This window comes from Ambystoma mexicanum, chromosome 12 (genome assembly GCF_040938575.1).
Source record: "Ambystoma mexicanum isolate Mex_15411 chromosome 12, UKY_AmexF1_1, whole genome shotgun sequence".
Taxonomy (NCBI): domain Eukaryota; kingdom Metazoa; phylum Chordata; class Amphibia; order Caudata; family Ambystomatidae; genus Ambystoma; species Ambystoma mexicanum.
The window spans coordinates 522,334,476-522,600,240 of NC_090936.1; the positions used below are offsets into that span (position 1 = coordinate 522,334,476).

At 46.7% G+C, this 265,765-nt stretch overlaps 1 protein-coding gene across 1 annotated transcript; it reads right to left on the reverse strand.

Annotated features, from left to right (window-relative positions):
* Positions 1-3,585: 3,585 nt before the first annotated feature.
* On the reverse strand, positions 3,586-131,937 carry LOC138513739 (cystine/glutamate transporter-like). Its single transcript, XM_069628823.1, has 12 exons — positions 131,590-131,937; positions 111,945-112,071; positions 100,206-100,321; positions 83,562-83,687; positions 68,056-68,155; positions 61,902-61,946; positions 49,942-50,065; positions 15,861-15,964; positions 12,542-12,638; positions 7,562-7,711; positions 6,906-7,083; positions 3,586-3,689 (listed from the first exon to the last, which is right to left on the reverse strand). The coding sequence occupies exons 1-12, from the start codon at positions 131,795-131,797 to the stop codon at positions 3,625-3,627; spliced, it is 1,440 nt and encodes a 479-aa protein (XP_069484924.1). The 5' UTR covers positions 131,798-131,937; the 3' UTR covers positions 3,586-3,624.
* Between the last annotated feature and the right edge of the window lie 133,828 nt (positions 131,938-265,765).

Here is a 265,765-nt window from a genome sequence, read left to right on the forward strand (position 1 = left end):
CTCAGTGTTGGAATGTAGTATGCTATGTTGTAACAGCAGTGGATTGAACTGTGGAAAATACGTGCTTTACCAATGAGGTAAAGCACGCACTGGTACGCGCTGCTGTGGCGCTACTGTGGAGCAGAGTGTTATTATGGTGCTGTGTGATGTGAGTGACACGTATCACCATGGGAGGCAATGCGATGGCAATTGTTCTTGTATCATAGAACTTGTGCTGCTTTTCTAACAGGGTGGTCGAGCGTTCCCTGGGGGCCTATCGGTGCTCCATACAGCCGCCTGGCAGAGAATCTTTCTGACACAATCATAGTAGAAACTGCGACTCCATTTTGGTGGACGTTGTTTTTCTGATATTTTTGGTAAAGGGTGCATTTGTGGCGCAGTATTGTGGTATGCACTTCCCTGTCAAGGTGGTACAGTGTGCCTTTGTGGGGTGTGATTGGCACCGTGATAGAGTGGTGTGGTATAGTACCATTGCTTCATACAGACACACATCCTTTATTACAGCTCGCCTTGGAAGCAAGACGACATGGTGCAACACAGGTTCGATCCCCGGTCCGCGCTTAGAAATCTCTGGGTATTAAGCGCATTATAAATAACCAATTACAATTAACATTAGGATGTATACGAATTTACCTTTTCACAATTGACCTCGGGAGAATTTACCTAATTTAAAAGGTCAGTTAGGACATACATGTGGGGGGAACCCCCCCACCGCAACCCCCTACCCAATACAAAAACCGCTGCAACCCCCACCCAATCCCCTTATATTATTTATAATCCAAAACCAACCCAATACATATATAAAATAACTAAAATAATAGAAAGGTCAATTGTGCAGAAGGTCAAGTAGGACCACTATAATCAGGTCAATTAGGACAAAAGGTCAATTGTAAAAGGTCAGTTTGGGTAATACCTAACATTACAGTGCAATATTTTGTACGTATGAAATGGTGGCAAGAAGTTGCAGTATGCTGTGGTGCAACTGGGTTCACCTTGGCTATTGTGTTGATATAATCAGATGAGATGGCGGGTACTGTGGTGCACCTTGTAAACACTAGGCTATGGACCCCTGAAGGTGCTCCTGTCATGGTGCTGTTGCAGCATATGATAGACACACGAGCCTGAAATGTGATACTGGCATGATGTTGCAGGACTGTATGGTGTCACATGGTTCTGTGGTCATAAAATGGGCTAGGATGCCAATGTGTGTGCCGTGTTGTATGGTATGATGTTGCAGTGTGATCTGATATGTACTGGTGATGTGTGCTTTAAGCGTTATGCTCGTGCAGTGCACACCGATGCACATGTATGCAATGTTGCAAGGGCCACATGATGATGCAGTATGATATGCTACCCAATTTGCGCAGTCAGCATGGGTGTCGTGATAGCGAAATGTCCTATGGTGTACATTAGTGCGCTGCACCATAGGTTGCAAGGGTTCAGAGCACTATTCTGATGTCTTGATGACATGTGCAATTATATAAAAAAAAAGGGCTCCTGGTGGATACAACCCTATTCTGCCCAGGAAGGCTTCAGTTTCTAGAACAAAAATGAATGGGTTGGAAAAACAATCTTACTAGGAAAACTTCCAATTTGTGTTTGCTCATGTGTGTGTTCTTTCACATTTTGTTCAAAATGTATAATATAGAAAATGTGTAACGTAGAAACTTCAAACCATATCCAAATATAAAACTTTTCGAAATTTTCCCATGTGATTTTTTACACATGTACGTGCTGTAAGCTTTGAGATGAAAGAGAAGGGAGGTTTTCCTAGTAAGATTGTTTTTCCAACCCATTCATTATTGTTCTAGAAATTGATGACATGTGCTACATTGCTATTACTACGGGTGACCGCGCGCACAGCCAGCTTAGTTTTCGTATGCTCCAAACTTCAGACAAAATATTATGAGTTCAGCCTATGTTCGTGGGGCACTTCGGGTGCAACGGGGTCAAACCCTAGGGCTACAGGATAATATAATCACAGCCCATCGGATAAATGGGTAACCCCGCATGCATTGCTAATTATATTTAAACAGTCTAAATCATATGTTACGTGTAAATCCACTCTAAAAATAAATACAGTATAAACTGAATAGATGTCCTGTAATTAACTCAAGTTTTAATGTTACCAGAAACTAACATTGCAGAGCAGCCCACCTGTCAAGCCATTGGGCCTCATTCCGAGTATGGCGGTAAGGGGTAGCGGCCACCGGTAACGAATCCCTTACCGCCATACTCCGAGTTCCCTCTGCGCCCTCGCTCTTAACGCCTGCTTTGAGCAGGTGTTAAAGTCGAGGGCGCAAAGGGGCCTCCAAGCCAATAACGGTGACCGTAATGAACGGTCACCGTTATTTGCATCTTCCCCATTCCCATTGAGCCCTATGGGGGCTCATTTGGGAATGGGGAAGAGCCTTGGTGAATGGGGAATTACCGCCCCGCCAACCTTGGAATGGGGCGGTAATTCCGCTATCCACCAAGGCGCTGCCGGTCCGGGTACGCCGTCAACCAAGGCGTTAATAGCGCCATTGGTTAGCGCCGTACTCGGAATGAGGCCCATTGGGCCTCAATACGACCCAGGTGGTAAGGGGTTTACGGCAGCGTAAACAGCGCCGACCCTTACCGCCTGAGTACGAGGTCCCTTAGCGCCATGGAGCTTTTAACACCTGCTTTTAGCTGGTGTTAAAATCCATGGCGCTAAGGGACCATGGAGTTAATTACGCCACCGTAATTTACGGTGGCGTAATTAACGCCTTCCCCACTCCCATTATGCCCTATGGGGCCAAAATGGGAATGGGGAAGGGTAAATGGGGATTGGGGACTTACTGCCCCGCCGACCTCGGAATGGGGCGGTAAGTCCGCCTACCACCATGGCGTAAACGTAGTTTACGCCATGGTGGTAAAGTCACGGCCCAGGCGGTAACTTACCGCCTAGGTCGTAATGAGGCCCATTGTCTTTTACATCTCTCTCACCATACCTTGTGAGGTGAGCTGCCAATTTAGGTGAATTTTTGTATTTATAAAATAAACGATTTGGTACACCCGTTTGTTGTGATGAAATACTGGTGAGATATAAAAGGCAATGGCTAGACAGGTGGGCTGTTGTGCAATATTAGTTTCTGGAAAACATTAACACTTGAGTACATCATACTGTATTTATTTTGAGGGTGGATTTACGTGTGGGTTAAGTGGAATATATGATTTAGGTCGTTTAAATATTAGCAACAAGGCAGCTGTCCTGATAGGAGTGCATCCGGGTTACCCATTAATCGGAGGGGTCATGATTTTATGTATGCGCTACATTGCGCTTTTGCGCAGTGTGCTATGGTTGCATGCTAGCGCAGTTTCCTTAAGTGCCACATTAGTAAAGTATGTGTTGGCGCAGTGTGGTATAAATTAATGTGGGTTCTAATGCACTAGCATTGTTCGAATGCAGTGTTATCACAGCGTTGCACATACAACAGGTTAATGTCATGCCATGGCGCAAAAGTGATGCGGTGCTCGATAGTGTCACACTTTCACTGCGCTGCAGAGTGTGGGGGACTCCAGGAGTGCAACGATGCAACAGCAGAGACGAGTGCGCTGGGGTGGTTTGCTTTTACAGCCGAGCTTGTAGTTTATTCACAATCAGTAGGTCTTTATTTCCTGTGGGATCACCTCCATCAAAACCTGGAGCTTCGCCGTGAGGAAATCTAAAAGCAGAGAGGGAACAATTGATATTTTCTTACATGGAAACAATTCTACCGAGAAAACAGGCAATGAACTCAACGCACACCCACTGTCATGCATCTAAAAGCGTATGAGCACAATTTCTATTCCAGCACAATCGAGGGGTACAGTGATATTCAGCATGCAAGCAGTGACACATGCAACTTTCTATTGAAACTTAACCCCTTAAGTGACAAAGCCGAGTATGCTGCTCCTTTTTTACATAGACTTGCATAATAACCTGGCACTTTAAAGGCATCAGTGAGAGCCACCACTCTGATGCTAACCACTTCACTTTCTCATTATATCATTACATCTAATTGTGCCCTACTCATTATACAAAGGCACAGACTTTCCCTAATCTTAGCATATATTTTATTCTAATAAACGCGTGATCTGAATGTAGCCAGAACTGTGAATGATCAGCTTGTTGTACCCTTCCCTTCCCTTGACTTCCACTCCGCCACCCATCCCTCGTGAGGAACCACAAAGCGACCCTCCGCTGCGCTGGTACAATGCAAATCAATAATAACTACATTCCTAGCTGTAAAACTATCCTAAAAATGATACAAGCTCCCACTCTTCACCTAATGTTGCAGTATGATAATCCCGATTCCATCGTTCAGCCTTTCTCGAGTTCTAATAGGATCCTAACCATAATGCCACCACCCTAATGGTTGTACCTGCAATGCTATCCTAGTCAACTCTCACCACCGACAGTGCACACTAGAACTTTGCTCTTTGGCCCATCAGCTGCCACCTTCACAGCCCTCTCCCGACACATTAAGATTTAAACCTACCCCCATAACCTCACAGAATTCATCCGCATTTGTCTTAGAGGTAGGTACGAGTTTTTGTGGGGGAATGACTTCACGGAATGGTTTTTAGCCATCCAAGGATGAAAAGGCCATCACAAGGAGAGTGGCAGAATGCAAAGGATTGTGGTGATCAAAGAGTGCAGTGAGTAACAAAGCTTTCCAATGGGGATGTGTACATTTCACCAAACACTGAAAGTACTGCCGTAGCATCTGATGCGCCCCCTCAGTTGGTCTATTAGTCTGTGGGTGGTAGCTGGAAGGAAGTTCCGGTTCAAACCATCAAGCCGTGCAAACCAAACTTGCAATTTACAGAGATATTTGGATAATCTTACATGGCAACCAATACCGGTCAAACATTTCCACCAGAAAGATTCAGGACAACTCCACTGCCAACCCATCACTGTTGTAAAATGAACCATCTTTGAAAAAGTGTCACACAGTGACCACATTGGCAGTACCACCCTTGGACAAGGGCAATTTCACAATTAAATTAGTAAAAATGGTAGACCATGAAAAGAGTTACTCTGAAAACAACCAGGCAGGTACCAGCTCACATCCGGCATCCGCCTAGGCCACCAAAGCAAATGTTGCACTCAGTGTGAATATGTTCTAACTCCTCAGCAGCCGGCAGACAGCTAACCATGACACAAACATTCAAAACATTCTTTGGAGTTCCACACCTGTTACAAAAAGAGCATGCCCGCAAAAAACCAGCAACCAACCCTTCCAATTCAGATTGGAAGAGGACGGCATTAAAGCTAAACCCTCGACCTATGATCTAATTTAGGTGTGCCGCCTTAGCAGGCCATTATCCTTTAGATTGCTAATTGACAGCAACATGGGTGGGAAAAAATGCCCTTTGCTGGAGTACCTACACAGTTCTGTGATCTGTGCAACTTCCGATAGAAAATGGCCTACTTGAAATAAATGCCTACTCTTTTCATTGGCAGCGACCCCCTTTCAATACCCAAGTCATACCTTTTGCAAACAGTAAGTGCGTGAGAAAGGTAAAAAGAGTGGATGCATTAAATGATCGCCCTCCTTGACTCGTTTCAAAATGGTTGCTGGATCTCTGTCCAAATCAGCTCGTCTTCAAATCAAAAGCTTTAGTAGCATCAGGTTGTTTAAAAACAGGCTGCATGTACAAGCGTGCTTCAGAAAACTCAGGCCTCTCCCGTTGGACACTCCCTTAAAAGCCACGTGACTGATTATGCTTTTAAGCAGCCAAGAAATCTGAGAACCAAAGTGCAAATCATTTGAAATAAATTGCAGATAGAAATTGCCAAATTCCAAAACACTTTCTACCTCCTTCGCAGTAGCAGGTACAATTCTGTTAGTTGGTCTCCAGTTTTCTCCCTTAAATTCCATGAGCGCTGGGAGACCCTGACTGTCCAAGGGCCTCATCACGAGTCTGGCGGTAACCGTTAAATGCGGCGGTAGCGCTATTACCGCTGCATTTAAGGGTCCGCCAGATCATGACCTTGGTAGATTTCCCCCCAGCTCTTTGCTGGGGACGAAATCTGCAGCAAATTTGCTGATTTTCGACACGTTTACTGCCGGCGGGAAACCCGCTGGCGGTAATAGCGCAAATTTTCCCCATTGGGCCCAATCGGGAATGAGGAATTCCCGAATGAGCCCAATGGGGAATGGGCAATACCCGTTCTGCCAAACCCATGATCCGGCGCTAATAGCACCGGGGGGTTTGGCGGTAGGGCTATTAGCGCCGGCGCTAATAGCGCCGGCGTTACCACCCAACTCGTGATGAGGTATTTTCTAATTGAGTTACGGGTATTATCGCTAAAGTTTATTTGCATTTAATGAGAAGAAAAAATGAATTTCGCTTCTCTGTAATTTAATAGAGAACATTTAGCATTTTCGAACCAATCTTGTAGAAGAATTAGGAATTGAGTTACCAAGGACTCTTCACTGCGAGCAGTTAATAAAGTAAGGAGACTACACCAATTGCCGAGGGTTCCATGTGTTAATATCCCCGCAAAAATATCGCAATACAAAACATGGCCATTTTTTGCGATGATATTGAGCCATGGACCCTGCGGGGCACACCCCAGCAACCCTGTATTATTTTTAAATGTGCGGGGGACACCCCCACAAACACCACTCCCGCAAATTATCCCCACTAAAAATATCACCTATGGCAAGACAAACGACCATATGTACGCCGATATTTTTGGTGGGGATAATATGTAGGGATACCTTGGCGAGAGTTAATAGGGGGAGTTGCAAAGATGAACCCAATACTATGATTTAGTGGCCACCCAATTGCCTTTTGAGATCTTGTCTTTGGACCCCCTCTATTAGATGTAAAATCATTTATTCAGATGGGAAGGACCGACATAGTGAAATGGGTATCTTCTCACTTACTGAATAGCGCCGTGCACCTCCCCGGGACACAGGGCTTGTAGATCGTCAGGTAGTAAACGGGTAGGCCACTAAGCGTAATGGCGCAGCCAATGCCTGTGTTGACAGGGTCCGCGTACAGCGACATTCCTACTATGAAGAGGCACATCACGGTGAAGACCAGTGGGATGATCATAGGAACCTGCAGAATGGGGGGAAAGAGACGCAGGATGATAAAAAACATGTAAGTGTTTTTTGCAAAACCAGAGCTACTCAGGTTTGAAAAGTATTTTTCCAAAGAGTTTTTCATGCACGGGTGATTTGATATAGGGATGTCTAATGTAATTTCGTGGCTGATCGCATCACTGATATTTTCTTTGGTAGTAAATAAAGATAAATAGGCATTAGTTCTGGATAGAGATCCTCATTTCTTTGTAAGTTTCAATCAATCTTTGGCAATTGCCTGTTGAAAAGTTGCCAGTGAGGTAATAAAGGGATGCCCTGGTCCTTACAGTACATACTTAAATGACTCAAGATACAAATCAGAACTATTATTCTACAAAAATTAACATGGAAATAAGGAAAGACATTTCACAAAGTGGCACAGCGGCCCGGTGACTGTGGAAACCGCAGAGCAAAAATGGGTGCACCAGTCACTTCATTCATTATGCATCCTTTACCTTAAATGGCCTGGGGAGCTCCGGGTGCCGGAAACGATGGATCACCAGTCCAAGGGTCGCCAGACCCATGAAGAGCCAGCGGGAAAAACTATAGAAGTTCAACAGCCCGTAGAGATCGCCAATGGATATCATCAGAAATATCAGAGGCATCTGGGAAGCAGAAGGTGGACAATATTACACCAGCTATAGGTCAGTGAGGACCCTTTTAGACTGCACCTGATATGCCATCAGTTATGTGAGGGATCGGAGAATTCATGCAGGTTATCATCGTGCATATTTTCCCTTCCCTCTGTTTTGGTTGGGCTAGGTATTGAATCACTCAATCCATCCCTTTCGGTAAAGTCAATCGTCAAAGTTTTCTGTTTCAGCCATGGCAGATATGAGGCTTCTAACTTCAGGCCGCCTTACAACTTTGGTGGTATTATCATTGGTAACGCTGCCAAACTGAATCGCTGTTACCGCATGCAATAAAGATCATTTTCTGCCTACATCAGGGTTACTGTTATTCCGCATGAAGGAGTCCCATAAGCCACCATAGGGGATATGCATAATTACTGTATGTGATAAGTCCACCTGGACAGTCAGGGACACATTTGAAGGAGGTTTGGGTTCCAAAGCCAATAATTAGGCAGAGGAATAGCACATGTGTTTACAAATATCTACCGTTTTACCACTACCACCCAACTCATATTGAGACCATTAGCCACTTTTAATCACGGTAGAACTGAATACTACAAGTGATGCCACTTCTTTTTGCAGGTACTAAAACACTTTGTTCAGTTACCCTGGCAGTCATAGACCATTGCTTCTCCCAAGAGTATAATTACGAGTGTGGGGGTATTTTCTCAGCAAATACTGCCAAACTCAAATAATATTACAGCTTATGTATGGTAAGCATGCAGTAAATGGAAGGGCCTAACAGCATAGTTAGTAAACAATGTCAGGTATTGTTACTTTTGCCTGACATTCAATCTCTGAACAAATGAACAGTCCTTCAAGAAATTGATCACATGTCAGAGTGTGCATATGACTCATGCAAACATTTTTAATATTTCATTTCATAATTAGAATTTTTAAGAGAAAGGACTTTTTGGAAACATATCACAAATACTGGTCATGAGTACATTATTGTTTGACTCTGCTAAAACAAACATAAACAGACAAAGATACCTGTTGCAATATGCAATATATCAAGCGAAACATGAATTTAACATACAGCCCAGTTTGAAAAGGTTAAGGTCGCCTGACATGTATATCACATGCTGTGCTAACTGCACAATTCTATAGCAGCTGTAAAACCACCTCAAGTGCAAAGAGTGCAATGTACACATTCCCCACATCAAATTTACAAAACAATGTGCAAAGACAAAAATTCAGATTTTTCAGAGAACCCAGTGAATCACTTTCAAAGATATGATTCCTTGATGGGGGACATCTTTCCTATTTTTTCCACATATGTCTCCTTAACAGAAACGATTTCTAAAACACCCTGAACCTTCGCATTGGAATAGATACAGGTCCTATTCACGGTCGTAGTGATTGTGAGTACCATCTGGTCACGGCTACATTTTGTTGATATTTGGCTGAAACATGTTGGATATTCCACATCGTCTAGGAACAAAACTGGTTCATTCCTAACAATGAGGGCGGCCGGAATTATATTAGCCTTCAGGTACTCGCGTAATAAATGGCCATGAAGCTCTGTGCGGAAGCACTTTTTGTGTGTTTAAGTAGCTTGTCTACTGATGCCGTAGATCCTCCCAATGTTAGTGCCTGTAGGGTTGAATAATGATGGACCACTAATTACTTCATCAAGCTGTTCCTCAGTGAAACTAATGGTATTTGCCGTCATGGTGTTAAAAGACAAGTAAATACCACTGAACTGTAATTTGTTATAAGCTCATGAAAAACCCAGAAAGACCTCCACCTGTGTCTTGTCTCGGAACACTCATTGAGGTCTCAAAATGTAAGAAAAACTAAAAACTGGCACAAGCCACCTACAAACTTCAATACTCCCTAATACAGTGGTGTTGCTGTAATATAACTGTTAATTTTGCATTGTGTTGTTCATTTATAAAGGCTGCAAGCGCAGGATTGGCTTTCGAAACTGTATTGCCGCCTTGCCTTGTTTCCAAGACAAACGTGTTGTCCCTGAGCTATCCTTCCTCCCCTGGAAGGGATACCCATACTGTTAGGACTTGGGGATACAATATAAGTAATTAAAGGGGGGTAGACCTAACAGCATAGCTAGTAAACAATGTTAGGTATTGTTACTTTTGTCCGACAGCCAACATCTGTATGCATGAATTACAGTCCATTGGTATTTACTTGTCTTTTAACATCATGATGGAAATACCATTAGTCGTCATTATTCAACCCTACAGGCACTAACCTTGGTGGATCGATGGCAGCTTCTGGAGACGAACTACTTAAACACAAGAACAGTGCTTCCGCACAGAGCTTCGTGGCCATTTATTACCCGAGTATCTGAAGGCTAATATAATTCCGGCTGCCCTCGTTGTTGGGAAGGAACCAGTTTTGTTCCTAGACGATGTGGAATATAAAACATGTTTCAGCCAAATATCAAAACAATGTAGCCGTGACCAGATGGTACTCACAATCACTACGACCGTGAATAGGCGCCTGCATCTATCCCCATAGAAGGTTCAGGGTGTTCTAGAAATCGTTCCTTAACAAGATATATGTGGAAAACATGGGGGAGATGTCCCCCGTCAATGAATCATACCTTTGACAGTGATTCAATGGCTTCTCTGAAAAATCTGCCTTTCTGGCTTTGCACATTGTTTTGTACATTGCACTATCTGCACTTCAGGTGGTTTTACAGCTGCTACAATATAACACTGTGCCGTTTGCACAGCATCTGATATAAATGTCAAGAGATTATAACCCTTTCAAACTGGGCTGTGTGTTAAATTCATGTTTCGCCTGACATATTGCAGCAGGTATCTGGGTCTGTTTATGTTTGTTTTAGGAGAGTCAAATAATGATGTTCTCTTGATCAAAAAGTATTTGATATGTTTCCAAAACGTCTTTTCTCTTACGAATTGTAATTATGAGATGAAATATTGGGGGAAAAAGCCAGAGTTTAAGAGCCTTCCTAAATACCAAGTGGTCTTCCATTAGACCTATGATCACCCTGGTTTCCTTAATTATGTAACAGTTCACATCCTTTATTGAAGAAATTAAGCTTTTGTCCACATGTTTTACTGTACATTTCTGGTTAATTTATGTCAATTACTGATTTTGCAATTGAGCTAATCCAGCAGGTCCCCCAGAAAGAGGAGGTTTACACGTATTTATATGCTGATGAGCAGTGCCGTTGACCATCCATAATAACGAAGAAATATTCACCCGATAGTAAAACTGAAGAGGTAAAAATAGAAAATGTATTTTTAAAATATTAATGTAAATGTTAAAAATAATAATTCATCAATAACAGATTAATCATTTTAAGCAGCAATACCTCAATTATTTTATGAGTGGCGAAGAGCTTTTTTTAAAATAATTGATTGTAATGAAAAGGTGACATGTATGATATAAATGGGGCGATTGGGGGGATACCCCTTTACCGTCGAGTTACCTATGTACTCCCCCATAGTAACACTGCATGGACTGTCCATTCACAAACACAACAATCCCCCTTCTGAAAAGTATTTCTGTAAAATGTTACTTTCAATGTTACATTAGAAAAATATTTTTTTTAAATTAATTTTGCTTATTAAATTAAATTAACTTTACATTCGAAGTCATTTACAATGCTTATGGACTCATTTTGGATTTATTCAGAAATAGCACTGAGGGGACGGCATACGTTTTTACTTGGTGCTATTTTGATTAATGTTGGTATTGGGTGTAAATCTAACAAGGAAATGAAATGAGACCTGCGTTTCTGTATCAGTTTGCACTCAATTCAAAAGTAAATCGTAAATGCCTTACACCATGTGCATGCATGGAAGAAGGTATTTACATGGATTCCTATGGAATCCACCTGCTTTTTACATGTGCTAAAAAATAAGTGCCGATTCCATTGAATCCGCATTAAGATTTGCATTCAGGCAGAGATGCTCTACTGTTTGTGAGGCGGCAGGGCGGGATCGTAAATTGCGATCTGTTTCCCATTTCACCTCACATATACACACCATATTCACAGTGTGAGCAAAAACCAGGTTTAAAACATTTGACACATGTTTTTACTCACTGTGCAGTTAAAATATAGGAACGAAAATTACCCACTTCGTGTTTAATTCAAATTACTTTGAACAAATGACCAACTTTTAAAACAAAAAAAAGTAAAAAATTGTCTCTACTGGCATGTCAGTTATTTATTTTTCATTTTTACTAGTTATTTTCAGACAATATTTTTACCGGTTGATTTTTTACTTTGCACCCCCTTTGATGGTTTAGGCCATTGTTTAGTGTAATCACTCATATCTCCATTCTGACCTGTAGAACTCTCCTGGGGAGGTCACTTGCATGGAACTTGAGCTGAAATGCTCATCCCACTGGTGTATTTGCATTCCACTTCTGTTCCCAACTCTGAACCACCAAAGGGCCTGTTATTCAGATGTCCTGCCTCTGTTCAATTGGGCAGACGGCAGGCCCGTTGTGAGCACTCCAAGAACTGTGCGCCTCGACCAAGCGGAAAAGCTGTATCCTACGTAAGCAGGCTCCACATGTCTCTTGCCTGGGACCCTGGGTGGCATGATGGTTGAATTTACATTGCTGCACATGGAGCTATGGAGTTGTCCTTCCAATTGCAAGGGATTGCGAATGTGCATTACCTCATACCAATCATTAATATAGTACAATTACTTTACGCTGCAGGTGAGGAGGATGCTGGAGGTTGGTCAAATAATGAAATTGCATGTGATTTGATAGGGCATGCAGGGCAGTGGTTAGGAAGGTTTTGGAGCTGCAGAGAGAAGAATAGGTTTCAGACGCTATCGAAGTATTGCTCACCATTAATATCAGGGCTGGAAGAGGAGTGTGCCTTCGAATGTGGATCATGGAGAAAAGTTGGGGCCACTGCCCCTCTCTTGAAGCTGCAAACAGCATCCTGTTGGATATGAAAGACTTTGTTGAGACCCCAGGTAGATGCTACTGCTTGCCATTCAACCTCTTTACTGGCTACAATTACTTAGTTGAGAGCCCAGGGCAACCCTATTTTCCTTTCAGTCGCTCTGCTCTGCTTAACGAGACCTATTGGAGAACCCAGGTAGACCCTACTGGGTAGACCCTATCAGACCTGACCAACACTGGAACAGACAAAAGTGTGCCCATTGAGACAGCCATGGCCCACGCTATTCTAACATTGCCAATGAGAAGATGGTCAGGCTACAATTCACGCATCTGAAACCTGTGGCTCTCAAAATGTTTTGAACAACAACTCTCATGAGGACTAGCCTGCACAGTCATTGGTGAGGGATCATAGGTGTTGAAGTACAAAGCATCTGGATATCCACAGACGGCAGACCCCCTGGTCTATACACAAGCACAACATTGTGATTCCAATTGTATGGTCATCCAATCAACCTCTTGGAAGGTGTGGGGTATCAGCTGCAGATATGGAACACTGAAAGGGATAGGAGAATATGCCACTAATGGCTTTGAGGATGAATAACCATGCATTAACTATTGCAGTTGTTTATTAGTTTGCTTTAGAAAGATGGGTCGAATATTCGTTTCTTTACAAACGTTCTCATTCACAGAGCTGGATCAGGTTTGACTATGTTTGTCAACAGTGTTCTGTGTCTGGAATAAACACACTCCAGTGCCCATGCAGAGACTTTTGGTTGGTTGCAGAAGGACTGAGGAGTGAACATTACTGAACCTGTTGTTTTTAGATTGTGACGATTGAATATGTGTTGCTGGGTTTGAGAAGATGGAGGATCAAACCTTAGCTGTCTTGGGAAATTAAATGTTGAATCCATCTTTATTGCATAGATATGGAGGGTCTTAAATCCTGCTGGTTTGTTTTTGGGGGAGAAATCATCAGACATGGCTGACTGGGTTATGAAGCTGAGATCCACCTCTGTTTTGATGGAACATTTTTACATGGCCAAGAGGAACAGGATAGCTTTGCTTTGGAACTAGAGATCATGTTTTTGCGTTGTGTCTGTTCAGTATGTAGCATTCTCAATGTTAAGTTTGGAGAAGTTAAGCAATTATTCCTTGTGATTTAGGACAGTATTTACAATTCAACATTATTCCTCTGATTGGTGCTGAGAAGGAACCATTTATAATGGATCTGCTGGAGTGAATAAGGGGTCAAACCCTGTTGTTTACCTTTGGGGCCATGGCTGGTTGGCCTTTTCCCTTGCATTTGGTGGAGGTGGTTGATTGAATATCACTTACCTGATGTAACATCATGGATAACCGGGCAATACTCCTAGGAAACGTCTGAAATGTCTGCCATGGTATAGAATGGGAATAGGGTTCAGAGAACGACGAATGAGCTATGGGATGTACAGCATAAAGGAAACATTGGTGCTATGTGTGTGCATGGCATGGAGGGATTCTGCTGATGGTATAGTGGAAGGGAAGGAGTGAAAAGATGTTGATGGTTGAATTGTGAGAAGAAATGAGTGCTCATTTATTACTGGATTGGTGCTTGGTACACATATTTTTCGTTGAGCTGCAACAGAGATATTTTTGGTAGTTATGTGGAGTAGACAAGATCAGCCATTGCAAGAAGGGTTGTGTCATAGACGTTGTCATAAATCAATTTCGGTTGGGCCTTTGAAGGGGAGGAGGCAGTGGGCAATGGTGCTTGGGTTGCTGGAGGCATTGGGCAATGGTGCTTGGGTTGCTGGAGGCTTTGGGCAATGGGGCTTGGGTTGCTTGAAGCATGGGGCAATGGTGCTTGGGTTTTCTGGAGGCAAGGGGCAATGGTGATTGGGTTGCTGGAGGCATTGAGCATTGGTGCTTGGGTTGCTTGAAGCATAGGGCAATGGTGCCTGGGTTGCTGCAGGCATTGGTGGATTGGGTACCGCTGACTGAGAATATCATACTGCTGCCTGAGGATCACTACTACCTGCAGCACTACAGTAAGGACAAAGATGGGTACTTCTGAGAGGACCTGGGTCTTGTGGTATATTATAAGGTATTACTGGAAGATGATCAGCTACACCTGGCAGATTATCTGGTTCTGTTGGCTGAGGATTGGGGACTGTGAGTCTGGGATCGGGTACGTCTTGCAGAGAATAGGGTGCTGCTTTTAGAGGATCAGGTCAAGATGGCAGAGTAGCAGGTAATGCTTGCAGGGTATCGGGTGCTGCTGCTGGTAGAAGTGGGCATACTCCTGAAAGGAAGTTGGGTGTGGCTAGCCATCATATGAGGGATGAAGGCAGCAGCGTTTCTGGGTCATTTTCAGGGCAGTTGAAATGTTAATCTTGTTAGAGGTCAATCGCTGAACCTTACTACTCACCCACACTCCTAGGTAATCCTGCAAGAGGGCCAGCTCTGCACCTCCCCCTACTCTTCAGAACCCCTTGTCCGGACAGCAACATAGGCAGCAATTCCATGCCTTTGTTCTTTTTTATGTTTTAAAACTTGTTACAAGCTAGAAACGGTGTATATGACAGAATGTTATTATTTTTTCTGTGTTTTTACTGTTTGGTCAAGTTTTCCTCAAGGATGTGGATCTCACTGTTATCATTAACGCTTTGGCCTTTCCCCACCCCACCCTGAAGCTAATTTATATCTTTCTCTAAGGACACTGGGCCTCATTACGAGTCCGGCGGTAACCAGGCGATTTTACCGCTTCGGTTACCGCCGGACTCGTATTACCATTCCGCCTCTGTGACTCCCGGAAATACCAGGGCATTACGACCCTAGTGTCCCGGGAATTCTGGAGGTGTAATTCGGTAAATCCCCATTCCCATTGAGTCCCATAGGACTCAATGGGAATGGGGAAGTGGAAACACCGGCACCATCTCGTGATGGTGCTGGTGTTTCCATGTCCGCCTGCCGGCAGGCGGTGTTAAACCCGCCAGGTGAGACCTGGTGGGAACATCACCTCCCGTCTGCAGGACTCGGGATTGGGCGGTCCGGATTTAACAGCGGCGGCGGGTTTACCGCCACTGTTAATTCCGGACCGCCCGACCTGTAATGAGGCCCACTATCTGCTAGCTGTAAGCACGCTCTCACACACAGTCCACAAGCCACACATGTATGTCTGTCACAGGTACAGCTCTTGGCTCTTGCATGACCTAGTGACTGGCTCATATTTGAATAACCACCGGATTGATGTTCTCTTCTTGACACCCTTACTCTTAACCTTGCAGATGCAAAGATTCCTCCATTTAAGGCTCCGAAACACGACAATGCCACCAGGATGGGTATCGCTGATGAAAATCCTTGGAGGGCACGATCAGCAAAACTCTGAAATAAAAAAGAATGTATTACTTTTCCTGCCGTCCTATTTTACTTCTTCCTGATGTGTAATCCAGGATAGGCGTCCCCAATAGCATGAACCCAGGGGAGAAACAAAGTAATTAGCACAAGAGAGAGGGGGGGTTCATGTGAATCAAACATAGAACGAATCAACGGGATAAATTGCTCACTGTGCAGAAGCCGAATGAGGGGATAGACTAGGTCAAGGAGAGTAAAAAATCAATCAATCTTTAATAGACACATATTCAATTACATTATACATGGTGCTGAAATCACGATAAAAACAGCATAAAAACACACAATCAATACTGAACATTTCCAGTTAAAGTGCATATTAGTCCAATAAACATCCTAAAGTGTAGAGTGGACACACTGTGCATAAGATGATTCGAAAACATATTGCATCAGAGGACAGCTTAAATCTCAAATTAATGCCCAATCTATATTTGAAATCAAAATTATATAACCAAAATAAGGCAAAAAAAATAGAAAGGAAAATAGAAAATAGAAAAAGGTAAAAAGGAATAAACAAAAAGTTATTATATATATGTATGTAGAGGGCACCATCCCATGCGGGTCAAGACAGTCAATGTTACCCGCGAGGTAAATAGATTGTCCCCAATCAAAAAGTCAATTTTATTGTAAACAGACAAGTAAGAATGCATCAATATACACTAACATGGATGCAATACTTGTCTCCAATCTGACCATAATAGTCAACGACCAGTACCCGGTACAGCTGCCAACAGTCTCATGGGCTGTACTGGTATCTAACACAGGTAGTTTCGACGACTAGTTAACAGTGTCTAAGCCATCTGTCTCTTAATCTAGCAAGAGAGAGAAGGCTTGACCGTCGTCTTCCTCAGGACAGGGCAGATTAGGTAATCAATTGTGCAAAATACATGTAATTTCTCCACATGTAGTTCTTCAAAAGGCACTAATTCACAGACAATAAAAAGTGTCTTAGTATTATTCCATGTGCCCCTTCTTCTTCATGAGGTTCTTCCTTAATTCGCGAGCATGGTCAATATGTTCCATCTTAATGCTATTCAAAGCTTCAAGTCGAAGACGGACACTCCTTTTGAGTATATCCCAGGGAAAACAGTCAAAGAAGGAAAAGAATCTCTTGATGATGTAACTTCAGAGTCTTATAAGGGTGCAGTATGAATCCAAACTGGGTGGGGAAGAATCCCAACGCCTAGTGTCCTAATGTGGACCGTGTTCTGCGTTTAAACGCTGGGCATTTTCATTGCCGACTGAAAAGCTGCAACCGCAGCACTGCCGGCTTTGTGAAATGCTGCCGTGTACGTCCGTTCCTGGTGGCTCCAGGGGTGAATCGGAAGCTACACCACAGAGCATACAGCTTGACATTCCAACTGCCCTATGCTCCACTGACATACAGTGTGACTGCTTACAACATACAGATTCTTCACAAGAACTCACCCACTCTCAGGCAGGGATCTTCTGCTTGGTAGAAGTTCTCACCAGCAGGACTCAAGCACTTTTTAGTAGGGCACCAAAACTCTCCATGAAGGACCTGAAGCTTGATTCACTTGTTTCTGATCTGGAAGTACACATTTTCCTACTGGGATCTCCGGTCATCTACAACAACTGCCCTAATGTCACGCATGTCTCAACATTCCACCAATAGTGTCCCAGCTCTTCAATTGCACTGACCCACTTTCCAATAAGCGCAACTAGCTTCCCAGCAGGACTGATCATTACTGGCGGGCTTACCGTCTCTCACACTAGGCACAATTGCTCGGCTTTGAAGCTGTGAAACTTGGCCTAGATAAATGTCAGCACTCTCTGGCTCCTCAGCAGAGCTCATCAGCTTTCTGGCTGGACTCGCCAACTCTCCATTCGGACATCGATGTCCTCAAGGACGGAGTGCCAGACTAACATGCTCTCTAGCAATGGAGGTTTAGGATTTTCAGCCCAGGATGAATACGATATCCTTTAAGGGAAAAAGGTTTACATTTCGAGACTACACAATGTTCACCCGTGATTGCGTTCCTTTTCTAGCAATTGATTTCCATACTCTCCGCCATAGCAAATGCACTTTGCCTGGTCCCAGAGTGAACTCTACCATGATAGAGTACAGGAATTTTACAGCAATCATATATTCTCTAGTATATCATTGTCCAACACAAGACACACATAATCTCCAACACATGCCCCATGCACATATCAGCACAGGACGGATCCACTTTTAAGAACAGAGCCCATACACCTTTCACCAAAGCCATCATCCAACTTCCAGAACTAATGAAGACACCTTCCAGCAATGATCTCCTAAATCATTCAGCGCAACAGGGCTTGCACAACCCAAAAACCGACCTAACACACTTCTGAGAACAGAACTAATTTAGCCTATACTAGGTACAATGTTCATGTTTATGAAAAATCTTCCTGACCTGTGTCAAACCCAGAACCTTTTGCTTTGACTAGGTAACTATTTTATATTGTCCCTGGGTGAAGGGGAATCTTTTTCCCCTCTCACCTAGTCTTTTAATCTGTGTATGGGTGACATTTCTATGTCTCTCCATAGTCTATGGTTAAAGTTCTAGTTTCATACAACTTTTGGGCTTAGGCTGGGTTGCCTCTTTGGGCTCCTCTGTTCATTTCTCTTTCATTTACTTGGGTGAACTACAGTTCCCAAGTAGCAAAGAAGGATTTTCACCCCCTTTACATTTTATATAGTGAGGCAGCACACCCCACCTTATGTGGAGTGCTGGGGGGGGAGACGATGTATCCCCTTTCTTACTTACCTGGTAACATTTTGTTACAATTGTGAGTTTACATGAATGGCTGGTGGCAGTGGTTTTACCTTCATGACATTTTATCATTTTTATTCGCAGGCTGTTAATTCAGCCTCGGTAATGCACAGAAGAGCCACCATTTTTCGAAAATGATGGGGTCCTTCTTCTTTTGGCATTTCCTGTTAGCTTGTAGTTTTTGAGGTCTTCCCCTGCCATTCTAGGTAGGAAGGACCTCAGTGGGAGTTTTGTCTTCAGCGGGATTCCTTTGTATTCCCTGCAAAAGCTCCAGAGTGTCTGAGAAGGCAGGAAGCGAGGGAAGAGTTCAAAACTCTGCAGCCCTTTGTCTTTCACCTTGCCTGAAAGGAGCCCAGTCTCAACGGGGGGCTGGCTGTCCTGATTGGACAGCCGGACCAGCCCTTTCTGCGACAGAAAACCTGCTGTGTAACTAGAGCCTGCTGTAACCCTTCCTTCCAATCTACCTGGGTATCCGGAACAGGACGATTCTGACCCAGCACCTGATGATTTCTACTAGACTCAAACAAGAAGACCTGCATTTTGAGCCATCCCACGTCATGCTGCAATACCCCAATACCCTGGGTCCTCAAGCCATTGTGCGGTGCATGCTCTTTCCAATCCCAAATCGAGCTGAAACTTTGGTGGCTTCCTCCTGGCTCTCCAGAGACATGACTTAAGTCCTTGAAGTCCCCTCATCAGAGCGCTGGGACAGATTAGAGATGTGACTCCGACAGGCCAAATTCAGTCTTCTCCTGGCTCCTGAAAAGGGCACCAAAACCACAGAGCCACAAAGAAACTCTTGACTGGACACTTCCCTGTTGATCAATGCTGCAGAATCCCTTCCAGTGTCCTGTCTTTAGTCTTCATGACAAGGAATTAGTCAACCAGGTTTGTGGCTGCAGATCCTGAAGTCTCCCCTGCTGCAAACTCTTCTTCTGTGCTGAGGCACTGTGTTGGCTGGGGTATTTACTCACATTAAGCCTGTGTGATTTCTGTAAAGCTTTGGGGTGTTTCTTGTGATTGGGAGTCCTCTCATCCATTTCACCCAGACCCGCTGCTGGAATATTCATAGGGTGTCTTCACAGAAGTCTCTGGACCCTAACTAAAGCTAAAGTGAAATACTTACTTGTTTGAAGAGACTTCCTCTGGAACTCTGGCTTTTCCTGCAACTGAACCTATCTCACACTGCCTACAGCTGGCACCTAGACCACTAGGGCCCCTCTTCTGCCTCTGAGTGAACTCATGCCATAGACTAGGGAAGGACTGGATACAAAATGGATTCTGCCTTGAAAAGTATAACAAGTGTTTAAAAGTTAGAAAGAGTTGGTTGGTAACTGCGCCTCTAAGAGTGAGCAGTTACACAAGTTCTTACTTACCTTGAATGTGTTCTGACATTCTGAAAAGTATATGTAAGGTTATTTTACTCACCTGTGAATTGGTTATGCCTCTTTCCCAAAAATAATGCTGTTGTTTTCACTTAAATATTTCTTTCAGAATATTAGTTTATAAGTTTACCAACTGGCACTTGCTTCCCCTGACCTGCTATTTATCCTGTTTAGAATAAGTCTGCCTTAGGTTTTACTTACCTTGAATAGCTGTGAGCAATTCTTAATAAGTGTATTGTAGGTTTTACTTACCTTGGTCTGCCTTGTACCATCCTAAACTTAGTTAGAGAGTTATTGCTTATGTAGAGGAGCAGGTGGATACATTATCCCTAACTCCCGCCCCCTCACCGCCATAATACTGGAACAGTAGGAGAAAACCCTATATGGGACTCCATGTGATATGCCTATACCGCATCGAGTCTACGAGAGGCTATATGCACTCGGACAACGGTATCAAATGTATCCTCACATTGAAGGAGTGGAAGGATATTGTGTGGAGGGATGTCAGCACGCAGCACTGTAGTGCTCAGTGAATTCTGACGTGGGCAGAGTGATGTCATAAAGAAGCTATATGAGGGCAGACTGAAACAATATGAAATACTGGAGAGTGACGATGTAACAGAAGTGATAAGAGAAAAATGTACGAAACAAAGTAATCATATATACAAAGAAGAGGGAAGTAACTTGTTGACCAATAAGTGTAATTACGCAGCAGCGCAAGGTAGATGAGACACATAGGAGCTTGCTATAGAGGAAAATATAACGTGGCAAGGACGTCCATGATAGGAAAATGGACGCCGGCTCGTGCAAAGATACAATTCAGCTACCTTAGAAGCAGACCAGGGTGGCAGAGTCAGGAGGCATTGGAGAATTAGCTTTGTGTGCAAAATGAAGAGGAGCCTATGTTGGCCTGGGATAAAGGATGCTATTTCAAGGAATAGCTGCAAAGCACAAAGGGAGGCAAACCGATAAGCCATGGACGTGAGACATATTTCTCTTACATTAAAGAAGAAGAAAACATTTGCAAGAGCCAAAGTATTGGATGATTAACAATGAATAAGGCAGCTACAAGATAGTGTGATCAAGTCTGCAGAGGCCAAGAGGAGCAATGACACCCAGCGTAATTAATTCAAATAGCAATAAATAGGAGGTCCACATGGACAAATTTGCGGTCTACTCACACGTGATCCAGAAGTGAAAAACACAGGCTATTTGTTTAGCTCTGGATGAAGATAGTGACATGATTACACTCCCTTGAATGTCCCAGAACAGAGAGCAGGCTACAAGGTCAACCACAAACGGAAAACTTTGGCTCATGGCCAGTCTGATAAGAGATGATGGACTAATTGGGAAAGTGGGGAGTAATCTGACGTGACTCAAGCACCTGGATTTTGTTTTGATTACGTGCTGCTAACCGAGCCGAAAGCAACTGTGATAGTAAATTACATATTTAGATTTTACCTGCCTAGAAGAGCTGTCTGACATTCTTAAAAAGTGTGCTGTAAGTGTAGCTGACCTTTGTCTGGCTGGTGCAATCCTAAATTAGTGTGGAAAGTTATTGCTTACCTTAGTCTGTGTTACACTGATCTGAAAATTAACTGTAATTGTATGTTGCACCAGATGATCTTACTCACCTGGTATACTGAGTGTTATCCTGAATGTAGTTATAGGTTTATACTGTTTCTTGAATCTGTGTTTCACTATTCAGAAAAGTATCCTGATAACAGGGTTGGTTTAATAAGTGATTCCTTAACTAAGTCTCACTGCATGACTGACAGGGTCTACTACCCTTGATTTACTGTACGGTAACCTGAAAGTAACTTATGGTTTTACTCCCCATTGATAGGTGGGGCCTATACTCGATGTGTATGATAAGGTCTGACTTCCCTAGAATTACTGTTAGTTTTCTGAACAGGGTTTATGCTTTGGTCTGTGTACTTTAAAACATTTTGTGTTGTGTTTTTATAATCTGTTTATGACTCTATGACAAAGTAATTACCCCAAAGACTTAACCTGGCCTAATTGTATTTATAATAAACCTTTATTTTGTCTACTACTTCTGGTTGTGTTTCTGTTGAACCCTTGGAATACTACAAGTTCTTTGTACCGTCCCACAACCCTATCTCCCTCCTAAAATAAGCCTGGCTGCTCTGTCTATGCTACCATATACTCAGGTGGTACAGCTTTATACTAAGAATGGAGTTGTGTACGTCTCAGTTGTATGGTTTTACTAAGTCCTTGGACTTCAGAAAAACGGTCCTAACAGCCTACATGGCAATTTCTAGTATCATCAATTAGAACTGCAATAGATAAAGCCATTTATACAGTCAGCACTGCAGGGACTGACTCCATTAAGCTCAATATGCACGGCAGGGCCTCATCCCATTATGCTCAATTACCACTACAAGCACTGGTTCCATTATACACAATTAGCGCCATGCTCTGTTAGAAACGCTGCAAGGTTTGATTCCAATTTGCCCATTTAGCACTACAAGAATAGATTCCAGTTGCGCAGTTGACACTGCAAGACCTGATTCTGTTGTTAAGATGGATTTCTGGACTCTGACCTGGAGGGGCAGAGGTTCAGAAGGCCAGCCTAGTTTCTTGGGGGTAATCTCTGGATCAGCCAGACCAATCAGGGTAGCTATGGCAGGCGGTCAAGACTAAGGGCCTCATTACGAGTATGGAGGTAGCCATGGTGCTATTAGCGCCATGGCTACCCTCATACCATATACCGGGTCCGGGTTCCCTGAATGGGGACTTACCGGGTCATTCCAACCTTGGAGAACCGTTGTTAACGGGCCCGTTGTTAGCTCCCAGGTCCTTTAGCGCTAAGGGACCTCGTAATGCAGCGGTAAGGGGTTAACAGCACTGGCATCCTTACTGGCGTCGTTAACCCCTTATCGCTGACCTCGTAATGAGGCCCTAAGTCTCAGGAGGGGTGAGGGTGCCTGAAGGACCTCAATGACTACCCTTATCGCTGACCTCGTAATGAGGCCCTAAGTCTCAGGAGGGGTGAGGGTGCCTGAAGGACCTCAATGACTACACAGAGCAAGGACACTTACAAATTACTCCAGACAGGTGTTATATTAAAAATATAGAAACATTTATTACAAGGCCTTTGTAACATAGACCATAGCAAAAGAATCACAGTAACACTAGGTAAACCAACACAACCCTATCAATACAATGTATATACAAGAGCATTGGGGTCTAAAGGGTTAAATGCACGAAATATGTTGACAACCTAGAGGGGAAGGAAACAGGCAGTGCAGATAGTCTTTAGGGCCAGTTCGACATTGACAATACACCAAACTAAGAGGCAATCCAAGCCCTAAGAAGAGAGGAGCCTTGTGCTCAATAGTACATGCAATGCCAATGCACGCGGTTGTACCAATGGGCAGAATAGGGTCTCTTTGGGGGGCTCTAGCCGCTTGGGAAGGTGGATGAGGCGATGCAGAACAAGTTCCCACTATTCAAGAAGGACCTCCACTTGAAGGCAGAGGCAGTTCAAGAGTTCGGGATAGAGTCGCTATTTCGCAATGGCCGTGGAATGGAGAGGGACCCCCAGGGGCCACTTGTGCATATAAATGGGCCTTTGGACTAGGGGCCACCGGTTGGGGTATGGAGTACTCACCAGTCCCCGACGCAAGCGGACCCAAACTTCGCCAGTTCAGTCCACTTCGCTTGCAGGTTCGAATGCGGCAAAAAGGACGTCTCGGCACCTTTCAGATCCTGAGATACAGAGATGATTCCCAAATGGGACAGTGGCGATTTCTCCACTCCGGGTGGATGTATCAACCCGGTTTCACTGCAGCAAGCTTCAGGGGCAAGAGGGTCACAAATACAGCAGACTTGTAAAGAACGTTGCCGCTGCAGGGCAACACGGTAACCGTGTTTACTCCGGTCCAGGAGCACTCGTCTCACTTCAGACGTGGGAATGCCAAGTGTACAAAATTCGGTGTGAGGGTGCAGGGGACACAGAGCTAGCAGTATACCAAGTTTCGAGGACCTCCTCGAAATGGCGGTGGTGACAGAGCAAAGCAACTGGGTAAGCTGGTCAGTCCACTGGTTGGCCCAGGGACACTTCCGAGAAAGCTTACTTGCAGGGTTTGATGAATGTGCTGAGAATGGGTGGAAGCGTCTTTGCAGACCTCCTAGGACGACCAGATGCAGAGGGGTCCCACAGGACGACAGCGGGCTCAGGGTGCCAAACCTTCCAGCGGGTCACCAGCGGTTCCTCGACTCAGCTTTGTGTTGCAGGATACTTGGATCCTATCCTTTGTTCAGTGGTGTTTTCAGCCTCCTCTTATCCAAAGTTCCCTTCGCACCAAATCAGAGAGGACCCAATGGGAGATCTGCTCACAAACACACACTCCATACGTGGACCAATCACGGACCACGGTGGTCCCCGTCATTCATGGCACTCTAGGCTCTCTGGCACCCAGGATGTGTATTGGAACCAGACGTTCCAGCCCACATCCTGGAAGCACACACACAAGGCATGCAGAAGCCCGCGAAAGCATTGGGATTCGCGGGAAAGTGCATGACCAAATAAGGACTAACCCGAGTCGACTCGACCTGGGAAGGTGAAGGGGCAAGATGGCCAAAAGACAGGACAAATAACCTTGTGGCATGGCTATTTTGGAGCCACGCCACCTATTCGTGCCAAACGCGGTTAACGCAATTAACATGGCAGGGAAGGGTTCAAAAGAATGCAAAAAGATAGCTGCCACCGGTCCTGCCCATGACACTTCTGCACAGTTCAAAAAAAGACCAGCAAGAGTATCTAGGGTCTTTGGCAATGACTATAGACCCAAGGGTGCTGTATGGTAAAATACATTGCACACTTGTTACATGTTGCACAAGAGGTGCAACATGAGGAAAGGACTAAGGGAAACAAAGTCTCCCAGTACTGACTGTCTTAAGGGCATGTCAGTTTCCCCATAAAAAGTGAGCGAAAGCCCCGAGGAGTGCAGCTGAAGGCTCTGCTTCTCTGGCAAAGTCAGTCAATGGTGTCTAAACAGCAGCAAAAGTTTGGGGGTTGACACATGGAGGCAAAATTACATACAATTATGAAATCTTTCCTAACATCTATAATAGCAACACACCACTAATAACTGATGCCTGTATGTTCAGGCTCCACTGCAAGCCCAAATGACCAGTTGGAGTAATTATCGTTTAGGTCACCTCCTCCAAACCAAGCAGTGGTACTCCATGGTGAAGAAAGCACCAAAACGGCTTACGTCTTGTCTGCCACCACTCTTGTGGAGCCTGCTGTGTAGTAAGGACGCTTCTCTGCACTCCCCAACTCTGCCTGGCTCTCTGGCCTCTCGCCCTATGACAGCAGTTTCAGGGATTCTGAGGGAGCAGCATGGGTACAGGGACACGGGTACTGAACTTGTAGTGAAACCAGGGAGTTTGGTAGGCAGGGGAGCAAATCGGAGCTCAGGCAAGCAGCTAGGTGGCGAGCAAGGAGGTCATACCCCCTCTCCCACTACTTTGAGCAGGAGAGGGGCAGGGCATTCATGCTCTCCCCTACCTTTCACATGTTCCATCCTGGGTGTGTCCTTGCACCACATGCTCTTTCGGATGTCATGCATTATGCTAGGGACTTGAGTAGCATAAACCTGTCAGTGGAGAGGAAGTTGTGCAGTAACTGGTCGGGCCATACCTAGTCATTGAATAGTCAAGTATTTTAAGAAGCAGGGGGGCAGGGGGTACAAGTCTGCTCTGTGTGGCTATACTGTTTTATTGTCTGGGAACGTTGAAGGAGAATGCCTCTTTTTGTTCTACTTTTTACACTTCTTCAATTCTAATTGTGTGTTGTCTTGGCTTCAATTTGATACATTGGTGTCTGGAGGTGGGCCGCTCTCCTGTCAAGTAGGATTGGGCACTGGTTGTCATGGTCTTGTGAGGGGTGCAGGCTGTCTTGAATGTGTGCCTCCATTTCTTATGTCAATTGACCAGGCAGTCTCTGACACATTTCAGGGAGACCATAGTAGGGTCAGGGAGACCTGCAAGGAGGGTTTGCTGTTAACCAGATGGCAGGGCCCTGAGGCCCGAACATGGGCTCAGAAGTCAGTTGTGGGGATGAAGGGTTTGACCATGTGGAGCGGTGCAAGCTTGTACCAAGCTGTCTGTGTTTTCTAGGCAATCTATGCTATGAAGGAGAGATTGAAGCAAAAGGGTTTTGCGTGGAGGATAATACCTCTTGCAAATCTGTCAAGATTATTTCTGCCAACCAGAACTGTACTTAGGCTTGCTTGAAGGGGGTTCCCAAAGAGAATGAAGCATGCCTTTGTGAACCTCGATATTTGGTAAGTGCTTGACTCCCAGGTGTGAATGAAGGAGTCTTTTTGTTGGTATAAACGGACAAAACAGCTGATTCTGAGGTTGAGTGATGTTTCTTTAGCATATTAATGGATCTTGATGTCGAGGCTGGCTGGGAGCTCCCCCAGCCGGCCATGTAGAGGCTAAAGATGACTGGGAAGAGGATGGGTCCTTGTTGGACTCTGCAGGTAACTTGGCAGCTGTGTGATCAGTTGACACCCATTTGGCCTATCAGTCTGTTGATCGGTGAACCATTGGAAGGCTGTGTCATGAAACTCTATGCAGTAGGCAAGAAAGTTGACGAGGCCCTTGCGGTTCACTGTTTCATATGCAATGGAGTTTATTTTTTATTTTATTTTATGAATGTATGTAGCGCCGAAACCCATAGGTATCACAGCGCTGATACAGAGTATGAAGGTAAAAAGATGTAGACAGAACAAGTCAAAGCAAAGATACAAGTTTGTCATATTTTTAAATAGCCACGTTTTCAGGAGTTTTCTTGAGGCGAGGTGTGAAGCTTCATTCCTGATGTGGGAGGGAGAGCGTTCCACAGGGTAGGCGCAGTGACACAGAATTTGGCGCCCCAGCTTGCTTAAGATTAAATCTGGGCTTTTGCAGAGCGAGGCTAGAGGAGGAACGGAGAGGGCGTTCCTCGGTTTTAGCTGAAATGCGAGGGATAAGGTACGAGGGGAAGTTCTTGTGCAAACAGCAGTGTGTGATAGCCAGTGTTTTTAATTCAATTCACTCTTTGATAGGTAGCCAGTGAGCCTCTTCTCGTGGCAGAAGCGTGGTCAGTATATTTTACCTCCAGTGCCATCCTTAGGGCCTTGTTTTGCAGAAGTTGTAGCTTGTTGAGGTTCTTGCAGGAAGTGCCAGAGAAAAGCACATTACAGTTGTCCAGTTTACTGCATATAATAGCTTGTGAGAGAGTCGGGCAGTTAGATGGACTTTTCTGCTCAGGGCAACTAGTTTAGCCGTGCAGGCTGTGTTGGAGCCAGCGCATTCATGTAGCAGGATATATTGAGTTCAGGGTTGATATAGACGCTCATCAATGAGGAAAGAGGAGTACGAGGGCTCCAGGGAGCTTAAACGTCGAGGGCAGCCCACAATGAGCAGTTCCTTTTTCTCATCATTGAGGCATAAGTTGTGGAAGGCCAACCAGTTCTGAATGATGCTGCAAGGTTGAGTAATAGTTTCAACGTCCTGGGCGGAGTTGTCGAGTGGTCGAGCAGGACCAGCAACCAGGATTCCCCTTTGTCTGTGATGTGGAGAGCGAAGTCCAAGACCTGGATGGTGGATGCTTTACTGATGCAGATATCAAAACATGGATCAGTTATCCTAATGGAGTTTGTTTTGGGTGATCCTCTCGCACAGCTGTATGACTATGGTTATTTAAATGAATTTCCCTACGAAAGGAAGGTCAGAGATGAGGTAGCAATTTGCGAGAGTTCCTGGGTCAAAGGAGGGTTTCTTCAGCAGGGGTAAAATGTATCCATTCTACCATAAGGAGGCATTGATTACATGCAGGCTTAGTGTAAGGGTGTTTCCTGAAATGTTTTTTATGCTCGACAGTAAGAATGTCCACTTCGTAGGAGGTGGCTGTGTGCTTAGAGGAATGAGCAGTTGTAGGTCAGGGCAGCAGGATGATCAAATGTTTAAACACTATGAAGATGTTCTGCTGTTTATGGTTGCTTCTGCTGTGCTTGTGGTGTAATGGTTTGCTTCACTGTGGTGAGCAGTTTTCACTGAGTTGTGCAAATGGTTTTAAAGGTGATGGGGTCTTCACATTACTGGGGTTTCCAGCACAACGTCTCGTGTCTGCAGATGCCTCATTTGCTGCCAGTTAACTACTCTGTGAATCAAGACGTGCATGGCTTGGGTCTGATCAGCTGCAATTTTGTGAGAGAGTTGGTGTGTCTAGAGGATAGTTGCCTTGTGTCGAGGGATCAGATGAGATCGACCGGGAGATTAGGTTTCTCCTATGTGTCTGTTGGGAGGTCTTTATGAAGTGGTCGGCGGATTGGGTAGGCTGTGATGATTGATTTGCGTATGATACAGCTAGATGTTATGCTAAAGGTTCTTATACCGCGCACTGTTGCCACCTGCATTGTTTCTTGGCGCTCTCAGTGGGTATTGCAGAATTATCAGTCTAGGTGTATTGGAGGTAGGAATTCAACAGAGAGTGCTATAGGCCTCATTATAAGTTGGCCGGTGTGGTAATAACGTGCCCGTATTCATGTATATCGGCATGTTACTGCACCGGCTAACTTCAAGTTTGCGATGGGGCACTTGATTTACCTCCAGCTTACAGTTGGAGGTAAGTCGGTTGCCTTAACAGCACAAATTGCCGTATTACTGATGATGGAAATACCAGCAAATCCCCTGGGAATGGGGATTTACAACCGTGGCCGGCACTCATAATCCGGCAGTAATACTGCCAGGCCAAGTGCCGGTAACGGTAATACAGTTTGCCGGTATCCTTTGCAGATTTACCACCAGAATACCATCAAATTTATGAGGCCCGATGAATACAAAGTCTTGTCTGATGTCTTGGATGTAGGTAGGTGCATGAATGATGTCCAGTTGTTTGAGTGCCTGTAGCTGGATATACAGAGCCCAGTCGATTACCTGGGAACCTTTATATATACACGCACACCGATAGATTGGTGACACTGCCACCAACCATCAATTAGTCAAAACTAAGTGAAAGGAAAATAGTTGCTTTGTACGGCTCTTGTGATGAAGGTGACTGGTCAAAATGGATTAAATGTTGGTGCATGAAAATTGTCTCTATGTGTTCCATTCAGCAGCAAATGCACCAAACTAGAAAATACTCCCTTTGTTTTGTGTTGAGAATATTGCTCATCTGTGCACTATATCTTCCCCAGCACAAGTTTCTCTCACTCTCCAGACCAAGACATACATGCTGTTCTCCATCACAGAACTCGCAAACTGATCAGTGCATGGTGTGCACACACTTCAGCACTATGTTCACAACTATTCACACACTCTCCATGGAAGGAGCCACATTTTCAGCTAATAGTTAATGTCTCTCGAACACAGGATCCATCTACCCTCAGAATAAGGTTAACAAAGTTTACAGTACACGGCTATGCTATTGTTATTTATACTGTGCAACGCTGCCATTTTCATGGCCTCCAGGTGCTCTGGCGGATCTGAAAAGGAAGGAGGGCTGGGAGCGCTTAGTTAGTGGGATAGAGAGGGAAAGCGCTAGCGCTTTGGTGTGCTGTTGGTAGCTTCAGTTCGGAAAAAACGCTGACTGCGGGCTGGATTTGTCTTTAGTTGGTACGGGTTAGGTGGTGTTTGTTGTACGAGTGTGTTTGGGATGTTTTGTGTGCAATTGGTTTCGTTTTCTGCAGTGTGTTGTGTTTAGGTGGGTGCTGCTGCGTGTGTGCATTTTGTGGTGGTTTTAGGTTTCTGCTGCAATTCACATTAGAGAACTCACATAATCTCTGGAGTAGGGTTCCTAAATGTACACACCATTGAGAGATGCAGTCCCAGCTGGAGTGCCAGCCTTTTGGAAATTTCATAAAGTAACCAGGCATGCCTTGAGATGTGAGTTCACTTCGTTGCTGTGAATCTATCATAAACAAAGTAGCTCAGAAACCATATCAGATTGGAGATATCGCAGTCAACGTTGATATTTGGAACTTTCAGTGGTTTGAGCGAAATTGCAAGCATCGTGCCTTTCCAACTGGAGAAAACATCTATTGTAGCAGGACTCTATTTCAAAGTGGAGAAGATACCGTTTTTGAGTGAGATCATGGGAGAATAAGGCACTCGTATGATGACGAATGCAGACTATCTTGGATTTGCACTCATCCTAATGAAGGTCATTTCAAGTATCTACTGTAACCTAAAGTAACGCAGCGTGTCAGAACGATATATATTTCAGAACCAAGTTTGGGATTGTTGAGACCGTTTATTTACACCTGTGCACTCATTTATTTGATTGACTTGTTCATGTTAATTCTTGATTCACTCTAATAATTACGAGTTGCACAGATATTTAGTTTACCTCATAGTTCATTTGTGTTTTTTCTTTTGAATTATCTTCATTCAGCTGACATATTGAGTTGACTTCATTCAAAACATTAGTATAGATTTTACTTAATTCAAATACTGTAACAGAATTGTTTTTCTCTTTCCCCAAAGTGCTATAATATTCACTTAAAATAGAATAGTTGTCCAAGTTACATTTACTTGTGCGTAATTGTTTTTCTCTTTCCCCAAACAAAATAATTGTCCAAGTTGCATTCACTTGTACGTGATTATTTTACTCTTTCCCCAAAGTACTGTGATATTCAATTTAAACAGAATAATTGTCCAAGTTTCATTTACTTGTGTGATTATTTGTCTCTTTCCCCTTCAAACAGAATAATTGTCCAAGTTACATTCACTTGCGTGTGATTATTTTTCTCTTTCCTCGACACGTGTTTCCCCGTCTTTGTTATGACGGTTCTTCAGGGGGTGTGGTTAACACTCTTGTAATTATGCGTCTGTTCCAAATTTGGGTACCAATCGGATTTTATTTTTGTTTGTAATGGGGTTTTGTCACTTCTTGAACTAAAAAGAAAAGGGGAAAACCAATTCGGGTCATTGTACTATTAATGAAAAATGGTTGCTATTATGAAGAGGGTATACTCACTAGACATTTATGGTCTGTACTTGTCTCAGTTGTTAGCAAAAATAGTTTTTCAATAGCTTATTTTTAGGAAATTTTAATATTGCTGCTCATGTTTTATTCCATATCCGTTTCACGCTTAAGAGCTATCTCATCCTAAAAATAGACGTTTTAGAAACACTTTAGTGTCACTTTATAATTGCAGCATGACCTAGGTTTTCAGGTAATGCAAAATTTGGCATTACAGATATGTGGCGTTATTTTTTTTTATAAAAACAAATCTACTTATTCATTTGAAACGATAATTCGAGCATTGTCTTACCTTGTGTTCTATATTTTCGTTCCCTGATGGTAGGATGCGGTCCGATTGCCGTGGATTGTTGGAGCAATCATGTGTATTTATATCACGTAATGCCGTTTTTATGCATAATGACATCATACGTCATGTTCACTATCCGCCGTTTTTGATTGGGAACCTCGTTGTAGATTTAATTATGCTCCAATGCTGTTTGGTTAAAAATTGATATTCTAATGTACTAACCTGATTGGTTACTTGGTTTTAAATTGTATTTTTATTTTGATCTTAGCATCTATTTGGATTTTTAGAGGTGAAATTGATAATGGAGTGGAGGCTTCTAGATTAGATGTGTGCCATACTTATATGGGTATTGTGAAAGGATTAACATTTTTGTTTATATACCACTCATTAGTATTACTTGGTGTTGATGTATACACAATTCACGCAAAGGCATGGGGTTGCAAGTATATACAAATGTTTTTAAAAAATATAAAAGAAATGTGTATATATATGTAAGACCTATGAAAACCTATACACTTATGTATGAGACTAATCAGAGGAAATGGTAAATTGTCATGATTCCTGCCCCTCATGTCCCCAGCCCTCCAAGATGTCAGGCTGGAGCCAGGCCACGATCACCTACATGGCCCTCAAGGGCCTCTCCATCCCTCCAAAGACCCACCTGGAGTCAGACTTGGTGCTTGTGGCACCAGACTCACTCACTCCCGTAGGATAACATTGGGGATTGGACTTGTAGTGCATTGATGGGCACAAGATGGATGCCCCCACATATTTCGGTTCCCAGAACTGCATGTGCAGTCTAGTCTTTTGGGTGTGGTTCAGTCCAGAGACACCTGGGATACCCAAAGACTATTTAAGCCACGCCCAGGCTGAGAAACATACTTTGTGTTTTCTGCACCTGCAGTGTGACACTCACCGTGTTCGGACTGGTCTCCAGTAGGCCTGCATCTTTCTTCTGCGCTCAGCTCCTACAAGAACAAGAACACCGTTAGGAACAGCCTTACCTTGCAGCGCTTCTGACCATCATTCACCGCTCCTTCTGTTCTGCGGCATCTTCGGTGGTGTCATTCCCATCCCGGCACGCCGCTTCCTAAGGAAAAGGGAAAAGAACAGAAAAAGGCATTAGTAAGCATTCTGCAAATCTTCGCTTATTTTTAAATACTATACAAGCTTCAAACGCTTACCTGAATCCCAGCCGCTCTGGGGGAACTCTGTCTCTGGAACTTCTCATCCATCTGCAAGAGGGAAAAGACACTCCAGGTTAGCGTGGAAACATCTAGAGGCGCCGCATACCGCGCTTACTCACTGCATTTGTTCTTCATAACCGGCATCCACGCTGAAAACGTCGTGGCACCTAAAAGACACAGAAAAAGAACTCGTTCAATACAAATACGAAAGGGGTGCATCGCGCTCTCACTCACCTTCAGCGCTACTCATCTCAGCAGCACGCCGACATCCCCGGACGCCGGGCCATCATCTAAGGAAGGAAAGGAACGAAGTTAGAGAACTGTTCAAAAAACTCATTATAATTACCTGTCGGACTCTTGCCAGTGAAGTATCTAGGCAGCAACGAGCCCGCATCAATCAACGCGCCCCTGCGCTGAAAGCAGGATGGAGAGCACACTATCCAAGAAAACAAGGCACAGTCTCCAGTCGAATAGCCTCCAGGGAAGGGTCCGAGGTCGTAAGAGGTCAGAACAGGCTGAGTGACGTCCCCGTGGATACCAGGTGAGCGTTACATAAATTTCCTGGTACATCTCCTGGTCAATGTTCAAACCTGAGTGGCTGGTGTCCATAGAGCATATCCAGTATGCCTCACGTTTTCTTAATGTGATTTACATCAGACATGCAACCGTAGCAATTCAAAAATTCCAACAAAGAGGATATGCAGCCAATCATTTGGACAAGAAATATCACAAAACCTCAAGACGATCAAGAGCGGACCTTTTACAAAATAAGGACAAATCGGAGGATCCACAAAAATCAAACAAAGTGATATTCATCACAACATACAGCACCAATAACCGAACCAGCAAATCAATCTTAAACAAAAATCGCAATATTCTACAAGCATATACAGACATGCTGGACATTTTGGAAAATAAACCCAGCATTACCTTTCGTAAAAGCAAAAACCTCAAACACATTTTAAGTCCATCTTTCTTCTTCCACAAGAAATCTAAACAACAAGACAAACTATCTATGTAGCTTCAACCACCAACCAAAAGAAATCATAAATATGGACAGTGCCACATGTATCATTACACAATTAATGCAAAACAAAGCGTCACCAAACCAAATGGAACACAAGTACCAATCATAGACTTTATTAACTGCAATACGAAATATGTAGTATATGCAATCGAATGTGTCTGTCACAAACTATACATAGGCAGCACCACAAGAAAACTAAAAATCAGAATTGGAGAACACATCAGAACATTCAACAATCAAGACCCAAGATCACCAATATGCAATGCTTTTTCAAGCATCACACTCCAAGCAAGAAATCACAGACATCAAATGGTATGGAATTGAAAAATGGACACCCCCACCTAGAGGCAGAAATATGGAAATCACATTAACAAATTGTGAGACATACTGGATATGCTCTATGGACACCTGCCACTCAGGTTTGAACATTGACCAGGAGATGTACCATTTCCTCTGATTAGTGTATATGTTTTCATAAGTCTTACATATATATACAAATTTCTTTTATATTTTTCAAAACCATTTGTATATACTTGCAACCCCATGCCTTTGCGTGAATTGTGTATACATCAACACCAAGTAATACTAATGAGTGTTATATAAGCAATTATGTAAATCCTTTCACAATACCCGTATAAGTATTGCACACATCTAATCTAGAAGCCTCCGCTCCATTATCAATTTCACCTCTAAAAATCCAAATAGATGCTAAGGACAAAATAAAAATACAATTTAAAACCAAGTATCTAATCGGGTTAGTTCATAAGAATATCAATTTTTAACCAAACAACCAGGGAGCATAATTAAATCTACATTGAGGTTCCCAAACAAAAATGGCGGGCAGTGAGCGTGACGTATGACGTCATTACGCGTAGACACATCATTACGCGATATAAATACACACGATTGCTCCAACAATCCACTGCAATCGGATCGCATCCTACCATCAGGGAACGAAAATATATTATCATTATCAAATGAATTAGTAGACTTGTTTTTATTAAAAAAAAATAATAGCACGTACCTGTAATGCCAAATTTTGCATTAAATGAAAACCTAGGTCACGCTGCAATTATAAAGTGACACTAAAGTGTTTCTAAAATTTCTATTTGTAAGATGAGATAGCTATTAAGTGTGAAACAGATATGAAATAAAACATGAGACGCAATATTCAAATTTTCTAAAAATAAGATATTGAAAAACGATTTTTGCTAACAACTGAGACATATGGGTCTAGTGAGTATACCCTCTTCATAATAGCCATTTTTTTTTAAAAATTAAGAGTACAATGACCCAAATTGGTTTTCCCCTTTTTTTTTAGGTCAAGAAGTGACAAAAACCCATTACAAACAAAAATAAAATCCAAATGGTACCCACATTTGGAACAGACACATATAATTACAAGAGTGTTAACCACACCCCCTGAAGAACCGTCATACCAAAGATGGGAAAACATGTGTCGGGAACGAGAAAAATAATCACGAACAAGTGAATGTAACTTGGACAATTATTCTGTTTAAAGTGAATATCACAGTGTGAAGATACTGGTGGGGGGTGTCTGTACTTCCGCTCTCTATATGGTAGAGGAGAGGCACAGAGGACCCCAGCCAATATTCTCTATTATTGGTAACTAGTCGAACAATCAAGGCCTAGCTTCTCAGGAGGTGATGCAGGCTGGTTCTTAAGTACAGTGTAGTCCCCGAACCCCCACAAAGGAATGTCCACACACTGTATTACTGAAAACACAGTCTTTATATAATTAATATTCAAAGGTATGTACACGTACACAATAACGCACTTTGTACTCGGAAATCAACAATGATAAATATATACAATTCTAAAGTGGTACCACCAATGTTATAAATCTCATTAAAGTGCATCAACTGTACGGTTAAAATGTCACCCAGATCAATAACGAGGAAACTAGCAATAGAGATAGGCAGGAACGTAAGATGGTTGAAATAATAGGCAGAATATTGGCCCCTACCGATCGACACGGTTCTGTGTGGAGATCCCCCTACCTGGGCAACCTTTAAAATAAAGATATATAGCACAAGCCCAGTCCATGTATTGTTCAATAGCCTTATTTCCTCCTATTAGGGTTTTACCCCCCCAATGTACCTGGTGGAGTAGAATTCTTCGAAGACACGTCGAAGGATCCTTCTTGAGTGACTCCCTTTAAAGCAAGAGCCACGGATCGTCGAGAGGCGTTGAAGATGGTGAACTTGTCGTCAACAGCGGCGATGAGACGTTCAAGGGTGCCGAGACCCCAATGTCGATCCAGGCGGTGCTCGTCAGCGACGTCCTGCGAGGATGAGGTGTGCAGGGCACCTAGGCGATAGATTGTTCAGGACCACAAAGAGGCTCAGAAGAGCTGTGGCCCAACGAGGGCGTTGAGTCATCAAAGTCTTTGGGGCCTTTAGGTGGCGGGAAACCCACCGGCGGATTCTCCTCGGCGCGTTGGTCGTCCTCAACTTTCTCCGGCGGGACAAAGCGGTCAAAGTTGCGGACAAGGGAGTCCTTAGATTCAAATGTTCTTAGGCAAAGGAGCGGGCGGCTCTGGTCGTCTGCGGCACGGCGTCAAGTGGTCCCCACGGCTGGGCAGCACAACTTCGACGGGCCTCCAGCGGTTACACAAACCTGCGAACCCTGGTCGGCAGCAATAGACTTCGATAGCGGCCAAGTCCGGGTGCTTTGCTTCGTTCTCCTCAGCGGTCCCGTCTCGGGTCGGCAGCCTTTCGAGGGTCTGACTTCCAGGGAGCTTCGGCGAAGGTTAGCGGTGCTCGATGGTCCCTCGGAGCACGGGAAGAGGGCGCCTTGCCAGGTCCTCTCTCGGATCAGTCCTTGACAAGTTCGGCAGCTTTCCGATCAGGTCGAAGCAAATGCAACAGCAAGTCTTCGTCTTCCAGCTGGGCATCGAGGATCAGCAGTTCCAGTTACTCTTCAAGTGTAGACACAGCTTCTGAACAATTTCCAGTGTTGAGAGGTCCCCAGATATACTATCTTGTCTCTCATCCACACTGCTGGGTCACTCTCAGCAGCCAATCATACAGAAGGGCATTCATGCAGTCAGTCATCCAATCTGGCACACAGTGCATTCAGGCCATCCTCCTCCCTCTCAGACACTCACAACATGGAATGTGGATTGGGACAAGTACTCAGCCATTCAACACTACACACTGCATTTAGGCCAGTTTCGGGCAGGGCTGTCTCAGTCTTTGTCTCTCATACCAGGAACCAGACAGCCACAACAAGAAGTGCATATTGGTCACACACTCCATTCAGCCAGGTCCCACCCACAGGAGGTACTCACAACATACAATCACTGGGAAGGCTCCAGTCAGTCTGGACTGGACTTCACAACAACACCATATATGGAACTTCCACCCAACAGCCAGTCAGGGGGAAGGGACAGAGTCAGGGCTTCCCAGGACTTTGGGAAAACAAGGTAATAGGTAATAGAAAGCAAGAGGCCACAGGGGCCATCTTGTTTTCCATCAGGAATCAACTGATTCCAATGGCAGGGCCTGGGGATCCCCAAAATGGAGGATACTCAGTGCACCTGTCAAAATCAACATGGAGCTGCCACCAGCCCAAACCCTGCTCTGTGGGCCACCCACAGGTGCCCAAAAACATACACTAGGGGCACAGGGTTGTACCCCCACCCGTGGGTGCCATAAGGGTATCCCACGGGTCTGTTCACCAAACCAAAAGAGAGAGAGCTGCACCGCTAGGAGTCCCACATGAACTCCTGTGCAGAAAATATGACAGAACACACGATAAAAAGGCAGTAAAGGACAAGGATACGGAGGCTCTGTCCCTCCGATGCATTTCCAGCATCACAGTCGCCCCCCCAGACTGAGGTGGAGGGTGCCTAATCTCCCACGGGATAGACACCCTCATCCAGACGGTCAACATACCTTCTGGAAAGGCCATCTGCATTATCGTGACTCTTCCCTGGTCTGTGCTCTATGGTGAAGTCTAGCCCTTGCAGACTAATGGACCACCTGAGCAGTTCCGGATTTTCACCCTTCATCTGCATAAGCCACTTCAGGGGCTTATGAGCTGTTTGGACCTTGAAGGTAGACCATGTAAGGTAGGGCCTAAAACGTCTAAGGCTCCAAACTATACTGAAACACTCCTTCTCACAGTAGCCCACCTAAGTTCTCTACCCTTAAATAGTCTACTGATGAAGATGATAGGATGTTCCCTCCTTTTGTCATCTAACTGGGACAAGACAGCTCCAATAACGGTGTTGCAGGCATCCGTCTGGACGATAAAGGGTCGGCTGTAGTCAGGCGCACAAAACACAGGTGCCCTACACAGACTTTCTTTCAAGCCATCAAAGGCCCTCTGAGAGTCTTCAGTCCAATTAACCTTCCTAGGTTGTTTGGGTGAAGTCAGAGCTGTCAGTGGTGCAGCTATGGTTCCATAGTCCGCCATGAAATTGCGATAATACCCAGTGAGGCCCAAAAAGGCTCTCATCTGGGTTTGAGTAGTGGGAGTCTCCCAGTCCTGTACATCCTGTACCTTACTGGGGAGAGGTTGGATTTGATCCCCTCCTACCTCATGACCAAGATATGTGACTTTCCCCTGAGCTATCCGGCACTTGGTGGCCTTGATAGTGAGGTTAGCCCTTTTCAAGGCCTGCAACACCTTACCCAGATGTGTCAAATGCTCTTCCCAAGTGGAACTGTAGACAGCAATGTTGTCTAAATAAGCCACACAAAAGGCTTCCAGCCCACTGAGAGCATGATTGACCAACCTCTGGAAGGTGGCAGGGGCATTCTTCAACCCAAAAGGCATGACCCTAAACTGGTAGAGTCCCTCTGGTGTTGAGAACGCCGTCTTTTCCTTGGCATGGTCTGTCAGAGCTATTTGCCAATAGCCTGAGGTAAGGTCAAAGGCGCTCACAAATTTGGCAGCACCTATGGTGTCCACAAGCTCATCAGCCCGGGGCAATGGGTGCGCGTCAGTTTTGGTGACGGCATTGACTCCTCGGTAGTCCACACAGAACCTCCAATCCTTGGTACCTGCCTGGGAACTTGCCTTGGGGACAAGGACCACGGGACTGGACCAGGGACTGGTTGAGGGTTCAATAACCCCCAGATCCAACATCTTGGCGACCTCAGCCTGGATGTGGTTCTTAACAGTGTCTGACATACGGTAGCTCCTGCTTTTGACAGGCACGCTGTCACCAGTGTCAATCTCGTGCTTACACCACGGTGTAAGGCCTGACGTCAGCGAAAACAGAGAGGCATACTGCTGGAGCAAAGTCCTGCAGGCACTCCCTCCACTGAGCCATTCTGAGGGTTGCTATACAGCAAATCAGGAAGGGGCTCACTCTCATCGTCTTCTTGCTCTGAAGCTAGCAAGAGACATGAGACCTCTGCTCGCCTGTGGAAAGGCTTGAGCGAATTAACATGGAATACCTGAGGGGCTACCCCTGGGATTCCCATGTCAACCAGATAATTGACCTCACCCATCTTGGAGATTATCCTGAAGGGTCCAGTCCATTTATCTGCCAATGCCCGAGGCTTGGTAGGCTCCATCATGAGGACCTCCTGTCCCGGAGTCCATTCCACTTGCGATGCTTTAAGGTCATGCCAGTATTTGTTCAATTCCTGGCTGGCCTTGAGATTCGCTGTTGCCTGACCCATCATCTGTGTCATCCTCCGTCTGAGTCCTAACACATAGTCCCCCACTTGCTTGGCGGGACCTGGAAGGGTGGCTTCCAAACCTTCTCTGATCAAGGCAAGGGGCCCCCTCACGGGTTGTCCAAAGAGTAACTCAAAGGGGCTGAAACCAACACCCACTTGAGGTACCTCTCTGTAAGCAAACAGCAGGTATGGCAGGAGGAGATCCCATTTCCTCCTTAGGGGCTCTTCCAAAGCACCTATCATGCCCTTGAGAGTTTTATTAAATCTCTCAACCAGACCATTGGTCTGGGGATGGTAAGAGGTGGAGAACTTATAGGTTACTCCGCTCTTCATGTAACTAGACATGAAGTTGGATCCTATTTCAGAGACAACCTCCTTGGGGAATCCAACACGGGTGAAAATGCCCAGGAGAGCCCTGGCAACCACCTTGGCAGTTACAGTTGGAAGGGGTATAGCCTCCGGGTACCTGGTGGCATGATCTACCAAAACCAGGATGAACCGATAGCCACCTGAAGTGGGAGGGTCCAGGGGACCGACAATGTCGATGCCCACCCTCTCAAATGGGGTGCCAACAACTGGCAATGGCTGCAGTGGGGCAATGACACTGCCTCCAGTCTTGCCAGACAACTGACAAGTTGGGCAGGTCCTGCAGTGGGATTCCACTTCTACTCCCATCCGGGGCCAGTAGAAATGGACAGAGAGCCTCTGCTTAGTCTTCTTGGTACCAAGATGAACAGCCAAGGGCACCTCAAGCGCCAACTGCAGTAGGAAGGGCCTGTAAACCTGGGGTACCACCAACCTCTTGAGGGCACCAGGGTCAGGCTTAGTGGGCTCACTAACAAGGAGCTCACCCTCCCAATACATCCAGAATGTCCTAGGCACTTCTCCTTGGGCCTGGGACAGGGCCTGTTTCCTCAGACCCTCGAGAGAGTGGCACTCTCTCTGTCCTTTACAGAAGTCTGCCCGGGAGGGTCCTCCTTCAGCTAAGAAGCATTGAACATCAGGATGGTCCTCCGGGTTGAGAACCTCTCCCACAGGAGAGTCTTCTGGCTCTTCTCCCACAGGAGTTGAGACAGGGTTTACCACCGGACCCAGCCCGTCAGGAGCATGGATCCCAACGGGTGCTGTAGGAACAGCAGGAAGAGAAGGAGGTCCCTCCACAGAGGTGGCCTTCTTGTTCTTCCTTCGTCTTGCCTTAGGCCGCGCCTTTTGCTCGGGTACCTGACTCACAGCCAGACCCAGGGTCACCTGTGACCTAGTGACTGCAGCAGCAGTCATGGGAAGACCATCCAAAATCAATCCCAACTCGACTAGATCATTACCTAACAGAATGTTAGCAGGGACATTGTCCTGAACCTGGACAGGAAGCTTTGCTGTCTTGTCTCCAATTACGAGTGTGACTAGGGCTGCAGGCGATAATTTGGGAGGCCAACCAGCTAACCTGGTGGTTCTCAGAGGAGCACCTACATAGTCCTCTGGCTTGAGCAGGGTCCTGTCCACCACTGTCATGCTTGCCCCAGTGTCTCTCAAACCAGTAGAAGGCTGGCCATTCAGGAGGACACTTCTCAAAAATGTACGGGTGTTCTGTGGGATAGTCACCAGTACTTCCGCGTACTGGTCCCAGGCCCCAAGGGACACTAAGGAAATCTCTACAGGAGCACCAAATGTGATCCCTGTAGAGGAGGGGAGGATAGTGGCCTCCACCTCAGACATGGGGTAAGGGTAGGTCAGGCTGACATCCTGTACTCCAAGTGCCTTACCTTTACACTTGGAGTCATCCCTCTTGTGATCCAGAGCCCCACAATCCCAACAAGTGCCGGGAGTGCGGGGTACGGTACTGGAACCACTGGCAGCCTGCTTTGCAGCAGGTGGACCACTACTCTTATTCCCACCCACAGATGACTTATCCCCACTAGATTTATGGGTCTTCGGAGAGGAGGGTTTAGGTTTACCCGACTGTGACTGCTTTTGGGACTCCTCAGCTTTCTGAGAGGCCCCCTTTTCTTTGTCCTTGTCCTTCCCACTGGAGTCCTTAGGGGACACCCGGTGGGAGACCCACTTGTCAGCCAGCCTAGCCAGTTTAAAGGGATCCAAAATGTTCTGCTCAGCAACATAATGACACAGCTCCGGTGAATAGGCTTCAGAAAAATGCTCAAAAAACAAAAGGTGGGACAATTCCACAAAAGTTTTCACCTTGTAACCATCAATCCACCCCATCATGTTCATGTGCGCAGCACTCACCCAGTCAACCCAAGACACATTCTCTCTTTTCTTAAAATCCCTGAACCTTTTAAGGTATTGGGTAGGTGGCTTGCCAAACTTGGCAATCAAAGCAGATTTCATACGCTCATACTGACCCCTGTCTTCCACACTCAGCTTCAGAATACAGTCATACCCAGTCTGAGGCACTCTGCCTAACAAACACTTAGCCCAATCTCTTTTGTCGACATCATGATTGGCACAAGCCATTTCAAACGCTTCAATCCATTGGAGGATATCAGAACCCTCCACAAACACACCAACCAAATCTTTCATAAACTTGGTGGCTGGGGACCTGCCACTCTCAACTGGTTTAGCTGAAGTCTCCACTCTAGCTTTCTCTAGCTGGATTCGTTGGTGCTCAGTGTCCCTATCTTTGAGGATCACTTGCTGTGCCAACTCCTCTTTCTTCAACTCAGCTTCGGTTGCCAGCTTTTTGTATTGAAAGGCTAACTGTTCCCGTTGTAGCTCCAATTTTAAAAGTTCAATCTTCAGGGCTTCCCCCTGAAGAGCAGTGCTGGGGTTCGGAACAGAGGCAGCAGGAATGGTGGCATTCCCAGAAACAGATTCAGTAGCACCCCCAGGGGGAGAGTCCTCATTGGTTGCATTCCCCCCTCATCAAGAGTTTCACCATCGGTCTGGTAGTCCACCAGGGCAACTATCAGCTCAGCCCTAGACCTATCCACAAAGTCTAACTCCCTGGCTTCACAAGCACTCTGGAGAGCCTCTAAGCTCATCCTAGTCAATTTACCATTTGCAATAGACTCCATTGGTTGTAATGCAGTTATTTTGTACACAACCAAACCTTAATTTAATAAAGTGAAGATATTTTGTAAGTGGCACGGTTATACACTGATTCTTAAAACCATAAGCATCCCACCGCTGTCACCAGTGTGAAGATACTGGTGGGGGTGTCTGTACTTCCGCTCTCTATATGGTAGAGGAGAGGCACAGAGGACCCCAGCCAAGATTGTCTATTATTGGTAACGTAGTCGAACAATCAAGGCATAGCTTCTCAGGAGGTGATGCAGGCTGGTTCTTAAGTACAGTGTAGTCCCCGAACCCCCACAAAGGAATGTCCACACACTGTATTACTGAAAACACAGTCTTTATATAATTAATATTCAAAGGTATGTACAGGATCACAATAACGCACTTTGTACTCGGAAATCAACAATGATAAATATATACAATTCTAAAGTGGTACCACCAATGTTATCAAATCTCATTAAAGTGCATCACCTGTACCGTTAAAATGTCACACCGATCAATAACAAGGAAACCAGCAATAGAGATAGTCAGGAACGTAAAATGGTTGAAACAATAGGCAGAATACCGGCCCCTACCGATCGACACGGTTCTGTGTGGAGATCCCCCCACCTGGGCAACTTGTAAAATAAAGATATATAGCACAAGCCCAGTCCATATATTGTTCAATAGCCTTATTTCCTCCTAGTAAGGTTTTACCCCCCCAATGCACCTGGTGGAGTAGAGTTCTTCGAAGACGCGTCGAAGGATCCTTCTTGAGTGACTCCCCTTAAAGCAGGAAGCACGGATCGTCGAGAGGCGTCGAAGATGGTGAACTTGTCGTCAACGGCGACGATGAGAAGTTCAAGGGTGCCGTGACCCCGATGTCAATCCAGGCGGTGCTCGTCAGCGACGTCCTGCGAGGATGAGGTGTGCGGGGCACCTCGGCGAAAGACTGTTCAGGACCGCAAAGAGTTTCAGAAGAGCAATGAGGGCGTCGAGTCATCGAAGTATTTGGGGTCTTTAGGTGGCGGGAAACCCACCGCCGGATTCTCCTCAGCGCGTTAGTCGTCCTCGACTTTCTCCGGCGGGACAAAGCGGTCAAAGTTGCGGACAAGGGAGTCCTTAGTTTCAAATGTTCTTAGGCAAAAGAGCGGGCGTCTCCGGTCGTCGGCGGCACGGCATCAAGTGGTCCCCACGGCTAGGCAACACAACTTCGACGGGCCTCCAGCGGTTACACAAACCTGCAAACCCTAGTCGACGGCAATAGACTTTGACACAGGCAAAGTCCGGGTGCTTTGCTTCGTTCTCCTCAGCGGTCTCGTCTCGGGTCGGCAACCTTTCGAGGGTCTGACTTCCAGGGAGCTTCGGCAAAGGTTAGCGGTGCTCGATGGTCCCACGGAGCACGGGAAGAGGGCGCCTTACCAGGTCCTCTCTCGGATCAGTCCTTGACGAGTTCGGCAGCTTTCCGATCAGGTCGAAGCAAATGCAACAGCAAGTCTTCGTCTTCCAGCTGGGCGTCGAGGATCAGCAGTTCCAGTTACTCTTCAAGTGTAGACACAGCTTCTGAACAATTTTCAGTGGTGAGAGGTCCCCAGATATACTATCTTGTCTCTCATCCACACTGCTGGGTCACTCTCAGCAGCCAATCATACAAAAGGGCATTCATGCAGTCAGTCAGCCAATCTGGCACACAGTGCATTCAGGCCATCCTCCTCCCTCTCAGACACTCACAACAAGGAATGTGGGTTGGGACAAGTACTCAGCCATTCAACACTACACACTGCATTCAGGCCAGTTTCGCGCAGGGCTGTCTCAGTCTTTGTCTCTCATACCAGGAACTAGACAGCCACAACAAGAAGTGCATATTGGTCACACACTCCATTCACCCAGGTCCTACCCACCGGAGGTACCCACAACATACATTCACTGGGAAGGCTCCTGTCAGTCTGGACTGGACTTCACAACAACACCATATATGGAACTTCCACCCAACAGCCAGACAGAGGAAAGGGACAGAGTCAGGGCTTCCCATGACTTTGGGAAAACAAGGTAATAGTTAATAGAAAGCAAGAGGCCACAGGGGCCATCTTGTTTTCCATCAGGAATCAACTGATTCCAATGGCAGGGCCTGGGAATCCCCAAAATGGAGGATACTCAGCGCACCCGTCAAAATCAGCATGGAGCTGCTACCAGCCCATACCCTGCTCTGTGGGCCACCCACAGGTGCCCCAAAACATACACTAGGGGCACAGGGTTGAGAGAGCTGCACCGCCAGGAGTCCCACATGAACTCCTGCACGGAAAATATGACAGAACACACGATAAAAAGGCAGTAAAAGACAAGGATACGGAGGCCCTGTCCCTCCGATGTATTTCCAGCATCACACACAGTACTTTGGGGAAAAAAATCAAACAATCACGTACAAGTGAATTCAACTTGGACAATTATTTTGTTTGGGGAAGAGAAAAACAATTATGCACAAGTAAATGAAACTTGGACAACTATTCTGTTTTAAGTGAATATTATAGCACTTTGGGGAAAGAGAAAAACAATTCTGTTACAGAATTTGAATGAAGCAATATCTATACTAATGTTTTGAATGAAGTCAATTCAATATGTCAGCTGAATGAAGATAATTCAAAAGAAAAAATACAAATAAACTATGAGAGTGAATCAAGAATTCACAGGAACAAGTCAATCAAATAAAGGAGTTCACAAGCGCAAATAAACGGTCTCAACAATCCCAAACCCAATTCTGATAGAATTCTGGCCAGCCTCAGAACTTAGAGACTGTACTCTGCAGCACGCAGCAAACAAAATATATCGAACTGGGTGTAGTGGCACAAGCAGCCAAAAGACTAAAGATGATACAAAAGTGTGAACAATATTTTCTGTGTCTGTTGTGCAATACAACTGTATGATGTACAGTCACTAATTTACTAACCTCACTCAAGTTCATGTGATATATGCGTACTTCTTCGCTTGGGAAGTTCTTCTCATATAGTAAATGATATATAAGTGTATTTATAGAGATTTTTTAAAAACATTTATAATCATTGAGGATGGAGCTTGTTTTGCTACCTTTAAGGAGGTCATTTCTAAAATGAGTACCCAGTGAGGGACAATGAGATTGTAACATACAATCTCATTTGCCTTCGCCGGGGCATTACCCGACAGGGAATCCCTCTCCCCACAATGGTCCTTCCTTTCTGTCCCCGGCGGTGGGTTGTGGCAGCCACTCAGCCCATGAGGAGGCTCGGAATGTGGTAATCCCTGCTCCGAGCCACCAAGCAGCTGGAGGCTGCAGTCTTTCCCAACCGGTGATTGAGGTCAGTGTTGTTCCCACCCCCCGCCCCCAATCCAAAGAATCTCCACCCCACCCTCCAAACCCCACTTACCTTCTTTTTTGTCCATTTCGGAAGCAGAAGTGCTGGGAACACTTTGGTCCCCAGCGCCTCTGCTCCCGATCCACGACCGGCTGTCATGGAAAGGAAGATGGAACTACACCTAGTCCCTTCTCTCCTTTACATGGGGCCATTTTATTTGTTTACATTTTTCCCTATTTTTTGAATGGCTGCCAAGGATGGCGGCCATTTTGTTTGTTTACCTTTTTTACATTCATTTCCAATGGCCGCCATGGAAAAGGAAAATGGACTTCATTTTCCCTTCCCCGGTGGCCAGTTTTTGACATCTTATTCTTCTGTTCCGAAACTGAGCTTTTCGGAACATAAAACAAAAAGGCTCTTAGTACCCCAGTCTTACGGACCATGGTACTAATAGCAATAGGCCCCTATTACCTGAAGTAGTAATTACCCCCTTGCTCGGGGCCTACTGCTTAATTAAAGGATGTGGGATTCTCTCCTATGGTATTTATTGAAATACTGTGTGTAGATAGATATGTAAAAGAGAGTTTTTGAGTACTACACGTCATGTGTTTCTTCTTTGTGTAGGTTCAGGCACTACCAAAAAGAAAAAGTAACAGAAGGGGCTTTTCATCCCATTGTGCTGCTTGTTTAATGGTTTGAAGGGATGTGCACTGGTTGCCCTCATTTTAGGATGTGTTCACATACTTTACTGATCACATACTTAAGAGGCCTGGGCTTCCATCACTATCTTTAACAGGACTTCCATACTCCCAACAATAGGGTTCCCCTGCTCCTCCACTTAAAGATCCACATACCTCCAATGAAAGGTTCATATACTTTACAGAGAGAACTCTGGTCACATCTCGTGTTTATAGCCCTCACATACACCTCTCCAAACTATGGGAGCAAATACTCCTCAGCACATGACGTCCATTCTCTTTAGAGTAAATGCTAGAACAGGGATCCTCTTCTTCAGAAGAGGACAAACATGCTCTCTAGAACAAGACTTGGGTGTGCTTTACAACAGGACTCACTCACAGTTTACAAATGCTCTTGGACATGATATACAAACCTCCACTGGCAGTAGCAGGACTCACCGGGTACGCTCCATCACATTACAGGCATTGGATTGTAACTTTGGTAAAGGTTCCAAGATTAAAAGAAACCTTAACATGTTTAAATGTATTTGTATAGCAAGAAAAGCTTTAGAAAATACAACTTTGTACATAGGTAGGGCTGGCTGGGCAACCCCAAGGTTTGGTGCCTTACAATAGTAAATTAACTGAAACGAGAGATACATTGACCAGGTGTAGGAGTCAGCAAGTTGAGACCACACTGACAAAGAATTATTACATATGAACATTTACAAGATTAACATTTGGAGTATTTACATATACTTCAATATTATCCATTTGCAATATCTACATCTATCTACAAGTTATAAAGCTGTATGGGGTACCAGATAGCTTGAGTACTCCTTCAAGGGAAAGGAGATGTTTCTTCAGGGCAGAATCGAAGGCAGAAATAGTAGGGATGGACTTGATGTCATGCGGTAGGACGGTTCTGTGACAATGAGCAAGTAGGATGAAGGAGGAATAGAGAGAGGTAGCAAATGGCAGATGAGGGACAGAGTGGTTGAGGCAGGGTTGAGTTCTCATGGTGCGATGGAGTGAATAGTGAGACATGCAGTTAGCCAAGTAGGGAGGAGCTAGCCTAGGAATGGCTTTGTAGAGCAAAGCAGTTAACAGGGATCAACTGCTCCAAGACAGTTGCTTCACATGCAGACATATCGCAGAGGTGGGTGGGGCTTGAGGGAGGTAATGGATTGCACAGCTAGCAAAGTTAAGTCTGTTGACAAGGGGGGTAAAGAAGGAGAGAGAGTGAGCCCCAAGAGGAGACTGGAGCGGTAGCCCAGCCTATTGAGGATAAGGATGGAGATGACAGTCATACTGGAGAGAAATGTGGTTTTGCTGTGGATTTTATGTATACTCAAGAGGTTGAAACCAACACCTGTAGAGGCAATGACCTATTATAGTTTCAGATAGATGCTCAAGGTAAACGCTCGGCTGTGAGCCATGAGGCGTGGGGTAAAAGTGTCAGTTGAGCTGACAGAACATAGGAAATGAAGGGTGAGGTGTACGAAGCCGGGTTACTAGGTCACCTCAGCTTGGGAGGAGTCAAGCATTAGGAAGTGTAGCGCATCCAGTGGCAGTTGGTGGGCAGGCAGTTTGTCAGGAAGATGGCTCCGGGCTGAAGGAATGAATAAGAGGATGTTTGTGTCATAAGCAAAGGAGACAATATGCTATGAGGTGAATAGGAGGGGATCAAGAACCGACCCTTGAGGGACCCCAATTGGTAGAGGGGTGGCAGCAGATTCTCACAATTCCAGGAGGCAAAAAAGGAGCAACCAGCTAAGTAAGAAGTCATTCAGCCAAGGGAAGTCCCTCTGAAGATGAAGTAAGGAAAAACCGCCAGGAAATAAAAGTGGCCAGTGGTTTTGAAGGCAGCAGTTAAACAAGGAGCATGCAGGTTGAGTGTATGTGGGACCAAACCGGCAGTATTGAATTTGGAGACTAGATCAGCGCTGCTTGCATAGAGTGATGGCTGCAGAACTCTAACTGGAGGGGGGTTGATAAGTTCAAAAACCAAACACACTAGGATGTTAAAATATTGCAGAAATAATGGAAACCAGTTAGTTATCAAGGTTGTTGGGGTCTGGCGTAGGTTTTGTATGAGTAGTATCAATTTGGCTATCTTATAGCAGGCTGCGAAGATCGTAATGGACAGGGAGAATTTGAAGAGAGGGAGTGGTAGTTTCATGATTTGGTAGTGTGAAGGGGTCTGCAGGAGCGCATGCAGAGTTGGCAGACCAAGGATGACTGACAAATCATCTGCAATGGTAGGTTAAAATTGGGGGGAGGAGAGGCGGAGGGAAGAGGGAGTGAGTGAAGGGTGGCATTGATGTCGCAGATTTTTTTTAAGTAAAAGTAGTAGATAAACCCAGCAGAGGGAGTGGCTGGACTGGATATTGGTCGTGAAAGTGGGCACACATGGACTTTAGTGGGTTGAAGGGGTGTGAGTGGAGATAAGAGGGTTGTGAATTAGGATGACTTGGCAAAGTCTAAGGCAGATGAGAATGTAGAAGGTTTTCTTGCAGGAAGCAAGGAAATAAGGGGAGTAGTTTCTCCACAGTTATGAGGGCGAGAGGGGTTGAAAGAGTGGTTGGGATAATGGTGCTCACACGGAGCAGCAAGTGCTAGGTTGACATCTTGAAAGGTATTTTCACTGGAGTCAGCAAAGGGTGGAGAGAGCGACTGGAGGGATAACTTGACTTGATTAAGATGGCAAACTATAGAGTCAGAAAAAATAAAAGGTGATGGCTGGAAGGTTTAGATTTAATCTTAACCTCTGGCGCTGCTCTGGGCAACCCTGCCAACCATCGTTCCTTAGCCTGGCAAGCAGTTATAGAAAGGGGAAAGGTCATATACAAGTCAGGCTCGATACCACCTCAAAGGGGCAGTCGAGCCCAAAACTATAGAGTCAGGACAGAATGTACACTTGTAAACAAGGGGATGAGGACCACAGTGGAGATGGGACAGATACAGTGGCATTTAGGAGAGAGTTGCCAGAGAGCGGAAGATCAATGAAGGGAGGTGAAGACTCAAGAGAGGAGGAGGGAAAGGTGAGATACAGTGAATTTCCATGAAAGTAAGTTGACTGTTTGTTTGTGTAGGGTGACCAGAGAGTGGTCAAAAAGTGGGGAGTCAAGTTATAAATGGTTGGTCTTAATTATCTTAGGGAAATTCGATGTTCGCATTGAATATGGCAGGAACATCAGAGTCTAAGTTTTGGAAAAAAGAGATTAAGAGAGCCAGGTGTATGAAAGATGAGTTATGGCGAGAGGAGTTGGGGCAAGGAGTTAGATATCAATGTGTTCTAAAGAGGAGTGGATGAGGTTGGTGGGTGGAGGGGCAGAATGGTCCTCTTTACTGCCCAAGAGACCCGCCCTATCCACTTTCTTGGATATGTGAGAGTAGTGGAAGAAGCTTGGATCATCAGTCTAAAGGATTTCTAGTGGGCTTTATCTAGGAGGTGCGGGAGGGTTGATCCAGCTTTCGGTGATGGTCATTACTGCAAGACGAGTGAGGTGGAGAGTGCAACTGGCCACTAGGAAAGAAAGTGTTATTACAGAGGGAAATGGCATTCCAGATCCAGAAAGTGAGTTCAAAATATTCCTCTGCATTGTGGTTAAACTTACCATGGCTACAGCTTCTGATTCCAGCACCTCCTCGGCTGTCAGGATGGTGTAATAGGAGACATTGGTGAGAATGTATGCAATAGTGACAGTAATGAGAGATACTATCACTGTTATTGGGATGTTGCTGAAACAAAAATGGAGAATACTTTTGGAACTTGCACCAGGGATATCAAACTCCAGAATATTTCTTTCACCTCTATTGGTACTGGAGCTATCACGCTGCTGGCATTAGTGATACCTTCAACACCACATAAGATAGTAACACGCAGATGAATCCCTATAACTCCATCATCAGCAGTCACAAAGAAAATCACCAGATATATTGTGAAGCGCTGTTCGGTTACCAGACATTTTGTCGAAAAAAAATGGTCGACAGGACATTTGGTCCAAATCATTTGGTCGAAACACAAATGGTCGAATTTTTTTTTTATTTTTATTTTCACTTTTTTTTTTCGACCACATTTTTTCGACCAAATTCCGTCAACCAAATGTCTTTCGACGAAATGACTTTCGATGAAATGTCCGGACACCGCGCTGTTCAAAGGTCAGATTGATGGTTAGAGAATCTTCATTGATGGTTTCTTTGCATAGTGATGATACAGTAGTTAGTAAATTAAACCAGATGCTGGTGGGGAAGGATCTGGAAACAGTGAATGTGGATAGCAAAAGACAACCATTAAGCACATCTTCAGTAATAGCAATATTACAGATCTCGGCAGTCATAGCCATCCAGTGGTTGCGGTGGTGGGCGAGGGTGACGGCATTAAGAGACTGAGGATCCCTCTTGAGAGAAACGGCTTTGCTTGAGGCCAGCATCCGTGGCATCGTCCTTAATTCCTTGGGCCAGTGTGTTCCAGCCGTTAGGAGCCAGGGTGGTGAACGGCTGAAAACGGGAGGCAGCACCGACGGGTGGGGAAAGATATGGGTAGCAGAGCTTTGGAAGGAGAGGGTGAGTAAAAAGAGACTGATTATTAGCTGTATCCAGGCTGTGGTATTATTGGTGGAGAGGGAACGCATGGATACATTTTAGGACAGGAGGAAGGAACGCATGGACAGCCACCCCTCATGAAGTCAGTGCACAGAGGTGGGCGAGGAACGCGGGTAGCAAATTTCAATATCTTGCTGAGAGGAGCAAAGGATTAGAGGGAAAGTCCCAAAAAGGCTGGAGTAGTAGTCCAGCATGCTGAAGATAAGGGTGGCAACGAGTGCTTGGTAGAGTGAAATGGGATATCGGGGGAGACTTTACAGATGTTGACGAGGGTAAGTCTGGCAGCTGTAGTAGTGGCGGTGATGAAGTTTTGAAGTTCAGGGTTTCTGTCAAAGAAAACCTTCGATGGTGGGCCGTGGGGATGGGGTAAGGGAGAAAGGATGTAAGAAAGGGGGGACGCATGCACAGTGCTGGAAAACAGGAGAAAGATCACTTCAGATTGAGAGGAGTTCAGCATCAGGCCATGCAGTGCCATCGAATGCAAATGGAGAATAGGCAGTTACTGAGGTGGCCTTTGGGATGAGGAAGGGGAAGAAGGGGGGGAAGGAGAAGAATATTTGAGTATCATGAGCAAAGAAATGATATGAGAACCCAAAGCAGAAAATGGGTCCGCCAAGAGAAGACATATGGAGTGCAATGCTGGCAGGGTCGAAGTCTCCTGCAGGGAGATATGTAGGCGGTTTCAAGATTCAGGAACATGTCAAAGGATTGACCAGTGGGTAGAAGGACACGCAGTACATGACGTTGCCCTGAAAGATGATGTGAACGAGTCTGAAGACTGGAGGGATGATGAAGGAAAGTGAGTGTGGATGGTAGATGGCAGTGGTGAGCCATACTGGGGAGTGCTGCCGTACCCCCACGCATATTAACATGCACACTATTCACACCTCTAACACCACCGGAGATATTAACATAGAGCAGGAAGCATTTTCAAGGTCAAATTCTGGAGCTGCCACAAGGAATGGTAGATGTTCAATAAAATAAAGCATTACACAATCGACATCCATGACGCACAAATCGACCAATCTCTCCTCTGGCAGCTTAACAGCGGATAAGAAACAAATCTTGGAAAGGGATTTTCTTAAGTGCCATCACAAACATGCATGTATTTAAATTGAACTTTTCAAATATACAAGAAATGTGAAAGTAAACAAAATATAAACCGCATGTGATTGTCCACAGTTAATGATTCCCATCATAGATACCACGGTAAGCACGTCACAACTATTAATGTACATTGAGGAGAAGATTAGTCCTGTACCGGATGTGATACTCTATCAATGAAATACCCTGCACACTACAAGTATTAAACCCAGACTAAAGAACAGGTCCCATTTCATCGTGCCAATGTCTAAAGACAACTAGATTGACCTCTTCTTTAAAAGGGTCTCAAAAGATCTACCGGAGTACAAAGAAAAATTGTCTCACAAAAAGCATTTTTTCAATTGAATCTTATGAAAGTAGGAAAGTTGGCCTTTGATAATACACAGCTGGACAAAGGTATCACTCTAGAGGATGCAAAAAAGGAGGGAAGGTGGTTATTATTAACCATGCAGTCTGCATTACCAAAGCGAATAATCACGTAGCTACTTAAGGATGTTACGTTCAATTTCACACACATGCCACAGCAGAAAACCAACAGATCTTACTAAAATTACTAAACATGTTGTTCAATGATCGTCTAATATCATTTTCAGAAAAAGGATCTGTTTTGCAGTAGAATTACCCAAAGCACCTGTTTTACCAAAACTACAGATAGCGAATGATGCTTACCTGCCATTCGGACCTGGAATAAGTAGAATTGGATCTTTAAATAAGCACCTATCAGAATACATAGATGTTCATCGAAGCAGGTTTGTGTGTAAAATGAACAAATGAATGTGTGTCGGGCGCGTGGCCAGGTGGCAAACGTAGCAGTCCCTTTCTAAAAGGGCTCAGACGGGTGCCCCCAGGATGAGGCTGGGAGACCGAATTGAGAGGCATCTCCGAAGGCTCGCTTGGGTGCCCTAGTGTGCTGGTAGCACGGGGGAACATGTATTTATCCCCGGTTCAGTGGCTGGACTGCCTTGGCAGGCTGTACCCGGGTGGGTGGTTTCGAGGGCTACATGGGCAGTGCTGTTGGCTGGTGGGGCCTTCACTTTCCCTGCAATATAACAACATTCCAATCGGCTTTATCTGCCTGCATCAATCTATTGCTTCTGTCTGTGGCCTGGTCTGTTCATAGGAGTTGATTCCGCATTTCCAGGTGACTTACTCCCCTCTCCACATCTTGGTGCAGAAGTTGGGCTTTGTGTTCCTGTCACCCGAGGGCTCCTTGATCAATCTTTAACCCTGGTACCAGGAATGCTGTGATAAGTACACGATGGCAGAGCAACTCAGGAGTGGCAAGGCCTCATAAATGCTATCTCTCTTAGCAGCACACCAGATAAGACGAGGAAGCAAGAGGTCAGGGCAGAGGTTCCAATCCACCTGGTTCCCAACAAAGGCCCACTCTTGAATGTGCTGGCTGAAGAAATAAATAGATTCTAGTGTGGTGAAGGAGAGTGGTTGACTTTCGAAGTTCCACTTGTGAACAGTCCTTTGATCAAGTGGAGTTATCCATCAGAGTCGTGTCTCTTGTACAAATACTCAGAGGCCCACGAAGATCCACCCCACACGGGAAAAATGGCCACAACAAACCGCAGCTGATGCTCAGCCTCCATGATATGTCTCTGTTGGAATGCTAAACATTGAAACCAAACGAATTGTGTGTAAAGACAGCATCACATTGAATGGGGGCAGTCATTGGAGTGCACAATTCGTTTGGTTTCAATGTTTAATCATCTAGGGTGCCCAGGGTTCTCACAGTGCTTCTTTAAGATTATTATTTGTCAAATTATTAGGCGCACAGATTATAACTAAACACAACGGCAGACACATGCTGAGTGCACTTGTCTCGTGCTGAGTGCACTGAATCTCATTCAGTGTTTGATAGTTTTCTTCGTCTAAATCTTCATTTCATGTGTTTTACTGAAACATGGCTCTCATCTTCCAATACCTCGATTCCTGCCTTTTTCCCTACTCCTGCCACTGCTTTCGTGCACACTCCCTGTCCTGCAGCACATGGGGGTGGTACTGGCATTCTATATTCCTAATCTTTTGTTACCTCTCCTTCACCTTCTCTCCCTACTTTCTGTATTTTCAATATTCCTTAACGACCTTTGTAAAACCGTATTCTCGTACTTTTCTACTTGTTTGTTGCCCTTCAGGTTCGGCTGTTACTTTCTGTGAGGATATTGACGCCTTACTCTCTGCTGTCCTGTCTTCTTCTACTCCATTCATACTCTTAGGTGACTTTAATCTCCACCTTTCTTCCATTCATGCTTCACTTCTATTTTTTGCTACCCTTGATTCCTACCACCTTTCTGCTCTTCCCACTCCCCCCTCCCATGTTTCCAGCTCTATTCTGGCTCTTATATTCGTTTCTTCATTACTGAGCCCTCCTGTATCTGCCTTGCCTATCTATTCCTTTGATCACCATCTTCTATCTTTCTCTATTTTTCCTCCTTCTAGTCTATCTTATTTAGCTGGTTCTGAGGTAACCACCTACTTCTGTCGCATTCTTCGTGCTTTCAATACTCCTTTATATGTTTCATCCTGCATTTCTGCTCTTCCGTCTCATTCTGCATTCTCTGCTCTCTGTGCTGACGATGCAGCAACTTATCTCTCCTCTTCTCTTGATATCCTCTATACAGTCTCTTCCTTCTCTCCCAAACCACCTCTACCTTGGCTCTCTTCCCATCTTTGCTCAATGCGGCAAGTTCTTTCTCATCTGCAGTATCGTTGGCGCAAGTCCCTCTCAGAGTCTGATTCCCTCTCCTTCTGCTCCTATCATTCTCTCTACAATGAGGATATTCTTGCAGCTAAACGTGCCTATTACTCAGACCTTCTGCATGCACAGTCTGCTCACTCCAGGCATCTCTTTCAATCTCTTTCTTGTCACTTACACCTCCTATCCCTGATCATTCCCACCATTCTACTCTCACTGCTCCTGATCTTGCTGCTTATTTTTCTACTAAAGTTGCTTCACTTCATGCAGCTATTATTCCATCATCCTTTTCCTCTGCTTTTTCTTCCCTCACCACCATAATCTCTTTCTTTCCCCCATTACTAATTTGGAGACATCTTCTCTTCTGACGCACTCCATCCCACTGGTTCACCTTCTGATCCTATTCTCTCTTCTCTAATACCCAAATTCTATCTGTGTCTTGTCTTCTATCTTACCACTCTTCGTAATACCTCTCTTCTCACATCGATCTATCTTCCTTGCTTTAAGCATGCTTCTATGCTCCCTATCCCCAAACCATCTCTTGACCCCTCTCTTCCTTCTAATTTCCATACATTCCCTCTTTTTCCCTACCTTTCTAAACTGCTTGAGCGATTAGTCTATACTCAGGTTCCTACCTTCGTTAATGATAATTTCATCCTTCCTTCTCCCCAGTCTGGCTTCCGTCCTTGCCACTCAACTGAAACTGCTCTTCTCTCCATTTGTGATTCCTTGCTCTCTGCCCATTACACTAAACATTCTTCTCTTCTTTTACTTTTAGACTTGTCTGCTGCATTTGACACTGTTGATCACACTTTACTCCTAGCTTCTCTGTCTTCTTTTGTGTTTGCTGACTCGGCTCTTGCTTGGTTCCGTTCTCATCTTTCTAACCACACTAACTCTGTCTCATGGGCTGGTTCCTCCTCCGAAACTTTTCCTCTTCTACATGGCCTCGCCCAAGGCTCTGTTCTTGGCCCCTTTCTCTTGTCTCTTTATAGTTCTCCTATTGCTGCAATTATTTCATCCTTTGGGATTTCTCATCATTTTTATGCAGATGACACACAACTTTTTCTCTCCTTCTCTTCATTTACTCCGGCTATTCAAGATAAATAAACCTCCTGTTTGCTTGCACTCAACACTTGGATGCCAGGCCACTTCCTTGTCCTGAACACATAAAAAACTGAAGTTCTGTTCTTCCATGATACCACTATGCCACCCACTTCCCCTCCCTCCTGTGTCTTCTTCTTTATCTCTTTCCAGCACTGCTTGTAATCTTGGTCTTTACCTTGACATGGACCTAACCTTTTCCCTTCACATTTCTACTATCTCTCGTTCTTGTTGCTTCCATTTCTTTAATATTTGCATAGCTTGTTCTTGTCTGACCTTTGGTGCTACCAACATCCTGATCTCTTCTCTTATTTTATCTCACCCTTTTTACTGTTCTACTATTCTCTTTGGTCTTCCTCTCTCTTGTTTGGCCCCACTTAAGTCCATCTTCAATTCTTTTATTTGTCTTCTCTACCAGATATCCCCCCCGCAATTCCATTCCTCAATCTCTGTCTTCGCTTGGCTGACTTTCCTTTTCCCCTCGACTCAAATGTAATTTTCTTTGCATTGCGTTCAAATCCCTCTATGGTCTTGCTCCCAGTTATTTGTCATCTTTGGTCGCTTTCTATGCCCTCACTCACTCCCTTCGCTCTCAATCTAAATTTCTATTATCTGTTCCTTGCCCTCCATGTTCCCTATTCTGATTCAGTTAATTTTCTCTTCCTGCCCCGTACCACTGGAACTGTCTCCCTTTACCCCTCCATTCTATAGCTTCTTACTCTTCATTCCGTACTTCTCTAAGGAACTCTCTTATCCAGTCTGAATTCTCTCCTTTGAAAATGTGTGTAATTGAATCAATCTTCATTTTTATTGTACTGTAACTTTTTTTCAGTGTTTTGCAGTAAAGCACCCAATAAATGCCAAATAAATACGAATAAAATACAAAATACACTGCATTTTCTCACCTTCCATGAATCCCACAACTAACCGCAACATGTTTTCCTCCATTTCCATCGTCACTCCGAATGTACAGGGACTAAATTCCCCATTGAAGCAGAGATGGATACTCTCCCACTTACAATGCTTAGCTGGTGGTGGTCATGTTTTTGTACTTGAGATGCCTCTGTTGCAAATTCATGAGCACCACCTTAGACATCTCTTCTTTCCTATTCAGTTCTTTGCAAAATATTTTTTAAAAAATGTGGGTTGGCGTTCTCATTGACAGGGAAATATTCGTCAGGAAATGAGCTTTACTGAGGGATCCAGATGGTCAATTTCTTATGAACAAGGGCCTCAGGTGATGTCACTTAGTGATGCTGGCCCCCGTCTGCACCCCCAAAGATGTTCAGAACATATTCTTTAATGAGCTTAACCCTATCTTATCTGACTTTGGCAAAGTTTTAATAATCATAAGGGGCAACTTTAATTACTTGCCTAATTCCAATGTAGATAAGACTATCCTGCCTACCCAGTCAGATTTCCGAAACGCTAATGCCTTGTCGAAGCTGTTTCAGGAGGTAAGCAGAGCGCCATTTGGACCGTGAAGCCCAGTATAACTTCATTGAGCAGGTGCACCTGCCTTCTTTAACTAGCCTAGACCAAGATCTTCTGGAACAAACTATTACTGAGGGGTAGGTGGAGGCCGTATTAACTCTGCTTCCAATCAATAAAGCCAGTGGCCCCAACGTCTTTCTCACCCTATTTAGTAAATTTTTTAAGAACCAGTTGATTTCCCCTTGACTAATTTATTCAATTCCTTTTTAGGCTCCAACTCGGTGACTGAGATAGGGGCAAAGTCACCAACAGTTATGCTCCTCAAACTTGGGAAATCAGGGTTAGATTGTGACCTCTTTCGTCCAATTGCTTTTTTAAACACTGATGGAAAAATCTACATGAAAGTATTAGCGTCATGAATGATGAAAGTCCTCCCTACCATCATATATACGGATCAGTCCAGTTTTATAATAGATAAAAAAAAACATGATAATATTCAAAGGGCAAGTGACCTAATAGACATGGGTTCTCGTAATAATGTGAAATGTTCCTTGTTGGCATGAGACGTCAACAAGACATTTGACAGACTGGATTGAGGATTTGTTGAAGAGACGCTCCTCATCTTCAACGTTGGGCCTAATTTCAGATCTTGGCTACTGGCAACAATGTCGGAGCAGTTCACGAAAATTAGGATAAATGGTCACCCAATACACCTCACTAGTGTGACACACCATGGGTTCTCTTCATCCATCTTCATACCTGTCCTCCCGATGGATCCTCTAGATAGGAGCATCAGATCAATCAGGGATGTTCAAGGAATCACTTGGAGGAGAAATCTCCCAAACATAGCTATTTATGCTGACGATGCTCTCCTATTCCTTAAGCATGCCGATAGCTTTCTGCCTTCTGCTTTAGTGGAGCTTACTGAGTTAGGAAGGGTAGCTGACTATATAATAAATTACTCTAAATCTCATGGTCTAAATGTACCAGAACCAAGGGTGACAATACTCTCTTTTCAAAAGTAATACCCCTTAAAATGATCAAATTCTTCTCTCGATTGCTGAGGTATCACACTGTCTCCCTGCCTCAAATTCCTATTCAAACTCAACGTAAGCCTGCTCTTCAAATAACTCTCTCTTGATTTCAGTATATGGTTACCCTTGGGGTATCTTGGATAGGTAGGATCTACACTATTAAGATAAATATGATTCCTAGGCTCGTCTACCTCTTTAGAAGCCTGCCAATAAAGATCCCTAAATATTCTTTACAAAACTTATAAAAGAAAATATTCAAATTCATTTGGCGGTAAAATCCCTAAGAACTCCTACAAAGCCCTAAATCTCTCAGAGGCAACGGGTGTCTTGGGGATGCTTAACATCTGGAGATATCTGGTGGCCTCCCAAAAAGTTCACATTCACAAATGATCTTTAGCATCTACACTATCGGGTTGGCCACATCTTGAACAAACAGCTACATTCCTTCCGCTATCCTCATCTCTTTTGTCAGTGGGGTGACAATCAGAAGTGATAGGTAGCCCACCCCTGGAGGCATCACTAGTCACCTTACACTACTGGGACAATGCACATAGGCTTTGGTGTATAAAGCCTGGCCTTGACCCACTCTCAACAGGCCTCTGAAATCCAGAATTCACTCTCAGCCCAAACCATTGGGGTGAATGGGGACCTTCCAAGATTGAGATGCCATGGGGCTTCCTCTTTCATTTGAAGACTTTAAACTTAAGCTTTCTCTACCAGAGGTAGAAAGACTGCACTATCTTCAAATTTGCCATTGGACTACTAATCCCATGGTACCTCTTCTATTTACTTTGGTGGTGGATATCTTCTTTTTTTTCCTTACTGGAGATTGGGCTCTCACAATATGTGTGGAGCTTGTCTCCAGCAACAACAAAAATATGATGTGCACCTTGGACGGGACCCTGGTATGAAAATAGCTTTCACCCCCTTGTTAGGGTTGCATACATGGCTGTTATTGGCCCTGAAACCTTGCAGGGGACCTCATTTAGCTCGGGCCTGCCTAAGCTCAGATTGGCGTGCCATTACCGGCCATGCACACCCCCTGACGTGGGAGTGAGGGCTACATTGTACCTGCCTACCTGCTTGCGCCTCGGGTCCTTAGCAGGCTTTGTAATTCCTAACTGTGCTTCACACGAAGCATACCTCCTCCTGAGTCTAACCCTGACTGCTCAGACAGGGTCTATAAAGGTGAAATAGAGCACAGTCTGGGTGGAAGATCAATGGAATTCTTTTTTTAATACTAAGCAATCGGCAAGCTATACTCATGGCATCAAATGATTTCACAAATGCTACAATTCCCTGTCTACAGCAACACTTTTACATTGAATAGGATTGGGGGAATATTATCACCAAAAAAAAAGGCGTTACATTGGATGCTACATTTGCCACCTCACTGGCCACTTAATTGCCACTTTATTTATGAATTAGTATGAAATAGAGACTATTCACACCCCGGGAAGAGTACTCAGCCAATCGGGTGGCTGCAAACGTGGGTGAGAACTACCAGTGTACAACCTGCGTTTTCATCCACCCGACAAACTTCCCTGGATTTTTCTGTCCCCCCCTCCCCCCTTTCCCTCCTCCAGTCCCAATGCCCCTACCCCCTCCCCGACCCTCAGGCAAGTCATTTTAGCAAAGTAATCCTAAACACCACTATATGGTTCACAATGCATAGTCTAGAATTTTACAAATGGGGGACATGTTTGATGTGGTAAGCTGCATGTTTGATCTGGTAAGCTGCCATAAATAAAACATTAAAGCTCATAAAGGTCATCTATGCTAGCAGTACAACCAGCTAAGACCCTGCATACATAGTCTCCACAGATATCAAGTTGTTTGTTTTAACACTGGTCCTACCAGACTCCATGTGACTAGCAGTTACTCATATGGGCAATACTAACATGAAATACCAAGCGTATTGTTAATTGTCATGTTACAGCATTGGGTGTGGAAAAAGTAAATACGTCATTTTCACGAGTACCCGGTACAGTGCGTGGGTATCCTTGTAGGTGGTTCATGTCAAGAGCACGTGATGTATCTGTCTGCAGAGGGCTGGCTCGTGTGCCCATGGTCTGAGGATGTGTTGGTCAGGACTGTGGTGTCTATAGAAGTTGGGTGGTAAAGTGAAGCGTTTGAATGTCTTTTAGGAGGGTGTTCAATTGCCACTCGAGAGTGGCTTAGTTGGTACGCGCATTGTATTTTGGAACATACCATCTGGGCGTGCTAGTTGAGGAGCAGTCAGTGGAGACCCAAATGAGCATTTGGAGCATATATCCAGTCTGGCCGTGCAAGTGTCATTTTATTGGTGACCTCGGGTAGGGCAGTTGTGAGGAGGAGTCCTGAGGTACTGGTATCCCTGGCAACAGACGGTATGTAGCGCCGGTCCTGTATCACAGTGCAGGGAGCTGGGGAATAGATACGGGAGTAGGTAGCAGTGGGTACCGAGACAAGAGTGCAGTGAAATCATAAAAAACTTAAAGCTGGGTCTTGGATGTCAGCGCTGAACCCTTGGTTACTTCCAAATGAAAAGTATTCAAAAAAGAGAAATCAGCTGTCAGTAAGATGTTATAAGTCCATAAAGTTTTTAATTGTCATTTTGGCAATGTTGCTCAGCCAGACGACACGTGTTTCGACCTCTTCTAGGTCGTCCTCAAGGCAATTCTGTCTGTAATCCAGAATCCGATATGGTAGAAGCTTGTAGAAAATTAGTGGGCCTTTTTTGGCAAAAGAAATGGTCCGTGGTTTGAGGCTGAATCCAATCTGATTCTAAATGCCTATGTCAGGACGCCGGCCCTCACTGGGCTCATTTACACATTACTCAGGGATTTACCTCAGAAATAGCGTTGATCACTAATTCTGCATGGCCAACTCCACTGGGAGAAATACATGAGACCTGACATAGGCATTTAGAATCAATCAATGAAAATAACCTTTTTTTAGCACCCCGGGTTACTGCTTTGGGAACCCAGGGTGCTCATGGCGTTAACACCTCGTTCCAAGGGCTGGAACGGGGGGTAATGGCCCAGAGCCCTTGTTACCCCCGCTGCAGTCCTTGGAACGGGGTGCTAATGCCACAATAGCCAATGTTTTACTGCACAGCCACATTCTGAGTTTCTTTACTGAAGCTCATTTTACTGCCAGCTTTTGTTTGGAGATTATTACTTCCACATAAAAGCATAACCGAATGTGGTAATTACCTCATGCAGTAATTACTGCGTAGAGTAAATACCGGACCATGAGGTCCTGCGGGTCTCTAAAGTGGGGAATGACAGAAAGGTATGCATGACGTCTCATCATGCAGCCCTTTCTATGTACCCAGTATTTACTGCATGCAATAATGATAAATGGGCATGGTGGTATTACCAGAGGCAATAACGCCCAGCTCATAATCACATCCCCAATCTCAAACGACATTTAGGTCTACCAGTGAAGGACTCTGCTTTCCTAGGCCATAGAGCTTAGAGGAACTTGTGACAATTTTGCACTATGAAATTGTATGTAATTGTTCTTTACATTTAATTTAATTGTTAGAAATATTCAGGGGTCATCTTTTTCATAATTGAACTCACTGTTCATGGTTAATTGAACTCACCGTTCAGGGTTTATAATCTCTTCTGTTACAAAGTTGACATAAAACCTGAAAATATAAATGGCAAAGATGTTAAAATTCAGATCTGAAATGGCTGTGTTTGGAGCACATGTAACAATTGACAGAGCGTTATCATAATAAGCTATCAGATAAACATTGTTTGAGATATTTGGCCATAGCCGGCGAAGAGGGATATCAGTATCAGCCTGCTTTGTGGTTTGGTGCGTACGAGATGTGGACAGATTAAGAGCTTCTGGAAGTAACTGAAAAAATTGTAGTAATGGAATTACCACACGTTTTCTACGTCCTGATCATAGATGTATTTGCAACAAGGCCGACTAGGCTCAGGCCTACGGGTGCAGATTGCCAGAGGAGCATCAGTTTATTTTCAAATTACTTGTTATTTCTTGAGCGTAAAGCCAATTTTGTTTCTCTGAGTCTGGCTGATCCACAACACTGAGTAATTGTGAACTGTTCCTGATCATGATGGTCAACCCATTATGGAGGCAGTGCATACAGGTATTGCTTTCAAAACAATGGATGAATTAATTCCAGCGGAATTACCTCTGGAGAAAATGTCCTCCTCTCATGCGCAGTGTATGACACTTTGAGGTCAAGATGTATTAAACCTCACCTATTAAAGGAAGGTCTTTCAGAGAATGGGAGCGCAGCTATGTCCCTTCTCCTGGGGAACTTTGACTGTGATATCACTAAGTCAGTAGCAGGCTTGATTTACGGGTCGTGGCATGGTGTCAGAGATTAGTTTGGTGTCCAATTAACAGAGGTACTTAGGCTATCCCAGTGGCTACCACTGAGGGTGTTTTAGTACAGTATTAATAACCGACTGTCCCCTGTGTTACAGCTACACATTTCATATGAGTATTCCCACCTGAGCTGTGTGCAGGTAGTGTAAGGGTGTAGAAGGGGGAGACCGACACAAAGGTGGCATGCTTTTAGGCAAAGACTTTTATTTATACTAAAAGAAAGAAGGAAACCTAACTATCCCTGCATTAACCAAAACTAAGGAACTGTCAGAATGTCCGTAACTAAAAAGTCCACCGTCCTGTGTCCAAATCCTACTTCTGTCCCTTACACTTATAAATGAACTAAGCTGGATCAGTCTCTTCTGAGTCCAGAAGAATGACTCCCTTCTTTTGAACAAACACAGTTCATAAGTATTGGGAATGTCTCCCTTCCCCTGGCCTTTCTCACGTTCATATTTACAGTTCCACAAAGTAGGGGGAATGGCTTCAGTCCCCTGGCCTTTCTCAGGGTTGTATTTACAGTTCCACAAAGTAGGGGGAATGCTTTTTTTTAAATCCCCTGGCCCTTTCTCACGTTCATATTTACAGTTCCACAAAGTAGGGGGAATGGCTTCAGTCCCCTGGCCTTTCTCAGGGTTGTATTTACAGTTCCACAAAGTAGGGGGAATGCTTTTTTTTAATCCCCTGGCCTTTCTCAGATATTATTTACCCAGTTTCACAAAATAAGAGGAATGACGCCCTTCCCCTGGCCTTTCTCACGCCTCAGATGAGCATCTCCAGTGACTCACTTGACCTCAACCTTACCAGATACTGCGATGAGGAAGAAGCCTTGTTTGAGGACCTTGTCCGCATGCATGTTGGGTCCTTGACCCCTGGGCATGCTTGACTAATTCTTCACAGTATTTCTGGTACACTCCCCTGCCAAGAATACTGTCTCTCCTCCAGAGGGTTTTGGACCCTGTTACGTTTTCTTATACTTGGGTCCCAGATCCCTTCACATTGATTTCTCTTTCTTGGGTCCTCAACCCCTTTACTCTGACTTACCTGGTCTGAGACCCCTGTCTCTGTGTTTCTCTTTCTCCGGTCCAAGACCACTTTGTATTGATTTCTCAGGTCCCAGACCCCTGTATCTGTTTCTTTGTCTCTGGTCCCTGACGCCTTTACATTGGCTTCTCAGGTCCCAGACCCCTGTATCTCTGTTTCTCTTTCTTGGGTCCAAGGTCCCTTCACATTGTCTTCTTGGGTCCCAGACCCCTTCACACTGGTTTATTGAGTTCCCTTGAGGCCCCTGGGCTGCCCCCATACCATCTGTATGGGCTCTCAGTCTCTCACCTCAGTCTCGGGTCTCCTGGCATCTTCCAACAGTTCTTCTGTATTGTTTCCTGTTCATGCGGTGCCGTGCGTGGCTCCCCAGCACTTTGTGCGAGCCCGGCTGCGCGTTCCTGCTGGCCCATCGTCCTCTGTGCTCTTCCACGTCAGGAGCCTGAGTCTCTTCCGGCCTTCGGTGCTCGTCCAAGCAGGTAGGGACACTGTCTCTCCTTCTGCCACGTACCAGGCAGTAGCTGAAGGTTCAGCTCTTCTGTCTGCATGGATGTTGCCTTGCTCGCGGTGCCCCCGGGGAGGGACTGACAATATTGTTAGTCCTTCTTCCCTTTTCGAGTTCCACGGAACACAAAAGCTAGACTGCTCAATGAGATGGTCTTGTGAGTTATTTCTAGTGTAGAACTTCTTCCTCGTCTCAGTATATTGAGGGAATAGTTCAGTGGCGTCAGGCCTAATATTCCTCGTCCACTACTAGTGGTACTATTACTATAGCATAAATACATGGGTGAACTTGTATGATCAGAGGAAGGAAAAGATGGTGAGGCAAGAAAGGTGTAATATACCACGTTTTCCCATGATAACGCTCCCTGTGTCCCAGAGGGGGAATCCCCCCCCAATCCTCCATGGGATCCACCCCCAGGGGGACTATTGGGTAGCAGCCTCACCTCCCTGCCCTCATGAAAAGGGTCTCCCTCCTCAGGGAGAAGGGACAACATCATAGGATTCGTCACATACTCTTCCCCTAAATGCCGCTGGTTTTTCCACGTGGGATACAACCAAGGCTTTCTTCATCTCGGGTGGCCTCTATCTGATCTTAGTTTCCCTTATCCCAGCTCCAAAGAGGAGTATTTTTTGAACATTCTTTCTCTTCCCAGGTGTCAAAGGGTGAATATTTTGGGGTTACTTGATTAACTTCCATTACTATTTTCCTGAATTTGGGAAAATCGGTTCCTTTTATTATTTCTTCAGGTAAGTGACCCTGGTATTAGCGCTGAGTCCATTGTGACTTCTCTCCCGCTGATGTTTATAACTGCTAGAGACCTATGATACACAATCTGGTCCCAGTGCACAAAGATGATTTTAATGGTGCCTCCTTCTTCTAGAGTGTTAGTATGGATTAAGTCTGCTTGAATGGCTGTCTGCTTACTACCAGAATCAAATAAAGCTAAAGCGGGGATGCTATTTAGTAGCTGGTTCATGGGTCTTAAATGGTGAAGTCAGACACAGATAATTACTGACATTCTCAATGTCGGGGTCTTCCTGTACTACCTCAGATTCCCATTCTTCCCCTATGATATGATATGATATGGCATTTATAACGCACCTATACACAAGTGTTTCAAGGTGCAACGAGGCAAGGGAGGGGGAACAGAGGGAAGACAAAGACAGCGATCTTAGTAGGCCAGGTGACATTGAGAACGCGCAAGTGCAGACGAGGGGAGGGGGCAAGGGGGATCCAGCTTATCTCCATCGGTTCATCTTTCCGTTTAGTGGGACATTGCCCGGCCAAATGCCCTTTTTCTCCATAGGAGAAGCAGGTTATCACTGGGGTCTCAGGGGATCTCCCTTATTTGGGTTTTATACTCCTTCGATCTTTTGCTACTGTATGGTATCACTCTCTTCTCTCGGAATGAAAGGCAGCACTTCCTCGCTTGGCCTGCTCTTATTAGCGTTCATGGTCACCTTGCTATGGACTCAATGTCCAACATGCAATATCGCTCCTACGGATACAACATTGGGGCTTAGCTTCTCACTATGCCGCACTTCCTCACCAGACCTGCTATCCATTTGCTTTGAGTCACTTTGGCATGTACTTAATAACCAACATACAGAGGTACACCTCTGGTTGAGGCGTGTATGTTTGTGTACTTTCCCCTATGACTGTAAACAGCTCCATTGCTTCCGAAGCTAGGTTCACGCTCAATAGATATCCTAATAGTAATAATAAAAAAATCATAATGTTGGTTTAGCAGTGGAACTCTGATTACGAAGAGTTTCCTCTTTGGGCCACTCTACTTTTCTGGCCTGGTTGTCATGTGTATGGACTCATTATCCCAGCATTCAGTGGGTACTCCTGTGGAAGCACTTGACTTCTCACCAGGCGTCACACTTGGAACCTCCCAATGCCGCGCTTCCTATCTTTCTGCCCCAACACACAGCGGTCCACCTGTAGATGTGGCCTGAGTACTTGACTTCTCAATGTCTCTTGCTATCCCACAGCGTGACTCCAGGCAAGTAGTGAGGCTGTCCCTCTGCCAATTCCTTCCGCTGCAGCAGGGTCAGACCTCCAGCTCGTTCATGCAGTTTCTGAGGACCAAGGCTTTGGGGTCCGATTTCACCTGCCAACCAACTTTGCAGCATTATTCAGGTCCCTCACAGGACCAATGGCGTCCATTGTTTTTTTGGTGCCTCGTGTGGCTCTCCAGCACCAGCAGTTGCTGTGTACCTTCTCCACATGTGTTAGTCGCCAACTGCTTCCTCGTTCTCCTTTGTTCCAAGGTCCTTTCGTTTATGTTCCATTTGCTACTTTGGTATTGATTTGATCGGACATACAACAGTTCAATAGACATTTCATTATATGTTCTGACACAATAGGGGAGATTTCGCTTCCGTTTTGCTGAGGTACCTCTTCCTAGCAGAAACAGCAATTTCCCTTACAGTCAGACTCTGCCCCTACACCGTCTTATCCCTGGTGCACTTGGGGCTCATCTGATTGTGTTATCTGTTCCAGGCCATCTTCAATCTCTGACCCGAGGTCGGTCTGATGTGCCACTGTCCCTGCTTCGGACCCCAAAGTCAGCACACAGAGTCATGCTGAAAAGCCAGTGGTGCTCTTACAACCACCGAGCCCCACTCCATCGCATTGGTTCCAGCAGATCATATGGCCAGCAGCTGCTACCACTTAGCTAGAAGGGAACAACGTCCTTTCATCCCCTGCCATTTCAACGTGAACATTCTAACGAAAAACGCTCATCGGATTCTTTAGGGGCGGTGGGAAAGGGTAGATAAGGGGTTGGGGTGGTAGGGAATAACTAAAAATAGGTGGGAGAGAGGGTTTTGGGGGGTAACCCCCCCAAAAAAAAACAAGTTAAAAAAAAATGATGAACGTTTTCGTTAGAATGTTCACGTTAAAATGGCAGGGGATGAAATGGCAGGCGATGAAAGAACATGGAACCGCTAGAAGATCGTTCAAGCATTGAGTTCCTCAGTCCAGCACTTTTTCTTGGCAGTGTGATTTACCAAATAAAGACTCCTGGGCAAAATGAATCCATGCCCTATAGGTATAGCAAGAAAGTAGCACCCACAATCATGTAACCGCTACCTGCACTGACCATGGTGGTGTCTCGCGATGGCGCGTCCACCCGGCTTCTCAAAGTGGTTTCACAATATGGACTTGCGGCATTAAAGGCCTCGTTGCTTATCTTACTTATTTCTAGGCTGCTGGTTGGTGTGCACCACTTGCGCCAGCACCAAGATTGTGCCGTGAGGCTACCATGCTAGTCTCCGATCCTAAAAGCGGCCACCTTCAAGCCTGTTCGGTCCCACCTCTAGGTTGTGATTTTCTTTATTTGTATTGGATACAAAAAGATGAAAAGCACAACCCTTGACAGGTAGTCACAGTTTAAAATTGTATTTGTGTTTTGAAAAGGATAGATTTCCATTGGTAAATGATGGTTTGGGAACCCACAGACAGGCCACGATTGTCAAGTTTAAGAATATTAATGAACAACCGATTTTGGAAAGCAAACCTTTCTACTAACAATAATTGCTTCAGTGGAAGTACTTTGGAGAGTAGATGTTTGAATGTATAGGAACCTATGTGATCTTGGTGGGGAATAATTTCGAAAGTACCTTGTGAAATGGAAGTGGTGGTAAATGTGTTTGCCTCAAGGTGGTATTGTGAATAGGATGTGAGAAGGTGGGAATTATTGCATGCTTGCTTTGAATGATTGCATTGTAGAGGCACATGCAGCGCGTGATCAGAATGTCTTCTGGAGCGGGCTGCATGCGGCAACGCCACCCAGTAAATGACAACAAACAACACTTTCAAATAGCATGAACCCACTCACCAGCCACCGTAAGCAAACATTCCTGAGTAAAATGCCAGGGGGAGTTTGTCCAGTGCCAGAGAGCTGCTGTCAAAGGGATTTTGGAAATTTTCAGTATGTCCTAAAAATGAAAAGTCCTTTCAGTAACATGCAATGAGTGGATACCACGGCTACCAGATCCTACATCACTCAATCAGTGGCATCAACAAAATGTTAGATGTTGAGGGTGGGGATGCAATCAGAATCTATTTTGCTATTTCTATTTTCCGTTAGGAAAGTTGCAAACAGATAACAGGTAAGCAGCATAAAGGGTTGTGGGCAGGGAAGTACATAATATAGCAAATGTTAAGCCTTGTTCTCCTCTGATTTAATCAACAGAGATGTATAACTGCGGGCCTCATTGGGAGCTTACAACCGTAAGCTTGCCAGTAACATTGTATCTGGACCGGCAAACTCTGAGTTGTGCTTGCGGGTGCCTTTCATTCCGCCAGGTCTGACCTGGCGGAATGAAAGGCACCCGCAAGCACAGCAAGCCTGTAGCACAGGCACCGTTATGAACAGTGCCGGTGCTACAGGCATCCCCATTGAGCCCTATAGGGCTCAATGGGAATGGGGATCACCCGATTCCAGCATCCGCGAAAGGGCAATTACTGGATCCGGCGGGGCCGGAATACCCTGGTAATTGCCCATTCGTGGGTACCGGACTTTCTCGCAAGTTTGGAGGTAGCCTTGCCGGGTTTACCGACAAGGCTACCTCCAACCTTTTAATGAGGCCCATATGTTTTGGGGAAGTCTTAGTTTCTGCATGTATGACTTGAAGCAGTGACTTCCTTAGGAGCAACTTCCACTTACCTGCGGTGTCCCACAGGGATCCTGCCTCTCCCACATGCTGTTTAACATCTATACTAGGACATTGCTTGATCTGCTGGACAGCATGGGGGTTTGCTATACCAACTATGCAGATGGCACCCAGGTACTCATTGAGCTGACTGGTGACCATGCCCTTGATACTATTACCATCAATAACATCTATGATGCCATTCAATATTGGATGGCTTCAAATTTTCTTGCTTTGAATGCCAATAAAACAGAATCTTTCATTTTCGTGAACAAATAAACGCTACCTGCAAATTACGCTTTGCAGGCAGCATTTACTAATGGACTCCTGTGGAATCTGCCTGCTCTTTAGCAGGTGCTAATGCGAGGCAGATTCCGTAAGAATCGTTTCGTTATACACCTGCATGAAAATGACATGCATGTGTAAAATGAAACATAGTGACAAAAACGAATGATGAATGCGGGCGGAGATCTTATCTCCGCTGCGTGCCTCTACGCCGTCTTGACATTGCTCAGTAATGGAACGGTGAGGTAAATCAAGGCGGAAAAGCATAACACCTTACTTTTACACCCTGACTTACCGCTCTGTCCAGTGAGGGTGAATGTGTTCTAATGTGCCCTTGCACGATCCGAATGTCACAAGGCCTAGCAGGACCATTTTGGTTTTTCTTCATTCCTGTCCCCCGCACCCATTCTTGTCTTGTTGCAACTTGAAACACCTTGTGTAGAGGCGCGTTATAAATACCCAATAAATAAAATAAATAAAATGTGAATCAGATAATATCTCATAAATGAAGTGGAACTAGTTTCAACATTTCCAGACGTGTATTACATTCTTAGAAATGTTATTGCCATGGTTTATTAACTCACAAGAGAAAACTGTGTCTCGAGGTGCACACTCAATTGCTTAGTTTCAAAGAGTAGTTCTAAAATGATTGCTAATTGAGATTAGGGGTTGTTTAGGTCTGATCTTGGTCACAACTATGGTACAAAAACAGGGGTCCCTCGCACATGCAGTGCAAACTGTGTTTACATTGAAAGATTTTGATTTTTGGAATGCTCTGTCAATTTCTTTATTCTGTAATAACTGAATTGCCACAATTCTTATTCAATTCTTGTATATACCTTTCTTCATTTGTAAATAATATTACATAATTTAAATTTGTGGAATGTGATTGATAATATGTGGGGCTCCATCTGTTTCTGTGTGAGAATCCAGCAGCAAGAGGCTGGCCACCGGCCCGCTCTGCCATATTCCCCAAAGTTACAGCATGCTGTGGCGACAGTCACAGGAACCCCGGTGGATCCTGGGTTTCCATTCCGGTCACCTCTTCATGCAGTGAATTTGTGTGGCTCTAAACATTCTGTGCATGCACGCACACTGAAGATCAGCAAATGTGGCAGCCATGATAAACACGGCATCAGACTTGGGTCTCTAGTCTTGGTGGGACCAAGCCTGATTTGTACATGGTCTTTCCCCTTCTGTAATGGCTTGGCAGGAGAAGAACAATGGAGGGCTGCCCAGAGCAATGACAGAGGTTAAGATTAATTCTAAACCTTCCAACTATCACCCCTTTTGTTTTGCTGTAGTCACCCCGAGTGGGACGGCTATGCCGAGAACGTGGGTTCCGTGCCTGCTGGTCCTAGAGACTCAAACTACTCCTCGCTGATGAGGCCCAACAAGATCGAAACATGTTTGGGGATGTTTGACGTCTCGTGCAGAAGGGATGTGAGCAAGAAGTTCATGCTGGACTGCCCCTTTTGGGGTGGGACCAAGCCTGATTTGCACATGGTCTTTCCTCTTTTGTAATGGTTTGGCAGGCGAAGAACGATAGTCTGGAGGGTTGCCCAGAGCAATGCCAGAGGTTAAGATTAATTCTAAACCTTCCAGCCATCACCTCTTTTGTTTTTCTATGTCTATGGACTGCGCCTGTTTTATTTCTTGTTTTTTTTACTGTGTAGCGAAAGAAGGTACAGTCTAAATCCTATTCTCCTGGATTAGGGGAACCCCTAGAAACTACTTTTGCCACACTTTTTTACCCTAATGAGAGTAAAGGTGCATTTCTTCTATTGCTGTCATTTTGATAAATGTACAGGTGCATTTCTATAAAGTCATGCTCTGCTCCATTATTTTTCATTTTGTCTGTAGTTCAAGGTCTCAGAAAATGTTCCAGCATAACCTCAGTGATTAGAGTGCAAAGCATGTCAGTGGACGAGTGTCTTAACATAATCATGACCCTAATATTAAGTAATGTCACATGCTCCAGCACTTCAACGCTTGTCATTCTCCTCTAAAAATTGAGGGTTTCCTTGGTAACTGGTGATTAGAGTTCAGAATATTCACCACACACAGTTCCAGTGCCGAATAGCCATCCCCCAACTAATCCACCTGGACTATGTTATTGAAAACACCTGGAACCGTTTAGTTCATTCCATGCACTTTTGACCTTTCAGAGGGGTCATTTCTTCAGGAAATCCAATCAGGCCATCCTTGCCCTTGGGAGCCCGCTGGCTATTGATACAGATGCTGAATCAGACGGGCTTTCTGGCCAAGGACGGAGAGCGCAATATAATAATGGCAATGGCAACCTCTGGACCTATTTGGGTACAAACAAACTGGTGTGTAAGCAAGGGCAAAACATATTGCCGTTCAGAAATTAGAATCCGGGTGACAAATATGGGGGGGAAAGAAGAGGCGGCCGGGGCAAGGGGTCAGGAATTGCAGCGAATGGGACATTTTAAAGGCAAATATATTCCATTATCAAAATAACGCTGTGGGTGAAACACTCAAATGCTGCCATAATTGGTACAGCCGCAATAAAATAATCTTTCTGTCAGGATAACACAAGAGAAGAGTCAGACAGAAAAACTTTAATGAACGAACACCAACTTGTGCACCCCTCCGTTCATTGTGCAGGCACAATATCTTAACAGTTGGCAATGAAATGTGAAAGAATAATTCAGGATTACAGGCAGCACAGGAATCCATTCCCTCTAAGCGTGCCTTATGATAGATACCAGGCTGGAATGGTTTACAGGGCAATAGGCCCACGGTCGAACCAAAAATGCAAAATGCTGGTGTGGGCCAGTTTTTGCGGTCAACGTGGGCCGCTTTTTGGCCCATATGGGCCAGTTTGATGAGTTAATTCAGTATGTGGCTAGTAGTTTTGATCAGTGTTACTGAAAATATATTCTTTCAAATGCACAATTTGCATCATATATTTTTTTTTTAAACTCCTGCTTGGGTACTATTCAAACAGTGTCAAAAAGGAATGAATTGCCATTTTCAACTGTGGGACACTTTTCCATTGGTGCCCGAGAGAATTGTATGGCCCAGTCTGACCCTGGGGCCCTTATCCCAGTCCCCATGACGACCACATCCAGGCTACAGTCTTGTCATAGTTCATTACGTTGCATCAAACAACAAACGGGAACATAACATAACCAAGCAGTACCCATAATGCCTATGTACCTAACATTAAATGACATAACCGAAAAGGAAAGCTACACTTCCGGTATTGCAATGGCTTATACCACAGACACGAGTTGTGGGGTGCTGCACTATTGATGACATAAACATTTTACAATGTCTGCTGTGATCGCCTCTTCATTGGCGACAAGAACGGGATACAGGCACCATTGTGAGGCTTAAATATGAGGGTCGCCCGGGATTAAAAGAACCCTGCTTCTGGTAGGTAAAAGAAGGCTTCATTGACCCGCACATAGAACAGGCCCGTCTCCAGGAATTTTCATCTAGGTGGGCCAGGATTGTGACCAGGGGGGGTCCACATTCCATTGGGTGTGGGTCTAGGAGTACCCTATTCAAAGTGCTGGCGTTGATCCAGATTTCACAGATCTGCAAAAATACATTTGCACCCCTCGATAAAAAATAGTACATAGCAAAAGAGAAGCAAGGAAAATAGTGTTGCAGCATCAATCTACCTGTCTTCCCTTGCCATCTGCTCTCCCCTTTCTGTTATATCTGATCCTCCTTGACCTTTCACCGTCCAGACACGTTCCTTCAGCTGCCCTAATCACTGTTCCCATTTACCTACCCGTTCACCTGTTCACACCAGCACCCAGCATGCATTTCCTGGCATGGCTTGGGAGAATTGAGGGTGATGCCTCCTCCTCTTCATCTGAGAGGGCTGAGCAGATGGTGTCTGGCTAACAATACCTTCGCGAGCACTTTGGCTACTCCCAGCAGGCCCCAGAGGGTATGCTTGTGCTCCCTCCATCCTGTTGTGAAAGATAGACCTCCCACAATACTGAAGTAAGGAATAGGAGATTGTGTTTCCTACAAAATTAAATTTTTTTGTACTTCTTTTTATTTCAAGAACAGAACATACCATGCCCAATCAATACAGGTAGTCTTGTTGATTTTAACACTATTTAGAGCACAACAACATATCCTCCAATAACATACACATGTTAAAATCCTCCCTTCACCTACCCATTCCACAAACGCCCCCTCCTTTCCATCTGAACCCCTACAGTGGTCCCATTCTGAATGTCTTCCATCAATGGTTCACGTCCAAAATTAAATTTTAAACACAAAATGTTATTTTTTGTTGCATTTTTGCATCACATTTTAATTGAGTTGAGAGTGCAAGGCTGTGCTATGGTTGTAAGGGCTGCATCATCAGGAGGCAGACGGTGCTGGTTGAGGGGTTTGCAGCCTCCTGGTATCGCTCCTGGTGGGGTATGGCATGAAGGAGTGGGTCTTGCTCCCCTGCCATGCCCCTGTACATTGGGCATTGTCTGGTAAATACTGTTTACATACTGGTTATAAAATGCAATTGTGTGTGTGTGTGTGTGTGTGTGTCTCATCTATTAAATCATAAGTGAGGTTTTCGGGAAAAGCTTATAATGCGAACTGAATCCCTTCTAAGGGCACCTAATGTTAACAGGTAAGGCATAGTGAAATTAAAATATATGCTCAGGATTGCACACTTTGGTTAAGTGGTAAAGCCATAATTTCAGCGTAGCCTGAAATATTGATATTTGACCACACATATGCGGAGCTCAAGTTGGTACAAATATGTGTTGAAGTTTGGCTTTCAATAACTAAAATGATACTACATTTTATACAGATTACTTTAAAAATGCACAAGTCACATGATAAACCAACTTGACAATGTATTCATCATTGTAGAAACATGTTGATGAAAAGATTAAGGTGGGGGCATTTTGTTTTGAATCCTAAACTGCATAGAGCAGAATATCCTGTTTGCACATTTTTTGCAAAAGGGTCCATTCATTCATTTTAATTGTTTCCACCAAGTACTGGAAAAGTAAAGAATAAAATGGGTGAAAATCACCTTTGTTCTTTACTTTACCACTACGTGTCTAGAAAAGAGTAAATCACTTCTACAATTAACAATTGTGAGAGTCATCCGCAATGGATTCCTTTTGACTCTGTCCGCTTTTACCAGGTGTAAATGTCAGGCAGATCTCATAGGAATCCATTGGTTTTCAGCCAACTTAAAAATACATGCTGGTTGAATGCCAATCGGATTTGGCAGGGAGACCTTGTTAAGTCTGATCTGCTCTCCAACTTCGCTTGTCAAATCATACAAAATCCTGCAGCTCATACAAAGTGGAGCTAAATGCATCTGGTGCCACTTCTTCCACTCTGCTTGACCTGGAAAATAATCCCCTATGACTGTAGCTTTATTTTCCCCATCCTGAATTGAAACCTACAAGCTCCAGCATAGCAATCAATGAGAACTTACAAAAAATTTCTTACAGACCCAAAGTGAAATGAAATGCATGTCAAGGTTATTGTTTCACACAGCTTGTTCTGTATCCCCTCAATTACTAATCACCCATCAATCACATTTAAACAGCTTCTTAAAACCCTATATATTTTTTTTAAAGTGTCACATCAATGGTCACTGCCTTTTACCTTTTCTCATCTCTAATTTATTTATTTATTTAATTTAATTCTAAAGCGCTAGGACAGTGGCCTGGAGGGCGCTGACATGACATACAATAAAAAACATAAAGCTCAGCGATGCCTAAGGAGAAACCGGAGAGAAACTAGTGGAGGTCATGGATCCATTAACTCGAAAGGCAAGGTTTTCAGGACACGTTTGAACCTGGGAAAACTGGCACACAGCCTCAAATCAGGCAGGAGAGTATTCCACAAGTGAGGAATTGCGGCTGGGAAGCATCCATTTGGCCTTTGGGGTGAAAATCAACCCTGTGTTATTGGATCTTAGATTACGCTTGTTAGATAGCCACTTCAACTGTCCTGCCATACAAAAAGGGCTTATTCCATACATGAAAGCCCTTTGAAATCCAAAGGGTACGAAACTTGATTCTCTTTGTAATGGGGAGCCAATGTAATGCTCTGCTTGCTGTTGAGACATGATCTGTTTTGTGCATCCCCATAACGACCCTAACTGCGTTGTTCTGGACAGCTTGCAGACGATTGAGCTCTCCTTTGCCTACCCCAAGTAGACTGGTGCCACAGAAGACCGGGCGGCTCCCAATGATCGCCCTGGCTAGGGTGGCACAACTGGAGGCCAGAAGGAATGGTCTGAGTTGTGCCAAAAGTGTAATGTAGTATGTTGAGTTAGACACTAGGCCGCTGATATGGGACCTCATTGAGAGCTCTTGGTCAATAGTGACTCCCAAGGTTTTTATTGTTTTTTCAAAGTGGGGAGGAGACAGTCTGCAATTTGAAAGAATGAATAGGACTGATCAAGCTGGCGCCACTTGGGGCTAGTGCTCTGGATATTCATCTCAGTTTTTGAGTTATTCAGGGCTAGGCCATTAAACAGCATCCAGAGCTGGATTTGGTTGTATGTGGCATTAATGACTTCAGTGTCTTTGGACTGGTCACCTGATAAAGTGAAACGACACTGAGTATCAATAGCATATTTGGCATAGCACTGACTGTTGTACATAATCTGCCTCTGAGACATGTTAAAAAGATACAACCTCAATGGTAGGGCCTGTTCAGCACTTCTGTTTGCATATGAGGGGTGAGGGTAGAGCAGGGGGGGGGGGCATTGGCATGTGTCCCTTTCCCTTGTCTAAATGTTAAATCCACCTCTGATTGCACGCTTTAAAAAATATTGAAATACAGATTTTTAGTTATAAAAGATGTACACCTTTTATACTTTGCCTGCAACATTATAGAAAACGCTCTTCTTTTTTGTTATTTTACGGGGGTGCATTTTCATTTGTGGCACTGCCTGAACACCCAGCACCCAGGATTTACATCATACTTTGCAAACTCTGTAAAGTTACTCAAACAGATTGAGGTTATGAAGTCAGTACTTATCAGCGTGAATCAATAAACGTTCTGGCAGAGTAGACCAGGCTTCCAAACAATGATACATTCTATTTAGGTCAGAACCCCACTGGTAAGTATGCATGAGAAGATCTGAAACTGGTCAATACTTGCCAATTTAGCGTAATCATTTTCAGGTAGGGCCTTGTTGGACCAGCTCAGTGCAGCTTGATTCCCAAGGCGTAGCCAGCAAGACAACGACATCTGGGCATATACACATTCACTTAGGGAGACAAACGGAAGCCAACATACATTGGCAAAGCCAACGGCTTGGGCTTTTGATAAGGCATGGATAGGCATTTGCCAGACACTGCCATAAGGGCACCACATAAGGGTATCACCTGGTCATAAGATGGGAACAGCTGGAAAATCGTGCCAGTAACTGGGCATATGATGGCATTGCCTGGCAAATGTCTGCTAATACCTATACGCAAGCCAAAACAGATGGGCTGCGATTGCTTGTTTAAGACAGGAATTCAGTGCAAGTCACAGAGGCATTGACAAATATATTGCTTATAAAATCAACTGGCTGAAGACACACATTAAGAGAATTTTATTACACCAGGAGCTTATTTACAGAGGAAATTAAGTAATTAAACATTCAAAAGAATGCTTAGATATAACACTGGCAGGCCCTATACAGCAACACGTTTGGTGCTACTTTGTTATAGAGCTTGCTCAAAGAGTTCTAGAAAGGTTAGGTTTTGCTGGTGAGGTATTAACACAGCCATGGCTAGTCATTAGGTGGGTAAATTACCAGAAACACCCATAGGATGTGTGTTTCTCCTCACATTTTATCGCCATCCTATCTGTGTTCCACTGCAGGCGTTCTGGTTGTACCTAATAGGAAGAAAGTCTATGAATCAATCTGAACCACCGTCATTGCTCTGGCCAGCCTACCATACCATTGTTTGCATATCAGCCATGGCCCTGTCACTAATATCAGAAGCCCGTCCCAAACCTCTAGATCACAGGGCCTAAAAATCCATGTGGTTTCTTGTGTTCCAGTGAAGATGGAAAACGGCCTAGCAATTGAGACTGAACTGCACCTTTTGGTGGCAGCACCAAAAGTCATTTGCTAATGGCTCGTCCCCTTCTATAATGGTACAGACATACTGCAAAATGATGTCATGGAATGTTGCGCAGAGCAACGATAGTGGTAATGTTTAATTCAAAGCCTTGCATCTATCACTTTCTGATTTACTACACTCTCCCCTCCAGAATTATATTTTTGTTGCTACCAACTTAAACTCAAGTAGTTAATGCAGCAGAATATATACTTTGAATGTAATTTGTAAGGACCCCCAGTCAGTTGACGCACCTTGCGCAGAAATCTGTGTTCAAGCAACGTACCTGTCATTTATATTGTTTGATATAGTTAACCATGTTATTAAGCATGATGTGAAAAACCATTATATTCCCACAAAACATAAGTATACTTTAAAATAGAGGGAAATAGTTGTAGGCAGCCTGCTTGAATGCGTGTGCTACCTCACTTAGAGGTGTGCATGGCCCTCCATCTCTCTGGTTATTTGTACTTTCATGGCTGTGGGGCATAAATCATTGTCTAGGGCAATAAAACAAATCCTGCAGTTCAGCCTCTCAGAATGATGGCTGAGTATGGAAAGGGGTGTATGTGCACCATATGATCTGGGGAATATTTACAGTATGGGTAAATTGCTGAATAAACGATTGAAGCTAATTCCCGTGGTGGCAACTAGACAGGTGATAGGGTCATGGTTTCGAGAAAATGGGCAGGGCTATGGCTTCAGCCCGGATGCTTCTATTTGGTATAATGAAGCTCTGCAAATAAATAATAAATGTCTAAACTGGATTAGTTGGATTAATAAGGGAATTCTGAAGCTAGGGGATGTGATGGATGGGAACCAATTGTTGGGATTTGAAGATCTACAGTGTAGATATGGTTTGAATCGGAGATAATTGAATAGATACTTGGCTCTAGCTTCCATGATTAATTTAACAATAGGTATGGCTGGGGGTTCTGTTGGGGGAAAACCAGAATTTAGCAAATTATTGGAAGGTCAGGAATATTGTGTACGGACTTTTATACAATGTATGCCTATTGGTGAAAATATTCAATCAGCATGGACTGGACTGAAGGAATGTTGGTCACATGATATTGGGAGGGTTATTACTGATGAGGACTGGAGTGACATACTGAGGGTGAATTTACATTTGGGAGCAGACATGGGTTTGCGTTTGATTCGACAGAAGATCATTGGAAGGCTATATTGGACACCGGTTAAGATGTTTAAATTGGGTCTTCAATCTTGTGATTTATGCTGGTGCTGTGACATTGGTAGAGGCACCCTGTTACATTTACTGTGGGAATGTCCGAGAGTGCAATTGTATTGGCGGGATGTCATTGACAGGATTGATCTGATTTATGGAATAAACTTACAAAGGTCTGCAGCTAACATAGTTCTATTGTCACATAAAAATAGATGTGTGCGTTCTAGAAAATGTACTTATTGGATTGATAGGGCAGTGATGGTAGCAATTAAATTAATTCTCAGAATTTGGAAAAAGAGGAAAAAGCCTAATGTCGAGGAGTGGTTAACGGAGTTGCATATTCTATCACAGTATGATAAGGTTTCATTGGAAAATAAAGATAAAGGTGAGGAATACATAAAGTTATGGGGCCCATTTTTGGCTCTTTATGATTAATGTGGCAGTGGAGCTGATCTGGTGATCTGGTGGATATGTCATCTGAGGAGGAAAGGGGGATAAGGCGGAGGTGATGGTGTTTTTTTTTTTTTTTATTTTATTTTCTCTTCGCCCCACTTGTGTTGTCTCTTGTGTTGTTCTGTGTATATTTGTCAGTTTGCTGTTATGTTTCGCAGGATAAAGCTATTATGACAGATTGAAGATGTATGATGCTTAAATTGTTCTGTAAATTAAGTAGTGACGCTTTACTGTGAGACATTGTTTACTTTATTGGTAGTTGTTGTTGTTCATTGCAAACTTAATAAAGTGTTTTAAAAAAAAAAAGAATGATGTCTCTGAGGTTGGTGATGAATGTTTAGCGTGCCGTCCACCCCCCCCCCCCACTCCCTTGGTTTACCCACTCCCTTGGTTTTTAGTGGTGTATAACACCACTGACATGACCTCCTTTCTAGGGGAGGGCAAGGGGCTTGCTCTGGGGGGCCTGGCACCCCTGGCCCCCCTGCTGGAGCCGGGCCTGACATAGAAATGCCTATTACTGGAAGATGAGGATAGCTGGTAGATCTGCTTTATGTTGTGCTGTTGGTAATTCAATTCGCTGTGTGTGGAAGGAGACATTCTATTCCATATGGTAATGGTGTTAACTCGCTAGCACGCAACCCTGGTTTGTGCCACGTTGGGAGTACACACTGCACCAGCGGGACTATTTTAAGGGCCGCCTGTACACAATGTTTGAAATCCATGTGAGCCATATCTCGAGGCACACATTGGTTGTGACGCATCTGTAATTATGTTGGGTTGCGCTGGACAAGGTTGAGTGTGGGCTCCATGCAGGAAAGCTAGTTGAGGCTATGTGTGTGTGTGTGTGTGTGTGTACCCATTGACTTGCTTAGCGATTGCATAGGAGTTATTGTGAGAGGATGCCAATAAACTTGCATGGGGTCTGTTTCCCGGAAACTGAGGACCAAATACAGCACTTCTGTTAACATGTGAGACAATTATCAGGTGTATCGCCTAAAGACGGGGTAAAGGCAAGAGAACCCAGACACAGTGCAACATTACATTTACAGAGTCATTATCAGTCCCCAAGATGCCACGCCAACAATGATAACAAGATGCCTGATCTTCTAGCACTTAGCAACGTGTGTTTCTAAATGCACACTATACAGTTACACATAGATGGTGCGCGATACGCGGCAGAACTTCAGCAAACACACTCTGAGGGCACCAGAAGGCAAGCACACATTTGGGTTTCTAGTACCAACATTACACTCCTAGGAAAAAGCGATTCAGTAAAACCTTACAATACCATGCATGTATTTCATATTAGGAGTGGAATGTAAGCCTTTAAAATACAAGGACACATGTTAACATTCCAGTCTTTGGACCACCAGCTTTAGGGACCCAGAAGTAACCTGGGAAAAAAGTCACAGTCCAGGTAAGTACCTGTAAAAGTTACTTTCAGCAGAGTTTCAGGTACGTTTATAAAGTTCGGTACTCATGCGGGACAATGTTAGTATGCACTTGAGTGGTCTTGGTGAGAAGCAAGGTAAAGTTCCACTTCTACTGACCAGGTATAGAAATGGCTGCAACCCACCCAGAGGGGACACCAGAGAAGAACACATGGAGGAGAGCCAGGCCCAGGTTGAAGACCCCACAACCCAGGAGGAGATGCAGGCAAGCAGGACTTAGTACCTAATCTAAGCAAATGTGGAAATGTGGTTGAAGCACCTCTGCCGAAATGTTCGATCACAGACCACAGGGACCTCTGAGGGTAAGGATCAAGAATAAACCAGCAACCTGGGGCCCAGAGGTAAGTATTCACCATTGTTATTGTTGAGAATAGGGTTTGAGTAAGGTGAAACATCCCGGTAAGTGCAGCTCTTCTCTTGCATAGCGATTTAAGGGACCTTGTCTGCCACCTAGGGACTTGGACCCCCCCAACATCGACAACCCTGACAGCCAAAAAGAACATCATGTGCCATTTCTAGGAGTGGGGCCCATCAGCTAGAAGTGAAAGGGACAAGGGAGGTGGCTCCAGGAGGATTGAAGAAACCGACAAAGTAGGTTCCAGCAGCTCCAGGGGAAAAAGGAAGGCAGCTCACGAACAGAAGATGATCCCATGAAGAAGTCTATTGTGGGGGTGACCCATGACAGTAGAGACACGCAAATGAGGTGGGGTATTTGGGCCCCAATACCCTTCCACAGTGCACAGGCTTCAAACACCAAGGCAGGAGACCCAGGCAGTAACAAGGAGACGCAGCATTAAAACGTCCCAGAAGATGGTCCGAGCATGAGACGCTTGGCCCAGCCAATGAGGAGGATCAGGGGGAGGATGGGGAAGGCCCAAAAGGGCGTCCAGCAGTCGAAAATCCTAATTGGGGCTTAGCCCAGCACAACGGATTCAGCCACTATAGCCATGACTGGCCCTAAACTTGCGGCAACAGCTGCAAACCAGCAAAGCATACCTGCTGCATCCCTGACAGGATTTAGTGTAGGAATAGGGTCTTCCCCGGGTATCCAGTACACCCAGGCACTGGCATTAGACAGCCCACCAATCACGCAATGGGTCTCCAAAAAAGGTGTTCTCAGCCAGCCAATAAGATTGGCCTTATGCATTGCCAAACAACCAGGAACACCTCAAAGAGGATGTGCAACATCCAGCCGAGGGCCGGTTCAAACCACTATGGACTGTGCAGGCCGGGCTTAAAGTGAGGCCATGTGTTCACAACAGACATGTTAGGCCTGTGTTGTGGTTTCCCTAGAAACCGGAATGCCTAAGAAAGAAAATGGCCAAATGCAGGACTTTAAAAAATGCATTACTACCACAATGGATACCAAAAAGGTACATTGAGATAATAATGCAGTGAATCTGCGTGTGCCCCTGCTGAAGACAAAACTAAATTACAGTTGCCACAATCCTACTCCCCAAAACCAATCTATTGTGCTATAATCATCCTTCACAAAAAGGAGCCATATAGCCCAGTGCATATGGGCTATCAAGGACCATATACTGTAAATGTGTTGCAGTGGCAGGGGGACATCAGATGAAGTCCCACTGACCTCAAAAATAGGTCAAACTTCAAACCAAGAAGAGTGAAAAAGCATAAGATTTAGAGGTCCCTAAAAGAGACAGTAGTACCTCCAAAGATGAAATTGTGTCCGACCAATGGGCATGAAAAGGTACAAAAGTGCATGAGTTTGTTGGGCGGGTAGGGATTTGCACCTATCTACCATGATTCCTCGCCATACAATATGCAGGCTAGGGCTGATGAGAGCTGCAAACCAAAGCATATGAAGAGACACATGTTGCAGACTCCTAGTGTAAGCAATTTACCGTTATAATGTCAGAGTGCGAGATCAAGTCGATCGTAGGATACTGCTAAGTACTTCGATAGATACATTGATCATGCTTGAGAATGGCGGTATCCTGCACAACATACGAATGCGAGGTGTTTGAGAATAATCCTCAGTGGACTTGTAAGGATACTGCTATGAAGCAGTTATGAGGAATTGCATTTTAGTTGTTGCAAGTGATAAGGTACAGGAGGGTGCACATCAGGGGAGTTGCTAGGTCTGGAAAAGACCCGGGGCTAAGCTGATGTCGGAACTGTTGGGACTGGGGGCTAGCTAGTCTTTTGGCTGTAGCTCCTGAGATTCTATCCGGGGCTACAACCAAAAGATCAGGGGCTATAGCCCCCTTAGCCCCCCCCTAGCAACGCACCTGGTGCACATCCATCATTACAGCCAATCGAAGTGCCCAAGACTCCCTGGATGCAAATGCCTTGATATGTATGGAACCCGCTAATTGCTTCTTAGCGAGACAGGGTTGAATGAAGACTATTAAAGGCAAGTTGGTGCAATTTCTCTGCGAAGATGCAGGGTTCATAGGAGGATTCCTTTGGCTAGGTCTAGCGGTCCTAGTTTGGTGAAAGCCAGCAACGATTAGTGAAACAGACGGCACAGTTGGCCTTGGTGCGTGGGTTATCCTGGTAGAATTTAATTTATTGAGCGTGATAAGAGACACATCCCAAGAAGGCACACTCAGCACTGGGATTGTCTTCATTTGTGAAATTAAGGGAGATGGAACCCTGGTTAGACCAGAAAGGATTAAGGGTGCAAGTAAGTTTGGACACATTGCAGAAATAGAGTATGAACATGCATTAAGCAAATGTCATGAATAACTGTTTTAACCAAGTATCATTGTTTCGTAGTGAAAAAAGTATTTTTTTAGCATAACCCCTCATTGGTCTCTTTTAAAAATATATGCATAACCTTACAAATGTTTTTGATTATTATTTAGATTATGCAGGTTTTTACAAAACCTATTTCTGAGAATTTAGTCTCAGAAATTTCAGATTTAATTTTTTTTTCTAGTTTGGTAAAAACATAAAAATAGACCACATTCTACATACAATTTCTTGAACAATGAGATGGTGTAATTGCCAAATTTCGTATAATCAAACTTTGTATCGAAAAATCACCTTGCACTGTTTCTTCTCTTGCATAACTCACCGGGACCTGTGGTAATATTAATAATAGTCTTGGTTTTTCTGCCACACAATTTTTGCTCTATGGTAAATCTTTCACTCAGTGGGTCTATTCTCACCTCCTCAGTTTCACCCTTCTCTTCACAAAGCCCCGCTCCCCACTCCCCCTCCTCCCCTTGCTGAGGACACATCCCCGACACCCTTTTTCTTACCAGAAAAGAGAGTCACCATCCCAGGAACGATAATCAAAGTGATGGTCACTAGTTTGAGAGCAGCAAGCGCCGTCTGCATGTTGGCCGCCCACCTTACACTGCAGCAGTTCAGAGCAATGATCAGAGCTGTGGGGAAGGAGGAGAACAGAGAGGAAGTTCACTGATGCTGCATTCATGATTGCCTCACACTGGCAGCTTACTTATGGTAGCAAGGTACCCCTAATACCCAAGGGTCACAGGTAGTGATTGAATTGAGGAGCCCTGGGACTTGCCTGGTCCTACTGGGCTCTGACGCGCATCTATTCTACTGCCTAATCAGTGTGTACCCTCCCAGCTTAAGTCAGTGGTCTTTTTTGCAGGTGTTGTGCTACCAAGAGAAGAAGGGCTGGACACCGACCAGGGGGTATCGGGTAATAATGGCCCCATACATAATGTCCTCATACGTAATGTCGCCGGGAAAAGCCATTGGCGACATTAGATATGGTTCAATGCATGTTCAATGTAATAATGTATCCGCAAAAAACGGCGACATTTTTGCAGGGACATTATTAGATGGAACCGACCAGGGCACACCAGACACCCTTGCTCCTTTTATACTGAGTTGTGTTTCTAGGGTGTTTTGAGAAGTTACCAAACTGGCAGCACTGTGTCCCGCTCCTGACCTGGCCTGAATCTAGAGTGCTCCATCCAGACTGGTCTGCGGGCGCTGCCATCAGAAGCAGCTAGAGGTAGACCAGGAAGTGCCTGAGAGCGTAACCGGATTTAACAATGCTTCTGCTAAACTTTATGAACTGAACAGGTTTGCAGACTGCATAGGGTGGGCTATATGCTGCTTGCATGAATAGCCATCCTTGGTTGTTCAAGAAAGCTGATTGGGCCTGCTTATGAAAACCCTTCTGGCGTGGGGGGTCATCAGTCTCAAATTCAAAACATGCTTTACATTTTTTAAGAGGGGATACTAGTACTCTGTGCTACACTTTAGTTATGCACCATGATGTTTTTAAACGCTTGGGTGCCTCAATAGTTAGGGAAACTAAAAATTAAGCTGTGGAACACAGAATGAAAACCTGAAGGAATTTGACCATGTAAACTTGTCAGAAAACCAACAGACATTTGTGGTGGAGTCGGCAAAGATGTCTTTTTGATCACAAGATGTTGTATGTCAATAATCGGAAAAGGGCTTTCATGATTTTAAAATGGGAATTTATTTATTTATTTATTACATTTGTTAAATACAAAATGTTAAATAAATACCCGCAAAAAACAAATGAATGAAACCAAGGATGAGTGGAAACACAGTGTGTATCATCGAGGCGACGAGCCAGTGGCCTGGTAGGCAGTGTCCACTAGTAGCTGGGTGTGGCTTGCTCGATATACACAAAGACCAGCAATCGCAAACTGCAAAACACAAACGTTGTGGAAGGGGAGATTGTAAACACACAACTTGCAAAATAAGCACCTGTTAGGACGGTTTTTCTAACTCACCACTGGTGTGAGGTTCATGGTGTGCAGGGCTATCCCCCTCAAAGTAGACTAATCCCACCCCCACCATATTAATATGTATCAAATCAGAGCCAACTATATAAGGTAAGAGCCACTGTGAGGATGAAGCATATGCCAGTGTGACACTGGGCGGGGGTGAAGCACACGCTGAACAGCCAGACGCCGGGTGTGCCGGTGTGAGACAGGTCTGGAGTAAAGCACTCGCTGAAGGGACACCAGTGGTGTAGCCAGGAAAAGGGAATGTGTGACGTCACAAGCACTCCTGCAGAGAAGCTTTTGTGCTCACCAACTACCACACCCCACTGCACCTCCCCTCCCATCAGAATGTAGGCACTAAACCATTAAGTCACCAATGACCAATCATTAGCGGTTTTGTGCACTCAGTTCTGATGGGAGGGCTGCAGGATGAAGTTAACTGGTTTTCATTGTTGTGTGGCAGCATTACGGCTGTATGTGTGTGCCTTGTGGGCGGATGCCGGGCAGCACTGCAGACAGTGCAGAGAGTAGCCCAGGCAGAGGTGGATCAATGGGGGGCCCAGGATTCCAGAGGGGTGGCCTGCCGCCCCCCTGGCCCTATCCTAGCGACGCCACTGAGGGACACCCGACACAGTGTATGCCGGTGTGATTCCAGACCAGATGCATGTCAGCATTCTTCCCTGAGCGTCTCTACAGGTCCGGTGACGAGAAACCAGGAACCGCCAGAACCAGATTAGAAAACGCACCAACAGACACCAGCAGACAGTGCCGGCCCCAGGTCTGCCAGCGCCCTGTGCAAGACTTGTGCTCCCTCCAGCCCCTTCCCCCCGCACAGCACAAATGCAGAACAGCAGGGGGCTCCGTTCTGTTGTTTGGTTGATACAGGAACAAGTATCATCCGAACAGAACTGAGCCCTCTGCTGTTCTTCTAAAGTGTGTTTAAGGGTGCCTTGCTTTCAGCTGAGTGTCATGTAAACAGTGCCTAATCACCCTGTGATATGCACTGTTTACATGACAGTGAGGTGAAGGCAATGTGCCCTTTCTTGGCTGCTCCGTGGGGATGCCCATGTGCGGCCGCACCCTCTGTGCGTACCTTGGGCCGGTGCTGCCGGCAGGACAACCACTGGAACCCCTGCAGCCATCCATGGTCCAGTCAGACACAGCAAAACAATAGATCATGGCATAGACAATGGAAGCCGCACACCGGCCACTGGTATTTATACGTACCTGATGCATCAGACCCAAGGAGGATTAAAGTTGTTAGCTCACTCCTGCATACATTCGGAGGATGCCACAGACATTGGGGGATGAACAGCAGCCATAGCAGGGGGCGAAGCTTGTTCTGTGAATGGGGTGAAGGACCATGTGAGCAAGGAGGCTCCTGATTGGAGGAAGACGAAGGGAAATAGTATAAAAGGCTACAGGATGTTTGAGACATGGTTGCCAGAACAAGGCCCTATGGATATCGTCTGGAGCTCCACTCTTCACAAGGATAGCTGCCCTTCACAGAGAACTCGACATCGAGATGTTGAACGAACATCTAGCGAAGCTGAGTAAGAACTTCTGCCAAGGAATGGACCAGAACCCGAACACTCTGATCAGAAGACTCACTGCCACCACTGCAAACCCTTTCGACCGCTACCCGCAGCCCATAACAGCAAAGACCCAGGCAAACAAGCCCTACTGTGATAAGTCCACACAGACCATGAATAATCCAAACCCACGACTACATACTCAACCCGAGAAGATGGAGTAATGAGGCTCAAGCCTCGGTATCCAATAATCACTGCTGATGGATAAAATCTATCAGCAAGAAGAAGAAAGACATTGCTTCATGCGTTGCCTTGCAGGACGACTGGCAGCGGGAGAAGAGAAATGAAGACTGGTGGGCCTATTCGTATTACAAAGAGAGAAGAAGCAGCCCCTTATCCAACCAGAGGGAACAGAGGAGTCTGAAAATACACAGGCAGGTGAAGTAACCTTGCTGTTTGGAGAAAAACCTCTGTAAACCCACCGAATAAGGACATACATACTGAGCTGTGTCCTTCTGTCCATCTCACAGCCACATATATACATATGCACAAAACAACGTTGACTCCAGAAGCATTCTTGAAACAAAACAAAGTAGCAGTACTGGTAAGCGCTCAATAGAGTTTAAAGTAAGGGAAACAATCCCTTGAACTTTGCACCACCTTTAAATATATGCTCACAAGCGGCAAAAACATGGATAATGTCTTTTCTAAAAAACAGGATATCTCGAGTCCATTGGGGAGACAAATTCTCAATGGAAAGGAAGATCCTCTGCGGGGTACCCCAGGGAGCCACATGTCCCCACTGCTGTTCAACCTCTACATTAGATACTTATGCTACATCCTAGACCATGCTGATATATTCTTTACCAACTATACGGACGATACGCAGCTGGTACTGGAACTCAGCGGGGACCATAAAACTGACAATGACCATCTAATCAGAATATATAACATCATAGAACAATGGATGGATTCCAATTGGATGTGTTTGAACGGCAGCAAAACCTAGCTGATGGTTTTCGGACCCACCCAAGCCAGAAACTCACTGTCCCATGACTACGCAAACTTTAAGATCAAAGACGTCACCATCAAAGTACTTGAGAAAGTAAAAACCCTGGGCATGATGATGGAAGCATCCCTAGGAGCAGAAGCCCAGACTCAATACATAAAAAAACATGCAATTATTACTTGAGACTCCTCAGAGCCATTAGACCGTACCTTTCCACAGTGGCCAGAGCAACCATCCTCTTTCGTCTAGATTACGGGAACGCACTTATGCTAGCAGCCAACAAAAAAAAGCATACAGGCGTTCCAGATTATCCAAAATAACGCAGTTAGGATAATCAAAGGCAAATCCAAATCAGACCACATCAGTAAATCCAGGAAGGAATTACACTGGCTCAAAGTGGAGAGTAGAACCCACTTCAAGGCGCTTACAATAGCTCACAGATGCCTCCACGGGAAGGCACCAGGCTACCTAAAATCGAAAGTACGTCCTTATGTCCCAGGCCACGCCTTAAGATCCTTGGATCAAAACAGGATCGCATTGATGCCACACAAACGTAGGTCTGGAGTGGGCAAATCCTTCCCTGTCATTAAAGCAGGTATCTGGAACAATCTGCCAGCCCACATAAGGAAAGAACCCAACTACTTACACTTTCGTAAATTAGTGAAAACGTATCTCTTTAATTGACCTTGCTATCCTTGACCCACTAAACCTTTGATTTCATTAGGAACTGTCTCGTCCCATTTTGTTTGTCTTCGTGTCCATGTCTCTGCGCCCCGAAACTCGCGAGTTACCGGTGCATTACAAATAAATAAATAAAAATAAAAAAATATGTAACACACTATTAAAATATAAAACAGTGACTTAAAAAGTCCAGCCCATAACCTGAACAAGTGTTCACCACAATTGCAAGATAAGACCTGCACTTCACCCCAGCCCCTTCCCTCGCACTTCTTGTTCTGCACTTGCACAATCCGAATGTCACAAAGCCTAGTAAGAACATTTATGTATCTTTCTCCCTTGCCCCCCCCCATTTTCTGTCTCGTGGCGCCTTGAAACACCACTTGTTGTATAAGCACCTTACAAATTTCCAATCAATACATATATAAATAAATAAAAATAAATAAGTACATTGTCACAGTTACCTGAGGGACTTTAATAATAATATTATGTTAATCCCGTAGAGTTTAACGGAATAAAGTCAAAAGTAAAGATGCAGTTAAAGTTCAGGTACATTTTCACTTACATGCTCCTATAGAAAGAAAAGGGAAGCCAACTATTTGGGGGGTCAGCGTGAATCCTCAAAAGATTCCTGCAACTAAGTTCCACCACCAAAGACTAGGCACAGGGTGGCTACAGGTAAGGACAGTCAACACTTTGGAGATTTATGTGGTCCCAAGTGGCAAGCAAAAGGGGTAACAAGCAGACCCTACGTGCCCTGAGCGTAAGACTAGTAAGTCTAGAAGTTGTGGGGGATATTACCAAAGGCACAAGCTTGTGGTTTAGAAAGCTAAGGTGCGGGTGGAGAGGTGAGTTCCAGGGATGTGACTGTGCCTGTCTGATGGTGTTAAGAGGGAATTTCTAAATTCTGACCTGGTGGGCAGAGGTTTAGGAGGCCACCTCCGGATTAGTGAAATAGGTGAACCTTCTGGACAAGCCAGACCAATCTAGGTAGCTTGGCAGGCTTTCAAGACTAAGGGCCTCATTCCGAGATTGGTGGTGGCTGCCTCCAATACCGGGTCTGGTACCGGTCTTGTTCAATGGGGACTTACTGGTGTATTCCGACCCTGGAGGGACCGGTAAATCCCCCTTGAACAAACTATTCCCCATTCCCATTTGAGCCCCCATAGGGCTCAATGGGAATGGGGAGGGCACTAATAACGGGCTCACGACTAGCAAGCCCGTTATTAGCGCCCTGGTCACTTAGCGGGACCCGTAAGGGACGTGTGGTCAGACCACACGTTCCTTACGGTTCCCGCTAAGGGACCTCGGAATTGGGCGGTAGGGGATTACCAGCACCGGTCTCCTTACCGCCCAACTCATAATGACCCCCTAAGTCTGAGGATTGGTGAGAGTGATCGGAAGCCCATAATGAGCACACACAGTAACAAACCACAAAATACTCTTAGATAAGTGTATATAAAAAATATCTATACATTTATTGTCGGCCGGACCAAATAGACACAAGTAACATTAGCAGTGAGTAAAACAATGATCACACAAATCCTTAACCAATACAATATATATACATTACATTTCCTAGTGCAATTGAGTTATAAGCCACAAACAAAACCTGTGAAGAAAGGGGTGACGTTTAGTACACAAATGGCAATAGGTTATTCTTCAGAGTTTGTTTACTAACTTTCGTGTCCAACCCTAAGAAGAGGGAATCCTTGTGCTCAACAGGACAGTTGTGCGTAAAAACTGCGCAGATGAAAAAAAGAGCGGGTCGTCTTTGCAGGGATGTAGCAAGTCAGGAAGGGGCTTGATGCAATGAAGAATAAGTTCCCACTATTCCAGTAGGCCCTGCCCTTGGCCGCAAAGCAGTATTCAAGTGGTGGGAATAGCTAGGGAGTGCAGGCTTACCCAGCCAAGTTCGAATACCTTTAAGGGATACTCATGCCTAAAAATGATCGGCTGTGCCAGAGGGGCACCAGTAAGTTATGCAAATACTCACCGACCCTTAGCACAATTCTGACCAAATTACGCCAGGTTAGTCGAGGTCACTAGTAGGTTCGAATCCTGCTGTTTCACAGTGCTCCGGCTCTCTGCAGCTGTAGTGGAGAACAATCGTCCATGACGGGACAGTTGCCTTTTCTCAGCTTCCGAAGGAGGTATGAAGAAATGTCTAATGCAGCTCGCTTCAGGGCACAGGAGGGCAGAACAGCAGGTGAACAAAAACAACTGTTACCACTAGGTAGGGACGCAGGAATCGGGGATGTGGGCCATGTTACACACTCTCCTAATTCGGGACCCAGAGGAGCTAGGCCTGCAAAATTTGGTGGTAGAATGCACGAGACCACAAGCAAGTGATGTCCCAAGTCTGGGGTCTGCACTCAAGACGGCAGCGGTTCTGCAGGGATACCCTGAGGTAGAGCTGCACAGTTCACTGGATGGCCCAGGAACACTTCCAAAAGGGCTCGTTCGGTGGGTAAGCAGGTGACGCTGTGAGTAGTTGTTACCACCACTCCAAAGGTGTGCAGCGCCTTGGCAGGCGTTCTTGATCGAAGAAGAAAGCAGGTGTCTGATGGGGCAGTATAGGACAAAGGGTGCCAAGCCCTTCCAAAGTGTCTCCCTTGGGATTACAAGTCTTTTTCTTCATGTAGGAGACTTGGCTCTTTCTGTAGTTTGGTGAGAACACAGGTGATCGACCCGGAATGGCTGTAGACCCCCTTGTCTTATCCAAGATTAGCTATGCAGCAAAATCAAGGACTTCCAAAAGAAGATCTGCTCTCTTGCAAGCATCCCAGACGTGGACCAATCACGGGCCACAGTGATCTCAGTCATTCAGGCACTACAGACATCCTGGCACCAGCAGTGTTGATTGGAACTAGACAGTTCCAGCCCTCTTCCTGGGCACACATACGTGACAGGCAGAAGTCTGAGAAAGAGATCGGTTTTCACGGGAGGCTGCATGCTCAAATAAGGGAAACCCGGGTTACTCGACCTGGGGGAAGGCAAGGGACAAAATGGCCATTGCACAGAACAAACTACTTTTTTGGACCTGGCCACAGTCTTGAGTGAAAACGCTTTTTACCGCAGTAAACAAAAAAAAACAAAAAAACACATTATAAAAACGAACTGCTGCCACCAGCTGGTCCCAGGCACACTTGTACAATCACCAAAAAATCCTTCGAGGGTGTCTAGGGCCATAAAACAAAAAGAGACCCCAGTGCACTGTATTGGAAGGTACATTGTGCACTGTTAAAAAGTTACCAATAATTGGCAACATAGTCAAAGACTAAGGGAAACATAGTTTACCCAGTAGTGACAGTCTGAAAAACGTGTCAGTTTCCCCATAACAAGTGAGCAAAAGCCCAGGGTAGTTAAGCTGAAGGCTGGTCGCCAATGGAAAAAGTCAGGTTAGGAAAGCTAAACAAAAGCAAAAAGTTTGGGGCGTCCATAATTGGAGGGAAAATTGCACAGGATGAAATCTTTCCTAACAGACTGAAGTTCCGCTCTCAGTTTGAGGAGTCGAGATTATGGAAGGTACCTGTATCTGGACTTTGAGATTTCAACATAGAAATAACTCCTCTCCTTTCCATTTCCATTTCCAGCCCTTATTCATCATTGTGGACTCCAAGCAATGTCTGGATGACCCAGCTAAACAAAAGAGGTGATGGCTGGAAGGTGTAGAGTTAATCTTAACTCCTGGAATATCCCTGGGTATCCACCAACACCATTTTTCTTTAGTCTGCCAATCCATTACAAAAAAGAGGAAAGACCACGTGCAAATCTGGCTTGATCACACCCCAGTGGAAATCACACACCTTTGTTGAGCCAGCTCAGCCTTGGGCTATGAGCAGCAGGAGAGCCATGAAGAAAATGTTCCTCTGTCATGTTGCACAGCACAGTGAGCAACAGATACAGACTTTTAGTGTCCACTGTCAAATGAGGTGCCTTCTAAGGATGTGCAGACCTTTTGGACTGGAACAGGTGTGTGGGTCCTATGAGAGACAGGGGTGCCCAAAACACGAACAGGAACAGAGTACGAGTAATGCTCATTGGGGTTCAATGGTGTGCTGCAGTTGTGGTAGGCTTCTCCTTTTTGACAGAGGAAAAGTCTCACCTTATCAGAGTTGTCTTGGTCAACATTGATGGTCCTCTCAGGGGTTCGGATAGGAGTTCCACTAATCAACTATCAATTGGTTCTTAAACCACCTCTGATATACACAAAGGTGGGCTAGTAGCAACCTCAGCCTACCTACCAGGAGACATGCACCATTCAAACTCTTGTTTATCCAATTCTGGATAACTGTAATACAAAGTGTCTCACAGGCACTACATACCTGATCTCCTGGGCGATTGTTGAGTTGAGGCAGCCAGTCTGTTCTCTCGTGTCAGAGTAGTCGAATAGTAATGCAGTGTACCAACCCGACACCTTCCTGTTAAGAACAAGCAGTTGCTGGACCAACTCCCAACAGCATGGGACAGCACCTGCTTTACGTGGCATCAGAACAGTGCAAGCACTGGCAGGAAGGCCAAGCTGAATGTCCAGTAGATGTAGCAAGGAAACAGAGTGCAGGAATCCAACTGATGTTCAGGCAGGAAGGGGGTCCAAATATAATATATATAAATATAATTGGACAATAAATGAATCAAGGGAGAAGGGCATACAGGCAAAGGAAGAACAGGCTGAAGGGCCCCATAAACCAGAACAACAGAGATCAGTGGATGGACCAGAAATAAGGAAAAATAAAGTGGAACAGCAAGGCCAGAACAGGAAGGGAGGTTGAGGAGAGCAGTGAAGCTAGTAACTAACTTGTAGCAAGCAGGCACAATCAGGGAATGGACTGCGTTGAGATGCAGCATGCTGGTAACCATGGTTCCCTGTTATAGTTCCGTGCTGGGATCAAGGCCTAGAACGCGTGAAGACTCAGCCGCAGTGTCAGGAGGACTGCACATGTGGGAGCCTCAAACACGGATGTCAGCGCATGCGCAGACCAGTAAACATGGCAGCGCCCCGGGAGCCAAAGGCCGGGAAACCAGAAGCTCGAACTAAACACCATCGGGAGTATAATCTCCAGGTCAGTGCTCTCCGAACCTAGCGACATTGCCCGCTTGCTCCGGTAAGTGGCATGACAATAACTAGCTCAGGTGCACCATTGACATGGCAGAGGCATGGGTGGGGATATGGGTGCCTGAGACCCTTAACCAGTCAAAACCAATTCCAAGCACAAAGGACAGAGCCCTTCAAGAGGGATTACCATATAGGGTAATTCCTACCTCTGTACAGGAGGAAGTGTGCCAGCCAAAGGCAATGGTTCGCAGAGATAGTGCGTAAACAACAAGATATCCATTTTGGCTATTGTAGTAGCCAAAATACATCTTGCAGTAAAAATAAAAGTGAACAGTAGGCCACCAGTAAAATATATACAATATGGTTAACATTGCCACCAGCCTGTCAGGAGCACACTAAATACAAAAATACTTTTACATAGAAAACGATGGGGGATATGTTACACCTGCACAACTAACTATAGGGACTGCTGTCCTCTGCAAAGGTAGAATGAGGGAGAGGAGCCCCCTGCACTGGCAACCATCCCAAGAACTGATTCTAAGTGGGGTGGAAAAAGTTGGGGTGCTCAAAGAATGAAGCTGTAAAAGCAGCGAACAGGAAAGACTTTCCCAGCAACTGGTGTTGCCCCTGCCCCAACTCCACCAAACAGGAATCACACATGCACTGCACCGCAAAAACAGGTAGGAGACTTACTAGGTAGGAGAGTGCACTTACAGGTAAGAGAGTGCACTAAGCTTCATATTCCATGCCTGGAAAGCCCCTCACAAAACACTGACTGGAAGGTGATAGTAAAGCCCTTAAGCTTCCCCCATGAATGAATGTTCCCTCACCTGCCCATTCAGATATGCATTGTGGCTTCTCAGCAAAGTTCACACATGAAGGCCATCAGTGCCACAAGGCCTTGTAAGCGGCAATAGTGTGCTTTACAAGATCCCTGTAACATAACAAAAACACAGAACTTTGGAGCTCAAGTACTTAAAGATGCTAGATCTGAGGCACAAAGCACCCAACGATGATGTTGGTTTCATATGCTGCTACTGTGAACTTTGAACCCAACACCATCATCGCTCCCACACTGGCAGTGCTATTGCTATGAACTGGAATCTGTGGTTAGTTCTCATGAACACTTTCTCACAAGGTGTGCTCACAAAACATGTTCCTGACCTATTGTTACCACCCCCCCTTTGAGGGCCAGTACTGCACCCTGTTGTAGGTACACTACATGAGCTCAGAACCAATACTTGTGCCTGAGAAACCCTCTGGTCATCATGGAGCATTGGGCCATTTAAACAGTTGGTAATGTTGGTTTTATGTCTATGAGTATGCTTATGTTGGCCTTTTTGATCTGCTAGTATATTTTGTGAACAGTGTTTCTATTCTATTTGAAATTTAACAGATGCAAAACCTGGCCCAAAGGCATTCAGAGCGCAGGGTATCCCATTGTTTTAACAAAGTAAATAAGTTTGTGGTAATTTATTTTGCTGTCCTTACTTCGAATTACTTCATGGCAAAGTAATTGTGTAGATGTAATTAAGGGTTTATGGTTTTAAGGGGGAGGAAAGGGGTAGGGTTAGGGGTCATAGTGAAGGGGGGCGAGGGGTATAAATTGATTTTCTTTTTCTCAAAGTGATGAAAACAAAGTGATTTATTTCATTGTAATAACGGAAATCGAGCATGGTACAGTAATGGAGGCAATTGCTTCACCCCGAACAGAGGGCATTGTTCCTGGGATTAGCAAATTAAATACCTTTTTTAACCATACCGCCAGATAAAGCCCAACCCTGATAGTCCTTCCCCTGGGATAGAGCCTCCCCAGAACTGATCCTATCACAAAATGCCACGCACCAGGAAAGACTGACGCACAGGGAACAACCAAAAGAGAAAAAATGAATTGGAACAACTGCCGAACACAACACCCGGGAACAGACGCATACCAAACGATAACACATCCACCTGTTAAAGGAAACAGGTTGGTGCACCAGAACAAGAACAAAACCGTTCTACCTAATGCCCTACCTGTCAACCTACCACCCACTCAAACAACCTCTATCCTCAAAAATCTCAAGCACACTAGCTGGATTAGAGAATGCCCAGGGGAAAGAGGGAAATGCACAGAACCAAACCAGAAGGAAACTGTGACAACACGCCATACATCACAAAATCACAAAAAAATGGCATGACAAAAGGTACCACCGATGTCGACAGGGAGACGACCATGAAGAAAACATCAACCCAATACGAAACCTGACTCAGCTATTCAACGAAGAAACCCGCATCAACAGACCCGAACACGCAGTCCAATGGCAGAAATTACCAACACCAACATAACCTCCAAAATACACAGCCAAAGACCAAACAGACCACAAGAAACAAAAAGATACACTGCAACCTATTCAACGCCAGATCTATGTCCAAGCACGCTACAGAAATATACGATCTGCTATGCGGCGGAGGGATAGACATTCTATTCCTCACAGAAACCTGGCTAACTCAAAACTACAGGGTAATAGTACACGACTGCCTACCTGCCAACTTCAAACTCAAGCAAGGCAACAGAGAATGAAAAAGAGGAGGACGACTTGCTGTAGCATACAAGAGCCCTCTAAAAATAACACCAGCAATACTGTTAAACATCCCAAACTGTGAATCACTTATCCAACACCTATCTCTAGATCCTCAAACCAACCTAACGCTTCTACGCATCTACGGGCCACTGACCTACGACCTGACCTCTGTGGACACCTTTGTGGAAGTCATCACAAACATGGCCATTAAACATAATCACCTGATCATTCTTGGAGACTTCAACATATGGTTCGAAGAAGAGAACATCGACTTGCCCAAAACACTTACTAATCAATTAGCAACAATGCACCTATGCCAACTGGTGAAAGGAGTGACACACACAGCAGGCCGCATAATAGATGCAATCTTCGGCAACAAAAACCTGGTCACAACTGCACATCCAATGAAAATCCTCTGGAGCGACCACCTCATTATACCCTTCGTGATCCAACTGCCAAGAAAGATAGCTGACAACCGCCCTAAAAACCTTCCCATTCTGAAAGGAAATTGGAGAGCAATTAACAGTGTGGACCTAAATGCGAAAATGGAAGACACTAAACCATCAATCACCATACTAGATGCAGACAACATAGAAGAAAGGACAGACACAATCCTAAAATGGGTCGCGGAAACATGAAATTACATTGCACCAGAAAAACCTTTCACTCCCTCACTAAAGAAAACAATGGCAAGATAGTTCACACCCCATCTTAAAGCACTGAAAAAGAACAACAGAAAACGAGAACAAGAAGGGAGGAAAAACTACAACCAAAACTAAAAAACCTCATATCAAAGATATATTAGACTATACAAGGCCGAAATACTCAAAGTAACAAAGGCATACTACATTGCACGGATTGCGAAATCAAGCAAAACCCAGAAAGAAATGTTCCACATCATAAACAAGATAGGAAACACATCCATGTGCAACAACACACCAACCCCTATGTAAAAACGATGGAATGACCTTGCCGAACCCTTCAAGAACAAAATCAATAGCAGGGTTGGGAGGATAGCTCTGTGGCAACGCGTGGGTCTTGGAAGCAAGACCACACTGAGCAAACATAGGTTTGAATCCCGGACCCGCGCTTAGGGAACAAAAAGAAGGGAAAAAAAGCATTATAAATAACCTACCCTTCCACAATGAAACTAGCGCCTAGATACCTACGCGTTATGTGCACTGTAAATAAATGCAAAAATAAATAAATAAATCCAGCAAATCACACAAAGTGAACCAAAAAGCACATTTGATCACCTCAACCAGCCAACAACGGAACCACCTACCAGACTAAACCACCTCCCACCCATATTGACAGATACATTCTACAGCCTAGTTAGCAAAAGCAATAGAACAGGCTCTCCAGCAGACCCCTTCCCCCTAGACATTTACAAAACCATGCTGACCCAGAGAACACAGCAGAATACTACCTCAACCTCTTAAACATCTCACTAGCAACAGGAAACGTGCCACACACCTTCAAACTCAGCCTACATCAAGCCACACCTTAAAGACACAACTGGAAATATGTAAAAGACTCAACCAACTACAGAGCAATTTCCAATATTCCATACCTGATGAAGCTTATGGAAAGCTACGTCTATGAACAAATCTTGGAATACGTAGAAAGCAGCCAAGCTGTTGGATCAAGCACAAGCAGGCTTTAGGCCCATGAGAGGAATGGAAACTGTGCTACTATATGGGACAATCTAATGATCAAAGTAGATTCTTACACAAATTTAGCACTTATACTGCTCGATCTCTCAGCAGCCTTCGGCAAAGTCAACCATTGTACTCTCATCAAAAGACTAGAAGATATTGGTATCGGCAACACAGCTCTCCTCTGGCAAAAATCAATCTTGACAGAAAGAACAGAAACAACCTGGCTAGCAACTTTCCAATCAGCACCTCAGAGAACAACATGTGGAGTCTCACAGGGTTCATCGCTATCGCTGCTACTCTTCAACATCTATATGACCGAACTGATTAGCCTGCTCAAAAAAATTGCCTCACCTGCTACATGTAGGGGGACGACACTCAAATCATCTATAAAATCCACTCCAGCGAAGAACAAAACACAACACTCACTGACTGACTCAGTGAACTAAACCAGTGAATGAACACCAACAGCCCTAAACCCAACCCGAACAAAACAGAAATCATGATTGCGCCCAAAGACCCGGTGAACAAGCATCCCATTCCATGGCCCATCGAGCTGGGAAACTCACCAGAACCATCATAAATCTTAGCATCCTAATGGACAATAAATTAGGACTAGAATCACAAGTCAACACAGTAATCAAGAAATGCTTCTTCCACCTACACACAATCAAGAAGATACTTCCCTTCTTCTCCTTCACAGACAGAACACTCGCCATCATCTCTCTCATGTCAAGAATAGACTATGCCAACAGCATCGACCTTGGAATGCCAGAATACCTCATTAAGAAGCTACAACGACTACAGAATGCAGCAGCAAGACTAATCGTTAGACATACTAGAAGAAAACACATCACACCAGCGCTAAGAACGCTGCATTGGCTACCGTTCCAAAACAAATCTTCTTCAAAACTATCTGCATAACACACTGAGAGATCCACGACCAAGAGGTGGAATTTATACAGAGGAAAACCTCCATCTACAAACCAACATGAACACTGAGATCCGGCAACGACATTCACCTCAAACTGAAACAATACTCAAAAATAAAATTGGGGCATCAGCATTCTCCTGCATAGCGGTGGAACTCTGGAACTCAATCCCAAAGGAAATACGAACAACACGAGATCACCTGAAATTTAGGAAACTGGTAAAAACATGGCTCTTTAATGCACGAAACTGAATAAAACATTGGAGCAACAAAACCCACCACTGCAATGCAAGAGAACCGTACGAGACGCCAATGCTCAAAGAGGATCCACCCTGAAACCAACAGAAATATGACTGTGCCAAAGGGCTAACACAGTGTAAAAACATTGCAGACAACCCTTGACTAACCTTACCAAAACCTAACACTCAGCATACCCACCACCCAACACAGAAGTAACGTGACACAGCCCTTCAACAGAAAAACACCAGAACCGCAGGCACTCTACCAGCTCTCCACAACACCCAACACACAAATGAAACACCTGCATACAACCATCCACAAAAACATCACACAAACGTCAATCTTCCAACATCATACCAGCACACAGTGACCGTTTTTTCTGAACTGAAGCTACCATCAGAACATCAAAGCTCTCTTGCGCTTTCCCCTTTCAATCCTACTAGTCTACCATCCCCACCCTCTTCCTTTTCAGATCTGCCAGAGTACCTGGAGACCATGAAAAATGGCAGCGTTGCATGGTACAAGTCTCATTAACATAACATACCTGGAAATCCCTGCAAAGACTCAGAAGCCCATGTTGCTCTTGTGTGTAATTTGACGGCGTGGATCTGGTATGTTTGCACTGAGACATAGCCAGGTTCCTGCTACCAAATTTTCATCATTTGCAAAGCGGAATGCAAAAGACGCAATACACGTGTGTACGCTACCTTTTGCCCTGCACTTTTGCACTACGCCATGAAAAGTGAGTAGACACTGCCTGGTATGCTCACATGCATTTACTTTTAAATGCGAGCATGGCAAGCAGCCATCACAATTACACTTAAAGCCTGCCCGACATGAGCGCGACATGAGCGCGAACATGGCTGGCAGCATGAACACTGGATCCCTATGGGGTTCGCCAGCTTTATGCATAAAGTTGGCAGACCCCATAGGGATGTCCAGCATTTGCGCCTGCATGAAAATGCATGCCGGCACAAATGCTGGTGCATTTGTATGACGGAGAGGAAAGGAGGTGGCGGAAACGCAAGTTGCATTCCGCCCCCCACCCCCTCCACCATACACATGATTGAATATGAGCCGTATTGTGAATGAATGGCGTAAAAGCCTTACACAAGGCTTTACATATGTCATTCATTTATGTTATGCCCCCATTGAACATGAGCTTCAGGGCACATAAAGGCAACCTATACACTCATATATGTAGACAGCATTGAACTCACAGTTCAGGCACCATTTCTTTTTTTTTAAATAAATATATAGCGCATACATATATGGGGAAAGTTTTTGTTAGAAAGACACCCCGCTATCAGTGGGTTTACATTGGACGCTCAAGTACACTTGTTTTAAAAAGCATTGTATTTTATTTTCAAAGGCATCAAAAGCTGTAGATTGCGAACCATTCATATATACGTAGGCACATATATATATATATATATATATATATACACACATATATACACAAACACATACATACATGCATGCATACATACTTACAGACTCCCATGGCAGTGATGAGCTTCACAGCTAGCCCTGGAGCATGGCAGGGAGTAAAGAGAGGTTCGATGACATAGCGCCCAAAAGCCAATGACACAACATCGATGTTGGCGGGTCTGGAAGAAAACACACACTATAAAAGATAATTCTCGTTCACCAATACATTATTTGGTCACCTATAAAACACAAGGTTTCTGAAATATCTAATACTACCTTTTAGTGCAGCGTTTAGGAGGACGACGAATCTTCCATGAAGCTCCACCTAAACGCCTGATAGCATTATTGCTGTTTTTGCTTTTTAGTTTAAAGGTCAAATCTTGCTATTTTGCTTTTTGGTTTAAAAGTCCGATCTTGTTTTACTCTTCTAACTTCACTTGCTTTGCACTTTGCTTGTAATTGTTGCTTCTCTGTAACTTGCCGGCCCAGTGACTTCACTGCTCTCTTACCTGCCACTCCCCCAGACCCCTTCCCTTCTCCCTCGTATTTTCTCACTACCACTCTCATGGCGCTTTCTGTTTCTCCTATATTTTCCAACTGCTTCGCCATTGACTATCCTTCTCTTCTCACTACGTCTGGTAGGAAGAAGTTCAAAAAGGATATCTTGGCCTCCAACCCTAGTCTCCCTATTGCTGACACCTATTCCAGCGCATCTGCAAGACAGAAACTCACTGACATCCTCTTTGTCGTTCCTTCGCCAGATCTATGGACTCTTCATATGATCTCTGTGCTCTGTGCTGTCTCCTCCTCTCCCATTTATGGTGGCACCCAATGGGAAACTCTCATGGCTCCCTTCGACTCCTCTAAAGTCATCATTAATATCTACCTTAATGGCACTGTCATGGTCCAAGGCCCTCAGGCAAATCTCCTCCTCTTTGACAAGTGTTTCCCTTGCCTCATCAATTTCCTTTCATCTTCTGCTGTCCCCTCATCTACCCCCTTGGCTACCTTGCCCTCTCTTCCCTCCTCCTCTGCTCCACCTCGGGCTCCTGCTTCACCTCTGCAGGGCATACCTCTGATTTGTAACCCTCCCCGGAAGGTCTTTAAGGCTGGCAACCTTCTTCATCTAGCCACTCTCAACTCACTCTGCTGTCAAACACTGACATCTGCCACCTCCTGGAAGAACTTGACCTTAATGTCCTTGGTTTAACCGAGACATGGTTCATGGCCAGCTCTGTCATGCCCATCCACTGGTACCTTACCTGCATCGAATGGTCAGGCAATTTGTACCAGAATTGACCCAAAGGGTCAATTAAAGGAAACCTCACCTGGAACCCCGGCACCTGATTATAATCATCTTAAAAATTATAATGTACACGTTACAGAGCCTAATGGTGCGTCTAAGCAGGCATTCATGCGGGATGTGCGATTAAAAAAATCCCAAATGCCAAACATCAAGAATGCTAATATCCAGACCTTCATCATTGACAAACGAAACTTTGTTCTCTCTAATATTGGTAAAGCAGCTGGAATAGAGACTAGAGAAGACTTGCGTAACAAAGTCTTAGCCTGGTTGCGCCTTCATACAGGACCTGGGGTTGTTATACTGTTGGACTTGAAGGTCATTCACCGTATTGACCTGAGCGAATGGTGTACTTCTCCTAACAGTGATTGTGTCATAGTGGGTTGCGGGTCTAGTACTCTTCCACATTTTCTCAGCATTTGCAACTATTTCCCGAAAGGGGGCACTAACTGTAAAATAATTCTGAGTTTACAATCAGTGGGATATCCTATCATTCTTATCCTAGAATTATTTTTTAGTTCTCAGAATATTTGGGTTGTCCTTGGTTTTTAGGTCGTTTATTACTGTGCTTCATGTTTTTTGTTATATGTTGTACTTTTTCTATTGTTTGTCTGCTATGCGCCATCATACCTATGGTATGGGTCCATTGAGCGCCATATAAATAAATAAACGTAAACGTAAACGTAAACAAGCTTTGACACTCTCTTTTTGTTCATCCTCTGGCAAACTGACCTATCCCCTGCTCCAAAGACAATACCGACTCTCTGTCCACACCAAGAAGAGAGCCCACATCCATCTCTGTGGCATCTAACAACTCGGCTGATCTCTTTAAAATCTGCAAGGCGCTGGCCAATCGTGCTGCAGTCTCTGCCCCTCCTGTCGCCTCCCAGGCCCTTTGCACGGCTTTTGCCTCTCACTTCATCTAAAAAAACAGGACATCCTGTCCACCCTCTCTTCCCCTTCCCTTCCCCTCTTCTCCTCTCTCCTTCTGTGAACTCAGACCCTCCTACAGCCACCCCCCCACCCTCTTTCTCCTCCTTTCCACTTTTCTCCCCTGACGAAGTCACTAGACAAGTCTGATCTATGGAAGTCTCATCAAAACAGATTCATCCCTGTTCTTCTAAAACCATAAAGGACCACATTGCCACCCTTGCTCCTGCCCTGGCTGATTTCTGCAACCTCTCCTTTGCCTCAGGACCCTTCCCCTCCCCTCTGAAGCACTCTCTTGTGCATTCTCTATCTGCCCTTGTGTTCTATCGACCCCCTGGTGCGGATAGTTCTTTCTGCATGGATTTTCCCGCCTTTGTGCAAGAACTTGAGTTGAAATACTCTAACCTTTTTATTGTCGATTTCAACCTTCCATTTAATTCAACAAATGGATGTCCTGTAGCTAACTTTTTGGCTCTGCCTCAATTGGTCTTGCGTCCAACTCACAGACTTGGAAACATTTTGGATTTTGTTTGTGCCTCCCGGGCCTCTATTTCCATCTCACCCCTTAGCCCAGTATTATGGTCTGACCATTATATGGTTCCTTTTTCTTTTTCTCATCCGGACCCTATTGTTCCTGTGTCCAAACCTGCCACTTTTAATCGTAGTTAGCAAAGGGTTTCGAAGCCTGAACTAGTGGCCTCCTTACGGTCACCTCTCACTCAGGAGGTATCATGCTCCCTGGTGTCACAGGAGGCCTCTTTTGCCATGGTTGCTAATTGGCTGGCCCCTCTTCGCCTCCATAAATCAAAAAACCATCCGTCCGAGCCCTGGTTCGCTGATGACCTTAGGACTTGGAAGTTTTGCTGCAGACAAGCGGAGAGGAAGTGGCGTGCCACTTATTCCACTGATGCAAAAAGGTCTTTTCATCGTAAGGCTGTTATTTCTGCAAAGAAATCTTATTTTACTCAGAAGGTAGGGACGGCCATTAACCATCCTAAGGCCCTGTTTGAACTGGTCCATTCTCTTTCTTCCCCAGTTAAGTCAGGCACACAGGCGGTGCCCTCTCAAGAAATCTGTGATTCTCTTTCATCTTTTTTTCAAAATAAGATTGAAACAATTCGCCAAAATATTAGTCGCACTGTGGGTCAGTTGCCCACCTAGCTCCCCTCCTATTCATCTCAATCTAAGTCCACCAGGTCCACTTTCTCCATCTTTTCAGACCAGGCTGTTCTTATGGCTATTCAGTGGCTCAAATCTGCTTTGCCTACCAATCCTATCCCTTTGGTCTTTCTCAAGGAAATTTCTGGTGATATTGTGTCTTTGATCACCACGGCAGTGAATGCCTCGTTTCGCGATTGGTGTATCCCTAATGCTATGAAGCATGCACTTGTGATGCCCTTACTCAAAAAGCCCTCTTTGGATCCTTCTATTCTTGCAAATTTCAGCCCCATCTCGCTCCTCCCATTTTTGATGAAGTTGTTGGAATCTCTAGTTGCTCACCTTCTTTCTTCTTTCCTTGAATCGTCTGACTTCATTGACTCCTATCAGTCGGGTTTTCGGCCTGGGAGGGGTACAGAATCACTACTCACCTCAGTACTGAATGACCTGGCTCGCCTGGCTGATCAGGGTGGGGTCAGATCAGTGATATTGTTAGATCTATCTCCTGCGTTCAACAATGTCGATAATCCCACCCTGGTCACACAGCTATCAGCAGCTGGTCTATCTGGCCAGGTTTTGGCCTGGTTCTCTGCCTTTCTAGCCGGCCGCTCCCAGTCAGTGTCTCTTTCCCCTTTTTGTTCCGAAACGGTCATGTTATTCTGTGGTGTATCACAGGGCTCTGCGCTGTCGCCAATTCAATTCAACATCTATATTAGGCCTCTTCTCCACCTTATTCAGTCCCATGGCTTCAAGTGCTACTCCTACACTGACGATACGCATATTCCGGTCCATCTCGATCTCTCTCACCCAGATACTGCAGCTCGGTTTAGGGGTTGCCTTAATGACCTGGGTTCCTGTATGGCAGAGAACTGGCTTAAACTGAATGGCGACAAAACTGAGTTTCTGATGGTTGGGACCTCAGACCCTCTTTCTTTCTGGATGGCTGAATTCTGGACTAGCTCCCTGGGCCCCCTAACTGTTCCAGCCCATTCACAAATAAATCTAGGGGTATAAATCTCTGCATCTCTGTCTATGGAGAATCAGGTTGCAGCTGTCTGTAGTAATGGCCTCTTTGAGCTTACAATCTTGCGAAAAGTACTTCCGTTTATTCTGGCTAAATTTCAGGCGCCAGTGGTAGCTGCTCTGGTGCTCAGTGCAGTCGACTACAATTCGCTCTATCTGGGTCAACCGCTTTATTTGATTAACCGACTTCAGCTTCTTCAGAATGCCACCATAAGATCTATTCTCCATCCTCCTTTGGGGGCCCATATGACCCCTCTGCTTCAAAAGCTTCACTGGCTCGTTCTTTTTAAATTCCTTTGCATCAAAGTTGGGGCAGAATATCTTCAGGACAAAATTCTTTTGTAGGTTCCATCTCGCTCTCTCCGCTCTGTCTGCCTTTTTGATCCCTGTTCCTCGGTTTTGTCTGTCCCGTGTGGGTTGACGTGCCTTTTCAGTCTCAGCTGCAAAGGTGTGGAATGCTCTTCCCCTCTCCATGCAAGCTACCTCTGGTCACTTGGCTTTTCGTCATTTTCTCAAAACCCATCTGTACTAGGTCTTGAGTCAGTTCTGTTTGCCGGTTTAGGGCCAAGATGCCCTTGGGCGTACGTGCACTGTATAAATACTAATAACATAACATAACATCCTCTTCTCAAGAAACCCAAAGTTGATCCTTCTAGCTGGCTAACGATCGCCCAATTTCCATTACTCCTTTTCTGGGCAAACTCCTTGAAAAGCTGGCCATCTCTCAGCTTAACCTCCACTCCGATTCTGTTGGCTGTCTCCATGACCATCAGTCTGACTTTAAAGCTGCCAGAAGCATGGAAACTGCTCTCCTGAACATCTGTGAAGATTTGCTCTCCAACCTTCACTCTAACATTCCCTCTGTCCTCATCCTACTCGATCTCTCTTCTGCCTTCGTCACTGTCATCCATACCATCCTGCTCAACCATCTCCATTGCAACATGGGCATCACCAATCAGGCTCTGGCCTGGCTGACCTCTTTCCTCTCTGATCAACCCTCCCAGGTCCAACTTGGGTCCTTACTTTCCTCTATCTCCCTATCTACCTGTGGTGTTCTCCAGGGGTCCACCCTCTCACCTTGGCTCTTTAACCAAATACCTGGCAACTCTCGCCCACTGCATTGCCATTTTCTGCTCAAATTTGCAGTGCTGTGATGATGACACTCAACTCATTTTCAGGCTTCCCTCTTCCACCTCTTCTCCTTCTCTCATCTTCACTGCCTATATGCCATTCAGGATTGGTGCGCCACCAGCGATCACTTCTTGAATGCCAGCAAAACGGAGACCTCCTCATTGGCACACTTTCACCCTCCTTCCCTGTCACTCTCTGGCCGGCCTCCCTTGGCCCTCCTCATACCCCCACCTGCGAGGCCAAGAACCTCGGGATAATCTTTGACTCCACGCTTTCCTCCTCTGCCCACATTTCTGATGTCTCAAAAAAGTCAAACTTCCTACTGCACCTCCTCAGAGGTATTCTGCCTTTCCTCTCCTTTCCCCAGAAGCTCGCTGTCTCCCGAGCCCTGGTTCTCTCAAGGTTGGACTATTACAACAGCCTCATTCTAAATCTACCTGATTCTACTCTCCGCCCTTTGCAACTTATCCAGAACAGGACTGTGAGACTTGTCCTTGGCCTCAAGCCCTGGGATCGTATCTCTCCAGCTCTGAAATCTCTTCACTGGCTTCCAGTGGCTGCAAGGATTAAATTAAAGACCCTTTGCATTGTCCACAAGGCTTTCTGGGGCCTGGGTTCAAAATACCTTCAGCTGTCCCTCCGTAAATACATTCCGTCCCGGGCCCTTCATTACTCCACCTCTAACTCCCTCAGGGTCAGTCGTTTTTCTAAGAAACGAGCTGGGGGTAGATCTCTCTCTTCGGCTGAGGCCTCCCTCAGGAACAGCCTCCCTGCCACTCAAACTTGAGGAGAACCATCTCTGGTTCCGGGAGCATCTCAAGACCTTGCTCTTTGCTTCTGTCTTCTCTCCTCCTCTCCCCTGTTGATCTGTTCTGTTCTCGGCATTGTGCACCTGGTCTCCCTTTGTCTTTTGGGCCCAGGTTCTGGCTCACCCTGCCACCAACGCGCACTGCCTCCGGGCAATCCCTTGCGCTGGGGTCTGTATCTGTAACCCTACAGTTCTCCCACATTTTCCCTTTTCTGCACTTATTCAGACACACCCTGTCTGTTACCTTATTCCTAGCACTTGCCACCTGCTGGCTGCACTAACACTGTTTTTTGCTTTTTGTTATTTATTTATTCATGTTGTACTTGTATTTATTTTTTGCTCAGCACTTTCCACCTCTCCCCTCCTCCCTTGCACTTTCCCCTCTACCTCTCCCATGCACTGGCGCGTTCTCAATGTCACTGGGCCTAGTAAGATCGTTGTTTTGTTTCTCCCTTGTTCCCTTGCCTCGTTGCGCTCTGAAACACTTGTGTACGAGCAAGATACAAATAAAATATCAATATCAATATTGTTATAATTGTACTAATATGTGGCACTATTAAATGACTTTCTTCAAAGGGCGTTGTGGGCCCTGTTGGTTCTGCCTTTGACCTCCTTCTTATAAGTGAAGATTGACCACTCCAGAAAGGCCATAGGTTTTCCCAAAGGCCGGTCTCAGAATTCTAGATTGTTAGCGGGAGGGTTGAAAGTACATGAAAACACTTCACATCCCTAACCTTCGTTAGCTGCACCTCAAATTCTAATTTCTATCTCAACTCCGACATCATCTATACATGTATACGTGTCTTACAAAAACACCAGCCTGGATGTTGTGAACAACCACAGGTCCAGTGACCTGCATTCCTGCTCCCACAATCTTACCTTGAGAATGAAATACGTCCCTGTGTGTGTGAATCTGTCCATAGTCTTATTTCCTTTACCATGTATATGGAGGGCAGCCACTCCAAGGCAAATGACACCTCACTTAATTTTTAGTCCTTCCTTTGTCATTACTGTTCAATGTTCCAGAACCGGGTAGTGTTATGGTTTCCTTCTGTATTTGCCACGCCCATACTTTACGGTCTCAAGTGTGTGTGTGTGCCCCAAGACTAGCAACAGCCTTGTTCCTTTGCTTTGAGTCTGTTTGAGCTTTACCCATTCCGGATATTTGACTGTCTGGGCTAGATGGAATATTATCGTGCGTAGTGTTTATTTTTTTGCTGTCTTTCTTCTGCGCTTGCTGGTCCAGTAATAATCTTCCCGAGCTTCATAGCATTTGTCAATGCAGCTACCACTTGCCACGTGTGTATTTTTAGGGGGCAACAAGAGTGTTTGTCCTCCACCAACTTTTGTGGCACACCATTTGGACCCCCCTCATTTGGCAGGCCCCTTTCCTTTAGATGTCATGTCCCACCCCCCAACATTTTCAGGAAAGTTACTCCATTGCTACTTGCAGTAATCCGCTGCATTAATAACTCCTTGTAAAGGCATGCTCATTGTCACTGTAATGTGCCTCTTACGTCAGAGCCAACTATAATGCCCAGAGTGTTACACCCATATATCTACATTACATATATAGCTAGCCTACTCTTTCTGCATATTTTCCTCTCAGCGGTGGGGTTTTAGTGTTTTTTGAGTATTTGTATGTGTGCAAAGTAGGTCGTTTTATAAAAACCTTGCTTGGACCTTGCTTTTAGTTTGGTGCTTACCACACTTTGTTGTTTGAAGGCGTCTGCTGCTCACTCCCATCTTTGAAGAGTGTAGGCTACACTCGGCCAGGAGCATACCATTATTGAGGCAAGGGAGGTGTACTGTTCACTTTCTATCCGTTTTACCTTCATGACAGACTGACACGCCTCTGAGACCGGTTGTGGTTGAAGTTCGGGCACGGCGCATGTAAGCCGTTATTCTGCCTTGTACTTCCGGTCAGAATAGGATTCTGTCACGTTCAGTCAGGCGCCCTCGTTTGTGTGATCCCAGTGGGAAGGACACACCCTGCAAACTTCCTGTCTCCCTCCCGCTGCTTGGACCACTTCGATCAAGCGCCCTTACCCAATTGCCAACAATGTTAGCTCTTTTATCAGCCTAGTAAAGCGGGCAGCAGGGGGCGCTGGTGCGGATTGCAGCCTGCTGTGATTGAGAGGGCCGTGTGTACACTTCAACTGTGCATTAACAAAAGAGCATGGGGACACTGCCAAGCAGGGAAATGCATTTGCAGCTTTTATTTATTTTAAACTAGGAAGTTGGTGATCTATTTGTTATTCATGCAAAATAATTGTTAAGATGAGTAATATAGATACACGGACATTTTTTAAAAAGTGTATTGTGCACTTTGGCAATTCAACCACTTATTAATGGGAGCCAAACTGTTTGTTCACGTACACGAGGCGGTATATTTGTGAAGGATGCTTCAGGTGTTGGGGTTTTCCTGTGTTCCATTATAAAAAGAAAATTGGAGGCGCCCTATTATTTTACCGTGTGTTATCTGCCCCTCATGGCATCTATCATACAATGGAGGCGTCTCTTCTACTATGCAGGTGAGCAGTACATGCCTTCTACCCATGTGTGTGCCCCCACTGTGAATAGACACACACTTTGCACTGCTCTGTGTTTGTTGGCAGTGCAAAGTCGCTTTGCACTGCACTAAAAGTTCCATGAACCAGGCCCCCATAAACACAACAGAAGAAGTATAGACAATGGAAAAGGAAATGGCGGCATCCCGAACAGCAGCATTTACTGTATTATGGACCCACGTGGTGAACAGGAGCAGCCTTCTCGCCAAGGCAGGCTGAGGCACCGCTGCTGAAAATGTCCAATAATGCGCTTGAAATGTGTAACTACAGTCTGCTGTCTCTGATAAGAAAGGGGCTGGGCCTGCACTTCCTCACCGGGGACGTGCTAAGCTTAAACAACCAAATCTCAAAGCACCCATAGGGAAATGAGTGGAGTCACAGAAACAGGTCCTCGCCTCCACTCCACCCCCCCCCCCCCCAAAGTATTCTTCCCGGGTGCGTGCTGTGCGCAGAACATAGCTCACATTTAACACATTTAAGAGATGAAGGCGCAGTGGCAAATACTGGCTGCGTAAGCTGATGAGGTGAAGGCCGAGGGTGGTGGAGGTTGGGAAATGAAACGCAGTATTCTGGCTTCCCTGTAAACACTTTTCAACTCTCCTTTTTAGGTCTAGCTACAGAGATATTTAACTCTCTCATAGAGGTCTTGCAGCAGCATGTAGAGGGAGCCTATGGTGTCAATCAGCTGCCCACAGATGCAGAAATAGAACATCATGGTGAATGCTCTATTGTAGGGTCAGCCATTTTGTTGATGCAAGTTGGGCAGAGAAGGGTCAAATGTTGCTTTTTAGAGTTGCTCTTGTTTCCAACCTGCTTGGTACATTGATGTGTTCTTCAATTGTAAGCTGCATTGCAGTGTCATACTAACGAGGCTCTGAATCTATAACTATCACCTGCATCCTGATGTAGACAATGCTTAGCTAAAGAGACATTTCCACCAGTCCCTCCTCGGAATGCTAGGATACGCAAGCCAGTGTTATTGATTACTTCCGTGAGCCTGCTCTCTGAAAATGCTTCTGTTCAGTCTGTGATTGTGTTTTGTGTGACACCTTTGAGCTTCTTCAAATGCTACATTTTTCAGAATTAATCAAGGATATTTGTTGGAGAGCATTGCCACTTACAGAGTAGTGTTTTTGCAAGATAGTCGGATTGTTTCGTGAGGTTTGTGCGCTTGGGGGTTGTTGTGGCATACATTGCTTTTGTTAAAGTAGTTTGGGCCATTTCCCCATGAGCCAGGCTGTACCTTTCGTCGGCTCATTGCATTTTGACCAATACAAGCTTCTCAGGCCTGCCATCTTGGAATGGGTTGGAGACACCGTTGTGCTGGAGCATGACACGATATATTATAGTGAATACATCTCTGCTTTGAGAGCATTTTAAATGTGCTCATTTTCCATTTGTGATACAACCTTGAGTTGTGACGTGTAATGTAATGATACATTATCGTAAATAAATCCTGGTATTATATCATAGAAACTTGGGTGAGGGGGAATCTGAAAGTAGTGTCATTGTTTCCATTAAGTATACAGAGCTGCTTTTTTTGTAAAGCAGCTTGTGGTATTTCTCGTCACTGTATTGGCCTGCATTCTAATATCACCATGTATGTACAGCTCTATGGGCTTCATCACGAGTTGGGCGGTATCCCGACTGGGATACTGCCAATGTTATTTGCGTTACGTCTGGCGGTATTGGGCGGTAAACATTATTCCCCATGGGGTCCATCAATTCTCGCCGCAATTACCGCTGGAGGTATTACCGCACGGTAATTGCGCTGAAAATCATCAATTTTCACCATATTCAAGATTGGGCTGACCCTTAAATACAGTAGTAATCCAGTTACCGCCACATTTAAAGGCTACCGCCCAACTCGTGATGAGGCCCTATACCTGAAAATGTTCGACGTTAGATTGAAGGTGTTTATTCTCACATCTCTGTCCATCTGCTTCCTCTCTGCATTCAAACCTTTCTAACCAGTATGTGAAAGTGTAACATGGTTTAGCGGAAGAAAGCAGCGGGACCTGCTTCATGGGTGTGCACACATGGGACATGGCTGAGTTCCGGAGCGTGCACTAAAGGTCTTGCTAAAGACATATAAACACAAATAAAGCGTATAAGCAAACAGGTGGCTTAGAAATGTGCTAGACATTATGTGGTGGAAGCCATAGGAGGTCTACAAGGCAAATCTACAGTGCCATGCATTGCCAAAGCCCAATGGTCTGCTATGCAAATGCAGGTGGTATGTGCATGGTTTGATCGGGGCGGCTATACAACGCAAACGTTAGTCACTACATGCACACATTAAGGCCCCTATTACCTACACTCTCCGTTCCAATGGGTCCAATAAACTGGCCACCCCAAGATAAAGCTGAAAAACCGTGTAGGTGCTAGTTTTGTTTTGATGCATGTGCACGAGGTCTTTGGAACTCCCTTCCGATCAACATATGCAATAGCTCATGTCTTACCAGCTTTAAAAAGGCTATAAAGACTAATTTCTTTACTTGAAAGGATTAGGTCACTTCCTCATGTAGTTTGATTACTGGTTTCTGACTCATGGCTTCCATTTTGTTTGTGATTTCTACGGCTTCTTGTGTGCACTGAGGCCTATGGGCGTGCTGCGCTATAAAAGAAACAAATACTAATGATACATGCCAGACCTAGTGGCTTTCCCAATGCTTCAGCCAAACATGTAGCCGGATCGCTGTGATCTTCACTCATGTTCAATATCTCTCACTCTTGAGTCTTCTGCCACTGTCAGCCCTGGACCCCTATTTCATACTCGCCTACGATCTCAGGATCTTCTCCTGAGGGACATATGCAGAGGCGATTTAGTCATCAGTATGCGCATAGCAAGCAAGCAGCGGCACAAAGCAGCTTCTTACCGAATCATAACAAATTCTGCCCACAGTCGGAGGAAGGCCGGCAACGGCCCCAATGTTTCCAGTAGGTAGATATAGTGCCCTCCAGACTTTTTGATGCTAGTGCCAAGGTCAGCATATGACAGAGCTCCTAAAATGAAGACAATGAAAATGGAAAATTAGACAACATATGACTGCAAGTCTGGAATTGTCATGTTGGGTGTAATACAAGGATAACATGGTTATTAAACATGCATTATACTTCAATAGAAAATCAGGAAATGGTGACCGTACTGTATGCAATCAATGCCAGAAGCAATAGGTCTGGCTTTTTTGTATTGTCATCTGTAACGCTTTTGTTACTTGCTCGTGAAGTGCAGGTTAGGTCGGTTGGTACATGTTACAACATGTTAATGGCTGCTTCAGAGCAAGGTATATTTTGAAGGTAGTTTTAGCAATGGTGGAGTTATTAGTGGCGGGATTCACTTTCTCCTGCACACCTCCTCTTTTCTTGTTTCTGAATCAGACCAGCAGCCTGGATCCTGGTTTGTCGGGGAACCAGCTCCGGGGTTACCATTTGTTTAGAAGATTTATGGGGATGACAAACTGTGGATCAGTTGGGCGCTGGTAGGGTATGATGGTCCAGTGGTCGCTGTTGAGCGAATTAATCAATTATATGGTCCAGTCAAGTCTTTTTTCAAGGCCAATTAAGTTAGGGGGTGGGCTTCAAGATGCTGTAGTCTGGTCCTCCCAGATTAAGGGTGCCAGGGGGGCTGGATAGCCGATCGTTGGCAGGGTCCGGCGAGTTCGTTGCGTGCAAGCGTTCTCGGAAATCCGTGTGCTGGCCAACGATCGGCTATCCAGCCCCCCTGAAAAAGACTTAGGTTGAAACGCGCGTCAGCTGTGTAGCGATTTACCATGTCAAAAATTGTCATTCATTTCTACAATGATGTTTTCTTTGGTGCTAATTAACCAAAAATAAACAACCAAATTAATGACTAAGACTTGACTGGACCATATAATTGATTAATTCGCTCAACAGCGACCACTGGACCATCATACCCTACCAGCGCCCAACTGATCCACAGTTTGTCATCCCCATAAATATTTTGAAGGTAGCACTGCTGCTGTCATGTGGTGACTGTACACTCAGTGCAGGAAGTGCAATTGCTGTCATCTGGTGACTGTGTACTATGCAGGTTCTACTGCTGCTGTCATCTGGTGTCTGTGCTCTCAGTTCAGGAAGCACTGATGCTGTCATCTGGTGATTGTGCTCTATGTACAGGTTCTACTGCTGTTGTCATCCGGTCTCCCTACCCTCAGTGCAGGAAACACCACTGCTGCCATCTGGTGACTGTGCCATATGTGCAGGTAGGTACTACTGCTGCTGTCATCTGGTGTCTCTACACTCAGTGCAGGAAGTGCTGCTGCTGTTGTCTGGTGTCTGTACACTTTATGCAGGTTCTACTGCTGCTGGCATCTGGAGTCTGCACACTCAGTGAAGGAAGCACTGCCGCTGTCATCTGGTGTTTGTACACTTGATGCAGGTTCTACTGCTGCTGTCATCCGGTTCCTGTGCACTCTGTGCAGGATATACTGCTGATGTCATCTGGTGTCTGTACACTCAGCGCAGGAATCTCTGCTGCTGTCATCTGGTGTTTCTTCACTCGATGCAGGTTCTACTGCTGCTGTCATCTGGTGGCACTCAGTCCAGGAAGCTCTGCTGCTGTCATCTTGTGTCTGTACACTCAGCGCAATAATCCCTGCTGCTGTCATCTGGTGTCTGTACACTCAGCGCAGGAATCTCTGCTGCTGTCATCTTGTGTCTGTACACTCAGTGCAGGAACCTCTGCTGCTGTCATCTTGTGTCTGTACATTCAGCGCAGGAATCTCTGCTGCTGTCATCTGGTGTTTCTACACTTGATGCAGGTTCTACTGATGCTGTCATCTGGTGTCTGTGCACTCTGCGCTCTTAGTACTGCTGCTGTCACACTGTGTTGTAGCCCCCAAAACACGAGCAGCCCAGTTTTGCAATGCTAGATCTATCTTAGGAAAGGATTTTTGGTAAAGGCAACATAACTATTGAAAAGATCCCTGCAATGTATTTCATTGTATGAAGCCTCAGCGAGCATTGTGAATGTTTTCATTTAATGGTCCAAAACTGGTGGACACCCCACAAACTTCCCAGCGGCAGTCAATCCTCTTCGGATAAATCTCATTTGGCATAGACAGAATCAGGTTTGCTTCAGGAAATATAACAAATCTCTTGGAAGGAGCTGTGCCCATGTTGGGCTACTCCATAAAAGCGCCCCCATGCAAAAGGAGTACCACATGAGCTTATTGCTACATCATTACTGAACTCCATGGTGTCCCATGAGACTCAAAAATGGGGAATACCAGAATGGTCTGTATGACTTGGAATCATCCATTAATGAGCCTATACGGTAACAGTAAACAAGTATATACCGCCACACTCTTAATCAGGCCCTTAGTCTGCATCAGGCGATGTCACAGAGAGGCAAGACAACCAAGTGTTTGGTACTTTGTGTTTATCTGTAATCCTGATGCTTCTTTTGTCTTTAGCTCAGAATCTGCACCTGTGTCACTTGAAACTGTGGGGGAGATTTATCATGTTTCTGCTTCATCCACTCTCCCAGTGAGACCCCCAGCACGTTTTTCTTCTATCCAGAATGAGGGGAGCCTGTTTACCCTCATTCATTCTTATTTGCTCTGACTCTTGGAACTCTGTTCTCTGTTTTATCTTGGAGTATGCTTTCCTCCATATCTCTTTAAAGGCATGAGTGTTTAACTTTTGCAGCACACGGCACCCTATCCGCAGTGTTGCTGGGAACCCTTTGGGTTCTCCTTTGAGATTCGTTTACTTTGTATCCTTCCTAAAACTTGATACTATGATAGATTGGCACACACCACTTTATGTAGAGTGCTAATGGGATACCTGGTATCTCCCTTCTCTCTGCTCCTGTGACTTTATAGACACAGTGACAACCCTACAATTATGGCTGGTGACAGTGGCGTGTTCTACTAACTATTGTGCTATTTCTTTTTTTTACCGCAGACTGTATTCCCAGTCCCAGTTGTGCACAATAGGGTCACCTATGTTCTTACACAGTGGCTCCTTTCTATTAGCCTTTCTTCTACCCTTCTGGGAGGGGGAGGTCTGTGTGTGTGTTTTGCCTTTGGCAGGAACCCTTGGGTGTTCCTGCCTAGGCTCTAGTGTGTCTGCGAAGGCAGGAGGTGGGGGAGGAGTTTTACACTCCCCTGCTCTTTGTCTGCCAGAGTTCCTGACCATAACCAGTTCCCACTGGGGGGGGGGGGCTGACTGTCCTGATTGGATAGCTACCCGCCCCATTCTGTAAAATGCTGAGAGAGTTTGCAGAGGAGTGTGTGGGAAATCCGAATTAAAGGTGAGGATCCTGTGGTGAAGGCAAGTCGACCACTGGAAGAGAAGATCCGAAGCTGAAGATGACCAGAGATGCCTGCAAACCCTTCCAGTAACGGTGAAGTGACCACTGCTGTCCTGACCCAGTTTTCTTAGCGACAGAGGAGCTCCGAAGAGGACGACCCCTTCCCTTTGGCTGGTGGGACCAACCAGCCCGAAGACGAACTACAAGTCGAGCCATCTCCTGAGACCGCAAACATCAGGAGACCTCCAAACTATTTGCAGTGCAACGTCTTTGCAAGGCGAATCTGTCCAGAACTTTGACTAGCTCCAGATGGACCTCCAGAGGCACGATGCCACTCACCTAAGACCCTCACCAGAGTGCAGGAATTCAGAATCGAAGAAGATCGACCGGGCAAATACCATCCTTTGTTGGAGCTGATAAAAAGGCATCAAAACCACGGACCGACCAAGGAGACTGAAGAAAGCTGTGCCAAGGGTCCTCTCGAGACTGCTGCCGAGCCATCCCATTCAGAGTCCTTCCTTTCGTCACCAGACCGAGGAATCATGAGAAGTCTGTTGCTGCTGCACAGAGGAGAACCCAGCTGCGTTTACTTCTTCTAACCTAAGGTACTGTGGGGTTAAAGGTAGAATTTACCGTAAACCAAAAAGTTGCTCCAGTGTGTCTGGAGTGCGTGAAGAGGTATCCAGGTGCCCACCCTACGTTTGGCCTAGGCTTGCCAGCTTGTGTCCCCTTAGGTATTCCTTTTGCAGGGTCCCCCTAACTTGTGTTGTATTGCAGAGTATCTTGTTCTAGTGACTCAACTTTGCCTATTCTGATACTTTGTAAGACTCCACTCATACAATGACTTTATGTATAGTATGGGATTGGACTTTAAAAGCATTAGAAGCTCCGAATAGTGTCTCTAGAACGTTAAGATCTGCTGCTGTGTGTATAACATACCTTTTTCCTTCCAAAAGACTTTAAATGATGTGATTTTGCTAACTAAATACAATTACCATTTATCTGTTAAGCAACGTGCCCGCGCAGTGTTAGGCAGAATCCTGTGCAGTTCCCTTGGGGAACACTGCAAAAAGATTAAGACTACAGGAGTAAGCAGTAAACCCAATTGGTAGCAGTCTGTACCACCCAGATTTACCTGGTAGCTGTGGTTGAGCAGTCAGACTTCTCTCAAGATGAGTAGGGCAGTATACAGAGGATACACAATAGGGTCAAAACACATTGGAGCAAACAAACACTGAACAGAGCATGGTATCAAAAGTATATAATTATTTATTTAAAACACACTTTAGGAAATACACTAAGCACTATAGATCAAAGCAAGTTCGAACACAATCAGAAAAAGTATACACACCTCCCTTAATAATTATGTAGACAAGTCTAGGTCAAAACACCACTATTTGTAAAAACAGATGCGAGCGCTTAACTTAGATGGCACTCCAATAATTAAGTTAGAGGGAGAGAAAAAGACAGGTCATGAAAATAAAACAGTTCCCAACACTTTTCTAAGACCAGAGCAAGCTAGTGAAGGCAGAGTCTACTGCAGAGCCAAAGTTCATAGGCCAGGGCCACTTTAAATGGAGCAAGGCGAAATGTGCCCAAGATCACACAGTTTAAGAATGCACTCAAGTCTTTGCCAAAATGTTCAAAAGAGGTTGGTTTGATGCGAAAGATAAAGTTAGAAGGTCTGGCGGCCAACCCACTTGGAAAGCCAAGGATTTAAGGGTCACCTTTAGCAATCCGTGGAAAGGGAGGACAGGTGGAACACAGTACCTTTAAAAGTGAGGAAGCTCCAGCAGTGGCAGTTGTTCCTGGCAGCGGGTGCAGTTTGTAGTTTCAACTGGGGAAGGAGAAGATCTCGTCGAGGAGGAAACTTGGAGTCGTTGCACTGCCCAGGGATGAAACCAGCTGCGGAGTTCGTCCGGTTAAAAGGTGCGTTCTTGAAACCAGCTGCGGAGTTCGTCCGGTTAAAAGGTGCGTTCTTTTATTCGCGGTTCCCGTGGACTGAAGCTTGGCTATCCGGCCGCCGGGTGCTTGGCACTGGCGATTCGACCAAGGGACGTCCTGGAAGGCAAATGTCAAACTGGTTGATCCCACCAGCTCAGGGGGAGAAGACTCTTACAGCAGAAGATCTTCTCTTGTCGTCGGGGAAGTGGTGAGGTCGTTGCAGCAGGGCTCCACCGGTGGTGTCATCGTTGCAGATGGCTCAGCTTCTCCCCTCTTCGGATTTCTCAGGTCCAGTGGCGACTTCTGAAGTTCCAGTCCCAAAAGCCCTGCTTTTATGCAGAAAACCCCCCATTCAACAGCCTAGCTGTCACTCATACATGCTAAGTGGTGAGCCGGGCGGCTATCCACTGGGCCAATCAGAACAGAGTGCAACCTGGGTTGCTAAGGCAACACAGTCCAGGGTGCCAATTCCCCCACCCACACATCCTGTGAATCCCAGACAGAGTGGCACCAGTTGGAGGGCTTCTGTGGAGAAGCCCGCCAAAAAGTGGAACAAAGGGCCCGACCTTGGTTGGCGTTACAGAGACGGACACATACGCCATTTTGCAAAAGAGTTCTGGCGAAAAGACCCAACCGGCGATTTTATATTCATTAAATAAACCGGCGGTATCTTTACAATGCACCAAAAAAGTGGTGCGTTTAAAATAAATGGGAAAATCCCATAGGAAATATTCCGGTGGAATATTTCGTGTGTTAACCACTGCCACCAGCCAGAAACTCGACGAGGGGGGACTGGACAGTGCCGCCTTGGAAACAGACCCAGGGGTAATCTAATTAACCCCTTCCAGTACTTCCACAATATGATGGTTTGTAATGGTTCTGTTCACAATTTTGGATTAATGAAGCCAATGGTGACTTTACATGCCCTGGGAGACAGTAGTCAGTCCCAGGGTATGGAGTCTATGTTTGGGGGTCACTATGACACCACTGTGTTACTGCACTGAGGGTGCGGTATAACACATATACCAAAACAGATGATACCCTATGGAGTAAACGACCCCATAGCCTATAAGCACATACCAAGTCAAAGACATACCTCAAATCATATCTAAGAGTGGGAAGGAAAGAGTCTCACTCTTAGCAGGAGAAAAAAACAAACCCCAAAAATTCAGCAAAGCTGCTGGGGGACTCACTAGGTTTGGGAAATTAGCCTTATAAGAGAATTCTCCCTAACACGCAGTAGTACCGATAATATGGTAGAACTGCCGTTAGTGTATACTCTATAACAACTGTAACTGCGAGAAACTACTATTGAAGTAATCTCCTTTGAAAAGTATTATTAAGAATTCATATATGTGTTGGTTAGTGAAATAAGTATTTATCTACCTTCCTTGTGTAAATAGGAATTAATGTATATTTCTGATATAACATTTACTTTGTAAGAGTTTCTTTGAACTATTGTACTTACTGTGTTCAGTGTACTTACCTACAGCTCACATCCTCCTCCTATGATAAGCCTGGCTGCTCTGCCATGCTACCAACATCCTTTGGGTAGTACAGACGTATAATATGAGTTGGGGACCTGTATGCCAAGGGATAGTTTTATAGATTCTTACCTCAAGTGGACTTTGGGAGAAAAAAAAAACTAACAGAAACCACCTGCCATTTCCATGAATTGGAAAAGTTGCTATTTGACATGCCAGAGTATTCTATGTAGGTACAAGGGGGCGGCGGGGGGTAGTTGCCCTGCAGAAAGATGCTGTTGCCTGAAATGCTGTCAAATGATACACCCTATACAGGGGACATCCACCAAGGGCTCTTTTTAACCAACTAACCAACAAAAAAAATGTATATAGCGCACACAAACCCGAAGGCCTCATGGCGCTCAAATGACAAATGGACATGGAAACAGGGAAAAGCTGCAGGTGCAGCTTAAAGAAGCAGGACGTCAGGTCATTCCAGGATTGCAGAATGCAAGGCTGTACCTGCTTCCCAATCCACCTCATGCAGAGGCGTGATTGCTCTGAGTGGGGTCGCTTAAGTCCGACTTATGGGCCTGTTCTTTGTTCTCTTTCTTCAGGGATGAGCTTGCGACCCCCAGCGACCCCCAAATGACGGCCATGCGATGTGGTCGAGTTATTCGTACTTGGAATGAAAGCGAGTAAAATCTATTGTAAAAGGTTTGCTAAAGATTTTTATTATGAAGTCAAAAATCTACTAAAATAAAGATTTTCAAATATAAAATCACAATCAAATGTTCAATATCATATGTGATAAAAAGCAACTAATGTATTCTCTGTATTGCCCCTTCCGTGCAAAAAAGCACATTACTAAATTCAAATATCTATAACAGATGAAGTGATTCTAAACTTGGCTGATAGTGACATCCACTGGGGAAGAGCAGTATTGCCACTCGTTTTTTTGATTTCGTTAACAAGCGAGGAAATTGGCTTGTGGGAAGTCAGTTGGGGGTTGGAAACTCTAAACAATAAATAGCACATTTATTTTGCCCGTAATGGCTGACTGGCTGCAGTGAGCTGATCAGCAATTGGTCCATGAGTGCCCTCTGAAGCATGCATGCATGCAATGCGGTGTAGGCTAGTGGGCAGAAGCGTCTCAGGGTAAGCATTGCTTTCGGGCACAGTGATTCGCTAATCCCTGACAACTGCTCACTGTGGGTAAAAGTGACCAGTCTGAAGATGATGAAAATAATTGCATCCTTAAATTATGCGACAGGCGACTGGCATCCACAGGAAACTGGGAATCGCCCTTTTTTGGGACTCCCTGAAAAAGGAGCAATATTTTGATATTTTTCCCATACATTTTTCTCTTAGTTCTTTACGCAGGGTTCGCCCTCATAACCCTTTTGCCACAACCTCTTCCAACCCACTTATTCTGTTCCCTGCTTTTTTAAATCAATTTTTCACTTTTTTTTGTTCCCTACATTTCCCTTCCTTTCCAGACATATAATTCTGTTATCTTTCAAAATCCTGCTGCTGTCGTGCGCTTAATTCGTTTCTCGTTCAAAGCCTGCGTCTGTCTGCTTCCTTTATTATTTACTTTCTTATTCAAAGCCTGCACCTTTCTGCATACTTTATTAATTACTCACCTGCATCAAATACTCTCTCGTTTACATCCTGCAACTGCATGCTTCATGAATTACTCCCTCGTTTAAGGCTGCATCAGTCTGCACACTTTATTAATTACTCTCTTGTTCAAAGCCTATGTCTTTTTAATGCTTTATTAATTGTTCGCTTGTTTACAGCCTGCACCTACATGCTTTATTATTAGTCTCTCGTTCAAGGCTGTTCAAGGCCTGCGCCTGCATACTTCATTAATCCTCGTTCAAGGCCTTCGTCAGTCTATGTTGGGAAAGATTTCCCTTTTAGGCAGCTTTCCCTCCATATTCTATGGGCCCCCCACGGTTTGCTTTTGTTTTTGGACCTGTCCTGACTTGTTACAGAGAAGTGACGTCAGCTTCACGTCTCTGGCCTTTTGCTCATTTTGTCATGGGGATACTGATCCGTCCTTCAGACTATCAGCACTGGGAAACTATGTTTCCCTTTTGTCTTTTGCTTTTTACTCATTTTGGTAAATTTTCTAACAGTGCACACAGCATCTTACATTGCAGCGCATGGGGATACATTTGATCACCATAGCCTTTTACATCAGGATTGTTGGTTACTTTTATATGTACCTAAAGACAAGCTGGTGGCAGCAGATATATTTTTACCATTTATGCAGCATTTCTAGTGTGCACATTGGTGTTTGCTGCATCTGGCTACTAAACGTGGCTAGTGCCCTAAAATGGCTGTGCCGCGAGATTATTTGCTTGTTCTTTGGCCATATTGTTTCTTGTCCTTCTTCTTGCCTTCTCAGGTCAGGAAATCCCTTATATGGTCATGCATTCGCTCGGGAAAACTGCATATTTCGCGAGCTAGTGCTTGCCATTTGTGTGTGGCTCAGAAAGTGGATGGCACTGTCTGGGCCCATTTCACAACTGTGGTGCCAGATAATCTGGTGTGCAGACATGAGTAAAACCCACAGTGGTCCCTGATTGGACAACTTTTGGCTAAGTGAGTGGTGCAGATCCTTACCAATGGTGGGCTGCTTTTTGCCATGAGCCAGGATTGGGATAAGAAGAAGACTCCTCCAAACATTCTAGTAGATCAGAGTTGGAGCCATGTAACTGTGTAGCCTCGCAGCCAACCGAAGACCCGTGGATGACTCCTGAAGAGTCCTGGAGACCTTTCCTGCAATTGCCCTGGTGAAGCTTTGCTGGACTACCTGGCCTGAGAAGACCCTCTGCAGTGCTTTGACACTTGGACTGGTGGGACAAACCAACATGGATGACTTTTCGTGCTCCTGCAGACCTGAGCCCTCGGAATCATATTAGGACTACCCAGTGGACAAACCAGCACTGAATTGCGTTACCATGCCAGAAGTGTTGTTGTTCCGCATTTTCACCTGGAACTTCAGTGGCCGCCATCTCGTGCCACAAGTCGCGAAACTTCCAAGTTTCATCTTCCCAGCATAAATGGTTCCTGCATGGCAAGGACTTCTTTGACTGCCACTGGAGAGACGCCTGCTGTCGCCCGTGTGCGGTGACTGTCGCTGGAACCATATTTCTTCCATCTGGTAGAGTGCCTCGAAGAGGCCTGCATTGGGGGTTGCACTCAGCTCCTGGACCCAACCGTAATCTTCCTTGCACACGCAGCTCATGGGCACATTCTACTGGATCCAACAGCGGGAAACCTACCTCCAGCGACTCAGAGTCGACCTGCCTAGTCACTCGAGAAAATCAGAGTCAGGGTGGTGAGTAATCACAATACTTACAGCCACTCCTGTCTCCTCTAGTCTCCCCTATAATAAATCTTAGAATAAACGTTTGTTTATTCCATTCCTTTGCTTTTTAAACGCTTGTTCTAAAAGCTGTTCTAAATGATAGTAAAAGCATCTTATGTACCTGTTATATTCTTGAGAAGTCTTCTGGAAAAATGTTCACCACCACAAGAAGCTTTCCTACCTTTGTACCCTCTCCTGAGAAGGAACGTTATGACTTTTGTGATCCGGACGCCATTCAACGCAGGGATTGGATTAATAAAGTTATGATATTATTCTTGTGAACTGGTTTTCCCAAGTGCATCATTACTTACCTTCCTTTCGTGTGTTTAAGTGAATTGTCTGCATTCCTACGTTTGATAACTGAGTGTTGTGTGATAATATCACCTGCTTGATACATTTTTCTAGTGTGTTTTGGTCCTATAATAAATAAAGTATTTTTGTACCTACCTGTCTAAGCAGAATCATTCTGTGCTTCACTGTGTGGACTCACTGTGGACCCCTAACCATGCTCACTCACTCCTGAGACTAAGCCTTGACCAGTCTCCATGTTTACCTCAATTGGGTTTGGCTAACCTCTCAGAGTTCCCCGTTGACTATAACTAGGGTGCCTCCTGAAATCTGTCCACCAGGCCAGATACTAGAAAACCCATCTTAACAATCGGCACCTCAATGCTTTCTCATTTGTTCTCTTGTTCAGAGCCTGCAACTGCATGCTTTATTAGTACTCTCTTGTTCAAGGCCTCCTTCTCCATGCATGCTGTTTTAATTACTCTCTTCTTCAAAGCCTGGACTTGCATGCTTTACTATTACTCTCTCATTCAAGGCCTGCATCTGTTTGCATGCTCTATTAATTGCTCACTTGTTTAAAGTCTGCACCTGCATGTTTTATTGTTACTCTCTCATTCAAGGCCTGCTTCTGTCTACATGCTTTGTTAATTGCGCTCTCGTTCAAAGCCTGCGTCATCCGATATGCTTTATTAATTACTCACTTGTTTAAAGTCTGCACCTGTATGTTCTATCAATTACTCTCTATCTAGTTCAAAGCCAGTGCCTGAATTCTTAGTTAATTACTCCCTCGTTCAAGGCCTGTGTCAGTCTGCATGCTTCACAAATTACTCTCTCGTTCAAGGCCTGTGTCAGTCTGCAGGTTTGATCAATTACTCTCTTGTTCAAAGCCTGCATCTGACTGCATGCTATTTGTGTTACTTTCTCTGGGTAACCATGAATCCTTATAAATTCAGTCTCTTTCATTGCCAGCTCGCCAATAAGTAGAACTAATAGCAAGCCCTAGAAACCGAATTGTGTGTATCTGATTCATGGATGACACGCAGGCACGGCTGAAGAAGTGTGGGGCCCCATTTCAAATTGATGGTTGAGGCCCCCTCTTGCTCAGAGCCGGAAAACATTCTGAGGCACCCATGGGGCGTATACATTATTATGGAGACAAATACAGCCGAGGGTTAATAGCTGCCAATTATCACGATACAGCCAACCAGCTGAAACACTAAATGCCCACTGATTATCACCTCGTTGTCTTTCAACAGAGGTTCCTCCACATCAGTCCAAGGCTGACAAAGAATAATTTATAGCTTTTCAGTGGGTATTTAGTATTGCAGCTCCCTGCTGGCTCGCTTTTTCGTGAAAATAGGCAGCTATTATCGCCCTGGTGTATTTATTTGCTTAAAATGTGCGCTTTGCAGAGCTTGCATTACTAGCTTTTTTTGCTGGAACCCTTCATGTTGTCACTTCCAAGTGACGACTGACTGCAGGACTCCAGCAAATTCAGCTTGTAACGCAAGCGCTGCAAAGCGCACATTTAAAGCCTGAGAATGAAAATAATATGGAAAGGAATCTATTGCCATATTAGAAGACTGCTGACTGGTAACATGGGAGCAATTGCTGGGGGCCCCACTGCTGCTTGAAGCCCCTTTCATTTGAAATGTTTAAAAGGCCCTGACGCCATCCCCGATGACAGGGAGTTTGCAGCCCCGTAGCATTGGATCCAAAAGCCTAGGAGTTGTCCTCAGCTCAAAAATGACTGTTGGACCATGTCCGGTCTTTGGCTGCCACTAGCCCTGCCTACTCTGCTATGGCTTTCCCTTTAGCCCTTTGGTGATAAGAGGTACAGTCAGCCACTCACGCCTTGATTATGCAAACTCTCTCCACTTTGGACAACCTAAAACATCAACGTTCCCAGTAGCAAGACTGGTGGCTGGAAAGAAACTCTGCTGGGGTCATTTTGTATGTCCTATGGATCTGTAACAATGGCAGTTAAAGTAGGTATGCTTTGGTCGTGGGATTTTCTCTGATTTGGTAGGCAGAGTTGCAGAGTGGAATTAACTTAACTGGCCTGCCTGCTTTTGAAGACCATCCTGTTAAATCCTCTTGGATTTCCACCAGCATGATGCTCGCTTTCAAATGGGCCAGAACGTCTATGGCAGACGTAAAAGCCTTGTGTAAGGCTTTTACGTCTCCCATTAACGCCACAGCTCATTTTCATTAATTTGTATGGCAGAGAGGAGGGCGGAACGCAAGTTGCTTTTCCACTGCCCTCCTTCCTCTCCCTCATACAAATGCTCCAGCATTTGCGCCAGCATGGATTTTCATGCAGGTGCAAATTCTGGAGATCCCTGTGGAGTCTCCCGGCTTTATGCACCAGCATGAAACAGGCAGACCCCATAGGGATCCATTGCACACACTGCCTGCCATGCTTGCAGGCAGTGTGCACCATTACAATTAAACGCTGCCTGACATGGTAAGCACGCAAGTAAAATGAAACACTGATCGCACATCGGGCAGTGTTATAATTGTAATTGTACATGCTGCTTGCCATGGTATGCAGCGTTTACTCATTTTGCACAATGGAGTGGAACTGTGCAGAGCAAAAGGCGGCGTACTCCGCGTCCATCACTTTTTGCCCTGCACATTTGCACTCTGTCATGCAGGTGATGAAAATTTGGAGGCGGGGACCTGGCTACCCATGAGTGCAAACATACCAGGTCTCTGTCAACAAATTACGTTACGGAGCAACATGACCTCCCATGTATTTTATGCTGGAAGAAAACCAATGGATACATGGAATCCACCTGAAATTGCCACCTGGGTAAAAGCAGGTGGATTCCATTGTAATTGCTGCCACTAAATATTAAATGCGAGAGGGAGTTCCACAGCTCCCACAAGGTAGTACAATAGTGAAGAGCAAAGGCGATTTCACCTATATTTTGCTCCTAACTTTTCCACTACACTGTGGACTGTGGACAAGATGAACATTTCTCTGAATTGCACAAAAAAGGCAAACAGACACGTTCCACTCTGTGCATATAAACACTTCCATGAGCATGACACCCCCCGGGCTCCAGCTTTCAGTCATATAGGCACTCGTCTGGCTCACCGTAAGCACACAAATCAGCTTTCTGGCCCCCTCATCCAGGGCTTTAAGTGGGCCGGGGCTAGTCGGGGGCCAGGCCCTGGCATTCTCCAGAAAGGGCTCCCGAGCTGGGGCCCTGCCAGGGCCCACCCCGACTAGCCCCAGCCATGCCAACACCTCAGACAGCCGTGTAGCCGAAGTGCTGCACAGTTACACGGACTGCCTGCAGGTGTCAGCACTTTGGAAGTACTGACATCTGCAGACAGCCAGTATTACCATGGCTTCGGCTACACGGCTGTCAGATGACTCTGAACTCCGAAAAAGGAGGGGGGCTGGAGAGCCCAGTCTCTCCTTTTGTTTCTGAGTAAAGAGTCGTCGTGCAGCATGAAGCCTTTTAAACGAGGCTTCATGATGCGTGATAACTCTTTACTCAGAAACAAAAGGCAAGACTGGGCCCTCAAACCCTCTTCCTGTTTCAGAGTACAGAGTCATCACACAGCAGGCAGCCCTTTCATTCAAGGAGCCTGTGGTTTTTAACCATGTGGCGCTTTGAATGAAAGGGCTGCCTGCTCCGTGTGAGAGCTGGGGCACACTGGTGTCACACCTTTGGTGCGCCCAGCTCCGACGGGCTGGGCGCTCCAAAGGTAATTATGCCAGTGCGCCCCAGCTACCCTTCTTTCACCATCACCCCCTCCATTGGTGAGTTGGGGGGCTCTTTTTAGGGCCGTGGCTGAAGTTCACACATACATAGGCCACGCCCCAAACAAGAGCCCCCCTCCAACCACCTCGATTTAGCATCCCACTTAATCCACTGCCATCACCTCACCCCGAAATGCATGCATGGAATAGGTCATTGATAACATATAAAATACACAACATCCCTGGAAACACTAACTGCTGCTGGAGTGGTCCAAGTGGTCATGTTCCCGCCCAGACCCACCTACTGCGTCACATCCCTGAAAGCACTAACTGCCGGCGCCACCCGAGTAGCTGGCATGCTGCACCAGGCGCTTTAAGTGGGGTAAGAAATCGAGGGGTGGGGCCCTCATTTGGGGGCATGGCTTGTGGGATGGGCGTGGCCTTTAAAACATACATAAACCATAGTAAGGTACGCAAACATTTTATATATTTTTATGCGTACCTTACTATGGTTTGTGTAGTATGCAAGCTATCTTTTCTAAACATAGACATGTGTAAAATATTTCTATGTTTATAAAAGATGGCTTGCATACTACACAAACCATAGTAAGGTACGCACATTTATATATTTGTTTGCGTTCCTTACTATGGTTTGTGTACTTCAAGATGACTTGAAAAGTACATAAACCATAGTAAGGTACGCACACAAATGTATAGCATTTATATATTTGTGTGCGTACCTTATGGTTTGTGTACTTTCCAAGTCATCTTTGTTAAACATTTCTATGTTTATAAAAGATGGCTTGAATTGTGAACTTTTCAAGCCATCTTTTATAAAGCTCGAAATATGTGGAGGAGTCCCCAGGTTCGCCGAGGGTTAAAGACACCTCGGCGACCTGCGGAAACAAAGGCACAGTAACTTCCTCTGGTGACCCCTCGCGGGAGAGGTCACCATAGGAAGTTACAGTGACTGACAGAAGTGCCAGCCAGCTACAGCTTGCCTGACCTAATTGCGGGCGCATCTCTCAACGCATCTGCGGCCGCGATGGGATAATGCATCCTGCCAATGTTGTGATGGCACCGGGGGCCCCTGGCTCAACCCCACTTTTGGGAGACTGCCGGGGCACTGGCTGCACCTACCTACTGCGTTCGGTTGGAGAACATGTTTGTTTTTCTGCGGTTGTCGCGTATTAGCAGTATGGTGCTGGTCTGGGAGTCTAATAGCAGCCCCCCGCGCCACCACCTTTACTTTATGACCCTCGCTGCTCTTGGGCTGATTTACTGAGGTTTCCATATTGTTTAACAATTGTTACTCACAAAATCAAGCTACAAGCATTCACTAGGGCCAGTGAACTATGGTGTCTGGGTTCTTAAAAGCTGGTACAATCTGTTGCAATGGGCTACACTGCCTGTATGCAGAGCCGGCGCAAGGCGTGTGCAGCATGTGCGGCTGCACTTGGGCCTGCGTCTGCTAGAGACCGAGCAGAGGGAGCCGTTGACTCCATTTTGAGGCTGCAGAGTGGGCCGTGCTTGGAGTCCCTAAGCTTGCTGCAGTCCACTCTGAGCGCACGGGCGGCACACACTGCAGCCTGCATGATGATGGGCGAGCTTGCCAGCAAATCTTTTTCAAAATCGTCTGACCCTTGTGGTGGTTTGGCTACCTTTTGTTTCTTCTGGTGAGGTAACTTGTCACCTGTCAACCTCCTGCTGCGACTCTGGAGAGACAAACACCACCCAATAGGCGCTGGGGGCCTCATAAGCACTGCTAATGACTTTCTTTCTTAAAGCGGAGCGTTTAAAGTGGGTGCAATTTACTATTGATGGCCTATTTAAGAGACCATTATTGTGTTAAGAACTGCAAAGGGGCATTTTTTTTAAAGCACATTGAAAGCAGCAGTAAGCTGCCTAACATCTGTGCCTTCCTCCAGCACAATTAAACATATTGCACAAAACCGTTTTAGCTATTTGCGTTATTTCCTCACATGTTTATATTTATCAAGCCAAAAATCGTTTAAGTGGAATGTAGCGTTTTCCTCACATTATACATAAAACATGCAAGTGAGCCATGAATATTTACCATGGATGTGACAAGAGAGGTTGTCATCCTGGAGACTGGAGGGGATATTTTCTCTGGTTCTGGCCCTGTACTGATTTTCAGAGCACAAGTCGATACATGTGGGCGGACAGCGTCCACCCACTTTTTGCCACCCCGGTTCTGTGTTTTTGATCCCAGCATTACAAAAAAGTGTGCTTGCTCAAGTGTTCAGCTACTCGGATTTTACACCAGGTTGTCATGTTTGCAATGCAGACGCTTAACAACAAGAACACATGTGCCATTAAAGCACAGTTTTCGTTGGAATATTTCATTATAAATTGTTGGGCTTAAAAAGTGGGCACCTTTTATAATTTGCTAGTGTAGTTATTGGAAATTCTCCTCACAGATTACCATGTTTTTGCTGCTGCCTACATACCTAGTGGTCATTATCTTGTGATGTCTCATCCTGTGATGTCACTTCCTGTGATGTTATCAAATGCAAATTAAGGGGCTGGCAGGCACTTCTGTCAGTCACTGTAACTTCCTGAGGTGACCTCTCACGTGAGGGGTCACCAGAGGAAGTTACTGTGCCTTTGTTTCCCCAGGTCGCCGAGGCGTCTTTAACCCTCAGCGAACCTGGGAACTCCTTGACATATTTCGAGGTTTATAAAAGATGGCTTGAAAAGTTCACAATTCAAGCCATCTTTTATAAACATAGAAATGTTTAACAAAGATGGCTTGGAAAGTACACAAACCATAAGGTACGCACACAAATATATAAATGCTATACATTTGTGTGCGTACCTTACTATGGTTTATGTACTTTTCAAGTTATCTTGAAGTACACAAACCATACTAAGGAACGCAAACAAATATATAAATGTGCGTACCTTACTATGGTTTGTGTAGTATGCAAGCCATCTTTTATAAACATAGAAATATGTTACACATGTCTATGTTTAGAAAAGATAGCTTGCATACTACACAAACCATAGTAAGGTACGCATAAAAATATATAAAATGTTTGCGTACCTTACTATGGTTTATGTACGTTTTAAAGGCCACGCCCATCCCACAAGCCATGCCCCCAAATGAGGGCCCCACCCCTCGATTTCTTACCCCACTTAAAGCGCCTGGTGCAGCATGCCAGCTACTCGGGTGGCGCCGGCAGTTAGTGCTTTCAGGGATGTGACGCAGTAGGTGGGTCTGGGCGGGAACATGACCACTTGGGCCACTCCACCAGCAGTTAGTGTTTCCAGGGATGTTGTGTATTTTATATGTTATCAATGACCTATTCCATGCATGCATTTCGGGGTGAGGTGATGGCAGTGGATTAAGTGGGATGCTAAATCGAGGTGGTTGGAGGGGGGCACTTGTTTTGGGCGTGGCCTATGTATGTATGTACTTCAGCCACGGCCCTAACGAGAGCCCCCCAACTCACCAATGGAGGGGGTGATGGTGAAAGCAGGGCAGCTGGAGCGCACTGGCATAATTACCTTTGGAGCGCCCAGCCCGTCGGAGCTGGGCGCACCAAAGGTGTGACACCAGTGTGCCCCAGCTCTCACACGGAGCAGGCAGCCCTTTCATTCAAGGCGCCACATGGTTAAAAACCACAGGCTCCTTGAATGAAAGGGCTGCCTGCTGTGTGATGACTCTGTACTCTGAAACAGGAAGAGGGTTTGAGGGCCCAGTCTCTCCTTTTGTTTCTGAGTAAAGAGTTATCACTCATCATGAAGCCTCGTTTAAAAGGCTTCATGCTGCATGACGACTCTTTACTCAGAAACAAAAGGATAGACTGGGCTCTCCAGCCCCCCTCCTTTTTCGGAGTTCAGAGTCATCTGACAGCCGTGTAGCCGAAGCCATGGTAATACTGGCTGTCTGCAGATGTCAGAACTTCCAAAGTGCTGACACCTGCAGGCAGTCCGTGTAACTGTGCAGCACTTCGGCTACACGGCTGCCTGAGGTGTTGGCATGGCTGGGGCTAGTCGGGGTGGGCCCTGGCAGGGCCCCAGCTCGGGAGCCCTTTCTGGAGAATGCCACGGCCTGGCCCCCGACTAGCCCTGGCCCACTTAAAGCCCTGGATGAGGGGGCCAGAAAGCTGATTTGTGTGCTTACGGTAAGCCAGACGAGTGCCTATATGACTGAAAGCTGGAGCCCGGGTGTCATGCTCATGGAAGTGTTTAAATGCACAGAGTGGAACGGGTCTGTTTGCCTTTTTTGTGCAATTCAGAGAAATGTTCATCTTGTCCACAGTGTAGTGGAAAAGTTAGGAGCAAAATATAGGTGAAATCGCCTTTGCTCTTCACTATTGTACTACCCTGTGGGAGCTGTGGAATTCCCTCTCGCATTCAATATTTAGTAGCAGCAATTACAATGGAATCCACCTGCTTTTACCCAGGTGGCAATTTCAGATATATTCCATGTATCCATTGGTTTTCTTCCAGTATAATATACATGGGAGGTCATGTTGCTCCGTAACGTAATTTGTTGACAGAGACCTGGTATGTTTGCACTTAATTGCCACACCTGACCCCGAAAATCCTAGGGTCGGCCATGCCTACAGGACTCTCTGTTCAACCCGACTTTGTGATGGTACAATTTAAAAGTGTAGTAAAAATGTAGTAAAATCCGTTCACACATCCTAATTGAATAGTTGCATTGGATTTGAAGTCACAAGTGCACATCACGCCCTGTACCTGCTGTAGAGGTTCACTCCCAATCATGCCTTCAGTGTCTGAGTTCCAGACCTCTGTTTAGTGTGGCAGAGGGTAAGGCAACAAACCGCACCTGTGTATAAACCATCAGGTGATTTGGCTTTAGTTCCCTCCTCCACCGAAATGTTCTGTTATGTTGACTTAACCTGGCTGACCCAGAGAGCCTGGCAGGAGAGCCTGGCAGGAGGGCCAGACAGGACACAGACAATAAACAGTGCCCGCGGGTGCACAGTTAACAAAGGCCCAGCAAAAACATGTAATTGTTAGCAACTGCATTCGTATGCGTACATTTTTAGGCAATTGAAATCCTGATGGAGTGTTAATACTTGAATTCAGTGCAGTTATTGGAGAGGAGGGAAAGGGTCAGGCAGGAGACACCTATGCAGAGCAGTTCTTAAAAATATATGGTTTCAGCTGTGAAAGGGAGAGTTAACTGTTATGTAACCTGCACCAGAATAGTCTCCTTTATTTTATTTATTTATTTTTACTTTTGTATAGCGCACACATACCCCCAGGCATCGGGGCGCTTGAGCACAACCAGTTATATGTATAAAGAAGTTACAAGTCCTACAGAAGTTGGTTTGCCCCCTCCCAAAAAGTCTCTGTCGTTAGCGCCTCTCCCGTACAACATGTTAACCCGCCACCCCTGGAAATGTCAGTCTAGTTGCACACCTGGAATACACGCTACAGAACAACCCACCGAACATGGAGAGCACCCCGCAGGCCAGCCAGATGACGAGGGAGAGGCCGATGTTTCCCGAGTTCTTCAGCACCCCCTTGGGGGAGATGAAGATACCGCTGCCGATAATGGTGCCGATGGTGAGGGAGATGGCGCGCACGAGCGTGATTTTCCTCTTCAGGTAGACCGTCTCCCCCTCATGGCTGCAGCTTTCCCGCGAAACCGCCATCTCGGCCGCTCTTCAGAGCCGGGCCGCCCTCTGCTTGCTCCTCTCCGCTTTTGGCTGGAATCTGAAAACACGCATCTGTTCAGAAACTCTTCCAGTTTGTTTTTCAGCCCCGCGCAAGGCCCCCCGTCCTCGGCAGGCAGAGCAGGGGCAAGCTGTCCACAGGGGTCCTGTGGGAACACAGGAACCGCTACTCGCTGAACATTTCGTGGTCTAATGAGAGGGGAGGGGTGAGGAGGCAGAGAAGTGGGGGGAGAGAGGGACCAACAGATACTCGGTAACAGAGAAGAGAGAGCAGGAGCAAAAGAGACAGCGAGAGGCGGGAAGAGAGAGATGAGGAAATAATTGAGGACACGAGATATAGACATACAGGCACTGTGCCAGTCCCAGGTCTACCCGCGGCCGTGCGTGATTTTTGGGCGCCCTTCTCCCCCCACCTTCCAAGAGGTATGGCATGATTTTTGAATGGGCAACAGTGCTGCGCCAATCACTCACTGGCCCTCATTACGACCCTGGCGGAAAGGTGAAAACGATGGCGGAAATGCAATTCCGCCATCGAATAGCGCTCGTTGCGACTATGACCCGTCACCGGAAAGTACGAAGCCATTAGCGACACCGTAGTGAACGCCAACGCTAACTGCACCAAGCACGCGCGCGCGCGCCATGCCAAACCGCAAACACCACCATGGCGCAAGGGTACGCCAATTCCGACCCTAGCGGACATGTACCTAACGCCATCAGGCATGGCGTAATGTACCATTCCGCCATGGCGAGAAGTACGGCATCGCGAATCAACCGTAAACGGCCCCACTGAGTGCCTGTACACCGCTCCCTGCCCACAAAGTACAACTCCCCGTAGGTGCAATGAAGTCACAATGCAACCATTGAAATGTACAAGTCACCCCTGCATGGCAACGAACAAAAGAAACACAAGAGGGGCCAATGGGAGCTGCAGGGCACAGATGGCACGAATACAGAAGCCATCCCAATGGACATGACCACAGTCCCCCACCAAGAAACGCACGCAAACACAGGCACCTGTGACCAGCAATATTCCGAAAAACACATCATTCCACCAGTCCACCTGGCTGACCGGCATCTGTTACACAAAACCCAATCCCCCGCCCCTGAGCATGACAACATTCAAACAGTCATATTGGCAGCCCCCATCCCTGACCTCACTGTGCTTCGTAGGCAAACGCGCCCAGCACAGTACCACGCAACTAAACCCCGAAGCTGGAACCCAATGCAGATCTCCTCACAATACATCGCCCCCCAAATAGGCATATGCCACATCACTTGCAAAGGAAAAAGCTACACGGGCCAAATCAGAATAGAAATTTAATGCACATCAAAGTCACCAAGCCCATACAGCCATCAGGCCATGAACTACAAAACACTAATCACCATTGTGGGCTGCATCCGCATGAAATGACCAGCCACTACCTGTGTGTCGCCCTGTTCCCCCGTGGTACACAGAGCCACATTCACGTACGAAAAGGCAACATGGAAGCGCACAGAACCGCAGGGCCGACCCAATGGGGAGGCACTAGTCCAGCTGAAAGGCCGAAATGTTGCTCCGAGCCACCAGTACTGTGTAAGGGCATGTGGGCCATTGGCGATCGTCCCATAAGATCGTAATGCTGCTCCACCGATTAACACGAAGCAGCAGGTGTCGGGAGTAAAATCCATCTGCAGGAGTGGCATACAGATGGCAGTGGCAAAAGGGGAGGAGATACCTGTCAACCAAAAGAAAAGAACAAGAACAGAATGGCCATCAGAACTGCATTCGAACAACTCACGTCAATGATCACACGAAATCCACAGCCATATGCATGCTAGCCCACTCAAAAGGAACATCACCACACCAAAACCACTTGCGACTCATGACCATCTACATCGAGGTGCAAACACCATCACAAACGAGTGTACCTGTGCATGCGTCTGTCAAAACAGAATCCATCAGATGGGAATGTTAACGTGCATGGACACAAGTGTCTGAGGGCGCGTCGAGACAGGGAGGGCTCAACAAGGCCAGATAGACGATGGTCCCACTATGGCAGCCCTGCATCACATAGCGTAGGGGAGGCGGATAGATCCCAAGAAGCCCTGTACATGCCAAACTCTGTATCAAATCACCTGCCCATGCATCCATTCATCATTCCCTCATCCCGGGATCAAAACGCCTGAATAATTACTCACATAACATTAGAAACATCCATTGAGCCTGTGCGTAATGCAGCCTGCTAAATCCACAGTGCCCCAGCCCGTAAATCCAGTGTTGTGAAGTAACATGAATTTTGGAACGGACGGCCTCATCGCCCACGTAGCTATTGCGCATCCCAAACTATTCATATCAATCATTGCTCCCTCGCCATGGGCCCTGTCTCAAGGACATAGTACAATAGAACGTTATATTTGCAGTCAGACCTGTGGGCATCTCCTCGCCGCTAGCTGGAAACCGAAAGCGCCGCCCTTCGAATTCCTCATTTGCAACATCACGTCGAAAAGGCATCTGTGGCCGTTTGAAATCACTAATTATTCCATCGAGTGCGGCTGTGTGTGAAAATGGCAACTGCCTTCACCCACAAATGGGAAGCCACGCCCGTCGTTGCAACTCGGTACAGTGATGCATGAGGGCCCACCGTTACTCGAGTACTACGTTCCACTGACCCTTCACAAGTCCGTTCGCGACTGCACAGATAGTATGGGAAACAATGGGACCACAGCAGAATGAACATATCAACCAATCTTACACGGCCATCGGGTACAAATACATGATTGCAATAGCAAGATACCATTCCCCGATTTGCAGCGTCGTGCGCGGGACGTGCTCGGCCAAAGGGGAGAGCAGTTTGCACAGGTGGAATTAATCACCACAGGTGGAGGCCATACAGCCTGGAAACACATAAATTGCACAGCCAGTCTCCTCCCACAACCACACCGAAATGCTACCGGCAGGACTCGCGATGTTGGCCCTGGGGGACCTGATAGCACTGCAAGTGCTCCGACTCCAAGAAGGAGACGAACAACAACTACAACCAGCCGCACGGAGGAGACGCAGGAGGAGGAGGAGGCCAAGGCAGGGCCAGCAAGGGCCGCCAGCACAGCCACTACCACCACGCAGGCAGCCCGCAATCCCACGCCTCCGAGCACATCCGTTCAACCTCACTGATGAGCAGATCCACACCCTCTACCGTCTGGACCGGGACACCATAGCCGCCATTGTGGACATGACACAGGCTGACCTGGTCAGCATGATAGATAGCCCAACCGCCATCCCACCCCTACTGAAGGTAGTGTCTGTACTCCACTTCCTGGCCACAGGCACCTACCAGCACACAGTCGGACAGTTGCATGGCATTTCTCAGCCACTGTTCTCACGGACACTATTCCAAGTGCTCGATGCCCTCCTGCAGCACGCAGACGACTACATCTCTCTACCACGCTCGGAGCAGGAAATTACCAACACAAAAGTGGGATTCCATGCACTTGCCGGCATACCGGGTTGCATTGGTGCCATCGACTGCACCCATGTTGAATTGGTCGTCCCACATGCCATGGAGGCCCAGTACCGCAACCGGAAACAATTTCATTCCCTGAATGTACAAATGGTGTGTGACTCCAACAGGATCATTACGCATTGTTGTGCCCGATTCCCTGGATCAACCCATGATTCTATGGTCTTGAGGAACTCTACAATACCACGCTACATGGAGCGACACGCAGGGAACAGATCCTGGCTACTCGGTGAGTCTCATTACATGCATGATGATGTGGGGTATGTGATGCGGCAATGTACTGGCAGGAAGGGGGGGGGGGTGTGCGTACGTATCAATGGCATTCCACATCATACATTTCTCGTCCACATACAGGTGATGCTGGATATCCACTGAAGAGATGGCTCCTCACACCAGTCCGGAACCCACGGGACCAGCATGAGGAGGACTACAACCATGCCCACTCACGTACCCGTGTAGTCATCGAACAGGCATCGGCCTACTGAAGGGTCGTTTCCGCTGCCTCAGCAGGTCTGGCGCCATGAGAAGGTTGCAAAGATGGTGATGGCATGTGTCATGCTCCACAACACGTGCGTACGTAGAAATGTGCCCATGCCCCCTGACGCAGAACTGCAAGCACCTGATGATGGTCATGATGAGGGTGGGGATGTGGCAGCACCTCATGGAGTCTGCGAGGCCCCGGAGGCCCGTGACATTCGTCAGCATCTCATTGATGTATGCTTCTAGCACTCACGCCTGGTGGCTGATACATGGAAACGGGACTCGTGGCACTGTGTGTGTCTGGGACATGCACAAAATCGACTGTACGCCTATGATGGCCTAGTACACAAAGATCAATGTCCACACATCTCATTGGTTGATCGTGCACTGTTTATGGCATATGTGATATCATGTTGAACACCCTATCGACCCGCCACCCAAGTGAGCCCAACACACCCCCTCCACCCTCCTACCTCCCCCCCGAACAACAGTGTCCAAAGATGCTCATTGTAAGTGGGCAGTCGCTATTGCAAGCCCCCTCTGCGGGTATCAGGGGCACCCCTGCCTGTGGAGCGCAGGTTCCTTCCAGATCTACGTTGGGGGCTGCCCTGGACGGAACTTGCAACGGATGATGTGTCTGCCTGCTCACGTCCATGCATGTCCCTAAGGGTTTGCGAGAGCTCAGTGAGCACACGGCGCACTGCGGCAAGTTCGGCACATACGTCTTTGGACGTCGCATGCAGTTCCCCCCTCAGGCTCTCGGTGCTACTCTCCATTTGTGCCCTTAGCGTCTCTGTACCTCTCTCCATTTGTGCCCTAAGTGTCTCAGTTGATGTTTCTATGTCTGCCTTAGTGCCCCCACATTCATCGGCATGGTCCTTGAGGAGCGTGGCCAGTTGCTGCTGTTGCACGATTAACTGGTCGAGGGACTGTTGCCTCTGCTGGGCCATGGCCATTTGCGGGGGTGTCACAGAGGGGCTGTTGTCCTCATGTTGCCTTGCCACAGGGCTTGTGGGGGATGGCCAGTCGTCGTCTTGTGGGTGCCCCTGCGTGGTATCCTCATGTTGTACGGGATGGGACAGACAGGGGGATTGGGACAGGTCATGGATGGATCTGACTTCGACATCCCCGTTTTCTGTGTCCGAGCATGCTGCCATCAATGGGGTGTCACCTATGGTGCTGCTGCCACCAGAGGCAGTGCCTTCTGTGGCATCCATTGGGGGGACCTGTGGTGGTGGTGGTGTGGGCATGCTGGCTGCTGGGGTGCCTGTTGATGTTCCCTCCTCTGTGCTGCCACCTGATTTGTGCTGCTGCCGTGTCTTGATGCGTGCAGCTGAGGTGGAGGGTCTCTGGCCGTTGGTCTTGGCCCTCTTTGCAGGTGTGCTGGTAGGGGTGTCCTGAAGCTCGTCGTTTGGATCGGACCCTGTGGTGGAGTAAAGGAGGGCGAGGGTTATTGATGGGTCTGTGGGAATTGGAATGGCATTGTATCACATGCATTGGGGTGGTACCTGAGGGTGATTTGGGTCGGGGCCTTGGAGGTGCTTTGATTTGTGTGTGGAGTGTGGGTGCAGTTGTTTGGCAGCCTGCAGTTAGGGTGTGCCTGCTGCACGTGTAGTGCGTGTTTTAGGGGTTTTTAATTATTTATGTATTTATTGTGGGTTTTAACGTGCGCTATCAGGCCGATGTGTGTGGACGTTCTCCTGGACATGTGTTTCTGTTGCACTATGTGGACGCATGGTACTTCACATGGATGGACTGTGTGGATTTGGCATTGTTTTATCTGGTCCACCTACCTGATTCTTCGGATGTCTGCACTCCTTTCTCCATCCCTCCGACTCCCTCTATGCTCTCCATTCCGATGGTGGAGGCACAGATTTCTTCCCAGGGGGTCAACTTGATGGGTGATTCAGGACCTCCCCCGGTGGCTGTGGCAATGTTGCGGTTGGCAGAGAGTATGCTGCGGACGCGTATCCGCAGGTCGTCCCATCGCTTGCGGCATTGCTGTGGGGTGCGGGGTGCGGTCCCCACCGCACTTACCCGCTGTGCCACCAGAGCCCATATGGCCTTCTTGTTTGCAAGTGCCGTCCTGGTCATTTGCGTGGAGAAGACGACGGCAGCATTCTCCTGGAGGGTCTCTGTTAGCACGGTGAGTTCCTCACGGGAGAAGTGGACCTGCCGCTTGCGGTCGCACGCTTTCTTCGCTACTTTTCCCATTTTTCTTGGTTTCGCTAGGGTGGTTGACGGGTTGGGGTGTGTTTCAGGGTGGTGATTTTAGTGGTTGTGTGGTTTTAGTGTTTTTATAGGTGTACGCCGGGATGTTTCCCGTTCCGGGCCCATGTTTAAGCTTCCGTTTCCGTATATTTCCGGTCACCGTACTTTCCGGTAGGCGCACACTGCGGTGACCGCTGAGAGGGGTGGCGGTATTGCATCTAGGGTGCCGTACGGCGGCGGTGTGGGCCGTTTTGGGGTCATTTCCGCCATCGCGGACTTTGCACTTCCGCCGTGGCGTGGTGCTCGTGCCCGATGGGTCGGAATGGGCCGCACTTTGCTCCTTCGTGCAATGGCGGAAACGCTATTTACGCTGTGGCGCTCCGGTCAGTCGATTTCCGCAAGGGTCGTAATGAGGGCCACTGTCATGTAAAGTCAGTTAATGTCTTTCTATTAGTGACTCACTAATAGAAATTAATTGACTGGCACCTTACATGACACTTTACATTGTGTGAGGCGCCCTTTATCTGCAGCACCCCTGTGCCACAGTGCCACCCCGCCACTTGACTGCCCCTCGAGTCGGCTCTGTATAGACAGTAGAACAAAGTAGCCGACTACACGGAAGCTTGCCGGACCCAGAAACTCGAGATCCCACGTGTAATGTTGTGCAGTGCAACAGTCAATCTGTGCGTCATGGCACGAGACCTGCCTCCACGATTCACGCCAATGAAGCATATATAATTTAATTCCAGCAGAGATAAAGAGAGAATAAAAACATGAGTAGAAAAGAGAGTGATGGGGCAGAGAAAGAAAAAAGCGGGCAAGGAGAGTTCACACAGAGATTGAAAGGGACAAAACAGGGAGATATGGGTAGACATAATAAGCAAAAGAGAGGTAGAAACGGGAGAAGGGGATAGAAAAGTGGCAGCAATAGAGAAAGGGGGAGCAAAGTGCTGGAGGTGGGGGTGATAACTCAAAACTGGAACTCAAAAATATTGAGTTCCTCCTCTTCTGCACAAAGGTTCTCTGAGCTCACAGTCCGCTGGGGCCTGATTCATGGAAGTGTTTTATAATGGTGCAATCCCATTGGAAAACGTTCCATGAATCAGACCCACATCACAAGCCTACCCCCGCTTCTACAATATTGTGCAAGCCTCCACCTGAGACTGAGGCTATGCCCACATTTCTCCCAAATCCCTGCCACTCACTCCTCTCCTACGAAACCCGCTGCAGACTCAGCCGTGACCCACTCCGAATCTCCTGCTTGATGCAGACTCAGCCACGACCCACTCAGAATCTCCTGCTTGATGCAGACTCAGCCGCAACCCACTCAGAATCTCCTGCCTGATGCAGACTCAGCCGCGACCCACTCAGAATCTCCTGCTTGATGCAGACTCAGCCGCGACCCACTCAGAATCTCATGCTTGATGCAAACTCAGCCGCGACCCACTCAGAATCTCCTGCTTGATGCAGACTCAGCCGCGACCCACTCAGAATCTCCTGCTTGATGCAGACTCAGCCAGGACCCACTCAGAATCTCCTGCTTGATGCAGACTCAGCCGCGACTCACTCAGAATCTCCTGCTTGATGCAGACTCAGCCGCGACCCACTCAGAATCTCCTGCTTGATGCAGACTCAGCCGCAAACCACTCAGAATCTCCTGCTTGATGCAGACTCAGCCGGGACCCACTCAGAATCTTCTGCTTGATGCAGACTCAGCCGCGACCCACTCAGAATCTCATGCTTGATGCAGACTCAGCCGCGACCCACTCAGAATCTCCTGCTTGATGCAGACTCAGCCAGGACCCACTCAGAATCTCCTGCTTGATGCAGACTAAGCCGCGACCCACTCAGAATCTCCTGCTTGATGCAGACTCAGCCGCGACCCACTCAGAATCTCATGCTTGATGCAGACTCAGCCGCGAACCACTCAGAATCTCCTGCTTGATGCAGACTCAGCCGGGACCCACTCAGAATCTCCTGCTTGATGCAGACTCAGCCGCGACCCACTCAGAATCTCATGCTTGATGCAGACTCAGCCGCGACCCACTCAGAATCTCCTGCTTGATGCAGATTCAGCCAGGACCCACTCAGAATCTCCTGCTTGATGCAGACTCAGCCGCGACCCACTCAGAATCTCATGCTTGATGCAGACTCAGCCGCGACCCACTCAGAATCTCCTGCTTGATGCAGATTCAGCCGCAAACCACTCAGAATCTCCTGCTTGATGCAGACTCAGCCGCGACCCACTCAGAATCTCATGCTTGATGCAGACTCAGCCGCGACCCACTCAGAATCTCCTGCTTGATGCAGATTCAGCCAGGACCCACTCAGAATCTCCTGCTTGATGCAGACTCAGCCGCAACCCACTCAGAATCTCATGCTTGATGCAGACTCAGCCGCGACCCACTCAGAATCTCCTGCTTGATGCAGATTCAGCCAGGACCCACTCAGAATCTCCTGCTTGATGCAGACTGAGCTGCGACCCACTCAGAATCTCCTGCTTGATGCAGACTGAGCCGGAACCCACTCAGAATCTTGTGCAATCCACTCAGAATCTCGTGCGACCCACTCAGAATCTCGTGCAACCCACTCAGAATCTCGCGCTTGATGCAGAACTTTTTGAAGGTTTGCTTTGTCGCTGGGACAGAAAAACATCAAGGATATTGTAAGGTTTGTCTGTTTGGGGCTGATGCACAAATGGCCAACTTTTAATAGTATATCTGTAGAGATGAATTTGCTGTATTCGATTCTGTCGGTATCCTCACCTTAACGTAACCAGGCATTGTGTTGATGCTGCCTGAGTGCATATTCGAGGCAGTCCCAGCGGTCTGCAATCCTTTGCTCTCCAGATGTTTTGGACTACAACTCCCATTAGTCCCAGCCTGCATAGTCAACGGCAGGGGTAGATTGGGAACCAACATCGGCACTGGAAGTGTTTTCTAGAGTGGCCTCAAAATTGGCTCTGTGAGCAAGCCCAGCCACTCTAAGGAGAGTTCAGGTGAGGGGGGGTGTTGGGGGAGTGGGGTTCTTCATCGAGAAAGTTTGGACAAATGTTTAAAGCACATTGTTCCTATATAAGATTTAAAACGAAGAGGAACGTAAAAAAAATACATGTAACGTTACATTATACTGGTAAACACATAACATTATACTGGGAGCTCCCCAAATAAGGCTGTATTTGAAAGGAATAGTGCATAGGTGCATAGGAGAGAAGGCAAGAGGAGCAGAAGACCATTGCAACCACACAAAAGAGGCCCACAGTGCAGCGCCCCCCTGGGAAATCTCCAGAGTATCCCGTAGGCCACTCCACCCCTGGTCATTGAGGAGGGAGGGATCATGGGAGTTGCATTCCAGAACCCCCGAAAAGCTACAGGTTGCAGATCTTCTGCAGTGGAAAGATCAGGATACATTCGTAACCATCAGACAGAATGGCCCATCCTGCACTGCAATCACCGTCTCCATCGAGGAGAGAGGAAGACCTCCCACTCCATAGAGACACACCGTAACCATCAGGGGTGAAGGATCCCACAACTGACAGAGGCTCACTAACCTTTCAAGGACGGGTACAGTCTCAGGCTGAATCAAGGACACACTGTGACTATCGGGAAGAAATCAAGAGCCACTGGAAAAACTGCAGCCAGTAAAGTTGTCATTCTACATTCGAATAAACAACCATTTATAGGGCTCAGTCTCGAAGAATGGCTCTAGAAAGGTTTTTCAATATCATTGCCAATCCAGTGCCATTTATATTTATGGTCCTTCGTAGGAGTCAAGCTTGCATCCTAGAGATTACACAATGTCATTTTGCACGGATGCATTAGCTCACTGAGCTATCGTTATCAGTGACATGCTGCAGACATCGTTTGGGGTGGATTTGCAGCTCTGTGGCTTCAGGATGCTATTGGTTTTCTCCTATCTACTCTAAGGGGTCAGTAGCATTGCCGTGGGGCTGATGCAGCAGCCAAGGGCCTGAACTGCACCCACATTTTCAGATATACCTATGCTCGGGGTAGCACGCGCTTGCCATTTGTGGAGTATTCATACCGGAGCTATTAAGTGTCCTTGCCACACATTATGCTATTTTATGTGATATTTATGTAGCGCCTAGCTGCCATTGCCATGGCCTTGAAGCACTTCAGGCTGTCTGGGAGCTGGATGCACATGATATCCAGCACATCACATTGCAGGAGAAGAGCATCACTTCATATTATCTGTTCACAATTGCTTTTGAATGACCAAAAGTACATTGCAATTTAGGGGAAGGAAATGATATGACATGACACATTTACGATTTCTTGCAAATACTGTTTGGCAGAGAGGCCGAGTAGTGTAGCATTATATTGAGCAGGTTTATGTTTTGGGTGTGGGGTGCTGTGGGATTTGTTATGTCAGTTAATATGTTTTTGCCCTCATAAAGACCATATTTAGCATGGGACTCAGCCACCTAATAAGAGGACGCTGCACTAAAAGGTTGCGCGAGCAGCATGTAAACACCCTACCACCCTACGTGTCTCGGGAGGATAGCTCAGGGGCAACATGCTCTCCTTGGAAGCAAGACGACACTAAGCAATACAGGTTCAATCCCCGGGTCCACGCTTAGAAACCTCTTGGTATTAAGCGCGTTATAAATAACCTATCATATCATATCTATCCTTGGGTCAAATGACTGCAGTTGAGGGCTCTGCAAGCTTTATATGCATATAACATGCACAGCTAATAAACATTACAATCCAAGAGATATATCACATTGCATGCATAGTTGGCAGGCCAACGCCATCTGTTGAATTAAGAAGACCTATCAAACTGTGCCATTGCATTGCATGCCTATTAGGAAACAAGAAGTGGCAATGACAGGTATGACCCACGAAAAACAATGGACTGCCCAGCAAGACAGCCTAACACAAGACAATAAGGCCATTGCCATTAACCTCCACCCAGACCAAATGCAGAGATCAGGAGGAAAGAAGAAATACAGCACCACGCTTATGCTCTTTTGACTATGAGTGACTTCTTACCAGCGGCTTCTTCGGGCAGCTCCCATTTCCCGTTCCCACTTTGCCGCTGTCACAACCTGTCTCCATTCTCTTCAAAATCGATACATTGTACCCCATGTGCAACACGGACCTGAGAAGTTACAGATGAGGGGAGGGAGCGATATGCACAGCACTCTCAGGATATAAGCAAAGTCCTGAGAGTTAAGGAAGGCATGAACTTTTGGTTTACTCTGATGTATTGAAACACTTGATGTATTGAAACACTTGTGTATAGGCGCGTTACAGATGCCATATCATATCATATCATATCAAGGACGCATTTCAGCTTCATTAGTATGTTCCAGCTGCTGAGATCCGTCACAAACCTTACTCTAGCGTACTGGACCGCGCCAAGGTAGTGTGCTCAGTAGGCCTGCTGGGACTTGTCTGTCAGGGAAACGAACAGCATTTTGTCCGCTGTTATAAAGGGGGCGGAATCCCTGTTCGTTTTTCTCCACCGCATACCCCAGCGTCTCCAAGGAATACCATCTGACCACGCGACGTGTCCTCCTCCCCCGATGTCGAGGCAGCGACATAATATCGGTTACTGATGCTGACTTCACTGGAATGCCTTGAAGTGCCCCTCAAAGATGAGGGTCATTGGGTCATCATAGATAGCATGAATCACCATATTGAAAGTATATCCGATGAAATTGATTTTTCCGATTAGAAGGCAGATGAATAAGTCTATTGAATAACTTTGTAGTTAGTAAGGAAATTCATTTTTTAATATCATTGGTGTTTTTGATGTTATTGTTCTTTGTCCAATCCTTGTTTTGTAATTATTGGTTGTAGATATTATGTACTGTGTTTAGAATGTAATTGCATTTTTGGGATATTTACATGCTGTCATGTTTTGCATTTGAGTATTTCTTTGAAATCCTTAAAATTGTATATTCCCTAAGTTTGTCTTAAACATATTTCTACCGATTCTTGTCACAGAGGATATAGAAAATCGGAATCAGAATACATTTCTGCAGTTCAAGGTATGTAAGATGGCAATAAATGACAGTATTCCCACGTAAGAATGTTCATGATGGCTTTACCCGTAATACCAGAAATTCAGCTGAAACAAAACTTTCATTCTGGTTTGGCCAATATGAGGCAACATCCTGATGTAAGAACATTCACAAATGCTTTGCTGATATCTCAGTAATATTGCATTGCTGTTGCATAAACATATACCGAGGCAGGCTGTGCCACTCATTGACTTTTCTCATAATGCCATTAATATTGTCCTGCCACATTAGAAAAAAAAATGTCCATGCTTGGCTGTGCCACTGTAGGTCAGTATCCCTATGTAAGAACCTGTACATTAGCTCTGCCCATAATGCCAGCAATAATTGCATGACATTGCATTAAAAAATGTCCATGCTTGGCTGTGCCACTGTAGGTCAGTATCCCTATGTAAGAACCCGTACATTAGCTCTGCCCATAATGCCAGCAATAATTGCATGACATTGCATTAAAAAATGTCCATGCTGGCTGTGATAATGTAGGCCGGTCTCTGCACATTTGAACATTCACATCGGCCTTGCATATAATGTCAGTAATAATGCCATGTTACTATAAAATACATGTCCAAGCTGGCTGTGCAACTATAATCCAGTCTCCCCACGTAACAAGCCATCCGCCCCCGCAATGTCCATAATGGCAGTAATATTGGCAGGCCACTTTAAGAAAACATGTTCATACTGAATTTGCCACGAAAGGTCAGTCTCCCACGTAAGAACATGCATATTCGCTTTGCCTATAATGACAGTAATATTGTAATGCCATATTAAGAAACACACATTGGCAATAACAATCATTTTGACTTTTGTGTAGGCATTTGACAGTTGGTCCCATCATATGTACACCTTATCCGACTTATCAGTATAGAGCACCCATTTCAAAAACATTGTACACATAGCTCTCAGTTGAGCCTTATTTTTAGGGTCTCACACTCCTTTTATACCCATCACCGTTATGGGCCCTAATCAAAATGTCTCAGCCTTTTAATTGTTGCAGGCAGTTTCTTGAAAGCTGGAAACTTCCTGCTGGATTTACAACAAATGCATGTAACATTTACCAGATGATCAACCCTGCAGTAAGCAGCTTTCCTTGTTCCCCTCTCTGCTTGGTAGCCTAAAGTGAGACCATCCTAAACACACCCATTCATTCCAAAATATTGACATAATTGTCACCACATTCTTTAATATGCATTTGCAAAAAAAGGCTCGTTTGATAAAAGGAGCGGCTATGACACGGTCACAAAACAGATGCTTTCTCTCTAAAACATTTCAGTCCCGAATGACGTAAACAAAACAGGACGAGGAAGCTAAGCTGTACTGATCAGCCCACATGGGCTGATAAAACAAAAAATGTAGCATTCGATTGTGATCATAAAGACGTGCACATCTTTGCATGATTTGTGTCCTCAGCTGCTGCTCACTGTAGACTGTGCCATGCCTCCCAGCCCTTTCATTTTGTTTGCCAAGCACGTGGCAAGTATATAATACTTTTCATATTCTACTCAGTTAATTATAAAGACCTCCGTAGCATCTTAAAAACATTAAAACATAACAGCATATTCAACTGCAATGAGAAGACAAAGAAAAGGATTTAAAATACATTTTTACCAAAACCTGCTTTGTGCATGCATTTCCCAGAAATCTGCACAGTTGGGTAACATTACCTATTTCACTGGATCCTGAACCATTTGTGAGTGTAAGTTAGAGTTGATAGCCAGAGAGTGTGTCACCCATATTTGGCGGCAGTGCCAGAACGACTGCCAGTGTAGATAGCAAATGCTGTTCTCCAACATGATGCTGCTAAATTACTCCTCCAACACAGTTGCACATTTGTGGCCCACTGCTTCACCCCTCACCCTGTTTCCCCATCGTTCAACATTTACCGGTGATTTGGGCAGAAGACTTGGGGGGAAATGTCAACCTAAGATGTTGGTGGAGATGCTGTGAAAACACTTGTCTGATGAGTCTGGAATGGGGCCTTAGAGCATCCCAGACGAAATTACTCTTTAGAGCATACTGGACACTGGATGCATTATTTAGAAGACGGCTTTTGGACAGTGATCTCTGCTGGAAATGTAAAGGATCAACAGGCTCCCTTAGTCACTTGATTTGGTTTTGTCCAAAAACAATGGAGTTCTGGAAGAGAGTATGTGAGAGGCTAGGTTTGGTCTTGAACATTATGATCCCTATGACTGCTTCTTTGTTGGTTCTAGGTGACATTTCTCAGCTGGATGAACTCACCTTTGGCAAGAAAATATGGTTGCTACGAGCATGCATGATCGCTAAAAAGATGATATTGAGGTCATGGAAGTCAAGTAATTCTTTCAATATTGATGACTGGGTGGAGGTACTTCTCACTGTTTCAACATATGAGAAACCCATTTACAAAAACACAGATGAGGTTGACAAATTCTGCGACATATGGAGCAGCTTCCTGGATAAAGCAGGAATTTAATTTGAACGAGTATGTCTCTGGCTTTGAAAAATGCTATTGGTGTATGTTCATTTATTATTTTATGCATTTGTTGTGTGATATTTTCATGAATGTTAAAAATAATTTCAAATGCTAGGTTCTAGTTCTTTAATCCGATGTTGTCTTTCTTTTCCTTTTTTTCTTTCTCTCCTTCTCTTTTCTTTCTTCCACACTTTTCTTATCCTCTTTGTTCTTATTATTCCGAAATAGTTCGAGACCGATTGTTTAGCATGTTTAGACTTTAAATGATTAACTATACATTTCATTGATTAATGCTGTTCACTGTTCTTATTTGTTGATTTGAAACATTTAATAGGCATTGCCCTGCTAGAGAGTAATCTGATGTCAATGATTTTATTTCACTATCACAAATATAAATAGCGTCAAGAAGCTCAGCAATGTAATTCAGCTGGTTAAGACACTAGTTGTGTGAATTGTTTCACTGTAGGGCCGCACGCACCAATCCCTCACAAGGTAAGGGTGGTCTGTGGCCTGGAAACGGCAGATATGCTCAAAGCCTGGCCGAGGGGAACCGGCGAGTTTGTGAGTGTGTGCACGGGCTCATGCCTTAACTGAGAACACTGATTGAAAAAAAAAGAGACAGATGGAGCTTGAATACATGGTCAGTCACAGATGTGTTTTTAGTCCCAACGATCAGGTTAGAACTTCTAAGTAAAGGTAGGATAACTTAAAGATTAGCCCAGCGTTAAGTCAAATTCACATGACACTTGCAAGAGGTACTGATATTAACCACACTCTGTACTTTTTAAAATAAATCTAGTGACTATTAAATGCCGAGTTGGCATGGGTCTACGACAGGCAAGTTGCACGCTGTTTTCTGTAGCAGGCATATTAAACCAGTGGTCTTCCTCACCCATTTAACTGCACGTTTGTGAAAAAAAGACTATACACGGGTTCCCCTCTCACATTTCTTTTCCTGTGTTTGTTGAAATTACAGAGATGCAAAGCACATTTATTTAGGCTTAAATTAATTTGCACTCTGCTAGTTGTAGTCTTACATTCAGGATGTGCAAAAATAAAAAGTGCACTCCTATTTTTTTGCTAAAAATGTATAATATGTTTGTTCGGTTAATTTATTATGTGAATTGTTTACTTTTCAAGTCAGACACTGTGCGGCCTGGAAGGACTTTTCTCTGGTTTGAATTGGCAAAATAAACATTACGTTACTGGATTTTATACAGCGCTTTGCTGGTATTTGCATGTCCTCTTTACAGTCAGGCAGGTCTGAAAAAGTTGGTGGGGGGTGCACAGGTAGGAAAAATGCAAGTCTTATTTTCATGGATGCGTTCAGTTCACATGTACCAGGTACTGCGCATGGGTATGTTTCTTGATGGTTTGTGTTGAGGCCACCTGAGGCATCTGTGTCCAGAGGGGAGCTTTGGTTGTCTCTGATATATATGTAGGCTTCAGAGGTGTAGCTTTCTGATGTTTGATGTCTGTTGACAGACAGTTCTATTGCCAGGCAGGGTTAGCATAGGTGGTATGCGTATTGTAAATTAGAATATTTGGGCATATTAGCATGCATGAAACCTATATAAATATATAGTTAACTGTGTATAAAAGTGGGCTCATCCAAAAAGTTGTGACATCAATGTTTTGACAAAGAATCTTGCCCACTGGGAGAAAACGGGCGCACCAAATGTGCACCACCAGAACGTGCACTTAATTTCCTAAATATCACATTAACCCTTCACAGATGCACCAACATAACGTTACGCACTCCTTTAGCACTGCTCTGACAGACAACCACACAAAACATGACCTCAACAATCTGTAGTGCATGTTAACCACTGCGACAGACAGCTCACAAAATATCTAAAAACTGTGCACCCCACAGAGAGCCTAATCTTTTCAGATCTGCACACATTAACATTGTAACAAAGCACTCTTGTCCTGCTCCCCCACTACTACATGTGTTCCCTACACTAACTCTTGCAGATCCTGAAGCGCCTAGAAACCGTGAAATGGAAGAAGATGTGCTATTTAGAGTCAATGGCTAATCAGAGCAAAGAAAAGAGTTTCACTCATTCTTCATTGCGGCACACTTCTAAATGGCCCAAGCAAGTTCCGCGACTGGAAGCAGGGGAGGAAAGGAAGGCTGGTTCTGCTTTAGTACCCCATGCTCGATAAACACAAATCTCTGGTGCACTGAATGGCTGCTGACACTATCTATCTGCCTGTCAGTTATATTGATGTGGTACTGTGTGAGGGCCAATGCAAGAATAATCCAATTGTAGGTCACGGCATTGGGAGGAGTAAGAGGATTTTACCGCTACAATAATTAAACGCACTCCATTGGTAGGGCGTCTTTTTTCATATAGTGCGAACTTAATCACTTATAAGGACTCCAGTGTATGCAGTGTGTCCACCCTACACTCTCGATAGGTGCCCAGAAACGCAGACTCAAACGCAACAACACTCCTATCTGATAATTTTCCACGGATGCCGGCAGATTTGCAGCAGCACACTGTGACAAACTCTTCCTTCCCAAACACAACACTCCTACCTACCAATACCCCACGGATGCCGGCAGCGTTCACAGATGCACAACATAACAAACTATCACCCCCCCCCCCTGCCCAGTCATCCCTCTGGGCCCTCTCCCACTGCTCACACTTTCCTTCCAGGGAAACTACAAATAGCGAGACAAGCCAACACTGAAGGCAAATTCCAGCCAAGCCTAGAATGCAGCTATGACTATGCTCTTACGGTCTAGCAGCACACCTACTCATCCACACTGAAACCCCTGACATACCTCAACACCTCTGCCATCAGTATACAGTGACAACCAACGAAAACAATTAGGTCTAGCTGGGCATCCATTGAATCTTCAGCACTAGAACCCTTTCCGAAACCACCAACAGTACCCACCCAAGTGCCTGACCTCCGTGAGGCTTACTGGAGCCTAGCCAGCCCTCCTAAATCCTGACTTGGCAGAAAAGCACAGAAGCATCTTTAATATAAACTCTTAGAACCTCCTGCACATGGATTGCGGTCACTGAGGGCGTTCCAACCACAAAGCGCATTGAGGCCATACAAATGGAGAAAGGGTGCTATATAAATGTTAATGTTAATGTTAAAGGATATTTGTACTGCACACTATCACCACCGGAGTGGTCCCCTGGCACTCCAAATGATGAATAGAATACGATACAGTTATGTCAGAGGGAAATGGACACTCTTTGCCTAAAAAGTGAAGCAGGGATTTTAACCCCCTCTGTAATTAAAGTACTTCATCACAACTATGAAGCTTTATTGGGTACAAATATTGTACGTTTTGAATTTGAAGGCCTACAATAATACTGTTGTATGCAGTTTACTTGGAGAATGCAGAAACTGGAGCAACCTGATGTTAATCCATATAGCTTTATATAGCATATAACTAGCTTTAACTGTTTTTTCGCACTTGCTTGTACATGCACCTTGTTTCTAATTTGAACTGTATAACTGTATTTTCCTGCAACCAAGTTCTCAAGTATCCTTGTATTGTCTGCGCCCAGCTACCCTTTGGGTTTGGTTTTGCGCTATACCAAATAAACAAAGAAACATAGAAATATGTTAAGCTAAAAAAATTCCACTGTAGCGTTATCTTTCACATCCTGAAGGAAAACTCTAAGTGCCAGAATGCAAAATAATACAAACCTGAAACATTTCCTTTTAACAACACTGTGGCTTTCATGCTCAGGAGGGAAGACGTGACCAGTAACGGCCCACCAGCCGGAGCTAAGGCCACCAGCCATGTCCACCCTCCTGAGAAGGAATGACAGCCATTAACACCCCAGGGTTCAGCTGGGGTGCGAATGGCTTTCATTATTTTTCCTTGGGAGATTCAGGCTGCTTGTGCAGCTGATCTCCGGAGTAAAAACAAAAAAAAAGATGGGCGGCCAGCCATATGGGAAAGGGACAAAGTCCCTTTTCCATGTCTGTGGCTGCGGCCAAGAGACAGGAGACTCGCCGGGACCGGAGCACAGAGCTCCGGTCGCCCAGGTAAGTGGGGATGGAGGGAGGGGTAGGGAAGCGAATTGGGGGTTTTGGGGGAGGGGTGGATGGGGAGGCAACAGGGAGAGGCTCCCTGTTGCCTCACCACTTTAACAAACAACAAAAAATGGTGCCACCCGGGGAAGGGCCGCGGTGGAAAATGTCTGTTCTTGTTTGCTGTTCCAGCCACCTGATTGGCTGAGTGCTCTTCCCCCGAGTTCGACTGTACTTTCACCGCTTTCAGACACACACTGAAAGGAGTTGTGCAATAAACTACTAGATTGTGTTAAACTTCCAGCTCCTTGTTATGCACTTTTGTTGCATATGTTGATGTTAAGAACATTTCACTATCCATGTAAAGGTAAACTTTTTTTGTATGTTAAGCTAGTCAATATCGAAGTGAACCGGGACAGGTGCTGTTTCGGGTCTTTCAGTTGTTAATGACTCATTCTGCATAGGAAAGGCACTGTGATGAGAAACTAACTTCAGCAACGTGTCTGTGCTGCACTAAAGACGTGTGTTTCAGGTCTGAAGGTGCTAGCGCCCGATCCCCTGACTTTGCTGTGTGTGTCTCCGCCAGGATGTGACTGGCACATGGGCAGTGCTTACTCTTTCCAGCCGACCCGATTCTAAATCTAACTCCAGAGAAAGAAAAGGTGACAAGGAAATGGCTAATTTTACCAACGCTCAAACTGTAACCCTGGCTCGCTTTCTCGTGGCGTTTCAAATCACGCGAGGCTGTGTGCACATAAGAATAAGGGCTCTGAAAATAAAACCAATTTCTGCGCCATCTTCTAACAAAGCCTCCCCATCAATCCTGCAACTAGAGTGATGTAAGAATCTAGAGAAAGACAAAATCATGCACTGTGAGTGGCTGTGTTTATTAGCAATATGGTGTTAAAATATTGTGTTGAAAAAATGTATTTTTTAAACTTAAAAAAATATACAAAATACGAAAATCACATGTTCATTTTATAGTCATATTAATTGTAAACGGCAATCAAGTGCCCAATTTTGCCCTGACCTGCAGAGTGTTGTGAAAAGCAGCCGTATGTTTCCATTGCAAGATGGGCACACTATTGTGGATGTGCTTTGGGAGGACATGAGTGGGGGCGGGGAGCATAGGCCTTACCATGGCCATGGGCTGGAATGAGCGGGGGGGGGAGGGGGACATGGGGGGGAAGAGGGCCACAGCACCCACAGGCTGTGTGTCCCTCCTAAGACTGCATGCCCCAAAATATCTTCCTCCTTGGATCCCAGGCCCTATATCTCACCTCCACAGGACAATAGTTCGGCTTATAGGCCAAAACTAAAGATGTCCACACGGGATATGACAACATAGACAATGATCTCATGTAAAAGCACTCACATTGTCCTGCCCATAAGCCTGTAATACATGTCCTTGCCAATCCCCCCTATCCACAAGAGTGGCCCTGCATTGGGTCCTCTACTCACAATACCCCAGACCCGCTTGCTGTGCACCACATCACAAACGATGCTACACCACCCACACAGTCTCATTTGAGAATTCATTCACACACGTGCTCACACGTAAATGCACTCAGTCACAGTTAAACCTAGGCACACACTCACATCACACATTCACACACCATTTAAACACTCACACATGAACTCTCTCTCTCTCCTTTCTTCTCCTTGCTCACATGTTCACCTCCACACATTCATATTTTTTAAGCATTTACCAGAGGTTGTGCAGCATCAGTAATATCTTCATGAAAGGTCAGAGGTCCCAAGTCTGGTGTACATCCAGCTGGGGGCGGGGTCAGCATTCTGGCTATACCCACAGCCTGAGACAAGCAGTGAGAGGGAGAGATGAAGGGGCATTTGTTTCCCTGAAACGTGCAGTTTAAAACATCTGCTGTGACTTCAGGCAAGAGCTCCCTAATGCCTTCCAGAGCACTGTACATGAGTCACTGGCGGGCGCTGACAGCCTTCCACCCTGTCCCACGATCAGCACTTTGAAGGCGTTAGGAAAATTTTTGCATTATATAATGCAAATTAAAAAAAAGCACTTTTTGCTGTTAGATTTTAGGACCCAGAGGGTTGCAAAAATTAGTTTTTTTTAGCACCTCCCATGGGCCAGCTGGCCCTGCAAGTGACTCCACCAATCGTGCACATCTTGAGCTCTCACTACGCCAAGTTCTACTACTTCAAAACCCTCATGTTCATGCTCAGCAATCCCCTTTCCAAACGCTTCCATACCCTACAAATGATGCTGCCCCCTAGTGGGTGCCACCTTACTGTCTTCTCATGATCCTGCACACTACTTTCCATCTAAGAGCCTGACGCTTTCTGACACCCTCACCACCCCCTGCTCCCTAGGTGCTCATACCAGACTCCCCCCACCTCTTACCTACACAGTTTCCCGCCTTTCATCTTTCTCCCTAACCTCACTCAATGAGTTGGACTCCATTCTATGGAAAGCCAACCTGTTATGTGCCCCAGGGGAGCCCTTTACTCTACAAATCATTCAAGAACGTGCCCTGTTTACATGCTCCTATCATCCGTCTACCACCTCTCCCTGTCCAGTGGGATCTTTCACACTTGCAGTAAAATAGTCATTGGCCTGTCTATTCTTAACAACGATCAGCCCGCCTCTCTTCTCCCATTCCACTCTGGAATCCTGGAACAGGTGGAGCACCAGCGAACACACTTTCTGACCCTCTCCAGTCTGCATTCCACAGCAGTCATAATTAATTCCCCAAACGTTCTTACCTCTGCTCACCTTAGCAGCACTCTCCCATCAGTATCTTCCCTTGGACCTTTGTGTAGCCGTTGATAAGGTAGGCCACTCCTTTTTCCTTCTGATCCTCCCTTACCTTGGGATACAGGACTCTACACTTTCCTGGATTGTCTCCTATCTTTTACGTTGCTCATTCTCCATCTTATGGAACTTGGAATATCGGATCCTCCATCTCTCCTGGTCAGAGTTCCCCACTGGTCGGTCCTCTGCCCACACTCTGTAACCTCTTGACCTTCTCTCTTGGTAACCTCATCTGAGAATTCTCCTATCACCTCTTTCCTGATGACATACACAACTTCTCCTTTCCCGCCCTCATCCTTGCACTCCCCTCAAAGTTCTCCATGGGTGTTTCAGCTATCGGGCACTGGGTGGCATTTTATTTATTTATTTATTTCATTTGGTAAGCACACATACAACCTGGAGGCATTGAGGCGCTGGCTTAGGCCAGTGCCTAAGGTCGGCCCTGGCGGGCAGAAAGGCACCCGCGAGCTCAGCATGTCGGATGCACTGGCACTGTTATAAACGGGACTGGTGCATCCGACCTCCCCATTCCCATTCAGCCCTATGGGGCCGAATGAGAACAGGGGGCATCTTTTTTCCGGCGCCCAAAAATGGACAATTACCGGGTCCGGCAGGGCCGTAATGACCCTGTAATTGCCCATTCACGGGTGCCATAATTTTATGAAGTTTGGTGGCAGCCTGCCGGTTTTACTGGCAAGGCTACTGCCAAACTTCTAATGAGGCCCATTGTTTTGTTTTCTTTTCTCTTTTCCTTTGTGACACAGTTTGTTTTGTGACTGATGTTGTTTCTTAATTTAATGGTAAACCATGTACCTAAATAAAAAAAGCCATCATCAACCCAACATTCAAAAGGCCCCCTCCGTAAAGGGAATTACACCCTGCACTACACACATTTAACTTGTTTGAAATGGTATTGGCATCCGATTTCACAAAAAATTTTCAGAAGAGGGAAGATTTCCCCGCTCAATGCTTTCCTTGAGTTGCATCTCTCATCATAAAAATCTGATGGGACACTGTGTCCCCACATTACCGACATTTCCAACACATCCTTGTGACAAGGGGTGTGCCGAACCAAGTAAGTGGGGATATTATCATCCATGTTCTGAAAACAAATGCAGACCCCCTCGAGTTACCTAACTGATGCACGAATTCAAACCTTCCCTTCCTTGCAAGAACGTTGAAAAACTAGTCCTACAAGTGCACAACTACTCAGAAAAAGAAAAGGGACACGACTTCCACCACCAACAGTATGACTCCTGTCCTGCAGGAGAACTGAAACAACTGAAGCAACACCTACACATATTGGAGAGAGCATTTCTGAAAACTATGGACTCATACTAACAGCATGTGCTTAGCCTTTTAGACCTGTCAGTGGCGTTCAGCACCATTGACCAAACAAGCACCATTGACCAAACAACCCTAATGTATTACCTTCACCATATGGTGGGCCTAGGAGAAGCCACCTTAATATGGGTAGAATCATCCCACAATAACTATACCACACAAGTCAAACTGGGAAAATTGCCCTCCTGCCTCAACGCACACTCTAGTATTAGGCCTCATCCCTGTCCACCTGTCTTTTAAGCTAATATATTTATCCCTAGACAGCATCACTCAAAGGTCCCCAACCACCTTCCACCTTTATGCCTATAATACACAACTGCTCTTTAAAATAACCACTGTGAGTGACAATAGACATACTATCGAAACAGCTGCATTCCAAGATGGCCACCGCATGATGAGGATGTACGTGCAGGCGCTCTCTATGTAATTAAGCTTGGCCTTCAAGTAATTTGTGGAGCGACGACCGAGAGGGTACCCTATCAGCTGACTGGAAGCCCCTAGGAAGAGCTTGGGCAACTTGTGACTGTCTGGGTCGGTGCACCGACCCAAAAACTGGAGCGGCATGATGGAGGAGCGTGGCAACCTGTGAGGTGGATCCAGGCAGAGTCTCTACCACTCTGACGCCCCTGGAGCTGGCTGTCGGCTCCCCCTCGGGTTTGTCATATGTTGGAGGAGGGCTCCCCCAGGGTGTTCGTACTGCAGGTTGGCTCATGGGAGACTCAGGGACGCCACAATTGTATGCTGAGCCCTGGAGAGGGCTGGACGGGCTGTCCCATTATTACAGCTGCAGAGCGTTAAGACTCCCATGGTTGGAAGGAATCCCCCCCCCCCCCGCCCCCGATTGAAGTAGGCAGCAAAAGCTTGTAAGCAACACACCTTTTAAGCGCTATGTGCGACGAAAGGAAAGTGCTGCGGATGTCATAGGGGAACGCTCATTGCTGAAGGCTAGTGGGGGGCGCTACGAGTTGAAGTGGTACCTTCCTAAATCTGCATTGTAAAGTTACCAGTGCCACCAAACACTGGGAGGATTGTAGTTTTATAACCCAGTGTCACGGTGGTGGCCAAGAGTGGTCAAGGCCTGCAACCCTTCTTTAGTAGTTAGCGACTACTTTTCCAGAAGGTACTCCGTTAAGGCCAGAGGCTAGTAGTACACTAGATAATTAGGCTGTCAATAATACTTGTGTATATAATTTGTGAACAGCGGGCAGAACAGGCACATACCTCATCAATCCATGCATAAGTGCCCCAACAGGTTGGCTGTTCGACCCTGGTAACATTGGTTTGACCCACGACTCCAAGCACATTCCAATAGGCCTGAAGAAACAGACCTCGATTGGGCAGATGCAGCCTCACCAAAGACCGTCCAATTCTTTGGAAAAACTCTGGGCAAGGGACTCGGATACACCCATGCCTTCTACTCCGTCTGGCCTGCAACCTTTATTGGCATTGCATAAAAAGACTCTGAAATGGCTGCTTCCAAAGAAGACTTTGCCAAGAGCTTTCAACACTTTCAAGACAAATTTGCGGCGTCTTTCCAGTCCACCACATTTACTTTGGAAATCAGGCACTCACTCGAAGATTTCAGCAAATAAATGTCTTCTCTGGGTGAGCGCGTCGCCACGAATGTGCGTGCAATCCAGGAGCTAGTTGATGACAGTAGACAAGTGGATGTTGCCATGGAAGAACTATCAAGGTTGACACACAACTTAGAAATTCAATATGAAGATTTAGAGAACCGATCTGGGCAATCCAACGTCCGTATTAAAAATCTTGCGGAAACGATCAATGACTCGGACTTAAGAGCGGCTATTACACAGAGTTTTTCGGACCTGATGGCAGCTGATGAAGACATTAACATTCCGTTAGGTCGGGTCCATAGGACGGGACCGAAGAGGTTAGAACCGGGAGCTCGCCCTCCTGATGTGTTGGTGGCATGTGCATTACATCCGCAAAAGGAGCAGATGTTGAGAGCAGCTTGAACTGCTGCTCCGATAAAGTATAATGGGGCAGAAGTACAGCTTTATCAAAACCTTTCACTGGTGACTCTACAAAAACGGAGAGACATGCAGGTAGTGGTCAAAGCTCTTCAAACTCGAGCATCCGTTATAGATGTTCCTTTCCGTTTCAGTTAGGTTTCTCTTTGGAAGGCAAATAACATAGTCACCCCAAGACAGTCGGCTATGGCAGTGCTCAAAAAGGGGAGGAGGAGGAGGAAGCTGCTGGGTCAGCAGGAGGGGCTGATGTTATGTCGTTCCATCCCATTCAATAATTTAAATAGTCCAAGACAGGGGAATGGTCCTTTCCGGAGTGCCGCAAATTGAAATACAAGTATCTGAAAAAAGAAGAAAGGGGGACCTGTTTTAGAGGTCCGCCTTCGCAAAGATATGCTGAAGGTACAACATAACTCACAAGAAACAGAGCATAACATCTTGGAACACATCTGTTTGGATTACAGATGGGGGTGCTAGGATACCTCACACCTTTTTGCCCTGGGTTAGTCAGTGTCTCACAGCCAGAGGCTAGTTCCTTGTGATACAGTAGGTATTGTGGTTCACCCCAGGGGACTTTTGGGGGGGGGGGAATTGGGCGTAGGGGTGGGGAAGTTGGGTGTGGTTTGTGAGGGTAAAGGGAAGGGGAATCCACTGTCCATGGCTTGGTTTAAAATGCTTAAGTGGAAATGTAGCATATTCAGCAGCCATAAGGGTATGTGGATATGTAATATGTAATTCAAGTTTTTATCAATGAACATCAGGGGGCTTAACACACCACTAAAACGCAGGAAATTAGAAGCTATTACCAACCGGATTTGATGGCGCCTCAAGAAACTCATATACATCGACTGGATAGACATAAGCTTCGTTTGCGACAGTACCCTAATATTTTACAAGAAAATACTGAAGGGAAGGTAGCAGGAGTACCCATTGCAATCAGGGCGGGCACCCAGGTTAAGGTTTTGCGCACCAAACGCCATAAGGAGGGCAGATATATTTTTACAATCCTGGAGCTGGGCTCTGTTACTCTGACGGAAGCAGCGGTATATTTAAGCAAGGAAGACTTTTTGAAAACTACTTTGGGACATTTGGCATCCTTTATGCAGGGTCAGGTATTGCTCTTGGGGGATTTCAATTTGGCATGGGACCCAGCTAGCGGTGGTAGTATAACAACACAAATGCCCAAGCTCCGCCATCAGTGAATTTAAAACAAACACTTGAAAGACTTTCACTGGTAGATGTGTGGATATCTCTTAGGGGGAGATTATGCATTGATTATGCTTAGGCCTCCATTTCGCTAATGGGGTGTCACGCAGATAGAGACCCAAGCAAGTACGGTATCGGACCATGCACCAATTACCATTGACTTACAAGTACCTTAAGAAACCAATGCCTAGGGCATGCAGATTCCGTTCCGAATTACTACAAGATCACGCTTTCAGGGATAAAATTACACTGCACATTAATGAGTATTTTGAGCAAAACCAGACAGAGGAGATCAACTTTAATGTATTATGGGATGCCTTTAAGGCAACCATGCGCCGTACTGAAGAGGGAAAATGGGATGATCCCTTCCCCCGATTGTCATCCAGACCATGGCTTAGGACGTCACGACCCAAGTACCCACCGCGAGAGGAATTCGACCGGCTCACTGCCGCCCCAGATGTCAAGATCCACTGTGGCCATGCCCCACACATCCAGAGAAGCTGCCTGTCAATCAACCCACGTGCTGGAACCTCAGGTGGATCTGACATCGACCATATGGATCAACTTGATTAGACAGCAACCACAAAATACCGCCATCGTTAGAGATGCCATGAGGACATAGAACACACATGCCACCAAGCACATTGGTCATACACACACCAATCCACACGAAGAACATACTCAGTGCTATGACATAGAGGACCACTTACACTCACACATGCATTGTTGTTATGTTTCACATAGGCCAACTACAGCACCGCAGAAACGCAAGACGCCAGAAGAGCTTGTGTACATGCTTGCAGACGCTTCCTCGCCACTACAACCATGAAGATGTGACCCTGTTTATGGACTAATGCACATGAATCTCTGTCGGCCCTCACGACCCCCATATTATGGACTATGTACCACCACCCATAAGCCAGGTCAAGGTAGGCCGCAAAGCCAGAGTCCCCGGGCCAGAGCAGCTAAAACAAAGCTGCGAGGTGCTAACCAAGCAGAACGAGCCCCAACGAGAGCCCACAGCCAAGGCCGCAATGTTGCAATGTACATGCCGCGCTCCCCGCGCCAAGGTTACACCTGCCACTACTAAATGCTCCTCAGAACCGAAATACAAATCAAATGCTCATAATTTTGCTTTAGCCACGGTCTCACAACACGTGACCAGGCCGACCTGATACAATGCCAAACCCAAGGACCAGAGAAGAGCTGGGGTCTCACATCTGGGACGCAGACTGCAACAATGAAGTGACAAATTGGACACCGACAGCTATGGGAAAGGCACACACACCAGCTAATAGTCAGACCTGTCCATTGTCCGCCACTGACACATAGTCATACTTTTTCACCAGCACCAGGTACGCCGCGAGCTGGGAACAGCAATGGTTCCAGGCTTGGGGGCTCGCGGGTGGACCAATCAGAATACGAGGGGGGCTCACCATTGGCGCCATTATAGTTTAGCCAATCACTAACTGTCCCCTTGCAACAATTCTCTTGTAGCAATTACTAGGGACGGCCCAAGCGTACCACCTGACCCTTCCTCCACCACTAACAGTCTTCTCTATATGTATCTATACTGACCCTATACTTACCCTACCACTCGGGAAGCCAACCCGAGATGGCGTTAGGTTTTGGGGGCTAGTTTTCCCAGGTGATGCACGTAGCCGCGTCATACAGCTAGAAAAAGGGCCTACGAGCCCACCATGAACGAGATGTCTCCCGGACTCCTATGACCTGAGTGCTCGTCCCTATCTGTTTAATACAATAAACAGCAGTAACTCTTTGCTCTTGTGTGTGTCTCATACTCCTTTGGGACACGGGAGGAGTTGGGGCCTCCCCAACCCCGAGGTCCGTGGACGGCCCTGCCGGCCCCCGGGAAATTGCCCCGACAAGTTGGAGGCACTGCTGAGATCTCTTGAGACCGAGCGAGATCACAGCAAGGCCGCCTGCATCAAGGTGGCCCGGCAACACGGCCCCCTCTGCCATTGCCCCTTTGGAGGACTACAGGACCATTGCGGAACTGCGGAACGACCGTACAGCGCAATCCAGAGATTGGCCGTCGGGAGCCGAATTGAGAAGTATCCCGCCCGCGGTTGGTGAGTGTCCAGGTGTGGTCCAGACGAGGGGAGGCGACGAGCTGATTGGGAGGGGTATCTGTAGTCGAGCGGCACCGGCAGGCGAGAGCTCGATGTGAGTATGGCACACACAACCAGCAATATAATGTTGTGCGGGAGGTGGGAGGCATTGTAACTAGGGTGGTGGGTGGATCTCATGGGGTGTTAAGAAAAGATTTTGGTCATCAAGCGGCGATCAGTGTGCAAGGTATAGCGGGGACAGGCACGAGGGCCATCCCCTCTACTGTTACAGAGCAGATTGGGTTGGGCTTCAAGCACCCATGTGTGACTGGCGAATCGCGCTGATTGGTCTAGATCGCGGACACCTGTGTGAAGGGGTGTGGCATTCCTATGAGTTGGCGTTGTAGATCAATGAATAGATGAGAATTCCTATTGATTGAGTTTTTTAGCTCGGTGAATAGATGATGTATTCCCGGAGGAGGTAGCTAGATTGTTTCTCAGTGCGGAAGACAGTTGAGTGGTTAAGCTCCCCTAGAGAGGGGGTGTATCGCACGCGAGGTGATGCAGCATGCGCAGTCAATCGTAATAACGGCGTGATTAATGAATACTCCACTCCAGATGTGGTGGGAAGTCAGTTGTGGGGATCATGGGGAATAACATTGTCAAATACAGCACGCATTGCTTTTTACTGTAATTGTAGGTACCAGTAACCCCTTGTAGTAGTTGGTGACATCACCCATAGGGCGTGCATAGGATACCGCAGTCCTTTTTTTCTCCCCAAGAGTGATCGGGGCAGGGACACACGGTAAGGGAGGGGTGAAGGGGGAGAGGTGGCCGCGCACAGAGAACGCTGGCATGTCCTCCAAAACGAGGGTCGCACTAAGAGGTGGTGCGGCCAGTGGGAGGGGGGCAAGAAGAGCATACACTGCGCAGGCAGTGAGGGCAGAGGAGAAAGAGGAGGAGTTAGAAGTATGTTGCAGGTGCACAAAGTAGCTGCGGCACAGGAAGGGTGGGGCAGCTCAAAGCACACTGCATGGGGCACGCAGTCACAGGGGGCTTCGTGCGCCACGGGTCAAAGGGGGCCCTAGCTCCGGAAGGAGATGTATAGGAGAAGGTGACATTGTTGTAAATACAAGGAGGGCGGTGGCGCCCAGCACGAAAGCACTGTAATAAAAATTGCTTCTCTTGCAGCGGGAAGTCGGAAGACCCCAACGTACGGGGCCAGGTAACAGTGGTATTGAGAAAGTGAAGCTTTAAAAGATGTCTATGTATTATGGGATAGGGGCAGGGTTAGGGCTCAGAGCCAGTGCCTTAACAACACCACTCCAACATATCTGCGCAACACTAACAACGCACAGAGATAGAATAGTAAAGTACAGTAACAGAGAAAAAAATAAGGATACCATGGCCACCCAACGGCAGTTTTGACATGTGCACCCAACATTCACTGCTAGCGTATCTACATAATACATATAAGGGGAAGAAATTAGCGAGTCATCTAGAAGTTTTCGACCTCTGGAAGATGTTCCAGGGGTGCGTACCAGGGGTAACAGGGATGTTTACCGTGAAGGGAGTAAAGGAGGAGAAAGTGGGTGGAGAGGGCGGGTGCAGCGCACCCCAAGCTCCCCCCAGTGCTGAGGAAAGTGAGGAAGAATCAGTTGCAGAGGTAAAACAGGAAGGTGAAGAAGAGATACCCATAACTAAAGAAGTAAAGAAGTAAAGAAGTAAAGAAGGAAACAGAAGGGCTGTATCCAATGAGAGAGTTGATGGAAGCTACACAATCACAATTAACAGCAGCTGAAGGATACTCCAACCCTGCATATAGCCCACCACCATACGCACCAGCAGACAGCTACCAAAAGGGGGTGAGTGCGAAGAGTGCAGCAGACACGAAAACAACACAGGTAGCACCGGGGACGAAAAAAGGCGCAAATAGACTTAGCAAATATAGGACCAGACGAATGGATAGCAGCACAGGTGTTACTGAAGCTTCGAGAGACGTTAACAAGGGAAGAGGAAGAAGCGGTAAAGAAGGTAGGTAAAGAAGAGACAGGTGGGTGCAGGGTAAGTACAAAGGAGGATGGAAGAATGACACAGGAAGAAGAGGTGCTGGAGGCAAAATTAGCAGAACTGAAGGAAGCACGGAGCGCGTTGATCAGACAGTTCGAGTAGGAAGAGCGGGAAAGGAAGGCAAAGAGGAAAGAAGGCAAGGGGAAAAAAGTGGGGGTAAGGCGGCAAGAGGAAGAACGAAGGAAACGAGAAGAGGACCGCATAATGGGGATTGCAGAAAGGGTGGCACGCATGGAGCAGAGGGAGGTCAGGAGAAGAGGAGAGGAACGAGAAGAAAATGACAGGGAGATGGGACTATGGAGGAAGAAGATTATATCGGAGGGTGCACGAAAGTATGAGGAGGGGAGAATTATAGAGAGTATACGGACAAGGGAGGGTGGAATATGGAGCAACAAGGAGGAAGAGGAAAGGGTATTAGAACAGGTAAGCGACGCAATAATGAATGAGCTTTGTAGAGCAAGAGCGGAGGTAGGTGGTGAAGCGAGCCAGCAAAGCAATACAGCGCTAGGAGAGACACGCAAGGAACGCGGGGCCAAGACCTACGCATCTAGCAATAAGGAGGTAACAACAACACTGGCACAGGGGGGCATGGAGAAGACAGGTGAGTACACAGACATAGACCTAGGGACAGTCACAGTGGGGGGAAAACGCCAAGGCACAGGGTTGACATTCTCAGATAGATTTTGCAGTGAGGAGAAGGAGGGATCCTGCAGAGGACAAAGTGATGGAAGTGGGGAGGGGCTAAGCAAATTATACATAACACACACAGACTGCGGGTCATCGTGGGAATGTGAGACACGGGAAGGAGAAAACACAGGGAGGGAAAACAAAAGGCAACTAAAACAAAGAACACCACGGCCACTGACACCGCCAGCACAACACACGCCATATGTTAATAGACTCAGAGACCTTCCAGGACGCAGAATGGAAGAACCAGCTGATACACACAGGAAGGGTCAAGTGGGTCAACAGAGGAGGAATAAGAGCCTAGGAAATGATAGAGTAACACAACACATTACCGACTTTATTGAAGAACTTTCTGACATGGAAGAGGAGAGCGAATACACAAAAACGAATCTCTGCACAGGCGAACATCAGGGGAGGTGAAGGAGTACACTCTGACGCCATTACTAGAGAGAGCGGGAGCAAGGCCACAATATGTCACATGGAAACATGCAGACAAGGAAAACATTAAATGCAGACTACCATCTTTGAGCGGAGGGGGCGGGAAGTGGATATATGAAATGGAAAATCAAACTGCAGGACAAAAATTAGCAGCGGGCGATGTCAAGGGATTGTGTTAATTTCCATACTGGGTGACGTAACAGGTGACATTTGGAAGAGGGCGGGATTCCCAGGGTAACTATAAGTGACACATCACAGGATGGGGTGCCATTTGCAAATTGCAGGCACGCGCTATGGCAGGCGCTGAGGGTGTGATACCCAGACACTTCCGACATAGGAGCAATAGCGTCACATAAAATGCATGAGAATGAAGATCCTGTTGATTACATCCAGGAAATTCAGGAGAAGTGGCGCCTGGAAACGCGGGAACCATAGGACAAAACACTAGCAATCTTATACCACATACTGATTCAAGGCCTCTAAGAACCAGTAAAGAGACAATTAAAGAAATTAGTAGGAATGGAAGCAAAGGCATGGCCCGAGATACAGCTGACAATAGTTCACCATTGTAGGCTATGGCAAGAAAAGCTGAAACAGAAAGAGGAAGATAGAAAGGCAGAGGAGGCGAAACTGGTCCAAAAGAAACTTTCCAAATATGCCATGGAAGGTACGCTGATAACAGGCCCGCCCAGGTCACTCCAGCACCAGACACTACACAACAACAAACAGCATCACTACAGCAAGCACAAATGATGACACAGCAAATGCCACAACCCCCACCATACACAGCCCAACACCCATACACAACACAGATGGGAGGTGGATACACACAAATGGGAAATGGATACACAGACAACTACTGTGGGAGGGATGGGCAAACGAGAGGGAGAGGATTTGGACCAGCAGAACCACCACAAGTGGGAGGGTTCCGGGGGCACAACCAATATGGACACCAGGGGTACTTAGACAACACTGGAGGATACCCATGGCAAGCAGGGGAGCTACCAATGTGCTGGACATGTGGACTAATAGGACACATATCACACACGTGCAGAGCAAGACCTGCACAAACAGGATGGGGAGAGCAAGGGCAACAGGGTTACAATGGGGGACAACAATTCTACCAACAACAACAACCACAGCAGGGGACAGAAACACTAATACAACAGCAAGCACCACCACCACGCCCACCTCAGCAACAACCACAAACATACACACAACGACAACCGCAAGTGCAGTATCAACCACCACAACAACAGGTACAACAGCAAGTGGCAACAGCACAAGAACACGTCCAGACAGTACAACAGCTCACACAAATACAGGATGGTTAACTACTACCTGCAAACACACCAATACAACAGACACAGTTGGGGAGGGTGACAATATTGGATCACAACCCATACACAGGGAGCGGACAGTCACTATACCTGCAATAGGACATGGGGATAATATTACCTGATACCAGATGTCCTTGATGTGTCCCTTCCTATCGCTAACACCTAACGCTGCGGAGGAACCATGCATAAAGGTGGCGATAGGTGACAAAACATTTTCTTTCCTAGTTGACACAGGGGCCACTAGGTCCTGCATTAGGGAGGGGAAGTTCAAATTCTCAGGCGAAGCCATGCACACTCAAGGATTCTCTGGGGCTAGAGGGCTGGTTCCTTTCACTGATAACATCTCCTTATCTGTTGGAGATCACAACCTGTCTCTACCACTGCTATACTCAAAACAATCGCCAGTAAACATACTAGGGAGAGACATTATGAGCAGACTGAACATGACTATATCCTTTACTGACAAGGGAATACTGTGCTCCACACCAGGCATACATATACTCACAGCACGACACATAATCCAGGCGTACAGTGGCAAAACAGTGGCGAGAGCAGAATCAGTGGACGAGGACCTCTTCCAATATGGAACAGACATGGCAACAGCATGGTTACCAGGAATTGAGGGCAAGGTGTGGAGGAGACCAGCAGCTTACCTTTTTAGGCCAGAAACACCCACCAGTGAAGAGGAGGGGCAATAATATCAGTGGACATAGAGAGTATTGTGGCAACCACAGATTACATTGCAGTCCACGCCCGGGATGGGGAGGGGAAAGCATGGAGGGCAGTAATAGTCCTAGCAGATGGATGCAGGCTAACACAGGTGTCAGATGAGGAGCTGTTCTCAGATGGAGCAGGAGATGGGGAGATGGTGTTCCAGATGAGCGTGTATATTTGGTTGAGAGTGACATACAAGGAGGTAGCACAGAAAATGGCAATGGCACTAGAAGGCCCCACCCCCACCCAAGTACCCCTCTATGAGGAAGACTTAGCAGCTGTACCCGCCTCTCTATGGACCACTAGTCCGTATGATGTAGGCTGCATAAAGAGCATTGGAGGACTACAAATAAAGCTAAAGAAAGGAGCAATGCTGCCCAGGGTGAAGCAGTACCCACTATCTAAAGAAGCTGATGAAGGGATCTATGAAACAATGACTGCCCTAGTGGATAGAGGAATATTGGTACCATCAGAGTTACCATGCAACACTGTGGTGTAACCTACGCGCAAGGCAAAGGGAGGGTCCTGACATTTCATACAAGATTTGAGACCTCTCAACAACATCGTACCCAATAGCAGCTCACCCAGCCACCATACTGTGTGGGATACCAGCAGAGGCATTACGATTCACTGTGATCGACCTCAAAAACGCCTTTTTCTCAATATCTCTACACCCTGATTCACAAGATTTAATGAGTTTCACATACCGCAACACAAAGTGGAAACACACTAGACTACCCTAAGGGTACTGCGAGTCACCATCCATCTTTAACAGAGTAATACAAATGGATTTAGGAAACAGAGATGGAAAGCACAGTGCTGCAATATGTAGATGACATCATCATCTGCAGCAACACTGAGGAGAAGTGCAGGAGGGACTCTGTAAAGATGCTCACAGTGCTGGCTGAGAAAGGATACAAGGTTGACAAGGGGAAACTGCAGTACTGTCAAGAACAAGTGCTTTATATCGGGCAGATCATCTCACAAAAAGGAAGGAACATTGCACCACAAAGGGCACAAGCAATAACGAATACACCACAGCCACAGACAGGGAGAGAATTGCAGAAATTTGTGGGCTTATGCAACTACTGCAGGGCATGGGTCTTTGACTACAGCTCATACATAGGACCACTGCTAGAGGCCCTTAGAGAAGCACAGAGGGGGGAAAGGAAGTTGGGATGGACAAGAGAAATGACAGAGGCATTCAATGAATTAAAACATGCCATTTCAACTGCACCAGTACTAGGTACCTCCAACTACGAAGAGCAATTCTCCATATTCTCACATTGTGATGCTGCAGTAATGAAAGCAGTACTGACACAAAAGACAAGCATGGGACACAAACCGTTGGCATTTTACAGTGGCCATTTGGATCCTATAATGATGGGTCACTTCCCGTGCGAACAGAGCCTAGCTGCAGCAGCATTTGCAGTAGAAAAATCCTCCTCAATCACCATGGGATGCCCCACCACACTGTACGTGTAGCATGGCTTCTTTGCAATATTGAACAAGCCAAAATCCACAGTGACCACTCAAAGAGCTACAGGTTACGAGATCATACTCTCCAGACCAGAGCTGAAAATAGTAAGGTGCAATAATGTTAACCCAGCATGATTTATAGCAGAAGAAGTGGAAAATGGAGAGCATACACATGACTGCATACAGGCAATTGAAATTTACTCAAGTACCAGGAGAGTGGAAGAAAATGCCCTAGATGGGGGAGAGATAATGTACATAGCTGGGTCATCAACAATTGATCAAAGGGATGGGATAAGAAGGACATGAGCAGCAGTAGTATGCTTGAGGGAAGACTGGACGTACGTTCCAGTAAAATGTGTCCAGCAAACACAACACTATTCAGCACAAGCAGCAGAGCTAGTAGCACTCATTCTGGCGAAAGCAATGAGAAAAGGGTAACTATATACTCTGACAGTGCATATGTTACATCAACAATACATTCAGGATTAATAAAATGGCAAAGAATAGGATTCAGAAGAGCAGACGGTACTCCGGTACTCCAGTACTCCGGTACAACATGCTCTCCTACTGGCTCAACTAATTGAAGTAATTTATTACCCGGAAGAGGTAGCACTGGTAAAGTGTCAGGCCCCCACTCATGGTGACGACCCAATATCAAGGGGTAACGATACAGCTGACGCACATGCAGAATATGCTGCGTACTTTGGCGAGATATGGACCCTCCCAGAAAAACAAAAAGATAAGGGGGTAAGACAGATATTGATGAAGGATGGGTACACACACATCCCAGAGAGACAGATCATGGAACTGCAGGCAGCAGCACCAATGGCAGAGAAGGAACTGTGGGTCAAAAGAGGATGCACCATGTCCCCCACATATGCATTATGGCAACAGAATAATACAGGAAAAGGTGTGATGCCCCTGGCCCTATTGGAAACAGCTCTGTCCCAATTACACTGTCCCACGCATACAGGGAAAGAAGTAATTGCTGGACGGATAAAAGAATCATGGTTTTGTCCCAAGCTAAACTCACATGTTGCAAATTTCCAAATTTCATTAGCAACTGCCCCCCATCTCAGCAATTTACAGCCGGTCACACAATGCAGGTGATCAAAGGTATAATACCCCGGCCTGAAGGACCCTTCCTGCATCTACACATTGACTATGTTGACATGATCAATGTATGTCAAGGTTAAAGATCCATGATTGTAGAAGTGTGCCCATTTTCAAGGTAGATCGAGGCTGGTCCATGCTCTCATGCAGATGTGTTCAGAGCAGCCAAATTCCTAGTGAGGGAGGTGTTCCTGAGGTGGGGAGTATGCAAAGTACTGCGGTCAGACAATGGCCCACACTTTGCCGATGAACTGTTCCAGCACGTAACTGCCCTCTTGGGAATTAAACATAAGTTTGCATGTGCATATCACCCGAAAGCAAATGGCATCTGCGAATGCCTCAACGGCATCCTAAAAGAAGAAATAGCAAAGATCCAACAAACAACCAAAAAGAGTTGGCTGTGCTGCCTGCCTTTGGCCTTGTTTGAGTTGAGAAACAGACCAGAGTCGGACCACCACCTCACACCCCATGAAGTGGTGACCGGATGTCAAATGTTCCTCCCACTCACACCACCATCAAGGGCAACAACTGACTGCCGTGCTAGAAGTACTGTTTTTGGTGAAGAAATGCATGAATATGTCTCTTCCTTGGTTCCTAGTGCCGCTTTTATATCTCAACAGATCCAACGGACACAGGGCAGGTCGAAGAACAACCAACAAGGAGAAGCAAACTGCAAGGAACAGGAACAGACTGCACAGTGGACAGTGACAGAGGAAGACCAGGTTCTCCTGAAGAATTACCGCCGGACATGGAACAATCCTAGATTCACAGGCCCACACTTCATAGAAAAGATAGCCCCTAGAGCAATAAAATTGAAAGGTAAGGACATGTGGACACACATCCACAACATCAAGCCCTACAAAGCACAGACCCTCCCTTACCTCAGCGAAGGGGCCAACGCTTCAGCAACGAAAACTGACAACAACCATGACACAGTACAGACACCGGATACCCCAAAGGACATAAACAACAAACCACCCATAGCTCACCCTATGATCACGAGATCCCAGACAAAGTAAAATAAGTTCAGCAAAAATGTACTCCCACCAGCCACCAATTAATGAAGAACATTGTCAATACAATCTGCAATATACACCACACTGTGTAAACACGTGCCTGCTCTCTTCTCTTTTTGTCTCGCACATGCAGGTATTGCGCATTGCTATTGTGTATGTAATAAAAAGAAAAGGAACATACTTAACTGAAGCATACGTCACTGCCCAGGGGTAAATCCTGCTCGCTGAGAATAACACCCCAGAAGCACTGTCGCACCAGTTTGTGTACATTATAAAAAGGACAAAATACTTAAGTCGAAGGAGAATACGTGTATATTATAACACGTTCCTTAGGATAATAGCACAATCATTTCCACATCTCCACGCAGCATTACCCCCCCTAAGAGACAGGATGGTAAGGAAAGCGTGGGAACAGCTTTTCGCCTGGGCATTGAACGATTACTTAATACGCAGGGCTTGAATAAAAGTACTAACAATAATAACGCATACCTTGAGAGATTTTCAGGCGGGTACCTATATCATCTAAGGTAAAGTGGCTGCAGGACCGCAGCAAAGGTAAGAGGGACATGCCAGTGGTAATAGCAACTGTAATAAAGATGTTAGGGATATTTTTCACCACTGGTCTGATTACTGCCGCTGTCTGGCAGGCCTACTATGCTTTCTATGTGATGGTATCTCCCTCTACTAACATTTCCCCTACCATGGCCGCAAGGAGCATGGTGTCAGGTGGTACAAGTAACACAGGGTCAAACATAAAGAGGGATAAACGTAGTGTATCCATTGATGTACATGGGGTGGACACTTACATCACAGAATCTGCACAGGTCTCCAACAACATGTGGTATAAGCACATGTCCAAAATTGGTAAGGATACGACAAAGGACAACTGCTATGTGTGCTCGTTGATTCCATACACCATGAGCGCCTCCAGAACGTTCGTGGCAACTAAAGTACCTGAAACAACTGCTGAATTCTTGTTATATCTAGCATTGTTCCAAACACGAGGACGGTTTCAAGGGAAAAGAGCGACACTAAAATGGAAATCAAGGTCAACCTACCCCTATGAAGATAACTTCATCAAAACACTACCAATGTATGACGAGTCATGGCAGATGACCAAAGGGCTCAAGTGCATAACAGATGGACCAGACAAAGGAGACACAAATGAGGTTACACTGAATTACCTACCATGCGTGTGGTAGGCAAAAGAAGTTGCAGGTGAACTGGGATGCTGAGAAAGGCCAATGATATTGATATATGGCAAAGTGTACAGGAAGGACGGGTGGATGGATGGAGTTGTTGGAAGTAAAATGTTGACTTTGGCAAAGTCATCAGTGATGACAGTGCAAGAAGAAAACGACAGATGCTACAAGGAGTGGATAAAGAGTGCAGCACTGGTAACATGGTTAGATAAAGAGGAGGAACAGATAACAATACTTCCGCTCACAGCACCAACACTGTGTTACCAGCATGATGAAGAAGTTGATGTTGGAGCAAATGAAGGTTGCAAGAGAACAATAAAGCTTCCTGAGTGGGGTGCAGGAACAGCAGTTTTGATGGACCACTATTGGACCTGCGGAGCGAAGGCATACAACAGTTTGCCACTGTTGTGGAATGGAGTGTGCACTATGGTACACATCAACATACCATCACTAGTAGTACCGCAAAAGCATGTCAACATGGAAAACTTCCCTAAGATGGACAAAGGGAATAAAAGGAAGAAAAAATCACTGCAGATGGTAGGAAACAAGTAACAGAACAACACTACCCACTTATCCAGGGTAAAAAGCAAAGGAGAACCACTGACAGGAAACTAACTGTGGGGAAAGTCAGAAACAGCTCTCAGTGACATTCCACCAGCACACAGGCTGTTTAGCCGGGCGGCAATGTTCTTTTCCTCCATCATACATCCAGGGATGCAGACATATGCCAATTTGAAGTGGCTCCAGATAACAAGATGGGAGCTAATGATGACAATTAACTCCACAGTTAGCGGATTCAACACGATAAAGGAAGAACTAAGGGCGATTAGGATGGTAGCCCTACAGAACAGATATGTGCTGGACCTTCTGACAGCAATGAAAGGAGGTGTTTGTGCAAAAATTGGAAGTTTGTGCTGCACATTTATTCCTGCCAACGACAAGGACAACGGTATGCTATCTGTGGCAGTATCATAGTTGGCCAAGATGCATGCAAGATGGAAGAAGAAGCAAAGGGTGTGCAGAAGGATGGTAGCTGGTTCTCTTACATCTGGTCCTGGATGCCATCATGGCTCTCAGATGGCCTTAAGGTCATGGCAGGATGCATAATTATAGGAATGGCATTTCTGATGGGAATAAAGTTATGGAAGACACGGTCAAAGCGCACTGCTGAAGAAATGATTGGCATGCACGTCCTAATGCCAGCTGAAGATGACAAACACACAGGCGTCATTATTAAGGAATGTGAACGACTGCGCCAACAGATAGTAGAGGCAGATTTGTATCCACCATGAATAAAAGTTGAGAACCCAAGGAACCCGAAAAGCTACGTTGGAAAATGGGTTTATTGCAAACCCGGTGGCGGATGTGTTTATATGTACTGGTCATTTGAAGATCATGTGGACCGGTACGGACACTTGGCAGGAATAACGAAGGTATGGCGAGTATGAGGAGGCAAGAGAGTGGATAATTTTGTGGTCGACAAGTCGACCAGAGGGGGGACTGAAGAGGGAAAATGGGACGATCCCTTCCCCCGATTGTTATCCAGAGCATGGCCTAGGACGTCATGACCCAAGCACCCACCGTGAGAGGAATTCGACCCGCTCACTGCCACCTCAGATGTCAAGATCCACTGTGGCCACACCCCACACATCCAGGGAAGCTGACCGTCAATCAACCCACGTGCTGGAACCTCAGGTGGAGCTGTCATCGATCATATGGATCAACTTGATTAGCCAGCAACCACAAAATACAGCCATCGTTAGAGATGCCATGACGACATAGCCAGTGGACAAGAACACACGTGCCACCAAGCACATTGGTCATACACACACCAATCCACATGAAGAACATACTCAGTGCTATGACATAGAGGACCACTTACACTCACACATGCATTGTTGTTATTTTTCACGTAGGCCAACTACAGAACCGCAGAAACTCAAGACGCCAGAAGAGCTTGTGTACATGCTTGCAGACGCTTCCTCGCCACTACAACCATGAAGATGTAACCCTGTATATGGACTAATGCACATGAATCTCTGTCTGCCCTCGCGACCCCCATATTATGTACCATGTACCGCCAACCCATAAACCAGGCCAAGATAGGCCGCAAAGCCAGAGTCCCGGGCCGGAGCAGCTAAGGGTACTGCGAGTCACCATCCATCTTTAACAGAGTAATACAAATTGATTTAGGAAACAGAGATGGAAAGCACGGTGCTGCAATATGTAGATGACATCATCATCTGCAGCAACACTGAGGAGAAGTGCAGGAGGGACTCTGTAAAGATGCTCACAGTGCTGGCTGAGAAAGGATACAAGGTTGACAAGGGGAAACTGCAGTACTGTCAAGAACAAGTGCTTTATATCGGGCAGATCATCTCACAAAAAGGAAGGAACATTGCACCACAAAGGGCACAAGCAATAACGAATACACCACAGCCGCAGACAGGGAGAGAATTGCAGAAATTTGTGGGCTTATGCAACTACTGCAGGGCATGGGTCTTTGACTACAGCTCATACATAGGACCACTGCTAGAGGCCCTTAGAGAAGCACAGAGGGGGGAAAGGAAGTTGGGATGGACAAGAGAAATGACAGAGGCATTCAATGAATTAAAACATGCCATTTCAACTGCACCAGTACTAGGTACCTCCAACTACGAAGAGCAATTCTCCATATTCTCACATTGTGATGCTGCAGTAATGAAAGCAGTACTGACACAAAAGACAAGCATGGGACACAAACCGTTGGCATTTTACAGTGGCCATTTGGATCCTATAATGATGGGTCACTTCCCGTGCGAACAGAGCCTAGCTGCAGCAGCATTTGCAGTAGAAAAATCCTCCTCAATCACCATGGGATGCCCCACCACACTGTACGTGTAGCATGCCTTCTTTGCAATATTGAACAAGCCAAAATCCACAGTGACCACTCAAAGAGCTACAGGTTACGAGATCATACTCTCCAGACCAGAGCTGAAAATAGTAAGGTGCAATAATGTTAACCCAGCATGATTTATAGCAGAAGAAGTGGAAAATGGAGAGCATACGCATGACTGCATACAGGCAATTGAAATGTACTCAAGTACCAGGAGAGTGGAAGAAAATGCCCTAGATGGGGGAGAGATAATGTACATAGCTGGGTCATCAACAATTGATCAAAGCGATGGGATAAGAAGGACATGAGCAGCAGTAGTATGCTTGAGGGAAGACTGGACGTACGTTCCAGTAAAATGTGTCCAGCAAACACATCACTATTCAGCACAAGCAGCAGAGCTAGTAGCACTCATTCTGGCGAAAGCAAAGAGAAAAGGGTAACTATATACTCTGACAGTGCATATGTTACATCAGCAATACATTCAGGATTAATAAAATGGCAAAGAATAGGATTCAGAAGAGCAGACGGTACTCCGGTACTCCAGTACTCCGGTACAACATGCTCTCCTACTGGCTGAACTAATTGAAGTAATTTATTACCCGGAAGAGGTAGCACTGGTAAAGTGTCAGGCCCCCACTAATGGTGACGACCCAATATCAAGGGGTAACGATACAGCTGACGCACATGCAGAATATGCTGCGTACTTTGGCGAGATATGGACCCTCCCAGAAAAACAAAAAGATAAGGGGGTAAGACAGATATTGATGAAGGATGGGTACACAAACATCCCAGAGAGACAGATCATGGAACTGCAGGCAGCAGCACCAATGGCAGAGAAGGAACTGTGGGTCAAAAGAGGATGCACCATGTCCCCCACATATGCATTATGGCAACAGAATAATACAGGAAAAGGTGTGATGCCCCTGGCCCTATTGAAAACAGCTCTGTCCCAATTACACTGTCCCACGCATACAGGGAAAGAAGTAATTGCTGCACGGATAAAAGAATCATGGTTTTGTCCCAAGCTAAACTCACATGTTGCAAATTTCCAAATTTCATTAGCAACTGCCCCCCATCTCAGCAATTTATGGCCGGTCACACAATGCAAGTGATCAAAGGTATAATACCCCGGCCTGAAGGACCCTTCCTGCATCTACACATTGACTATGTTGACATGATCAATGTATGTCAAGGTTAAAGATCCATGATTGTAGTAGTGTGCCCATTTTCAAGGTAGATCGAGGCTGGTCCATGCTCTCATGCAGATGCGTTCAGAGCAGCCAAATTCCTAGTGAGGGAGGTGTTCCTGAGGTGGGGAGTATGCAAAGTACTGCGGTCAGACAATGGCCCACACTTTGCCGATGAACTGTTCCAGTACGTAACTGCCCTCTTGGGAATTAAACATAAGTTTGCATGTGCATATCACCCGAAAGCAAATGGCATCTGCGAACGCCTCAACGGCATCCTAAAAGAAGAAATAGCAAAGATCCAACAAACAACCAAAAAGAGTTGGCTGTGCTGCCTGCCTTTGGCCTTGTTTGAGTTGAGAAACAGACCAGAGTCGGACCACCACCTCACACCCCATGAAGTGGTGACCGGATGTCAAATGTTCCTCCCACTCACACCACCATCAAGGGCAACAACTGACTGCCGTGCTAGAAGTACTGTTTTTGGTGAAGTAATGCATGAATATGTCTCTTCCTTGGTTCCTAGTGCCGCTTTTATATCTCAACAGATCCAACGGACACAGGGCAGGTCGAAGAACAACCAACAAGGAGAAGCAAACTGCAAGGAACAGGAACAGACTGCACAGTGGACAGTGACAGAGGAAGACCAGGTTCTCCTGAAGAATTACCGCCGGACATGGAACAATCCTAGATTCACAGGCCCACACTTCATAGAAAAGATAGCCCCTAGAGCAATAAAATTGAAAGGTAAGGACATGTGGACACACATCCACAACATCAAGCCCTACAAAGCACAGACCCTCCCTTACCTCAGCGAAGGGGCCAACGCTTCAGCAACGAAAACTGACAACAACCATGACACAGTACAGAAACCGGATACCCCAAAGGACATAAACGACAAACCACCCATAGCTCACCCTATGATCACGAGATCCCAGACAAAGTAAAATAAGTTCAGCAAAAATGTCCTCCCACCAGCCACCAATTAATGAAGAACATTGTCAATACAATCTGCAATATACACCACACTGTGTAAACACGTGCCTGCTCTCTTCTCTTTTTGTCTCGCACATGCAGGTATTGCGCATTGCTATTGTGTATGTAATATAAAGAAAAGGAACATACTTAACTGAAGCATACGTCACTGCCCAGGGGTAAATCCTGCCCGCTGACGATAACACCCCAGAAGCACTGTCGCACCAGTTTGTGTACATTATAAAAAGGACAAAATACTTAAGTCGAAGGAGTATATATTATAACACGTTCCTTAGGATAATAGCACAATCATTTCCACATCTCCACGCAGCATTACCCCCCCTAAGAGACAGGATGGTAAGGAAAGCGTGGGAACAGCTTTTCGCCTGGGCATTGAACGATTACTTACCAATGTATTACTTAATACGCAGGGCTTGAATAAAAGTACTAACAATAATAACGCATACCTTGAGAGATTTTCAGGCGGGTACCTATATCATCTAAGGTAAAGTGGCTGCAGGACCGCAGCAAAGGTAAGAGGGACATGCCAGTGGTAATAGCAACTGTAATAAAGATGTTAGGGATATTTTTCACCACTGGTCTGATTACTGCCGCTGTCTGGCAGGCCTACTATGCTTTCTATGTGATGGTATCTCCCTCTACTAACATTTCCCCTACCATGGCCGCAAGGAGCATGGTGTCAGGTGGTACAAGTAACACAGGGTCAAACATAAAGAGGGATAAACGTAGTGTATCCATTGACGTACATGGGGTGGACACTTACATCACAGAATCTGCACAGGTCTCCAACAACATGTGGTATAAGCACATGTCCAAAATTGGTAAGGATACAACAAAGGACAACTGCTATGTGTGCTCGTTGATTCCATACACCATGAGCGCCTCCAGAACGTTCGTGGTAACTAAAGTACCTGAAACAACTGCTGAATTCTTGTTATATCTAGCATTGTTCCAAACACGAGGACGGTTTCAAGGGAAAAGAGCGACACTAAAATGGAAATCAAGGTCAACCTACCCCTATGAAGATAACTTCATCAAAACACTACCAATGTATGACGAGTCATGGCAGATGACCAAAGGGCTCAAGTGCATAACAGATGGACCAGACAAAGGAGACACAAATGAGGTTACACTGAATTACCTACCATGCGTGTGGTAGGCAAAAGAAGTTGCAGGTGAACTGGGATGCTGAGAAAGGCCAATGATATTGATATATGGCAAAGTGTACAGGAAGGACGGGTGGATGGATGGAGTTGTTGGAAGTAAAATGTTGACTTTGGCAAAGTCATCAGTGATGACAGTGCAAGAAGAAAACGACAAATGCTACAAGGAGTGGATAAAGAGTGCAGCACTGGTAACATGGTTAGATAAAGAGGAGGAACAGATAACAATACTTCTGCTCACAGCACCAACACTGTGTTACCAGCATGATGAAGAAGTTGATGTTGGAGCAAATGAAGGTTGCAAGAGAACAATAAAGCTTCCTGAGGGGGGTGCAGGAACAGCAGTTTTGATGGACCACTATTGGACCTGCGGAGCGAAGGCATACAACAGTTTGCCACTGTTGTGGAATGGAGTGTGCACTATGGTACACATCAACATACCATCACTAGTAGTACCGCAAAAGCACGTCAACATGGAAAACTTCCCTAAGATGGACAAAGGGAATAAAAGGAAGAAAAAATCACTGCAGATGGTAGGAAACAAGCAACAGAACAACACTACCCACTTATCCAGGGTAAAAAGCAAAGGAGAACCACTGACAGGAAACTAACTGTGGGGAAAGTCAGAAACAGCTCTCAGTGACATTCCACCAGCACACAGGCTGTTTAGCCGGGCGGCAATGTTCTTTTCCTCCATCATACATCCAGGGATGCAGGCATATGCCAATGTGAAGTGGCTCCAGATAACAAGATGGGAGCTAATGATGACAATTAACTCCACAGTTAGCGGATTCAACACGATAAAGGAAGAACTAAGGGCGATTAGGATGGTAGCCCTACAGAACAGATATGTGCTGGACCTTCTGACAGCAATGAAAGGAGGTGTTTGTGCAAAAATTGGAAGTTTGTGCTGCACATTTATTCCTGCCAACGACAAGGACAACGGTATGCTATCTGTGGCAGTATCATAGTTGGCCAAGATGCATGCAAGATGGAAGAAGAAGCAAAGGGTGTGCAGAAGGATCGTAGCTGGTTCTCTTACATCTGGTCCTGGATGCCATCATGGCTCTCAGATGGCCTTAAGGTCATGGCAGGATGCATAATTATAGGAATGGCATTTCTGATGGGAATAAAGTTATGGAAGACATGGTCAAAGCGCACTGCTGAAGAAATGATCGGCATGCACGTCCTGATGCCAGCTGAAGATGACAAACACACAGGCGTCATTATTAAGGAATGTGAATGACTGCGCCAACAGATAGTAGAGGCAGATTTGTATCCACCATGAATAAAAGTTGAGAACCCAAGGAACCCGAAAAGCTACATTGGAAAATGGGTTTATTGCAAACCCGGTGGCGGATGTGTTTATATGTACTGGTCATTTGAAGATCATGTGGACCGGTACGGACACTTGGCAGGAATAACGAAGGTATGGCGAGTATGAGGAGGCAAGAGAGTGGATAATTTTGTGGTCGACAAGTCGACCAGAGGGGGGACTGAAGAGGGAAAATGGGACGATCCCTTCCCCCGATTGTTATCCAGACCATGGCCTAGGACGTCATGACCCAAGCAGCCACCGTGAGAGGAATTCGACCCGCTCACTGCCACCCCAGATGTCAAGATCCACTTTGGCCACACCCCACACATCCAGGGAAGCTGACCGTCAATCAACCTACGTGCTGGAACCTCAGGTGGAGCTGACATCGATCATATGGATCAACTTGATTAGCCAGCAACCACAAAATACAGCCATCGTTAGAGATGCCATGACGACATAGCCAGTGGACAAGAACACACGTGCCACCAAGCACATTGGTCATACACACACCAATCCACACGAAGAACATACTCAGTGCTATGACATAGAGGACCACTTACACTCACACATGCATTGTTGTTATTTTTCACATAGGCCAACTACAGAACCGCAGAAACTCAAGACGCCAGAAGAGCTTGTGTACATGCTTGCAGACGCTTCCTCGCCACTACAACCATGAAGATGTAACCCTGTATATGGACTAATGCACATGAATCTCTGTCTGCCCTCGCGACCCCCATATTGTGTACCATGTACCGCCAACCCATAAACCAGGCCAAGATAGGCCGCAAAGCCAGAGTCCCCGGGCCGGAGCAGCTCAGACAAAGCTGCGAGGTGCTAACCAAGCAGAACCAGCCCCAATTAGAGCTCACAGCCAAGGCTGCAATGTTGCAATCTACATCCCGTGCTCCTCGCGCCAAGGTTACACCTACCACTGCTAAACGCTCCTCAGAGCCGAAATACAAATCAAATCCTCATAATTCTGCTTCAGCCATGGTCTCACAACACGTGACCAGGCCGATCTGATACGATGCCAAACCCCAAGTACCAGAGAACAGCTGGGGTCTTACGTCTGGAACGCAGACTGCAACAATGAAGTAACAAATTGGACACCGACAGCGACGGGAAAGACACGCACACCAACTAATAGTCAGACCTGTCCATTGTCCGCCACTGACACATAGTCATACTTTGTCACCAGCACCAGGTACACCGCTAGCTGGGAACAGCGATGGTACCAGGCTTGGGAGCTCGCGGGTGGACCAATCAGAATACGAGGGGCTCACCATTGACGCCATTATAGTTTAGCCAACCACTAACTGTCCCCTTGTAACAATTCTCTTGTAGCAATTATTAGGGCCGGCCCAAGCGTACCACCTGACCCTTCCTCCACCACTAACAGTCTTCTCTATATGTATCTATACTGACCCTACCACTCGGGAAGCCAACCCGAGATGGCGTTATGTTTTGGGGCTAGTTGTCCCAGGTGACACACTTAGCCGCGTCATACAGCTAGAAAAAGGGCCTGCGAGCCCACCATGAATGAGATGTCTCCCGGACTCCTATGACCTGAGAGCCCATCCCTATTTGTTTGGTGCAATAAACAGCAGTAACTCTTTGCTCTAGTGTTTGTCTCATACTACTTTGGGCACCGGGAGGAGTTGGGGCCTCCCCAACCCCAGAGGTCCACGGACAGCCCTGCCGGTTCCTGGGAAATTGCCCCGATAGTATCTTGATCGCTGAGGATGCTGCAAGATGCAAACAGAAAGTGGCTCTTCAAATGGAAATGGAAGAGGAACTCACATGGGTGATGAAAAGTTTATAAACAAATACTGGTCCGTCTACACAAAAGCAGCAGGCAGGCTTAACCTTTAACAAACAAGAAAGGTGGAGAAATCTCTGCTTTTCCTTAAACACAAATATTATATGTAAGCTAATAAGGCAGATCGATTGCTAGCTATTCAACTCCATCAGCGTGTGGTATCATGTGTTATTCAGCAAATTCGGCTCCCTTCCGGGGACATACTCACTGAAACCCTGCACATCATTGCCCAGTTCCATTCCTTTTACTCCAATCTTTATCGGTCAGAGCTGGTAGATTCGGATTCTCAACTAGATTATCTTCAGACGGTTACTTTACCTACTGTGATGCCGTCCGATGCAGAGCAGCTTGAGCCGGATATCACTCAAGAGGAAGTTCTCAGGGTTATCAGGAATCTCCCTTTAAATAAGTCTCCTGGCCCACATGGATACCCGGCATTGTTTTATAAAACATACCGGAATGAATTGGCTCCCGAATGGACCCAGTTGTATAATTCATTTGCACACTCCGGCACAATTAACCCTACAATGGAGGCGGCGAAAATAGTGTTATTCCCAAAACCAGGTAAAGACCATTGCAGTTGCGGGTCCTATCGCCCAATTGCATTAATACATTTAGATTCAAAAATCTATACCAAAGTGTTAGTCAACAGGCTGGAGGATCTTCTCTCATTATAAATACATCCAGACCAATCTGGCTTCATTAAACAGTGACAGACACACAATAACATAAGGAGAATGTGCCGTATTTTGGAGAAAATAGAGAAGTGTAAGATCCCAGCAATTTTGCTATCCACAGACGCAGAGAATGCTTTTGATCGCGTTGAATAGTCGTTTCTATTTCTCACCCTGGCAAAGGTGGGGTTTGGCCCAAAATGTATTGATAAAATCAAGGTCAATTACAAACAGCCAATCGTGAGTTTATTGATAAATGGTCACTTATCCCCTCCTATTTCACTTCAGCTGGGGACCAAACAAGGGTGCCTTCTCTCTCCGTTATTGTACGCTCTTCATTTGGAACCTTTGCTTGCCAGGGTCAGACAGACAGATGCTATCCGCGGAATTGACTTTGGGGGAATCCCACATAAAATCATGGCTTACACAGATGATATGCTTTTGCTGGCTTCCGATCCCATAAATACCCTACAAGTTGCGACCAGATAATTTATGAAGTTTGGAAAAGTAGTGGGTTTAAAAATAAACAAATCTAAATTGAAAATCCTAAATGTATCTCTACCTCCTATGGAAGCTCAGGTGTTAAGGTCACAGACACAATTCGGCTGGGCCCAAGCAGGGATTAAATTGTTAAGGGTGTGTATAGCTCCTACTCTAGGTGGGTTATATGAAGCTAATTATCCTCCTTTGCTAAAAGGAATTCAAACTCATTTATCTAGATGAAACCCCCTAACTATCTCTTGGATGGGTAGAATCAATTCGGTAAAAATGGTTACGCTACCCAAAGCGTTCTATATGTTTCAAGCAGTACATGTTTGGGTTCCCCACATGTTCTTCAAGACAATACACAAGGCAATTTCTGAATTTATATGGAACAACAAAAATCCTAGACTGGCCCTACGTACGATAATGATCCCTACACAAAAGGGGGGGTTGGGTCTTCTGGATTTCTCGCGGTATTACCAAACTGCTCAAATAAGTGTTTTCAAGGATTGGGCTATGGAGGACTCGGGGGGGGGGGAAAGGTGGGTACAGATGGAGAAGGCACTAGTTGGCCTACAGATTGGGCATAAACTATGGCTGCCCAGACAAGACCGGCCCCCTAATATGCATGCAAGTAAAATTACGAATTTGGTTGAATAAATTTGGGATATATCTGTTAAGAAATTTAATTTGACGATGTACCCTTCCCCTTTCACCCCTTTATTTGATAATCCACAATTCATTTTAGGCTTAGAACTGAATGCATTCACTGAATGGAAACGGGCAGGTTGTAGGAGAGTAAGGTATATGTTTCAAGGGAATGACCCGAAATCTTTCATTCAATGCACACAGGAGTTCACTTTCTGCAAAACAAGCAGATTTCAAAACGTCCAAGTGAGACATTGGATCCCAACCCCACCGCTGAATGATGCGGCAGTAAGAGAGTTCCTGCCTTTTCAAAAATGTGTGACCTCGAATGTAGGAAATAAAATTCTTCTTTTAAATATTCAAAAAACAATGGCTGATGTCACTCCTAAGACAATGTCTCCTAAGGGGGAGACAATGTCAGAGGAAGAGTGGCACACATTATGGTTGATAATGCCTAAACTGGCCAGATCGATCCAGATTATGGAGCTTTGGTACAAATGAATGTTTCAGTGGTATTACATGCCATATCGTATTCGGAAAATGAAACCTTCTGCTTATGATGTATGCTGGAGAGGGTGTGGGATGGTTGGGGATTGGATACACATCTGGCGGAATTACCCCGGGTTGGTTAGCTATTGGAAAGAGCTAAATAAATGCATGGTTCAAATGTTTGCTACGAGAACTCAGGTCTCTGAAGTCATGTTTGCTGGTGGTGTTTGAAGAGAATTTTCAACACAGACCTAAACACATTTTGAAAGCTTATACCATATTGCAACTGGCGGCCCTATTGGTGATAGCTCAAAAATAGAAGTCGGAATCTCCACCCCATACTAATGAATGGTTTTCTAAGGTGTGGAACTTTGTAGGTTTGGAATTGATTATGTATTCTATACAAGGAGATAATCCTAACTTTGCCAAGGACTGGAATGTTGTGTTGAACGTCTTGCAAAAATATTACAATGTTGTTTATTGCCCTCAGAGCTTGCGGATAATGGGAATTTCTCAAAATGATGTTGAGAAAGGTTGGAAAATGACTATAGTAAAATTAAGGCTCTGCTCTGATGTGGAGATGTGTTATATGCACAGCTGGTGAGGGGGGTGAGGTGGATGGGTTGCAGCAGGGGGTCAGGGGAGCAGAGGGAGGTGAATGTGTGATTGTTATTAATGCAAAATGTCAATAAAAACATGTTTTAAAAAAGCCTATTAGGTACTTAATGATAGATGCCCATCAATGCCTTCTGCCCAAAGGAAGATGAAGTGAAGACACTGTTTGGCCTCCTCCGGCCATCCTTTCCACTCTTTGAGTGGATTAACACCTTAAGATAGACCATCTTCCTAATAATGAAAGAACCTAGAGCAGGTGTCTGCAAGCTTTGGCTCTCAAGATGTTTTACACTACAACCCCCATGAGCACTAGCCAGCATTTTCAATGGTGAGGAATCTGAATCATGGGAGTCATAGTTCAAAACACCTGGAGAGCCGCAGATTGCAGATGCTGACCTAGAGTTTATTTGTGACTCCCAAATATTGTGTATCCCTAAATAAATAACTCCATCTGACATGCACACCACTATCTCCTGAAAAAGATCCTACCCTCACCTAAACATGAACCACAAAAGAGAACTGGTTAACCGCCTGTATCAAAACTGTACTGTTGTGACAGCCTGTATCCTGCACTCTGCAAGAAATGGATCAAACGGATTCTATTGGTACTAAGCAAAGAAGTCGCACAAAGGTAATTGGCCTCAAACCTTGTGATTACTTTACCCCAGGTTCATGAACTCTTAGAAAGTTGTCAAACGGAGAAAGGCTCAGAATCCTAATATTTTGTCTAACCCATCAGTTTTGATACGGGCTTTTCCAAGGCCTTCTAGAAGACATGATTGCCATACTTGATAGAGTGCACCAACCTCCGGCTACCCATGAGAAATGGGAGAACATCTGCAACCATGAACCTGTAAGCTCGTCTTTCCAAGAACAGCAGAATAGAGCCACATCCTTGTCACCCCAGGCCTCTTTTCACAGAAACAAACTGTCATGTAAACTACAACATATTCTATCCTTTTCAAGTTCAGATGCCTCCTGAAATGAACAATACTTCATCTATTCTTCTAGGTCAGTCTCATGACACTCACTGATCAGTACTCAGAGTTCCAGGAACATGGCTTTGGCTCCTTGTTATTGAGTCCCGCTACCCCTTCTCCTTGGTTCACCCCCATCCCCTTTTCCCACTGAGTATCATTCACTGCTCTCTACCTGAGGTAATTTGGTTTGCATGTTTGCACATTCATATTTGACAGTGTGATTACATGAATGCACATATATGCTAGACATAACTTGCCAAATGATGAATGTTCATGACCATATGATGGCAATACCTTCCATATGATCAATGAGCCTACCATGGCAGCAGCTGCAAACGATGGGAGTGACAGGGGATTTGGTGGCAACACGTGGTCCTATGATGTGAGTACCTGTGCAAATTGTAGCAATAACTGACATATGGTGTGAGTACCTGGGAATGTTATGGCAATAACTGGCTGCAGTAGGTCAATGCTTTGCAACTGGTATGATAAACCTGGCATATGATGGCAATGTCCAGGCATACACTGGCAACATCTGGAACATGATACTATAACAACACCTTCCACATGATGGGCGTGCCAGAACACACTATGGCTATATCTGCCAAATGATGGGAATACCTAAACATGCGAGGGTACTACATGGAATACAACAGACTGTCACATCATAAGAGTACTTGGACATATGTTGTAAAATCCTGGAATGTATTGGGAACACAAGGACACATAATGGCAGTACATGCACAATGATGTGAATACCAGGACATTTGATGTTAATACTGGAAATGTTGTGACTACCTGGGCACATGTTGGCAATAAGAGGTGTGCGGTGGCAATACCTGCTACATGCGATGAATCAATGAGCATATAATGGCAGTACCTTGCTCATGATTGCAAAAACTGGAAATACTGTGAGTACATGGCATTTGATGCCTAAACTATCCTCCCTTTAACGTTATATGTCTAACATAGAACGCTACTGGCTTTGTTCGCGTCATGCTGGTGTTTTGCCAACACCCAGCTTCGAAGCAGGCTCTACTCATACGGATTCTTCGCTAATGTATGGCACCTTGCATTGGTGGCACGTTTGGACAATATTGAGGCGAGCTTGGTGTGGCCCTCATTATACCAAAGACCGAACTGGATAGATTGAGTAAATTGCTGAGGTGCACGGAAGGTACCATGTCCTCAAGACCCAGGATTCCTTGTGATGGAAGCAGTATGGAGGGAAGGCTTGTGTGGATTTTCGGCTGTATTGCATAAACATATATATATATATATATATATATATATATATATATATATATATATCCACAGTATTGTGCACTTACAGCTACAAAGTGGAGCAACGAAGCTGTGAACTAACCAAACTTGAATGAACCCATTACTCCTTAAGCAGGTGCGATAAGAGGATTGTTATCCGCCCATGAGCACCCTTTTAAGCCCTCTCAGACAGAACAAGCAGGTCCTGAGCTCCACGTAGCACGCGGTGAATATACCACCTCGCAGACCACAGAACATGACACGTGTCTTTCATTCTAGGCAAACATGCATAAGGTGGGCTGAAGGCCTCAAATACACACACAGTAAAACAAACATGCCGTTTGCAGATGCCGTCCGGGGGCTGTTTGGTGAAGTCAATATTTGATAGATTAGAAGACTAGCCTTGATACAACACGCATGAGGGTAATTACTCCATGTAAATGTGATGCACCTGTTTGTAATTTAGTTATTTGTAAAAATAACTTTTACTGGCTTCCTTTCTTTTTTTTTATTGAGTTAGCTGAAATAAATCAACTGTTTCAATCTTAGAAAGCTTCCTTTCAATGGAGTTGCAGCAAGGCGACCGTTTAAAATTTTGAGAAAATCTTTTAAAATTTTGAGAAAATTCAACCAGTTGCAGGAGGAGCTTACTATCACTCAAAAAACAAAAAGGATACAGGCTACCACTCCCTTTTTCACGTAGTCAAATACTTTTGAGCAATGCTAAGAGCCATGGTTGAAAACTCCACTGCACATAAACAGAAATCGGTTAATAAAAAAGTTCAATATTTCATCAAAAACTTTTTTTTATAAAAAACAATTCATATTACACAACACAAGAGGTGACGTCCCTTTATCAACCATAATGGACGTCCAATACATTTTTAAGAACGGTGTCACACTGTGAGGTTAGTATATAAAGGTGACAATATCGTATTCTCACGGCATGGTTACCCTTTAATGATCTAACAGTTGGTTGATTTATGGATTTCTATGGTAATTAGAGTTTAAATCAGCAGATAAATTATATATCCATATGTGATGGGCTTAAAGTCAATTTTTAGGAAGATTTCCAATACAATTTGGTAGAAAGCGAGCGCTGCATTGGATCGATGTATCTTCCCTGTACGATGCAGCTCTCCCGATATCAATAAAACGCTGGGAAGTACCCATAGTATATTCTATAGGAGCTTACAATGAGCCTAGATTTTTTGTTGCTAATATGTTATGGGTGCATAGGATAAGAGGAGGGCATGACCAAATAATACTGGTTTGCACAGTGTCCTACTGCGACTACCACTCCACCTAAATGGTCATATGTGGGATGTTCACACTATGGCCTCCTTTAGAGGTCAATGGGAGGCATAAAAAATAAGTAGACAGAGACCACCAGGGGATGCAGGCAATATGGCCCCTGAACACTGCGCTCTTCCAACGAGTCGTAGAAAATGGAGCGCAAATTGTGATCCTGTATGGAGAGCAGTCAGAGCAGTTGACCAGAGTCGAGTCCCTCACCCCAGGAGCAAGCAGAGCCACCATTGTGAGAACATGCAGGGCAGGAGCAGCGTGTTCAGTCCCCCAGTTGAGCGGACTCGTGAGACAGCACCAAAGCCTGGTGGAAAAGGGAGTGTGGCCTGTGCCGGGGATGCTGGAAAAGGCCTTTGCTGAGGAAGCAGCCCAGAGGAGGGCTAACAGGGAATGGCCTTGAGCCCGGTGAGGAGTTGGAGCGGCTCAGCTGGTGACCAGCAGGGTGACAGGAGGCTGAGGCCCACACACCTCTGGATGGTGCAGTGGTGGCGATGTGTGAGAGGCAGTAAGGGAGATCCCTACAGAGGCGGTTGAGTGCAGCGGCTGGGTGGAGATCCCAGATCATTTGGGGCTATGCCAAGCCCTACCATGAGGAGAGCAAAGGGCTGTTGGAGGGGTTCCCGAGACTGGTGGTGGAGCGGAGGACCCGAAGGTGTATGTGGCTTGGGGTGGGAAGGGTGTGGGCCTTTCATGAGGGTTGCTGTAGGTCCTGAAGGCTGAGTCAATGCCAGGTTGTGAGGTCTAGGATGGCACTAACACCGGGGGGCACCAGAAGTGGAGTGGATTATCGCAGCCCATCCTGGGTGACCAGTGCAGAAGATTCACTGACGGAGCTCACAAACCAGTGGCAGCCCACCATGTTTTGGGGGCCACCTCATGATCAGAGGCTACAGTGAACAGTGGAAGGAGGTGACACACTGGGTGGTGTGACATCAATGTGAACAATGGGGAGATTGGAGTTTTCTGAAGTGGAAGGTAGAGTGTGGCAGAGATGCAGGACTGCATACTCTGCAGTGTTGAAAGGAGAGGCTATGGATGAAGTCCCGGATGACATCAAGGAGTCTGTTGGAGAGTTTACAAAGATTCCAGAGGAGCCTGCCCTTGAGGAGGACATAGAGAAGGAAATAGGAGCAGGGGGTCAGCAACAAGCGGGAGAGGCGACCACTTCGAAGCCGGACATTCAAATATTGTTGGAGGAGATAAAATCAATGTGCAATGACATTCACACATCCATGAAGGACTTCAAAGAAGGGTAGCAACAAATGAAGAAAATGTTGAGACATTGGAGAACAACCAACTATCAGCTGATGTAATGACGATGAGGCTTGACAGCAGATAAAAGATCTTGAGGAAAGAGTCTACGATATATCCCTGAAGATAGATGACATGGAAAATAGAGAAAGCAGGGCTAGCATTTGTATAATGGGCATACAGGAAGGGGAAGGAGAAAGCCCTAAGAGTCTGGTCAAGTTAATACTGCGGACCTTCTTTGCGGAAGACGGAGAGAACGTTCAAGACTTCAGCTTCGACAGAATTCATTGGGCGGGAGGTTCACTGGGTGGTCCACTGTCGATTCTAGCAAAGTGCTACTACTACAGAGACAAGGTGGATATATTGAGCAAGGCCAGGAAACAGAACGTTCTGACCTTTGAAGGCTCCAGGCTCAGCATTTATCAAGACTTGTCCTCCCTCACTTTATTGTAAAGCAGGGGCTGCAGGGCACTGACAATGTGGTTGAGACAACATGAGGTGAAATATAGATGGGGTTTCCTTTTGCTCTGTCCTTCGAGGTTGGGGGAGAGGAATTCTGTATCATCACTAAGGAGGAGGCAGAGGGAGATCTGGCCCATCTTAACGAGAGGGGACCGGGGGCAACCCCTAATCGGGCAGGTGAAGGGTGTCTGCAGGCCATTGATGCTGAGGGGTAAAGGGGGGAGGAAATTCCAGATGCTGAACACCCCTTTGCAAAACACATAAGAGAGTGGCTACTGGTGGGGAGTGGCTACCACAGTGATGTTGAGGAGGGTGTGATGTTATTATTGTATAAATTGGGGTGGGTAATCGTAGGGTGGTAATGATTGCTGAAGTCCAAGGAGGACTGGGTGTGAACACCCTGCAGAGCATGGGTGGTGGCACAGAGAGGGTATTGGGGGAGCCTTATACCTGGGTGTGATTGAGTTTGCATCAGGGCATCTCAGAAAAGGACAGGGAGGTGGAGGCGGGGTTGGGGGAGGTGTTTGGTACAAATGGGTCAAAGTCGGTGTGTATGGGAGTTGGGGTGGGGGTTTGAATCAATATAAATACTGCCTATTGTGTTGATCTCCGGTTCCCTTGGCTCACTGGTGGAAGCGGTCTGAACTCACACATGAGTAATGTACAAGAATTAGTCAACGGGTGAAGTTGTGAGATTTGGCACGTTGAATGTGAAAGGGTTAAACTCACCAGGGAAAAGGGCCATGTTGGTAAGGCTGTTCCACCATGAAGTGTTGGTAGTGCTTTTTGTACATGAAACAAGATACAAACAGGGCGAACAGTAAGAGATTAAAGGCCACCAACTGGGAAGAGTGGTATGGGCCTCTGGGCCTATTAAAAACGGAGGGAAAGACATATTATATAGGAAATCCATAGAGTTAGTGGTGGTGCAGGTCAAGAGAGGGTCGAGGGGAGATGGGTAGCAATTAAGTGTAAGAGGGGAGATCAGGCCCTGACGTTCTGTGCACTGTATGCCCCGAACTCGGGACAAGTGGAATTCTGTTCAGAAGTACTTGAGGTGTTGATGATGTAGTGTAAGGGAGGAATGCTGATATGCAGTGGGCATTTCAACCTGGTAATGGACCCTATCATTGATTCGTGCTCAGTTAGGGAAGGGGCTTATCTTCTGGAAGTCAGGACAAGCTGCTCATTACTGGAGGTACTGATGGAAACACTTCTTATTCGATGCTGGAGGGTAGTATACCTCGAGAAAAGGGAATACATGTTATTTGCTATGCCCTCTAAACATATTTGCATATTGATCATTTTCTGTTGCAAATGGGTCAGGAATATATCATGAAGGGATCCTCCACACGATTAGTTGGTTGGTCAGACAATGACCGGGTGACGACCATAATGGCATCGGGAGTTGAAGTTAAGAGGGAAAGGAGATGGATATGTAATGATACGTTGTTTCAAGATGGGGTCTTTGAAGTTGAGATAAGGGAACATATCAAGAACTATCTCCAGACACATGGCATAGGATAGCTGGGGCTACATATAGCATGGGAGGCAGGAAGGGCTGCCTTCAGAGGGTTGATAATAGCTGAGGGGGAGGCCAAGAAGAGAGAAAGAGCACTGGTGGAATAGAGGTTGAGAAAAGGGATTAGTGAGCTAGAGAGTGCATCTGATAGCAGGAAATGGGTAGAGAGTCATAATCCAGAAACAGTTAGCCAAGCGGACAGCCACGAATAACATCTGGTTGGATAACATATATGCGAAGCTCCGGTTCTGCAAGCATGCGTTCTACGAGAGGGGTGATCAGGCAAATACAATTCTGGCAAATACGCTAAGGACGCAGCAGGCAGAAAGGATGGTGGGGAGGATAAAGGATGACGGAGAGGTCATGATGACAAAGCTGTCACGTTCCTCACCCAAAACCCCCTCTGGCAAACCCATTGGCCCGGTGGAGTCAGGACTCGGGCCTCTAGAGCCTGGCATCCTCTTCAAAAGCCCTCATGGGGCCAGTCCTGACGCCTATGGCGCCAAGCTCATACATCATGAAAAACAATGTGCTTGGGAACTACTTTATTGTATTGTCAGCCAACATGGAGGCATCCACATAGCTTGGTTTCTAAGAACCAAGCTATGCGGTCTAGTGTTTTGGGTGTGGTAGCCTAGGGACTACTTTACCTGGACTATTTTGTTGGGGCTATTTAAACCACACCCGAGCAAGACAGCACGCTTCACGTTACTTTGCAGATTGCAACGTGACGCTCACCGTGTCCAGCTATTCCCTCAAACCTCGGAGAAGCAGAACCTGCAAGGAGACAAAAGGAACATCATTAGCAGCAGCATCTTACCTGCAGTCTTCATCTTTAAACATTCGCAGCTACTGAGAACAGCTTCTTTGAATCTGCACGCTTGCCGGACAGAGTGATCTGAAAGGGGAAGATAGAGGCAACATTAAAGAAAGCAGTAGAGACATTTACAAATTACGAACTGCTCAAAGGGCTTACCTGGCTGGTCGCCTCTCGGGTGGCACTACTCCGGACATTCCACTTGCGCTGAAGAACACCGCGACCTACAAGGAAGGAAAACACAGGTTAGCAAAGGCAAGACTTCGCAGCGCTGCGCATAGCTCTTAATGCGCCATCATTTACCAGCGGGGCTCAACCAAGCCAGTTCGCCGCGCTGAAGCTCCGCATACCTAAGGGAGAAAAAAAAGACATTTTAAACAAAGAAATGCATGCAGGATAGCAACCAAACTAAAGAACAGCAATAAGCCCCACCTGAACAATATCAAACGGGCCGGCGTCAGTGAAGTAACTGGACCGCACTCGCCCATGAAAGACAACGCGCCCCTGCAAAGAAGGCAGGACGGAGAGCACGCCTAATTCTACCACAAGGTGAGGAGAGGGCGCCAGAGGGACTGAAATCATACGGGGGTGGAGGGAGGATACTTACCCCAGTCGGTCAGTCTTGAACACAGTCCTCCTGTATTTTCAGGCAGAACCTTCCCCGCAGACCACATCAGGGCAAAGCTGAGAAGCATACCAGTGAGTAACCCGGCTGGGTGGCGTCCCTGTGGATACCAGGTGAGCGTAACAGAACGTGAAGACTACCATAACAAATTCACCTGGGCGCCATGGAGACATCAGAAATGGACCAATTGGTCCAATTACTAGGAGAGCTTCGTGCTGAGGTTCATTCTGCCCGACGAGAGACTAATGCCCTCCGGAGACACCTAATAGTGACCAAAGAACGCACTGAAGAGATTAGCAGGCAATACTTGCAATCACAGGCAGGACAGACGCCTCTACCTGGAAGCAATCCAACAATGCGAAACCCCGCCATACCACCCACTCCGGTACAGATCACGTTACCCGGAACAGTGCCCCTGGCACCACCAGAAAGGTTCTCAGGCGACCCACGGAAGTATGCGGCATTCATCAATCAATGCCTCCTTCATTTTCTTTGTAGGCCTGGAGCATTTCCAAATGACCAAGCTCGGGTAGCTTTTGTCTTATCATACCTGAGTGTTAGTGCAGCAGATTGGTCGGTGCCATTGGTAACCCATGATGATCCTCTATTACATGACTTTGGGGGGTTCCAGAGAGAAATGGAAAAACTTTTTGCTCGCCATACCGAGGAACAAGCAGTAGACAATTAACTCTTGTCCCTCCGACAGGGGAATCAGGACTTGTTAACATACATTGCTACCTTCAACAGACTGGTTGCAGAAGCTAGGTGGCCAGAAAACAAAAGAACCACATTATTCCATCGAGGCTTACGAGGCGAATTAAAGGACGTCTTAGCCCAGGTGGTATATCCACCCAGAAACTGTGCAGAATTCATAAATCTGGTCATGCAGATGGACCACCGGTTGCAGGACCGAAAGGCAGACCGGTCTAAGACGGACCCTCGGACCGTGTATGTTCGACCAAGGGAAAACACACCCCGTCTACCTGAAAATGCTGTAGAGCCCATGCAGATTGGAGGGATACGGCCTCCATTAACAAAAGAAGAGCGGAACAAAAGAAGACAACAAAAGCTCTGTTTGTATTGTGGGAAACCAGGACATTTCCTGAAGGACTGTCCAGTAAAACCCCCAAGAAGAACAGTCGGGGCCACAGAGAAGGATGAAGCTAAGGAATCGGAAAACTACCAAGCTCGACAAACGTAGAGGTCAGTTTATCGAGTGAGAAGAAAGAGTTGCTGACCTTGCACTTTGCAATACCAGTGATCTTAATTAACCACCAACAGTCATCAAGAATGCATGCCGTTGAAGCATACATCGATAGCGGAGCAGTTGGAAATTATATTGATCAAGAACTGGCAGCAGAGATGGGGCTTCCTTTGTGTTCTAAGCCAACTATGGACAAGGTAACCACCATGGATGCGACAGAAATTGCTTCCGGACCAGTAACTTAGTGCACAGCCAGGGTAACCTTGCTGTGCCAAGACGGACATCGGGAGTCTATTTCATTTGATCTCATCAAGGCACCTCAGTTCAGGCTAATACTAGGGATTCCATGGTTGGTTGCTCACAACCCTTTGATAGACTGGCGGGCACTAAAATCAACCTTCCCTGGTGACTGCTCCCCTGCCTGCTATTACCAAGAGGAGAAACCTGACGTCTGTATCCCCATGACTCCCGGAGCGACAGTATCAACCCTGGGAGCAACTAATACCTTGCCAAATGAATACCATGATTTCCAGGATGTTTTCCAAAAGGACCAAGCCAATACATTGCCGCCGCACAGGCCCTATGACTGTCAGATCAACCTTGTTCCTGGTGCACAAATCCCTTGCGGCAGGATCTACGCTCTCACAGAACCAGAAAACCTTCATTTGAAATCCTATTTAGACCAGTACCTTGCAAACGGATTTATCCGTCCTTCGAAGCCCCCCGCAGCCAGTCCTTTGTTCTTCTTACCGAAAAAGGAAGGAGACTTGAGAACCTGTATTGACTACCGCGCATTGAACCAGATCACCGTGAAGAACCGCTACCCCTGGCCATTTATCCCTGAGATGCTAGACCAAGTTAAAGATGCCCAGATTTATACCAAATTGGACCTTTGAGGAGCGTACCACCTGGTCCGAGTCAGAAAAGGAGATGAATGGAAAACCGCCTGCCGTACTAAGTACGGCTTTTTTGAATATGAAGTCATGCCCTTCGGGTTATGCAACGCTCCTGCGGCATTCCAGTATTTCATGAATGATGTCTTAAGGGAGTTAATTGATGTGTGCGCCTTAGTGTACATAGACGACATCTTTTTATACTCAGCCTCGGAACAAGATCATGTCAGGCACGTTCGTTCAGTCCTCACCATGCTCTGTCAACATCGCTTGTTTGCAAAGCTTGAAAAATGCTTTTTTCACATCACCGACGTAGAATTTCTTGGTTTTATCCTTACTCCAGGAGGCATTAGAATGGACGTGCACAAGGTAGATGCCATTCTGAAATGGCCTTCACCGATGTCTCTGAAAGGGGTACAAAGAATGCTGGGCTTTGCGAACTTCTACCGCCCATTCATCCCAGACTTCTCTCAGGTTGTGCACCCAATCACAGTACTATTACGAAAAAACAATGAAAAGTTTGCTTGGACCGAAGAAGCAGAAGAAGCCTTTCAGGAACTTAAACAAAGGTTTACCTCCGTTCCAATCCTGCGACATCCTCGTCCTGACCTCCCTTATGTCGTTGAAACTGTCCAGTCTTGCAGTGGGGGCTGTCCTTTCACAGAGAGACCCGGAAACCGGCCAGGTACATCCTGTGGCCTTCTGGTCGAAAAAGTTCTCACCTCCAGAGATTAATTATGCCATCACGGACAAGGAACTCCTGGCTATCAAATCTGCCTTTAAAGCCTGGAGGCACTACCTTCTGGGGGCCAGACACACCATTACAGTCATCACAGATGACCAAAACCTGCAATATCTCAAAACAGCCAAGGCCCAGTCCTCGCGCCAATTACGGTGGGCCCTTTTCTTCGCTGAATATGATTATGTAATCACATTTCGACCAGGAGTCAGAAACGGAAAGGCGGATGCCTTATCTCACATGGGCATAGATGGAATAGTATATACAACTCCAGACCCAGTACCTATTATACCTGAAGACAAACTCTTGGGTATCACAACAGCCTTAACACAAGCAGAACTACGATAAGAAATCCAACTGACAATGAATCCTGATGCCTACCTCGCATGGCAAACTCAAGGAGAACAATATACCATCAAGGACCATCTACTCTTTTTTAGGAATCGCCTATATGTACCCAAGAAGGAATTACAACAGCATATTATTTCAAACTATCACGATTCACTGATCGAAGGGCATCCTGGGATCGCCAAAACCCTAGCTAAGGTGAAAGAGAACTTTTGGTGGCCTACCTGGCGTAAGGACATCATTCAGTATATTCAGTCCTGCGGTGTCTGCGCACAAAATAAATCACAGAAACAAAAACCATCTGGTCTCCTACAAACATTGGACATTCCTCCAGTTCCATGGCACTCTCTTTCCCTTGACTTCATCACTGATCTACCTCCAAGCCAAGGGTTGAACACCATCCTTGTAGTTGTGGACTTATTCTCGAAGATGGCCCATTTTATTCCTCTCAAAGGCCTCCCAGGCGCAGCCACTTTAGCAAAAGTGTTCCTGGAGGGCGTGGTTAAGCTACATGGCTTCCCTTCGGTTTTGGTCTCTGATCGAGGCAGCCAGTTTGTTTCAAACTTCTGGAAAAAATGTTGTGCAATGGCGCAGATCGACGCTCGGCTATCTACCAGTCACCATCCCCAAACGGATGGCCAAACCAAGAGAACCAATCAGACACTCGAGCAATATTTATGGTGCATACTCCACCACGAACAAAGGAATTGGAAAGACCTACTATGGATAGCCGAATATGCATATAACAATTCTTTGCATTCAAGCAAGGGACAAACGCCATTCTATACCCTTTATGGCAGACATCCACGTACCTCTGAACTAGACCTTCCAGCCAGCTTGGAAATGCCAGCGGTAAAGATTCTACACACAACCATTACTCAGGCTTTCAAAAGGGCAAAGGAACACCTTATACATGCCAAAGAAAAACAAAAGAGTTTCACCGACCAACAACGGAAAAAGGCCCCTGATTATCAAGTAGGAGACAAAGTTTGGTTAGCCGCTAAATTTGTACCCACCAAGGGAACCAGGACCTTTCATCCCAGCTTCTTAGGACCCTATAGCATTAAGGCAATTATCAACCCAGCAGCCGTGAAACTGGATTTACCACCTAATCTACACATCCACCCGGTATTCCATGTGTCCCTCCTGAAACCAATGCAACCCGGCACACGGATTGGGACATCACCTAAACCCATACTTGTTGACGGAGAACCAGAATTTGAAGTCAAAGATATCTTGGACTCTAAATACTCTAGGACCAAGCTATATTATCTCGTCGATTGGAAAGGATTTGGACCACAAGATAGATCCTGGGAGCCCACTGAGAATATCCACGCACCACATCTAATCAGGAAATTCCATCGGAACTTCCCAACCAAACCTGGGCCAGACAGAAGGAACACCATGGGAGGGGCATTCGGGGGGAGTGCTGTCACGGCCCTCGCCCAAAACCCCCTCTGGCAAACCCATTGGCCAGGTGAAGTCAGGACTCGGGCCTTTAGAGCCTGGCATCCTCTTCAAAAGCCCTCATGGGGCCAGTCCTGGCACCTATGGCGCCACGCTCATACACAATGAAAAACAATGTGCTTGGAAACTACTTTATTGTATTGTCAGCCAACATGGAGGCATCCACATAGCTTGGTTCCTAAGAACCAAGCTATGCGGTCTAGTGTTTTGGGTGTGGTAGCCTAGGGACTACTTTACCTGGACTATTTTGTTGGGGCTATTTAAACCACACTTCGTGTTACTTTGCAGCTTGCAACGTGACGCTCACCGTGTCCAGCTATTCCCTCAAACCTCAGAGAAGCAGAACCTGCAAGGAGACAAAAGGAACATCATTAGCAGTAGCATCTTACCTGCAGTCTTCATCTTTAAACACTCGCAGTTACTGAGAACAGCTTCCTCGAATCTGCACGCCTCCCGGACAGAACGACCTGAAAGGGAAAGATAGAGGCAACATTAAAGAAATCAGTAGAGACATTTACAAATTACGAACTGCTCAAAAGGCTTACCTGGATGGTCGCCTCTCGGCTGGCACCACTCCGGACATTCCACTTGCGCTGAAGAACACCGCGACCTACAAGGAAGGAAAACACAGGTTAGCAAAGGCAAAACTTTGCAGCGCTGCGCATAGCTCTTAATGTGCCATCATTTACCAGTGGGGCTCAACCAAGCCAGTTTGCTGCGCTGAAGTGCTGCATACCTAAGGGAGAATAAAAAAGAGACATTTTAAACAAAGAAAGGCATGCAGGATAGCAACCAAACTAAAGAACAGCAATAAGACCTACCTGAACAAGATCAAACAGGCCGGCGTCAGTGAAGTAACTGGACCGCACTCGCCCATGAAAGACAACGCGCCCCTGCAAAGAAGGCAGGACGGAGAGCAAGCCTAATTCTACCACAAGGTGAGGAGAGGGCGCCAGAGGGACTGAAATCATATGGGGGTGGAAGGAGGATACTTACCCCAGTCGGTCAGTCTTGAACACAGTCCTCCTGTATTTTCAGGCAGAACCCTCCCGCAGACCACATCAGGGCAAAGCTGGGAAACATACCAGCAACTAACCCAGCTGGGTGGTGTCCCTATGGATACCAGGTGAGCGTAACAAAATCCAACAGAGATAGCTCAATGATTTGGAATGTTTTATCAGGCCCTTTATAAAGCAGATGAAAGGAGGTGTGTGGGAGAGGTGGAGGCCTTTATGGATAGAAATTTGATACTGGTGCTGTGCAGACAAGATTGGGCAGCACTGGAGAACCCCATAACAGTAGTAGAGGTGTTGACTGCAATTTCTAACATGAAAGCTGGAAGAGCTCTGGGTAGTGGTGGATATACCTTCAATTTCTACAAAAGATATGGAGACTTAGGGGTGGACGCTCCCGGGTCGTTCTTAGATGCCAGGATCATAGTGCTCCACAAGGAAGGGTGGTCCATATATAACTGTGGCTTCATTAGCCCCATCTCTCTGTTGAACTGTGATGGCAAAATCTTTACTAGTGTGCTTGCCAGGAGATTTAGTCGTTTTATCCCTAAATCGATTCACATGTATCAGGTAGGCTTTATATCGGAGAGGCAAGGCACAGACAGTATCAGGAAAATCCTTGACTTGATGGCGTCGTTGAGGTTTGCAATGGAAGACCCTATACTTCTGAACCTTGGTGCTGAAAAGGCATTCGATAGGGTGGGGTTCCTCTTTGTGACTCTAAGGAAAATGGGTTTCAGGCCAAAGTGGATGAAGGGGATGGGGGCTCTCTACAATTACAGTGGTGTCAGTGAATGGGGTGGCATCAGAGAGGTTCCACCCGGGTAGGGGGACAAGACAGTCATTCCCACTTTCACCCGTACTGTCCACCCTGTCATTGGAACTTCTAACAAAAGTGATTAGGGCAGATAATGGAATCAGAGTATTCATGGTCAGAGGTACAATGTGACCTTATTTGCAGATGACATATTGGCATACATGGTGAGACCAGAGGAGTCATTACCGAGGTTGATTGGGCAGCTCAGGTCATGTGGAACGTTTGAAGATTTCAAAATCAATCTAAATAAGTCTGTTGCCCTACCTTTGGGAAATATCTCTAAGGGGGTTAGCGACGCGCTGGCTAGGTCAAACCGCACAAGCCCAGGAATCTATTGCTTGCAGCACGAGCATGCCTTAACATGAGGCACATGCCCAGGAATCTATTGCTTGGAGCACGAGAGTGCCTCACCATACCGCACATGCCCAGGAATCTATTGCTTGCAGCACGAGAGTGCCACACCATACTTCACATGCCCAGGAATCTATTGCTTGCAGCACGAGAGTGCCTCACCATACCGCACATGCCCAGGAATCTATTGCTTGCAGCACAAGCATGCCTTACCATAAGGCACATGCCCAGGAATCTATTGCTTGCAGCACGAGAGTGCCTCAACATACCGCACATGCCCAGGAATCCATTGCTTGCAGCAGGAGCGTGCCTCACCATACTGCACATGATATGATATGATATGGCATTTATAACGCGCCTATACAAAAGTGTGTCAAGGCGCGACATGCCCAGCAATCTATTGTTTGCAGCACGAGAGTGCCTCACCATACCGCACATGCCCAGGAATCTATTGCTTGCAACATGAGAGTGCCTCACCATACCGCACATGCCCAGGAATCTATTGCTTGCAGCAGGAGCATGCCTCAGCATACCGCACATGCCCAGGAATCTATTGCTTGCAGCACGAGAGTGCCTCACCATACCGAACATACACAGGAATATATTGCTTGCAGCAGGAGCGTGCCCCATACCGCACGTGCCCAGGAATCTATTGTTTGCAGCACGAGCGTGCCCCATACCGCACATGCCCAGGAATCTATTGCTTGCAGCATGAGAGTGCCTCACCATACCGCACATGCCCAGGAATCTATTGCTTGCAGCACGAGAGTGCCACACCATACTGCACATGCCCAGGAATCTATTGCTTGCAGCACGAGAGTGCCTCACCATACCGCACATGCCCAGGAATCTATTGCTTGCAGCAGGAGAGTGCCTCACCATACCGCACATGCCCAGGAATCTATTGCTTGCAGCACGAGCATGCCTTAACATAAGGCAGATGCCCAGGAATCTATTGCTTGCAGCACGAGAGTGCCTCACCATACTGCACATGCCCAGGAATGTATTGCTTGCAGCAGGAGCGTGCCTCACCATACCGCACATAATATGATATGATATGGCATTTATAAAGCGCCTATACACAAGTGTGTCAAGGCGCGACATGCCCAGGAATCTGTTGCTTGCAGCACGAGAGTGCCTCAGCATACCGCACATGCCCAGGAATCTATTGCTTGCAGCACGAGAGTGCCTCACCACATGCCCAGGAATCTGTTGCTTGCAGCATGAGAGTGCCTCACCATACCGCACATGCCCAGGAATCTATTGCTTGCAGCAGGAGCATGCCTCAGCATACCGCACATGCCCAGAAATCTATTGCTTGCAGCACAAGAGTGCCTCACCATACCGAACATACCCAGGAATAAATTGCTTGCAGCAGGAGCGTGCCCCATACCGCACGTGCCCAGGAATCTATTGTTTGCAGCACAAGCGTGCCTCACCATACTGCACATGCCCAGGAATCTATAGCTTGCAGCACGAGAGTGCCTTACCATACCGCACATGCCCAGGAATCTATTTCTTGCTGCAGGAGCATGCTCCATGCCGCACATGCCCAGGAATCTATTGGTTGCAGCACGAGAGTGCCTCACCATACTGCACATGCCCAGGAATCTATTGCTTGCAGCAGGAGCGTGCACCATACCGCACATGCCCAGGAATCTATTGCTTGCAGAAAGAGCGTGCCTCACCATACCGCACATGCCCAGGAATCTATCGCTTCCAGCAGGAGCGTGCACCATAACGCACATGCCCAGGAATCTATTGCTTGCAGGAGGAGCGTGCCTTAACATAAGGCACATGCCCAGGAATCTATTGCTTGCAGCACGAGAGTGCCTCACCATACAGCAGATGCCCAGGAATCTATTGCTTGCAGCACGAGAGTGCCTCACCATACTGCACATGCCCAGGAATCTGTTGCTTGCAGCACAAGCGTGCCTCACTATACCACACATGCCCAGGATTCTATTTCTTGCATCACGAGCGTGCCTTACCATACAGCACATGCCCAGGAATCTATTGCTTGCTGCAGGAGCATGCTCCATGCCGCATATGCCCAGGAATCTATTGGTTGCAGCACGAGAGTGCCTCACCATACTGCACATGCCCAGGAATCTATTGCTTGCAGCAGGAGAGTGCACCGTACCGCACATGCCCAGGAATCTATTGCTTGCAGCACGAGCGTGCCTCACCATACCACACATGCCCAGGAATCTATTGCTTGCAGCACAAGAGTGCCTTACCATACCGCACATGCCCAGGAATCTATTGCTTGCAGCACGAGCATGCCTTAACATAAGGCACATGCCCAGGAATCTATTGCTTGGAGCACGAGAGTGCCTCACCATACCGCACATGCCCAGGAATCTATTGCTTACAGCAGGAGCGTGCCTCACCATACCGGACATGATATGATATGATATGGCATTTATAACGCGCCTATACACAAGTGTTTCAAGGCGCGACATGCCCAGGAATCTATTGCTTGTAGCACGAGAGTGCCTCAGCACACCGCACATGCCCAGGAATCTATTGCTTGCAGCACGAGAGTGCCTCACCCTACCGCACATGCCCAGGAATCTATTGCTTGCAGCATGAGAGTGCCTCACCATACCGCACATGCCCAGGAATCTATTGCTTGCAGCAGGAGCATGCCTCAGCATACCGCACATGGCCAGGAATCTATTGCTTGCAGCACGAGAGTGCCTCACCATACCGAACATACCCAGGAATATATTGCTTGCAGCAGGAGTGTCCCCCATTCCGCACATGCCCAGGAATCTATTGTTTGCAGCACGAGCGTGCCTCACCATACCGCACATGCCCAGGAATCTATTGCTTGCAGCAGGAGCGTGCCCCATACTGCACATGCCCAGGAATCTATTGTTTGCAGCACGAGCGTGCCTCACCATACCGCACATGCCCAGGAATCTATTGCTTGCATCAGGAGCGTGCCTTAGCATACCACACATGCCCAGGAATCTATTGCTTGCAGCAGGAGGGTGCCTCACCATACCGCACATGCCCAGGAATCTATTGCTTGCAGCACGAGCGAACCTCACCATACCGCACATGCCCAGGAATCTATCGCTTGCAGCAGAAGCGTGCCCCATAACTCACATGCCCAGGAATCTATTGTTTGCAGGAGGAGCGTGCCTTAACAGAAGGCACATGCCCAGGAAGCTATTGCTTGCAGCACAAGCATTCCTTACCATACCAAACATGTCCAGAAATCTATTACTTGCAGCACGAGAGTGCCTCACAATACCGCAGATGCCCAGGAATCTATTGCTTGCAGCACGAGAGTGCCTCACCATACCAAACATGTCCAGGAATCTATTGCTTGCAGCACGAGAGCACTCACTATACCGCAGAAGCCCAGGAATCTATTGCTTGCAGCAGGAGCGTGCCTTAACATAAGGCACATGCCCAGGAATCTATTGCTTGAAGCACGAGAGTGCCTCACCATACCGCACATGCCCAGGAATCTACTGCTTGCAGCACAAGCGTGCCTCACCATACCGCACATGCCCAGGAATCTATTGCTTACAGCACAAGATTGCCCCATACCGCACATGCCCAGGAATCTATTGCTTGCAGCAGGAGCGTGCCCCATAACGCACATGCCCAGGAATCTATTGCTTGCAGCACAAGCATGCCTTACCATTCTGAACATGTCCAGAAATCTATTACTTGCAGCATGAGAGTGCCTCACCAATCTGCAGATACCCAGGAATCTATTGCTTGCAGCACGAGAGTGCCTCACCATACCGAACATATCCAGGAATCTATTGCTTGCAGCACGAGAGTACTCACCATACCGCAGATGCCCAGGAATCTACTGCTTGCAGCAGGAGCGTGCCTTAACATAAGGCACATGCCCAGGAATCTATTGCTTGCACCACGAGAGTGCCTCAGCATACCGCACATGCCCAGGAATCTATTGCTTGCAGCACGAGAGTGCCTCACCATACCGCACATGCCCAGGAATCTATTGCTTGCAACATGAGAGTGCCTCACCATACCGCACATGCCCAGGAATCTATTGCTTGCAGCAGGAGCATGCCTCAGCATACCGCACATGCCCAGGAATCTATTGCTTGCAGCACGAGAGTGCCTCACCATACCGAACATACCCAGGAATATATTGCTTGCAGCAGGAGCATGCCCCATACCGCACGTGCCCAGGAATCTATTGTTTGCAGCACGAGCGTGCCTCACTATACCGCACATGCCCAGGAATCTATTGCTTGCAGCATGAGAGTGCCTCACCATACCGCACATGCCCAGGAATCTATTGCTTGCAGCATGAGAGGGCCACACCATACTGCACATGCCCAGGAATCTATTGCTTGCAGCACGAGAGTGCCTCACCATACCGCAGATGCCCAGGAATCTATTGCTTGCAGCAGGAGCGTGCCCCATAACGCACATGCCCAGGAATCTATTGCTTGCAGCACGAGCGTGCCTCACCATACCGCACATGCCCAGGAATCTATCGCTTGCAGCAGGAGCGTGCCCCATAACTCACATGCCCAGGAATCTATTGTTTGCAGGAGGAGCATGCCTTAACAGAAGGCATATGCCCAGGAAGCTATTGCTTGCAGTACAAGCATTCCTTACCATACCAAACATGTCCAGAAATCTATTACTTGCAGCACGAGAGTGCCTCACCATTCCGCAGATGCCAAGGAATCTATTGCTTGCAGCACGAGAGTGCCTCACCATACGGCACATGCCCAGGAATCTATTGCTTGCAGCACGAGAGTACTCACCATACCGCAGATGCCCAGGAATCTATTGCTTGCAGGAGGAGCGTGCCTTAACAGAAGGCACATGCCCAGGAAGCTATTGCTTGCAGCACAATCATTCCTTACCATACCGAACATGTCCAGAAATCTATTACTTGCAGCACGAGAGTGCCTCACCATACCGCAGATGCCCAGGAATCTATTGCTTGCAACACGAGAGTGCCTCACCATAAGGCACATGCCCAGGAATCTATTGCTTGCAGCACGAGAGTACTCACCATACCGCAGATGCCCAGGAATCTATTGCTTGCAGCAGGAGCATGCCCCATAACGCACATGCCCAGGAATCTATTGCTTGCAGGAGGAACGTGCCTCACCAGAAGGCACATGCCCAGGAAGCTATTGCTTGCAGAACAAGCATTCCTTACCATGCCGAACATGTGAAGAAATCTATTACTTGCAGCACGAGAGTACCTCACCATACCGCAGATGCCCAGGAATCTATTGCTTGCAGCACAAGATTGCCTCACCATACCGCACATGCCCAGGAATCTATTGCTTGCAGTACGAGAGTGCCTCACCATACCGCACATGCCCCCAATCTACTGCTTGCAGCACGAGCGTGCCTCACCATACCACACATGCCCAAGAATCTATTGCTTGCATCACGAGCGTGCCTTACCATACGGCACATGCCCAGGAATCTATTGCTTGCAGCAGGAGCGTGCCCCATAACTCACATGCCCAGGAATCTATTGTTTGCAGGAGGAGCGTGCCTTAACAGAAGGCACATGCCCAGGAAGCTATTGCTTGCATCACAAGCATTCCTTACCATACCAAACATGTCCAGAAATCTATTACTTGCAGCACGAGAGTGCCTCACCATTCCGCAGAGGCCAAGGAATCTATTGCTTGCAGCACTAAAGAGCCTCACCATACGGCACATGCCCAGAAATCTCTTGCTTGCAGCACGAGAGTACTCACCATACCGCAGATGCCCAGGAATCTATTGCTTGCAGCAGGAGCGTGCCTTAACAGAAGGCACATGCCCAGGAAGCTATTGCTTGCAGCACAAGCATTCCTTACCATACCGAACATGTCCAGAAATCTATTACTTGCAGCACGAGAGTGCCTCACCATACCGCAGATGCCCAGGAATCTATTGCTTGCAGCACGAGAGTGCCTCACCATACCGCACATGCCCAGGAATCTATTGCTTGCAGCACGAGAGTACTCACCATACCGCAGATGTCCAGGAATCTATTGCTTGCAGCAGGAGCGTGCCCCATAACGCACATGCCCAGGAATCTATTGCTTGCAGGAGGAGCGTGCCTCAACAGAAGGCACATGCCCAGAAAGCTATTGCTTGCAGAACAAGCATTCCTTACCATGCCGAACATGTCCAGAAATCTATTACTTGCAGCACGAGAGTACCTCACCATACCGCAGATGCCCAGGAATCTATTGCTTGTAGCACGAGAGTGCCTCACCATACCGCACATGCCCAGGAATCTATTGCTTGCAGTACGAGAGTGCCTCACCATACAGCACATGCCCCCAATCGACTGCTTGCAGCACGAGCGTGCCTCACCATACCACACATACCCAGGAATCTATTGCTTGCATCACGAGCGTGCCTTACCATACGGCACATGCCCAGGAATCTATTGCTTGCTGCACGAGCATGCTCCATGCCGCACATGCCCAGGAATCTATTGCTTGCATCACGAGAGTGCCTCACCATACCGCACATGCCCAGGAATCTATTTCTTGCAGTGGAGTGTGCCTCACCATACCGCATATGCCCAGGAATCTATTGCTTGCAGCACAAGAGTGCCTCACCATACCGCATATGCCCAGGAAGCTATTGCTTGCAGCGCGAGCGTGCCTTACCATACTGCACATGCCCAGGAATCTATTGCTTGCAGAAGGAGCTTGTCCCATACCGCACATGCCCAGGAATCTATTGCTTGCAACAGGAGTGTGCCTTAACATAAGGCACACACATGCCCAGGAATCTATTGCTTGGAGCACGAGAGTGCCTCATCATACAGCACATGCCCAGGAATCTATTGCTTGCAGCATGAGAGTGCCTCACCATTCTGCACATGCCCAGGAATCTACTGCTTGCAGCACGAGAGTGCCTCACCAGACCGCACATGTCCAGCAATCTATTGCTTGCAGCAGGAGCGTGCCCCATACCGCACATGTCCGGGAATCTATTGCTTGCAGCACGAGCGTGCCTCACCATACCGCACATGCCCAGGAATCTATTGCTTGCAGCAGGGGCTTGCCCCATACTGCACATGCCCAGGAATCTATTGCTTGCAGCAGGAGCGTGCCTTAACATAAGACACATGCCCAATAATCTATTGCATGCAGCACGAGAGTGCCTCAGCAAACGGCACATGCCCAGGAATATATTGCTTGCAGCATGAGAGTGCCTTACCATACCGCACATGCCCAGGAATCTATTGCTTGCAGCACGAGTGTGCCTCACCATACCGCTCATGCCCAGGAATCTATTGCTTGCAGCATGAGAGTGCCTTAAAATACCGCACATGCCCAGTAATCTATTGCTTGCAGCTGGAGCGTGCCCCATACCGCACATGCCTAGGAATCTGTTGCTTGCAGCACGAGCGTGCCTCACCATACCGCACATGCCCAGGAATCTATCGCTTGCAGCAGGAGCGTGCCCCATAACGCACATGCCCAGGAATCTATTGCTTACAGCACAAGCATGCCTTACCATTCTGAACATGTCCAGAAATCTATTACTTGCAGCATGAGAGTGCCTCACCAATCTGCAGATACCCAGGAATCTATTGCTTGCAGCACGAGCGTGCCTCACCATACCGCACATGCCCAGGAATCTATTGCTTACAGCAGGAGCGTGCCCCATAGTGCACATGCCCAGGAATCTATTGCCTGCAGGAGGAGGGTGCCTTAACCTAAGGCACATGCCCGAGAATGTATTGCTTGCAGCACAAGCATGCCTTACCATACCAAACATGTCCAGGAATCTATTGCTTGCAGCACGAGAGCACTCACTATACCGCAGAAGCCCAGGAATCTATTGCTTGCAGCAGGAGCGTGCCTTAACATAAGGCACATGCCCAGGAATCTATTGCTTGAAGCACGAGAGTGCCTCACCATACCGCACATGCCCAGGAATCTACTGCTTGCAGCACAAGCGTGCCTCACCATACCGCACATGCCCAGGAATCTATTGCTTACAGCACAAGATTGCCCCATACCGCACATGCCCAGGAATCTATTGCTTGCAGCAGGAGCGTGCCCCATAACGCACATGCCCAGGAATCTATTGCTTGCAGCACAAGCATGCCTTACCATTCTGAACATGTCCAGAAATCTATTACTTGCAGCATGAGAGTGCCTCACCAATCTGCAGATACCCAGGAATCTATTGCTTGCAGCACGAGAGTGCCTCACCATACCGAACATATCCAGGAATCTATTGCTTGCAGCACGAGAGTACTCACCATACCGCAGATGCCCAGGAATCTACTGCTTGCAGCAGGAGCGTGCCTTAACATAAGGCACATGCCCAGGAATCTATTGCTTGCAGCACGAGAGTGCCTCAGCATACCGCACATGCCCAGGAATCTATTGCTTGCAGCACGAGAGTGCCTCACCATACCGCACATGCCCAGGAATCTATTGCTTGCAGCACGAGAGTGCCTCACCATACCGAACATACCCAGGAATATATTGCTTGCAGCAGGAGCATGCCCCATACCGCACGTGCACAGGAATCTATTGTTTGCAGCACGAGCGTGCCTCACTATACCGCACATGCCCAGGAATCTATTGCTTGCAGCATGAGAGTGCCTCACCATACCGCACATGCCCAGGAATCTATTGCTTGCAGCATGAGAGGGCCACACCATACTGCACATGCCCAGGAATCTATTGCTTGCAGCACGAGAGTGCCTCACCATACCGCAGATGCCCAGGAATCTATTGCTTGCAGCAGGAGCGTGCCCCATAACGCACATGCCCAGGAATCTATTGCTTGCAGCACGAGCGTGCCTCACCATACCGCACATGCCCAGGAATCTATCGCTTGCAGCAGGAGCGTGCCCCATAACTCACATGCCCAGGAATCTATTGTTTGCAGGAGGAGCGTGCCTTAACAGAAGGCACATGCCCAGGAAGCTATTGCATGCAGCACAAGCATTCCTTACCATACCAAACATGTCCAGAAATCTATTACTTGCAGCACGAGAGTGCCTCACCATTCCGCAGATGCCAAGGAATCTATTGCTTGCAGCACGAGAGTGCCTCACCATACGGCACATGCCCAGGAATCTATTGCTTGCAGCACGAGAGTACTAACCATACCGCAGATGCCCAGGAATCTATTGCTTGCAGCAGGAGCGTGCCTTAACAGAAGGCACATGCCCAGGAAGCTATTGCTTGCAGCACAATCATTCCTTACCATACCGAACATGTCCAGAAATCTATTACTTGCAGCACGAGAGTGCCTCAGCATACCGCAGATGCCCAGGAATCTATTGCTTGCAACACGAGAGTGCCTCACCATAAGGCACATGCCCAGGAATCTATTGCTTGCAGCACGAGAGTACTCACCATACCGCAGATGCCCAGGAATCTATTGCTTGCAGCAGGAGCATGCCCCATAACGCACATGCCCAGGAATCTATTGCTTGCAGGAGGAACGTGCCTCACCAGAAGGCACATGCCCAGGAAGCTATTGCTTGCAGAACAAGCATTCCTTACCATGCCGAACATGTGAAGAAATCTATTACTTGCAGCACGAGAGTACCTCACCATACCGCAGATGCCCAGGAATCTATTGCTTGCAGCACAAGATTGCCTCACCATACCGCACATGCCCAGGAATCTATTGCTTGCAGTACGAGAGTGCCTCACCATACCGCACATGCCCCCAATCTACTGCTTGCAGCACGAGCGTGCCTCACCATACCACACATGCCCAAGAATCTATTGCTTGCATCACGAGCGTGCCTTACCATACGGCACATGCCCAGGAATCTATTGCTTGCTGCAGGAGCATGCTCCATGCCGCACATGCCCAGGAATCTATTGCTTGCAGCACGAGAGTGCCTCACCATACCGCACATGCCCAGGAATCTATTGCTTGCAGCACGAGAGTACTCACCATATCGCAGATGCCCAGGAATCCATTGCTTGCAGGAGGAGGGAGCCTTAACATAAGGCACATGCCCAGGAATCTATGGCTTGCAGCACGAGAGTGCCTCACCATAACGCACATGCCCAGGAATCTATTGCTTGCATCACGAGAGTGCCTCACCATACCGCACATGCCCAGGAATCTATTTCTTGCAGCACGAGCGTGCCTCACCATACCGCACATGCCCAGGAAGCTATTGCTTGCAGCACGAGCGTGCCTTACCATACTGCACATGCCCAGGAATCTATTGCTTGCAGAAGGAGCTTGCCCCATGCCGCACATGCCCAGGAATCTATTGCTTGCAGAAGGAGCTTGCCCCATACCGCACATGCCCAGGAATCGATTGCTTGCAACAGGAGTGTGCCTTAACATAAGGCACATGCCCAGAAATCTATTGCTTGGAGCACGAGAGTGCCTCATCATACAGCACATGCCCAGGAATCTACTGCTTGCAGCATGAGAGTGCCTCACCATTCTGCACATGCCCAGGAGTCTACTGCTTGCAGCACGAGAGTGCCTCACCAGACCGCACATGTCCAGGAATCTATTGCTTGCAGCAGGAGCGTGCCCCATACCGCACATGCCCAGGAATCTATTGCTTGCAGCACGAGCGTGCCTCACCATACCGCACATGCCCAGGAATCTATTGCTTGCAGCACGGGAGTGCCTTACCATACCACACATGCCCAGGAATCTATTGCTTGCAGCAGGGGCGTGCCCCATACTGCACATGCCCAGGAATCTATTGCTTGCAGCAGGAGCGTGCCTTAACATAAGACACAAGCCCAATAATCTATTGCATGCAGCACGAGAGTGCCTCAGCAAACGGCACATGCCCAGGAATCTATTGCTTGCAGCACGAGTGTGCCTCACCATACCGCTCATGCCCAGGAATCTATTGCTTGCAGCACAAGACTGCCTTAAAATACCGCACATGCCCAGTAATCTATTGCTTGCAGCTGGAGCGTGCCCCATACCGCACATGCCTAGGAATCTGTTGCTTGCAGTACGAGCGTGCCTCACCATACCGCACATGCCCAGGAATCTATCGCTTGCAGCAGGAGCGTGCTCCATAACGCACATGCCCAGGAATCTATTGCTTGCAGCACAAGCATGCCTTACCATTCTGAACATGTCCAGAAATCTATTTCTTGCAGCATGGGAGTGCCTCACCAATCTGCAGATACCCAGGAATCTATTGCTTGCAGCACGAGCCTGCCTCACCATACCGCACATGCCCAGGAATCTATTGCTTACAGCAGGAGCGTGCCCCATAACGCACATGCCCAGGAATCTATTGCTTGCAGGAGGAGGGTGCCTTAACATAAAGCACATGCCCAAGAATGTATTGCTTGCAGCACAAGCATGCCTTACCATACCGAACATATCCAGGAATCTATTGCTTGCAGCACGAGAGTGCCTCACCATACCGCACATGATATGATATGGCATTTATAACGCGCCTATACACAAGTGTGTCAAGGCGCGACATGCCCAGGAATCTATGGTTTGCAGCACGAGAGTGCCTCAGCATACCGCACATGCCCAGGAATCTATTGCTTGCAGCACGAGAGTGCCTCACCATACCGCACATGCCCAGGAATCTATTGCTTGCAGCAGGAGCATGCCACAGCATACCGCACATGTCCAGGAATCTATTGCTTGCAGCACGAGAGGGCCTCACCATACCGAACATACCCAGGAATATATTGCTTGCAGCAGGAGAGTGCCCCATACCGCACGTGCCCAGGAATCTATTGTTTGTAGCACGAGCGTGCCTCACTATACCGCACATGCCCAGGAATCTATTGCTTGCAGCACGAGAGTGCCTCACCATACCGCACATGCCCAGGAATCTATTGCTTGCAGCATGAGAGTGCCACACCATACTGCACATGCCCAGGAATCTATTGCTTGCAGCACGAGAGTGCCTCACCATACCGCACATGCCCAGGAATCTATTGCTTGCAGCAGGAGAGTGCCTCACCATACCGCACATGCCCAGGAATCTATTGCTTGCAGCACGAGCATGCCTTAATATAAGGCACATGCCCAGGAATCTATTGCTTGCAGCACGAGAGTGCCTCACCATACCGCACATGATATGATATGATATGGCATTTATAACGCGCCTATACACAAGTGTGTCAAGGCGTGACATGCCCAGGAATCTATTGCTTGCAGCATGAGAGTGCCTCACCATACCGCACATGCCCAGGAATCTATTGCTTGCAGCAGGAGCATGCCTCAGCATACCGCACATGCCCAGGAATCTATTGCTTGCAGCACAAGAGTGCCTCACCATACCGAACATACCCAGGAATATATTGCTTGCAGCAGGAGCGTGCCCCATACCGCACGTGCCCAGGAATCTATTGTTTGCAGCACGAGCGTGCCTCACCATACCGCACATGCCCAGGAATCTATAGCTTGCAGCACGAGAGTGCCTTACCATACCGCACATGCCCAGGAATCTATTGCTTGCAGCAGGAGCGTGCCCCATACTGCACATGCCCAGGAATCTATTGCTTGCAGCACGAGAGTGCCTCACCATACCGCACATGCCCAGGAATCTATTGCTTGCAGCATGAGAGTGCCTCACCATACCGCACATGCCCAGGAATCTATTGCTTGCAGCAGGAGCATGCCTCAGCATACCGCACATGCCCAGGAATCTATTGCTTGCAGCACAAGAGTGCCTCACCATACCGAACATACCCAGGAATATATTGCTTGCAGCAGGAGCGTGCCCCATACCGCACGTGCCCAGGAATCTATTGTTTGCAGCACGAGCGTGCCTCACCATACCGCACATGCCCAGGAATCTATAGCTTGCAGCACGAGAGTGCCTTACCATACCGCACATGCCCAGGAATCTATTGCTTGCAGCAGGAGCGTGCCCCATACTGCACATGCCCAGGAATCTATTGCTTGCAGCACGAGAGTGCCTCACCATACCGCACATGTCCAGGAATCTATTGCTTGCAGCACGAGCAAATCTCACCATACCGCACATGCCCAGAAATCTATTGCTTGCAGCAGGAGGGTGCCTCACCATATCGCACATGCCCAGGAATCTATTGCTTGCAGCACGAGCGAATCTCACCATACCGCACATGCCCAGGAATCTATTGCTTGCAGCACGAGAGTGCCTTACCATACCGCACAGGCCCAGTAATCTATTGCTTGCAGCTGGAGTGTGCCCCATACCGCACATGCCCAGGAATCTATTGCTTGCAGGAGGAGCGTGCCTTAACATAAGGCACATGCCCAGGAAGCTATTGCTTGCAGCACAAGCATTCCTTACCATACAGAACATGTCCAGAAATCTATTACTTGCAGCACGAGAGTGCCTCACCATACCGCAGATGCCCAGGAATCTATTGCTTGCAGCATGAGAGTGCCTCACCATAAGGCACATGCCCAGGAATCTATTGCTTGCAGCACGAGAGTACTCACCATACCGAAGATGCCCAGGAATCTATTGCTTGCAGCAGGAGCGTGCCTTAACATAAGGCACATGCCCAGGAATCTATTGCTTGCAGCACGAGAGTGCCTCACCATACCGCACATACCCAGGAATCTACTGCTTGCAGCACAAGCGTGCCTCACCATACCACACATGCCCAGGAATCTATTTCTTGCATCACGAGCATGCCTTACCATACAGCACATGCCCAGGAATCTATTGCTTGCTGCAGGAGCATGCTCCATGCCGCACATGCCCAGGAATCTATTGGTTGCAGCACGAGAGTGCCTCACCATACTGCACATGCCCAGGAATCTATTGCTTGCAGCAGGAGCGTGCCCCGTACCGCACATGCCCAGGAATCTATTGCTTGCAGCACGAGCGTGCCTCACCATACCACACATGCCCAGGAATCTATTGCTTGCAGCACGAGAGTGCCTTACCATACCGCACATGCCCAAGAATCTATTGCTTGCAGCACGAGCATGCCTTAACATAAGGCACATGCCCAGGAATCTATTGCTTGGAGCACGAGAGTGCCTCACCATACCGCACATGCCCAGGAATCTATTGCTTGCAGCACGAGAGTGCCACACCATACTGCACATGCCCAGGAATCTATTGCTTGCAGCACGAGAGTGCCTCACCATACCGCACATGCCCAGGAATCTATTGCTTGCAGCAGGAGAGTGCCTCACCACACCGCACATGCCCAGGAATCTATTGCTTGCAGCACGAGCATGCCTTAACATAAGGCACATGCCCAGGAATCTATTGCTTGCAGCACAAGAGTGCCTCACCATACCGCACATGCCGAGGAATATATTGCTTGCAGCAGGAGCTTGCCTCACCATACCGCACATGATATGATATGATATGGCATTTATAACGCGCCTATACACAAGTGTTTCAAGGCGCGACATGCCCAGGAATCTATTGCTTGTAGCACGAGAGTGCCTCAGCACACCGCACATACCCAGGAATCTATTGCTTGCAGCACGAGAGTGCCTCACCATACCGCACATGCCCAAGAATCTATTGCTTGCAGCAGGAGCATGCCTCAGCATACCGCACATGCCCAGGAATCTATTGCTTGCAGCACGAGAGTGCCTCACCATACCGAACATACCCAGGAATCTATTGTTTGCAGCACGAGCGTGCCTCACCATACCGCACATGCCCAGGAATCTATTGCTTGCAGCGCGAGAGTGCCTTACCATACCGCACATGCCCAGGAATCTATTGCTTGCAGCAGGAGCGTGCCCCATACTGCACATGCCCAGGAATCTATTGCTTGCATCAGGAGCGTGCCTTAGCATACCGCACATGCCCAGGAATCTATTGCTTGCAGCAGGAGGGTGCCTCACCATACCGCACATGCCCAGGAATCTATTGCTTGCAGCACGAGCGAACCTCACCATACCGCACATGCCCAGGAATCTATTGCTTGCAGCACAAGAGTGCCTTACCATACCGCACTGCCCAGTAATCTATTGCTTTCAGCTGGAGTGTGCCCCATACCGCACATGCCCAGGAATCTATTGCTTGCAGCACGAGCGTGCTTCACCATACCGCACATGCCCAGGAATCTATCGCTTGCAGCAGGAGCGTGCCCCATAACTCACATGCCCAGGAATCTATTGTTTGCAGGAGGAGCGTGCCTTAACAGATGGCACATGCCCAGGAAGCTATTGCTTGCAGTACAAGCATTCTTTACCATACCAAACATGTCCAGAAATCTATTACTTGCTGCACGAGAGTGCCTCACCATACCGCAGATGCCAAGGAATCTATTGCTTGCAGCACGAGAGTGCCTCACCATACGGCACATGCCCAGGAATCTATTGCTTGCAGCACGAGAGTACTCACCATACCGCAGATGCCCAGGAATCTATTGCTTGCAGCAGGAGCGTGCCTTAACAGAAGGCACATGCCCAGGAAGCTATTGCTTGCAGCACAAGCATTCCTTACCATACCGAACATGTCCAGAAATCTATTACTTGCAGCACTAGAGTGCCTCACCATACCGCAGATGCCCAGGAATCTATTGCTTGCAGCAGGTGAGTGCCTCACCATATGGCACATGCCCAGGAATCTATTGCTTGCAGCACAAGAGTACTCACCATACCGCAGATGCCCAGGAATCTATTGCTTGCAGCAGGAGCGTGCCCCATAACGCCCATGCCCAGGAATCTATTGCTTGCAGGAGGAGCGTGCCTCAACAGAAGGCACATGCCCGGGAAGCTATTGCTTGCAGAACAAGCATTCCTTACCATGCCGAACATGTCCAGAAATCTATTACTTGCAGCACGAGAGTACCTCACCATACCGCAGATGCCCAGGAATCTATTGCTTGCAGCACGAGAGTGCCTCACCATATGGCACATGCCCAGGAATCTATTGCTTGCAGCATGAGAGTGCCACACCATACTGCACATGCCCAGGAATCTATTGCTTGCAGCAGGAGAGTGCCTCACCATACCTCACATGCCCAGGAATCTATTGCTTGCAGCACGAGCATGCCTTAACATAAGGCACATGCCCAGGAATCTATTGCTTGCAGCACAAGAGTGCCTCACCATACCGCACATGCCCAGGAATCTATTGCTTGCAGCAGGAGCGTGCCTCACCATACCGCACATGATATGATATGGCATTTATAACGCGCCTATACACAAGTGTGTCAAGGCGCGACATGCCTAGGAATCTATTGCTTGCAGCACGAGAGTGCCTCAGCATACCGCACATGCCCAGGAATCTATTGCTTGCAGCACGAGAGTACTCACCATACCGCAGATGCCCAGGATTCTATTGCTTGCAGCAGGAGCGTGCCTTAACAGAAGGCACATGCCCAGGAAGCTATTGCTTGCAGCACAAGCATTCCTTACCATACCAAACATGTCCAGAAATCTATTACTTGCAGCACGAGAATGCCTCACCATACCGCAGATGCCAAGGAATCTATTGCTTGCAGCACGAGAGTGCCTCACCATACGGCACATGCCCAGGAATCTATTGCTTGCAGCACGAGAGTACTCACCATACCGCAGATGCCCAGCAATCTATTGCTTGCAGCAGGAGCGTGCCTTAACAGAAGGCACATGCCCAGTAATCTATTGCTTTCAGCTGGAGTGTGCCCCATACCGCACATGCCCAGGAATCTATTGCTTGCAGCACGAGCGTGCCTCACCATACCGCACATGCCCAGGAATCTATCGCTTGCAGCAGGAGCGTGCCCCATAACTCACATGCCCAGGAATCTATTGTTTGCAGGAGGAGCGTGCCTTAACAGAAGGCACATGCCCAGGAAGCTATTGCTTGCAGTACAAGCATTCCTTACCATACCAAACATGTCCAGAAATCTATTACTTGCAGCACGAGAGTGCCTCACCATACCGCAGATGCCAAGGAATCTATTGCTTGCAGCACGAGAGTGCCTCACCATACGGCACATGCCCAGGAATCTATTGCTTGCAGCACGAGAGTACTCACCATACCGCAGATGCCCAGGAATCTATTGCTTGCAGCAGGAGCGTGCCTTAACAGAAGGCACATGCCCAGGAAGCTATTGCTTGCAGCACAAGCATTCCTTACCATACCGAACATGTCCAGAAATCTATTACTTGCAGCACGAGAGTGCCTCACCATACCGCAGATGCCCAGGAATCTATTGCTTGCAGCACGAGAGTGCCTCAACATACCGCACATGCCCAGGAATCTATTGCTTGCAGCACGAGAGTGCCTCAACATACCGCACATGCCCAGGAATCTATTGCTTGCAGCATGAGAGTGCCTCACCATACCGCACATGCCCAGGAATCTATTGCTTGCATCAGGAGCGTGCCTTAGCATACCGCACATGCCCAGGAATCTATTGCTTGCAGCAGGAGGGTGCCTCACCATACCGCACATGCCCAGGAATCTATTGCTTGCAGCACGAGAGTGCCTTACCATACCGCACATGCCCAGGAATCTATTGCTTGCAGCAGGAGCGTGCCCCATACTGCACATGCCCAGGAATCTATTGCTTGCAGCAGGAGCGTGCCCCATAACTCACATGCCCAGGAATCTATTGTTTGCAGGAGGAGCGTGCCTTAACAGAAGGCACATGCCCAGGAAGCTATTGCTTGCAGTACAAGCATTCCTTACCATACCAAACATGTCCAGAAATCTATTACTTGCGGCACGAGAGTGCCTCACCATACCGCAGATGCCAAGGAATCTATTGCTTGCAGCACGAGAGTGCCTCACCATACGGCACATGCCCAGGAATCTATTGCTTGCAGCACGAGAGTACTCACCATACCGCAGATGCCCAGGAATCTATCAGCAGGAGCGTGCCTTAACAGAAGGCACATGCCCAGGAAGCTATTGCTTGCAGCACAAGCATTCCTTACCATACCGAACATGTCCAGAAATCTATTACTTGCAGCACGAGAGTGCCTCACCATACCGCAGATGCCCAGGAATCTATTGCTTGCAGCAGGTGAGTGCCTCACCATATGGCACATGCCCAGGAATCTATTGCTTGCAGCACAAGAGTACTCACCATACCGCAGATGCCCAGGAATCTATTGCTTGCAGCAGGAGCGTGCCCCATAACGCCCATGCCCAGGAATCTATTGCTTGCAAGAGGAGCGTGCCTCAACAGAAGGCACATGCCCAGGAAGCTATTGCTTGCAGCGCGAGAGTGCCTTACCATACCGCACATGCCCAGGAATCTATTGCTTGCAGCAGGAGCGTGCCCGATACTGCACATGCCCAGGAATCGATCGCTTGCAGCAGGAGCGTGCCCCATAACTCACATGTCCAGGAATCTATTGTTTGCAGGAGGAGCGTGCCTTAACAGAAGGCACATGCCCAGGAAGCTATTGCTTGCAGTACAAGCATTCCTTACCATACCAAACATGTCCAGAAATCTATTACTTGCAGCACGAGAGTGCCTCACCATACCGCAGATGCCAAGGAATCTATTGCTTGCAGCACGAGAGTGCCTCACCATACGGCACATGCCCAGGAATCTATTGCTTGCAGCACAAGAGTACTCACCATACCGCAGATGCCCAGGAATCTATTGCTTGCAGCAGGAGCGTGCCCCATAACGCCCATGCCCAGGAATCTATTGCTTGCAGGAGGAGCGTGCCTCAACAGAAGGCACATGCCCAGGAAGCTATTGCTTGCAGAACAAGCATTCCTTACCATGCCGAACATGTCCAGAAATCTATTACTTGCAGCACGAGAGTACCTCACCATACCGCAGATGCCCAGGAATCTATTGCTTGCAGCACGAGAGTGCCTCACCATATGGCACATGCCCAGGAATCTATTGCTTGCAGCATGAGAGTGCCACACCATACTGCACATGCCCAGGAATCTATTGCTTGCAGCAGGAGAGTGCCTCACCATACCGCACATTCCCAGGAATCTATTGCTTGCAGCACGAGCATGCCTTAACATAAGGCACATGCCCAGGAATCTATTGCTTGCAGCACAAGAGTGCCTCACCATACCGCACATGCCCAGGAATCTATTGCTTGCAGTACAAGCATTCCTTACCATACCAAACATGTCCAGAAATCTATTACTTGCAGCACGAGAGTGCCTCACCATACCGCAGATGCCAAGGAATCTATTGCTTGCAGCATGAGAGTGCCTCACCTTACCGCACATGCCCAGGAATCTATTGCTTGCAGGAGCATGCCTCAGCATACCGCACATGCCCAGGAATCTATTGCTTGCAGCAGGAGCGTGCCCCATACTAAACATGCCCAGGAATCTATTGCTTGCATCAGGAGCGTGCCTTAGCATACCGCACATGCCCAGGAATCTATTGCTTGCAGCAGGAGGGTGCCTCACCATACCGCACATGCCCAGGAATCTATTGCTTGCAGCACGAGCGAACCGCACATGCCCAGGAATCTATTGCTTGCAGCACAAGAGTGCCTTACCATACCGCACTGCCCAGTAATCTATTGCTTTCAGCTGGAGTGTGCCCCATACCGCACATGCCCAGGAATCTATTGCTTGCAGCACGAGCGTGCCTTAACAGAAGGCACATGCCCAGGAAGCTATTGCTTGCAGCACAAGCATTCCTTACCATACCGAACATGTCCAGAAATCTATTACTTGCAGCACGAGAGTGCCTCACCATACCGCAGATGGCCAGGAATCTATTGCTTGCAGCACGAGAGTGCCTCACCATATGGCACATTCCCAGGAATCTATTGCTTGCAGCACGAGAGTACTCACCATACCGCAGATGCCCAGGAATCTATTGCTTGCAGCAGGAGCGTGCCCCATAACGCACATGCCCAGGAATCTATTGCTTGCAGGAGGAGCGTGCCTCAACAGAAGGCACATGCCCAGGAAGCTATTGCTTGCAGAACAAGCATTCCTTACCATGCCGAACATGTCCAGAAATCTTTTACTTGCAGCACGAGAGTACCTCACCATACCGCAGATGCCCAGGAATCTATTGCTTGCAGCACGAGAGTGCCTCACCATACGGCACATGCCCAGGAATCTATTGCTTGCAGTAGGAGCGTGCCTCACCATACCGCACATGATATGATATGATATGGCATTTATAACGCGCCTATACACAAGTGTGTCAAGGCGCGACATGCCCAGGAATCTATTGCTTGCAGCACGAGAGTGCCTCAGCATACCGCACATGCCCAGGAATCTATTGCTTGCAGCACGAGAGTGCCTCACCACATGCCCAGGAATCTATTGCTTGCAGCATGAGAGTGCCTCACCATACCGCACATGCCCAGGAATCTAATGCTTGCAGCAGGAGCATGCCTCAGCATACCGCACATGCCCAGGAATCTATTGCTTGCAGCAGGAGCGTGCCTCACCATACCGCACATGATATGATATGATATGGCATTTATAACGCGCCTATACACAAGTGTGTCAAGGCGCGACATGCCCAGGAATCTATTGCTTGCAGCACGAGAGTGCCTCAGCATACCGCACATGCCCAGGAATCTATTGCTTGCAGCAGGAGCATGCCTCAGCATACCGCACATGCCCAGGAATCTATTGCTTGCATCAGGAGCGTGCCTTAGCATACCGCACATGCCCAGGAATCTATTGCTTGCAGCAGGAGGGTGCCTCACCATACCACACATGCCCAGGAATCTATTGCTTGCAGCACGAGAGTGCCTCACCATATGGCACATGCCCAGGAATCTATTGCTTGCAGCATGAGAGTGCCACACCATACTGCACATGCCCAGGAATCTATTGCTTGCAGCAGGAGAGTGCCTCACCATACCGCACATGCCCGGGAATCTATTGCTTGCAGCACGAGCATGCCTTAACATAAGGCACATGCCCAGGAATCTATTGCTTGCAGCACAAGAGTGCCTCACCATACCGCACATGCCCAGGAATCTATTGCTTGCAGCAGGAGCGTGCCTCACCATACCCCACATGATATGATATGATATGGCATTCATAACGCGCCTATACACAAGTGTGTCAAGGCGCGACATGCCTAGGAATCTATTGCTTGCAGCACGAGAGTGCCTCAGCATACCGCACATGCCCAGGAATCTATTGCTTGCAGCACGAGAGTGCCTCACCACATGCCCAGGAATCTATTGCTTGCAGCATGAGAGTGCCTCACCATACCGCACATGCCCAGGAATCTATTTCTTGCAGCAGGAGCATGCCTCAGCATACCGCACATGCCCAGGAATCTATTGCTTGCAGCAGGAGCGTGCCCCATACTGCACATGCCCAGGAATCTATTGCTTGCATCAGGAGCGTGCTTAGCATACCGCACATGCCCAGGAATCTATTGCTTGCAGCAGGAGGGTGCCTCACCATACCGCACATGCCCAGGAATCTATTGCTTGCAGCACGAGCGAACCTCACCATACCGCACATGCCCAGGAATCTATTGCTTGCAGCACAAGAGTGCCTTACCATACCGCACTGCCCAGTAATCTATTGCTTTTAGCTGGAGTGTGCCCCATACCGCACATGCCCAGGAATCTATTGCTTGCAGCACGAGCGTGCCTCACCATACCGCACATGCCCAGGAATCTATCGCTTGCAGCAGGAGCGTGCCCCATAACTCACATGCCCAGGAATCTATTGTTTGCAGGAGGAGCGTGCCTTAACAGAAGGCACATGCCCAGGAATCTATTGTTTGCAGGAGGAGCGTGCCTTAACAGAAGGCACATGCCCAGGAAGCTATTGCTTGCAGTACAAGCATTCCTTACCATACCAAACATGTCCAGAAATCTATTACTTGCAGCACGAGAGTGCCTCACCATACCGCAGATGCCAAGGAATCTTGTGCTTGCAGCAGGAGCGTGCCTCACCATACCCCACATGATATGATATGATATGGCATTCATAACGCGCCTATACACAAGTGTGTCAAGGCGCGACATGCCTAGGAATCTATTGCTTGCAGCACGAGAGTGCCTCAGCATACCGCACATGCCCAGGAATCTATTGCTTGCAGCACGAGAGTGCCTCACCACATGCCCAGGAATCTATTGCTTGCAGCATGAGAGTGCCTCACCATACCGCACATGCCCAGGAATCTATTGCTTGCAGCAGGAGCATGCCTCAGCATACCGCACATGCCCAGGAATCTATTGCTTGCAGCAGGAGCGTGCCCCATACTGCACATGCCCAGGAATCTATTGCTTGCATCAGGAGCGTGCCTTAGCATACCGCACATGCCCAGGAATCTATTCCTTGCAGCAGGAGGGTGCCTCACCATACCGCACATGCCCAGGAATCTATTGCTTGCAGCACGAGCGAACCTCACCATACCGCACATGCCCAGGAATCTATTGCTTGCAGTACAAGAGTGCCTTACCATACCGCACTGCCCAGTAATCTATTGCTTTCAGCTGGAGTGTGCCCCATACCGCACATGCCCAGGAATCTATTGCTTGCAGCACGAGCGTGCCTCAACATACCGCACATGCCCAGGAATCTATCGCTTGCAGCAGGAGCGTGCCCCATAACTCACATGCCCAGGAATCTATTGTTTGCAGGAGGAGCGTGCCTTAACAGAAGGCACATGCCCAGGAAGCTATTGCTTGCAGTACAAGCATTCCTTACCATACCAAACATGTCCAGAAATCTATTACTTGCAGCACGAGAGTGCCTCACCATACCGCAGATGCCAAGGAATCTATTGCTTGCAGCACGAGAGTGCCTCACCATACGGCACATGCCCAGGAATCTATTGCTTGCAGCACGAGAGTACTCACCATACCGCAGATGCCCAGGAATCTATTGCTTGCAGCAGGAGCGTGCCTTAACAGAAGGCACATGCCCAGGAAGCTATTGCTTGCAGCACAAGCATTCCTTACCATACCAAACATGTCCAGAAATCTATTACTTGCAGCACGAGAATGCCTCACCATACCGCAGATGGCAAGGAATCTATTGCTTGCAGCACGAGAGTGCCTCACCATACGGCACACGCCCAGGAATCTATTGCTTGCAGCACGAGAGTACTCACCATACCGCAGATGCCCAGGAATCTATTGCTTGCAGCAGGAGCGTGCCTTAACAGAAGGCACATGCCCAGTAATCTATTGCTTTCAGCTGGAGTGTGCCCCATACCGCACATGCCCAGGAATCTATTGCTTGCAGCACGAGCGTGCCTCACCATACCGCACATGCCCAGGAATCTATCGCTTGCAGCAGGAGCGTGCCCCATAACTCACATGCCCAGGAATCTATTGTTTGCAGGAGGAGCATGCCTTAACAGAAGGCATATGCCCAGGAAGCTATTGCTTGCAGTACAAGCATTCCTTACCATACCAAACATGTCCAGAAACCTATTACTTGCAGCACGAGAGTGCCTCACCATACCGCAGATGCCAAGGAATCTATTGCTTGCAGCACGAGAGTGCCTCACCATACGGCACATGCCCAGGAATCTATTGCTTGCAGCACGAGAGTACTCACCATACCGCAGATGCCCAGGAATCTATTGCTTGCAGCAGGAGCGTGCCTTAACAGAAGGCACATGCCCAGGAAGCTATTGCTTGCAGCACAAGCATTCCTTACCATACCGAACATGTCCAGAAATCTATTACTTGCAGCACGAGAGTGCCTCACCATACCGCAGATGCCCAGGAATCTATTGCTTGCAGCAGGTGAGTGCCTCACCATATGGCACATGCCCAGGAATCTATTGCTTGCAGCACAAGAGTACTCACCATACCGCAGATGCCCAGGAATCTATTGCTTGCAGCAGGAGCGTGCCCCATAACGCCCATGCCCAGGAATCTATTGCTTGCAGGAGGAGCGTGCCTCAACAGAAGGCACATGCCCAGGAAGCTATTGCTTGCAGAACAAGCATTCCTTACCATGCCGAACATGTCCAGAAATCTATTACTTGCAGCACGAGAGTACCTCACCATACCGCAGATGCCCAGGAATCTATTGCTTGCAGCACGAGAGTGCCTCACCATATGGCACATGCCCAGGAATCTATTGCTTGCAGCATGAGAGTGCCACAACATACTGCACATGCCCAGGAATCTATTGCTTGCAGCAGGAGAGTGCCTCACCATACCGCACATGCCCAGGAATCTATTGCTTGCAGCACGAGCATGCCTTAACATAAGGCACATGCCCAGGAATCTATTGCTTGCAGCACAAGAGTGCCTCACCATACCGCACATGCCCAAGAATCTATTGCTTGCAGCAGGAGCGTGCCTCACCATACCGCACATGCCCAGGAATCTATTGCTTGCAGCACGAGAGTGCCTCACCACATGCCCAGGAATCTATTGCTTGCATCAGGAGCGTGCCTTAGCATACCGCACATGCCCAGGAATCTATTGCTTGCAGCAGGAGGGTGCCTCACCATACCGCACATGCCCAGGAATCTATTGCTTGCAGCACGAGCGAACCTCATCATACCGCACATGCCCAGGAATCTATTGCTTGCAGCACAAGAGTGCCTTACCATACCGCACTGCCCAGTAATCTATTGCTTTCAGCTGGAGTGTGCCCCATACCGCACATGCCCAGGAATCTATTGCTTGCAGCACGAGCGTGCCTCACCATACCGCACATGCCCAGGAATCTATCGCTTGCAGCAGGAGCGTGCCTTAACAGAAGGCACATGCCCAGGAAGCTATTGCTTGCAGCACAAGCATTCCTTACCATACGGAACATGTCCAGAAATCTATTACTTGCAGCACGAGAGTGCCTCACCATACCGCAGATGCCCAGGAATCTATTGCTTGCAGCACGAGAGTGCCTCACCATATGGCACATTCCCAGGAATCTATTGCTTGCAGCACGAGAGTACTCACCATACCGCAGATGCCCAGGAATCTATTGCTTGCAGCAGGAGCGTGCCCCATAACGCACATGCCCAGGAATCTATTGCTTGCAGGAGGAGCGTGCCTCAACAGAAGGCACATGCCCAGGAAGCTATTGCTTGCAGAACAAGCATTCCTTACCATGCCGAACATGTCCAGAAATCTATTGCTTGCAGCAGGAGCATGAAGGTCATGAGTATGGTGCACATCGTTGTGAAATGAATCCTGTGTTCACTGAGATCCATTGGAGTTCTTTCGGAGCTGGTGTTATTAGTCTGAATTAGAAAGTTTGAGGCACAGGTTTGCTGCCTGATTCTGAATTCTCTGTAGCTTCTGATTCTACCTCCATTTAGTGCTCCAATCTAGACTACGCTGTAACAGTCTAGCGACGCCAGATGCTGGGCGCTTGTGAGCGCCACTCTGTGATTTTATTATAAAAGTGGCAGCATCTTGAATTGGCTGTTGGTGCACTGAACAAGAGTCGAGGTCTGGTGGGCGAAGCCATGGTTGGAGCCAAACCACACGCCAAGATTCTTTAATTTCATTGCAGCATCTGGGCTTGTCTCTTGCTCTTGATACCAGTTGGATGGTTGTTTATCAACCATGCTGCTGACCATAGAAAAGATTGCTTCTCAGTTGTTCAGTAGCGCTCTCCAGCCATTGGCCATGTGTGTATCCTCCTTCTACATATTACAATCAAGATGATGCGTGTTTACCTGCTCAAAGGGTCTCGTCCACATATAAGAATACCAAGACACTTTGGACTTGATAACTCACAGGGAAATGGGGAAGCAAATGACAGGCTCACTTCCCTCAACTATATCTGAGAGCACTCTGGTCAGGATTCCACCACAAAACCTCAATTTACAGCATTGGTGTAAAAATAATACAACCCCTACAAAGGCTAAAAGAAATACAATTCTCACAACTACTACCTGTTCCCACATTTTTTGGATTCGTGTACAAGGCAAACCATTTCTCCCAGACTCCCCACTGTATCCTACAACATGTTTCACTATTTGCGTACTTCCCTCCAGTGCAAAGCGGGAAAATTCCAGAGCCCTTGCTGCTTCCTGATTTGAGATGACGGAAGAGCTAACTCTCTGCATTCTGTACAAATATAGATGTACCAAGATGAGAGGTCCCATGCATTAGTGATAGTTGAGAGTCCCGTCAATGGGTGCTGACATTCGAGGAAGCCAAGACTGCAGATTGGACAGACAACAAGCACAGCCACGAGCCCCGCTCTGCCGCATCTGCACCTTCTTTTCCCACACCACAGGTATGCCTCAAGATAGGAATGTGATCTGCATTACTCATTCCACGAAATGCCACCAAAATGATGTAACCCCACACTGCAAATTAGAGAAACCTACCAGCTCTGACAGGAACTCGAGCCCTGGAGTCAAAACAAATGTGTAAAAGGAAGGTGTTAGTCACTTACACCTTACTTTCACACTACAGAGCATTTTAATGCCATTTGAAGATGGGCACCTCATTTTAAATGAGGCAGAGTTGTAAATCAGGGTGTAATTGCAAGGTCTAATGCACAGGAATCCATTAGTAAACACCACCACAACGCGTAATTACCAGGCGGCGTTTACTTGTTCACGACAGAGAGTGGAAATTGAAAGAGTAAAAGCAATTCCACCTCACTTTTACTCTTTCATTTTCCCCTCTGCTGCATGCAGGGGACCCCACTGCACGTAAGTGTGGGTCCCTGCATGACGTTTACATTTTTTACAACATGACCCCGGGAGAAAGAGCATGAGACAGAATTAACAATTTCTGTGTTTTCCATCGCAGACTTTCAAGAGCATATGGTGTAACGTCCGCATGAGATTTTCATGCAGGCATTAAACGGATGGATTCATATGGAATCCACCTGTTTTTAGCACCAGAGTAAAGCAGACATATTCCATAAGAATGAATTGTAAATGCTGTATGCAATGCACAATTTGCAAGAGACATTTACATTTTTTATAAAACAGAATAAAAGTGAAGAGTAAAGGTGATTTCACCTTGTTTTACGGTACACTTTTAAACTCTGTTTTGTAAATGTTTTAAATTGCCTTAATTGGAGCAGCCCAAGAGCAGGTACTTGCTAATGCTGGTGTTCCCTTGCATACAATAAAACATTTTCTACAATTACCCCCTCCCTCATCTTACTCATTTTCAGCTGAAAAATATTCTTGAATTGATATAATGTATAACTATCAGTCTTTTCCATAATAATTATCATAACTGCCAAGTAAGCCTGGGAGACACCCCTTCTGTGACAGAGCAACTCTATGGCTCGCTCCCCCCCTCCATGCAGACCACCACCTCTAAGGCTCCCTTCACCCCGACCCTTACTTTTTTCTCGGAGGAAAGGTGGTATGGTATGAAGTATTTATACCGAAAATAAAATAACGACAAACATTTTAAACGACACCTGAATAACGACAATATGTTGATTTTTTTTTTATAAAGGTGTATATTGTGGTGGGGTAAGGGATTAATAGAGGTGGGGGTAGTTGGGGTAGGGTAAAAAGGCTGTAGAAATGGGGAACTTTAAGGGGGATCCCCCAAATAAATAAAAAAGCCACTTTTTTCGTTATCCGGGTGTCGTTTTAAATGCATGTCGTTATTTAGGGTGTCGGTATAAACACATGGAACAGTGGTATGTAGCCTGCGGGGCCATTTGGGGAAAATTTGATATGGTATATTTTGGCACTGCCTGCGCTGAAATGTGAAACAAAAGATTTGGTTTACAGAGACGGCTGCATTGTTTTTATTTTATTTCCGGTCTGACGCGAGCTCAAAAATAATGAAAAGCGGAACAACGTGCTTTCATTTTCCTGCACATGCTTACAAGACATGCAATAATAGCTGGGCATAGCCCACTGCCCTGCGGGAACTATGAGGCCCCAATGGGGCATTTATTCCTTGGGGTGAAAGCAACAGCCTGGTTCTCATGGCTCTCACAGGTGAACCTCAAGTTTGTTCAGCCAAACTCCTGAAAACCTTCTGAAATTTAAGGGACCGCGAACTACCAAAAATTCCATTGGGTTGAGCTTCCCTCTTAAGTAGTTCGCCGAGGCTTACTCTCAAATAGAAAGGGCGCCAGCACCTGTGGGGGGTTAGGGGTGGGGGGGAGGGGCGGTACTCAGGCTTCGGTTTTCTAGGCGAAGGAACTAAGAGAACGTGACTCACGTGCGGCAGCTTTGACGCTGAGACTCCCGCGAGATCGCTATCTGCACCTTCTGTTTATTCCTGATATGACGTGTTAGGAAAAAGCCCTACAATAAAATAACCACTGACTTTTCTTTTCAGCACAACTGGAAAATGGTTGGATATGATTATGGAAGCCTTTGAAGTAAGGTCTCATTTCATGACCTGTTTTCCCTGGATGTGTCGCGTTGCTGAATTTAAAATGCCTGCCTTTTCATGTATTGTTCCAGTGCACTAAGGATAATTGATTGTTATAGGGCAGTCCGACCCGCTCCTCCACAAGTGGTAGAGAAATCTCCAGTGGCGTGACACTGCATATGCCCTTTTAGATGATGTGCCGTGGGGTGATGTTCGCTAGGCTGCCGCCTCGCCACCAATCAGATGCCAAAGCTGGCAAGACTGGGATTGGGTGAACGGTGGGTTCTGGAGTAAGAAGTGGGATGCACATGTGACTCGGCGAGGTGTGTGCTTATTGCTTGCGACCACTGAGATATCAAGTATGGTCTGTTTGGACTGCAATATTGGTGGAAGGAATTGTGCCGGGGGGGGGCAAGCTATGGAGATGTGGGGACAGGACTCAAGTAGAGAAAAAGTATTTGACTGGGAATGGGCGATGGGGCTGTTACAGGTAACCAGGTGTTTCCCATTTCGCAGTGGACGACGCTGCATGCGCGTGCCAGAGATGGACCCGCTAGTGGGTAACACCACATAGAGGGCCCTTGGATAACACAACTGGTGCTTATCATCCACCACTCTACACCAAAACCTCACAGAGGTTCAACGACCCACAACTCAATGCAAGTGCCACTGCTACCTAGAAAAACGTGGTACATATGGTTACCTGCCTAGTTACCATGTACTCTTTTCACATAGATTTCCACTTTCCTTTTTGGTACACCTTTACGTTTTCCCCATTGTGTCGCCACGTGAACGGGAAGCACTGTTTCTCTAAGGAACCGAATGAGAGTCTCCCCCTTTCTCCTTCCATGGGTTTCTGCAGTCAGTTGCAGATATACTTTAATACTAGGACAGATAGGACACCCGAAGCTAGGTTCTTATTGGCAATGCCATATTGTGGAACCCATGGCCTAGGAAGGAAGATCATACTTGACCCAACCCTTGATTAACACATTTGCAGGCTATCCAGTGTCAGGCTCAAAGGCTGACCCACTCCTCTATCCTTCATGGTGCACAGAAGCGGTCAATCCTTATGTGTTGCCACGGTGGCACCTTTAGACTGTACATGGAGTGATGCAAAGTGACCATTGGGAGAGCCCCCTAATGGGAGGAAAAATCAACAGGCATTAAGAAACCACAAGTGCACAGACATCCACTGGCTCCAACCTGCAGGACCGTTGCAGCATGAAACAAGCACAGAACCCTAGCAGGTCAACACTGGGGGCAAAGAGCAGGAAAAGCTGTGACATGACTTCCCTTCTGCCAGGATCCCTTTCTATGGTCACCTAGTCAGCTGACGAGTAGGGATTGTTTATCGGCCATGATGGGCTGGGAATTCTCCCATCCACGCAGCCGAGTGAGAGACAATGGGCCTCATTACGAGTTTGGCGGTAGCCGTGCCCTTATTAAGGGCACGGCTACCGCCAAACTCGCTACCGGCACCCGCAAATGGGCCATAACCGGCCCATTACGAGTTGAAGGGGCCGGTAATGGCCCATTCGCGGATGCCGGTGTGGGCGGGCTCCCGATCCCCATTCTGGCCAATAGGGCAGAATGTCGGTGGGGAGCATGGTTGCACCGGCACCATTGATAACGGTGCCGGTGCAATCACGAGTTCTGCTCCCGGGTGCCGCTCTGCATGCCTGGTCTGACCAGGCGTGCAGAGCAGCACTCGCAAGCAGATCTTTTAATGTGGCGGTATGGTAACAACGCCGCCAGTAGCACTACCGGCGCCGTTGTTGCCTTACCGCCACATTTGTAATGAGGCCCAATGTGTGAACCCGAAGTCATTGCTCTTCTCAAATCCATCAAGACCTCGAATTGTAAAGGTGATGCCTGCCTGGCTCAGGTCATCAAAGACTCTGCCTCCTCTCTTGCCCCTTTTATCACTGCCTTCATTAATTCTTCTTTCCAGTCCGGCCGTGTCCCGACTGGACTCAAGGAAGCGTGGTTACGACCGCTTCTAAAAAAACTCCCTCGACCCATTGGTCCCAGGGAACTACAGGCCCATTACCACTGTCCCCTTCCTGCTTAAAATTTTGGACAAAGCAGCGTACCTGCAAGTCCAAAAATTCATTGAAGACAACCACCTTCTTGGTCTTCGCCAGTCTGGGTTCCAGCCACGATATGGCACTGAAACGGCACTACTTGACCTAAAAAATCAAATGGATGACCTCAGAGACGCAGGCAAACCTGCGCTCCTCCTTCTTTTAGACCTCTCCGCTGGTTTTGATCTGGTGGATCACAAAACCCTCTGCCATCACCTCTCATCTGGAGCCAACTGCATGGATAACTTCATTCCTACAGGAAGGAGTGATGAAGGTCTTCTCTGAAACCTCAAGTGCCAACCCTAGTCTCATTAAATGTGGGGTCCCACAGGGTCCTTGCATAGCTCCCACCCTCTATAACCTCTTCACGAGGACTCTGTTCAGAATCTTGGACGCCCTGGGCATCTCATACACCAACTATGCAGATGACACTCAGGTGCTCATACCCCTTTCGGGAGACTATTCAATGGACATGAACACCCTCAACTCCATTTACTCCACAATCCAATCTTGGATGGCTGAAAACTGGTTATGTCTCAACAGTGAGAAAACTGAACTTCTGCTGATTGGTTCCCCCTCCACCCTGGGTAAATTGGACAAGCAATATTGCTCCTTCACCGTTGATAACATCCCCATCACCGGCTCACAAGTCATGAAGACATTGGGCGTATACCTTGAACCTAACCTGACCATGGATAGACAGGTTAATGCTATTGTGCATCCTCCGCAGCCTATCACTCCAAACTGCTCAATGCAGTCAGACCCTTCCTCTCCCAAGAGAATTGCCTCACCATCGCTAGGGCAATTATTGGCTTGAGGCTGGACTACTTTAATGCACTCTTTGTTGGGACCTCCCATAAGAATCTGGGCAAACTTCAACTAGCTCAGAGCAATGCCCTTAGGGCTGCAACAGGCATTTTGTGTAGGGACCACATCTCTGGGGTCAGAAGGCACGTACACTGGCTCCCCGTCAAGGAAAGGATTGTTTTTAAAACCCTCGCCTTGACACACAAATGTCTCCACGGTCTTGCCCCTCCCTACCTGGCTCAAAGGATCATCAGACACACGCCATCTAGACCTTCTAGAATGGCTTATTCTAATGAAATCACTGTTCCTCTCACACACAGAGTGCATGCGGGTGGTACGAGCTTCCCCACCTTGGCCGCCACCTTCTGGAACACCCTCCTGTCCCAGATCAGGTCAATTGATTCTCATTCAGCCTTCCGTAGAGCCATCAAAACTAGGTTCTTTGTTTGAAAGGGCTGTATGTCCATTTGTATGGATCTCTGTATATGCATCTAAGTAACACCGTTCAAATGTATCATGTAACAAAATATTCTGTACTAAGCAATACTCTGTTGGGCCGCATTTCTGTAACCCTTAATCAAGCATTCTTACATCTCCTCACAGCACCTCGATGCCTGTGGGCTGTAGTGCACTCTACAAATCCAAAAAATAAAATAAAATAATGTCATGTCACTAGTGATGTCATCTGCGATGTCATTATTGTGGTCATACGCTGCACAGTAGGGGGCACAACATTAAGGTGGATTTGCTTCAAATGCGAGTGCTGAATTTCATGGGTTTTGTTGTGTTAAATCTCATCACCTTATCTCTTTCTTAACCAAGGTTTTTTCACAGAATTTCAAAGGGTTTGTGCTATATTTTTTCACGTTAAATCTGATCAGCTTAACTCTCTCTTAACGAAAGTTTTATTCACAGAATTGCGAGGGTTTTGTTGTACTACAGTTTCTTTGGAGCCCTCTAGCCATAGCTTACTGCCTTGGTCACTGTACTTGTTGCATCAATACGTTTCTTTGGGGGCCTCTAGCCATGGCCTTTAGTGATGGCCAGTGACCATGGATGCATATGATTTCTTCGAATATATTTCTTCTAATGGAGATTTCACTGAATCAATTTCACAGAAAAACCAAATCTTCTTTTTAGTTTTTCTACTTTTTTTAATGTGGGGGGAGACCCCCCACAGCACCCCTCCCTATCCTAACTTATACCCTTACCCCACGCCCCACCTTTTATCCATTACACCTATACCATTTTCCCTACCATTTTCAGTGAAATATAGTCAGTGAAATCTCATTAGGGGAAGTGGTATTCGAAGAAATCTATGGTAACGAGGGGCCACAGCCTATGGACATGGTCACTGTATATGTTGCACCAATAGGTTTCTTTGGGGCCCAGTTGGCGTGGCCTCTGTACATGTTGGATCAATAGGTTTCTTTGGAGCCCACTAGCCCTGGCCTTTGGCTGTCCCCACAGTACATGTTGCACCAATAGGTTTCTTTGGGGCCCGCTAGCCATGACCTTTGGCCATGGCCAGTGGTACACAGACCCAGTACCCCCTGCCTAGTAGATGGGATCAATGTAGTTGTAAAATGTCCCTTTTTCCCTCTCTTCCGATTCCTGTGGGATTCCCCCGATATTCCACTGAAAACAGCAACTAACTAGACAATGAACTACCCATGCCTGCAGGATTTCCCTGGTATTCCCCTGATAACGCTAAAAAATCTAAAACTTTTCCCAGTCCTCACAGGCAATCACAAAGTGTGCCCTTCTCTTTTCATGGTCCCCCAACTCACCTCTGCTGTCTTTTCTATCCCTGGCCCTCTCCCTTTAACCCCCTTTCACTATTTGGTTTGAGTGACGCATTTTCTTTTCCAAGCCCGTCTTGTGTTATTGCTGCAATTCCCCTGGCATTCCCTCGATAATCCAAAAATATTCGATCTGTAACTGGCTCCCCAGACCACCCCCCAACTTTCAAATTTCACATGTGCTGGTGGGGATGCGCCCTTTGAAGGACACATTTGTGAGAACAGGGTATAAGGTGCCTTGTGCCACCATAAGGCACCTTATGGTGCCTTATGTTGGCACAAGGCACCATAAGACCACCATAAGGTGGTGCCACAAGGTGCCACCTCCAGGGGGCGCATGAAGCTCGGGTGCCTGACCCGTCATCTCCACACCTCAGGCTGAAACATCCAGAGCGTTTGCAGTATCTACAACAATTTACTGAAAATATCTTCTACGATTCTCTTCTATATACCTTGGAGCACTATCGGTCCAAATCTCTGCTTGAAACGGACCCTCCATACACCTCTTCTCAGCGGCCTCTGCTGTAGGCACCCTCCCCCTTTCCTGCGTGCGGGAGCCTCAAGGACGAAAGTGTCAGATGCTGCACAAGCGGCTTAACTCGGGGCACCCGCCTGGTGGTGCACTCACCGCCACATTGTTGGATGTGACACCGTGCATCCCCGGCACTCTATCGACAGCCGCGCTGTCAGCCAACAACCAGATAAAGGCACTGAGCACCCTTGGCGGGGCCTCTGCGGCTTCTCCTCCCGTGACTCCCACGGACTCCTCCTGGATTCCATGACTCGCAGGATCCCCAGCAGGATTCCAGTACCTCGGCTCAGATACCGACAGCTTCACCATCGAACCCTCCACTTACCTTCCTTCAGTGGCCTCTGCAGCAGGCCCCCTCCAGTTCTCCTCTGGATGGAGGCTCCCACAACGGGGTTGGCGGGTGCCGCGCAGAGCTGTCCCGTGTAGACTACAATTGTTAGATTGGCGTTAGGTGTTTATGACCAGGCTGTGAGCGCCTGCCTGGTGCTGCTTCCCCACCTTTCTGCTCCAGACCTTGCACGATCCTCTGAAGTGTTCCAGGACCCGGCTCCAACACTGCTCTGACAGCAGTACCATCGGACCATCTACTCGCCTCTTCTATTCGGCGGCCTCCGCGGTGGGCCCCCTCCCATCCTCCTCTGGGCGGGAGCCTGACGGCGAGGGTGACAGGCGCTGCACTAACTGGGGCACCTGCCTGGCGTTGTCACTCTGGTAGGCGAGTGTCTGTGTGTTTCCAGCTCTGGCACCATGCTGCAGCCGTACCATCAACCTGCTGCACCCACCCTTGCCACCAAGGGTGCTGCGCCCAACCTTGCCACCACTGATCTTCTAAAGACAGCCACCGAGTGCTGAGCCCGTCTCCTTCACACTGTTAGCTCTGGCCTACACACTGTGAGCTCCTTCCAGCACTCGCCAGCAGACAGAGGCCACTGACGGACCACTGCCACATCCTTCACTGCCATCCCGCCCGCTGTGCACACCAATACCATCGAGTGCAGTGCCACAGAGTGTCACTGTGTGCTGTGCCTGTCTCCTTCCTCCATGCTCCTTCCAGTGCTGGCCTGAGGACAAAGGCCACAGACGGACCCACTCCCACAGCCTTCACTACCATCTCGCCCGCTGTGCACACCAATACCATTGAGTACTGTGCCATCAAGTGCTACTGTGTGCTGTGCCCATCTCCTTCCACCGCACTGCAAACTGCTACCTACACTGCCAATTCCACGACTGCGCCCAGCACCCTGGTCTGCGCCTACCTCTCCTGCCCGCCTGCCGAGCTCGCCTCCACCGCTGAACCTCCATCAGTTTCGCCCCCTCTTGCCTCCACCATCTACCAGCCGCCAGGAGCAGCCCTCCGTCCATCACCATGCTGCCCTCGCCCACCAGAAGTGGCTGCATCCACCGTCCTCCCACCGCCAGGAGCAGCCCCTCCCTCCATCACCCTGCCGCCCTGACCCACCTGCCGTGCCAGCCTCCACCTCCAATTCACCGTCAGGTGCTGCACCCCCCTCCAACATCTTCCAGCCCCGGCCCACTGCCCACTCCCTGCGGAGTTCTGTAGTGCTCCTAAAACCCTGTGCTGAATGAGGCACTGCGCCCCCGCTACTGCCTCCTTTGCCAGCTAACTGCGACCAACATCACCCCCCACTCCAACATCAATCTGAGCCTTGCCCACCATCAGGACCAACTTCATCTGACTCTCATTGCCTAACCCCCAACTTCCATTAGGTCCCTGCCGAGGTCCCCCCTGACAACAAACCTGCTGCGCCGGACATCAACCCCACAGCCACCTCACTCCGGAGCCCACCCTGGACATCAACCCCACAGCCACCTCACTCCGGCGCTCACGCCGGACACCCACTCCTACTGTGGGCACCTCACTGTTTGGCCACCTGCACCTACTCTCTCATCCCCCTTCCTGTCATGCCCTCAACCTCCCTTTCCACCCGACGGCCTCCCTCCATCTCCCTCCCCCTCTCTCTCTCCCTCCTCCTCTTCCTTCACCTTCCACTCACCCTCATGCCCCCCCTTTGTTACCACCCTCCTGCCCATCCCCTCCCCCTCCCATCATCCCTTCTTGTTCTAACCTCATCCACCTCCCCACTGCCAATTCCTCCAGTCTCATAAACATCGCCCTCTGGAATGCCCGATCCATCTGCAATGAAGCCACTGCGGCCCTTGATCTGTTCCTACGACTCAACCTTCACTTCCTTTGCATCACAGAGACTTGGATTCCCCCCTTCAATTCCACTGTTCCTGCATCTCTCTCCACCCCCTCTTCCTCCTTCTTTCATGTCCCACGCCCCTCAGGCCGCAGAGGCGGCATTGGTCTCATTTTTCACCCTAAATGTCTCTTCTCATCTCCTCCCTCATCTTTCCCTACCTTCTCCTCCTTTGAATATCTTTTCAAAACCTTCACTTACCCTCATGCGATATCATTCTTAATCATCTACAGACCACCTGACGCCCTCTCTTTCTTCTACGAAGACCTTGACCACCTTCTCTCTCTCATTTATCCCTCCACTATCCCTCTCTCGGTCCTTGGCGATTTTAACCTTCCTCTCTCCACCTCATCTCCTCCTTCCCCCCTTCTCTCCTTACTCCACTCCTACCTCCTCTCTCCTCTTATCACCCCTCCCACCCACTCCTCTGGCTCCACTCTTGATCTCATCTTTCTCTCATATCTCTCTTCCTCCCCGTTTCGTCCCTCCCCAACTATCTCTCTGACCACACCTTACTTTCTTTCTCCCTTACCCCTCCCTCCGCTTCATTGTCCCCCTCTCACTCACCTTCCTCCTTCTCTCGTCGTGATCTCCGCAACTTCAACCCTTCTCTCTTCCTTGACACCTGTTCTTCACCCCTTTCCCCTCTCCCTGACTTCTCATCCCTCCCGCCTGATGACGCACTCTCCTCCCTCTCTTCCTCCATCTCCTCCAGCCTTGACCTATTCTATCCTCTTACTCTCTTCTCTCCCTGCCACAAACCTTCCCAACCTTGACTCTCCTCTCACCTTCTGTTCATGCGTCACCTCCTCTGCCTCCTCGAACGACGCTGGCTCAAATCCCCCTCTCTGTCAAACCAATCCTCTTACTTCTCATATCACTCTCTCTACGACTCCTGCCTCTCATCTGCCAAGCGCTCCTAGTACTCTAACCTCCTTCACTCACAAGCTTCTCACCCCCGCCGTATCCTCCAAACCCTCTCTTGCCTTCTCTCCCCTCCCACTCCTGATCCCTCCACAAACTCTCCACTCTCTCCCTCTGATTTCGCCAACTTTTCCTCATCTAAAATTCTCTCTCTTTGACAAAACATCTTCTCATCTCCTTCTTTCTTCCCTCCTCCCCCCTTCATCTTCTACCTCTGCTAACATGTCCACCTTCTCTCCTATCACCCCCGCCTGTGTCTTTCGTTTCCTGTCCAAAACTCACCCTACTACTGCCCCCTCTGATCCTATCCCCACCTCCCTCATCCCCAAAGTCTACCCCCTCCTTATCCCCTACCTCACCACTTTCTTTAACACTTGTCTCTCCTCTGCTACCTTTCCTTCAGCTTTCAAACATGCCACCATCATCCCCATCCTGAAGAAATCCTCTGCTAGCCCTCTTCTTAACTCCAACTTCAGACCAATCTCTCTTCTCCCCTTTATCTCAAAGCTCATTGAACGCTTAGCCTACTCTCATCTCTCTGCTTTCATCTCCTCTCAATCCCTCCTCCCCTCCTCTCAATCTGGCTTCTGCCCTAAACACTCTACTGAGACTGCTCTCACACATGTACTCAACTCTCTCCTCACTGCTCGCCATGCCAAGCAATCCTCATTTCTCATCCTCCTTGACGTCTCCTCAGCCTTTGACACTGTAGATTACACCTTACTTCTCAGCACTCTCTCCTCCCTTGGATTCAAAGGCTCTGTCCTCTCCTGGCTCTTCTCTTACCTCTCCAACTGATCCTTTACTGTCTCCTTGGGCAGCCGCACCTCCTCCTACTTCCCTCTGAACTATGGCGTTCCCCAAGGATCTGTACTTGGACCTTTTCTCTTCTCTCTCTATACCTCCCTTCTCGATTGCGTCATCTCTTCTTTCGGTATCTCCCACCACCTCCACGCGGACGATACCCAACTCTTTCTCTCCTTCTCCTCCTTCTCCCCCGACCTCCACTACACTCTCTCTTCCTGCCTCACGGCCATAAAAAAACTGGATGTCATCCCACTTTCTTTCCAGCAATGCTGACAAGACTAAAGTGCTCTTCTTCCCTCCCAACACTCTCTCACCTTACCCTCCTCCCTTCATCCACTTGCTCCCTTCCAATCTCCCCATCTCTACCCATGCCCGCAACTTTGGCCTCCACATTGACTCCTCTCTCTCCTTCTCCTACCACATCTCTCTAACCTCTCGCACCTGTCATCACCACCTCTTCAACATCTGCAAGATCCGCCCCTACCTCACCTTTCATGCTTCTAAACTCCTCATCTCCTCCCTAGTTTTCTCCCGTCTCTTCTACTGCTCCTCTCTTCTCTTTGGCCTCCCTATCTCCCACCTGTCCCCCATAAAATCCATCTACCACTCCTCCATCCGTACTCTATGCGTCCTCAGCCCTCGAGACTCTATATCTTCCTCACTCTCCCATCTCGGCTGGCTCCCATTCCTCTCACAACTGAAATTCCAATTCCTCTGCCTTGTCTACAAATCTCTCTATGACCTCGCCCCCCCTATCTTTCCTCGCTCCTCTCATTCTACTCACCCTCCCGCTCTCTCCGCTCAGCTGACCTATACCTTCTCACTATACACCCTGCACCTTGTGCCTCCTCATGCTCCCACTCCTTCCAACTCCTGGCCCCCCTCCGCTGGAACTCCCTACCTCTCCCCATCCGCTCCGCACCCACCTGTCCATCTTTCCGCTCCTCCCTGAAAGCCCTTCTTCTCCACTCTCCCCCCTGACTCTCCTTCCCTACCTCTTCCCCACATGACCTCTCCCCCTTCTACACTCTCCCTCCCCCTCTTCCCGATGCCCTTTTATTGGCCGCTGTAACTACCCGTGAGTGTCATGACCATCTGGGAACACCCCCCCACTCCTTTTGAGTAAATTGTTCTCCCTTTGAGTAAATTGTTCTATGTACTGTACCACTGGCTTGTTTCAAGTGTGTAAATATGCTTCTTTCTCATGTATTGTCGTTATATTGTAAAGCGCTTTGGTGTAAAGCGCTATATAAACCCAATAAACATAAACATAAGGTTTTGCAATGCCAACTGGCAAAATGAAGATTTGGAGCACTACTGCCCTCCCCATTGAGCTGTCATCCCATATAAATTACAAGTAGACACAGAACCAAAAGCAAATAAATCCCTGAAATTCAGACTCAAGTGCAGTGCCCCGGTGGCGTCATTACTGAGCACCTGGGGTTCGAAAGAGATAAGGAGGGAGCCGTGCCTGGTCATTCCATGATTTGAGAGAAGAGGTGCAGAGGTGATGCCAATAAATTAAGTGCAATGTCGGGGAGACAGCTTGTGTGTGCCATGCTGTCTGGGCTGATGAGAAGGTCTATTGTCTATTTGTACAGAGTTGGCTTTGCCAAGTTACTTGGATCACGTCTGGAACTGGGGGGTGCACCTCACGTGAAGGTCTCAATTTACCAATATATCAATCATGGGAAACCACCAATCAGGTACCTGGATTTGATCGAGACGTTGTAAGGGACCACATGTTTAGGGGAATGGGTTTAGGTTGGATGTGGCTAATCGGTCCAGGGACTATAGGGGGGGCTAGCATGTTCTTTAGGCAGTAGCCAATGGAGTGAACGTATTATGTTGTGCTCAATTGTATGCATAGTATTGTTAGTTTGAGGTTTCTCCACTATAAAGATGTATAAGATGAGCTCTGTGTAAGTCTAGTTCTACGGGACTGTCTGAGACCTTTTTGCATGTAATAAACCTTGTTGTCCCTTGCAAAGGGGTGCAGTGATTATTTGGTCTCCTTCGATTATTTTTATGGGTGGTTTTTGGGTTGCTTTCCTTTCAGACCCACAAATCTAGGACTACATTTATTTCTACCTTTAATCCTTAAATATTTAATGGATACCCTTACCCAATCTGCTAAACTCCAATAGTCAGATTTTCTCTTCTGTACAGCACTCCTGGCAAGCTCAAGTCCTAACTTCATGGCTTATGATCTTTCCTCTACAGCAGGATTTTCTGACCCCTCAGTAACCTGATCCCACAAAAAGAACAGATGAAAACCACAACTAAAAAAGAATGGGGACATATAAATTGAATCCTTGACACAGTTGCTGTAAGCAAATTCTGCTAGCCAAATCAAATCTACCCAACTACTTCCAGCTGGTAGACAACACCTAAAATACTTTTCCAACTCGTTCAACTTGACCATTCGCCTCGGCATGATAACCTGATGACAACTACACTTCAACCTCCAGTTCCTTACAAAATGCCCTCCAAACCTTGAATACAAACTGTAATCCCCTGTCTGAAATCACCTGACTAGGTAAACCATGTAATCTAAGCACTCCCTGTACAAATCTGTTAGCTTGTTGACTGGCCGTCACCTCTCCCTTGACAGGATTGAAATGTCCTTTGGTCAACACATCCACCACCACTAAAACAGCAGAACATTCCTGATCTTTCGGGAGATAAACAACAAAGTCCATAGAGATGGTAGGCCAGGGACATGGTGTAATTGGTAAAGGCTCCAACAATCCTACCAGTTTTCCCACTGCACTCTTGTACTAAGCACAAACTTCACAAGTCTTCACAAAGTTAAGGGTGCCTGCTCTTATGGAATCCCAACAGAACTGTTTCCGGACTAACTCCAGAATCTTCTGGAATCCAGGATGTCCCATAAAAACAGACTCCTGACAGTCTTTCAGGCTTTCAGGACCTTCTCACAAAGCTCTGTCAATAGAAGAAATAACTTTGTGTCCATGTAAGGCATCCTTAATAACTCAAAACGGATCTTGATGAGCCCACTTCAACATTTGTTCTTCAGACATTCTCTGCTGAGCTTCATTCAACAGCCCCTCTTCCAGTGTGTAGTTTTTGAGATGAAGCGTTCCTGCGTAATTAAGAGTTTAGGGCTCAGTTCAGCTTCTTTTCACTCGAGGAAATTGACAAGATAAGGCGTTTACCTTAGCATTTAATCTGCCTGGTTTGAAGGTCACTACAAAATCATAATCTGTGAAAAACAGAAACCAGTCCACTGTCTCGGTGTGAGGGGCTGCCCCTTGTGGGGTGGGGCCAAGCCTGATTTGCATATGGTCTTTCCCCTTCTGTAATGGCTTGGCAGGCGAAGAACGATGGTCTGGAGGGTTGCCCCGAGCAATGCTAGTGGTTAAGATTGAGTCTAAACCTCACAGCCATCACCTCTTTGTTTTTGCTTTGTCACCCCGAGTGGGACGGGTATGCCCAGACGTGGGTCCCGTGCCTGCTGGGCCTAGAGACCCAAGCTACTCCACACTGATGAGCCCCAACAAGGGCGAAACATGTTTGGGGATGCTTGTGGTCTCGTGCAGAAGGGATGTGACCTAGCAGTTCGGGCTGGACTGCCCCTTGTGGGGTGGGTCCAAGCCTGATTTGCATATGGTCTTTCCCCTTCTGTAATGGCTTGGCAGGCGAAGAACGATGGTCTGGAGGGTTGCCCCGAGCAATGCCAGTGGTTAAGATTGAGTCTAAACCTCACAGCCATCACCTCTTTGTTTTTGCTTTGTCATCCCGAGTGTGACCGGTATGCCCAGACGTGGGTCCTGTGCCTGCTGGGCCTAGAGACCCAAGCTACTCCTCACTGATGAGCCCCAACAAGGGCGAAACATTTTTGGGGATGCTTGTGGTCTCGTGCAGAAGGGATGTGACCTAGCAGTTCTGGCTGGACAGCTCCTTGTGGGGTGGGGCCAAGCCTGATTTGCATATGGTCTTTCCCCTTCTGTAATGGCTTGGCAAGCGAAGAACGATGGTCTGGAGGGTTGCCCCGAGCAATGCCAGTGGTTAAGATTGAGTCTAAACCTCACAGCCATCACCTCTTTGTTTTTTCGGTGTGAGGGGCTTGGCTGACTTGAGAAAAAGCACATTGTGGTAGTCTGTCAACACAGTAACAGTATGGGCCTCATTACGAGATTCCCGCTAAAAACTGAGTCATTACCAGCATGGAGGTAATAGCGCGTCCGTGCACCCTTGACGCAGCTAATAGCGGCTGATTATGAGTGCACAAGCACGCGTGAACCCCATGCCGGTAATGGCGGCACCGCCATGCCGCTAAAGGCCCTCCAACCCCCCGATAGCGCCATCATGGGACCCGTCGATACCGCCTCCGCCAAGGAGCAACCCCTTAGTAACAACCCTGTAATAACATCATGCTAATACCGGGCTCGTAATACCGGACCCGGAAGTAACGTCATCGCATCAGAACGGGAAATGCGCCAGTGGCCATCTTTAAAAACACAATCCATTGCAATCCTCTCAATCCAGCAGTGCTACAGAGGAGAGAGCAGGGCCATACCTCCAGCATGTCCATGGCTACCAGCAAAACTGCCCCCCGCCTGCACAAGAAGCGCTTCTCCGATGAGGAGCTAAACATGCTAGCTGATACTCTTGCAGCCCATGCAGATGAGGTTTTTGCAAACAACCTCAAAAGGGAGGTACAAATAAGAAAAAAAAGAAATATGGGAGGAGGTTGCGCGAAAGGTGTCAGCGGTTGGCAACACCCCCCCGCACGCTCAAAGACTGTAAAAACAATGGGACGACCTACGTCTCAGGGTCCGTAACATCCTGGCCTCTAATCGCGGGGAGGCTATGGCCACAGGGGGGTGTGCCCACTCACCAGTAAAACTGATGCGCTGGGAAGAGACCTGCAGCACGACCATACAAATTTAGTCCATAGAGGGTTTTGGCAAAATGGAGTCGGGTGCCGCGACATCGGGAGATGGAAGTGAGTGACCCTGCAAACCCCAGTAGGACAAACCATGACGTAGTACAACTGATGTGAAAGTGAGCCAAGCCAATGCATGGCCCATCATACACACATATACAGATCCATGTCCAGATGGAGGCCCAAACCATGGCACAATGAAATGCATGCTGCGTGCCAATCCCTTTACCAACAGACACCCAACACACAGGGACCATTTGCATGTCATACATCACACAAACCTCAATTCAATGCCATGCCACCTGGTACGCATCAGTGCCGAATGGAGAGGCCACGGCTTATGCCAATATTCCCCCCCTTGAAAGTACCCTGTGTGACACAACTGTAAGAATGCAATGCTTGAGAAATGAAATACTGTACAGCACCAACTCATGCATCTTGCATGTAACACCATCACTGATGCCCAGCATCTCTTGTTTCCCCACAGGCACTGAGGCCGAAAGTGAAGGGCAGGACACTGCCCCAAGAGCATCACCATCCAGGGCCAGACCACAGGGCACTGGGCATTCCACCTCCGGGACAGCACTGCGGCCCAGAGTGAAACCCAGGGCACCTGTACAGGCCAGGCAGGCTGATGAGGAGACAACAGCAGCAGACAAGACTGCGAATACTGAGCTGGACACAACAGCTGAAGGCGAGGCTGATGGCACGCAGTCTGCTGCCCTCACAAATTTAAGAGACTAGAGGATAGTGACGTATATTTTCGTCTTGGACCTCTTTGCAACAGCCCTCTTCAGAACACAGCCTACAATATGGTATCATATGCGCAAAAGGGTCCCTTGTTTTTCCATCTTCATCCAGTTATTGAACCTAGACGCATGTCTTTACCAATTGAATCTAGACATACCACAATTCTATTTTTATATAAAAAAATATCACAATTTTATTTTCATATAAAAATGCATAACATCCTTCTGTTTTTTTTTATACATACGAGAAAACACACAGTTAATTTGAAAAGATAATCATAAAGAATTTTTTCCTTTTCACTTGTTTTTCTCACTGTTTTTTCAACTTAAGGTAAAACAATTATTCTATTCTTACAGCCATTCTTTTAGGGCAAATCATGAAGAAGCAGTTCATTTTCAATCTATTGTGCTATTGATTTAAGTTACGCCACAAGATCTTCTCTGTCAATCTCATCTACTATATGATATCGACTGATAGTCTCCTTATTGTCTTTGCAAAGATGGCATTTCATTCATCCTTTCTTTCATTACTCCAACAAACATACCCGACATGTTTCATTCCTCATCTCAACTCTCACACTTATTTTCAGAAAATTCTTCAGAGGAAGAAAACACAATATGAAAAACACAATTTCTGTTTCAAGATTGCTGCTTGGCCTCAATATTCGCCTGGTTTCAGGTTCTCCTTTCTTGTCCCTTTTAAGTACTCTAGGTCAACCTCTGGATGATGTTCTGGATGTGCCGTCCGTGGAACCAATATGCTGTCTGCAGACGCTGGAGACATAAAACAAATTCAAGCACCAAATAACAATCAACTGTACGAAATGTGCTTTGTAACAGAGGAATCTCTCCTGCTCCTGCAACGCACAACCTTCCTGCTCGTGCAAAAAAGATGACGAAGTGAACGTTGAAACCCACGTGACGCAGAGCAGCCCACGTGATGAAGTGGAGGCGGGTGAGACAGCAGCCACAGCCCTACTCAGAAAGGTGGATGTGCAAGTGGAGGAGTACGAGGACATTGACGGCACAATCCATTTCGAATGTCCCCACACCCCAAGCTCCCTGTCCACCCCCCACCACACCACTCAGGGCACACCGTCCAGCCCCATGCAGGAATCAGCAGTTCAACTGCACAGTCTGCATCTTACAAGCACCCCAGAGGCCAGCCCTGCAATAGCCCACCCAGCCGCAGCACCCTCTAACTCCACAGCATCCACTGACATGGAGGCACTCCTGTCAAGGGTAGAGGCCCGCCAGGACTCGATGATTGAGCTGGTGCGCCAGTATGTGGCTGAGGGCGAGGAAACACGCTGTGAGATCCGGGAGGTGAATGCTGGAACCATTGCGGCCATCAATTCAAGTGCAATAATGATACATGAAAGTTTGGGGCCCGTCACACAGGTCCTAAACAGCATGCTCGAACACATGCACCGCCAACAACCTGCACCGGCGGTGCAAAACCCATCCGCATCCACCGCATCGTCCACACCTGCAAGCTCCACTCCCTCAAGCCCTGTGCGGATGACGAAGTGCAAGGCAGGCAGAAATGCTGCCCCCGACCCAAAAAAAAGTCCAGAAATAGCTGGTCCAATCACATCGTGTTTGGGATGACAATGGGTGAGGGGGAGGTGGTGTTGTTGAGGGGATTAAGGGGGTGTTTATTGGGGGTATGGGGTGTTTGGGAGGCATGTGGTGTTTGGGGAGTATGGGGTGTTTTGGTGTTTTGGGGGGAGGGGGAGGGAGTGTGAGTGGTGGAGGGAAGAAGCACTATGTTGTTATTTTTCTTAATACACCTGTTGTGTTCAAAATCATTTAATGCCTCGACAGTGTTCATTTCATTTGTGTTCATTCTATTCATGGCAGCACACAGTGCCGAACTCCCCACACACCCTGTGTCCATTTCCACATGGTCCCAGTGCTCAGTGTAGCACTGACACATATACATCAACGTCCCTGTGGTTCAGAAGTAATCGTCAATCAGTGATTGGCATACAGCACGGCCATATTGTGCATCAGGTACTGGCAGGGGTCCTGCTTCTCCTCCATCATTATCCTCATCATCCTCACCGGTGCATGCATGTAAATGTCAGGTGGCAATGGTACATTTCTCTGGATGCACATGTTGTGCAGCCTGACACAGACCATGGTGATCTTTGACACCTTCTCAATGCCATAAAGGAGTGCTCCATCAGCCCTGCTTAGGCAGCGGAACCGTGCCTTCAACTGGCCAAAGGTCTGCTCAATCACAACACGGGTACGGGTATGAACCCGATTGTTACTCCTCTTCGTGCCTGTTATGTGGGTTCCGCACAGGGGTAAGTAGCCACGGCTTCAAGGGATAGCCTCCATCACCTGCATGGGAGCACAAAGAGGTATGTGTGAGTCAATCTGAGCTGACACCTTTAGGATTAACGGCCATGGCTGCAGCTATTTGGTGTCGACATGCACCTGTTCCTGTATGTATGCACACAGGTTCATTTGATGCATTGTGTACTGCACTATGGTCTGTTAGTGTGGATTGTGTTGTACAGATGATGCAGGGTGTTCACTTGTATGCTGATGCGGATGTACTGTGGATGCGGAAGGATGTCTTGCCACCCATAATTGCAGTGTATGCTACTCTAGCGGCATTGGCACAGTTGTAATCATGTTTAGTCATGCTTCGCTTGACCCTGCTTGTGCGTCTGGCATGTTGTCATTGATGTGCGGCATTGGTCTTATGTATGGCATTGATGTGTCATGTTCAGGTTGGGATGTTCAGGCAACAGTGTTTAGCTCTGAGTGCATTGTCCACTCACCGCCCAATCCCACCCAGGTGGAGTATGCATCTCCCCCACCTCACAAGCCCAATGCACTGCCATGGCCCAGTCAGGCAACTTACCGAGCAGCCAGGCACGTCGTCCAGCATGTCGCTCCATGTAGCAACGTAGCGTGGAGTTACGCAGCACCATGGCATCATGTGTAGATCCGGGATATCAGGCGCAACAATGTGTGATGATCTTGCTGGAGTCACATCCCATCTGCACATTGATGGAGTGGTATTGCTTGCGATTGTGGTACACCGCCTCATTGGCATGAGGGTCCACCAATTCTACATGGGTGCAGTCGAGGGCACCGACGCAATTGGGCATGCCTGCCAGCGCATGGAAGCCTACTTTGGTGTCAGCGAGCTCTTGGGCAGTCCGTGGTAGGGAAATGTGGATGCTTGCATGCTTCAGGAGGGCATCAAGAACTTGGGTCAGCAGAGTGGTTGTGATATGCCATGCAGCTGCCCACTGTGTGCTGGTAGGTGCCTGTGGCCAGGAAGTGGAGCACAGACACCACCTTTAGTAGAGGGGGGATGGCAGTGCGGATTTCTATCAGGCTGACGATGTCGTTGTGTATCATGTCCACTATGGCGGTGATGGTGTCCTGGTCAAACTGGTACAGGGTGTGGATCTGCTCAGGGGTTAGATTGAATGGACTGGGTCTGATGCGAGGGATTGGTAGCTGCCTATGTGGTACCACTGGCTTCACTGGTGGAACTTGCTGGGCCTGTCTCACCCTCCTTCTCCTCCTGCGTCTCCTCTGTGCTGCCTGTTGTTGTAGCTGTAGTTGTGTTGTTGCTGTTGTTGCTGCTGTTGTTGTAGCAGTACAGGCATGTCCTCCAGCCCCATGATTGCAACAGCTAGTGGGATCATTCTGGTGTAGGAAGGGGTGTGGTGTGTGGGTGTACTCCTTTTTTACTGGGACAGGCTCCATTGACTCAACCTATGGTGATTGTGTGCACCTGTGGCAGTTGCCTGCACTGCAGGTTGCTATTTGCGGGTGGTCCACGATGCCTGTATTGCCGCCATCGTGCAGGCCCTAATTACCACCTTCGGGTTGCCAGTAAGTGCATGCCCGCGTAACTTGTGATGTCCTCCTGTTAGCGGCATCCCGGTATTGGCGCCGTGAAGGGGCGCGTGTACGCATGCATGCCGTTAAGAAGGGGCACGGTCTGGGCGGTGGCGGTATTGGCGGGTTGTCAGCTCGTAATGGCCCGGATCCGTTAACGATGCCGGTAATGCCATTCCGCCTTCCTTTTTTCATTACCTCCATAAACGTAATGAGGCTCTATGTCTTGATCCCTTCCGATAGTGTTGCCATTCTTCGAAAGCAAATTTGATTGCAAGAAGTTCTCGGTCCATGATCATATAATTGCTTTCTACTGAGGTAAATCTTTTGGAAAAGAAGACTACTATGTGTAGTTGTCCTGAACTCTGGGAAAACATCACTTCTGTTGCAAGATTAGAAGCATCTACCTCCACAAAAAAAGGTTTTGAAGCATCAGGATGAAGTAAAATTGGTCTCAAAGTGAAGTGATCTTTAAGCAATTGAAAAGCCTTCTCAGATCCAGGACTCGAAATAACTCTGACCCCTTTCTTAAAAAGACTTGTGATAGGGGTGATTATATGTGAAAATCCTTTAATGAATCTTCAATCAAAATTGCCGAAACCAAGGAAACTTTGTTCTTCTCTCACTCCGGTTGGAGAACGCCAATCTCCGACGGCTTGGACCTTCCTAGAATCCATCTCCAAACCTCAAGGAGAAATCACAAACATAAAGAATTCAGCAGTTTCCATGTCAAACTGACTCTTGTCAAGCTCTGCAAAAAAGACGATTTTCTCTGAGCTTTCAGAGCACTTGTCTGACATGAAACTGGTGTTCTAGAATCTGAGAAAAAAATCAAAATGTCATCAATATAAATGATCACAAAGATGTATAAGAATTCCTTGAGAGCTTCATTAATACAAAAAAAAAACTGGAAGGCCGCTGAGGCATTACAGAGACCAAAAGGCATGACCATATATTCAAATAACCTAAATCTTGCCCTGAAAGCCATCTTCCACTCATCCTTCTGTCTGACTCTAACCAGATGATATGCTCCCCCGAGTCTAATTTCGAGAAGATTTCCAGCATAACAGAAATCAACAGAAGGGGATAACAATTTGTTATGGCGACCTTGTTCACTGCATGGCAGTCAATAAACATTCTCAGAGTGCCATCCTTTTGAGGCACAAAAAACAGTGGGGATGTTGTTGGGGACTGAGAATGCCTGATAAAGCCTTTAGCCACATTTTCAGCACGGAGGTATCCTTTTAGATAATCGTTCTCTGTTTCGGTTAGAGCATAGACTCTACTACATGGCAAGGAGGCTTGGTCTCTAGATTGATTTTACAATCATAGGGTCTATGTGGAAGAAGTTCCCCTGCTTCCGTTTCATCGAAAACATCCCAAAACTCCCTGTATCATTCTGGTACATTCCCCAAAATTGCTCCAATGTAATGAGAATGTTCACCCCCTTCTACCAGACTGCTTACGCAATGTTCTTCCTTTACCTCAGAGACTCCCTGAACCTGAACATTCAAACAATTCTCCTTACAGAGTATAGACTTCAACTCTGCCACCCGTCTACTTCAGCCTATTCCAGGGTTATGATACGTTAGCCAAGGTATTCTAAGAATAATTGTTAACTGAGAGGCATCAATTAGTTTGAAATGTATATCCTCCCCATGATTTACTACAATAACCATTGTCAAGAGGGCAGTTTCCTCTGTGATGGGACCAGAAGTTAGAAGAGATCCATTTACAGCCCCCACCTGCCCAGCCATATTCTTTTGCACCAGGAATCCCCAAAGCCTTATACATAAAATTATCTGTTACCCCAGAATCAATGAAAACTAGACCACTCCCCTTCAACATGCTCTCAAAAAACAAGGACACATTTAAGGCAATCTCTGGTACTGCCAACTGAAGAGTGTTGGCAACCTGCTGTGTTTTTAGTGGTGGAGTCATAATGTCGGATGAAAAAAGTCGAATACAAAAATGTCAACAAAAAAACAATTTCGAAAAAAAAATCCGAATGCGTGTTTTTTTTTGTATGTTTATTTGGCTTTAGCTATTAAAAATAAACGGGGGCTGGGGGGGCTGGAGGGGAACCCCCCCATTAAAAAAAAAAAACATTCGACATTTTTTTTCCGACATTTTGGTATTAGACTTTTTTAAATTCGACTTATTGGGCCTCATTACAACCCAGGTGTTAACCATGGCGCTATTAGCACCATGGTTGACACCGGAATCCGCCATGGTGAATGGCGGAATTACCGCCCCATTCCAAGGTTGGCGGGGCGGTAATTCCCCATTCACCATTTACCCTTCCCCATTCCTATTTCTGCCCCATAGGGCTCAATGGGAATGGGGAAGGCGGTGATTACGGTACCGTAAATTGCGGTACCGTAATTGCCGCCAAGGTCCCTTTGCGGGTCCATTCCTTAACGGCTGGTAAAACCAGCCGTTAATGTCGGGAACCCGCAAAGGGACCTCGTAATTAGGCGTTAAGGGTTTAACGGCGCCAAGACCTTTTACGGCGCCGTTAACCCCTTAACGCCAGGGTCGTAATGAGGCCCATTGACCATAAACCGTTTTTAGTAGCTGAAGACTGGAATATTTTGGTTGTAATGATAATGTTGTGTTATTTATATAGCACTTTCACCACAGTGCTTTACAGAGAACATATTTACATACAGTATCACCCAACTGAAGTTGGTGCACATTTATCAACCTCAAAATGATGAAAGGCTGAGTTGGCCTTGCTGGGATTCCAACCTGCAACCTGTAGATCACAAACAGATTGCAGCAGCACATGCTCAACCCACTGAGCTGTCTTACCGGTGTTGTAATCGGGCAACTTCCCAGAAAATGAACACTCTTTACACAATACAAACATAAATTATTCAAAGGATGTCTTGCCTCCTCTTTAGAAAGAGTGCCTTGCATCTTCCCAACCTGTTCAGGACCCCTGAATCTAAAATCCCAGCTAGCTACTTCAAATCTGGGCCGGCTCCTCTAGCATTAGGTCTCCCTTCTCCATTACCCCTTCTCCGCTCTGCCTTCCTTTCTCCCAGCCAAAAATCCACTTGCCTTAGCAAATCAATCAAAGCCTCACAAGAGGTGGGACAATTAGTATCTGCAGAAATAATCGAATACAAAAATACCTAATGAGAAATTACCAGATTTTTTGGATCGAATTCGTTAGGGATTTTTTGTTCATTTTGATTAAAAATAGATGGGGGGTGGAGTAAGGGGGTAGGTTAAGGTAAGGGGAAGTGGGAAAGGGTGCAGGGGTCTCGCCCACGTTAATAAAAAAAAATGATTTGATCAAATTCAGTCATTTCTTAGTAGGTCTTTTTTCCCGATCATTTCATGGACAACAGGGACGACCCACAATCATAAACAATGCATCCTTCAACTCTTTTCTCAATCCCCTGGAAAACAAAGATGCACGTTTTTCTTCGGGCCACTGACATTCTAACAGATATTTAAATTGCGTTATATAACTTAGTCCCTGTTTCCTTGTTTGTGTTCCAACAATTACCCATCAACCTACAAAGAAATCTGTTGTTTATCAAACATATTTTGAAACTCTCTTTTAAGACTAATAAAATCCTTCAAGACAGGACTGCCCTGTCCAACAAACAAAACGGTCCAGGCAGCTGCTTCACCAGACAAATAGGAAAGCACCAAAGTGACCTTTGCCGCATCACTAGCGTATACCGCTGGTTTGCAAAGAAAGTGTAGCTCGCACAGAGTAATAAAGATTTGAAAACTTTTTGATTCCCCCATGAATCATTCAGGGGGTGCCAATGAAACAGGCAGCACAAAGGGTCTCTACCCACCGACTGCCCCTTTGTATCCAAATTATCTACTATATTTTCCCTAACCAATACTGGAGGTTAATCATAGATATTAGCTTCCACAGATTGAGGTTTAGAGGTTTCCAGTATGTGGGTAACCTTATTACTCAACTCTTCAACACTCTTCAAATTAACATTCTCCTTATGAGCTGGCCTCAATTCTTCCCTTAACTCTCTGATCAGTGGCCATTGTGATTTCTGGAGGGTCGATAACAACTCAGGCAGATTTTATAATGTGAGATTTTCATTTTGTCAGGTTCAGATTTGCCTGTGCCGTGGGACCCGCTGAACTCCACAGACCCACAAGAGCATCCCAGTCGGCTATTACAACAGCTGAGTTGTAGGGGGGAAAGCATAAGTGGATAAAATAACAAACAACAGACTTCCGGACTTCCTAGCTGTGTGGAGATCTGCAGGGGCGAGAAAGAAGAACCAAGGTAAAACATTTTATGATCCTAGCAGTTTTCCCCTAAAATAACGATGTGCCTCTGCTCCTCTACTAAATGCTTGGAGGAGTGCTATAAAAGTCAACATTGAGCGCATTCTTCCAGTTGTTGTGACTGTGACCAGTGAATTTTCTAAGAGTAACTTCAGCCTTTCTTATAGAATTCTCTCAGATGTAGTATAGTCCAGGTGCGTTACAAGTAATTAATCTATTTTATTATTTACTGGAAATACTAACTACCAGTCCCTAATTGAAACACTACCTAAACTGTATATGAATAAACATTGCTAAATAATAAATGCATATATGCTAGAAAGGTCTTCTAACCTTGTCTTTCCAGAATTAACTTGTCTCCCTTTTTTAGGAATAGTGTATTTGCCTGTGGTATTACTTAAATTATATATTCTCTGAATACTGTAACCCTGGAAGTTTTAGACTTGCACAGACGCTGCTCTCCTAAACGAGAGAATCCTTTATTTTTTTTCTTCACACGTAGCGTGCTGGGAGACGCTACTCTCCCTTACTGAAGATGTGACTGTTATTAGTCTCTGCCTGCATTGAGAGGAGACACTACTCCCCGTGCTGCGATGAAACGGACTCCTTGCACATGCAACTCTCTGTGCTGACAAAGGGCCTCATTACGACCCAGGCGGTAAGGGTTTTACAGCGGCGTTAACAGCGCCGACCCTTACCGCCTGAGTACGAGGTCCCTTAGCGCCATGGTGGACTCAACACCTGCTTTTAGCAGGTGTTAAAATCCATGGCGCTAAGGGACCATGGAGTTAATTACGTCACCGTAATTTACGGTGGCGTAATTAACGCCTTCCCCACTCCCATTATGCCCTATGGGGCAAAAATGGGAATGGGGAAGGGTAAATGGGGATTGGGGACTTACCGCCCCGCCAAGGTCGGAATGGGGCGGTAAGTCCGCCAACCACCATGGTGTAAACGTAGTTTACGCCATGGTGGTAAAGTCACGGCCCAGGCGGTAACTTACCGCCTGGGTCGTAATGAGGCCCAAAGTATTTCTAGCACAACAAATGATTGTACAAGAAGAGCGGAGCAATGAACACTACTCCTCGCCAACAAATCTTTTCTCTTCTGCGCAAACTCTGTCAATAACGAGAATTGTCTTAGAGCAGCGATGGCTTATAAACAGGGTATTTAAGTACTTAAAAAACAGCCAATGCGGACTGTTTCTTTTATCAGCATGCGCTGCACTATGATACAATCTTCCGTGTGAAAATGCTTGTGCTGCAATTATGAGATAAGTCTAGAAGCATAACAGTCTTGAGATCAGAGCTACATATATTTAAAAATCCTAGCAGCTTGGATGGGACTCCAGGAAACTGGCGGGGCTATGTATGTTGCTGGCTAGCCGCAGTATCCTTTTGCTCTGGCTTTGCCCTAAGGCACCCACACACAGTTAGTGGCTTTGGGCTGTCACCTGGGCCTCAGATACGGAAGAGTGCTGGGTCGCCCAACAACCGATTGTGTCTCGAACCAGGAACATCTGGACCCCATTCCGTTCTTATATCTCCGCCTTGTCTGCCGACACTGATGATGATGTTAGTGATTCGTCCTCCTTAGCTCCTGGAACTGTTTAATGTACCTGTTTTAGATGCTACCATGAGGAGTATGTCCTTGACCGTGAAATTGTCAGGCTCATTCATGTCTCTATGATACCGTTGCTGGTCTGTGTACGCTTCCATGTATTTACCAAGATTTGCATATTGCTCTCCTTCTTGTTGTTATGTGAAGCATAATAAATAAAGCTAAAAAAAAATTAACCCTAGCAGCTTCTAAAGCACTGCGCCCCACTGTCTTTTCGCCACTGTCCCACATAGAGTCATGAAAGTGACTTCACAAAATCCTGACTTTGATTTCAACCAAAAGACGCTGTCTTGGGCCTATGAAATAGCAATCTTCTTAAAAACTGGACCTCCCTGCTTGACATTTCTAATGAAAGGCAGTTTAGAACGTTGACCGTTCCTGCTTTGTCCTGACCTCTGCCAATCAGCAGTCAGATTCTCCAACTCCATGTTGTCTAGGGATAGTTTCCATTTTCTGCATAGGAAAGGTTAATGCATATACCAATCTAATTTAGAGGTTCGAAACAAAATGTTACCTATTTAAAACCACCTTAACACAACTTCCTGTGAGTGAAGCAAACACCCACCCTGTGCACCACCTTAGCCAAGTGATGTGACCTGACAATAGCTTGTTGAGCACTTTTAGTTTTCGCATTCCCCCGGTATTACTGAGGTAATCGCTCGCATTGAGCAAAAAAAGATGGCTGATTTTCGTTTCTAAAAGCCTCTTTGCTGCAAAGCACCATGGGAGATATCACTTTATTTTGGGAGTAGGTTTCTCCCCCTTCCCCAGCAAATATTTTAAAAGCTACGGCTCAGATTTACCCCAAACCTGTCCCGGAAATTAAGTCAATGCTTTGTGCGTTAGTTGTTTCTTATTTGGTCCAAATCGGCCCAGCAGTTTTTGCACTTTGGCTTTACCAAATTTGGACTTTTTCTGTATGGCAAATGAATGGGGTAGACAGAAAAAATTGTTTTATTTTGTTGGTTTTTTAATAACTACTTAATTTTTTTATGAATCCTTCCCAATGCTTCCAATCTGTGGGGGCCCGTGACAAACTCTTTGTTTGTCAAATATCAGCCAAATCCGTTCTGCAAGTTAAAAGCTATCAGCAATAAAATGTTGGGATTTCCTAAGGCACATTATCACCTTAACTATGGGACACAAGGGGGGCGTGGCCAAGCAGCCATGTAAAAGGACGTGGCTCTGCTGGCGCTCCTGATGATCCGACAAACATCTGTACAAAACTACGTGTACAGAAGCCAGCCAGTACTGCAACTTGGAGTAGGGGCATGGGACACCCTGAGGTTTGCCTGGAGAAAATGTGCAGCTTCGTGGGGTGACCGATGAGATTTCTGTCTGAGAACGGCCGGAGACGGACGCAACAAAGGAAAGAAGCCGGCCGCTGTCCGTCGGCCACAGAGAACAAAGACACTCGGTACAGCCGCAATGGACTGAACGGGTGCTACGCAACAAAGGAGGCGGAGCGCAGCGGAGACCGGGAGCACAAAGTGCGATCCGTATGCTGGGTAGCCTGACTGGGGGCTCCGAATCGGCATACGCATGCACTGTATTTGGACGGAAAGAGCTTAATCACGGAGCGGCTGCCGGGACCTGTAAAAATACTGGTTCTCAGCTGCTGAGCACCGGATTCGAATTCACGCGATCCGCACTCCGGGAACGTGGATACAAGTATCCAGCCTCTCTCCTTGTGAGAGGCAGGATACATTTATATGATATAAGTGGGTGTGCGTCTGCCGGCTGGAAGTGCCCACGTAACGAACCGGCGGGCACACAGGAGGTAGGCAGGCTGGCCTGGACTGCAGACAACAGAAGCTTGTAGCGCTGGCTGAAAGACACATTGTATATCAACTGCGAATGAGCCACGCTGGGCGAGTGCCAACGAAGCCAGCAAGGAACCCCCCTCTTTGTTTTCATAGTCCTTCCTGACTACAGAGGTGTGCAGAAGACACCGTTCAGACCGCTGCCCAGCCACTGCATTAGGTGGAGGAGGAGGCCCATACAACAAAGTGGTACACCAGGGCTTGGAGGATAAGGGTAGCCTGCCTCTCCTTCTACTAAGTGGCATGTGCCCAAGAAACTAACCTGATTGACGCCCCTGAGAGCGCAAAGGACAGACATAACACCACTGTACCCACAATAGCAGGCTGCTGTGCAGACACAATAAGGGTAATAAGTCATCCTACCCTGGACAGCTGCTGATTGGCACTATAAGAAGAAAGGTGACAGGCACCGGGGGGAATACAGGACACCAAGCACCATCTGAACTCACAACAGTCAGGAAAAATACGTGGGAGGACACGACCCACTCAAAACATAATACAGTGCACGTTATCATAGATTGCGGCCCTATGAGGACAACGCTCCCGGACCCGGACTGATCTGGTGCCGGCAGAGATATACTGGGCACAGAACCAGCATGATACAGAGGGGCCGAACTCCGAAGCGCAAGCAGGGTTGCAAGATGTCGGTGAAAGGGCTTCGGGCCAAGAGTGAGCAATCCACAATGGAGGTCTTTGCCAAAACTCAACAGACCCCTACTGCTCCGACACAGAGCAAAGCGACGGCTTCACTGGTCAGTACTCCGGAAGGATAGAATCAACTAGTTCTAGCAACCATAACAGAACTGAGAACCTCATGGGGGACGACAATGGCGGATCTACGGACAGCCCTGGAGAATAAAATAGACGCAGTGGGAATCGAAGTCACACTACTGCAACAAGGTGTCAGAGCGCTGGCTGAAAGAAAAAGTGATCTTGAGAGCGCGGTTAAAACCAACACAGAAACCAGCACAAATAACGTGAAGGAGATCCACATATTGAAGCAGCAGGTGGCCAATCTGGAGATCCGAGCAGAGGAGGCGGAAGGAAGGGCAAGACGCAACAACATCCGTGTGGTCGGCTTGCCGGAGGGAGAAGAAGGCCAGGACCCCACGGATTATGTGGAGAACATGATCTTGCAAGAGATAGGGGCAGACAAGCTCTCACAAGGGTTTACTGTGGAACATGCACACCGTGCCCTGATGAGGAAACTACGGCCCGGGGCCCCTCCTCGAGCGATAATTGCAAAGATCCTGATCTATAAAGATAGAGAGAAGATCTTGGAGTACTTTCGTAAAGGGGGAACGATAGAAAGAGCATCCACTAACATTATGGCATATCCGGATTACACCATGTTGGTGCAGAGACAGTGATACAGCTATGTGGCGGTCAAGAGGAGACTGCGCACGGCTGGGATCAAGTACATGCTTTTGTACCCGGCGAAGCTGAAGGTTTTACACAAAAGCAGAGCGCTCTTTTTCCACACTCCAGAGGAAGCAACGACTTGGCTGGATTTGCAAGGCTGCCCAGAGCGAGATGGGGAACAGAAACATGAGGAGCGTGACAAGTGAGTGGAAGATATTATGAATGTTGAAGGGATATATGGGGGGGAGCCCCAGTAAGAGACTTTTGGACTTGCTTATGTTGTTGGACTGGAATATAGAGAATGAAACGCATAAGCATACTCTATAGCGGCAGGCGTAGTTGACTTAAAGTAATCAGGAGCGGCAGAATGGACACAACCTACCCCTAGGAATCAGTAGTAAGACAGCCACTAGGGTGACTTTACCCTGCTGAGCCGCGAGTATGGCTATTGTCAGAAAGGGCTAGATGTGGGGGTGCCTGAGATCCAGGGATGGAGCTGGCCAACAGTTGGGGAGGGAGTTGTTGGGACAGGGAAGGGAGGTGGGTGGGAGTTGGGACGTGAGGTTTGTTGTGTTTTTAGTTAGGAGACGTTTGAGTTGGGGAACAAGCCTATATAGATGGGGAATACAATTGAGAAGGAACCTAGATATGCACTGCACTTGTGGGGGAAGGGGCGGGACTCCAAACGGCCATGGGGGACCTTAGAATAATTACCTGGAATGTCAGGGGGCTTAATAGTTATCTAAAAAGGAACAAGGTTATGTTATACCTGCGTAGACAAAAAATAGATGTATCCCTGCTGCAGGAGACTCATCTGACGCGAGATAGGATGGAGATGATTGGGAAGAAATGGAAGGGGGTCGTGGCGGGTTCTTCATATTCAGCCTATGCTAGGGGAGTTCTTATTTAGGTGGCACTGCATGTCCCCTTTCAGCTGTTACGCACAATTGTTGAGACGGATGGAAGGATGGTCATAATGAGGGGACTGGTGGAAAACAGAAAGATAAGCATTGTAAACACGTATGCCCCGAATCAGAGTATGGCGGCATACTTTAGGACATTGTGCACCAACCTTAGCATGTGTGTGGGAAGTGCAGTGATTTGGGGGGGGAGACTTCACCTGTGTACTAAACCATAGGGTTGATAGATCGGATGGGAAGATAGATAGACCCACCCCAGCTGCTAAAGCGCTGCAGATATTGCTGACTGACTTTGGGCTTGGAGACGTGTGGAGGACACGACACCCCCAAGAGAGGCAATACTCGCATTATTCCGCCCCGCAACAATGACACACGAGGCTGAACTATGTCTTTGCCACGCAAGAGGTAATAACAGAGATCACACAAGCAGAAAATAAAGCAAGGGTCCTGTCGGACCACTCGCCTTTGATCCTCAGATGGCAATTCCGACCCCCGAGAGCGAGGATCCCGATTTGGCGCCTCAGGGCAGAGGGGCTGAGAGACCCCTTTTTTAGGGAGGATATGAGGGAGGAGATCATAAACTATTTTGAGACAAATACTGGCAGTGTGGACTCGCCGGGCGTGTTGTGGGAAGCCTTTAAGGTTGTGATGAGAGGGGTAGCCATAGCGAAATCTAAAGGATTGCAAGGAGGGATCCTGGTTGACCTAATGGAAACAGAGGGAGAATTGGAAGAGGCACTGAGGGGAGTAAATGATACCAAGGAAAATATGGAACTAATGCTCAGGCTGCAGCAGAAATTTGCTGAGCACTGGGAACGATTGAGCAAGCTCAACTATAAGAAATATATAGAGAGACAGCATGCGGGAGGGGATAAACCAGGACGGATCTTGGCATGGTTATATAAAAGCGAAACCCCCAGACCCATGATTAGAACAATAACAAGGGAGGATGGTAGTACAGTTGATACCAAAGAGGAAGTTAACCAAGAATTTGCAGACTATTACAGGCCATTATATGGAGATGATGGGGAGAGTAATAGTACCATGATATTAGAAACACTGGAAGATATAGGATTGCCGCAGATCAGTGCTGAAGAAAAGGAGGAGCTGGATGCCCCAATTACCTAAGAAGAGCTAGAGGAGGTGGTGAGACAGCTGCCCACCAGTAAGACTCCGGGGGCTGATGGACTCCCAAGTGAATTTTATAAAGTATTTAAAGGAGAGGTGCTCCCCCCACTGTTAGAAATACTGAATGAAGCATACGAATTGGGTAGACTGCCAGAGTCCCTCAGAGAAGCGATTATAATACCGCTCCCTAAACCTAATAAGCCTCGGCATAGCTGCAGTTCATATAAAGACCCCTGTCAATGCTGAATCAAGACAGCAAAATACTGACGTCTGTCTTGGCAAAGAGACTGAGAAGGGTTATTGGGAAACTAATACACCCTGATCAGACAGGCTATGTCCCGCATAGGAACATATCTAACAATCATAGGTGACTCCATTGCGTTATCGAGCATGGGAGTGAAGACAAGGCGAAATAGTAATTGTGTCATTGAACGCAATAAAGGCCTTCGATTCGGTCAAATGGCCATGGCTGCTGGCGGCCTTGGCTGGCTATGGGATGGGGCCTGGATATCTGCGGTGGGCGGAAATGCTATATAGGGATCCGCTGGCTAGAGTTAAAACGGGAGCAGTAGTATCGGAAAGATGGCAGCTCCGTATAGGTACTCGACAAGGATGTCCGTGGTCCCCAATGCTCTATATACTGGCCCTTGAACCCCTAGCGATATACTTAAGGCATCAATATGATACAATAGGCATCTCTGTGGGGGAGGAACGACATCTGATCTCCCTATATGCGGATGACATGCTGCTGTATCTGCGGCACCCGGAGGAAAACCTCCAATACATTCTAGAAGTCATGGACAGATATGCGGTGTTGTCTGGCATAGCGGTGAACCCTCAGAAATCCAGCATGTTCCCACTGGGAAGATATAAAGGGATCCCATTGAAACAGCTACCAGTGTTACAGATACCATGGGCAGTTAGCACATTTCGGGGTTAGATGTATACCACACAGTGGAAGATGAACATAGGTGCAACACGGAAGTGGCCATTAAGAAAATTGAAAATTGCATGAGGTTCTGGGTGAAGCTGCCGTTAGCAATGATGGGACGTGGGGCAATGCTGAAGATGATGGTCCTGCCTAGGCTCCTGCACTTTTTTGGGAATATACCACACATGATACCCAAGAAGTTCTTCACTAGACTGAACGGTATATGCAGGGATTTCCTGTGGCATGGCACGCGGAACAGGGTGGCCTTCTGGAAGCTCCAGAATTTCTATGAGAAAGGGGGTATAAAGCTGCGAAATTATGAGGTCTATTATGTAGCAAGCCAACTGCAATATGTTGCTAAATGGCTTTTAGATGAAGTCTCCTCTGAATCCAGGTTGTTTGGACAAGACTGTGCCCCGTTTTACTTGAAAGAGGTGATGTGGTTGCCCAAGGCGGAGATGGAAGGGCGGCCCAAGATGATGATACTTGGGTGGAAGATGTGGCGTAGAGCATGCATGATGATGGAAAACCCATCCCCTAGTTCCCCGCAGGTACCATTAGTTGCATTGGCAGGGGGAGAAAACCAACTACGGATGATAATTAGAAACCACTGGGAACCGGCTGGGTTGGTAACAATGGGTGATATTTGGCAAGAGGGGACTATCATAGATTTTGAGGTGCTCGGCGAGGAAACTGGGTTACACAAGGGCCAGTATATTACGTATCACAGAATGGTGCAAAGAATTAAGAAAACATGGCCTGAAGCGGTACTGGAGGAAGAACCAGATGCTACCATAGATATAATATACCATTTAGCGGAGGGGGGACATGAGATATCTAGAATATACGAGCTGATTATGTCTAAAGTCGGTAAGGAAGTAATACAATTGAGGCAAGACTGGGAAGCGGAAGTGGGAGCCCCGATGGAGGATGGGATGTGGGAACGAGCCCAGGGGTATCACAAGAAGGTGTCGAGGAATGCGAGATTAAAGCAGATACAACTGTATATTACGCATAGGGCGTATACGACACACCCAAGGATATCCAGGTTCAAAAATGCAGGACGACAAGCATGCCCTACATGTGATGAGGAGGATGCAGGGATGGTGCATATGTTTTGGTCATGCCCGGTCATTGAGCGCTTCTGGAGCGAAGTGGCACAGACAGTAGCAGAGAAAGGGGTTCAGATTGTGGTGGACACAGTGTGGGCCTGCTTGTTGGGGGGGTTCCCTAGATCGCAGAAACTCAAGCATGTGAGTAAACTTAAACATCTGCCATATGTGCTTGCGAAGAGGAGAATCGCTATGCGGTGGAAGACTTGCCACAGACCGCGAGTACAGGTGTGGTGGAAAGATTTGCAGAAATGGGCGGAGGCAGAAACTATGGTATGGCAGGAAGCGAGCAGTGCTGGAGGGGAGGAGGAGACAGAGACCCTGATGGCCTGGTAATCATTAATAGAAGAGTTGTTTGGGTCAACGCAAGACCCAATGGAACCCACGGAAAGGGAGACCCTATCGCAAGATGCAGCAATAGAATGAGAGAAATATCAGGCTCGGAACGGGGGGTGGGATAAGGGAAGCAGTGATCAAAATTGAGCGATGTATAATTGGAATGTCATTATATGCACTGCATGTTTGGTTTGTATTGTTTGTTAGAATAAACTAATAAAAACGTTTAAAAAAAAGCAGTTGGTACAGAGGAAGACTTCACTGAAAAGGTATTTATGTGATATTAAATAAAAAGTGCCCATAAATGTTTTTTTTTAAAACTATGGGACGCAAACCGCCGCCCTATTATATATATATTTTTTCACTGAAAAAACCTTGGTTAAGGTACAGTTAAGTTGTTCAGATGTATCACAACAAAACTCTTGAAATTCAGCAGATGTAGGAAGTCATGACGAGCTTAACTTGCCGCGTTCCCATTGCATAGCCCATGAATAAATACATATAAGAGAAGGGATTCACAATGACATACTATACATGCCGTGGCTCTATATACTATTCATAGCATTCTTAATAACTTTTTCATGTTTTGATGGATTGTTCCCATAATGTCCAAACTTGGGGTCTCTTGACAATCCTTTGGTTTAGAAAATGTCATCCAGATCCATTCAGCAAGTCAAATGTTAGTAGCCTCTCTCAGTCTCTCTACTGCAAAGCACCAAAACCGATATAAATGTTTTAAGCTGTAGGCGGCAACCAGTTCTCTGTTGAATATTTTAAACTACTGGGTGGATTTACCCCAAACCATTCAAGGAAATTAAGTCAATGCTTGGTATGCAAATTGTTTCTTATTTGTTCCAAATCTGCCAAGCAGTTTTAATGCTACGGCTGTTTAAATACTGCAATTTTTCTCTATGGGAAAATGAATGTGAGTTGGCTGAAAACAGCCTTTTTATGTTTTCTTAATAACCTTTTCATTTTCTAACGAATCAATACTGTTTGTTGGGAAAATTTCATCCAAATCCATCGAGCAAGTCAAACGTTATAAACCTCGCTCAGCCTCTATCTGTAAAAAGAACAAAGGCTGAAATAAAGGTTTTAAGGAGCAGGGGTCACCTCCTTCTCTGTCAAATATGTTAAAAACTACTGGATGGATTTACCCCAACCTAGTCAAGAACTAGTCAAGAAATGTTTTGTGCCCAAGTTGTTTCTAATTTGGTCCAAATTTGCCCAAAGGTTTTCGCGCTACGGCTGTTAAAAAACGGCACATTTTCTCTATGAGAAAATGAATGGGCTGAAAATTGTAGTGTTTTGTTTTCTTAATAGCGTTTTCATATTATAACTTTATGTTCTGCAAATTTTATTCAAATCCAACCATCAAGTCAAACGTTATTAGCAATAGAATTTTGGGTAATAATGGCTGCTTTATCATTTCTGAAAATATTGTCAGCCTCTACTGCAAAACACCATAGGAGATAACACTATAATTTTGGGAGAAGGGGGCACCCCCTTCTCTGTCAAATATTTAACTAACTGAAGCAATAACCCCAAGACCCCCCACTCTGAAAATCGAGTCAACGCTTTGTGCCCAAGTTGTTTCAGACCTGGTCCGATCCCGTCCAGCGTTTTTTGCTGTGTAGTCGAGAAATAATTTGACTTTTTCCTCTTTGGGAAAATGAATGGGGACTAGGCTGAAACTGCATTTTTTGTTTTCTAAGTAACTTCTTCATTTATATATGGATCCTTTGCAAAGTTTCCAATCTGGGTGGCTCGTAAATACAATTTTGTTTCCAAACCTTCAGCCAAATCTGTCATCCGAGTCAAAAGTTATTAGCAATTAATTTTTTGGGTTTCCTATGGTACTTGATACTCAACTATAGTGGGGTGACCACTGCAATATTACACATATATGTACATAAATCCTATGCATTGGAGAGACATTTTGGTGCCAGTGAAACTTCTTGTTGCTCAAAGTAAAATTGTGTATGGACATTCACACATGGGTAAGTTCTCTTGAGTTTTAATGGTCACACCAATATTTCTGATTGTATTTAACCTGATCATGAGCAGAGGGACCACTTGTTGTAGTGGAGAGACCCTTATCCTCTCTCACTGAAGTCCTGCGTCAGCTAAAGGCATTATCCTCTGACACAAAACCTGTTACAGCTCAATGCGGTTATTCTACATTGCCTCCCCCGGTAGTATATATTCCAGAAAGTGGGGTATGATTAGAAATCAGGTCATTAAGCACCCAAGATGCGATCTATATGGAACCCGTGAGAAAATGGGTGTGAATGCCTCCCCCCATTTTAATATTAAAATAAAAGAATTTTAAAAAAATGGTGTAATGATACAGGGTTTTGGTAAAAGGGGGAAGAAAGTTTAGGAGAGCAGAGGCGAGCAAAAGAGGGTGCGACTATTCTGTGGTCAGAATAATATACCTGAATGCAGGAATTGGAGGATAGGATGGAGGGTGGAACTGGGCAATGCCAGGAGGGATGTAGAAATGAAACATTTCAGACATAACATTAGCAAATAAATTCTCCAGCAAAATGTTTTTTTAATTGTTACATTTTTTTTAGCTTTATATATAGTGATACCGTCAACAAAAAGTTGTTTATTCAAAATTAAAGGTTAGGGTTTCAAACTTTAAACGAGAGACCTATAACTTTAATCCTATTGTGTACCGCCAGGAAGGTGCTATTCCATTATTTCCCCTTTTGAGGGTGATGGCAATTGAGTCACCCACAATGTACTTTCTCTATGGTACCAGTGTCTCAATGACCTCATTTGAATAAGGGTGGTAAAGTCCTGCTGTGGGAGCAGAGCACTGATGCCAGCTGTACCATGACGTGGCTCTATGTTAGTCCCACATGGATTTGTCTTCTTCCCCAGGATAACTAATGCATTATCTGCCCTTCCTGAAGTTACACCTGGGCGCACCACATCCCTTTAATGCGGGTTACACTGAGGTCATTTTTCAGAAGGTCTATTTATGTTATCGAATGGGACCCCCATCTCAAAATGCCTATTAACTGTTTGTAGACGGTTGTACCAATATTGCTTATATCTTAGTGGTGAAAAAACAAGATTCCCTTCTTGGAACCAACATTCCTGCTTATCACCATTTCAAATGGTCTAAGGTTTTAGAGATAGTGTATAAACCTGTGGACAAAACCCAACACCTAGGAGGAATCTTTGACTCTGAAACCACCTTCATCCCTCAAATAAATTCTGTGACCTGTAATATTCATTTACATCTCGATGCACTTAAAAAGGTTTACTCATTGATTAATTCCTGCAACAGAAGTGAGCTGACATAGGCCTTGATCATCAGCTGTTTGGACTACTGTAACAAACTCTGTGAGCCTGAAAACGCAGCAAGTAAATTCAACAGTCATGAATGAATCCTCTAGACGTACTTTAGGCATTACCTCTCAGGACCACATCACGCCGACACTTGAAACCATTAACTGGTTGCCCATGGAGCTTCGTTTTAAATTCTCTCAGACTAACCCTGAATCTTACTGGAATGCGAGACCAAAATCGCTAACAGGCTGTTTTATTCACTGTGCACTGGCCAGTACTCCGATCATCCGAGCAAGGAAATCTTCAACTGAAGCGATCAAAGAAAACGTAGACTGGGGCCAGCTTCTTGTCTCCCCAAGCCTGCATCCCTGAAAACAACGGACTCTGGAAGACCTGAAGGGGCTTGAAGATGCAACAATCTCCAAGAAACAGTTGTAGAGAATATGAACTTGCAAGGACTAATTCAGACATGGTGAAGCACTCACTTACTCAGAACTATTAGACTCTGGACTGACTGTCAATGTCTGTGATCACTGTGATCCAGTGTTTTTGTATCTTCTTTTTCTCTCCCTCCCCACTATCCGACCCCCTCCTAACACCCCCGGTGAGTTGTTTTGCATACTTTGCACTGTACAAATTAGCAATAAATCTAGTGGTTTAACTGGAGAGTAGGGAGCCATCGTAACAATAGCGTGATGTCTACTAGCTCAGAGTGAAAGCCTGCCAGTCAAGCAGGCAGAGGACATGCGTTGGCTGTTTCCCCAAATTACCTCATACCAGTCTGCTAAGGGTGGATAAGTAGTCGTTAGGTTGTGTGGCTACTTGATTGGATGGTGTGGTAAAATGGCAGACTGGCCAGGCCTTTTCAGAAAAGTTTCTCTGAAAAATCCTTCCGGGTACTGCAGGAGCGCGTACCATGGGCGCGCCAGCAGACCCGCCTATGTATTCCTTCATGAAAATTGTACATCATACTTCCTTATTGTTCATTTGTTTCGAGAGGATAGCTCAGGGGCAACACAGGTTCGATCCCCAGGTCCGCGCTTAGAAACTTCTGGTTATTAAACGTGTTATAAATAACATATCTTATCATTTAATGAAAAAAACATTGCTTGCAACGTTGTTTGATTTTTTTGTGTGTAACCACGCAACCCGTCGCATCTTGTAAATAGAAATGTAGTGCACATATAAATGGTACGTGTACAAGATTTAGCTTCGTTTTGCCACAAATGTACCAAGCTTTGCTCTGAAGCTCAATTTTTCTGAAACTGTATTAGCCCATGCACAGTCAACACCAGCTGCGTAATCTTTCCTCTCGCTCCAGGACCTTGACTTGCACTTTGTGCGCGTTTGCTTGGTTTGCGCTGGGGTTGGTCTTTGGAGTTGGTCTTAATGGGTTTTTGAATGGGTCTGATTGGGGAAGGTTATCTGGAGGTCAGATACCAATGGAGGCCACTCCAGATGTATGGAAAGAGGAGGGGTCTTGGTGGGCAGGTATGGAGCCTCTGCTGACTATATAAAGTGGATCGGGCTGCGCTCAAGGATCAGTAGCCGCAAACCTAGAGGTGCCAAGATGAAAGCCGTCCTTCTATCCCTCACGCTTGTTGCTTTCTCTGAGTGCATACACAAGTGAGTAAAATCCTTCTCTAGAATGCCTTCCATTTGTCCGGGTGCAGTTGTTTGATGCAAGTCCATAGACTTAGGAGGGTTTCTGATCAAATTCTTACAAAAAATGTATTTTAGTGAATATATCATTGTGTTGTATCACACTTATTTGACAGCAGAAACAATACACTGCAGTTACAATGAGCCAACAGGCCCATGTGCGGGCAGCCATCATTATCAAGCTTGATCAAGGCAGTGAGCATAAAGGCATGAGATGTTTGGCACTCGGATTTCCGCAGTGTTGACAGATTTTTACAGCGCATGCATGAGACGCCGGTGCCTGCCAAGGTTTGACGCAAGGCCCCTGTGTACCAGACATGGATCCGCGCATCTCATCACTTGAATGAAGACTATTTTTGAGAATCTGGCCCAAGGATTCGTTAGAACCTATTGTAGATGACAGGGCCTTGGCACATTTGCAATCATAACAGAAGGGATTGAGACCGCAGCATAATGTGCCCTTATCAGAGCTTCACGACAACAGTGTCAGACCAGAGGCACTGGGACAAAGATACAATGTGGTGATGTGGAAAGGGTCAAGAGCAAAGGGACTGCGTCCGAGTCAGTGGTTGGGAAACTCCGCTTTACTGGGGCCACATGCATGTTGGTGGATCTTTGCTTCCACCGACTCGCTGTGTGAGCTACTTCCTTTCCTGTGCCTCGGTCTACTTAAGCACACACTCCCTTCCGTGCCTGTGAGCTTTGGCTCCTGCTTTGTGTAATAATTTAGAGCAATACACCTCTGAAGGTGAGATTATGGCACCCCATGAACTGATGCTGAAGGGGGAACTCCCATTGGAGGGACCAAGGCTATGTATAGAATGCAGAGAATAATGGGTAAAACTTGCACTTCTCACCACAGATTTAAAAAAAAATAGAAACCTATAACTAGTGAGGTACACATTTGGAGGCAGTGTAGACCCTAAGGAACACAGGGCTGTTTTGCTAACATTATATGCAGTAGGCATTCCTCAAATAGTTGTAAGGCGAATCATCCATCGCAAGCACCTGCTTGTACCTCTCCTACACAATGATGACATCCCAAACATGAACAAGAGGTATCCTCCTTGCTCCTGACTTCCACAAATTAATTCCAGTCAATGCCCAGCATTGCTCCACTCATCCGATCTTACCCGATTAAACCCCAGATACATGCCAGCCCAGCCCCGCTCATGCATGCCTTCAACAGACTTCATGTATTGACCAGCTCTCCTGGTCACACCTTTACAACCGTTCATAGCGCTATCTTGAAGAACGATGCTGTTCTCTGGGCCTGGGTGTTGTTATATTGTTTTCAAATCTTATAACAAATAAGATTACACCGTTGAGATGGAGGAAGCAATCAGTAGTTGTACCCATTTATAAAAAGTGGCACTGGGATAGCCCGTCCAGTTATTGACCGATCTCTCTCCTTGATAGCGAGAGTAAGATCTTTGCGGCCATAGTCCTTGGGGATTTGGAGGCATGGGCTGAATCAGCAGGCCGGCTACTGAAATATAAAATGGGTTTCTGCAGGAGTCTCTCAACGGCTCTTAAGGGTTTCGTTGTTACGTGCCTGCAGGAGGGAGCATTCATAGCTGGCAACCCCTGTGCATACATGGCAACAATCGACTAATCGCAAGCTTTTGATTGTGTCAGTGATCCTTACTTTGGTCCAATCTGCAAGGCTGGGATATACCACTGTTACCTCTCTTGATATTGGTGTACCTGGATGAGGATAGTACATTGAGAGTGAGATTGAATGGAGAGGGGGCATTGACGGATAATTTCCCTATCTTTCGATGGCTTAGACAGGGATGTGTCCTTGCCCCCTGTCTATTCAATCTCTACTTAACAGATCAGGCATAAAATGGGTTGAGCACCGCGTTCGCACTGCCTAGAATATCAAGGTTAATCGTTCTGAGCATATGGCCCTTTAGTAACGTGCATGCAATGGATGGGGTTCACAGAATAACTCTGAGTCCAAATAATCAAACCAACTCAGGAAGATGGCAAAGTTTACTGTTTTATTAACAATTATCCAAAACAGGGAGGTTACAACGGACATCAACGGACGTTCACTCAGCTCTCGATGATTTTCTCATTAAACATAGCCTTTATACTAAAAATGTGTTAGAGGTGATGTCATACTATGTGGCAAATAAGAAAAACGTACAATCGATTATAATTGTTTCAAGGGGAACATCTAAGTATCATTTTTATAGGGACTAGGATTGTGATTGACTGCCCTCTGTCAGGTGGACTAATTATGACTACCTCTAAAACATGTTATTTCCAACACTATAAAGTACACAGTTTATCATTGGTCTTCAAACTATCAGGCCCTTAGTTATATGCCCTCTACAATTGGTTGGCATGCTCGTGACATGTCTGGAACATTCGGTTCACTTAGCGGCACATAAGCTCAGACCCAGGTGCCAGGAGGTGGACTTGACTTTACCTCCCCACCCAATTAGCGCAACATCTCTCATCATCCATGTCTTCTGGCATGAAGATTGTCTTTGAACTTGGCCTTGCAAAGTATCCCTGTCTGTGGGAATATATGGGAATACAGGCACTCACTATCGTTGTTCTAGGACTCCAGCCTCAACTCTATTTCCATCCTTGGCTCACGTGACAGGAGACCATGATTTGGTCCATTTTGCAGCATTTAAATGTCTTAAACGAATAACACTTGGCACTCTCTGTATTCTTTTTTTGCATCTTAATTAGGGATGATTCATTCTTCGCACGTTCACTGCTTTCAATAATAGATAACCGACCATCACTGCTTCAGTTTTGATGCCAGGCCAGACAACTTCGCCAGGTGCTTCCACGATCTCTGCTTATTCTTGCTGCGACACAATTCTCGGCCTTTCCTCTTCATGGGTCCTGGCTTACTAAATTCATGACACTGATGTCCAGCTCTTATAAAATGGAAGCTTCACCTGCATTCTATTCACTACATATAGCCAGCTTCTATGGTGACTTAGTCTACTTGCGTTTCAGCATCTGTACAATTATTGAACGGTTAATTTTCTGCAGAACTTCACGCATTAACAATCTTCTTCTCACATACGAAAGTTTACTCGATTCTTAACTCCATCATCAGTTTCTGTAAGATCAATGCATTCTCTTCAGCCAGTATTCTCAGGGTGTTACACTCATCTCTTGTGACGTCACTAGC

What these genes read in the sequence shown, in the direction of transcription:
- LOC138513739 (XM_069628823.1), bottom strand. Translation starts at nt 131,797, where the DNA reads ATGGCGGTTTCGCGGGAAAGCTGCAGCCATGAGGGGGAGACGGTCTAC. An exon ending in GAGATTATAAACCCTGAACG is followed by an intron (nt 50,066 to 61,901) that starts GTGAGTTCAATT and finishes TTTTTGTTTCAG; the next exon opens with CAACATCCCAATAACAGTGA. An exon ending in AATCAGAAGCTGTAGCCATG is followed by an intron (nt 15,965 to 49,941) that starts GTAAGTTTAACC and finishes TTTTTATTTCAG; the next exon opens with AGTTTTGCTGATCGTGCCCT.